This window comes from Stegostoma tigrinum, chromosome 4 (assembly GCF_030684315.1).
Source record: "Stegostoma tigrinum isolate sSteTig4 chromosome 4, sSteTig4.hap1, whole genome shotgun sequence".
Taxonomy (NCBI): Eukaryota; Metazoa; Chordata; class Chondrichthyes; order Orectolobiformes; family Stegostomatidae; genus Stegostoma; species Stegostoma tigrinum.
Genome location: NC_081357.1, coordinates 24663476 through 24949968, shown reverse-complemented (window position 1 = coordinate 24949968; position 286493 = coordinate 24663476). Strand labels below are relative to the sequence as shown.

Genomic DNA, 286493 nt, shown 5'->3' with positions numbered 1-286493 from the left:
CCATAGTCCACGTGACTTCCTTTAAGATCTCTCCCTGCATTTCCCTCACCTGTTTGATGCACCTGCATCCAGTTTAATGAAGAGAAACATGAGACCATGAGCACTGCCTGTTGTCAACTGAATACGTTTTAAAACAAAATGTACTGAACTGAGCGTGGAGCCAGGTACCATGTTTAAGGAACATGAATCACCCACACACCAAATTGGTCCTCCAGCTTGCTTCTAAACTCCGACCACCTCCTAGACTTTCAAACCACCTGATGTGCTCCTACTGTCTGATCCCCGAGCCAGCCCAGGATACCAGATTCCAATCCTAACGCCCCACCCCCAGCCCCACCCTCACCATAAACTGCTCCCCCGACTCCCTCCGACCCTGGCTCCAATATACTGTTTGCAACCCAGTGACCTTTGAACCTCTGACCTTCTGTCCTCTAGGCTTCCAAGTCTCCTGATTAGTGTGAGAAACAGTGTCCTCTTCCTTCTCTCTTTATCAGGGGGTATTTCACACATTGAGCTGGTAGATATGTGATGTGGAGGCCAATGGCTGGTCATATCTTGCAATCATTTTACCCATTCCCATTCGATTCAAATACAAACTGGTCATGAAGAGTCGTTTTGACTGAATGTTTTGTGCAGCGGCCCCCATGTCCTTTCATCCCTCCTTTGCCTGGCCATCGGTGACAAACCGAGGCAGTTTGATTCTACTCTGTTGAAATCCCTTGGCAGTTTCCTCCAGACGTCCCCCAACTATCTCGAAAACTTTGTGTCAAGCCGTATTTGTACTTTCTCCTAACTCTGGCTCAGTATCTGTTCTTTTATTCTTTCTCTCTCAGTCAAGTGCCTTGCAGCATTTTCGTACATTGTAAGCACAGTATAAACGGAAGTTCCAGATCTTGGAGACCCTAAACAACACCTCTTTGTGCACAGGGAGGCACATACATAATTAATCATCATTTTGGAACCAAGTTAACTCAAACTCCCACAGGCCAATTCCACAGAAAGTGCTGGTCATAGACATGTCAAGTGCTCCCTTTATTAAACCTCAAAACAAAGCATATACACCTACAAATCCACACCTATGGTTCGCAAAAAGAATACATTGTTTCTCTTTTGTTATTTGCACACATTCCTTGAATAAAATCCATTTAAGCAGGAGCAGCAGAACCAGGGCACATTTTCTCATGGTCTTAGCTACTCAGTATAAAGACAAGCTGTGGATCAAGCCGTGATTTGTAAAATTAAAGATCCCAGTTTCTATTATATCTTTGCAGCATTGTGGTGCATTCTGTCTGTGTTATCATGGAGTCTAAGTGCTGTGGTATATTGGAAGTTGCATTCTGCATTTCATCCACCTAAAGCTGCAATAGCCTTACAGCAGTAGGTCGAGTCTAGAGGGAGAAAAGTCTGTGCTCTCACACCACAGCTGTTCTGATTCTGTATACCTTTTGCTGAGAGTGTTATGGTTTCCTTCGGAGATACTTAGACTGGTCAGGTGCGGATGAATCTGAAGACTCTGAGGCTTAACCTAAGGAGAACTTGAGTTTAATTTTTAAATTATTTTGTTTTGGAATTGATTTGTTGAGCCAAAGCTTGTTTTTACACTGTATGTCTGTTAGGGAGGAAACTGGGGGTCATGAAGATGCCAACATGAGGCCCTCGTGGTTTTAATTCCTGGGCACCACCTCATTGTCATGGGCAGGCTGCCCTATTGCATATAGAAATGTGCATTCACTCATTAGTTTCTGGTGAACCTCTCAAGGTCTTAGTGTGTGTGTGTGTGTGTGTATACCTCTTAAAGCAAGATATGTTTTTACCCGGTAAAGACATGTTCATACCTGGTAAAGACATATTTGCACACACTGCATTCGAATCTCTCATATTTTTGCAGAGAGGGGAGCTGCAAACGAGTGGATCACCAGCTCCTGGGACAGGCAAGGTCAGACTGGAGATCCTGTGGCACAACTAAGGTACAGTTCCCATCAGCTACCAAAGGCTCCCCCTGGTGGTGGGATGGGAATGACCCAGCTCCTGGCTCTGCTGAGGGAATTAAATGACTTCCCACCACAGTAAGAGTGTGTATAGCTTTTCACCTCTCCATATCTCTCAGCAGAACCTTTTATCACTCCAAATGATAACTGTATTTAAACAGAGTTCAAGTCCACAATTTTGTGTGGCAGCTTTACTTCAGTCGGCTACACTTCAAGTGGAATGATAGCTTTTCACAAACGGTGCTGAGGCCACAGGGGAGCAACTTGTAGGAACATTGCAGAGAGTATTGGGACACATGCTAGCTGCTGTTTATTTTCTATAGTAACTGAGAGATAAATGGAGGGCACTTTTACATTTGGATTAAATTCATCACCTTAAGGCAGTTTTGATAGCCACAGTAATAACTCACCATCATTACCCATCTCCTGGCCCCTTTGATTGATGGGAAGGATTTTAAATGAAGAATGTATCTCATAATCACACTTGCCTGCAGTTACTCATCGGTCCCTTGGCTTGTAGAGCTAGAACATTTGATTAATATAGTTCACAAGTCAGGAGTGTGATGGAATACTCCCCACCTGCCTGGATGGGTGCAGCCCCAACAAAACTCAAGAAGCTTGACACCATCCAGGACAAAGCAGCCCGCTGGATTGGCACGACATCCACAAGCATTCATTCCCTCCTCCACTGACGCTTAGTAGCACCGTCCAAAGCCACGAACACTTCAAACAAGACAGGGGCAAGCGATAGGTGTGAACGCCACCACCTGCTAGTTCCCCTTCAAGCCACTCACCATCTTGACTTGGAAATATAACATCATTCATTCATTGTCGTTCGATCAAAATCCTGGAACTTCCTCCCTAGCAGTATTATGGGTTTGCCTACAGTGCACAGACCGCAGCAGTTCAAGAAGGCACCTCATCACCAGCTGCTCAAGGGTAATCAGAGATGGCAATAAATTCTGGCCAGCCAGTGACGCCCATATTCCACAAGTTTTAAATTTTAAAAAAAATTCAGGCTCCTTGAACGCAGTTGGGAGCTAAAGATGCAAAATGCCTTTTGCAGCACCTCTTATGGGCCAGGAGGTCCCAAGGTCACTCCCCTGGCCCCTCAAGGAAATCTTCTGCCAAACAACTTCCCTTTTGGACTTCACTCATGGTTCTCCTTCTTCTCAGCCCCTGCAGTCACAACCTCTTCACTATTTCTTTCACCCACACCGAGCTCTCTGTCTCCCTCCCTCTGTAGCTATATAAAGCCTTTGTTACATTGCATGTGCAATACTGCATCCAAGCAATGCACCTTAAAAAGATAGACTGGTTTTAGAAGGAGAGGTCAGCATGGAAGCTCAGATCCAACAGAATGCGTCCAGGGTGGTAAGGGTTAAGTTGTGAGGAGAGATTGCATCAACCAAGTCTTTATTTTCTGCAAAATAAAATGGTCAGGGCTGACCTGGTGGATGATTTATAGTTTAAAAGGAATTGAGGATAGATAGAAACATTTCCTTCTCATCGGGAGCCTAGGACAAAGGATGAATTCAAGCTGTAAAAAGAGCTGGAAGGTTGCAAAGATTGCAGGGTGTGGAGTTCTGTTCCAAGGAAAGCAGTAGATAGCAACTTAATTGATAAATTTAACATCTGAGTTCGACAGGTATTTGCCATCCTTAAAGAAGGTAGAGCCCAGGCGGGGAGATAGAGTTGAGATACAGGTTGACCATGACCTAACTGAATCAAAGAACAGGCTCAAGGCTGTGCATAGCCTCCTCCTGTTCTTATGTTCCTGACTGCAGGAGGCTCTCACCAGAACTTCCTGAGGGGGACTACTCCTGCTGGTTGCAGACAGCTAGCTCACCTGTCAATCTGACCAGCGCCTGCACACAAACTGAAATAATGAGCTCCTGCATGGCAGGAGGAAGCTCCTCTCTGTCCTCAGTCTCCATGGCACCACCACTGTTTAATGTTAAAGGACATAATGTTTGTCGTCAGCTCTGAAACCTTTTGTGTGAAAGGGGCGGGCAGTAGTTAGCATTGGGAAAGGATGAGTGAGTGCGCTGCAGAGATTTCCACACCGTCCCCTGTTCAAACAAGCTTCAAATCACCTGCAGATGGAAAAGGTACATGTCCTCTCTGGCTGTCAATCATTGCTGATGGGTGCACTCATAGCTAAGGTTGCAGGTTCAGCACACAAACCCCCAAAGCCCCAGTAATCTGCTCAGTGATATATTCTAGCAACTGTACAGCGATGGCTTTCTTGCAGCTTCCTTGGAGAGAGCATTTGGATATCCTGGAGGTCACAACCCTAGGTCACTGTACAAAAGGGCTTTGTGATCTGTAACTGTCATCCCGATGGGGAAGATGGCTGGACCTGCACACACATGGCTGCTTTAGAAGCTGATGGAACAGAACCTCCTGGTGTAGTGACCTTGTCCTGCCCAAAGGCACTAAGGGTACATCTGAGACCATGACAGTGCAATCGGGAGGCAATGGCCTGGTGGTGTTATCACTGGGCTATTAATCCAGGGACCCAGATAAAGTTCTGGAGACCCAGGTTTGAATCCTGCCATGGCAGATGGTGAAATTTGAATTCAATTTTAAAAAGTCTGGAATTAAGAATCTAATGATAACGACGAGTCAATTGGGGAAAAACCCACCTGATTCACTAATGTCCTGCAGGGAAGGAAACTGCCATCCTCGCCTGGTCTACATGGGACTCCAGACCCACAGCAATATGGTTGACTCTGAACTGCCCTCTGGGCAATTAGGGATGGGCAATAAATGCTGCCTGGCTGGTGACGCCCTCATCCTGTGAATGAAGTTTTTTAAAAAAAGGTCTTTCCTTCTGACTGTGGAGATCACCAGAGTTAGATGGCCAATCACTGAGATCCCTGAGGTTGCTGCAGGCTGTTGGAAGACAAGACCAGAGCTTGGCAATGAGATAACAGAGGCAGATGAGTTGTGCAACTTTTCCAACCACTGCTTTCCTCTGCAGAAACTGTACCAGAGCTCAGAGTGAAGGGGAAAGTGAGCGTCCTTGCCCTTAACATCAAGGCTGCCTCAGACCAACTGTGTAATCAAGGAGCCCTAGCAAAACTGGAATGAATGCAAATCAGGGGCAAAATTCTCCACTAGTTGGAGCCATATCTGGCACTAAGGAAGATGTTTGTGGTTGGTGGACATCAAGCAAAAGCTGTAATCTCCCCGAGTCATTTTCCACGAGCTGTTCGGAATTCACTGCCAGCCAGCCAATCAGCACCACTCCTCCTGGAGTACTGCGATTGTATTGTTTTTCCTCTGAAGCATTCAGTGAGGTACATCTGTACAACTGTCAGGTCGTGGACTGATAACTTAAGACAACTGGCACAACAATGTGGAGATAGACATTTAAATCTCCCCCTTAACAGCCGGGGAATTTAAATTCAATGAACTAAATAAATCCGTAATTTTAAGAAGAAACTAGTGCCTGTGGCTGTGACCATGAAAATATTGGATTGTTGTAAAAACAGTTAAGTAATGTAGATTTAAAGTATATGCAAATGAACCAGGGGTGATGTGAGAAAATGGTTTTTCGCACAGTGAGTGATTAGAGTATGGAATGCAATGCCTGGGAATGTGGGGGAGACGGGTTCAATTGAGGAATTGAAGAGGGAATTGGTTGTGTTCTTTTTTCGGATAGTATCTATAATGGTGTGCAGGGGTATGGGAAAAAGACTGGAGACTGACACCAAATAGTAGAACCGGACTAGACAACGGAGCTGATGCAAGCACTATGGGCTGCATTGCCTCCTTAGGGGCTGTAATAATTCTATGATTCTGTAAATATCCTACAGGGAAGGCTATCTGCCACCCTGACCTGCTGTGGCCTGTACGTAACTCCAGACTGACCCTGATATGGTTGAATCCTAAGTCCTCTCTGAGATGGCTAAACAAGCCAGTTATATGTGGAGAGCCATCAGGGATGAGCAACAAACCCTGGATGGGAGTCAATGAAAAAAGGATGGTAGGGCTAGTGTGTCCAGTGTGAAGAAACATTTCAATCATTATATTGCATGATGTTTAGTTCATGGTGTGATTGCTGGAACTGTTTCAGACCCGGAGTACATTCTGTTTTTCTTTGGCTTTTGCGGGATAAAGCTGGCCTGGCACCAGGTCCAAGTGATTAACTCACACAGCAACTTGTCAGCTTAATAGAGGGGAAGGGCTTCTCGCAGCAAACTTTCTTTACAAAGTTTATTAGCCCCTTTCTGGTTACTTGCTGATTTGTCATTAGGGGCCGCTGGTTAACCTGTCATTTTCTGCTCTGTTTTCTGGCTGCAGAACCATTATGCTGACTGCAGAGTGGATGATTTTGTTGGCCCCTGTTTTAATATGGTTGTCTTTGAAAACATTTCACTGCAGGTGTGTTGTATAATCAGGTCGAGCTGCCTTTCAGTCAGAATGAGTAAGGTCTGTAGAATCACAGGCAGAAAAGGACCCCAACGGTTTGGGAAAGGGTTAATCAGATTAGTCATAGAGTTGTACTGCATGGAAATAGACCCTTCAGTGCAACAAGTCCATGCTGACCAAAGTTCCAAACTGAACTAGTCCCACCTGCCTGCTCCTGGCCCATATCCCTTCAAACCTTTCCTATTCATGTATCTATCCAAATGTCTTTTAAATGGTGTAATTTTACTCACATCCACCACTTCCTCAGGAAGTTCATTCCTACATGCAATCTGTGTAAAAAAAATTTCCCCCATTGCCTTTTTTTAAATTCTCTATCTTCTCATTTTAAAAATGTGCTCCCTAATCTTGAAATCCGCCATGCTAGGGAAAGGACAGCTACCATTAACTCCATCTACACCTCTCATTATTTTATAAACTTTTTCCAGTTGTTCATGTCTCAACACATGGAGAGGCAGGGGACTATATTTGTTGTGGTGGTTCCAGGTGACAGATAAAGGTTGAATGTCGTAACTTTTCAAGGCCACATCTGTCAATAAAATATGGCTTTGATTGATGGAACGGTAATACCCTCACAGCTTCATTGGTGGCCTTTTGATAACTTTAGTCACTTCTGCTCCCACCTTTGGTCTGAATATTTCACGGATTAATCTGATTGTGTAAAACTGCTGCCTATTTTTCTTAATAGAAAGGCTAGGCAGTGCTGAAACAAAACCGGATTTCTGAAAGGGTCTCAAATAGTGAGTACCATGGGGTGATGCCTCAGAATGTGTTTGAACAGACTGGATAACATCTGTTAATGTTTACGTGGATTCTCCTGTGAACCCTGGATCTTTTATCCTTAGCACAACTGTACCTTTCTTGAATTAAATATTGAGTGATACATGTCCTATTGAAAGGACAGGCAATAGACAATAGACAATAGGTGCTGGAGTAGGCCATTCGGCACTTTGAGCCAGCACCACGGTTCATTATGATCATGGCTGATCATGACGATGCAGATGGGGTGGGGTTGCCTGGATGATAAGAAATGGAATTAAATTGATCGCATCAGAATGCGTAGAAGCTGTGTCGGCACAAAAGAAAAGACCCTGATGTGAGCTGCGTACAGGCCTCTTAGCAGTAGTTAGAATGTAGGGTAGAAAATAAATCAGGAGTTACAAAAGACACATTAGAAAGGCACTGTTACAGTAATCACAGGGGACTTTAATATAAGAACATAAGAACTTGGAACAGGAGTAGGCCATCTGGACCCTCGAGCCCGCCCCACCATTTAATAAGATCATGGATCTTTTTGAGACTCAGCTCCACTTACTCACCCACTCACCATAGCCCTTAATCCCTTTACTATTCAAAAATTTATCTAGCCTTGCCTTAAAAACATTCAGCGAGGTAGCTTCAACAGCTTCACTGGGCAGGGAATTTCACAGATTCACAACCCTTTGGGTGAAGAAGCTCCTCCTGACCTCAGTCCTACATCTGCTTCCCTTTATTTTGAGGCAATGCCCTCTAGTCCTAGTTTCACCTGCTAGCAGAAAACCTCCCTGCCTGCACCTTATCTATTCCCTTCATAATCTTATATGTTTCTATAAAATCTTCCCTCATTCTTCTGAATTCCAATGAGTATAATCCCAGTCTACTCAGTCTCTCCTCAGAATCCAACCCTCTCAACTCTGGAATCAACCGAGTAAATCTCCTCTGCATCCCCTCCTGTGCTAGTATATCTCTTCTCAAGTAAGGAGACCAAAACTGGACACAGTACTCCTGGTGTGGCCTCACCAGGACCCTATACAGCTGCAGCATAGCCTCCCTGTCTTTAAACTCCATCCCTGTAGCAATGGCAGACAAAATTCCATTTGCCTTTTTAATTACCTGCTGTACCTGCAATCCTACATGTAGCGATTCATGCACAAGAACATCCAGGTCCCTCTGCACAGCAGCATGCTGCAATTTTTTACCAATTAAAACATAGTCCATTTTGCTGTTATTCCTACCAAAATGGATGACCTGACACTTATCAACATTGTGCTCCATCTGCCAAGCCTTTGCCCACTCACTTAGACTGTCTATATCCCTCTGCAGACTTTCAGTGTCTTCTGCATACTTTGCTCTACCACACATCTTAGTGTCATCTGCAAATTTTAACGAACCGCACTTTGTCTCCAACTCCAAATCATCTATGTAAATTGTAAACAATTGCAGTCCCAACACTGATCCCTGAGGCACACCACTAGCCACTGACTGCCAACCAGAAAAACACCCATTTACCCCTACTCTTTGTTTTCTACTGGTCAACCAAACCTTTATCCATGCCACTACGTACCTAAAATACCATGCAACTTCATCTTATGTAGCAGCCTTTGGTGTGGCACCTTGTCAAATACCTTCTGGAAATCCAGATACACCACATCCACAGGTTCCCCACTGTCCATCATGCAAGTAATGTCCTCAAAGAATTCCACCAAATTAGTTAAACATGACCTACCCTTTGTGAACCCATGCTGGGTGTTCCCAAAGGGACAATTTATATCCAGATGCCTTGCCATTTCTTCCTTATTGATAGCTTCAAGCATTTTCCCTACTACCGAAGTTAAGCTAACTGGCCTATAGTTACCTGCTTTTTGGCTACTTTCTTTTTTAAACAGTGGCATCACATTGGTTGTTTTCCAATCTGCGGGAACCACCCCAGAGTCCAGTGAATTTTGGTAAATAATTACTAGTGCATTTTCTATTTCCCCCATCACCTCTTTTAGTTACCCTGGGATGCACTTCATTAGGGCCAGGAGACTTGTCTACCTTTAGCCCCATTAGCTTGCCCAGCACTGCCTCCTTAGTGATACTGATAGTTTCTAGGTCCTCACCTGCTATAAGCTTCTTGACATTAGTTTTCAGGATGTTATTTGTGTCTTCCACTGTGAAGACCAACACAAAATAACTGTTTAATGCCTCAGCTATTTCCTCATTCCCAGTTATTAAATTGCCCTTCTCATCCTCTAAAGGACCAATGTTTACCTTTGCCACTTTTATACAATTTACATATTTGTAGAAATTTTTGCTGCCTGTTGAAATATTCTGAGCTAGTTTACTCTCATAATCTATCTTACTTTTCTTTATAGCTTTTTTGTGCCTTTCTGTTGGCCTTTAAAGATTTCCCAGTCTACTAGTTTCCCACTATTCTTTGTTTTTTTGTAAGTGTTTTTTTTTCATATCTGATACTTTCCTCTATTTCCTTATGGTTGGCTCTCTTTTTTCTTACAGTTCTTCCTTATCACTGGAATATACTTCTGCTGAACACTGTGAAAAATCGTTTTGAAAGTCCTCCACTGTTCGTCAATTGACCCACCATAAAGTTTTTGCTCCCATTGTACCTTAGCTAACTCCTTCCTCATTCCTTCATAGTCTCCAGTGTTTAAGCACAGGAAACAGATACTGGATTTAATCTTCTCACGCTCCATCTGTACTTTAAATTCGAACATAGTGTGATCGCTCCTTCCAAGAGGATCCCTAACTGTGAGATCATTAATTATTCCTGTCTCATTACACAGGACTAGATCCAGTATAGCATGCTTCCTCGTAAGCTCCATTATATATTATTCAAGGAAATTATCGCGGATACATTCTATGAACCCCTCCTCAAGGCTGCCAGGACCGACCTGGTTTGGCCAATCGATATTTAGATTAAAATCCCCATGATAATTGCTTTACTATTTTTACAAGCATTAACTATTTCTATGTTTATTGCCCGCCCCGCCACGATGTCATTATTTGGTGGCCTATAGACTACAGCTATCAGTGACTTCTTCTCCCTGCTATTCTTAATTCCCACCCAAATAGCTGTAAAGAACCTATATCATCTCTCACTACCGCCCTGATATCATCCTTAAAAATCAGAGCAACACCACCTCCCTTACCTTCCTGCTGTCCTTCCGAACAGTTTGATACCCCTGGATATTTAACTCCCAGTCATGACCATCCTGTAACCATGTCTCTGTAATGGCCACTAAATCATACCCATTTGCTGTGATTTGTACTGACAACTCCTCCACCTTGTTTCGAATGCTCCGAGCATCCAGATAAAGTGCCCTTATGACAGCTTTTGCACCTTCTTTTTGGGTCCTACTACCTCCATTACTAACAGCTCTTCAGTTCTCCTTCCCTTTAACTTTTTTCCTAATTTTCAATGGAGTTGAAGCTTCCTCGTTACCTGCTAACCTGCTGCTTTGCCTTACATTACTTGTTATTCTCCCTGTACATTCACTTCTCCCTTACCCCATACTTACTAGTTTAAAGTCCTATTAACCACACTATTTACCATTTTCACCAGAACACTGGACCCGGCCCTGTTCAGGTGGAGTCCATCCCAGCAGTATAGATCCCTCCTGTCCCAGAACTGATGCCAGTGCCCCATGAAAAGGAAACCCTCTCCCCCACACCACTCTTTTAGCCATGTGTTAACTTCCCTGATCCTTGCTTCGCTGTGCCAATTTGCACGCGGCTCAGGCAGCAATCCAGAAATTATGACCCTTGAAGACCTGTTTCTTTTTAAATTTTGTTCCTAGCTCTTCATAATCATGAAACAGGTCTTTTTCCCTAGTCTTGCCTATGTTGTTGGTACCTACATGGACCACAACAAGTGAATCCTCCCCCTCCCTCTCTGGTATCCTCTCAAGCCGGTCAGAGATGTCTCGCACTGGGCAGGCAACACTCCATGTGGGATTCTCTATCCTGCTCCCAAAGGATACTGTCTATCCTCCTGATGATGAAATCCCCTATAACTACAATCTGTCTTTTGCTCCCCTCTTGAATGGCCTCCCGGACCATGGTGCCGTGGTCAGTTGACTCATCCTTCCTGCAGCCCTGTTCCTCATTCATGCAGGGAGCCTCATACCTGTGAGACAATGTCAAGGGCTGTGGCTCCTGTGTTCCTGTCTGCAGGGTCCCGCTACCTGCCTCACTCACAGTCACACACTGCTGTCCCTGCCCACCAATTGAATTAACATTAGTTAATCTACCAGGTGTGACTGCCTCCTGAAACACAGTATCCAGGTATTTCTCTCCCTCCTGGATGTGCTGCAGTGTTTGGAGTTCGGATTCCAGCTCATCAACTTTGAGCTGGAGCTCTTCAAGCAGCCAATACTTTCTACAGATGTGGTCACTGCTGTTCTCAATGGGACCACATCATACAGCTACAACACATCAACTGGCCTGCCATCTCTACTTAGTTAATTTTTTAAAACTAAATAGTATTTTTCTAGTTTCACAGTGTTCTCCGCACCAGTAAGTTTACTCCGTTATATACTCAAACAGACTCCGGCTTTGCCCTCCAACTCGCTCCCAGAGAATTTGGCGTCTAGGGAACCACCCCGAAGGATAACAAAGAGATGAGGAAAAAAATGCAAATAGTTTACCTGCTCACCACACTTAGTCATTATTATTAGGTTAGAGGAGGTGGAAGGGTGGGAGACACTACGCTAGTAGCGTCTTGGGTATTAGTTAAATCCAAAATTTCTTGGGTGGAAGCTTACCTTCCCAGGCTGCCCTCGGGCTTTCCCCCAGCCACTGAAAACAACTGTAGATGAACTGGTAAAATCAGGTTGGCAATGGTTCTCAAGGAATTTGTTGGAACTTGTGCAAGATTTTTTCTGGGGGGAGCAGCTGGTGATACAGCTGTTGAGGGAACAGACAATTCTGGATTTGGTGATGTCTAATGAGGCAGACTTGATTAGGGAGCTTAAGGCAAAGGCATCCCTGGGGGCAGTGACCATGATATGATTAAATTCACCCTGAAGTTTGAGAGGGAGGAGCTGGAATCAGATGTAATGCTATTGCAATTGAGTACAGGTAACTACAGAGACATGAAGGAGGAGCTGAAATCAGATGTAATGGTATTACAATCGAGTAAAGATAGCTACAGAGTTGTTGACCAGAGTTAATTAGAAGGGCAGCCTAGCAGGAAAGATGGTGGAGCAGCAATGGCAGGAGTTTCTGGGGGCAACAGCAGAAATTCAACACTAAGGAAGAAGAAACATAGAAAGAGGACGATGAGGCAACCATGGCTGACAGGGGAAGTCACGGACAGTATATATGCAAAAGGAAAATAAAATGTGGTGAAAATTAGTGGGAAGTCAGAGGATTGGGAAGCCTTTAAAAACCAGCAGGGATGACACCTAAAAAGCTTTAATCGGGAAGATGAAGTATAAGGGTAAGCTAGTTAGCAACATAAAAGAAGATTGCAAGAGTTTCTTTTATATATCTAAAAGGTAAGAGAGAGGCAAGAGTGGACACCAGACTGCTGAAAAATGAGGCTCGAGGAGGAGTAATGAGGAACAAAGAAATAGTGGAGGAACTGAACGGATATGTTGCACCAGTTTTCAAATTGTGGAAGACACCAGCAGCATGGCAGAACTTCAAAAGAGTTGGGGGTGAGGGGTGCAGAGGTGAGTGTAGTGGCCATCACTAAGGAGTAGGTGCTGGGGAAACTGAAAGGCCCAAAGATGGATAAATCACCTGGACCTGATGGACTACACCCCAGAGTTCTGAATGATATAGCTAAGGAGATTGTGGAGGAATTGGTGGTGATCTTTCAGGAATCACTGTGGTCATGGAGTATCCCAGAGGACTGGAAATGGCTCATGTAACACTCCTGTTTAAGAAGGGAAAGAGGCACAAGATAGAAAACTATTGGTTGATTGTATTGATCACAATGATAGGTAAAATTTTAAGAGTCCATAATTAAGGATAAGATTGCAGAGTATTTGGAAGTGCACGATAAAATATAGGTTAATCAGCTTGGCTTCATCAAGGGTAGGTCATGCCTGACAAGGCCAGTGGATATGATCTCTTTAAATATGCAGAAAGCCTTCGACTAGGTGCTGCACAGCAGGCTGCTAAATAAGATAAGAGCCCATGGTGTTAGGGGCAAGGAACTGGCGTGAAGAGAGGATTGGCTGACGGGTAGAAGGCAGAAAGCGGGGATATGGGACCTTTATCAGGATGGCAGCTGGTGACTAGTGGAGTTCCACAGGGGTCAGTGTTGGGTCCACACCTATTCATATTACATATTAATGATCTGGATAAAGGAACTGAGGATATTGTTGCTAAGTTTGTAGGTGACATAAAGATAGGTGGAGGGGCAGGTAATTTTGAGGATGCAGGAAGGCTGAAGAAGGACTTGGACCGGCTCGGAGAGTGGGCAAAGAAGTGGCAGACGGAATACAATGTGAGAAAGTGTAATGTTATGCACTTTGGTGGAAAGAATAGAGGTGTAGACTTATTTCTAAACAGGGAAGGGCTGTGGAAATCTGAAGTTCAAAGTAATTTTGGCATTCTAGTTCAGGATTCTCCTCAGGTTGAGATATTATTGTGATAACATCCGATTGATTTCTAAATTAAAGTCTTCTATCTGTCTACACATAGGTATGCAGGCACTGCCCTGAAGCTTCCTGCCCAGCTAGGAATTCAGTGTAAAGCTTTTGTAACTTCTTGTCTTCTCACACATCGGTATGCAGACACTGTCTTAAGCTTCCTGACTGAATTAAAATTAGAATGAAACTGTTTCAAATAGGGTTAGGTGGGGAAAATTTGTAAAGATGTGAAACCTCTAAAGCATGTAACTTCTGTGATAATGAGAACTGCAGATGCTGGAGAATCCTGAGATGCTGCTGGGCCTGCTGTGTTCATCCAGCCTCACATTTCATTAGCATGTAACTTCTGTCGCTGACAAAGGGGCCAGGGCACTGACTTTGTTCTAGCCAGACACACTGGCAACTTGAAATCACAATCTGTCCCAGACAACAACTCGAAATCGCCTCCTGCCATTAGCAGCTACTTCACTAGCAATCGATACTATATCCTTGTCTTTTATGTTGTTGATGTAATAATTGTTTGGTATCCTGTTTTTGTCTGTTGTACTAATTGTTTTATGTATCATGCCATTGTAAATTGTGAAATCGTTTTATGTGTCATGTCTTTTGTAAAGTATGAAAAGCAGGGACTGTCCACTGCTCGGGGAGAATTACTTGCGAGACGCTACACTCTGTGCCGGGTTGAGTACAGTGGTTCTCCACAGCTTGTACTTGCTTGGTAATAAAAGGCTTTGTGTTTTTCTAAACAAGTCAGTGTCTTGTTATTGCAACAAGTCCGCGAGGGTCTCCGAAAACGAACATGACAAGGTAACTTGCAAGTTCAGATGGCAGTTAGGATGGCAAATGCAATGATTGCATTCATTTCAAGAGATCTAGATTATAAGAGCAGGGATGTACTGCTGAGGCTGTATAAGGCTCTGGTCAGAACATGGTTTGAATATTGTGATCAGTTTTGGGTGCATATCTAAGGAAGGAAGGATGTGCTGGTATTGGAGAAGGTCCAAAGGAAATTTAATGACGCTGGAGATAAAAGGCTTGTTGTATGAGGAGAGGTTAAAGACTCTGGGTCAGTACCCAAAGGAGCTTGGAAAGATGAGGGAGAAATCTGATCAAAACTTACAGAATACTGAGAGGCCTGTATATAATGGACATGGAGATGATGTTTCCATTGATAGGAGAGACTGGTATTCAAGTGCACAGCCTCAGAGTGAAGGGACGACCCTTTTGAACTGAGATGAGGAGGAATTTCTTCAACCAGTGGGGGGTTAATCTGTGAAATTCATTGTTGCAGAGGGCTGTGAGGCCAAGTCATTGAGTGTATTTAAGATAAAGATGGGTAGGCTCTTGATGAGTAAGGGGATCAAAGGTTATGGGAGAAGGCAGGAGGGGTTGAGAAACATATTAGCCTTGTTTGAATGATGGAACAGTCTTGATGGGCTAAACATCCTAATTCTGCTCTTATATCTTATGATCTTATGGCCTGGTGGAATTATTGCCAATAATCATTAATTAGTCAGTAAATGGTGACCAGTAGCACTGTGAAGCTTCTTATTTTGGGGAATAATTATGAATGAGGATATCTATCCCCAAAGAGAGCCACATCTACAGTGGATTGTCAGAGTGTATTTATATGAGATGGAACTGCTCGGGAATACAACATTCTAAGTGCCAAAGAATCTGAAGTTATGTGGATGGCCTTGGAAGAGTTTGGGTGCATTACATTACAATAGTTGCTGCACATTAAGGCCTATTCAATGTAACTATTTATTCACACTCTAATAACTCTTCATGTATTCAAGTGTTAACCCTTTATTCTACAATGGAACCTGTGGCTAAGCTTGTCGTTTGGAGCTGCAGAACTTGTTGCAGGGCATGGACAGCACTGTCTGCCACTCTCAAGATTGACCTTAACTGCAGCCAGGTTATCAGTGAGATCTCCCAGCTTGGAGCTCTTCATTGAGGTGCTTTCTAAACCAAAGGGACTACCATTATCTCTTTCCCCACAGAAGGATAGAAGCAGGACAATGACATGACCTGCACGGCAGTCTTCCCCAGAGACCTCTGTGCTTACCTTCAATGAGATTTCAATCCTTCACCTGGATTACAACCACAGGTAACTAACTGTATCCTGCAGGTCTGCTCCCCATTTTCCTGGCAGCAGTTTTAATTCAACGGCCCTACACCAGAAGTCTGTCATGCTCCTTTATTCTAACAGTGCTGCCACATTATAAACTGACTTCCCTACTATTACAGAGAAACCCTGGGGACATATAGAGTTGTGGCCATCAGGATCTATATATCCTTCATCAGCTGGAGCAGTAAGGAGTGCATGTAGAACAGGAGAAAGAGCAGAAGCACATTAGTCAGCTAGCTACTGGAACAGATTACCCTAAGGGCTCTTTAAGTAAACTATCCTTCCCAATCCCAACACACTAACATTTTCACAATCTGTAACAGTACTTTACCAACAACACCTACCTGAATCCTTAACCATAGGGCTCTTATCCTCCAAATATTTAAACCCCAATAACAAATCCAGAACAAAAATAAACACATCAACAAATGGAATTCCAGCTGTATCTCATAGACAACAATATAATGTTCTGAGGAAGGGTCACTGAACCCAAAACATTCACTCTGATTTCTCTGCACAAATGTTGCCAGTCCTGCTGAGCCTTTCCAGCAATTTGTTTTTGTTTATGATTTCCACCATCTGCAGTTCTTTAGTTTTTAAACAACATAATTAGGAGTTACTCTTGTTAAATCCCTTTGGGCCTCTCTCGTGTGTTTGTTGACCTACTCCATTACTCTAACAAAGTGATCTCCCAATACGCACAGTTTAGAAGGTGGACAGCTCCCATTGAAGTTGCTTCAGGTGGCTGTACTTGGTATCTTCATGCAGTCGTGGGCTTTAAGAGCCCAGTAACAGACAACAATATCCCATCGATGGCTGAACTTTCTTTCTTTACCCTTTCGGGGATGTGGACAATGTCAGCAAAATCAACATTTCTTTCTCTTCCCTAATTGCCCATGAACTAATTGGATTGTGAAGCCATTTCTCGGGGAAGTTAAGAGTCAATCGCATTGTTGTGTGTCTAGAGTCACATGTAGCCCAAGCCAGGTGAGGATGACAGATTTCCTTCCCTGTTGGATGTGTGCAATTTAGAGGAGTTTTTACAACAACAATTGGGCTTGTAATCGTCACCTTTACTGCGAGTACCTCTCATTTCCAGATTTTGTTGAATTCGCATTTGATCAATTGTCTCGATGGGATTTGAATCTATTTCAGAGATTCATAGAATGACATCTCTGAGAGAGGACAGCAAGCATATTGTTCCCAAGTTGCCTTTCCTGAGCCTTGTATCTCAGAAGGCGCTGCACATGTGCAGACTATAGGAGGGATCTGATAGAGCGGGTCTGAATGGATTGCTCTGTGGGGTGCAAGCATAGAATTGATGGACCATATGGTCTCCTTCATAAGTGATTCTCTGACTCTGTGACTTCATGTTCTTGCCCATCCTGGCCCACCAACAAACCCTTCGGAACGGCTGTCTGAGATTCACAGAAACCATCTGAGCTGACAGCAGAGGCTCCTAACCCGTGGTCACCATCATTTTGTGTTCATGGACATGCCTGATCCATCTGTGTTACACAGAAGAATCCAGGCTGATAGAAGTTAGAGTTGGAATGTGTCATGGTCTTGCATATGGTACACAAGCTCTCTAATGAAGGGTCTAGGCCCGAAACGTCAGCTTTTGTGCTCCTGAGATGCTGCTGGGCCTGCTGTGTTCATCCAGCCTCACATTTTATTATCTTGGTACACAAGCTTGTTGGGAGTTGTTAGAGCACCTAATATTTCCTGGAATGTACATTGCTATTATACCATATCATCCCAAGGTAAAACTGGGATCGGGTACTCTGCCCAAAACATCTACCTTAACCAATACCACACAAAAAAAAACAGACATTATGAAGATTTAATTCATTTGCTGCTTGTGGGATCTTGCTGTCCATGCATTAACCATGTGCTTGCCCAAACAACTTAAAGTCATACAGAATGAAGCAGCTATACTTTTCAGTCCCTAACAAATGCATTAGGTCACAATATAAATGGAAGTCCTGCAAATTTCAGTGCCTGTTATGTTGACTGTCTGCCTGTGCGGTTTGCGTTTGTGTGGTAAATGGAATTATGTGTGAAATCATTAAGCATGAATCTATATGTTGGGAAAAATTCAAGCCCGCAAATGATTAACTATACATCCCCTGCTTAAGGCACAGACTATAATTCTCTCACTCACTTATCCCTCAGTATAAATGTTTGACTTTCCTTGCATCAAACAGTACAACTAATTTTTCACCTTATATTCATGAAGCAGGTAGGGTCACTGGATAGTGAGCTGGAGCTGAAACTCTGTCTTTTCCCTGGCCCAGAAACACAAATAAAAGCAGAGTACTGTGGATACTGGAGATCAGCAAGAATAGGAGAAACTGCTGGAGACAGCCAGCAGATCAGACAGCAGCTGTGGCAAGAGAAAGAGTTAACATATTGAGTCCTGTCTGACTTCTTCTTCTTTATGTAAAAGGAGTAGTTACCCAGAGAAAAGGCAGAAGAAGTGGTCATTGCAAAATTCATGAACAGGACTGCCCTGGCAGACCATCATCATAGCTTGTTCCTCAACCAGTGAACATATTTCTTCCTATCTTGGCTGTATTCTTCCTCGTCATGTTCTGTCTGTTCTCACTTATGCCTTTTTCAGAACATTCAAACATTTTTTTCCTTCCCCTCCCTTTTCAGCTTTCCACAGGGACTGTCCATCTGTGACACATTGATCCTCTCTTCAGTCACTCCTACCGACCCTCCACCCTCCCAGTCTCACACCCTCCCATGCAGCCACAGAAAGTGTAACACTTGCCTATTCACCTCTCCCCCCCTCACTGTGCAAGAAGCCTGAACACACCTTCCAGGTGAAGCAGTGTTTCACTCACACTCTTTCCAAACTATGTCTGCTGCATTCTTTGCTCACAATGTGGTCTCTGTTACATTGGTGAGACCAAACCTGGACGCATTGTGGAACACCCCTGCTCTGACTCCTGACCTCCCAGGTACCTGCCATTTCAATAAGCAATCTTCCTGTCTTGCCTGAGCCTGGGTCTGCTGCAATGCTCTAAAAAAAAACCACAACACAAGCTCGAGGAACAACAACTCATTTTCCAACCTGGCGGTGCACTGCCGTCAGACTCCAGCATTCAGTTTAACAACCTCAGAGCATGACCACTGTCCTTCATTTTGATTAGCTCCCCCCTTAGCCCCACCAAACCCACCCCATAAAGAGAGCATAGGCTTGCTCTTGACAAGCTGATCTACTTTCTGCTATTAATACCCATCATTTAATCCTACTCTACATTTATATCTCCTTCATGATTTGTGGTCTGGGCACCCTCAACGCCTATAATGTCGCTCCTGCACCCCCCCCCCCCAACTTTTGTCAACAGTGAAATACCACCATTTTCCAGCCCCCTTTCAGCTCCATCAACAAGTCACTGCTCTCAAAGTGTTAAGTCTGATTCTTTCTGCATAGATGCTCCCAGACCTACTGAGTTTCTCCAGCAGCTTCAGCTTTATTACAGAGACACTGAAACCCGTTGTAATATCGTTACCTTCACCAGGTTTCACATTCACAAACTCAGCACTGAGATCTGGGATTAGTCAGTCCGTAGATCTCAGTATCATATGGGGTAATGCATTCATGAGCTCAACTTTATACATCGTTTTGTACCAACTGAGCCAGTCAATTGATGTTTGGTGAATAAGTTTATCCACAGATTAGATAAAGTTAATTGCAAGCTAAAGGAATGTGCATAATGCCTGATAAAATGCTCTGGTACTGCAATAACAACAATAGCCTCATTAATCTGATCAGTGATGCTCTTTGATTCGTACAACAAAGGAGACAGAAATTCAAAAACAGCAAATCAGAACACACCAAGTTGGTGCTGGTGGATATGGAAGTGATTTCAATGTGGGGGATGGAAGTGAAGTTTCTCCTTCTCCAAACTGGACACAGAGAGACAGACAGCTTGGGACTGTGGAGGATTATTGGCAAAGCCTCATCCCCATAAATGAATCCTCCCTGGACCTGGCCGGCTCCACAATACAATTGGTGGACCAAGTCATGCAGGGATTTATACAGGAACCCAGGCAGGCGAGGGAAGGCGGGGAGATAGCTGGAATCAATTAGGGCTGTGGCCAGAGACAGAGTGTGTTATGTCTTCTGGTTGACCTTTGATTCTTAAATGTAGGAAATAATTGAATTTCTAGCATGGAAAAGATGAAAAAGCACTTCTGTTTAATTTGAGTTTGCTGCCCTGTTACAGTTTGGAGAGTGATGACACGTCACAGCAAAACCTGACTTTCCAGTGCTGCCGTGGAGCAATGGAACAATGGGTCAGGACTCCCCTGCCCTTCCCTGTGGAGCTATCCCATCAAAGGGAGCAACCGGAAAACTTACTTCTGCTGACTGAGCTGAAGGGTCTCTTTTGGCCTACAATAGAAATTGTAGACAGCGATGTCCAAAGACTAAATCAGACAGTATTAATATAATTAAAGAAGGTTCCCATTGTAATCAGAGATAATGGGAACTGCAGATGCTGGAGAATCCAAGATAACAAAGTGTGGAGCTGGATGAACACAGCAGGCCAAGCAGCATCTTAGGAGCACAAAAGCTGACGTTTCGGGCCTAGACCCTTCATCAGAAAAAGATGAAGGGTCTAGACCCGAAACGTCAGCTTTTGTGCTCCTAAGATACAGCTTGGCCTGCTGTGTTCATCCAGCTTCACACTTTGTTATCTAAGGTTCCCATTGTGTGTGGTTTAAGACACTAGTGTTGGGGATGGGGAAGCAAAAGATAAGTTACCACCCCCATTATCAGCCAGCATAACCAGACAGTTCACCAGCACACCTGGCTGCCCAAACATCCCTTCATGGCCCGTCATTCAGTTTCAGGTGGGTTTACAGAGAAAACATTTCCCCAGAATCTTATTAGACCATAGACATAGGAGCAGAAGTTAAGCCATTCAGCCCATTGAATCTGCTCTGCTGTTCAATCCTGGCTGATAAGTTTCTCAACCGCATTCCCCCGCTTCCTCCCTCTAACCCTGAATCCCCTTGATAATCAAGAACCTGTCTATCTCAGTCTTAAATGTACTCAATGACCTGGCCTCCACAGCCTTTTGTGGCTGTGAACTCCATATATTCACCACTCTCTGGTTGAAGAAGTTTCTCTTATCTCCATTCTAAATGGTCTTCCCTTTACTCTCAGGCTGTGCCCTTGGGTCCTAGTCTCTCCTACCAACGGAAGCTTTATACAGGTTTGTATCTCAGCCAAATAAAGTGCAGCCACATGTACTCCTGACAATTGTTAGATACAGCCCTTTATCACCTCTTGCTTTCGGGTTCGCTAATATCGATTCAGTTTTCCTAACACAAGCTTCATCGCAATGCATAAAAGCACCTTAATTCCAGTATATAGTAACTGGAATGGGACTGCTACAGGGGAACCTGTTTAGACCAGGAGCTTGGTCAACACTGATTAGGGATGAAGGCATTGACTGATCTGAACAATTATTGTTAATTGGCGGGATTAAATCGATTTGCTTGTGTAATAATTTTCTGGCTCAGCAGTAATAGGATTTGAGGATTATCTGCCAAGAGCTCCAGAGCAATTTACATCATGCCCTCTAATTGTGAACAGTCAAGAGAAATTAAGTTTGATTTTAACATAATTACAGATAATTACCAGTTCACAATTTATAAGGCAAAAATCCAATATAATTTTGTTAAATCATTGTTCACTTCCTCTACCATTCATTGAACTGAGGCCCAACCAGGGACATACAAATTTTGAAAGTAAATTCGGTGCATTTGTATTCTCTTCTGCTACACACATAATCAAAGATCCAGTCAGCTTTGTTAACTATCTTATCAACTTGGTTTGCCCATACAAACATAAATCCCTAAGAACGCTGAGTGCTAATTTTGCTGATAACACAAATCTAGATAGCGAAGTAATTGTGAAGAGGAGGCAAAACAGGATATAGACAGTTAAAGTGAGTGGGCAAAGATCTAAATGATAAGAGACTGCAGAGCTCTGATACAGTCTTGGAGTCATACAGCACTGAATAAGACAGGGATCTCGGTGTGTTTGTGGATGAATCACAAAAGGTTAGTACGCAGATACAGCAAATAATCAGGAAAGCTAATAGAATACTATTCTTTATTGCAAGCAGAATTGAATGCATTAGTTGGCAGGTCATGCTTCGCTTATACAGGAAATTGTTGACCATGTCTAAAATATTATACATAATACTAATCTCCTTATTTAAGGAATGATGCAAGTGTGTTGGAAGAAATACAAAAATGTATTGACAAATACCTGGAGTGGGCGGGTTGTGTTATAATGAATGATTGTAGACACATAGATTCACATATGGTACAGCACAGAATGAGAACATTTGGCCCAGTGTATTCACACAAGTCAACAAAGATCTGATTACATTGATCCCATTTTCCAGTTTTTGTCCCATAGCCCTGGTGGTGATGGTAATATAAGTGAATATCTAACTAGGGCTTCAATGTTATGAGAGTTTCTAAGATTGGACACCCAAGGCTTGTATCTGATGGAGTGTAGAGGTAAGGCTTGGATTAACCAATTGAGATCCTGAGGGGTCTTGACAAGGGAGATGTGGAAAACATGTCTCCTCTTTGGGAGAATCTAGGCGTCACTGTTTAAAAATCAGGAGTTGCGCCATTTAAGACAGAAAGGAAGAGAATTTTGTTTTCACAAAAGGTCATGAGACTTTGGAACTCTCTTCCTCAAAAGGTGATGGAAGCAGAATCTTTGAATATTTTTAATGGATCGAGATTCTTGGTAAACCAGGAGATGAAATAAGCAGGGATATGGATTTGAGATTAAAATCTGATCAGCTCTGCTCTTATTGAATGAAAAATGGGATTGAAGGACTGAATGGCCTCCGGCTCTTCCTAATGCATTCAGTAATTTCATGTCTGTATGTAACTTTCTGTTCCTGATTCCCCCTTAAATCCTTACTGTAATTTAAACATGTAACTTTTCTAAGCCCCTTCTTGCTTCAAAAATATTTCACTTAACACTTCTGTGAATTTTATCAGTCTGTATCATCCTGCAGTCTACTATTATCTTCCTAACTATTTATTATGTTTTCAAGGTTTTGCCATCTCGTCTGCTGCTTTTGAAACTACACTGTGTTAGTTATTAACGTATCAAACAGAGCAGTGCTGTCAACACAGATCCCTGGGGTATCACTGTATATTTTCCTCCATTCCAAAAATAATATCTGTTCACTGCCACTGTCTGTGTTCCTTTCCAAACAATTGCCGTTCCGCACCCACACTGGCCCCAAACCCCACCTCTTCCTCCGTTACATTGATGACTGTATCGGTGCTGCCTCTTGCTCCCAAGAGGAGATCGAACAGTTCATCCACTTCACCAACACCTTCCACCCCAACCTCAAGTTCACCTGGGCCATCTCCAACACATCCCTCACCTTCCTGGACCTCTCTGTTTCCACCTCAGGCAACCAGACAGAAACTGATATCCACTTCAAGCCCACCGACTCCTACAGCTACCGAGAATACAACTCCTCCCACCCATCCCCCTGCAAAAATTCCATCCCCTATTCCCAAATCCTCCGCCTCCGCCGCATCTACTCCCAGGATGAGGCATTCCACTCCCACACATCCCAGATGTCCAAGTTCTTCAAGGACCCGCAACATCCCCCCCCACAGTGGTCGAGAACGCCCTTGACCACGTCTCCCGCATTTCCCGCAACACATCCCTCACACCCCGCCCCTGCAATAACCGCCCTAAGAGAATCCCCCTCGTCCTCACATACCACCCCACCAACCTCCGGATATAACGCAACATCCTCCCACACTTCCGCCATCTACAATCTGACCCCACCACCCAAGACATTTTTCCGTCCCCACCCTTGTCTGCCTTCTGGAGAGACCACTCTCTCCGTGACTCCCTTGTCCGCTCCACACTCCCCTCCAACCCCACCACACCCGGCACCTTCCCCTGCAACCGCAGGAAGTGCTACACTTGCCCCCACACCTCCTCCCTCACCCCCATCCCAGGCCCCAAGATGACTTTCCATATTAAGCAGATGCTCACCTGCACATCTGCCAATGTGGTATACTGTATCCACTGGACCCGGTGTGGCTTCCTCTACATTGGGGAAACCAAGCGGAGGCTTGTGGACCGCTTTGCAGAACACCTTCACTCGGTTCGCAATAAACAACTACACCTCCCAGTCGCAAACCATTTTAACTCCCCCTCCCATTCCTTAGATGACATGTCCATCATGGACCTCCTGCAGTGCCACAATGATGCCACCCGAAGGGTGCAGGAACAGCAACTCACATTCTGCTTGGGAACCGTGCAGCCCAGTGGTATCAACGTGGACTTCACAAGCTTCAAAATCTCCCCCTCCCCCACTGCATCCCAAAACCAGCCCAGCTCGTCCCCTCCCTCCACTGCATCACAAAACCAGCTCAGCTCATCCCCGCCTCCCTAACCTGTTCTTCCTCTCACCTAACCCCTCCTCCCACCACAAGCCACACCTCCATCTCCCACCTACCTCATCCCACCTCCTTGACCAGTCCGTCCTCCCTGGACTGACCTACCCCCTCCCCACCTATACTCTCCTCTCCACCTATCTTCTCCTCTATCCATCTTCAGTCCAACCCCCTCCCTCCCTATTTATTCCAGTTCCCTCTGCCCATCCCCCTCCCTGATGAAGCGTCTAGGCCCGAAACGTCAGCTTTTGTGCTCCTAAGATGCTGCTTGGCCTGCTGTGTTCATCCAGCTCCACACTTTGTTATCTTGCAGTTGCTTGATACAGAGTCATAGAATCAAACACCATGGAAACATCCTTTAGACAATATGCTTATGATATCATCACCAAGTCAGAGCATGTGACCTGATGATACGCAGATCTGAAATTCCACCTTGCCTCAGATCACTTGAAGCATGACATGCTACTAAAAGCAGTGATAATGGGAACTGCAGATGCTGGAGAATCCAAGATAACAAGGTGTGAGGCTGGATGAACACAGCAGGCCAAGCAGCATCTCAGGAGCACAAAAGCTGACGTTTCGGGCCTAGACCCTTCATCAGAGACCCTCTGATGTTCGAGGCCCAAAACGTCAGCTTTTGTGCTCCTGAGATGCTGCATGGCCTGCTGTGTTCATCCAGCTCCACACTTTGTCATGCTACTAAAAGCAAGCTGTTCTTCTGTAACCTGTTCAGTTACTGTTAACCCAGACACTTGAGAGAACTGTAAGGATTATGTGTAATAGTTTGCTGTAACAAACATCGCTTGGGTTCTTCAATGACATGATATACAAGTCCAGTTTCTTATGTTACAGGAAATACCTTAAGCATTCCCACTGGATAAAATAAGCTGTTGGAGGCAGCTTACATAAGTAGCTAACAGCAATAAAAGCCATTTTAGCTCTACATAGTGTCTGTATCAAATGATTATTATGACCTAATGCTGAAGCATCTTTTCCTTATACCCACATGTTATTTCTATGTAAATAATCATCCAATGCCTTATTTAAACCTGCCTTCTCCACATTACTGGGCAGCACATTCCTGACCCAGTGGTTTCTTTTCACATCGCATTTCATTCTTTTGTAAACCGCTTTAAATCTGTGTCCTCTCATTCTTGATCATTTTACAGGTGGGAATAGATTCTCCCTCTCTACTCAACCCAGCCTCCACATGGTTTGCAGGCTTCTATCAGAACTTCTGTCGCCTTCATATTTCTCAGAAGATCAGTCCCAACCTCTTCAATCTAAACTCACAACTTGAACCTTGAGCCAACATCTGTAAACCTCTTCTGCACTCCCCGCAATGTGTTCACATCTTTCCTAAAGAGTGGCACCTAAAACTGTCTTGGTTTGGTCAGCAAAATCTCCTTGCTTTTATACTGTCTATTGATAAAGCCCAGTAAGCTCTGACCCCCATCTCCTGCCTTACTCAATGATCGACACACTTATACAGCTGGGCCCCTCTGCCCCTGCACCTCATTTTGCATTTCATGTTTATTATGCACACCACAACTGGGTGAGGCAAATGGGGACACGTGGAATCCCAGCCCTGCCTGCATGTGTGTCCATGGCTGTTTTATCCAGCTTCTTTGTATCAGGCAACATGGAGGAGCAGGTGGGGAACCAGAGGCCGAGGGGGAAGCGGGAGAGAGAAACTGATTGTAAGAGGGACTGAGTGTGGGGACAAGTGCAGGAGTTCTCTTAAAAGAAGATTATTCATGAGCCCTTTTACATAACCTAATACTGGATATGCAATAGCCTGTCTTCCAGTCAACTCTCCAACAAGCTGCTCTAGAAAATCATACCCAAGGCAGTCCAGAAAGTTGTCCTACACAGCTTTACTTATTTTGTCCAGTCTTTATGCAGATTGAAATCACCCACAATTACTGAGGTGCCCATGCTACTTGCTTCTCATCTCCTCTATTACATGCCCCACACTATCGCCAGTACTTCGGTGGCCTATAAATAACTCCAACCATTGTCTGCTGCCGCCCTCTGTTTCCTGCTTTCCCCAAACAGATTGTACACAGTATTGTTCTGAACTTAGATCCTCCCTTACTAATATACCGATCCCATCCATCCTTCCTAAATGACAAATATCCTCGAATATTCAGTTCTCAGTCCTGGTCACCATGCGGCCATGTTTCTGTAATGCTAATTAGATTATAACCATTTACTTCCAGGTGTGTCTTTAGCTCATCAATCTTGTTGCAAATGCTCAGTAGAGTGCCCTGAACTTAATCTATTTGATGTCATTCCACACTTGGATTGTACTCGATGTCTGGCTTTGTTTCTCCCGTCTTCTAGTCTCCCTCCCAGTACTTATACTTCCTGCTACCAGCTTATTTCCCTTATAGTTTGGTTCCCATCTCCCTGACCAACTGGTTTAAATCCACCCAGACAGCAATGTCCCTATTTTAGGCAACTCAGTCTAAATATGTCAGCAGCAGTTCAGGTAAGGTTAACTGGGATAATAACTGTAATGGAAATGTTTTTTTATGAGGAAAAGTCAGTTTGTTAGAGTTTAGCAGTGTAAGAGGCAATTTGATTGAAATATATAAGGAGTCCTGGCAGAGTGGACATTTTTTCTGAAGAAGGGTTCAGACCCAAAACAACAGCTTTCTTGCTCCTTTGATGCTGCCCGGCCTGCTGTGTTCATCCAGCTCTCCACCTTGTTATCTCAGACTCCGGCATCGACAGTTCCTATTGTCTCCTTGGACATTGGAAAAGATGATTTCCGTTACAGGGGAATCTACAATTAGTGGTCACTGTTTAAAAATAAGGAATCACCCATTTGAACAAGAGAAAATAAGTTTGTTTCCTCACAGAGGGTTTGGAACTCCCTTCTGCAAAAGTCGATGGAAGCAAGGTCTTTGAATATTTCTGAGTCAGAGCTATTGATAGAGCTATAGGCTATTGATAATCAAGGAGGTGAAAGGTTATCTGGGTTGGGTAGAATATAGTGTAATCAGATCTTTTTGAATGTTCGAGCAGGTTTGAGGGGTCTGAGTGGGACATGAGTATACCTACTCCTGCTCCAAGTTGGAATATTCACACATAGGATACAATTGAACGGGTACCCGCAGTATGTCAGCAACAGACATTAGCTGTTCCCCGTGGTAGCAGACATTGTGATCAGAGATAATTTTAGTCTTTATCTACACCTCCTCAGTTTAAGATTAACCAGAGTATTCAACGGGAGAGTTATAAACAAGTACAAGCCTGAACATTACAAGTGCTGAATGGCAAAAATTTAAAACAAAATAATTATTTGCAAATGCATTTTGACCAACACTTATTAAGCACTTATTACTACCACATTTTTGATCTTCTAGTTTTTTCACTTTACAATTGTTAATGACATATTGATTTCACATTTGAGGTATTCTTACATAATTTTAACTGAAGACAGATGCTGGGACAATGTTAATGTTAATGATGCAGCCCATGTCAGCTTGGATAAAATCCAGCTCGGGGACAATGAAAAGTAGATAACATTCACAATTACAGTGTTTAAACGACATTTGGATAAGTGCATGAACAGGGAAGGTTTGGAAGGATATGGGTCAAGTGCAGGCAGGTGGGACTAGTTTAGTTTGGAGTTATGGCTAGCATAGACTGGTTGGGCTGAAGGGTCTGTTTTCATGCCATGTGACTCTATGACTCCACGACTCCACGATTCTATTGCTACAACGGGTGCCAGGTCATGGCAGAATGTCAAACAAGAAAAATATCCAAATAAAAACCAAAAGAACTGTGGATGATGTAAATCAGGATCCAAAACAAAGTTGCAGGCCTGGCAGCATCTGTGAAGGTAAAAACAGAGTTAATATTTCAGAGATAATGGGTACTGCAGATGCTGTAGAATCCGAGATAGCAAAGTGTGGACTGAATGAACACAGCAGGCCAAGCAGCATCTTAGGAGCACAAAAGCTGATGTTTCGGTCTAGGCCTGATAACGTCAGCTTTTGTGCTCCTAAGATGCTGCTTGGCCTGCTGTGTTCATCCATCTCCATACTTTGTTAACGTTTCGGTCCTGGTGACCCTTCCTGAGAACTGGAAAGAGAACTGGGAAGAAAATGATCCAATTACCTGACCATAATCTTCAATAACAATACCATTGTCATGACACTTGTGCTAAGTTTCTTTTTGAAGCCGAAGTGGCAAGAATCATGATCCAGTATATTATTGACTAAAATGGTCACTGGAAATCCTGCTCCTGATTCTTCAGCAAATGTCTAATTGAATGTGGGCATTCACAACCATCAGGGAACTCTCGCATCCTCTTTTCAATGATAGATCGTCATCAGCGGGTCTCTACAGCATTCCAGCCAGCTCACTTTCTCTTCGATCATGAACACAAGAAACATCAAAACTGAATGAAACATGCATTCGACAAATGTGTTTTTGAAACAGAATTTTGATCTTGTACATGTCGCATGATAAGCATACCATTTTATTCAGTTTAAAGTAATAGGAAGCTGTTCTGCAGACACAGGGTTCCACTAACAAACCATTGAACCAGCTGCAAGAGTTCTAAGCAGCCAAGATAATAAACAATAATACTTTTACAGTGGGAGAAGGCTTCCAATCCAATCTGTTTCAATTTTGAATTAACCCTAACCTCAGAACTAAACTCTGGAAAATTGACTGCAATAGATCTCGCAGCTAACTGGGAATCCTCATTCCCAACTAAAAAATCAACTCATCCAAGAAACTACATATGTGGCCTTTGAGTGTGTAATAGTGCATGCAAAATGAATGAGCGATATGTCATACTTTGAACGCCCAGGACAGTAAATGACTATTTTTGTTTTAACAGCAAACTCTATTTTAACTAGCACCTTATGGATCGGCACTCTTGATAAACTGGCATAAAATTATGTACTTGAAATACTGGAAGTTTACTACATTGGTGTCCGAGTAGTCAGTTGAGCATATGATCAAGAAGGCTCTCTGCCACTAAGTTTTCTTTAAGGCAAGATTGCATTATTGTTTCACTGATATATGCTGTAAATAAAGTATAACCCTTGGCGTTACATTTCTCAGTGTGTGTTTTTACATTGATTTTGTGGACCTCTTGATTATCCAGAATATTCAATCAACTGGCTTCTCCTGGTCGCAGAGGGGCCAGTTAATAAAAGATTTGCTGCCCCTGGGGTTATTTAAATTGGGTCAGTCACTCGTAAGGTAAGAAAATGCAATCTTTTACACATAAGCGTACTGATCATTGGCAATCAAGCGAAGTACATGGATATTGTGTTTGACAAAATGCATATTAACAGACAAGAGGCTCACCCACCTTTCGGAATCTCTTTACCACTCACAAGGCTCAAATCAAGATTCTCATGCAGTGTTCTCCACTCTGTTGTGGGGGTAGAGACCATAGCAACACAGCAATCTGTGCTTTCCTAATGGGTTTAATATCTACTCCCACCACTTATCTGCCTTCGATATTGTCTATTGTATGCCTCACAGTAACTCACCATCAATAGTGTCTCGCAGGCCCAGTATCCCTAGCACATAGAAAGACAAGAGCTACAATGATACGAAAATTCAATCACAGTAAAAATGCCTCATCAGCCACTGTGATTTGCTCATATATCGTTGTTCTTCTGGCATCACAGGCTCAGAATGTGATCACAGCCTCCCACTTCCTACAGACAAAGGGGGTGGCCATAGGTATCTGCATGAGCCCAAGCTATACCTGTCTCTTTGTTGTTTACATGAACAATACCTCTTCTGTACCTACACAGGCCCTAAACCCTACCTCCTCCTCCGTTACATTAATGACTGTATCGGCGCCACCTTGTGCTCCCATGAGGAACTCGAACAGTTCATCCACTTCACCAACACCTTCCACCCCAACCTTAAGTTCACGTAGACCATCTCAGATACCTCTCTCTCCTTCCTGGACCTCTCTGTTTCCATCTCTGGCAACCACCTGGAAACCAATATCCATTTCAAGCCCACTGACTTCCACAGCTACCTGGAATACACCTCCTCCCACCCACCTTCCTGCAAAAATGCGATCCCCTATTCCCAATTCCTTCGCCTCCACCGCATCTGCTCCCAGGATGACGCAATCCACTCCCAAACATCTCAGATGTCCTCACTTTTTAAGGACCGCAACTTCCCCCCTTCAGTGGTTGAGAATGCCCTCGACCGTGTCTCCCACATTGCCCACAACACATCCCTTACACTCCATCCCTGCAATAACAACCAAAACAGAATCCCCTCGTCCTTACGTACCACCCCACCAACGTCCAGATCCAACGCATCATCCTCCAACAATTACGCCATCTGCAATCCAACCCCACCGCCAAAGACATTTTTCCTTCCCCACCCTTATCTGCTCTCCAGACAGACCATTCTCTCCATGACTCAGTTGTCCTCTCGGCACTCCTTTCCAGCCCCACCACACCTAGCACTTTTCCCTGCAACCGCAGGAAGTGCTACACCTGCCCCCACACCTCCCCACTCGCCCCCATCCCAGACCCCAAGAAGACTTTCCACATCAAGTAGATGTTCACCTGCACATCTGCCAATGTGGTATACTGCTGTACCCGTTGTGACCTCCTCTACATTGGGGCAACCAAGCAGAGGCTTGGGGACTGCTTTGCAGAACACCTATACTCGGTTCGCATGGAACAACTGCACTTCCAGTCGCGAACCATTTCAACTCCCCCTCCCATTCCTCAGACAACAGGCCCTGCAGTGCCACTATGATAACACCTGAAGGTTGCAGGAACAGCAACTCATATTTCGCTTGGGAACCCTGCAGCCCAATTATATCAATATGGACTTCACAAGCTTCAAAATCTCCCCTCCCTCTGCCACATCTCAAAACCAGCCCAGTTTGCCCCTGTCTCCCTAACCTGTCCTTCCTCCCACCTATCCCCTCGTCCCACCTCAAGCCCCACCCCCATCTCCTACCTACTTGCCTCATCCCGCCCCCTTGACCTGTCCATCCTCCCTGGACTGACCCATCTCGAAACGTCAGCTTTCCTGTTCTTAAGATGCTGCTTGGCCTGCTGTGTTCATCCAGCTCTACACCCTGTTATCCCCACCTACACTCACCTTTACTGGCTCCATCCCACCTCTTTGACCTGTCTGTCTCCTCTCCACCTATCTTCACCTCTATCCATTTTCTTTCCCCCTCCCCCTCTCTCCCAATTTATTTCAGAACCCCCTTCCCCTCCCCCATTTCTGAAGAAGGGCCTAGCCTGAAACATCAGCTTTCCTGCTCCTCTGATGCTGCTGGGCCTGCTGTGTTCATCCAGCTCCACACCTTGTTATCTCACAATTCTGGTGTTCCCAAATTTATATCCTCAGTTCAGCAGTTGTTGAAGGATGCCCACCAATACCCTTTCAGGGAAACAGGAATCAACAACAAATATGTCGTTGGCAGAATTACACAAGAATAAATTGTGAAGATGTTTCTTTCCCGTCTGATGCAAATCTAATTTTTGAGTTGCCAGTTCTTTTCAAATGGTTGGTCATTTTAGTTTATTTTTTCATCTGTCAGATCATAGCTATGCTCTCCCGTGTTACTGCAAGAAAATGTGGCTTTTACAGGCTTGGTAAGGGAGGAGAAGGAGCTTGTTCAATGTCTGTTCTGCAAAAATATTCAATCATTTAACTCTACCCTGAGTTAAATCGCAGGGGAAACAGCTATTGTGGGCGCAAAAGGAAATGCACCATGAACATTTGGGAAATAGGACCTGATTGAGTTGTACAAAGTTATGAGGGGCATAGGTAACATGGGTAGAGAGAAACTCTTTGCCTCAGTTGAAGGGTCAATAATTGGTGTGTGAGTGAGGTGGGTGTTGGTGAATTTAAAGTTGGGGGAAGGAGGCTTAGAGGGGATTTGTGGAAGAATGTTTTCCCCCCCAGAGGAATGTGGCCAATGGTAACTCACTGCCTGAACCACAAGTAGAGGCAGGAGCCATCACAACACTTAAGAAATTTTTGGATGATCATTTAAAATATAATAGACACTATGTGCCATCTGCAGGAAAATGAGACTAGATTATATAGGTGCTTGATGACTGGCACATGCTTGACGGGCTAAAGGGTCCTTCTTTTGGTCCTGGAAAACCCTACAATTCTACGAAGTTATGAAGTAATCCATAATTTGTTATTGAACTAAACTGCCCTCCTTTCCCTTGCTCACTTTGCTATCAGCAGTAAAATGGTTATGTGCAGCACCACATCCAGTGCCGTTCTTAACTTCCTACATGTAAGTGGCAAGTTTCAGTCATCAATAACTTCTACCACATGTTAACTGCTACTGAGTTCTGTGAAAGAAATATAGCACAGAAACAGGCCCATATGGCCTAAGTTATCCGTGGAAGTGTTTGAGTTCCACATGCCCCTCCTTCTACACTTCTTTTAACTTGATCCACATATTCTTCTATTATGGAACATAGAACATAGAACATAGAACATTACAGCACAGTACAGGCCCTTCGGCCCTCGATGTTGTGCCGACCCGTCATACCGATCTCAAGCCCATCTAACCTACACTATTCCATGTATGTCCATATGCTTATCCAATGACGACTTAAATGTGCCTAAAGTTGGCGAATCTACTACCGTTGAAGGCAAAGCGTTCCATTCCCTTACTACTCTCTGAGTAAAGAAACCACCTCTGACATCTGTCCTATATCTTTCACCCCTCAATTTAAAGCTACGCCCCCTCGTGCTTGCCGTCACCATCCTAGGAAAAAGGCTCTCCCTATCCATCCTATCAAACCCTCTGATTATTTTATATGTTTCTTTCGTCATTTTTGAAAATGTGCCATCATTCCTTGATAATGTCAAACCCAAGTCTATATGGGAAATAAAAAATAAGACTACATACAGTGCTGTCCATATAGAAACACTAGTTTGGATCTTTAAATAATACAGCCCAGATTTTAATGGTAGTTTATGTCATTGCTAACAAGTAAACAGTCAAACAATTAGGCTTCAGCATTCTCAGATTAACTAATGAGATGGTTCACTAGTTCATTTAACCCTAGCACTTCAGAGAGTACGGTGAATCTAGGATGTAGTTAACAAGCAGTGAACAAGTCATGATCTCTGTCTTTGGTATAAACCTCTTGTGTTTGGTGTTCCAGTTGGACACAGACCACAGGAAGACAACAGCCTACATCTGGACCATGAAGTGGAAGAAGTAAGGTGATTTGCTCAATTTATTCAGCCCTTTTGGATTTTACAACTTGACATGAGAGGTGAAATTCTCACATCGTCTGATGTTAAACCTCTGAAGAAGCATTTCCCTCACAAGTAGCTCACAGTATTCTTTAGTGAAAAGAGTTTGGAATTTAAGGCCGTGGCCTCCGACACCCACTCTTGGTCACCAGTGACAAAACAGCAGCTTGCTCAGAGAATCGAAGGGCTATTTGTTTAATTTGACAGCACACATTTCAAATTCTGAAAGCCCAATATAATCTTAAGACATTATCCCATTATTATCCATTAGCAAAGCAAATTAAAAACCCTCAAAGCCATAGAAGCAACATAACAGCCTCTAAACCATTAATAATTTTCTACAAATCTGTTAAACTTTTAACTTTCTCTGTTTCATGTGGAGTCATTTTCATGCCTTTCTTTGCAAGTAAACTGCTCAGGTTTGATGGTAGTTCAAGGTAATTGTTTTTCTACTCTATATCGAGCTAATGCCCAGTCTGTAATGGATTGTGCAAGACCCGGTGTAGTATTCAAGTGCAGTCAGACTCCGATACATGGATTTTCCTCAGAATCTCATCTGCCTTTTTCATTGCAGTTTCTACGTGCAATTTCCTTCAAAAGATCAACACTTCTGCATAAAGGCCACATGTGAATTTTATTTGCATCAATTGCTTTTTGGGCTGTACTGTGTTTCCATTATTCAACTGTGGTGCTTCATCTTTCTCAATTGAACTGAATCTGCAATCCGTCTTGTTACATATATTGTTGCAGTAATGCAGATTTACTTGTGCAAATGTTTTGTGAATGCATTTAAAACTCCAACAGCCTGCTATTGAGAGATAGCACCCAGCTTTACGGGATTTTGCCCCACTTCCTGTCCCCTACTTCTAACAATTGATTCCGATGGGAAACTACCTGAGGGATATTGCTGGTCCTTAGGATATTGAGGAGCTATTGTCTGCTCTCCCATTATCAGACCTTCCTGGATTTTCTTGATTAGAATAATTGCTGGGAAAAGTGAACTTTTCTTTTGCACTTCCTGTATTAAAACTGGGACCCCACCTTTCGCTTTATGTACCCTTCTCAATTGTATACTGCCCACTAACTGTGATACCTAAACACAATGTGAAGTTTGGGATTACATTGTTTTCATAGAATCCTTACAGTGTGGAAGCAGGCCATTCAGCCGATTTGACTCTACATGAATCCTCCAAAGAACATCCTACCCAGAACCACTTCATTCTGTTACGTTTCCCATGGCTAACCCACACATCTTTGGACCATGGGAGGAAACCGGAGCTCCCGGAGGAAACACACGCAGACATGGGGAGAATGTGCAAACTACGCACAGACAGTCGCCTGAGGGTGGAATCGAGCCCAGTCTCTGGTGATGTGAGAGAAGCAGTGCTAATCACTGAGCCACCATGCTACCCATTGAAGCATCAATATTCCGTGCTCCTTTTCAATTGAGGTATTCCAGAAGGGATTGGTTTATTTGTTGGATAAAAATAATGTGGAAGGGTGTAGAGGAAAATAAATCAGGAGTTTGGCAGTGATTTGTGATGCTCGTTTAACAGGCTGATATAGACATAATGGGCCTAAGGGCTTTGATTTGTTTGTGATTCAGTTATAATGGTTTAGCAGGAGCTCTCTTGTCACTGAGCTAGTAGATTGTCGGTTCAAGGCCCTGTCCAGGAACTTTGAAACAGTGGATTTATTTTCTTAGGCAACATTACCACATGCTGACTTGCTACTGGCCGGCAGGCTGAGTTGACTATTCTTGCTGACTTTGAGCTTTCTGTGTAATCCATTACCCAGGACATTCCAGTGCTATCAACAGTCTAAAAGTTGTGGGCAAAATATTAACTTTTCACAGTTTAGATTGTTCTGTTGCCCAATAATGCTGTTTCAGTTTTCAACAAAATCAAAGAAAATATATTTTTTTTAAAGTTGGATGATTGAATCAGAACATGCAGATAGATGTTAAGTTTGTTTTAAGGGGTGAATGGAAGGGTCTGCAGAGTAATATTCCTCTTTCAGCCGCCCCCTCACTATCCACCCGGTCCTGCTCCCCTTCCCGCATTGTACCTTGAAACCGTTGCATGATGGCCCCTGAGGCTTTCCCATCAGTGACAGTGAAAGGAAAAGCTCAGTTTTGCAGCTGGAACTGAAGTGTTCCAGGGACAGAGGAAGTGGTGGAGGTGGCTAGTAAAGACATTTGGATAGGCACGTGGATAGGAAGGTTTTAGAGGGGTGTGGGCCACATGCAGGCTATAGGGGACTGGTTCACTTTAGGAAACCTGTTCGGCATGGATGGGTTGGGCCAAACAGTCTGTTTCCATGCTGTGTGACTTCATGACTTGCCCAGCCTTCCTGTCACCCCCACACAAGCAGCAGGCAAGGAAGGAGAGGGTTGGGAAGACTCTGTAAGAGGTGCAGAGGGGTTAGGGAGGTAGCAATTCTTGTTTGTAGCAATGAGGCTGACGCTGCCTCAGCACTATCTCTTTGGTATTACAGACCCCATTGAACTTATTGTGGAGGAACATGTCCCCATTAAATTGGTCTTCTTTTTACTATAATACGGCGTTATTCATTGTCATCCAGAAAAGTGGAGAATCTTAGCAGAAGTTCAGAAGCTTGAAGATTAAGAGGCTCTCTACAACAGATAGTGGGAGGAGTTGGGAATTGTGAAACTGGTGGCACTAGACAGTTGAAAAATGGCAAATTTCTGTCAGTAGCCTTGGCTATAAATCTGGTAATGAAAATCAGAATAGAACATGTTGATAGGATGACAACAACCACAATAGTTTGCATTTATTTAGCCCCTTGAGGCTAGTAAAACATTTCAAGTGATTAGCAACAAAACATTTCCATTGAGGCACAGAGGGGGACAGTGGAGTGCCTGAGGAGATGTAAGATTTTTAACCATTTTTTTTAACTTTCTGTTTTCTCATTATTAGGATGTTGACAGTGCAGTCGCACTAAGGATGGTTGATAATCAACAGTAAAGGGAACTAGAGTCACATGCAGTCGGGGAATGTAAATGTGAGAGCTCTCTGCCTAGAATGACACTGTAAAGTTCTACAACACGAGATTTCTTTCATGGTTTATTTACCTGCCGTTGGGTATTACATCAATCTCCCATCGACAGCATTTGCCAGCAGTGTACACAGCAAACACTGTGTGTGCACATCAGCCAAACAGCCATGTCCCAAAGTCTAAGGGGATCATCCTCAATCAAGTCAAGAGGGTCACCCTCAGTCAGGAGTTCTGCCACAATACAGCCCCTGATATCAGTCCAACAACAGTCAGAGAGCATCTTCATTGGCATTAAGGACATAAGGACCCAGCCACACCTCCGGGATCTTTCTGCCCAATTTTTCTCCTGGAATGGAACAAAGGAGGAATTGAGTAATATAGAAGTGTCTGGCACAGGTGCCCGCAAGTGAGTGACTGGGCACTGCAGAAGGCACGCAGGGTTAATGGTGTGCAGAGATTGGGTGGGTAGGAGCGAGTTGCGTTCACAGTGAGAGCACTAGAGTGTGACCCTTGGTGGGAGGTGTTTGCTACAGCATAGATAGAGTGAGCATGAGGCAGCAGAGAGAAGATAGCAGCACTGACTCAAGGCAGAGTGGGGAAGGTCAATGACCTTGTCCTTACACTGCTGGGCACTTCTCTGGAGTGTGAAAGCAGCACTGACCTGGGACCAGGATGGCAGGGTCTTGCGGAGTCCTCTCTGCTGGTTCAAAAGGAAAAGGATGAGCATCCTCTGCACCACCTTGTCCAGCAGTACCTCCAGATACCTGTCAGAAAAGTGGGCACCAATTTCCCTCTGCTCTACATGTCTGGGAGGTTCATGTGAACAGCACAGGGCAGCTCTGGACTGAGCCTTAGTGTACAGATGGGCTTTAAAGATGACGTTGGTGTCAAACTACCAGGAGGAACCCCACAGTGGCAGGTACATCTGCCTGTGGCAAATGGGACAATGTAATGAGTGGAGTGCACAGGCCATGAGGCAGGTTTGAGGAGATAGCCTGAGAAATCTCACCGGGCTGCATGGAGAAAAGCCATCCATGAAATTCACCAAAATTGATCCTTAGTTGGTTCTGAACTTCAGACACAGCATCTTCGATGGGAAGCCAAGCTCAGCAAAGGGGAATGGTCTTCTGTGTTGGGAATTTCAAAAGATTTTGGGAAATCTCAGGAGACATTATGACTCTTTAGCTGCTTTTATTTCCATGGTGAAGTGAGAGGGCAGAAAGAGATCAAGGTCAAATTACCCTCGTCCCAAAGGAGCAGAGGGTGGCTCTATCATTACAGAGACATGAGGTGATTGGTTAGCTCAGTTGGCTGGACAACTGATCCGTAATACAGAGTGACACCAACACTGCGGGTTCAATCCTGTATTAGTTGATGTTGCCCTTGAAATTCCCAGCTACTCAACCTCCCTCTTTGCCTGAGGTGTGGTGGCCCTCAGGTCAAACTCACTGCCAATCGTCTCTCTCTAATGATAGTGCAGTTTGATGGCTCTCTGGGACAATGTTGGCTCTACAAAGAGGTGCCAGGGAAGGGAAACCCAAGATGCAGGCATGTGTTTGCGAGCATATAGACTCCTGTTATAATGTCACTCCTGAAGTTAGGTAGCAGGGTCAAGGCTGTTGGTCTTCTCCATGGTAATTCCGCACTGCAGTGTGCCTGTGAGGTGGTGAAGGCTGGTGTAAGTCACCTCTTTCAGTTGATGTGACCACTATATAATATACAGCAATAGTGGAGCTAGTTCCCATTTGCACCTTCCTTTCTGCTAATTCAGACCCTGGATAAAACATTTCCAATAGCCTACCCAGACAAAGGAAATGCTGAGCTTAGCCAAAACCATTGGCATATTGGTGGCTACATTTAATAGTAAACTTGGCAAGCCTTCACACCTGTGGTACTATTATAAGTTATACTGTGGATTAGGGTTGGGGTTAAGGTTGGCATTGTGGCTACAATGCTCCTAAGGAAACACCCAGAAGGTGACTAATTGAGCATTTGTATTTATGTGGGCATCTGGCACAAAAGCTTGAGTGTTTCAGTGCTAGAAGAAAGAAAACTTGGAGAAAATAATACAAGGTCTTGAAGAATTTTCTTTTTTATTTATTCATAAAATTTCTTCAAATTTGGAACAGGGAGGTAACAGTTTTCTCATGCTAAAGTAAACTTAGTAGGATCAACTTTCCTCATTGGCTTTCCAGAGGGCATGACTCATCTTGAATATTCTTGTGCGACAAAACAGCAAGAAACAGTCAGCATGTTAGGCATGCTAGTCCGCCCATTAGAACCAAAGTTCAAGACTCTGGTACGGTACAGAGAGGCAGTAATATGTTAATGGTGTTCTATTTGCTGCCTTGTTATCCTCCTGACATGTAAATGTACTCCAGTCACATGATCAAATACCTGACGGGATATGTGTTCATTGTTCTAGAATGCTAGAACTGATTAATTTGATGCTAGAATAGTCTTATACAGTGTTTCACAAGTTTAAGGCTGACTCCCTTGTTAGTCAAGAATCTATTTAACTCTATCCTAAGAATATTCAATAACTCTGATTAGATTAGATTCCCTACAGTGTGGAAACAGGCCCTTTGGCCCAGCAAGTCCACACTGCCCCTTGAAGCATCCCACCCAGACCCATCCCCCTATAACCCACACACCCCTGAACACTACAGGCAATTTAGCATGGCCAATCCATCTAGCCTGCGCATCTTTGGACTATGGGAGGAAACCAGACCACCTGGAGGAAACCCACACAGACACAGGGAGAATCTACAAACTCCACACAGACAGTTGCCCTACGCTGGAATCGAACCCGGGTCCCTGGTGCTGTGAGGCTGCAGTGCTAACCACTGAGCCACCATGCTGCCCCAAACTCATATTTTAGACTAAACTTTATTGAGGTGGATACAGTTTGACTGAAGAAGAGCAGCAGTGGAATGCATGAGGGGAGTAATGTTGGATTGGGATGATGGAAGCGAATTGACTGTAGCCATGTTTGCAGAGGATAAAAAAAAGATGAGAATGCAAGTGTTGAGGATGGCACAATTAGTCTGTAGTGGGCAATAGACAGGAATGGGCAAAAGTGCGGAAGATGGAATAAAATGTGTGCAAATATGAGATTATGCAGTTTGGCAGGACGAATAGAGGAACTGAATTTTATATAAATGGAAAAAGGCTGCAGAAGTTTTGGGAATCCACATGCATGAATCCCAAAAAGCTTGCATTCCAAGACCAGCCCGTAACAGGGAAGGCAAATGGAAGGCTGGCCTTTATTTCAAAGGGAATAGAGAATAAAAATAGGGAGGTTTTTCTAAAATTATACAAAGGATTAGTCAGACCACAGCTGGAATACTGTGAACAGGTTTGATCACCTTACCTAAGGATTACTGGCATTGGAGGCAGCTTGGAGAAGGTTCACAAAGCAGATCCTAGATATGGAGGAATTTTCTGGAGGAGAGGTTGAGTAGGTTAGGCCTGTACTCATTGGAAGCTAGAAGAATGAGAGGTGACCCTATTGAAACTTGTAAGATTCTTAAGGGATTTGACACAGCGGATGCAGAAAAGTCCTTTTCCCTTGTGGAAGAATCTAAGATCAGAGTACCTAATCTCAGAATAATGGGTTCACACATTTAAGACAGAGATTTGGAGATATTTCTTCTCAGAGGATCATTTATCTGTGGAATTCTTTACTGCAGAGGACTGTCAAGACTGGGTACGTAACTATATTAAGGCTGAGGTAGATTTTTAATTAGTAAGGCATTTAAGGGTTATGAAGAAAAGGCAGGAAAGTAGAGTTGAGGATTATTAGAACAGCCATGATCTCATTGAATAGTGGAGTGGACCCAGTGGGCTGTATGGCCTACTATTGCTCCTACATCTTATGGTCTTATGTAATGGTTACAGTTCCCAAACACCCCTGCCCCTTCTTAATATACCAACAATCTTGTGTTATCATCCAGGTTTCGAGCAGGCTTTGTGCCATATCCGGAAATATGCAAAATAATCTGGAATGTTATGAGAATCTGAAACTTGAATTCAGGCACAAGATGGCTTCTGGTGCAAGTTAGCAACAAAATGGCTTCTAGCCTGGGAACTCTGAGTTTTGCTAGAGCTACATAAATAACGCAGTAATGATAAGATAATGCAGTACTAACTATTCTAGCTGACCTTCAGAAGCAAATGTTATGGCGCTATATGGCGAGACAAAAAGTAACCTAAACATTGTGACCTAAGTCATTTACCAGTTAATACTAATGGATTATGTAACTGTCAATGAAGCAATATCATGCATTGATTGGTAATGTTTGAATACACTATGCGATCACGCCACACACCCTGCTTTAAGAAAAGTATTAAAATGTCTTTGTATTAAGTTGTATGTGCAGCCCCTCCAAGGAATACGGAAGTGCTCAACTTCTGTGTTTTCCGGATGATCAGCACCCGGCCGATTGAATAAATAAAGAGTAAAGTCTTAAACAGCCAGACCGACTCCGAGTGTTCATTGCCTGAGCACGGAATCAAGAGACCCCGCTGGGAGTTGAGATTTACAGTTATTCCCAGTTAAACTCAACCCGCTGTTAAAAGAAAAGACAAGCCCTGGATTCTTCTTGTACAGAGTGGTTGAGGCCACTGGTTATTTTCTGGGTTAGGTTAGAGAGGCCAACTCTTGCAGTCTATCACATTTTTAGAGACAGGTAAACAAAACCGTCCAAATGGTCTCCTACACCTGACTTTTCAATTGTGATAATTTCTTAAAATCTATTCCATAGCCTTCTTTACTTAATTTGGGTTCAAGCTTGTACTAATTATGATATGTAGTTACTCTTCGCTTGGATATTTCTTGATCCTTCACCTCCAGTGATTTGAAATTTGATAGATGAATTAATCTTGTCTTTTCCTGGACATTTAGATTTTAGATGTTTTACCTCTTTTAAATCACAGTGCTTCTTGGCTTCTTTCTCTCCAGACATGAGTCTACTTGGCAGAAGGGCTAAATTCTATTTTAGAAACCACATCTCATATTTACCTCATTAGGAATTGCAACTGTTGTGTTCTCCCCTCTTGCATCTGTATTTACTATGGTAACAATTTAAATCTGCTTTTTTTTAACAACTATGAGACACAGTTTACTGTCAACGTACACAAAATGTTTCTGAAAATGTGCAACCATTCTGATCCATTCCTCTTCTAACTCCAGGGACATGCCCTGAAAATTGGGCCTTATTCCCAGCCCACAAGCTGCATATGTAACATTTCAGCACTTCACCTTCCAACCAATAAATCACAGATATGCGCACGGTATATTCCACAGTACCCAATTGGTTTTCTGTGTCAAGTAGGAATTTGGAGATTTAAACCTGTTTACTAGTGTGTCACTTTTATAACACTGGACAAATCAACCGGAGAGTAATAAAACTAAAGCTATTTTGATCTCGATCAGCAGAAGGATCCTGTAAAGTGGCACTTAATCAATTGCAAGTTACTAGGTGTCGGTTGTAGCTCAAATGGTATCATTCTGGTCTGAGTCACAAACCCTTTACAGCTGGTATGAGCCTGTGGTGATTTCCATTCGAAGCTGACAGCATGCCAGCGGCGCTGTCTTTTGGATGCGATGGTAAAGTGGGGCCCAGCTCCCTGCTAGAGCAAGGGGGACAAGGCTTATGAGACTACATGAAGGAAGAGCAGAGGAATGACCAACATTGATACGGCCCATAATAACCCCTCAATCCACATCACTCTCAAAAACAGATAACGAGATCATTATTACATTGCTGTTTGGGGGAGTTTGCTGCACTCAAAATTGGTTGTTGCATTTTGTACCGACAAAAATCGCTCCACTTCAAAATTACTGCATTGGCTGGAAAGCACTTTGGGTAGATATGAAAGATGTTACATAAATTCAATCCCTTCTTTTGACAATGCTTTCAGTTCAAGTAACAACGCAAGGTAAATGCTGCCCTGGGGTTATGCAGATCACAACCATGCCCTGTTCAGAAGTACTATTCTTCATTAAAACTAACAGTTGCTATTACATGAGTATTACTCCTGATCACTGGCACACAATGGAAGAGCTAATTGACAGTGCTATTTGTGACATGCTCACTGTAGCTCAGTTTGGATTCCCCCAGCCTAATGCTCTCATTCCAACTTTGTTCTAATCATATGTAAAAGAGCTGAACTCTAGTGGTGAGGGGGGAGTGACTGCCCTTTGCATCAAGATTGCATTTTACCAAATGTCACATTAGGATTCCTCATAAAATTGCAACCAATGGGTATCAGGGGCAAACTCTTTGGTGATTGGAGTCATATTTGACACATAGGAAGTTGTAGTTGTTGGAGGTCAGTCATCTCTGCTCCAGGACATCTCTGCTGGAATTTCTCAGGGTAGTGTCCTGGGCCCTAGTGTCCTACTGTCCTATTTCCCTACGTCATAAGGTCAGATGTGCACAACTCCTCAAATGCTGAAGCAGCTCATGTTCAAATGCAATAAGATGTGAACTTGGATGGAAAAGTGCCACATAAATGCCAAGCATTGACATTCTCCAAGAGGACAGAATATAACCATGGTACCTTGATATTCAATTGTGTTACCATCACAGAATCTTCCACTAGCAACATCCTGGAGATTACCATTGACCATAATCTGAACTGGACTATTCATGTAATTACCATGGCTGCAAAAAACAGGTCAGAAGCTAGGAATTCTATGCTAAGTAACTCATTTCCTGCCTCCCCAAAACCTGTCCACTATCTACAAAGGCACAAGTTCGGAGGGAGATGGAGTACTTCCAAATTGCCTGGATGGACACAGCTCTAACAACACTCAAGAAGCTTGACACCATCCAGGACAAAGTGGTCCTCTTGATTGGCACGACATCCACAACCATCCATTCCCTCCACCAGCAACACTCAACTATATCAGTATGTATTATTTATAAGATGCACCACTGTAATGCAAAGCTCCTTAAACAGCACCTTCCAAATCTTCCACTTCTACCATTTACCAAAGAGCATCTTACTTACTGTATGAATCTAGAAGGACAACAAATATACGGGAACACAGCCACCTACAAATTCCCCTCCTAGCCACTCATCATCCTGATCATCCCTTCAGTGTCTCTGGGTCAACATCCTGGAACTCCCTTCCTTGCCACATTGTGGTGACCTTACTCCACAGGAACTGCAGCAGTTCAAGAAAGCAGCTCACAACCACCCTCAGAAATGAAATTAGGGATGGGCAATAAATGCTGTTCTAATAAGTGATGCCAACATCCCATGAATGAGGGGAAAAAAGACTAATTTCCTCTATTTGACTCTCAAATGGCCAATGTTTCAAGGAGGGCAAAGAAAATACTTTAAAGTCATGGTGGAGTTCTCCTTGACAACATTTACATTAATGATGGGGATCAGGCTGCTTCTGATCATTTCCAATGGCAACAACGTCTTCATCTAGCTGCATCATACTTTAAGCCCCAATGATGAGGTCATGGGCAACAGACAGTGAAAGAAATAAATCCTGCTTTGCAGGTCCCAGTACTTCCTGGGATACCCTCCAGCATAGGCTGAACTGTCTGCAGGTTGAGTGTTGGCCTGTTTGTTTCCATGAAACCCTATGGCAGAAATTGACAACAGTGAATAGACAGCATCCTCAAAGTGAGGGACTGCGAGTGATTTCCATCATACTGACACATCACCGTGTTATCAGGGAAAAAGTGATCAGAAACAGGTGCGGATGTCTTCCAATCCAGGGATGAGAGAGTGAGATGCAACAGGTTGAAGAACAGTTTCTTCTCCACTGTTATTAAACTTCAGAATGGGCCTCTCAAATTTCAAACCTAATGTCAATTGTGCTTTTTGTGCACCTTTGCAACTGTAACTTTGTATTCCTCGCTCCATTCTCTATCACTCTATGATCTTTGTATGAACTGCTTGTACTGCACCTAAAACAATAGTTTTCACTGGACCCAGGTACATGTGACAATATTAAATCAAATCATAAAAGCATCTGTGTCACCCAGTTCTCATAAAAAAAATCCTTCTGCTGACACAGACCTTCCCTAAAATGATTCACAAGTTTTGCACACATTCGCTTTACTGGGCCTACACAGCTTGTACATTTCATCTGAGGCATAGTGACACAGTGGAACCAGTCTACAACAACTGTCTATAGAGCAATTAGGTCAGTCTGCTCCTTCCATGAAATTCTTAAGTTTATTGTTTATAAATGTCCTACTCGATTTGCTTTCGATATCAATGATTGTCTCTACTCCATGCCCTTATAACCAGCAGGTTTCATGTTATTGCTGCTCACTTCCTCCAGTCACCATCACCCCCACCCACTCTGACCCTTACGTTTGTGTTTCCCAGCCCTTATACCATCAGCTAATGGAGACCTTTCTTTCATGACTGGTTTAGTTAAAGTAGGAATTTTTTTTTCAGATTTCCCCATAACTTTCATTGCTCTGAACAAAACCAGTAAATTGCTGACACAAACAAAACAGAAAGTGCTGGAGAAGACTCAGCAGCTCTGGCAGCACCTGTGAGCAGAAAACAGAGTCCGACATTTGGTGTCCAGTAAACCTTCTTCATCAGCAAGGTAGCTTTTAGAACACTTAGTTACTCCCATTCATGAGAATGGCCTCCAAGTCCTGCCGACTAGATGTGGATTGTGGTTTCTCCTCTGTCTTCTCCCTTTGTAGCTGTCACTAATTTTTGTAAAATCCCACCGGGTTCACCAATGTCCTTTAGGGAAAGCAATCTGCTATCTTTCAGTGGTCTGGCCCACATGTGACTCCAGACCCATAGCACCCTGAGGGCAATTAGGAAAAGGCAATAAATGCTACCCTTAGCACCAGCTTATCTACTACTAAAACCAAATGGCAGTAAAACCGGAGGGAAAAAGGGAACTATTTTAACTTTTGGGTGTGTTGTTCCAATGTGGACATGTTGAAGTTTTGTTCTGGGTGTTTTCTTTTGGAGTGTTCTACCCTAAGTCGAAATGATCGAGGTGCTGACACATAAAACTAACCAGCATTGAGACCACAGGTTAGTAGGCATTACTTAATCCCTAGTGTAGTGATGTGATTTCATAAGAAATATAGATTATCCTGAACTTTGAGTTGAGAACTTTTCAAAAGGTCACAAGGATATGTTACACACAAAGTACTCTGTAGAATATGATAGTTTGAGTGTGGGAATGTCATCTGTGGAATGTAACTGGTCAGGGTCAAATATACAGGCAGTAATCTTAGATATTGCCACAGGCTACCTGGTCCTGTTAGTGGGTGGGAGCATTTCTGTAGGCATTTGTCATCATTGGTCTTTGAGGCTGGGAGGAACACCTCTCAGGGGTTTGGGATATTGCTTTATGTTGGTAAAGTTGTTCTGTGTTTGTGGCAGAAGTGATTTTAATGGGTTAAATGCATTTTCACTTTGATCAATGCTTACCAGGAGTAGAGAGGGATAAAAACAGGGGAGAGTTAATGCAACTCATCTAGTTTCCATGGCATTCCTGGGGCTGGAGAAAGCGGAGCCTGAAGTGGAGGGGTTAGGGTGGGGGTATCATTTGGGTCAGAACAGGCCACCATCCCACTCCACTCCCACGTCAACATCTTGCTACTTTGTTATACCCACATCCTGAGGATGGACAAAGTAATGATGATATAGAATCCCCATTGTATTCACCAAAGTATACATTAGTATATTGGTCCACTAGAACACCGTGGGTTCATCTGATAGGTGGGTAATCAGATCATATTGATATGGATAATTGGGATCTCCTCTGGGGTAAAGGTGACCTGTACAAGAGGGATAGATTGCTCCTGAACCAGAGAGAATCCAATAGCCTTGTGGGGAGATTTTGCTAGTGTTACCCGTGAGAGTTTAAACTAGTTTGGCAGGGGGACTCTGCACAAGAAAGGGGCCATCAAGAAATCAGAGGAAAATACATTACTCATCGAGAGAAAGTTTACTATTCAGGATAGCGAGGGGCACAGTAAAGGGAGGGAAGAGAGTTCTGGTTTAAAGTGCACTTATTTCAATGCATGAGGCCTGACTGGTAATAACAGACTATATTAGACTATAGCCTGACTATAACAGAAACATTGCTGAGGGAAGGGCAGCTCAGCTTCTAGGATACAGAAGCTACAGATGTGGCAGGAGTACAAGTAAGCGAGGAGGGGGAGTTGCCCTTTTGATAAGGAATGACATAACAACAATACTTGGAGAAGATATTCTAAACAGGTTATCAAATGAGGCCATATGGTTAGAATTTAGAAACAAGAAGGGGATAGTCACTCTGTGGGACTGTATTATAGGCCCCCAAACAGCCAGCGGGTAATGGAGGAGAAAATGTGTAGACAGATTGCAGATACCTGTAGGAATAATAAAGTAATCTTGGTTAGAGATTTTGATTTTTCCCTGTGTTAACTGGGCCAACCAGTGTGTAAAAGGCCTGGACAGGGTGGAATTTGTCAAATGTGTCCAAGAAAGTTTCCTAAATCAATAGGTAGAGGGCCATACGCGGGAGGGTGCAGCACTGGACCTCCCCTTAGGAAATGAGACCAGGCAAGCAAGCGAAATGTCAGCCAGTGAGCACTTTGTGTCCAAATCTTTTCGAATTTTTTGAAGAGGTGATCAGGAGGATGGATGAGGATAGGGCAGTGGATGCTGTCTATCTGGGCTTTAGTAAGGCCTTTGACAAGGTGCTGCACGGCAGGCTAGTCATGAAGGTTAGATCATATGGGATCCAGGGAGAGCCAGCTAATTGGATTCAAAATTGGCTCAATGGTAGGAAGCAGAGGGTGATAGTTGAAGTGATAATGGGAACTGCAGATGCTGGAGAATCCAAGATAATAAAATGTGAGGCTGGATGAACACAGCAGGCCCAGCCGCATCTCAGGAGCACAAAAGCTGACGTTTCGGGCCGAGACCCTTCATCAGAGAGGGGGACGGGGTGAAGGTTCTGGAATAAATAGGGAGAGAGGGGGAGGCAGACCGAAGATGGAGAGAAAAGAAGATAGGTGGAGAGGAGAGTATAGGTGGGGAGGTAGGGAGGGGATAGGTCAGTCCAGGGAAGATGGACAGATCAAGGAGGTGGGATGAGGTTAGTAGGTAGGAGATGGAGGTGCGGCTTAGGATGGGAGGAAGGGATGGGTGAGAGGAAGAACAGGTTAGGGAGGCAGAGACAGGCTGGACTGGTTTTGGGATGCAGTGGGTGGAGGGGAAGAGCTGGGCTGGTTGTGTGGTGCAGTGGGGGGAGGGGACAAACTGGTCTGGTTTTGGGATGCGGTGGGGGAAGGGGAGATTTTGAAGCTGGTGAAGTCCACATTGATACCATGGGGATGCAGGGTTCCCAAGTGGAATATGAGTTGCTGTTCCTGCAACCTTCGGGTAGCATCATTGTGGCACTGCAGGAGGCCCATGATGGACATGTCATCTAAAGAATGGGGGGGGGAGTGGAAATGGTTCGCGACTGGGAGGTGCAGTTGTTTATTGCAAACAGAGCGGAGGTGTTCTGCAAAGTGGTCCCCAAGCCTCCGCTTGGTTTCCCCAGTGTAGAGGAAGCCACACCGGGTACAATGGATACAGTATACCACATTAGCAGATGTGCAGGTGAACCTCTGCATAATATGGCAAGTCATCTTGGGGCCTGGGATAGGGGTGAGGGAGGTGGGGTGGGGGCAAGTGTAGCATTTCCTGCGGTTGCAGGGGAAGGTGCCGGGCGTGGTGGGGTTGGAGGGCAGTGTGGAGTGAACAAGGGAGTCACGGAGAGAGTGGTCTCTCCAGAAAGCAGACAAGGGTGGGGATGGAAAAATGTCTTGGGTGGTGGGGTTGGATTGTAGAAGGCAGAAGTGTCGGAGGATGATGCGTTGTATCCGGAGGTTGGTGGGGTGGTGTGTGAGAACGAGGGGGATCCTCGTTGGGCGGTTGTGGCGGGGGCGGGGTGTGAGGGATGTGTTGTGGGAAATGCGGGAGATGCGGTCAAGGGCGTTCCCGACCACTGTGGGGGGAAAGTTGCGGTCCTTGAAGAACTTGGACATCTGGGATGTGCGGGAGTGGAATGCCTCATCGTGGGAGCAGATGCGGCGGAGGCGGAGGAATTGGGAATAGGGGATGGAAGTTTTGCAGGAGGGTGGGTGGGAGGAGGTGTATTCTAGGTAGCTGTGGGAGTCTGTGGGCTTGAAATGGACATCAGTTACAAGCTGGTTGCCTGAGATGGAGACTGAGAGGTCCAGGAAGGTGAGGGATGTGCTGGAGATGGCCCAGGTGAACTGAAGGTTGGGGTGGAAGGTGTTGGTGAACTGGATGAACTGTTCGAGCTCCTCTGGGGAGCAAGAGGCGGCGCCGATACAGTCATCAATGTAACAGAGGAAGAGGTGGGGTTTGGGGCCTGTGTAGGTGCGGAAGAGGGACTGTTCCACGTAACCTACAAAGAGGCAGGCATAGCTGGGGCCCATGCGGGTGCCCATGGCCACCCCCTTTGTCTGTAGGAAGTGGGAGGAATCGAAAGATAGTTGAAAGTTGTTTCTCGGACTGGACGCCTGTGATTAGTGGTGTGCCATAGGGGTCAGTGCTGGTGCTCTTGTTATTTGTTATTTACATAAATGATTTGGATGTGAATATACAAGGCATGATTAGTAAGTTTGCAGATGATACAAAATTAGGAAGTATTGTCGAAAGCGGAGAAGGTTATCATAAATTACAGAGGGATCTTCAGCAAATGGGGAAGTGGGCTGAGGATTGGCAAATGTAGTTCAATACAGATAAATGTAAGGTGTTGCACTTTGGAAAGTCAAACCAGGTTAGGACTTATACAGTAAATGGTGTGGTCCTGAGGAGAGTTGTGGAACAGAGGGACATAGGAGTACCAGTACAAAATTTGTTGAAGGCGGCATCACAGGCGGATAGGGTGGTGAAGAAGGCATTCAGCATACTGGCCTTCATCGGTTGAAGCATTGAGTATAGGAGTTGGGACATTATGTTACAGTTGTATAAGTGGTTGCTGAGGCCGCACTTGGAGTACTGTGTACAGTTTTGATCACCCTGTTATAAGAAAGACATAGTTAAACTGGAAAGTGTGCAAAGATTTATGGGGATGTTGCCAGGACTAGTAGGCCTGAGTTATAGGGAGAGGTTGGCCAGGATAGGACCTTATTCCTTGGAAAGTAGGAGAATGAGGTGACCTTATTGAGGTGTATAAAATTATGAGATAGGCTGAATGCATATGGTCGTTTTCCCAGCGATGGGGAATTGAGAAAAAGAGGGGATAGCTTTATAGTGAGAGGGGAAATATTTAAGAAAGACCTGAGGGGCAACATCTTCATGCAGAGAGTGGTGCATAGGTGGAATGGGCTGCCAGAACAAATGGTTGAGGCAGGTACAATAGCAATGTTTAAAAAACATTTGCATAGGTACATGGATGAGAAGTGTTTAGAGGGATATGGTTTAAATGCAGGCAATTGAAACTAGCTGACTGGGCACCATGGTCAGCATGGGCCAGTTTGGGCTGAAGGGCCTGTTTCCATGCTGTATTACTCTATGACTTGTTTAGAATGAAGAGGAAGAAAGGAAATCATCTGAGTCTGCATCACAAAATTCATTAATTCATTTAAATCACCTGAATTTAAGAGTACGCTTACCAAAGCAGTGAGATAAATTTTAACTTGGCAGAAGTAATTGTGTTTTGGAAGGAATCATTGCAGTGCTTTGGTTCAGATTTGTTGCAAACAGAAGAGAGTTGCACCAATGGACAGGCTTCCCATTGTAGCAAAATAAATAGCCCCAGAGGCAGCAGTCTACAAGTGCCATCCCTTAACCCTGCCATTTTGAAAAGGGGGTTGGAAGAATGAAGGTGCATTGTAATTAGCACATCTGTGATTCACAAAGGCAACTGCACAAGTGAAAGTGCAGAAATCTTCAGTCAGGTCTGTGGGTTTGCTAACTGGGTGTCCAGGACACGGTTCATTCATGTTAGACTTGGTAGAGTAAGGTCTAAACTTCCAAGGGTTCTTTGGAGGGGTTTGGCATCCTCTTCGGGAACGTCAGGTGCCCTGTTGGGAAGGAGGGCAAGCGGCCTTTTGGATTGATAAGGGCAGGGATTGTTCAGAAAATTTGGATAAAGCTATTGGAAGCTGCTGAAAGCCTTTGTAGAGTAGCTATGAATACATATTCTTGTTTTAATGTGATTAAAGGAATTTAAATATAATAAAAGGGGTTTTCATCAATTTGTGTTGTTCTGAAAACATGAATTTTAATGCTTCAGAAGTTTATTTAATCTCAGCACAGGCCCTAGGACCTCCCTTGGAGGGTATTGGTCAAATTGACATGGACAGAGTAAGTGCAGAAGGTGAGGTGGGAGCAGAGGTTGGCACAGAGGATGTGAGGTAAGATGGGGTAGGCGAGGGGCATAAGTTGGCATAGGGGTGAGGGATGCAAGGAGTGGAGGCTTGTTGCTAACTTTATTCTGTTTTCACCAGCTGCAGAGTGCTAGGGTGCTGAGGCCAGCTTTTCCCAGGCCAGGTTTGTTGGTCCAGGAATTGTCCTCACTCTCTAATCCCAACCTATGGCAATAAAACTCACAGCATAGTTTTTTTTATATTCAAACTGAAATCATGCTACCTTGGTTTTGCTGGCTAGGTTAGGATTTACTTTCCATTCCTAATTGCCCTTGAAAAAATGGTGATGAACTACTGCAGTCCATGTGGTAGAGATATAAAGAATGGTTCCGAGTCAGAATGGTGTGAGGCTTGTGTGGGAACTCACTGCTGGTACTACCAGGTATTTATTGCCTTTGTCCTTCTGGGCAGTGTTTTTTTTAAAAAACCAAGCAATCCTGCTATTTTACTCTTGTCTGTTCAGATAAACCTAATGATCATTGTTACAGGGTTAGCACTGTATGAGATTTCACAAGATAGCATTCTCACAGCTGTCTGCCTGTCAGTTCACAGTTTGTGTCAATTATTAGTCTTTAAGGAGATGTAGGCATCAATGACAAGACCTTCAGTGATTGCCCATTCCTACCTGGCATTGAAAAGCTTTTACCAGGGGAAATTAAGAATAAGCCACATTGCTATGGATCTGAAGTCACTCAAAGGCAGATCAGTTAAAAACAGATTGCTTTCCCTAAAGGACATTAGTAAAGTAGATTTGTTTTTACAACAATCAATGGTGGTCTCTTGGCACCATTACCGGCACCAGTGTTGTATTCAATATTTATTAATTTACTTTGTACCAGCTGTCATTGTGGGATTTTATCCTAAATCCTGTGAGCGTTAATTTGGCATGACCAGTCCAGAGACATTTCAATACATCACCACATACCCACTAATAGTTTGAACTGTTCAAAATTCTTTGAAATAGGACTAGGAATACGAAAGCTTGTTTTTATAAGGAATTAAGGAAATTAATCGTAAAATGGCATACTTTATTGAAGAAGTTTTGTTTTGAAAATGTGAATTCATAATAGACATTTGAGAACTTCATTTAATCTTAGCATGGCTCCTGGAGGATCTGTTCAAGATTAATTAGGTCAGTTGGCATGAGGCAGACTTCCAAGATTTGTGTACAGCAGCAACTTGCAAAACTGGATGGCAACACATTGGCAAACAGAACCTGCAGCTTAGAGGGAATACTGAGTGGGAGGCATAGGTTGGTATCAGGGAGTGCGTGGATAGAAGGTGATAGGTTGGTACAGAGACATGAGGGAAGTGGGTCATGGACAGAGACCATGAAGTGGTATGGATGGGGCACCGAATGTGGGGTCTTGAAGGCTATTTTCTTCACAACTGCAAAACAGTCTCAGCAAAATGATGGTGGGACATAGCCCACAATCCATCAACACACTGACACCCTGTGACTACCTTCAGGCTCATTCCAAGGCAGTGGGTACAACATCCATTGAAACCTATGGCATGTTTTCCTGGGTTATGGTTGCAGTGAACTGTACTTCTGCTCCATCTTTGCTCTCTGACTCATGAGCGAAAAATGTAGGCCAGAAACTTAATAACACAAAGGAAGTTGCAAAACATTAAACTCTTTTTTCTCTCGCATGGTACCAATCTGCTGTTGTCAGCATTTTCCATTCTTATTAAGGCAACAAAATTGTTTTTGTTTATGAAAAGCCGGACTCCACACTCACACAAAAGCCCATTCTCTATCGTAATGTGTGCCATCTACAAGATTTGTAAAGATTTCTTCATCAAAACATCACGTCCAAGGACAGCAGGTATATGGGATTATCATCACCTCAAAGTTCCTGTCCAAGTCAAATGCCAGATGAGCTCTCCTGGTCCCCACAATAAGTACCTTCCTGATTCTCTTCTCATCACTATCTGCCTTCCAATGTATGGCCCACGGATGACTCCTGCAATTGGGGTTCAGGTTCCAATAGATACCATCATGCTCAGTTTAATACTTACGTGTGCCTCACCTTCCTCCCAAAAGCCATGAGCCAGAATTACAGCCTGCAATACTGCAGGGAGATTGGGAAAGTGAGTACTCAACAAATAACCTAACTTCCCACAAATCTTTTTCTCAAACTGCGTGGGGTGGGAGTTGCTGCATTTCGTGCGAGATATTAAACTGAGTCCTATCAGCCTCAAACACAGGAACAAAAACAAAGTTGCTGGAGAATCTGAGATAACACAGTGTGAAGCTGGATGAACATAGCGGGCCAAGCAGCATCCGAGGAGCAGGAAAGCTTGACGTTTCGGGTCGGGACTGTTCTTCAGAAATCAAGGATTTGCTGGAAAAGCTCAGCAGGTCTGGCAGCATCTGTGAAGGGATAAACAGAGTTAACGTTTCGGGTCTGGTGACCCTTCCTCAGAACTGTCCAGATCAACATGATCAAATGGCATAATTCAAAGAGACAGAAATTCTTCTGATATAGTGATTGATATTGCTCCCTCAACCAATACCACATAAAATTTGTCATCTATCTCACATGCTGATTTTGGCATCTTACTGCTGGATAAATTAGCTGCTATATTTGCTTATGCAATAACAGGCTACATTGCCAAAAAAAATTCCTTAGTTTGAATGTAAAGGACATATTTTGTGAGTCATTGGCCACTCAGTAATGAAAACTGATACATTAATTGTAAAATCAATTTTGTATATACATATTATTTTTAAGCAGATTTTAATCTGGACAAATTTTAACGCAAATAATTCTTCAATAGCAGGAAATATAAAAATGGGCCTTAAAAGCTTACATGAATGGATACGATGGTATTATTTGGCAAACATGAATGTGGGTTCATTAAAGACAGACAGAAGAATTTATAATGTGGGATACAAAAAGATTACTTTGTGTCTGTCTGCAAGAAATCTCGCTGAATTGGAGATCCAAGGGACTAGGAAGAATGAGGAATTGAAGAAAATGAGTTTAAGGAAGAAAGTTTTGTTGGAGATATGTGCAGGCAGGTTGGACTAGTTGAGTTTGGGATTATGATGGCAAGGACTTGTTGGACTGAAGGGTCTGTTTCCATGCTGTATGACTCTATGGCATTGAAGACCGATAAGTCCTCAGGATCTGACAGTCTATATCCCAGATATATCCCCAGAGATAGTGAATACATTGATGATCATCTCCAAAATGTTCAAGATTTTGGAATGATTTCTGCAGATTGGAAGGTAGCAAATGTCATCCCATTAATTTAGAAGGGATGGTGTGAGAAAATGGGGAGCAAGAGACAGCTTTATATCAGCTGTAGAAGAACTGTGACAGCCAATTATAAAGGATGTAATAAATGGACACTTGGATATTAACAATCTGACTGACCATAATCAGTGTGGGTTTGTGAAGTGAAAATAATGAAACTGCAGGACTTTTTTCTGAGAATGTTACCAACATTATTGATAACGGGGACTTGTTCCAAAATTAAAGCACACAAGTTATGAGGTAATGTATTGTCATGGTTTAAGGATTAGCTAACAGGCAGAAAACAGACATTAGGAATAAACGGGTCATTCTTGCATTAGGATAGTGGGGTATCACTAGAATCGATATTTTAGTCCAAATTGTTCAAAATATCTATCAATGATTGATGCATGGGAATCAAACGCAATATATTCCAAGAGCACAGTCGAAAACCAAGATGGGTACTGTGAGGAAGATGCAAAGCAACTTCAAGAGGATATGCTCAGACATAGTGTATCAGCAAGAACATGGCATATGCAGTGTAACTTGAGAGACTGTAAGGTTATCCATTTTGGTAGAGGAACAAATGTGCAGGATGTTTCTTAAACACTAAGAAATTAGAATGCGTAATGTATAAAGGGACATGGATGTCCTGTCAATTAGTCATTGAAAGCTGACATCCAGGAAAATAATTAGGAAAGCCAATGAAGTGTTGGCCTTAATTGCAAGAGGACTAGTTCAGTTTTGAAAACCTGGTCAGCATGGACATGTTGGGCTGTAGGGCTTGTTTCTGTCCTGTATGATTCTACAGGAGGAATGAAGTCTTCCTTCAATTGTCCAGAACCTGGATTAGACCACACCTGAAGTACCATGTGTAGTTTTGATTTTTTACCATAGAGGGAGCACGATGAAGATTCACCTGACTTGATCCTGAGATAGTAGGATTGCCATATGCTGAGAGATCAAGGGAACTGCAACTGTATTCTTGAGAATTTCAAAGGATGAGAGGAAATCTCACTGAAACTTACAGAAGACTCACAGGGTAGAAGCAGGTAAGATATTTCTGGTCCAGGCCCCAGTTCCCTAAAAGTGGCAACACAGGTGGCCAAAGTGATTAAGAAGGCAATTGGCATGTTTGCTTTCATCAGCCAGGGCATGGAGTACAAGAATTGGCACAAATGTTGCAGCTATATAAAACCCTTGCCAGGCCGCATTTGGAGTATAATGTACAGTTATGGTCACCACATAACCAGAAGGATGTGGAAGCTTTGGACAGAGTGCAGAAAAAGTTCACCAGGATGTTGCCCAGTCTTGAGGGCACTGGCTATGAAGAAAGGTTAAAAAGACCAGGATTGTTTTCACTGGAAAGACAGTGAATCAGATGAGACCTGATAGAGGTCTACAAAATTGAGATGCATCGATAGGCTGGACAGTCAGAGGCTTTTTCCCAGGGTTGAAGTTACAATTACAACAGGGGTCAGGTTCAAGGTGAGAGAGGGGAAAGTTTAAGGGAGATGTGCAAGTGAAGTTTTTCACAGTGGTAGGAACCTGGAATGCACTACCGGAGGAGGTGGTGGAAGCAGGTGTGTTGGTGACATTTAAGGGGCATCTGGATGGTTACATGAATAGGGACAGAATAGAGGGATAAAATCAGAAGGTTTAGTTGGGGCATGATGATCGGCACAGGCTTGGAGGACCAAAGGGCCCATTCCTGTGCTGCACTTCTCTTTGTTCTTTTGTGTCCCTGGTTGGCGAGTGTACAAACAAAAGGCCACGATTTCACAAAAAGGGGAATGCCACTTAGGAACAAGATGAGGAGAGTTATTTTACTGAAGATTTGGAATTTTCTACCCAAAAGGGCTATGGAGCTCAGTCATCGCGTATCCTTAAAGTAGAAACTGTCAGGTTCCTAAATATCAATGATGTAAAGGGAAAATGTAGGGGGGGAGAAAAGACATTGAAATGGATGATTGGTTGTGATTGCATTGAGTGATGGGCTGAATAGCCTACCCCTATTTCCTTGATGGAGGTGCATACATTTCAGATGTGCTGGAGGGGTGTGTGTGTGTGTGTGTGCGCAGCCCCACCCTTGAAGATAGCACAGGTCTGTCTGAACTAAACCCGGCAGAATTGTAAACTGAGCCAAATGTGCGTACATGATGACAGAAGCCATCTAAAGTCCCCGAAAGTTTTTAAACATTGCACCAAAATTCCTCTCCAGACACTGGAGGCTGAAAGTAAACACTTCATTTTGCTAAATAGAAACTGATTAAAAACATAATCCTTTTTAACAGTTTCTGTTCAACAGTGGATATTTTATTAATGGAGTAGAGCACTGGCTATGAAGAAAGGTTAAAAAGGCTAGGATTGTTTTCACTGGAAAGGCAGTGGCTGAGAGGAGATCTGATAGAGGTCTACAAAATTGAGAGGCATCGATAAGGTGGACAGTCAGAGACTTTTTCCGAGGGTTGAAGTTTCAATTACAATGGAGCACAGGTTCAATCATTACAATTGATGATTACAATGTTCTACCTTGGTTTGAAGGGAGGATAGCTAACTAGCAGGTTGAAAAATATCCAGGGTCTTAGTAGTTTTCTTCCCCCCTTGATTGTTGCAGTTCCTACATTCATGTGGAAGTTAAAAAAAATTAGCAACATTGAAATGTTTCTTGTAAAATCATCCAACAAGTGTATTGCAGGTTAACGTTTGCTCATCGGGTCTACGGAGCAGTATGAATTGTGATTCCAGGTGAAAAACACTAATTCTGTACATTCAACAGACCTTTCACTAAAATTTATTAGAAAAAGTCCATATCAAGTATAGTAATGGAAAAACAAAGGAAGGTTCACAGAATTCTAAAATGGACATCTTAGTTCATGAAGGTTGTACCCAAACTTAATACCTGGGGCACTGTATTGTTTTATGGGCTAACACTGAACTCGACGGCTATAAAACCTGGAAAGTGATAACCGAAATAAATACTTCGAAACTCACAAATTAATCACTTTTATTCTTAAACAGAACTCCAAACATATGTTAAAAATGGTACACTGAAGTTATTTTTGAGTAAATGCCAATGGTACTAGCTGCACCAACATACCATACCAGAGCGTGCCACAACATACTATGTATTCAATCTCTAACAGATTGGTAGTTAGGTCCATCAGCCCAGGAAGCATGAAAGAACATTAGATGGCACATCATCCCAGCCTGTTTTTGAAATTATTCTGGAGACCTGCTCAATTTCCTCCCACTCAAGGACATGCCACTGTTTGTCTGACTTGCTCTGCATTCCAGTAGTGATGTCATCCCAGCAGTTAGCCTGTGGTTTGGGTCATTCCACAGAGCTGTACCATTTTTGAGTTTACCATTTTTAAAATTAGCAAGAGTTCCCTGTCACTCAAAGCAGAAAAAGCTTACTCAAAGCAGTCAGGAAAATATTACACCACTACATCTAAACTATCACAGCAATGATTTGCCTGTTGCATTGTTTCCCCAAGGTTGCCAGGATTGACTATCAACAACGTCTTCCATAATGACATCAATGCTCACATCAGTGAAATTAAACAGTGCTAATGCACTTCTATTTAACCGTCTGCTTAAAGTCCATGGTTATCCACATTACTCAACTGAAAAGAAAATATTAGGCAAAGCACAAATAAATGAACTGCATTGGGTAAGCATTAGCAGAACTAGTATGCACACACACAACTTGAGTTACGTTAACAGCATCAGGTTTGTAGATTTGTGGTCCAATACAGTTTTTGGGTACAGAATAAATAATGGACATTTAGTACAGTGACTTGAATACAGATTCTCTAATCACATACACAATTTAATTTCAAACAACCACAAATAACTTGCCTAAACATCTACAGCATAGGTGTACATATATTTGACAAAATAAAACAAAAGAACAGCTTACGCTGGAAATCTGAAACAATAAAAACAAATCACTGGAAAATCTCAGCAGGTCTGGCAGCATCTGTGGAGAGAAATCAGTTAACTTTTTGGTGCGGTGACCCTTCTTCAGACCTGCCAAAGTCTTTGATTTGGTTCATATTACGAATACATTTAAACCTAATTTTAATTCAATTACATAAATGTAGTGAGGTAAAGTTTGCAATCTCACTTCCTCTTTTCAGTAGTCTGAAAAGTTACAACCAGTGCCATTAATACAGACGTTGTTCTGTGAAAATATTTCTGTGTTTGAATGTTGTTCACATTTTAAGTTTACACTACCCAGAGTGTATTTTTGTTCTGATTTAAGTTTGTGTCTGTGGTGGTAACAAGGTTAACATTCAGTAGATGACTGCAATTAATCCTTACAGGGTCAGTACAGCATCAAAGTGAAAGTGAGTTTAGCAGTTCAGTTTAACAAGAGAATACTTTGAACCAGGAATGTTTCTCTCCTGCCTTCACTTTTGGTTTCTCATAGTGTCTTAGATATTGACTATAAGTTTTCAAATGCGCTCTACTTTAGACAAGGGTTCAGTCTGGGAACTGCGAAAGAAAACAATCTGAGGTACCTCAATTACTCCTTGCACTTTTAACTTCATCATGTTTTTGTACACTTATATATTGACCACATGATCAGCATGAGGGTAGCATAGAAATACCGAATTGGAAATTTGTGCATGCCTTTTCCATAATACTTGTGTTAAATCCATCTTGAATTAGAAACTCCATTTAGCATTCTCAAAGTTAGAAACACTTAAAACTATGAATTTTGTATTTTTCAAAATGATGAATTTTAGGGATCAATTATTTTATTTGCTTTCCTAACTGTAGCTTTTTGTATATTCTAAATCATATTTTATTTTAAGAAAAACTAATTTCTTAATTTTCTGAATGTTTTTTGTTTTGTTTTATTTAACATAAGTTGCTGGACTAATCACTTTACTGAACAAAATGAATCTAAAATATCCTCTGTATCCTCTTTCCCCACATAAGGTCTACTTGAATAGAGAAATTGGACCTACTTGAAATATTTCAGCAACATCCAGATTTGTTCTCAAATCAAAGCACCATTAATTTTCAATCAGGACACTGTTGTCAAATCAAGTACTGCCTGAAATCCTCATTTCTGCTAGCTGCACATTTGAATTTGAATGTACTTAATGCATGAAAAACTTTGGTAAAAGAGACTAGCTGCCTTGAACTTCCTGCAGATCAGTTTGTCCAGGACACTTTGTACTTCGGTCTTCAGCATAATGTTTAAATTGGCCTTTAAGAATAAATCACAACCAGTTGCTTTAAGTATAAATGTCAGTGAGACTGGTTTTAACTTTTGAGTGGTCTATTGACAGCGTGTGCCAGCTATCCATCTGTTCTGGCAGCAGAGTCTGGAGCTATTTTGAGGTTGCAGCTTTATCGGATGCTTGCCAAGATGCAGGGGCAATTTAGGTGATTTAGTGATTTGCTCATCAATTGGGGACCAATCACTGGAAGCAAATAGGCACGTTTGCTGCCCATGAGTAGCCCCCTATAAATTTGGCTTTGATGTATTTTATAAAGTTCTCTGTTTCAAATTGGAAGAAATTTGCTAAGTGGAGTATCTGTTCAAAGCCATTGTTCAGAGGGATAGAGTCTACTTTATAGATTCTATCTGTGCATTCCTATCCCTCTCAAATCTTTCTATTGACCCAGTAGCATATAGTACATGACAGAAGAAGGGATTTTGTGCGTTCAGCTCAGCTTATCACTCCATCTGACCTAAAGGGAACTTAGTGATGATTACCAAATTCACTAGAGGAAGTAACAGTGTTCAAAATTGGCTTCACCTAGAATAACAATACATCAAATGATATTTTAAAATATAAATAAACAAATCTTTTAATTGTGATATGTTCCAAAAATTCCTTTAAAGCACTTTGGTAGAAAAGATGCCTGCTTAGATTTGTTGTTTTTGGTGTTTTGGAATAGGAAAAGGATACAACAGCATTGATGTGTTGCTGAGAAGTGCCACAAAGACCAGCTTTTCGTTGAGCATTAGAAACATAATAAGGCAGATGCTAACCAGAATGAAAACAGTTCTTCAAAAAAAAAATACAATAGATTGATTAAAACATCTTTCAGTTAACCTCATTTTGGTTTGCACTTGCTGAGTATTCCACTTTAAACAATAGATTTGTCTTAAAAAAGAAAACTGAACCTACGTCCCATTTTCTGTGAACAGCCCTCAAAGGCCCACATTTTTCTACAGATGTTGGAACCTAATTACTGATAGAGTCCACATTTTCTTCCCCTTTCTGAAATATTTGTGTTTGTGGTGTCAGCACTCTTTTACAATGAGAAACAGTGAAGTATAACAAAGTTCAAATCTCTATTTGTTTGCTTCCAATCAATAAGCCACCCAATGACCAAATCTGAAGAATTAATAGTGTTCCACTTTTACTCATAGTGTGTTCTATTGCTTGGTGATAATAAACATTACCGAACTAATTAAAGCCTTGTCATTAGCAGAACTTTCTCAGCAAGCTGCACCTTTTGAACTGTGAACCATGGAATTGTGAATCAGGATGGTAGTGTTGAGGTTAAAATCATATCAGCCATCAACTAATTAAATAGAGTTGGGAAGTCATGTTGAGGTAATGGGAAGTCATGTACAGGACATTGGTGGGTCTCTTCTGGAATGCTGTGTCCAGTTCTGGTCACTCAGTTGGAGGAAGGATATTATCAAGCTGAAGAGGATTCAGAAGAGATTTACCAGTATGTTGCCAGGTATGGAAGATTTCAGTTCGAAAGAAAGGCTGAATAGGCTGGGACTTTTTCCCACTGGGGCATAGGAGGTTGAGAGGCGACCTGATAGAAGTTTATAAAATAATGAAAGGTACAGACAGAGTTGATGGTAGCTGTCTTTTCCTTAGGATGGGGGATTTCAAGACTAGGGGGCACGTATTTAATGTGAGAGGAGGGAGATTTAGAAAAGACATAAGGGGCAAATCTTTTACGCAGAGGGTGGTTCGCTTGTGGAATGAACTTCCTGAGGAAGTAGTGGATGTGGGAACAATTATGACATTTAAAAAACATCTGGATAGATACATGAATAGGAAAGGTTTGGAGGGGTATGGGCCAGGAGGAGATAGGTAGGACTAGTTTAGTTTGGGATTATATTCGACATGGACTGGTTGGACAAAAGGATCTGTTTCATGCTGTATGACTCTATGAATGGTACAGCAGGCTCAAAGGGCTGAATGATCAACTCAACTCTTGTTCCTTGTTTATATGCACCTTCTATCTCCTAAGAGGACAGCAATGTCATCAGTTCAAATCAGCACTAGCCCAGAAACCAGTATACTGGTACTCTTCTATTTACTTGCCAGCCTCAGACAAATCCATTTAAATAATCGGGCACCATGATTTCTATCTTAAATTGAGTACTCTTCTATTTACTTGCCAGCCTCAGACAAATCCATTTAAATAATCAGACACCATGATTTCTATCTTAAATTGAGAAAGCAATGGACAAATGTTGAAGTGCTGTCTACAGTTTGTTTGTGAACCATGAGTACCTTGAGGTTTGAACAATGAAATAGCATCGCTATGAGCAACTTTATAAGCAAGGTGGCATTGTATAATTCAAATCATTCCTATCATCACCCCTCTTCTCAATGTATAACACTGCATTGACTTGTTCTCAAGCTATTATGCAATACAGCCCTGGCTTCAAGTATGTAGTGCTGTAGGTCTGGGGACCATTTACCAAGCAAGACTCTCAATATTGTCTCAAAATCTTTCAACTTCAACATTAAGGATGAATGAACAGTCAGAGTCACATTAGAAGCTCTTGAATTTTAGTTGCATCATTTGGTACTTTAAGCAGGATTCCTGGCCAAACCACAGTACAAAACTAACAAGACTGGTGTTCTAGATCTAACAAATAAATGATTCTTCCTAGCGGCTGCCCCAAACAAGTCCCTGCAGTTCTACATTTGGTTTTGTAGCCAGTTGAACAACATTATGCTTGGGAAACTTACCAGCAAGGCATGGGTGTCATGAGATTCACTGGTGCCCATTACCTGAGTAAATGTCATGTATGAATATGACTTTCACTCTTTATAGTAATTAATTGTTAATATGTTTGCATTATTACGGTTTCACAAGTCAACGTTTACCTTTACTGGCCTACTAACAATTTGCTATGTCATAATCCTGCAAGCATACAGTCTGTAATCTCTTGCCTTTATGACTACAGAGGGCCTAAGAATATTAAAAGCAGAAATAAAAACAAAATAATATTTTAAAATGCTTTAAGGTCAGATTCCTAAAGGTTATTTGAATCCTGTCGTATTACTGTTGTTGCTACAGTTTTCTATTTTTGTTGCTGGCACAAATTTGGTTGGTAAAGCATTAAAAATAATTGTATGATCTCTCATTAATGAGTATAGTATAGTTTCAATTCTGTTTGCTTCTCTCAATTCATGTTCTCTAGCACATGGGGAAGGAAGGTCGATTAGAAAGATAATCATGGGGTGGCCATACGGTCTATAATATTAAAGGAGAACATTTGCCTGGAGTTCGTGTATGAACCAGATGACCAGAAAATGGGGAAAACATGTGGTACAGAAGGAAGCCATTCAACCAATCAAGGCAGAGGATCCTTTGACTCTGATATACATGTTTCAGTTTTGATGAAAATGTCAGTCTGAACAAAACATGACACCACGGGCAATAAAAATATAAAAGACCTTGTTGGATATCTGTTAATTTTAGGTAGCAGTTAAAACTCTAGATCTTATGTGAGGATCACATCCAAATGTTAAGGTCACTAGAGTCCTGTCCTCTACAGGTTGTAGCTGATATGGTGACATTCACTGAATTAACTCTTAAAATAAAAACTTTTTTTTGGTCAGCACGAGTCAAGACAAGCTGTTTTATAATCATGGTTGGTGAAACTAATGGAATAAAGTTAGTCTTAACTTCTTGCAAATCACAACCCTAAAACAGCACATTTTTCATCATTCAGTTCTAATTAATGTTATAGAAAATTTCAAGCAATTACCTGTCAGCAATTCCTTTTGAAGTCCTAGTGGATCAAAATTAAAGAGTTTTTCAGAAGAGACAGTTGATAAGAATATAAAATGCAGCCTACTGTAGGCTACGAGTTAGACTGTTATCAGTCAATATTCATTTTGCAGTTAAATTCTCATATATGTAAATCAGCATGCACTATAATTAATAAGTTGTTCTTTTGCTGTCTAATAGGAATACTTCTTGACCACTTAACTATAGTAGGGAAATACTACTAAAAATAATGTTGGATTGTACTTTATATATATATAATGTTTGTTTGTAATAGATGTCAAACTACTTGTGTACTTTTGTTAGTTCACAGATTGAAGGTATTAATACTAATCAGTACTACAATACGTGTCTATTTCAAGACTTGGTGATCAATAAATGAGCTTTATAACCGTGTTAAATGTTCAATCAGACTCTGCTCTTCCTTTGATTTCTCCACACCATCGATGATATAGTCTCGTTTCTCGATCCTTCCCACAGCAGCATTGCCATCTCGTCCATATGATGAGCCGTCTTTGGTTTTGTCTTGCTTTGTTTTCTTTTGCAATTTTGCAGCTTCCTCAAAGGTCTGGGCTAGGGGTCTCCCGAGAGTTTCCGGTAGTAACAATGTTAACAAGCCAGTCAGAAAGGACATGATTCCAACAATCAGCTATGACAAAAGGAGAAATAAGATATCAGCACTGGTCAAATGTTTCCTGTTAAATTTATTACGTATCTGAAATATTAAGGATACTACCATTGTACTTGCGATTATTGTCTTATGTTTATCATTTTTAAAAAATGTTGAGACATTAAAAATACCAGCTCAATTCGGAAAAGGTCCACAGGCTAGCAGCACTGCAAGTTAATATTCTACAGCATTATGAACAAACTATGAAACACTAGAAGTCCAATCAGCACTCTACAGTGATTCTTTCCAATTAACCGAGAGCAATTGCACTGTGACAGACTCTCTCTGACTTACTTAATTAGACAGAAGGAGAAACAGTGAACCTACTTTCACCTCTGAAGATAATCGCACAAAACAAAATCCCTGTCTCAAAATATCGTCCAAGCTTATTCAAAACTTGCACAGAATACACTTAAATGGCACCATGGTTTTATATGGGAAGTTTTATTATAATTATGTAGGAAATAGCAATGGAAAATGTTGGCTTAAAAAATAATAAAAAGGGTTCATATGGCACAAAGGTAGTGACTCTGAGCCTGAAGGTCCAAGTTCAATTCTTCCCTGCCCCAAAAGATTTTGATTTTTATTTTCTCAAAGTGAAAGAAACAAGGCAATAGGATAGAGAGAGATAGTAGAAACTGCCGATGCTGGATTATCTGAGATACCAAGGTGTAGAGCTGGATGAACACAGCAGGCCAAGCCGCATCAGATGAGCAGGGAAGCTGACATTTCAGGTCTGGACCCTTCTTCAGAAATGGGGGAGGAGGAGGGGATTCTGAAATAAATAGAGAGAGAGGGGGAGGTGGATGGAAGGCGGATAAAGGAGCAGATAGGTGGAGAGATGGATAGGTCAAGGAGGCAAGGACGGAGCCAATAAAGGTGAGTGTAGGATGGGGGGTTAGGATGGGGGTTGGTCAGTCAAGGGAAGTCTAGGATGAGGCTGGTAGGTAGGAGGTGGGGCTGAGGGTTGGTCAGTGTGGTGGGAGGAGTGGATAGGTGGGAGAAAAGATGGACAGGTCCTTTCCTAACCTGTCTGTCCTTTCTCCCACCTATCCACTCCACCCACCTCAACCCCCAACCACACCTCCTACCTACCAGTCTCATCCCAGCCTCTTTGACCCATCCGTCTTCCTTGACTGTCCCACCCCCATTCTAACTCCCCATCCTACACTCACCTTTACTGGCTCTGTCCCTGCCTCCTTGACCTGTCCGTCTCCTCTCCACCTATCGGCTCCTTTATCCAGCTTCCATCTGCCTCCCCCTCTCTATTTATTCTAGAATACCCTTCCCCTCCCTCATTTCTGAAGAAGAGTCCATCCCGAAACATCAGCTTTCCTGCTCCTCTCATGCTGCCTTGCCTGCTGTGTTCATCCAGCTCTACACCTTGGTATAGCAATAGGATATTTGGCTTTGTAAGCACAAATTCAGACAGCATGTGTTTAAATATATTAATTCAAATCATTTCTATTCAAATGGACAGGACAGTCCAGTTTGCAGGTGACATCAAAATGGTGGCGTACTGGGCAGTGAAGATTATTTCAGAGCACAACGGGACCTTGATCAGATGGGCCAATGGGCTGAGGAGTGGCAGGTGAAGTTTAATTTAGATAAATGTGAGGTGTTGCATTGTGGCAAGGCAAACCAGGGCAGAACTTAAACAGTTAATGGTAGGACCGTAGGGAGAGTTGCCAAACAAAGGAACCTAGGGGTACAGGTGTATAATTCTTTAAACAAGGAGTCGCAGGTAGAGTGATGACGAAGGCGTTTGGCATGCTTGCCTTCATTGTTCAGAATATTGAGTACAGGATGTGGGACGTCATGTTGTGGCTGTACAGGATATTGGTGAGGCCACTCGTAGATACTGTGTACAATTCCGGTCACCCTTCTATAAGAAAGGCGTTGTTAAACTTGAGAGGGTGCCAAAAAGATTCACAAGGATGGCCAGGGCTGGACGGTTTAAGTTATAGGAATAGGCTGGATTTTTTCCCCCCTGGAGCATTGGATGCTGAGGGGTGACCCTTTAGAGGCTTATAAAATCGTGAGGGCATGGACCTGCACATTCTCCCCGTGTCTGCGTGGGTTTCCTCCGGGTGCTCCGGTTTCCTCTGACAGTCCAAAGATGTGCAGGCTAGGTGGATTGGCCGTGCTAAATTGCCCGTATGTTCAGGAGTGTGTGGGTTATAGGGCGATGGGTTTGGGTGGGATGCTGCAAAGGGCAGTGTGGACTTGTTGGGCCGAAAGGTCTGTTTCCACACTGTAGAGAATCTAATCTAATCTAAAATCTTTTTCCAAGGGTAGGGGAGTCCAAAACTAGACAGCATAGGTTTGTGGTGAGAGGGGAAAGGTTTTGAAATGACTGAGGGGTAATTTTCTCATGCAAACTGTGGAATAAGAAGCGGTGGAGGCTGGTACAATTCGTGTATTTAAAAGGCATCTGGATGGGTGCATGAATAGGAAGTTTTTAGAGGGATATGGGCCAAATGAAATTAGGTCAGTTTAGGATATCTGGTTAGCAAGGATGGGCTGGACCTAACGGTTTGTTTCTGCGCTGTATGACTCTATGACTCTAATCCACTGTACGTGAGCTAACCTTTAATTAGGAATTTCATTACCTGTGGTAGAAAGATCCACAGTGATGAGAGGAGAACACAAAAAGGTGCCACTGTACTTCCAACCCGAGCCATCATACTTCCAGTACCAACAGCCAACGAACTGAAACAAAGATTTTTTAACTTTAATTCTTATTAAACATAGAATTATTGAACATAACATTTGGAGCTCACACAGCTTCGATGGCGGCAGTTGGACAGAATTTTTGGGAGCGCATGCCAAATTTGGCTTGGTTGTTTTAGCCGGTTATCTATGGGATCTGTTATATCTTCCAGTTGTGAAATTGGAAGAACTCCTCAGAATTGGGCATGGCATGCCATTATTGTGGTCTCTACTTGAATGTGTGATCGCCAGGCCTCTGGACTGGCACTGTTCACCCATTTCGTTTATCCATGTGGACAGATCTTCAGCAAAAAAGCTGTAACTAAATCATAATTCACTCCTTTTTGATATAAAATCTGCACGTTACCCTAATTCCAGAGGACCATAGGCTGCCCTTTCATGACAGAATGAAAACCGGCAATGCCTTTAACCTGATCCTCACTCATGAGACAGAGGTGAAGAGAATGTTCACTTCTTTGCAACTTTCTTTTCAAAAGGTGATGGGAGCAAAATCCTTGAACACTTTTAAGGCAGAGGTATATATTCATGGGCAAGGGAATGAAAGATAAATGGAGACTGGTAGGAATTTGGTGCTTTAAGATCAGCCATGATCCAGTTGAATATAGGAGAAGACTTGAAGGGCAGAGTGGCCTATTCTACCTAATTTGTATGTTCATATATACTCTGAAATTAGACGTAACAACAGATTCCTCTTGTGCGGAAGGTGTTAGAATCAATCATGGAAAGATCACACTTAGACACTTCGAAAAATTCAAGGTGGTGAATCAACATGAAAGCTTTTGTGAAAGGACCATCGCATTTAATCAATTTATTGAAGCTCTTTGAAGGGCTAACATAAACTGTGGACAAAGGAGAGCCTGCTATCAATGGATTTCCATATGGTATTTGACAAAGTGCTACACAAAAAGTTGCTGTGCAAAGTAAATGCACCTCCTGTAGGTGTAGCATATTACTATGGATAGACATTTAGCTGGCTGGTAAAAAATAGAGAATATGCATAAGTAAATCTTTTACTGATTTCGCAGTGTGTGGACTCCTGCAGTGGCCTCAGGTTTTGCAATTTATATCAATGACTTAGTTGAAGGGGATGAAATCATGGTAGCTATATTGGCAGAGATAGTAAAGTATGTAATGAAGAGGACTTCAGGATGTTGCAGACCAACATAGAAAAGTTGAGTGAGTAAGCAAAAACTTTTCAGATAGAGAATAATGGGGGAAAATGTGAAATTATTCAGTTTGGTAAGATTAATAATAAAGCAGAATATTGTTTAGACACCGAAAGCCTGCAGAATCATAAGGTACAAATGTGTTCTAGTACATTAGTCTAAAAATGTTAATATGCATATCTAGCAAACAATCAAGGGAGCTAATGGAATGCTATCTATTACTCCAAGAGAAACTGGAAAGTGAGGATGTTCTGCTTCAGTTATACTTATTCTTCATTGGTGAGACCATAGATGTGTGCAATTTAGTGTCCTTATTAAGGGAGGATGTGAAGGTATTAGAGATGTTTCAGAGCAGGCTTACAGAATGGTATAAGTGGCTTGCCTTAGAAGAAAAGGTTGGACCAACTTGGCTTGTTTTCACTGACATTTAAAAGTGTGAGGGCTGTTTTGATTGAAATATACATGGATCCTGAATGGTCTTGACAAGGTGTACATGGAAAGGATGCTTCCTCTTCAGTGTAAGTCCAGAGCTAGAGGCGCTGTTTCAATATCAGGGGTTGCCTTTCTCAAACAGTGTTGAGGAGAATTTTTTTCCCCTCAGTGGGTTGTGTAACTTTGAACTCTGTCTCAGTGAAGTGGAAGTGGAGTTATTGAATATTGTTAAGGTGGGAAGTAGATGGATTTTTGTTAGGCTGGGAAATCAAAGGTTATTGGGAGTAGATGGAAATGTGGAATTCGAATCACAAACAGATCAACCATGATGTTCTTGAACTTGGAGAGGTTTGAGGGGCTCTGCTCCTAACTCACCCGTTTGTACGTGAGGTGTTCTTCAATGAGCACATGAATCTCAGTAACCTGTCTGGAGAATTGCAATGCTGGTTCTCTGATGTCTCAGTTTAGCTCCACCTTTAGCAATAGCTCATATGTCGAGGGTATAACCCATATTGTCATTCCTGCCTCTTGTCCTCCTCCTCATGAACAGGGGTCTGCCTTACCTGTGGATTATATTGCCCCTCATTCTCAGCAGACACAAAATCTGAAAGTCGTGCTCCCATTACCAGCTGTTGCCTTTCTGGTGCTTAACTGGGCTCCCAGGAATGGTTGGAAGGCTTCCTTCTCCTCTCTGTCCCCATGATGTTGGTAGGGTGGCATCAGAGTCTGATTTGGCCACTCTTTCCATAGCCTGTGCTCCCTGATGGAGGTGTGGGCCAATGGGTGAGTTCTTCTCTAACCCATGCTGCCTTTCATGGAAGCACTTCCATTTCAGGGTGGGTTAAAATCATGACTTTTTCCCCACTGTGTTATCACTTCCATGCAACCAGTCTGCTCCTGAGTAAACCTGCCATCTATGAGCTCACGCTAAAATTCCAAATGAGCCTTTACAAGCAGTCTTTGGTCTTCTTGACCAGGACAGTTGAAATTATTGCTGAATTTTTTTGGGTCTCTTCCACTGACCTGATGAAACTTTCTGGCAATGGGAAACTCTCCTGCCAGCCAGCACTGCTTTTTTGAGCCTACTTACCTACTCACTCTGCAGTCCCAGTGGAACCTAAACACCCTGCTTTACACGTTAGTTACAAACAGAGAGATGTATCTGGAGTTGTGTATAAAATGGAGTCTGGCTATAAAATTCACAAACTATTTCAGGTTGATTAGATTTCTTATTTTTGGTTGTACATTATATTGTGCAGTTCTGAAGAATGGTCACTTGGCACATGAAACGTTCATATTGCTTTCTCCTCACAGGTGCTTCCAGAGTTTCTCTAGCAACTTTGGTTTTTGTTTGTTTCAGATCTCCAACATATGCAGCTGTTTGTTTTATTTTTATACTGGCTGCTAGGATAAGATAGGGCAAGGGACCACAGAGCAGTACCAAAGCCACTGCCTTTGCAAAGCAGAAAACAAACCATTGATGCCTCTTTATAGAGCTTTGAAGGGATGAGGGAAAATACAAGGACTGTGTTGTCAAAGGAAGATAGCCATCAGAAATAAACCATCATCTTTATATTACACAGTTTATTAATTTGGATTTCTGAAGCAATGACTGAATCGCTGCCAGAAACAGTTTGCATTCTGTCTAAAACTTTTAACATGGCTTTTGGCATGATAAATAGCATAGTTTCACACATTAAACTTTTACACAGAACTGTATTTGTTTTGTGAAATAACCCAAAGCTGTTGGAGTCCAAGTTGCGCCACTCACCGTATTATAGTTGGGTACAGCTCAGCAGTGTACAGGTATATCAATCCAAATGCCACAGCTATTGCAAACTTTCCAATCATGCTCAGAGTAATTGACAGGGCCTTAATGTCCTAGAGAAGTAGGGAAAAAAAACTACTCAGTATGACTTCCCCAACACATTTCACTCTGAAACTACTTTCCATTCTAGCAACTTCCTCATCTTGGCCATGCTACATCGGAAGGTCAGATAAATATTCACAAATGAGGAAGAGATTCAGAGGGTGCACTGTCATTTGAATTACTCTCATCCTCTGTTTAGAAGCCACTGTGCCAATGTCAAAATTGGGAGTCAGATTCACTGCGCTCATGGAAAACTGCAAGGACAGAAGAATAAGTTCAGACATTAGGCATGGAGAGGAATGAGGCTGAGCAAGCCTGTTACACTGTTACACCTCATCTGTCAGTCAAATGAAGATGGACTTTGGTTAAGGTTTATATTAACAAGCAAGAACAGGTATCAAGGCAAGCCTTAAAAAATACTGAAGGTGTGAATCAATTCCAGGGATGAGTTGAACCAAATAATTCAGCTGGACACTGGTGAGTAAATGGGAGAAATTGGTTAGTGGGGGTTTATGACCTTAATCTAATTGACCTAATGTTAGTTTTAAGCTAAAAGGAAACACTGTGTTGAATTTCTCTTCTTCAAACTGTTGCTTTCTGTCAAAATACTCAGAGTAGTAAGGGCGTGGAATGCCCTGCCTGCAACAGTAGTAGACTCACCAACATAAGGGCATTTAAATGGTCATTGGATAAACATATGGATGATAATGGAATAGAGTAGGTTAGATGGGCTTTAGATTGGTTTCACAGGTTGGCGCAACATCAAGGGCCAAAGGGCCTGTACTGCGCCGTAATGTTCTATGTTCTTCTAAGTTTCATGTTTTAGTCCTAGAATATCTTGAGGATAAAAATGATCTTAGAAGCTCACCTGGGGAATCACCATGCTGAGAAAACATGCCACACCAGTCAGGAACAGGGATGGTGCCAAAGTATTCCTTCTTCCCAGTCTGTCCATCACAAAACAAGCAACAATATAAGAAGGAATTTCCACTGCACCTGTCAACGAATACAAAGTCATAACTAGCGTATCCGGTGGGAACTAGAGAAGTTCTTCAATAAGTCCACACAAAGTTCTTTTATGGAAAAAAGTTCTCTATCTTTCTTGGTCTGCCTGGCTCACATGATACTCTGGGGTTAAAGAGAATACTCTAGATTGATCTTTTCCTGTGAAAATGTCCCAAAGTAGTTAAGATTTGTTTCCTTTTTACAAAAGATTGCACGGCCACACATTTTGTGCAAAGGTTAAGATTTTTCAGTGTTAGCTTTATATTCAAACATTGATTCAGTTAAATTCACTGATTATGTTCAAATAAATGGTGTCAATGAATTTATTTGGAAATGACTGGGATGACTGATACAAACGCATCATAAATATTTTTATTTTTGCTTAAGAGAGCCAGTTTGTGTGAAGTCTGTCCCATTTAGCATGGTGTTGGGGATTGTTAGCTGTACCGCCTATGTGCCCTGAAAATTGGTTTGTGGTTGCTGTCCTGCCATGTTCATGGTGAAGGACAACGCCAGACTGCCAATATTTGACCAGGTGCAGAGCTGGCATTTAAGCATGGCACCCACCCATGATTCCTGGAACTTGTACTTCCAGCAAGTTGGAGTCCTGGATGAGTGGGGAACCATGGAGGCATGGTACATGGTTAATGAGGCAACTCTAGGGCAAGAGCATGAAAAGCCCTCCATCAGGCTCAAGAAAAATGACACTTAACCGATTTCTGGTAAGCTTCAGCCCAATATAATACATTTACAGGCTCTAATTCCATTTGCAGTTTAGCAGCTGGCGCACAGAACTAAAACAATTCATGAAATAAAACACAAAAGTTGTTTGCTCATTTGTTGGCTGTCTCATGTACACCTTCAAGTTTCATTATGCATAACTATTCAAAGTAACTCCTTACATTCCAGCTTTCTTGCTTTTGCAAACAATTTAAATATTTTTAAAATAGCTTATGAATCTGTGCTGAGGAAAGGAAGATCATTTTTTGAAATTCATTCATGCATTGTGGTCAGGACAGCATTTATTTGTTTTGTCAAGACTGGGCATCCATGAGGCGCTGTGGGCCATCAACAGCAGCAGAATTGTACTCAAACACAATCTGTAACTTCGTGGCCCAGCATACCATCCACTCAATCATTACAATCAAGCCAGGGGATCAACCCTGGTTCAATGAAGAGTGCAGGGGCAGCACCAGGAATACCTGAAGATGAAGTATCAAACTGGTGAAGCCACCAAACAGGATGACTCGCCAAACAGTGAAAGCAGCAAGTGATTGGCAGAGCAAAGCAACCCCACAACCAACGGATCAGATCTAAGCTCTGCAGTCCTGCCACATCCAGTTGTGAATGGTGGTGGACAATTAAACAACTCACTGGAGGAGGCGTCTCCACAAATATCCCCATCCTTAATGGTGGAAGAGCCCAGCACATCAGTGCAAAAGATAAGGCTGAAGTACCAAATGGGTGATCCATTGTCAGCATCCTCCAGTAGTCCCCAGCATTACAGATACCAGTCTCCAGCCAATTCAGTTGACCCCATGTACTATCAAGAAATAGTTGGAGACACTGGATACTGCAAAGGCTACAGGGCCTGACAACATTCTGGCAATAGTACTGAAGACTTCACTCCAGAACTTGCAGCTCCCTTAGCCAAGCTGTTCCAGTACAATTACAACACTGGTATCTACCTGACAATATGGAAAATTGCCCAAGTATGTCCTGTGCGTAAAAAGCAGGATAAATCCAACCTGGCCAATTACCGCCCCATCAATCTCCTCTCCATTATCGTAAAGTGATGGAAGGTGTCATCAACAGTGCTATCAAGCAGCACTTGCTCAGAAATAACCTGCTCAGTGACGCCCAGTTTGGGTTCCACCAGGGCCACTCAGATGCTGACCTCAGTACAGCCTTGGTTCAAACATGGACAAAAGAGCTGAATTCCAGAGGTAAGGTGAGGTGAGAGTGACAGCCCTTGATATCAAGGCTGCATTTGACTGAGTGTGGCTTCAAGGACCCCTGGCAAAACTGGAATTAATGGGTATCGGGGGCAAACGCTCCAGTGATTGGAGTCATACTTGACATATAGAAGGGTGGTCGTGGTTGTGGGAGGTCAATCATCTCAGTTCCAGGACATCTCTGCAGGAATTCCTCAGCATAGTGTCCTAGGCCCAACCATCTTCAGCTGCTTCATCAATGACCTTCCCTCCATTATAAGTTCAGAGGTGGGGATGTTCGCCAATGATTGCACAATGTTCAGCACTGTTCACAACACGTCAAATATTAAAGCAGTCCATGTTCGAATGCAATAAGATCTGGACAAATATCCAGACTTGGGCTGACAACTGGCAAATGACATTTGCACCACACAAATGCCAGGCTATGACCATCACCAATAAGAGACAATCTGACCACCACCCTTTGACATTCGATGGTGTTAGCATCACTGAATCCCTCACTATCAACATCCTAAAGGGTTACCATTAACCAGAAACTTGACTGAATTCACCACATAAACACAGTGGCTACAACAGCAGGTCAGAAGCTAGGAATACTGCAGCAAGTAACTCACCTCCTGACTCCTCAAAGCCTGTCCATCATCTACATGGCACAAGTCAGGAGTGTGATGGAATACTCCCTACTTGCCTGGATGACTACAGCCCCAACAACACTGAGGAAGCTAGACATCATCCAAGTTAAAGCAGCCCGCTGGATTGGCACTACATACACAGGCATCCACTCCATCCACCACCGATGCTCAGTAGCAGCAGTGCATACTATGTACAAGATCCACTGCAGAAATTCACCAAAGATCCTCAGACAGCAGCTTCCAAACCCATGACCACATCCATCTAGAAGGATAAAGGGCAGCAGATGGTGCTCTCTTCCAAGTCACTCGCCATCCTGACTTGGAAATGTATCCCTGTTCTGTCACTGTTGCTGGGTCAAAATCCTGGAATTCCCTCCCTAATAACATTGTGGGTCAACCCACAGCAGGAGGACTGCAGCGGTTCAAGAAGGTAACTCACCACCACCTTCTCAAGGGCAACTAGGGATGGGCAAGAAATGCTGGCCAGCCAGCGATGCCCATATCCCACAAAATGCATTAAAAAAACACGTACAACTGCATCCCAACATTACAAGCCTCTCTAAATACTTCTCCTTCTGAAATGTTCATTCTAGCTTAGCATCTTATCATTGCTTTAATGTGTACCCATTACATACAGGGAAGACTTCAACTATCACTTTTGAAGGATTCATTTTTATTCACCAACAGCAAAAGTGAACAAAGCAACAGAAGCTGAACTGGTTTCTGGCATCAGAAATTATCTGTTTCCTCATGAGTACCAATGAATTTACAGTCAATGAATGACCACTGCACCCAACTCTCATCTACTAGAGCAACGGGTGTCAGTTCAGTTCTGTTTGGCTCCTTGTGCCTGAGACTGCTGCACTCTCTCATGCAGAAAGTGAAGTTCCTCCTGCTCAAAGTCCTCATCTTTTTTCTCAGGAGATTGCTCACCCAGCACTTTAACATCCTTACAACACCTCTTTAGCTGCTGATTTTGTGCAGAGCACAGCACAGAGCATAGCATGCTGGGATTAAGGTGGCACATTCTGTCCAAACAGCACTGCAAGGATCTATCAGACTTAACCAACAGAAACTTATCTTCAGCAGGTTTATTGTTTGCTTCACCATGGCCCTGGCTGAAGAATAGGCAGTGTTGTATCTTTATTCTGTCTCAGTCAGAGGGTTATATAACGGATCCATTGGTGATGTTTGCAGAGGGAACACCACCCATGACCATCCATGTAAGGTGTTTCGCCCCACAAATGCAATAGAAACATTGAACTTCTCCAGGATATAGGCACCATGGCAGCTCCAAGGAAACCCGTTGCATACTTCCAAAGTGTCAGAATGATGCTCACTGGTGACTTGCATATTGATGGAATAGAACCCTTTTTTAATGATGAACAAAGTTGTGTTATGATAAGACCCTTCCAGTGCGGAATGTGCAGTTTCTTGTTCCCTGTACCAGTGTGAAACCTGTCATGTTGCTAAATCCTATTGCCTGGGCTGCAAGGCTGACCTTGTCACAGGGAAATGAGATGGATTGGTATAATCTGACACAAATGGTATTGGTCACAGCCTTTGTACATTTGTGAATGAAGAATTGAGATCCCGCACAGGTTCCTAGTGGCTCCTTGCAAGAATCAGTTTCATAGAAGTTCAACACAACTGTCACCTTGACAGCCACTGGTTAGGGCACCCACTGCATCACGAGGGGTTCTGCTCCGGAGGTTGATGTAAATCTGTGACAGTGTCCTAGTGTGTCCTCATCTACGCTGACAATATACCTAGCTCATTCAGAGGGAATGTCAAGGACAAAGGACTCTGGGCCTCCAGTATCTCCTGCACATCCTGAGGGGAACTTTAGCTGTGCCCTCTTCATGTGCAAGCTGTTCAGTAAATCCTAATAGGGTATTGTTGTTCATGGGTTAAGTTGCATCTTTGTTCCTCTTCCATTTCTCTGTGCCTTAGTGACACGACAGCAACAGAAACCATAACCTCTGCTAGGGTTGGATCCATCAGTCACAATTTCAATGGGCCTGTGTGGGAACCTAAGGAATAGAATAGGTCCTTGGTGATGTGAGTAGTCAGGATTCATATCACTTACAAATAACATCACAGAATCCCCCAGAGAGTGGGGCATGGAACACCCTGACAAGCATGGACATCTACACAGACCGACTGATGAATGCAGCACCAGTCATATCACCAAAAGACATGAAGTGTTGCATGAGGACGGAGATCTTTGTGCTCCCAGCTCCACGTCACCCAAGATGGGCATCATTGCTTGTAGGAGCATCGTGCAGAACATCACAGTCCACAGGATGTCAGTTCAATACCGTTGTGTAACCTTTGATGTCTTCCATTTAGCTTTATGCTTCTGCTTCACAGAGATGACTTTGCTTCTGACCAGCATTTGCATACCACCCAGTTGGCAAGCATAATGCTATGGTAACATATGACTTCAGCCTCTACTCTGTAAGTACATGATCAGTGCAACTGTTCCCATTGTTCAGAAAATAAAAACACAGGCACTGCCCACTTTGGGAGTGGATGCAGTTATTTTCTATTCACGCGTTTGTTTAATTTAGGATTCGATTGTGTATAAAAGGCAGTTCAGGTCATACTTGGAATAATGCGTTCCAGTCTCAGCCTGGTAATCAAGCCCACCCTCCCACCCAAAACTTCCCTGTCTCTATTAATGCTGATCCCTCACGTTTCCTAACACCACCACCTGAGTTACAGCTGAGGCCTCCATCCTTAATCCTTGAGCTTTGTACCAGTTTTATCCTGCCCACCATTGTGCTTCACATCCCCTCTCCCATTGTGTGTCACCATTGTAGCAACAGCTTTTAGCACCCTCCCTCCTGCAGTGTCTCATGTCCTTTCTCTTGCCTTCACATCTCAAATTTCCCCCTTTCACCATTCTGGTCCCCTTTGCATCCAGGTTGCTGTCTGCAATCCCAGTGCTGAATTCCCTAATTACCCCCCCCTCCATTGCAGTGACTCCTGAAAACCCCTCTTGACTTTCATTACATTCACGGCAGGTTAGACTGGGGCCCAGCTCCCTGACCAAATTTGGAAGACAGCCCTAATGGATGACTGACTGCACCTCTGACCAATCTCTGGGTAGCTCCCTGACTGTTAGCACTGGACCTGCAGGACTGACCATGGGACACTTCCCAGATTGTAGCAAAAGCCTATGCGCGTGAAGGCCACAAGCAGACAACTGTCTGTGCTCAAGACCCCGGACTGGGATTGGACACTGCCATTGACTAAGTGTGCCTGGACCCTCTGACTGACAGCTGTTCCCTTTGACTTGGCTGAGGACTATTCCCTTTTGGTTTTAAGACATGGCCACCTGGTTGATCACAGGCAGTGTGTTTGCCACTCAGACTGCTGGGTCATAGTGTAGGTGTGAGATTGATATTACACAGTGATATACAGCAATACGACTGCTGACAGGCATGACCAGCTGCCTGGCTTTGTATCTGTGCTAAAAGGCACAGCAAGACAAAGTACTGTGAGCCCTTGGGTTGTGGCTAAAGGGCAAAGTGTCAAAAGGTAACTCAAGAAAGTAGGCACAAAGTGATTGTGCACAAACAGAACCAGCAATGCACCCTGAGTTGTACACTGGTGGAATCTATGAGATGCTCATTCCTTCATGCAAGGAGTCCTTACAGCGACATTACAGTGCAAGGTGCTGGTACACTCCAAAGTGAGCCACTAAAGTGCAGAACTGCATTGTAAATGGATTAGAGACGTACCAAGATGATGTGATAAGACTGTTGTGTATTGGATGCCAAGATCCGTGGAGGTGAGGTATGTACAGTCACTGACCACCTCAGGAATTTTTGGCGTATAGTTTCTATCCAGCAGATTGGAGGTCAAGAAACCATGTATTAATCAGGCAAAATTAAATAGAAGCACACCAAACCATGCAAATAAGACTCTCGCTGCTCACTTGTGGGAATCTCATCTCATCTGTTGAAATGGGGTCTTGTGGCTCTCAAAGTTGTGAAAATCAGACATTTCACCCAATTTTCACAATTCGTTTTGCAAAGCTCATGGTGTTCTGTGGCTGGGAAAATTCCACCCAATGTATTTGTAAATAGTTCCTGAAAATCTGACAACTAACTGACAATGACAGAGCAAGAACCCAAAGAACTGCAGATGCTGGAAATCAGAAACATAAATAGAAATTGCTGGAAAGACTCAGCAGATTGGGCAGCATCTATAGAGAAAAAGCAGAGTTAATGTTTCAGGTCCACAGACCCTTCCTCAGAGTTGTTATAAAGAAAGGTCCCTGGATCTGAAATATTAACTCTGCTTTCTCTCCATAGATGCAGCCAGACCTGCTGAGTTTTTCCAGCAATTCTTGACAATGACTAAAGATTATTCTTTAATGCATTGTTAGAATAAAATTTAAATGGCAAACCGGGGTGGGGGGGGATTCTTTGCTCATAGTCTTTGTATATGATTTCACCATTTCTGTCGACAGCATGAAAACATCATTTTTCAGTTCTGAAGAAGAGTCATATCAGACTCAAAACATGTACTTTTTCTCTCTCCACAGATGCTACCAGACTTGCCAAGCTTCTTCAGCATTTACTGTTGTCATTACATAACATATTTAATTCATTCATGGGATGTGGGTGTTACTGCTTAGGCCAGTATTTATTGCCATCACTAATTACCCAGAAAGCAGTTTAGAGTCAACCACATTGTTGTGGGTCTGAAGTTAAATGTAGGTCAGACCAGCTAAGAGCAGCAGAGGGTATCAGCGAACGCGATTATTAAATTGGAGAGCGTACAGAAAAGGTTTGCAAGGATTTTACTGGGTCTGGACGGTTTGAGTTATAAGGTCAGGTTGGAAAGGCTGGAATTTTTTTTTTCTCTGGAGCATAGGAGGTTGAGGAGTGACTTTATAGAGGTTTATGAGGTCATGAGGGACACAGATAATATGAACAGCCAAGGTCTACTTCCTAGAATAGGGGTCTAAACTTAGAGGGTGTAATTTTAAGTGAGAGGAGAAAGATTTAAAAGGGACCTGAGGGGTAGCCTTTTCACACACAGGATGGTCCATTTGTGGAATGAACTGCCAAAGGAAGTGGTAGATGTAGGTATGGTTATAACATTTGAAACAGATTTGGTCGGATACGAATAAAAAAGTTTTAGAGGGGTATGGACCAAGCGCAAGCAAATAGAACGAGCCCGGTTTAGAAAACCTGGTCAGCATGAACCAGTTAGACCGATGGCTGTTTCCGTGCTGTGTGATTCTACACCATCAGACTAGCTAGCCTTTTATTCCAGATTTTTTACTGAATGCATCTTTCTCTACCTGCCATAATGAGATTTAAACTCATGACCCCAGAACATTAGTCTGAGGACTGATTTACAAGACTATGATGAGATCACTATGTCACCACCTCCCCTGATGTGGAACGTACAGGGCAAACACAGCGAATAATGACTTTCAAAGATAACAGGATAAACACTTTAGAGAGGAAACAACATTGTTGGGATTTGGAGAATAGGGTAATGGACATATTATTTAGATAGGGAAGTCTTCCATTGGCCAGCACTCCATCTCAGTACAAGAAGAAAAATTATAGCCCAGTAGAAATATGATTACACTGAAACCAGAGTCCACTTTCATTCTCAGTCTCTGCTTGCATTGCAGTGGGATGAAAAGAGCTCTAATGATAGGGCCATATGCTTTTGGTGTGTGGATGACAGTATAAATTTGGCAATATATCAATGCGAGGAGTGAGTAATGAGGCTAAGTAACTTTAAGCATTTTGCATACTAGATGCTACAACTTGAGATATAACATTTAGATGAACAATACATGGATTCTATTAGCAAATCTAGATCATAAATACTCCAATCACAGGCAGGGGGAGGGTTATATGCAAAGAGGAATCTGCTGATTGATGCATAAACACAAACATAAATGAGTCATCAAACTGTGAAAGCTGCAAATTCAGAAGTTCAGAAATGAATCTCTGCAGGAAACCCTAGCCAGTGTAACACCTACCAGAACAGGTGATGTGACGATAGCAGTGAACTGATTGAAGCAAAGTTTAACAGTTTTGACAATCCACTAATTTCTGATAGCTGTAAGAATCTTGTCATGTCCTTAGACTGGCAGAAGTGAACCCACTCCCTTTAAATCTTGCCCATTTATGCTTTCAAATCCAGCTGAGCAAGGGAGATCAGTTATTGATATAGCACCCCTGTAATCTTTCTTCGGTCATGCCTTAAGTGAAATTGCTATAATCAGGCTATAAATTGCCATATCCATCCATATTTATTGTTCACATTTAAAGGATAAGGCAAGCAAATTAATAATACGCTTGGATAAAAACAAGTTGACAGGTTTTAAGTGCATCCAGCTTAGTCACATAATTAAAAAGGTTTTGCTTTCAAAACAGGAAACAAAATTATAGCAACAAGGTTGTAGGGTTGAAAACAAGAGGCATCTGATGAAGAAATGACTGTGAAAAACAAATCTACTTCCGAAATATTTCTGAAAACAGCCTACATCAACAGTTAAATGCCTTGGCAAAATGGTAGCTCAGTGGATGGGACTGAATCATTCTTGGATACTGAAGAGCTGGAATCACTTTGAGTTTCTGAATTCCTATCTTCTATTAGGTAGATAAATCATGGGCACATTTACCATATAAGAGAGTGGTTTCAAGAGCGGGACCGAGGCTGGAAATCCTGTAGCAAGTAACTTAGCTCCTGACCCCTCAAAGCCAACATCTCCAAGATATAAGTCAGGAGTGTGATAGAATACGCTTACCTGGATCTGTATTTATTTAAGCTTCTTGTAAGGGATATGGGTGTTGCTGCCAAGGCTGGCATTTATTGCCCATCCTTAGCTGCTCTCGAACTGACTGGGTCTCTCTGCCATTTCAGAGAGCAGATAAAACTCAACCACATTGTGTGTGGTTGTGGAGTCATAATCAGGCCAGACGGGCTAAGGATGGCTGATTTCCTTTACCGCTGTGTTACCCTCCAAAATTACTGTGCAGCAGCATTGTCTGGCAGTGGTAGCCTGCACATGTGTCAGTATATTGCTTGCCATATGCAGAATGCTCCAGAGCAGCACAAGCACACAATTTACAGGGAACGTTGTCCACGTCCCTAGAGTATTTGCCAGGATCTCTCGACTACTAGAGTTAGAGTCATAGGGATATACAGCATGGAAACACACCCTTTCATGCCAACCAGGTATTCTAAATAAATCTAGTCCCATTTGCCAGCATTTAGCCCATATCGCTCAAAATCTTTTCTATTCATATACCCATCCAGAAGCCTTTTAGATGTGGTAATTGTACCAGCCTCCACCACTTCCTCTGGTATTTCATTTCATACATGCACCACACCAACTCTGCATGAAAAAGTTGTCCCTCAGGTCCATTTAAAATTGTTCCCCTCTCACCTTAAACCTATGCCTTCTGGTTTTGTACTCCCTTACCCCAGGAAATGGACCGTGTCTATCTACCCTATCCATGCCCGTCATAGTTTTATAAATCTTCTTCAGCTCCTCAGCCACTGACGTTCCAGGAAAATAAGCCAGTCCATTCAGCCTCTCCCTTCAGTTCAAACCTTCCAAATCTGGCAACATCCTTGTAAATCTTTTCTGAACCCTTTCAAGTTTGACAATATCCTTCCTACAGCTGGAAGACCAGAATTGCATGCAATATTCCAAACATGGCCTATCCTATGTCCTGTATAGGCACAACATGACCTCCCAGCTCCTATACACAACGCACTGGCCAATAAAGGCAGCATACCAAACACCTTCTTCACAATCCTGTCCACCTGGGACTCCACTTTCGAGGAACTATGAACTTGCACTCCAAGGTCTCTTTGTTCAGCAACACTCCCCAGGGCCTTCCCATAAAGTGTACAAATCCTGCCCTAATTTCCCTTTCCAAAATGCAGCACTTCACACTTACCTAAATAAAAATCCATCTGCCGCTCGTCATCCCATTGGCCCAACTGATCAAGATCCCGTTGTAGTCAGAGGTAACCTTTTCCGCTGCCCACTACACCTTACTAACCGTGCCTCCTCTGTTCACATCCAAATAATTTATATAAATGATGAAAAGCATCAAACTCAGCACCAATCCTTGTGGCGCACCACTGGTCACAGGCCACCAGTCTGAAATGCAACCCTCCACCACCACCTTCTGTCTTGTACCTTTGAGCCAGTTCTGCATCCAAAGACCCATTCTCCCTGCAAGCCATGTGATCTAACCTTGATAATCAGTCCACCATGAGGAACCTTGTCGAGCACTGTTCTGAAGTCAATATACATCACGTCCACCGCTCTGGCCTCATCAATTCTCATTGTTACTTCTTCGGGAAACTCAGTCAAGTTATGAGATAGCTTTGTGTGTGGGAAATCCTATGTTGATATCCCAAATCAGTCCTTGCCTTTTCAGGTACATGTAAATCCCTTCCTTCAGGATTCCGTCCAACAACTTATCCAGCACTGAAGTCAGGACCTGGCTTTTGCTTACCACCAATCTTAAATAGAGGCGCCATGTCTGCCAACCTCCAGTATTCTGGCACCTCACTTGTGGCTATGGATGATACAAAACATCTCTGCAAGGGGCCCAGCAATATCTTCACTAGCTTCCCACAGAGTTCTAGGGTACACCTGATCAGGCCCTGGAGGTTTATCCACCTTCATGCATCTTAAAACATCCAGCACCCCCACCTTTGCAATATGGGCATTTTTCAAGATACCGCTATTAATTTCTCCAAATGTTCCATATCCATCTCCACAGTAAACACTGAAGTAAAATACTTGTTTATTATCTCCACCATCTCCTGTGGTTCCAGACATAGGCGGCCTTGTTGATCTTTAAGGGTCCCTATTCTCTCCCTTGTTATCCTTTTGTCCTTAATGTATTTGTAGAATCCCTTTGGATTCGCCTTAACCCCAATTTGCCAAAACTATCTCATGTCCCTTTTTTGCCCTCCTGATTTCTTGGCATGCAAAACAGTTTACTCAATTGATTTTTAGTTTTATGGGTTATCTCTTATGTAAAGGTTGTGTGTGTAATTATAGGAGTTTAGAAGAATGAAAGGTGATCTCACTGAAACATTAAAGATCCTGAGGGAACAGGACAGGGTGGATGCTGAAAGGATGTTTTTTCCCCTTGTGGAATAAAGCAGAACTAGGAACATTGTTTAAAAATATAGGGGAACTCCTATTTACGATGAGAATTTCATTTAGAGGGATGTGCACCTATATGGCTCTCTGTTTGTCACAAAGTGCAGGTTTAGATAATTGAATATTGCTAAAACAGACCTGGAAAATTTCTTAAGTAATGAGGGAGTCAAAGGGCATTGAGGGTGAGCAAGAAAATGGAATCAATGCGACAATAAGATCAGCCACTATCTTATCAAATGGTAATATAGACTCAAAGGGCTGAATGGTCTACTCATAATTCCTATATTTGTATTTCACCTGTTTGCAAATGATGTGCACAGTAGAATAGAATTCTACATTGTACTTTAGTCACCTTATCTGCTTGGAGATGAACATTAAATTCAAATTTAATATATATTTATTTTATATTCTGGTCAGAGCCAATATTCTTTGTAATATAATTGTAATGTAGTTTCCTTTTATGTCATTTATTTAGTTTTAAGTTACTCTATGTAAACCACAAAGTTGAAATAAGCTACAGCAGTGTTAATTCAAGATTTAACCTTGAAGGGAGGGCATCAAATTTTGACTTGGTAGAAGAGATCATCATTCATATCTTATAGGGAAATTGCTATCTCTTAGTGATATTATTATTTAACTTTCATCAGTGGCTGAGGTTTAGCAGCTGTTGACCTGATTCATGAGTGGAGCACCCTTGCACATTAAAGAAAGTAATTTTGAGGAACGAAGAAGGGGAAGACCCAACAGCAATTACATATCTATTGCTTAATCAAAGAATAACATTGTTTTGGGGGTCTGGTGGGCATTCAAAATGGATTATTTCCACTGTAAGACCCCTTGTGTGTCAGTTTAGGAAGTGTAATAGCTGCATTTATACTTAATCATTCCCTACCATCCAGGACACCAAATACCAGGTGACCTACATGTACTTCTTTCTTGAAATGTTAATTCAGTGGATGTGGGCTTAACTCATGCAACCAGGATTTACTTGCTCCAATTTACAGGGTACAGTCTCCATTACATATCGAACAGACCAAACTTAGTTTCAATGGCCACTTTCTGAAACATTTCCATTTAGTCTACTGAGCTTTTTGTTGCTTTTCGTTTTAATTTTTAACTCCTTCCCACTCTGGCCACTCTAATCGACCAATGAAGTTCAGCATAAGCTTGAGTAGCATTATCTCATCTTGTAATGAAGCACTTTACAGCCTCCTGGACTCAATATTGAGTTCTGAAATTTCAGATCATTACTCTGACCTATTTTTTAATCTGAAAAAATTCCTTAAATAGGTGATAGACTCCCAGTTAGGAATTCATGCACTAACAGCTTAACTTAGAGCATTCAATCATTTATCATTCATTTGGAGTGGCACGGTGGCTCAGTGGCTAGCTGGTCACTCTTTTCTCTTGATTAACTATCCTTACCACAGGCTGTCCCTGACTAAAAAGACAGAAAAAGTGCAGAGCCTCTGTCAATGTCATTCTACAGTCAATGGCCAGGTGGAATATAGCAGCTATTGCTTTTAAGGATATACCTATCCTCTGATTGATGCCTTTTAAAAAGATGCCACATAATGTACTAGAAGTTCACTTGGGAACAAGAAATGTTATTTCATACTTCATGGTTTTGCAGTTCCAGTGAGTTATCATGAACTATATCACAAATGCCACTTCACATGGTACGTCCATTTTGTAATTTTGTGATTTCAGATCTATTTTACTTCAGTAAAATTGCTTGTGTTGCAGAGGAAATGAGATGATCCTTTCAATGTTAATCTTTGATTAAGCAATAGGTGTGAAATTGCTGTTGGGTCTTCGCCTTCTTCATTCCTCAAAATTACTTTCTTTAATGTGGCAGGGTGCTCCATTCATGAATCAGGTCAACAGCTGCTAAAACTCAGCCACTGATGAAAGTTAAATAACAATATCACTAAGAGATAGCAATTTCCCTATAAGGTATGAATGATGATCTCTTCCAAGTCAAATTTGATGCCCTCCTTAGAGATTAACATCTTGAATTAAAACTGCTGTCATTTATTTCAACTTTGAGGTTTATGTCAAGTAACTTAAAACGAAATAAATGACATGAAAGGAAATTATATTACAATTGTATTACAAAGAGTATTGGCGCTAACCAGCACATAAGTTAATCATTTATTAAATGTAAATTTAATGTTCATCTCAAGCAGATAAGATGACTAAAGTACAACGTAAAATTCTATCCTACAGTGCACATCAATTGCAAACAGGTGAAATATAAATATAGGAATTATTTGTAGGCCATTCAGCCCTTTGAGTCTATATTACCATTTGATAAGAACATGGTTGGTCTTACTGTGTCATTGATTGCATTTTCTTGCCCACACCCAATGCCCTTTGACTGTCTATTTTAACAATACTGAATTATCTAAACCTGCACTATGTGACAAACAGAGAGTCTTATAGATGCACATCTCACTAAAATAAATTCTCATCTTAAATAGGAGTTCCCCCCATTTTTAAACAATGTTCCCATTTCTACTTTATTCCACAAGAGGAAACATCCATTCAACATCCAGCCTGTCCTGTTTCCTCAGCATCTTTTATGTTTCAGTAAGATCACCTTTCATTCTTCTAAATTCCAACAGTTACAAACACAACCTTTACATATAAAATAACCCCTAATCCTAGGAATTGACTGAGTGAACTGCTTTTCATGCAATTATGTCTATTTTTAAATAAAGAGCCCAAAATTGTACACAATATATCAACACTGGTCTCACCAATGCCATGTATAATAAACTGTAGCACGCATCCTTTTATATTTCATTCCCATTGTGATAAACAATACTCAATTTGCCATCCTAATCATCGGCTGCATTTTCATACTAATGCTTCTCTGTCTCAACAGTCATTTCTTTTAAGATGTGAACATAAAGTTGTTTGAATAATTTTCTCAGTGCTTTTTCCTGAAGGTTGTCAGTGCTTGAAGTTCCTCTGTCTCGTTCACTTTACAATTATTTCTGGGATATTAGTTGCATCATCCACAGTGAAGAAAGGTTCAAAATATGTTTAATTCACCCACCATGTCCTTATTTTCCATTTTAATTTCCCAAATCTTTCTAGAGTACTAACACTCACTTTACTTATTCTTTTCCTTATTATAAATCTGAATAAACTCTTACCACTTCTTAAAAAAATATTTCTAGCTAGCTTCCTCATATACTCTAATTTCTGCTTTATTATTCTATTAGTCACCATTTGCTGTTTTCATCTGTTTTGTCTACTGACCTGCCAGTGCTCTTCATGGGACTGCACAATATCTTTAACTTCATTCGCTAGTCACAGATGGTGCATTCTTCTCTACCATTTTTCTTACTCACTGGGATATATATGTTTGTTCAGTGTTTTCCAGTTTATTTTAGCCAGTTCTGTCTTCATATCCTCCTAACTGGCCTAATTTAATTTTTTCAAAACTAGCTCAAGTCCCAGATCTCCATCTCTCTCAAACTGAATGAAAAATTCAATCATGTTACGATCACTGGTACCTAGGAGCACCTTTATTAATTAATCAAGACATTAATCAATCCTGTCTTGTTGCACATTACCAGATCTAGAATAATCAGCTCTCTGGTGGGCTCTGGAATGTGCTGCTTTAAGATACAGGGCCAAAGACCGTCAATGAGCTAATCTTTCAGATACTTTTTTCTAATCTAATTTGTTCAATCTACATGTAGTTAAAATCAGTCATGATTATTGTTGTATCTCTCTCTCACAAACCACCATTATTGTGTACCTCATCCCAAAGTATAGTTATTATTAGGGGTCAGAGATAATGGGAACTGCAAATGCTGGAAAATGTGAGTTAACAAAGTGTGAAGCTGGATGAGCACAGCAGGCCAAGCAGCATCTCAGGAGCACAAAAGTTGACGTTTCGGGCCTAGACCCTTCATCAGAGAGGGGGATGGGGAGAGGGTTCTGGAATAAATAGGGAGAGAGGGGGAGGCGGACCAAAGATGGATAGAGGAGAAGATAAGTGGAGAGGAGAGTATAGGTGTGGAGGTAGGGAGGGGATAGGTCAGTCCGGGGAGGACGGACAGGTCAAGGAGGCGGGATGAGGTTAGTAGGTGGGACATGGAGGTGCGGCTTGAGGTGGGCGGAGGGGATAGGTGAGAGGAAGAACAGGTTAGGCAGGCGGAGACGAGCTGGGCTGGTTTTGGGATGCAGTGGGGGAGGGGGAGATTTTGAAGCTTGTGAAGTCCACGTTGATACCATTGGGCTGCAGGGTTCCCAAGCGGAATATGAGTTGCTGTTTCGGCAACCTTCGGGTGGCATCATTGTGGCACAGAAGGTGGCCCATGATGGACAAGTCGTCTAAGGAATGGGAGGGGGAGTTGAAATGGTTAAAAATTACATATTTTCTAAAGCATAGAACATAGAACAATACAGCGCAGAACAGGCCCTTTGGCCCTCGATGTTGTGCCAATCTGTGAACTAATCTGAGCCCATTCCCCGACCCTATCCCATCATCATCCACATGCTTATCCAAGGACTGTTTAAATGCCCCGAACATGGCTGAGTTAACTACATTGGCAGGCAGGGCCTTCCACACCCTGACCACTCTCTGAGTAAAGAACCTGCCTCTGACATCTGTCTAAAATCCATCATCCCTCAATTTGTAGCTCTTCCCCCCTCCCCCCTCCCCCCCCCCCCGTACAAACCGACATCATCATCCTAGGAAAAAGACTTTCACTGTCCACTCTTATCAAATCTTTCTCTGATCATCTTGTATGTTTCTATTAAAGGCCCTCTTAGCCTTCTTCTCTCCAATGAGGACCGACCCGAATCCCTCAGCCTTTCTTCATAAGACCTTCGCTCCAGACCAGGCAACATCCTGGTAAATCTCCTCTGCACACTTTCCAATGCTTCCACATCCTTCCTGTAGTGGAGTGACCAGAACTGTACATAATATTCCAAGTAAGGCCGCATGAGTGTTTTGTGCAGTTGCAGCATGACATCACGGCTCTGGAACTCAATCCCTCTACCAATAAAACCTAATACCCCGCATGCCTTCTTAACAGTACTATCAACATGGGTGACAACTTTCAGGGATCCATGTACATGGACACCAAGATTCCTCTGCACACCCACACTACCAAGAATCTTTCCATTGGCCCAGTATTCTGCCTTCCTATTATTCTTGCCAAAGTGAATCACCTCACATTTATCCGCATTGAACCCCATTTGCCACCTTTCAGCCCAATTCTGCACTTTATCCAAGTCTCCCTGCAACATTCTTCCACAATGTCCACCACTCCACCAACTTTAGTGTCATCTGCAAACTTACTCACCCATCCACCAATGCCTGCGTCCAAGTCATTGAAAAAAATGACAAACAGCAGTGGTCCCAAAACAGATCCTTGAGGCACACCACTAGTAACCGGACTCCAGGCTGAATATTTTCCATCAACCACCACTTGTTGCCTTCTTACAGAAAGCCAGTTTCTAATCCAAACTGCTAAATCTCCCTCAATCCCATGCCTCCGTATTTTCTCCAATAACCTACCATGTGGAACCTTATCAAAATCTTTACAGAACTCCATGTACACTACGTAAACTGCCCTTCTCTCATCCACATGCTTGGTCACCTTCTCAAAATCTCAATGAGGTTTGTGAGACACGACTTGCCCTTGACAAATCCATGTTGACTACCTCAAATCGAATTGTTGCTTGCCAGATGATTCTGAACATGATCTCTTATAACCCTTTCCAAAACTTTTCCTACAACGGACGTAAGGCTCACAGGTCTATGATTGCCTGCGTCATCTCTACTGCCCTTCTTGAACAAGGGCACAACATTTGCAATCCTCCAGTCCTCTGGTGTTAAGCCTGTAGACAATGAGGACTCAAAGATCAAAGGCAAGGGCTCTGCCACCCTGTCCCTAGCTTCCCCGATTTTCCTCAGAAAAATCCCATCGGACCCAGGGGATTTATCTACCTTCACACGTTCTAGAATTGATAACTCCTCCTGCTTACTCACCTCAATCTTTTCAAATCTAATAGTATGTATCTCTGTCGTCTCCTCTATGATATTCTCCTGTTCCTCAGTGAAAATAGATGACAAATACTCATTTAGCACCTCTCCGATCTCCACCGGGTCCACACACAACTTCCCACTTCTGTCTTTGACTGGCCCTATTCCTACTCCAGTCATCCTTATATTCCTCACATACTGATAGAAAACTTTAGAGTTCTCCTTTATTCTATCCGCGAATGACCGTTCATGACCCCTCCTTGCTTGTCTTCACTCTCTCTTTAAATCCTTCCTTGCTAATCTGTAACTCTCCATCGCATCAACTGAACCATCTCATCTCAACATCACATAAGCCTCCTTCTTCTGCTTAACAAGAGATACAATTTCTTTAGTAAACCATGGTTCCCTTACCTTATCACTTCCCCCCTGCCTGAAAGGGACATACCTATCCAGGACATGCAATATCTGTTCCTTAAACCAGCTCCCCATTTCGATTATCCCTATCCCCGGCATTTTGCGACCGCATTCTATGTCTCTAAAGTCTTGCCCAATTATAATTGCCCTTCCCCCATCTCTAACTCTTACCCTGTGGCATGTTCCCCTCCCTTTCCCATCGTTGAACTAAATGTAGCCAAATTATGGTCACTCTCTCCAAAGTGCTCACCTACCACTAAATCAAACACCTGGCCTGGTTCATTGCCAAGTACCAGATCCAGTGTGGCCTCCCCTCTTGTCTGCCCTTCGACGTACTGTGTCAGGAAATCCTCCTGCACACATTGGACAAAAACTGATCCATCCGACGTATGAGAGTTAGAGCATTTCCAGTCAATGTTGGGGAAATTAAAGTCTCCCATAATGACCATCCTGTTCCTTTCACTCCTGCCCAGAATCGTTTTGCCAATCCTCTCCTTCACATCCCTGGAACTTTGCGGAGGCCTATAAAAAACTCCCAGCAGTGTGGCCTCTCCTCTCCTGTTTCTGACCTCAGTCCATCCCACCTCAGTAGACGAGTCCTCCTCAAAAGTTCTTTCAGCCCCCGTTATACTGTCCTCGACAAACAAAGCCACACCTCCCTCTCTTTTACCACCTTTCCTGATCTTAATGAAAGATCTGAACTCTGGGATCTGCAACACACATTCCTGACCCTGCTCTATCCATGTCTCCGAAATGGCCACAACATCAAAGTCCCAGGTACCTATCCATGCTGCAAGCTCATCTACCTTATTCCAGACACTCCTGGTGTTAAAGTAGACACACTTCAATCCAGCTTGCTGTTTGCCAGCACACTCCTGTGACACTGAGATCCTGTCCATATCCTCTCTACTCTCTTCGTCTTCTGTACTGGAACGACACCACAGTTTCCCATCCCCTTGCTGAGCTGGTTTAAATCCACCCGAATAGCATGAGCAAATTTCCCGCCCAGGATATTAGTACCCCTCTGGTTCAAGTGGATACTGCCCTGTTTCCCCAGATTGAGCCCCAATTGTCCATGTACCTGAAGCCCTCCCTCCTACACCATCCCTGCAGCCACGTGTTCGGCTGAAATCTCTCCCTGTTCTTTGCCTCGCTATCACTTGACATGGGTAACAAACCAGAGATAACCACTCTGTTTGTTCTAGCTCTCAGCTTCCACCCTAGCTCCCTGAAATCCTGCCTAACATCCCTATCCCTCTTTCTACCTATGTCGTTGGTGCCTATGTGGACCACGGCTTGGGTTGGTCACCCTCTCCCTTCAGGACCCCAAAGACACGATCCGAGACATCATGGACCCTAGCCCCTGGGAGGCACACACCAACTGTGAGTCTCTTTCATTTCCCAACAAACCTTCTATCTGTCCCTCGAACTACTGAGTCCAGAATGACTAACACTCTCCTCCCTCGCTGTGAAACTGTAATGTTTTGCCTCATCAAACATGCCTATTTATGTTCTGAGAAAGGGTCACCGAACCCGAAACATTAACTCTGTTTTTACCTTCACAGATGCTGCCAGCCCTGCTGAGCTTTCCCAGCAACTTTGTTCTTGATCCTGATTTACAGCATCCACAGTTAATTTGGTTTTTATACCTATTTATGAATTGATTTCGTTTAATATTTTTGCACTATTTACACAGTGTGTTGCTTCCCAGCAATCCCTTATTAAGGCTCGTTGGCTCACCAAGCTGGTTCGTTGTTTTGCAGGTGTTTTGTTACCGTGTTGGATAACATCCTCAGTGCAGCCTATGATGAAGCATCAGTGTGTTTTCCTGCCTGGTTTTTAAAGTCTGCGGTCGGTTATGATGGATTGCCTTACTTCCGGTTTTCCGTCGTAGTGGAATGTATATGGGGTCAAGTTCAATGTATTTATTTATAACATGCTTCATGGAGTGCCATGCTTCCAGGATTTCTCGTGCTAGTCTCTGCCTAGACTGTCCCCCACTATGAAGGAAAACTGGAAGTGAGGCAATCCATCTCAACAGACACCAGAGTTTAAAAATGAGACGGGAAAACAAACCGATACTTCATCGGAGGCTGCACTGAGGATGTTACCGAGCATGGTAACAAAACGTCTGCAAAACAAGAAACCAACTCAGCGAGCCAACCAACCTCAATACTCACAACTTGAGCTACAGATCTACTCCAAAACTTTAGAGACCCCTTATTAAAATAAGTCCATAGGACTCCAAGCTCTTAGAAAACACATTCTACAATCTTTTAGCTATTCCGTCCACAATACTTACCACTACTTAACTTTGAGATGAGTATTAAAAAGTTAAACTGGAATATACTGGCCATTAACAATGCTTTGATTCTTCAGTGCTGCATACAATCCAGTATTCAGGAGTTGAGAGAGTTCTGTGCTACATGAAGAATGGTCAGATAGTAAAAACATTACACATTAAATCAGTACTTCCCAAACTTTGTCGTGTTCTGGCCATATGATGCTCAACAATAACTATGGCCCACGCATCAACCTGTAGAACAAGAAGGGGTTGTGTGGGAAATTTGGATTAGGAACAGAGGTGTGTGGTTGCGTCACAGTGAGGTGAGAATGTAAGAGTCAGGAAGATCCTTCGGCATCTGGGGGAGGCAGGGGCTTTTACTTCACAGATTTCTTAAATTAAAGCACCACCTATTTCTCCACAAAGTCCTAACTCATGACTCCAAAGTTTCAGCTTGTTACCCACTGGGGTTTGTGACTCCGGTTTGGGAAAACCTGCTTAAGTCATGTTTCTCTTTCGTTATTTAATATTGACAATAACATGATAACAAGTATTGCTTTCTTTTATGGTTTTGCAGATCTAGATAACCAAAAAGTTTTAAATGCTAAAATCTGTTAAAATATGAACCAACTGCCTTCTATATTTAATACTCAATTAGCAAGATGTGTGCAAACATTTTCTTACCTGCCAGAAAAAGATTCAGATATTCATTTCCACCCAGATTGACAGAACCCAAGGAGCTAACATAATAGCCCAGACTCCCAGTGAACCACACAAGCCAAATTGTGATGGTCCTCTTAGCCAAATTCCATGTACGGAAAAGATCTAGGATACTGGTTTTGTCTTCTTTGACCTCAATCTTCTTTACTGCAATTTCTTTGTCTGTTGAATCCTCAGGACTATTCATCTGCATTACAGAGACATGACAAGGGATCTTTACTTTGTTCCATCGAGCAATTGTGTCAATCAGTTTCTGGACTTCTTCAAACTGTCCTTTAGCCAGAAGCCACCAGGGTGTCTCCGGCAACAGCCAGCAGCAAAATATAAATGGTATTGTCACAAGCGATAAAACGAGTTGGTAGATTCGCCAGGCTCGAACCAGGAATCCAACCAAGGCAACTACCATGATGCCAACAGCAAAGTAAGCATGGACATGCATAGATGCCCAACTGCGGGCCTTCAATCCAGTATATTCTGTCACATAGACAAAAACAACCACAAGGTAGCCACTTGAAACCTGTTTAAAATGCAAAGAAAAACAAGAATCATACATAATTCTACAAGTTCTTTCATTCTTCTTTAAAACTAATGCCAATAAATACATCACCCTGTTTAGCTCTTAAAAGTGTAGCTTATTAACCTAGTTTGCTGTATAATATGAAAGGCAAATACGGCCAATATTAGCAATGGAGAGGTTCTGTGGTTGCAAAGGCATTTTACACAATGTGGGCAACTTTAATCTAACTTATTGGATGGGAACAGGTTGCATGAGAACCTGTCTGTTGTGCATTTTATTCCCCTATATTTTCCTTATGTGTTTGGTCATGGGACATAGGCATCATTGGCTAGACATTTATCACCCATCCACAATGAGATGGGGTCGAAGTGTCTTTTTGATCTGCTGTTGTCCACATGGCATAGGTACAGCCACAATGCTGGTGATTGAGGGAGTGCCTGGATTTTGACCCAGTGACAAGGAAGGAACTGAGATATAGTTCCAAGTCACTCTGTCCTAAATCACTGTGGGATAACATTCCATTCACACATTTTGTTGAGTGTAAAAAAAAACTGACAATCGATATTGCAGGTTTAAAGAGATGTTAGAGAATGGAGAAATTTCAAAACTGCATTGGGTTGTTTTATTCAAAGAACTGTTAGATATACTGGGAAAAGGATGCTGCAATTTTCATGTGGAAAGAAAAAGAACTAGAAAATATCATCTTCTTTGTTTTCTTTATTCATTTATATATACTTAAATATAAAAAGGGGAAACTTGTTATCAACTAAAAGTCTGAAAGATGCCCAAGATATAATGGATTGAGGTAACAGATGATGGATATATTTAAGGGTTAATTGGGTGTAAACTGGTTATATTCAAATGGCGAGTTTGTAATCAGTGTGGTATGGGTTTGGTGGAAATGTGGTTGACTGAAATAAAGCTCTCCCTAAAAAATGTGGCATGGACTCTGTTCTGGTGTATCTTCCAGTGTACAAAAAGATGTTGATGGTGTTTCATGGGGATGGCCATCAAGTGAGCTCTTTTCTCCTGGATCGTGTCAAGTTAAAAATTGTTGCTAGAGCTGCACTCATGAAGGTAAGTGGAAAGTATCCTATTATAATCTTAATATATGCCTTGTAAACTGTGAGCAAACTTTAGGGTTGAAGAGATGAATTACTCATCACAGAATTCCATGACGCTGACCTGCTCTTATAGCCACAGTATATAGTCCAGTTCAGTTTCTGGGCAATGATAACCCCAGAACGTTGACAGTGGGGGCAGTGAATGAAGAACAAAGGGAGATGATAGATACTCTCTTATTTGAGATAGTCACTGGTTGGCAGTTGTGTGGAATGAACGTTATTTTCCCCTTAGCTGTTGCAACCGCAGCTGGAGGAGTACACTGATTTCTTTCTAGTTTCACTCCTCCACTAATCATAACAAACTTTAAATTTAACCAACGCAATGATTTTGCCAATTATCTAGATTTTAGACTGTATCTGATTTAATGTTAGAAACAAGTTAACCAAGGTTTCTTAGTCAGCAATGAATAACTACTTTATCACAAATAAAAACTGAAATGAACATGCAAAATGTATTGACAATAAAAAGGTTTAGACTGTGCTAAGGTAGGTATATTTCATATTCTAACATTCCAATTTTATCATGAGGCAAATATGGGCAACAGACAGTTACTTTTCAATGTCTTGCACAGCAACAGAAATTGCAACTGAAACTGGTCCCATGGATTTCTCAGCAACGTCACCAAAACTTCATAAGGGAATATTTTTCTTCACATTTGACAATCCAACCTTCATGCTACAACTAGTTCAAATGCTGCCTTTATGTCAAGGGCAGTGACCCTCAATTCTCTTTCAAAGTTCTGCACTACTATACACATTTTTAACCATAGCTGTAATAAGGTCAGGTGCTGATTGGCTCTGGCAGAACTTAAGCTGAACATCAGTCAATGGGTTATTGCTAAGCAAGTGCAGCTTGACTGCACAATTGGTAACACCTCCCATCACTTTGGTCATGATCAAGATTAGACTGATAGGATGGTAACTGAACAGGTTGTGCGTGTCCTCCTTTTTGTGGACATTCCTAGGCAATCTTCTATGCTGTTGGGTTGATGCCAATGTTGTAACTGTGTTGGAACAGCTTGACTGGGGTTGTGGCTAGTTCTGGAACACAAGTTTTCAGTACTATTGCCAGCATGCTGTCAGGGACCATAGCCTTTGCAGTATCCGTGCCTTCAGTCATTTCTTTATTGGATATGGAGTAAATTGAATTAGTTGAAGACCGCCATGCATGATGTTGGGATCTCAAGAAGAGGTCAACCACTCAGCACTTCCAGGTGAAGATCAATGCAACTTTTTTTTCCCCCCCACTGGAAAGAGGCAGCAGTCCATAAATGTTAACTCAGATTCTCTCTCTATGGATGTTGCCAGATCTGCTGAGTTTTTCTAGCATCCACAGTATCATGCTTTTGTTTTAGCCGACATTTACAATGTCCACATATGAAAACACTTTAAAACAATTCATTCATAAATTGCAGAAGAAAACTACATACATCATGACCCTAAAAAAGTGTCAATTAACCTGAATTTTAAAAGTTACAATAGAGAAATCACAAGCATGTGACATCTCTCAGTTTTGTGTGAACACACACTGAACAGTGGAGAATAACGTTAATCAAAAAAAATTTCTGTTGTGTTCAGCTACTTCAACAGACTACGGGCATTATGCATCCTTGTCTGAAAGAAGATAATTCAGGACAGCCTAGGGAACAAATCAAATTGAAGAACTTCACTTGGATAAATTCTCAGAGGTTTCCAGCACTTATGTAGCCGTATCATAAAATTTGGTTACTACCTACAAAAAAAGGTAAAGGATACAAAACTGTAGATTGTCATAAAATCTGAAGCTAAAACTAAATTGAACTTCATGAAGATCAAGGGAATGGTTTTCGGGCCCTACAAAAACACTCTGCATCCTTGCCATTAACAGTTTTGCTGTTTTAGTTGCTTGCTGGTGTTCAGTCACACTGCACACAACTTTGGCATTACATTCAAATCAAAAGATTTAAATTTCATTTTCCCATCCAATTACACAGTTCAAACTCTGTAATATTCCATGTCCCTTACACCTTATGTGCCAACCTCATCCTACTGAAAATTTCAATGTTTTCTGTGGCAGTGCTTGATCTTCAGCTTCAGTGGACTCCAAATCTCCTTCATTCACAATCCCAAAGACTGGCCAACGAACCCTATCAGGGTTGAAGGGGTCACTTCATGCTAGACACTATGTGCAGTCTGGGGATAAAGCAATGGGCAAGGGTGGAGGAAGAGAAACTGCTGAATGTCACACCCTGCCCCTGAACATCCCTGCTCCCTCTATTCCATGAATCCAGCGATTCAAAGACAAGCCTTGGCGAACTCCCTGCAGCACAAAGCTCCAGGAGTGTAGGATTTCCACAGCTAGTGTTGTAAGGTCTGAAGAAGAGCTATTTTGGATATGAAACATTAACTCACTCTCTCTCAACAGATGCTGCCTGTCCTGCTGAGTTTCTCCAAAACATTGTTTTTATTTCAGATTTTCAGCATTTCAACAGATCACAGATTCCCTACAATGTGGAAACAGGCCCTTCGGCCCAATAAATCCACGCTGATGCTCAGAGCATCCCACCCATAACCCGCTCCCCTATAACCGATCTTATCTACACATCCTAAACACTATGGGTAATTTAGCATGGCCAATCCATGTAGGCCTGCAAATCTGGATTTGGACTGTGGGGTGAAACCGGAACACCCGGGAGAAAACCCACGCAGATACGGGGAGAATGTGCAAAGTCCACACAGACAGTGGCCCGAGGGTGGAATTGAACCTGTGCCCCTGGCGCAGAATGAGGCAGCAATGCTGACTACTGAGCCACCATACTTTGCTGCTGTGCAAAATCATGGATAGGGTTTGGTGCTTGCCAAGTAAATGTCTGAGAAAATATCTAATTCAGACTGGCAAGTCCCAGAGAAGTAAAACCCAAAAGAACTATGATTGCTGTAAATCAGGAACAAAAACAAAGTTGCTGGAAAAGCTCAGCAGGTCTGGCAGCACCTGTGAAGAAAAAAACACTTAAGATCTCGGGTCCAGTGATCCTTCCTCAGAACTCAGACCCTTCCCCAGAGAAGTAATATGGGTTTCCCATTGCTTCTCCAACTCAATGATGGGATCTACAACTGAAACATTTAACACTGTCCGAATCAAATCTTTACCTAAAATAGCTGATGACCTAATATCTAGTAAAAGGAAACCAAAATATATGCAGTTCAATACATACCAGAGCTAGAAGGAAACGGACAACAATGAAGCTGTAATAATCATTGGTGAATGCAACAGCAACTCCAAAAACAAACTGAGCTGTGCTTGTGAACCACAGTATATAGCGTCGTCCCAACCTAGGGAGGTTAAGAAACAGATTAAGAATGCCAAATACAAGCATTTGAAATCTCAATATATTGTAAGAGTGAACCCAAAACTGTGCAGATGTGTAAAGACATTATTTAACACACAGGGAATATTAGACAAGCACTCCTTATGAACAGATCCATAAATTCAAAATTAGTGCTCAAAGCAGTTTAAATCAGAGCTATTTCTGCAAAGTCAACAAGATCAAACTACTGAAAATACAATGAAAACAGCAATATATCAGAAGCACAATTGGATGTGGGCACAATGAGGATAGATTAGTAGTATTAATTGGTATCATTAGATATAGGTAAATGTAAATGCAAGGTCTTTTTATTATTCAAAGCATATTACATAAAATTGAGTGCAAGACTAGAAATGGACATCCCTGTTTATGTATAAAACAGTTGGGAATTAGTATGCATGACTGATATTCTCCCTCAGGTTTACGTTTTGGCTGAATCTCACTTCAATTTCAATCTGGATAAGGTACTCAGCAGCCGTTCCAAAAACGGTGCATTCCTGAGCAGCTACTGCTGTCAGCTGTTCCCTGTTACAATATTCTTGAAACTTGTGAAGGAGAAGAAATTTAAAGTCAGCAGTAAGACCCAGGCCGGAAGCTTCGTCACCATTTCAGAGTTTTGACTGCTGTAAGTGGTTATAGATTCGTTGGAATGGGACTATGAATCCCAAAGCTTGTTTTCATAGGAAAAGGCACTTGAATGAAGTTTTGTTGCAAATATTTGTGGTGATAAGGCTTTATATGGTTGAAGAAACACAAATGTGACTTTTTTTTCCAATAGAGATTTCATATCTGCAGGACTCCTGAGGTCTGCTTATGGTGGATAATGGATGAGTTTGGATGTTGAGTCTAACAGCATAGGGTGGGGAGCATGATTTGGCATGAGTTGGCACTAAACTGACATGATTAATAAAGGGTCATTGAGGTGGGTACAGGAATGTAGGTTGACATGGAGGGTATGGAGAATTATGGAAGATGGAAACAAGAGATATAAAGGTGGTATGGAAAGATTAAGGAGTTTGAGTGCAGGGCATGATTTAGCACGGATGGGACCTGGGCAATGTGTCAGAGGGGCTGAGAAGCCTGCAGGAATGGATTTTCTTTTTATTTCTATTCATAGTGCTGAACCCCAAAACATTCTCACTACTGCTGTTTATGACCAGGCCTCACAGACTGAAAACCTGATGTCCGGGCAGCCATTTTTAAAAGTCTGCTTCGAGGAGCCAGAAGTAGTCCTGACTTGGAAATGAAAATCCTTGTACCAATGTTTAAATCAGAACAAATATCCACAAATTGAATGTCACAGAGCTGCAGACTTAGGTCAGCAGCTGAAATGACTAGATGTTAAAGAGAAATGGGGATACCAATAAAAATGTTTCGTGAAGTTAGGTTTCATCTCTTGAGAAACCCCTGCACTTCATTCCTGTCAATATGAGGATCTGCTTTATTCATTGCGGCCTCATACCTCAGTAATGGTAAAGCCACAAAAATTCAAGATTTTCTGCTATTTACCTTTCCAAGATGGTGGCGCCAACATGGTAGGGAGTGTGAAAGCTCCCGAATTTATATGCTGTAGGCTGCCCATATCCTTCTCTCTCTCTCCTTTACTATCCTTTTCTTTCTCTTTCCATTTCTTTCATAATCTGATGCATGGGGAAGCTGGAGTGGCGTCAGGGGGCCATCAGCAACAGCAGTTGCAATACCCAGATTGAGACCTCCGTAGGCCCAGAGCCTGGACTCAGGGAGTCAATGAGTCGACGGCTGTGGCAGAGCTTGGTGCTGGAGCAGGGCTGGGCCCTCTGTGCAGCGTAAGGTTGCGTTTGATGCAGACTGGAGGTGAGGCCCCCGTGCGGTCTGGACAGGAGGTCCCGGCATGGTCTGGAGGGGAGGCCCCAGTGCAGTCCGAAAGCGAGGTCCAGGTGGGGTCTGGAGGGGAGGAAACCTGTCTACCCAAGATGACACTTAAGTGGTGACTTTGCAAATTTTGCACTGCACTCATGTGAGGACATGTGACAATATGCCTCCTTCCAATTCTAATTCTCAAGATCAAAAACATCACCTTTGTTTTACAATTTGATCTGTGCCTAGGCCTTCCAGTCTGACCACTAATAGGTTATGCAAAATCAATCCAAGCATTCTGAATTTTCCTCCTTTGCAGTCTTTTGCTCAAAATAATGTAAACCTAGCACATATTTGACTAAACATAAATACCAGTACGATACATCCAGAATTGAATCAGGTCCAGCATTATCAATCCAGTTTGCAATCAGCTCACAGCAACAAATTCTCCAGTTACACCGTGTTAAGAGTGTTTGTTGTAATCAGATCTCCAATGTGCTATACAGCCTTAGGAATCATGTGTGGTGAAAGATAACTAATGCAATCTGGTTGATTCATTCGAACATGTGCTGAGATCCTCTGTCTATCTATATCTATATCTATATATATATATATCCATATCAGATACAAAGTCAACTCAACCAACCCTATATAAATATGCAGCTGTTGTCAGTTGGGGTCTTGCTGCACTATTTTGAATAAAAGTACATTGCATTTTCAATTCCATACAACATTTGTGCACGCACACAACAAAAAATAGACTGACTGGTCATCTCTACCTCTGCCATCTTTGAGACTTTATACTCAGCACATTTATTTTCTATTCATAATAAAGCACTTCTGAGTAATTTAATGCTTATTGGGTACTTTAACATGTTCTTCAGAAACAACCCAATGTGCCCATTAAAGTAAGTTCTGTTTTCCTTTACAGTTGGTATTTTGTGGAGGTATGGTATCTAAACATGGCAACCTCTGACTTGGGATGCTTTCACAGCAAATAGAGGGATTTAATTCAGGTTGACAATGGAATACTAACATTATGATGAGCTAAATGTTCAGAAACTTTAGAAATGTCAAATCTCCAAATATTCCACATGAAGAGGATCATCAGTATGCTGTGCAATACAGTGGCTCTGTACCTATGATCTCTCACAATAGTGAGCACTGTACTGAAAAATGCTGTGTGGTGCAAAATTGAAGATGATCTAATTATCTAATAACAGCTGGGAGGGAAAGCTAGTGGCACATGTTGATAGTCAGTCAGAGAAGAGTATTGGTAGAGTCTGAAAGCAGGTTTCTAAGCTGCCAACCCAGCTGTGGTGTGAGTGTGATGCTTGGGAAAATTTGAAAGGGGAATAAGAAGAAACTAAATTACAAATACAGTTGTCACAAATGGAATTACAAATAGATAGTTGGCAAAAATAGGAAGAATTACCTGTCAGCGATATCCCCAAACACCACAGCCCCCAGCAGGACTCCAAACATAAAAATGGGCTGGGTGAGTTTTGCTAACCATTCCCTATCACAGACTAGGTCCCACTCAGTCACAATGCTGTTTTCAACGTGGCTTTGATCATAGTTATAACCATCAGAACAGGGATAACGTGTCCTGTTGCCTTTAAAATAATTCACTAACTCAAAGCTTCCAATTCTTCTGAAACGACTACACTTCTCAGCTTCCCAGATCTCTCCAGTTTCCATCTGAGCAATAACACTGCGTGAATCTGGAGTCCACAAGTTCCACAAATCTCCAGGGCCGGCTGTAGTATTTGAGACAAGGATTGTGGTCACATTTCCAGGCAACTTGCATATGAACTGTGGTGTTACAGCAAGGAACACTGAGGCCAAATAGTGGATCCCACATGCTATAGTTTGGAAATTGACCACAAAATACACAGCAGCTTGGAATCTGGAAAATACAAAGCCAGTTTTGATAATTAACAAATGATTACAGAGTTGTACAGAATAATGTTATGACACAATTCAATAAGCACTAAATAGGAATAAAAGCTGGGGTGGGAGGTGAATTAAAACTGACTCTACCAATACACAGTTTTAAACTATAGGTTTTACACTTATATTCTTTTCATAAGAATATGATTTTGTCTATTTAAACTGACGACCGTTTTCAGACAAAGCTGCTGTAGTCTTTAAATGCTACTGTGATTGCTGTTAAGTTTCTCTGAAAATAAAATGAACATATGCCAATAAATTCAAGGGTAAAACATTTACCTTCCAAAGTGGCCAAGTTTGTCAAAAAGCCTTTCCAGAGTCTGTGGTGCCATGGAGATCAGTGGGACTTGTTGCCCTGCCTTTTCAGAAAGAGTGAAAGTTTAACAGGACTGAAAGTAATAGGAGATTTGGCATGAGGACAAAGTAAGAAGATAAATGGGGTATGGAGCAGCTTGAACTCCTCCCACAACCCAGTGAGGGGAAAAAAAACGCAAATTGCATAAACCATTGTTACTTTCTTTCCTTTCAATGTTCACATTTTAAAGCATAAAATGGTTAAAATATTAATGCTATCATCAGTGCACTGTCCCTAACAAACATCTTACTCCTGCTAAATGACACATCAGTTCCCCCACCGCGCTCACCACCACCCACCACCCTCCAACACACCTCGCCTAATTTCAACCCATCAAAATTAATTCAGCCACGCTTTGGAATACTGAAATTACAGGATTTTTTTTTCGTTGTTCCAGAGCCTACAGATAATTTCATTTGGAATATCTCATATTGAACAGACTTTTTTGTTCCCCCAACAGGTTTACTTACCCTACATTTTATCACCGGTACTTGAAGGTCCCGTCACATTTTGAACTTATGAACCTGATCTGAAAGCTGCATGACACAGTCATTGGAAAAAGTGTTACTTAACTTTTCATTGTGTTAGCAAAGTACTGTAGGGGGATGACAGCTCTGTTCCAACAGCAGCTTCTTGTTATATTTTAAAACTGTTCTTTTTTATTAAATCATGTGTTTTGTAACTCTACAGAGGCTGCTGTGTGGCAACTCATGTCCCCCAGCATTTCATATACCAACGATTACAGTTTTTAAAACATTTTGTTCTTGTTTTAACCTTTACCTGGCTTTTGCATTGTTATTTTGATCTCTGCAAATATTTGCATCAGGAATGTAAAAGGACATCTCGTGATCTGTACTTTTTACCCTTATAGAAGCGAAAGTCATTTTGCTTCATACCAGAGACAACATGTAGTTGTGCAATTTTCTGTTATCTTGTGGGAAATGAAAAAAATAAAATATAAACAGTGCAGTCTCCCTTCCCTTTTACAGATTTAAACTGAAATAAATTAGAAATGCCCTTTCTCAAGGGCAAATGGGAACGGACAAAAAATGTGTACATTTTTGCCAGTAATGTACACATCCAAAATCAAATTTTAAGAAGTCCCATCTTTGAATTTCTGCAATTATTTTATTTTCCTTTGCGGTTACCTAATCTTCAGAATATGTTCACTGCTAAATATTTCCTGCATATAAATTGTCAGCAGGAAATCAACTTATCCTCAAGAAAAATCACATTATTGTTATATAACAGGTAGGTGGGATTCATGTTCACATCCAGACTTTCTAAAGATATGAAAGGAAAATGTAACTCTGAGAAGCTGTAAAGATGAAAGAATTAACCTTGGTATAGATACCATATTCTAGAATTATTTACAAATGCAACTCAGCATCTAAACTTCACTTCTCTATCAATGAGAGGTGCTCAGCCAGATTCATTGCACAGGTCCATGGTGCTGTTATCTCCAAACAAGGATACTCATTTTAATGGCTTTGGTTGGACTGCTAATGAGAATTAAATTGCATTTTTTCTTACAAAGATAAAATACTTCCAGAGCTGTGCAATAAGGTGCTCCATTTATGAGATATGGCTCATTTTCACTTTTCTATATTAGCCATGCAGCTACAAGATCACTTGAAGAGCACACTGACTCCATGCAGATAGTTTCAACTAACCACAATTCATGTTGAGCATAAAAAGATTTTTTTTTGACAAGTGATTTGCCCTCAGAAATTTCTATACACAAAGTTTAGTAAATGGTTTCCTCCAAAAGACTCCCCTAGGTGTCTCTTTTGAATATTTTAGCCTTTTGAGGTCACAATACCATTTTCTGGAAACTGTTACACTAATAGGATTAATTTACAATGAGAAGATAGTGCTTGGAATCTCCTTTGTCTTCTTGCTCTTAAACACTGACCTGTGATAAAGGGCTGCTTACTCTGATTGTAACAAAATATGATTGAACAATCTAGGTAAGGAGATAATGTGCAGGCACAGATTAAAAAAAAGGAAGAAAGATAAGGTAATCAAGGATTAATAATAATAAACCAGCAGGAAATGTACTGCAGATTTTAGAACTTGACAGGGACATTATTGTAAATGAAATAAATGTTGCCTGAATAGGCATTGTTCACACTTGCATTAATCTTCAATTTATTTCTAAAAGATGTCAAAACAGTACAAGGATTTCTAAGTCTGAATAAATGGATGCATAATATGTACTGCAAGTTAAATGATAAGAGAATGTTTTAATTTGTTTGACTTTTTGCTTACCCCAACTCTTCACCTTTATCTTAGAAGTTGAGTTTTGAGTTGAATTTCAGGGATGGCAGGACTGGCATATGAACAGAGACTGGATTGATCAGGACTATATTCACTGGAGTTTAGAAGAATGAGAGGGGATCTCAGGACTAGGCAGGGTAAACAGAGCAGAAAGTTCTGCAGAAGCAGTTCTGAAGAAGTGTCACTGGACCTGAAACTTTGACTCAATTTTCTCTCCACAAATGCTGCTAGACTTGCAGAGTTTCTCCAGCAATTTCTGTTTTTGTTTCAGAACAAGAGGTCATTGTTTAAGAATACATGTTAGACCATTTAGTCATAAAGACAATTTCTTTTTAACCCTGAAAGTGGCGACTGTGGAATTCCATGCTTTAGAAAGTGGTTGAGGCCAAAACACTGAATATTCTCAAGAAGGAGTTAGATATAGTTCAACGGTCTAGGGGATCTAAGGGCATATGGGGAGAAAGTGGGAACAGGTATGAAGTTAGATGATCAGTCCTAATCATATTGAATGGTGGCGCAGAGTTGAATGGCCTACTCCTGTTCCTGTTTTCTACGTTTCTACATTTCCTTCCTGTCCTTGGTATATAAAAACTAGTCCATTTAGTCATATTCCATTTTGGGATTTTCCACTGTTATGTCTGATTTTCAAGTGAAATAATGCTGTACAATGTTTCAGATAATAAACAATTTGTTTCCAGAACTTATAAAACAATATTCCCCATTTTGAGCAACAATAATTTCAGCTATAATTTTTTGAACTGCTGTGAGATCTGTTGATTGGATGTTTATGTCACTGCTGTGGGCCTATCTTCTGCTGAGCACTGTTTTCTGCACTCTCCACCAGTGAAACATTTAATAATCCATTGAGTTGTTGCGAAAATCCACTTTAATTAAGGTCTAAAGGTTACTGCTTGGCAATAGCAGCATTAGGGCACTGCAGAAAATGGTAGAAAAGCAATGGGAAAGACGCACTCCACAAAGGCAGAAGTAGAAATGTTTACAAATGAGGCCTTGCGAAGAAGAGTCTCTATGTTTGACACGTCTACACACTTAGAGGTATGTAGGCAAGCACGGGAAGAAATAGTGGTGGTTGAGTGCTATTGCCAGGAATAAAAACAAAATTGATGTTTCTACGAGTTAATGATGCTAGAGTAATAAACCAAGAATAGAAAGACAAGGCTACGTGGCACTTCAGGAAAAACCCAGTAACTAACGGGAGCTCAGGAGCTTGAATTCGACTTTCTTTGCCTGGAAACTCAAGAGCTTATGTTACTGTAGCTGACTCATTGATTCTAGTGAATACCACTAAAATAATTACTTTACTACATTGAAACTGCTAAAAGTTTCCCAAAATATAAAAAAAATCTAAATAAAAACAGATCAACAAGGTGGAACTTCATTTATATATAAACCAAGACTATCATACGACTTGGCTTGGCTGCACAGGTTCTGCCACAAAATTCATAACAGAAAGAACTACCACAATGATGAACCCAATACTAGCAGCAGCACTGGGAGACTGTATAATTACAACAGACACATTATCACCAGCTATGCAACACAATTACCCATGGCTGAAGGTGAAGGTGAATATTGAATTGCATCAGGATAGAGATGTAAAGCACCCTATTGGTTCATGTGATAATATAGATATTTTATACCATGAGTCATTGTATAGTGCAACTATCTACCAGATAAAACTGCTTGGTTGCCTCAGATGTTAGAAATAGGCAAAATGGACCTACAAACATGCAGTGGAGCATACCATGCAGGAATTACACACTGACATGCATAATACACTGATCTTTTGCTTGACTGGAATTTATTATGGAGCACAGTATAAATGATCTTGTTGACAGTTTGCAATCTGAGCTCACTGAGTGTTCAAACAACGTTACCGAGGAATTGCAGACTACACTGACGCATGTTTCTACAACGTTGGAGCTGCAATGAAACTTGTTCCAATTATGGCTGTGGGAGATACTCGGGATTTGTTCTGTCAAAATATATGCAAGAGGTTTCAAACATTGGGCAATACTTGCATTCCACTGTCCTGATCAGATCTTTCAGAGTTTAGGGACGTTAACTGCATTATCTTTAACTATTGGCATCAGTTAGATGGACACCTTTCAAAATTCAAAGAACAGGTTTTAATATTTAAGAAAAGATCCTCTGGTTATTGAGAATAGCTAAGATGGTATTGAATAATCTCTAAACAGAAATTCTAGCAGCAGTTATAAGGCTGTCCTCTGGCCTAACAGCACCAGAATGGTAATGCATTGGTACTCTTAAATTCTATCTCTCTAATATATGACTTTTAGATTAGATTCCCTACAGTGTGGAAACAGGCCCTTTGGCCCAACAAATCCACACCGCCCCTTGAAGCATCTCACCCAGACCCATCCCCCTATAAGCCACAAACCCCTGAACACTACAGGCAATTTAGCACGGCCGATCCACCTAACCTGCACATCTTTGGACTGTGGGAGGAGACCGGAGCACCCGGAGGAAACCCACACAGACACGGGGAGAATGTGTAAACTCCGCACAGTCACCCAAGGCTCAAATCGAACCCGGGTCCCTGGCACTGTGAGGCTGCAGTGCTAACCGTTGAGCCACCGTGCCGCCCATGGTTTTACCAAACCTATCTCAATAGCAATCCTTATTCTAGTGGCAGTACAACCAATGGGGACACATGAAGATCACAATCAGCAATTCAATCACACTTATGGAGCAGTTTAAAACAGAAGTTGTCACATTTATAATCTGCAAAAACATAAGGTCTAATTTTCACTTTGCATAAGAGAATGGCTCTTGAATAAGTTAAAATTAGATCCAATATTATTTAAAACACTGAAGTGATTACTAGTTTATTATTATTGTTAGTTAATTGAGAAACTGGATACTTTTATTCTTTGATACAAACACATCTTTTGAAACTTACTTGTAACTTTTAAGTTTACTAGTGTGGAAATAAACCTATTCTAGTATTTAAGCACAATTGTTTCCCCAAATTAAAGTAGGTTTTATTGCATTCAAATCATTTATTATATCTTTCAGGTGACTTGAGCATGGCCATGGAAAAGGGAGAGAGTAATTTAAGCAAACAACTAATACTAAACTATAAGCTAGTCTCTCACCATGGTGTCTTCCTGTCTCAGGAAGTTTGAGGTCCTCTTCATCCATAGCCATTCTCATTACATGGCAAGATTTATCCTTTTCAGATTATAATGTTAAGCAAAATCTATATGGCATACTTTTTGTGATGAATAATGTCCAGCACTTCCAGAATGATGCAAAACCAAAAGATCAAAATTTATTTTGTGATAGCTTCTCGATATTTGCATAGCTAGTTGTATCTGTACTCAGCCCATTCTCAGGCAATTCAAATTTATTATTAATTAATTATTTATTAAAATTTGTGTCTAAATGTGTTATTTTAGTTCCTCCAAAAGCCAGTCAAGAAGTTCTTCTTTTACTGAAACTAACAGATTATACAAGACTTATGTAAGTATATGTTGACACTGGAGATTTAACGGAACTGAACGATTTTGTTTGATAAAGAAAGCACTTGCAAATGACATAGGCCAGAGTTGGCTGGCTGCACCCAGATCTTAACGTGAATGAACCACTATCAATCCTCTGCAAACTCTAGCAACTATAATGAATCTTTGTTGCATGGGTGTTACTCACAGTTTACTGTATCACGAACAGCTACAGTTAACAGTGCATTGTCAATGTAGTTTTCTCCATCTAACTGCAGTGGGGTTTCATCTTTATACTAGAACACTACCTGAGCACTTGAAATGGCAGCAGGAAAATGTACATGTGAAAACACTCTGTTGGTTCACAGGTGACAAACATATATAATGTATACTGGGAGTTACTAACTGAAACAACTGCCTACTAGTTAAAACATTTCTAATGGCGTTCAAACGTGTGGGATCACTATTTAGCCTTCTGTTGATCACCTGGAGTTTAAAAAAAGGAATCAATTGTTTCTGCAACTATCTGATGTTGTTCCATGCTGTCCTTGTTAAGTTTCAATCACAGTCTTTTTCCAATAACTAAAACATGTAACTCTCTGATGATTCAGTTTTGAGCTGGATGATATTTCAGGATTAATCTTTCTTCTTTGCCACCTCAACATCAGATTTTCTTTATTCAGTTCCAGATAAGCAGCCAAAACTCTTAGGTGCCATGAGCATTGTATATCTGACTGGAATTCTCAACTGCCTAGGTTAATTTGTATTTAAATACATTGTAAATGGAAGCCTAGATATTCAAAAATAAGGTACCATCAATAATTGGTTCAATGGGTGATTTTAATTCAACAGCACAAGTCAGTAAATTAGGTCTCAAAAGTTTGTAGAAAACATATTACCACAAAAATTGTTCTTACTACCAAGAATTGTTCTTACTGACAAAATTAGCACTTTCATAAGATAGTAACACGCCAGCACTTGAATACTCCTTCCATGACGGTAGTTCATTTTTTTGTTTGTGTGCAATAATTTGTTCAAAAACAGGCCTCAAATTCAAGACTCTTTGAATAAATCTTAAATCATAATAAAAGAGACAAAAAGTATACCTCTAAGTATACAAATATCTCCTTTTACAACATTTAGAAATGATACAGAGGTATTCAAGTAGAACAGTCTTCCTGTTCAAATAATTCCTTATATCAGGGAGGCATGTGGTTTGGCCAGATCTGATTTTAAAGAATAATGCAAATCAAACTCAACCAATATCAAAATATGAATCCAGTCACACCAGCTGAGGTTGACTTTTTTATTGAAAAGTGCAGTACAGCAAAACTAATTTTCATATGTATATTCTGCTGTATTTAAAACAAGGAGCTTCTTAAATCCACCAGGCAGAAAGTCTTGGGACCACACAATAGATAATAAGTCTCCTGGTCCTTAGTCCTGAAGAAGGTAAACAAACTTTCCACCTGTAATCAGATGAAAGAGAACCATTTCAAAATTCTTCATAGAAACCATTCTCCTCCTCTGCTTTCTGGATGATTAAAATCTTGAATATAAATGAGAATTACTGGGTGTGAAGTTGAAACAGAGCTAACTATGTTCTAGTTTCAGCTAAACAATTCCCTGTTGCAACTGATCACGTTGCTAATTTACTGATGGAACTTTTGTGTTTGACTTACTCATTATATATAATTATACATGGAATAGGTATTTTTTGGAGGTCAACAAACATCCAATGCTCTCTCTCAGACCCAATCATATCTGAATGAAGCTAGATGTGACAGTTTATTTATACTGCTGCTCAAATATTTTTGAGGCAAGTGAAAAATGTAAGTGGTCATAGGTGACTGATACTGTGCCACACTTTACATTTCTTTCCAATCTGCTACAAAATTGCACTGATAAAATACGAGAACAAGCTACATGAACACCTATTCAAACACTGTACAACATGTGCCAATAGAGGCCAAATAAGACTTTTTAAAAAAACGTAATGAACAATAACCTAGCAAAGGTCTTGCAACTGCCTATTCTAAAATAATGTTTAGGATATAAGATATCGAAAGATATTGTGTCCCGGAGGTGGCAGGAAATAATGTTGGCTTTTTGATAATGATTGGGATGACTGCTGAAATCAGTCTAGCCCTCCTCGCACTACCCAGAAACACCCACTTTTCACTCAGCGAATAGAAGGATCGACCCAGGCTCATTTACCCCTTCCTGACTGAACAAGATTGCTGCCTGTTCCACTATTCCGAATGTGGTATTCTCCCGGGGACAAATCCTGGTACATTGTGTTATGTGCCATGTCCGTCAGTATGTGGGACTGGGTAAGGCTTGTGTGTGGTTGTTAACTGTCACCAATCCTCCATTATCTTTGTTTAGTCTTGGGACTATCTAATGAATAGTGGTAGATGATACATAACTATAGAGTAGCTACAAAGGAGGCACTATTTTGGATAATTGGCTTATTGCATGGCAGCAGTAAGTAGAACTATATTTGGTTAGGTGTAATTACTAGGGCTGTAGGAGCTGATAGAAATGCATCTACTCCCTTCAAAAGCTGGAATAGGCCTCAACCTACAGGCTATGGCTGACATCAGTTGAATGAATGGAGCCAATGTAACATCAAAATTAACCCCTTGGGAGCACTTTACACAGCACCTATCTGCCTGCTAGCTGTGATTTAAGATATAAAACGGTGGTAAATCTGGCATTTCCATGGTCTTTGTGACTCAACACACCAGCAGAGGTTTATAACCAATGTTGATGGACACCATATACAACTAGCAAAAGTTGTTACTTGCTCCAAAAAATTGATTATATGAAATAGAAAGCATATAAATGGGTAGTTTAACGGGGCAGTCATTAGTTACTGCATTACATATATCAGTCCAGCACAGGAACAGCCCCTTCAGCACTCCATGTCTGTGCCAACTATGATGCCTTATCTAAATTGATTCTATCTGCCTTAGGCATGGTCCATATCCTTCTATTCCCTGCTTTTTCATGTGTCTTCCTAAATACCTCTTAAACATTGCTACCGTATCAGCATCTACTACCTCTCCTGGCATCAAGGAATCCCTACAGTGTGGGAGCAGACCATTTAGCCCATCTAATCCACACCAACCCTTCAAAGAGATCCCACCCAGACCCATTCCAAACCCCTGCATTGCCCATGGTCAATCCACCTAAACTGCATGTCAATGGGTTGTGAGGGGATACTGGCTCACTTGGAGGAAACCCACACAGACCTGGGGAAAACGTGCAAACTCCACACAGACCGTTGCCTGAGGTTGGAATTGAACCTGTGTTCCTGCCACTGTGAGGCAGCAGTGCTAACTGCTGAGACACCATTCCACGCAGGATCCACAATCAGGATCCTACCATCGTCTTTACATCTGCTTTAAGCTTTCCTCTGTCACCATAAACCTCTGCTCCCTACTACTTCACATTTCCAACCTGGACGGGCTCATGTAGATGGGGTAACCCTAAGATGAATAATTTTGCTGTCCCAAGTGAGTGTAAGCTCCCAGCACAAAGCTCTAGGCAGCTGGGATCAGTACTCTGGGAATTGGCAGTTCCATTCAGCGTGAGAAAACTAAGAAAAAGAAAGACACTGCTCTGATACAGAGTAAAGATTGCACTTCAGAGGTCAATGCCGGAGCATATCCTGCTCCTGTTTTCTATATTTCTATATTTGTTTCATTCATTTTTGCTTCTTTTTCTGGTTCCTTTAAATCTTTGTCTTCCTGTGATCCTTTCATTTCTTCTACTCCATTGACACCCCTCATGAGTTTGAATGCCACTATCAAATCTCCTCTCAGCTTTCTTTTCTCCAGTTCTAACTTCTCCAATCAATCTTCTTCATGGAAACTCCTCAGTCATGGAACCATTCTTGTGAGTCTCTTCTGCACTATCTCCCATGCCTTCACCTCCTTTCTAAACAGTGGTGCCCAGAACTGGATGCAGTATTCCAGCTGAGACCAATGATTGTTTAATATAAATTCAACAAGCCCTCCTTGTTCTTGCATTGTAAGCCCCTACTGATAGAGTTATGAATTATTAAATATCATGAATTGTCTATTTATATATTTTGCTGTTTCCTATTGGGACAGGTTCTGAGCTTCAGGAGATTCAGGCTCAGATTGATGACCTTTCCAATCCACATGACCCTGCCTCAGTTGCTAAGCTCCTCATTCTCAAAAGAGAGGTCATGTTCTTGCAGTTTGATGCTGCTGTTCGCCATTTGATCAGGTAAAGCATCTATTCTAACAGATACAATTTGAATGGAAATGTTAGTGCTGGTTAATTACTGCATGTTCTGTAGAGTTCTGCCCAGGTGGTTGGTGCTGTATGTGGCCCTGGAAGAGTCTGAAAGGGTCAAAATTTGATTGCGTGCAAGAGCACCACCCACTGTGATGAGACCATGGTGAGAGAGCACAGTCAGATCATATGGAAGACAGAGCTAAGGCTAGGTCCACCTAACAGTCTTTGTAATAATATAGGATCGATTCTTAAATATCTTTTGTAATAATATAGTCTATTCTGCAATGTTATTAGTCACAATGATGCAATAGACCACATCTTATTTACCTGGCAAAATAGACTAGAAGGTGTCCAACCCTCACACACAGGAGATCACGTAAATCCTGAAAGAGTGCATCAACTATTTTGAATCAACCTGGTTCAATATGAAATGAAACAACTACAGAACAGGTGGGACTCGAACCTCCTGGTGAAGAGGCAGACTACCATTGTGCCACAAGAGTCCTTATTAAATTGGCATGTTGGATTACTAGTTCATTGACATTACCATGGTCCCCTATGTGTTTAGAAAATGCAGATACAAATGGTGATAAGTTTGAGATCTAAAGATTTAAAATACTTTCACCAATCCCAAAGAGGTAAGCATGCTGGCACTCCAGAAGATCTCAAGGAAATGAGTCTTGCTGATTGAAGGGCACAGTGCACCTCAGAAAAACCTCTTGTCAACACTTCAGCAAACTGAAGAAATCTGCAACTTCAACCCTGAGGTAGAGGCTGCATCATGATGTAATGGTTAGTGGGAATGATCACAAATCTTAGATCAGTCTCAGAATGTATAGCCTTTAGGGGTTGCAAATTCCTGATACAAAGGGGGATCTTTAATCAGTGCAATAATTCAGTTCAAAAGGGCATTATTGCTATAATCGCACAGATACCAGATGGCACAGCTAGAAAACAGTCAAGAGAGAAATATGTCTAACCTGAGAACAGAGAGCCAGGGGAATTCGGAACCCAATCATTTAAAGCAGATTGGCATTGGGCAATTTAAAGAAGGGAACAACACTGTTTCAATTCAGACAAATCTACTGAAGCTGCAACAGGCGAAAGACTTATAGTTATCGTAATGGTCAGTGATCACACTTGAAATGTAGTCACAAATGTACTTCCATTTAAATTAAAATAATCTAAATTAAATTGATTGAAATTTAATATACAATAAACCTTAGTTGCTCAGTGGGATGAATACCACTGCTTATTCATAGATATGTAGTTATATCAATGAAACAGATGGTGTTGATGTTGGACTGTGTAGGTTTGTGATGAACATTGCACTGAGAATAGGATTTCTTTGAGTGTTCAGCCTGCTTAGCAAGAGCAATGCACAGAGCACAGGATGTCCGCTTCTACTCTACTGGCAACAGGAACTTCAAGCACTTTACTGCTTTGTTAAGTAAAGAAAAAATCCAGCATAAACCCATTCAGGGAATTGATTGAACTTGTTTTTATATTTAACTTCTCTTTGCCTCTCTCTCTCTTTCTCTCTCTCTCTGACTCCCTCTCTGTATCTCCCATTCTATCTCCATGTACACAGATCCTTGAAAGTTGCCACCCAGGTTGACAGGGCTGTTAAGAAGGCATACAGTGTTTTAGCTTTTATTAATAGAGGGATCGAGTTCTGGAACCAAGAGGTTATGGTGAAGCTGTACAAAACTCTGGTGCGGCTGCACTTGGAGTATTGTGTACAGTTCTGGTCACCGCATTATAAGAAGGATGTGGAAGCTTTGGAAAGGGTGCAGAGGAGATTTACTAGGACATTGCCTGGTATGGAGGGAAGGTCTTACGAGGAAAGGCTGAGGGACTTGAGGCTGTTTTCATTAGAGAGAAGAAGGTTGAGAGGTGACTTAATTGAAACATATAAAATAATCAGACGGTTAGATAGGGTGGATAAGGAGAGCCTTTTTCCTAGGATGGTGACGGCGAGCACAAGGGGGCATAGCTTTAAATTGAGGGGTGAAAGATATAGGACAGATGTCAGAGGTAGTTTCTTAACTCAGAGAGTAGTAAGGGAATGGAACGCTTTGCCTGCGACGGTAGTAGATTCTCCAACTTTAGGTACATTTAAGTTGTCATTGGATAAGCATATGGACGTACATGGAATAGTATAGGTTAGATGGGCTTGAGATCGGTATGACAGGTTGGCACAACATCGAGGGCTGAAGGGCCTGTACTGTGCTGTAATGTTCTATGTTCTAATTCTCCCTGGTGTCTGCATCAAATTTCTCCCTCAATGAAGTCATCAAATCAGACAGTTTGGTCATTATTATGTTGTCGTTTGTAGTACTTTGCTGTGTGCAAATAGCTGATAGATTTTCCACTTTAGAGTAACTACTTTACTAGGAAGTATTTCATTGGCTGTAAAGCACTTTGGGACACCTTGATGTCATGCTAGGCACTCTGCAAGTGCAAGTTGTTCCGTTTTTTAAAAATTTGCAATGCTATTAAATAAATATACAAGGACGCACATTATGTGAAACATTAATGCTAAATTTTGAAATCACCGTACCCGTTTAAGTTTTGCAAAATTGATATTTGATGTAGATTCAAGCTTGGTTTACCAATTTGTATAGGTGTGTTTCAAAATTTCAACATCACCTGGATTTACTGCATTATCCTGATCTTAATTTATTGTTTAAAATAAACAAATTGTTAATACTTTTTTCGTTTTCTTACAAGAGCGTGTTCTATCCAGATTATTTTCAAGTTATTCAATTTTCTAATCATTTATTACAAACCAAGAAACAAGTTAGAAAAACTATTTGTAAATCAGTTGTGCTAACCTTTTCACATTAGTCTCTGGTTAATAACTCATGTTTTGTTATTTGCTAAAAGGTCAGTCATTCTAAGGACTGCCAAGTTGATCCCTGTTACAAAAATGTATAATTGTTAAACTAAAATCTATTTATTCGCTGATTTATAACCTACTATCTCTTGCAATGAATTCTTAATGTATCCATCCAATTTATCTTCCTGTCCTACTAAATTTTTGTGCCAGAAATTGACAGAGATAATCAAGTAAATTCAGCATTGGTATTTTTATGGAGGGAGGTAGTAAATATTCAATTTAGTGTTTCCAATTGGCTAAAAAAATTTGCATTTAGCCAAACAGAATTCTGTTTTGCTCCTCCCATCAAACCATATGGTGCAAGCAAGCAGAAGAAACTATTTAAATTTTTATAGTATCTTTAATTTAGACAAACATCTCATAGGCCTTCTAAGGTCCATGGTTTTAAAAATTGACACCAAGTCAAAGAAGATGTTAGAAGAACTTTCAACAAATAGCGTGGCTGCAGCATTAGGATTTAAACAGCACTTTAAAGGACTAGCGGGGTTTCAAACAGGTAGCTGAAAGCATGGCTTCCAATGGTAGAACAGAAGGTGGTAGAAGGTGCATTGAAGACAGAAGTTGGAATTACAGAGACCTGATGATTGATGGGCTGGAGGAGATTACTGAGATTACAGGATAAGGCCATGGAATCTGAGCAAAGCAAAGGAAATAATTTAAAGTTTGTTTCCAAAAGAAAAATTCAAAGCATAAAATTACACAGAGATATAAATTAAGGAAATGTGGAAAATCTGTGCTAATGCATTTCTTTGGAGGTGAGAATGAAATCAAGTCTTTGGACCCAGAAAGGATATAGCAACGTACTTTCCAAAATGTGAAAAGCCAAAAACTATGAAAGACAAAAAGACTTGGCCTCCCACTACATTATAATTAAAATGTCATGAACAAGTATAGACAAAATAATCAAGAATACTAATGAATGTTGGCCTTTATATCTGAAGGAACATAAGAGAAAACACCTGGAGTACTAGGAGTAGTTCTGGGCAACATACCTGAGGAAGGATATATCATTTTAGTACAGCATCAAATGCTAAGGACAGACGCCACAAACTGATACAGCCCGGAATTTAGAAAGTTATGCAATGATTTGATCAAAGTTTTGAAGATGTTAAGGCAAACATAAAGAATAGACTGTGAGTAATTGTTCCTGCTGATCAGCATGCTATGGCTGGTAAAAAGATGTATTAGTAAAACAATAATGCCAGACCATCAGGAGCAAAGTTAGGGGAAAAAGTCTAAATGCAAAAGGGGTTAGACATTTGAAATTTTCTTATGAAAATCATAATCGATACTAGATCAATTGCTAACTTCAAAATTAAACAGCCTAAGGCAGGAAACAAATGGGATAAAGTCAGTATGGAGATCTTCCACAAATCTGCCATGGTCTTTTTGAATGACACACAAGGCTTCAAGGATTAAAAGTTCTACAGTAGTTCTCAAATAGACTAGTGAATCTCTCTTGGCAATTCTGAAATAGTGCACCAGACTCTTGTATGTGGCTGCTGATGGCAAATGTTCTAAGTTTTTGACAGTGTAATGCAGAATTAATTAGATTAGGATAATATGTAAAAGTAAAATACTGCTGAAAATCTGAAATAAAAACAGAAAATTCTGGAGAAACTCAGCAAATCTGGCAGGATTCTGGAAGGATTAGAATAAATTGCGACAAAATAAAGTAAAATTGAAGTTAAAACAATATGAAGTTAACAAAAGCAATAAAGTATTTAGGAAAATAGAGACAACAGACTGAGGAACCATTTGTTTGTTTAATTGTATTTTTATCTAATTAATTAGATTATTGCTTCCATATTTATACTTGTTGTATTGTGACAAACAAATTTTACATGGTTCCAGCTTCACTCCAGAGTAATGTGCACATAATCCAGGCTGATATTTCAGGGTATTATTGAGGGAGTGTAGCACTATTGGAGTAGTTGTATTCCAATTGAGGCATTGAACCAAGGTGCCATGTATTTTCTCAGATGAGCATAAAAGATCCCCCATCACGATCTGAATAAAAGCAGGGGATTTGTCCATAGTATCCTGGTCAATATTTAACCTACATTTAATATTGCAAAAAACTGAATTATCTAGTCATTTTTCTTTGGCTGTTTTTGGAACTGTGCCATGCAAAAATCTAGCTAATAGATTTCCCTGCTTTAGTGAAGTAACTACACTTGAAAAGTAATCTATTAACTGTGCATTGCTTTTTACAAGTCTTATGGTTTTAAAAAGCATCTTGTAAATACATGAGCTTTTCTTTAGAAAATACCTCAGCATGATTAATTTCCCTGCGCTTGTCAGCAATGGAATGGTTTATTCTTCCATTCAACAATCACTGAAATTACATATAAGATGTAATGCACCGTCATTGTAAATTTATTTGTTTCTCTACATGCAGCTAAAAGACATTTTGTGAAGGAAGATTTTCTTAGAGGGATCTATCAAATAGGTATTATTAATACATTGAGATTTTAAAGTATCATTTCCCTTTCATACAAATTTCCCGCCAATCAGAACAGGTAGAATTTAGAGTCAGCAAGGAACAATGTAATACATCACAAAATCAGTTCCTTGCAAATGACACTAATTCATTCCTTGCCTCAATCACTATTATACACATTTGACCACAAAAAAAACGGATATTTTGTCCATCAGATCTACATGGCACTTTTTTTATCCACACAAGCCTAAGTTTAATCCCATACTCTCAGTTTTGATTGCCTTACTGTTTTAACATCATTTTTTAAAATCTGATTTCCTTATGAACAAGAATGCACTGTTTTTAACTTTCACAAGCAAACCATTTTCTATGCGAAGAATAATTCTCTAATTTCCCCCTAAATGATTGATCTTCACCTTGTTCCCTGTTCATATCATTTGACTCACCAGCAGAAACTTTTTTTAACTTCTTAATCTTGGAAAATTCTACTAAGTAACGTCCTGTGTAAATGCTTCACTTCTCAAAAATGCATTCAATGCCGCAAACTTTATCTTCAACAATATCTACTCAACTCATGCTACATGTTCAGAGATAAAGAAATCCAGAAGTGAGATCAGAGTTACTATCCTTGACGTCATGGCTGCATTTTGTAGTGAGGTCAGGCAGGTGGAACTTATGAAGATGAATTCCCTGATTGGGGCTGTAAATCTGGTCCAATCAGGGAGTCCTGGTTGACAGATATAAACAGGAGTGTCACAGGTTCTGCTGACCCTGAGATCTGGCTCTGAGGAAACTGGATTGGTGTCAAGCACTGCCACTTGTAAATAAATGGTGACTTGGTGACAGGATACTGGCCTTTGCGGAGTGATTTTGGTACTAATGAGAAAAAAAAAGCAAGGTCCTGAAGAAATTTGCTTGCAACAGTTGTCTTTCAGTTGGGGTAAGAATTTCTAGTATCATGTCATTAGTTGGAAAGCTTGGCCTGTTCAATCCTGCCATTGAAGACTGGTAGTATGGAAAGTATACATTATCTTCTCTGGGCAAATTACACTAGGGCAAATGAAAAGCAATGAGCAATCTTCCTGACAGCTTATGAACCCACAGCTTTTTTTTTTAATTATTAGGACCCTAGTGCACCTGGAGGTATCAGATACTAAAACTTGTCAAGAGTTGACAGATTTAGTTAAGGAATATTATGACCCTGAGCCGCCTCTAATTCTGAGTATTGCTTTTACTCAGCAATTCAAGAATTGGGGAATTCATAACAGGGTTTTTGGCTAGGTTAAGATGACTGGCAGAGGCATGTGACTTTCCTTTAACACTTAAGGACTAACCCTAACCCTATCGCAGGTGGGATTAAAGATGTAACCATGCAAATGCACCTCCTAGCTGAAGCCCAGATGAACTCCAATAAGCACTACAACTGGAGTTATCATTGGAAAAATGTATTAAGTGCACCACATGAGTTCCAGGGTATTCATATACCAGCTTAACTGAGCTTGGAGAACACCAGTGAGTGAAGGCAATCGCATAGCCTCACTCAAGACATATCCTGAACAGAAAGGGACTCTCGGTTAGACCACAGCAAAATAAAACCAAGCCTCAGCCAAATAGTTAAAATTTTTTTCAGGATTCTAGCTGACAAACCATTGTAGTTGCTACTAGTACATGGACTCGAGACTGTGAAATAGTCCCACTGGACCTAAACTAAGTAAGAGAACTTGGGCTGGTATCCAGGAGAATGCACACTCTGGAAAGTCCACCGACATTTGGTCTGGAACAGTTAAATTGCTTAGCAACATCCAGATCAGAACCAATCAAATAAATGTCTGGTTTACGTGATCACCCAGTTTAATGGAGCTCAATGTTAGCCTGCAGAATACGAGTGATTCCAGAACTAATCTTTAACAAAATCTGCTTTGGACTCCAACTCTTAAGTCTACAGAAGACTTCTGCCAGACTGAGAACCTATACCAGGGAACCTTTACAGATTAAGGGTACAACTTTGGTTCTGGTCTTTTGAGAAGCAGCTGGTTCAGTTACCACTGATCGTAGTGAAAGACTTGAACCCAAGCTTGATGGGGCAAAATTGGTTGAGAAAGTTTCAACATTAGCTCAACATTTCTCTATTAGAAAAATGAGCAAAGTCCTAATTAAATACGTGGAAACAACACGTGGAAACTTTTCAGGAAGGCCTAGATCAAGGGAGCCACAGTTAGCCTGCATTCTATTATTCTGCAAGGCCCAAGCGATTTGCTTTACAGGCAAAAGCAGAGGTGGTAATCAGAAGGCTGGAAAATGAAGGAATTATCAAACCAGTACAATCTGTGGAATGAGCAGCACTTGGTCATATTGATGGTGAAGTACAAGAGATCGGTTCACCTTTGTTGGAATTTTAAACTAATGATAAACCGCTTTTCGCAGCTGAATGTATGCCTAATCCCCCTCAGAATATTTGTATGCCAAGCTGTCAGGGGGAGCTGTCCTTCACTAAGCTGTATATCTATACTTACAACTGCAGTAGATGCAGATTCCCAGAAGTATAGTACAATTAATATTCTTAAGGGTTTGTACCAATAATCAAGACTGACATTTGGGATAGCAATAGCCTTTCCTACTTTTCAATGAATGATGGATAACGTTTTAAAAGGTCTATTCCAGGTCACCATTTGTCTAAATAATGTGTTAATAACGGGAAAGACCAATAAGGAGCACTTATTTTGGACATTGTCCTTTTGTATGTTTCTCTCAGAAGAGCATACACCTTAGAAAAGACAAATGTTGTGTTCCAGGTGCCCCAAGTCACGTAGTCTGACCTCAGTCGACTAGACCAGGTTACACACATTGGAAGATAAGGTGAGGGCAATCAAAGGTGCTCTGGTTCCCACGTTCATACCAGAGCCTGTCTTTCTTTGGATTGATGATTATTATGGAAAGTTCATACATAACCTGAGGTCCACTCTGGCACCTTTGCATCAACCCTTAAAGCGATAGCCTTGGAAATCGTCATTTAGCCAAGCTTTGGTTTCAGGGAAGTGAAGAAACCGTTACCATGCTGTAAAGACCAGTGAATTAGCAGGAACAAGAGATGGTAAGCTGTCCTCTGAATGAGTAAGAAACGATTCAGGAGGCTACAGTCACTGAGAATCGTTGCATGGACATGATGCACACTAATGATCCCAAGCGAGATCTGGTATTGACATGCAATGACTCCGTGTATGGATTTGGAGTAGCATTAGCTCAGATGCAGGCAGAGACCTCCAGGGTGATCAAGAGGGGACAGTCCTTTTTCCAAAGACCTGACAAAGGATGTCACACCACTAGACCAAGTCAGCTGGACCTAATTGCATGCTGGGTGGATGCGGTGTCCCGAGTGAAAGAGAAGTCCAACAACGAAGAAAAGTGAGTGATCTTCTACAATCTGTAAAGCTAAGTGTTACTATCTCCTCTCTAGCGACTCTCACCCACAGGGCCACCACTCCTTTTAACTCCTTCACAGCTTACACATCTCACCAAATTGCAAAAACTACAACTCTCTCCATTGCATGCATCATTTCGATGCAAATACTCTCTGACCTCAGCCTCCTGAACCATTTCTTACTCACTTACTGAGGAGAGTTTATCATCTCTCTTGTTCCTACAAATTCACTGAACTTCCATCAATTCCTCCCCTTGTATCTTTGCAGACTGACGTACATCTGTTGGGGTGCTGAAACACGCAAGCACTTGGCTTGCAGAATTAACCTTGGAATTAAATGTTGCCTAATGTTAATTGTCATTAAAAAAAACCCATGCCCTGGTTGACCCATTGTCTCCGCCTGCTCCTGCCCCACCGAACACATCACTAGTTATCTTGACTCCATTTTCTCCACCTTGGTCCAGCAACTCCCCACCTAAGTCCGTGACACCACCCACACCCTTCAGCTGCTCCAAAACATCCAATTCCCTGGTCCCCAAACACCATCTTTTACCATGGACATCCAGTTCTATACACCCGTATTCCCCATACAGGTGGCCTAAAGGTCCTCCGCTTCTCCCTGTCCCACAGGCCTGACCAGTCCCCCTCCATTGATGCCCACATCCGCAGGGCCAAACTCATTCTCACCCTTAACAATTTCTCTTTCATTTCCTCCCACTTCCTACAGACAAAGGAGGTGGCCATGGGTACCCACAGAAGCCCAATCTATGCCTGCCTCTTTTTACGTTACGTGGAACAATCCCTCTTCTGTAGCTACACTGGCCCTAAACCCCACCTCTTCCTCCGTTACATCGATGCCGCCTCGTGTTCCCACAAGGAGCTCAAACAGTTCATCCACTTCACCACCACCTTGCACCCCAACCTGGATCATCTCTGATACCTCACTCCTTCCTGGACCTGTCTGTCTCCATCTCTGGCAACGACCTGGAAACCAATATCCATTTCAAGCTCACTGACTCCCACAGCTACCTAGAATACGCCCTCCTCCCACCCACCTTTCTGCAAAAATGCCATCCCCTATTCCCAATTCCTTCACCTCCACCACATCTGCTCCCAGGATAATGCATTCCACTCCTGAACATCTCAGATGTCCTTGTTTTTCAAGGACGGCAAGTTATCCCCCTCAGTGGTCGAGAACGCCCTCGATTGTCTCTCGCATTTCCTGTAACTCATCCCTCTCACACCCTCCCTGCAATAACAACCAATACAGAATTCCCCCGTACTCACACACCACCCCACCAACCTCAGACACTTCTGCCATCTGCAATCAGACACCACCTTTTTCCCTCCTCACCCTTATCTGCTTTCCAGAGGGGCAACACTCTCTGACTCCCTGGTCTGCTCCACACTGCCCACCCCTCCATCCCCCACCCCCTCCTCCCAGCACTTTTCCCTGCAACCACAAGAAGTGCTACACCTGCCCCTACACATGCCCCCCGACTCCCACCTCCATTCCAGGCCCCAAGAAGACCTTGCACATCAAGCAGATCTGCTGTTCCCATTGTGGCCTCCTCGACATCAGGGAAACCAAGTGGAGACTTGGGGACCACTTTGCAGAATACCTACGCTTGTCGCACTAAACAACTGCACCTCCCAGTCACGAACCGTTTCAACACCCCCTCCCATTCCTCAGACGACATGTCTATCCTGGGCGTCCTGCAGTGCCACAATGATGCCACTCTATGGTTGTTGGAACAGCACCTCATATTTCACTAGGGAACCCTGCAGCCCAATGGTATCAACGTGGACTTCACAAGCTTCAAAATCTCCCCTCTCCCTACAGCATCCTAAAACCAGCCTAGCTTGTCCCCACCTCCCTAACCTGTCGTTCCTCCCACCTCATACCTACTAGCTTCATCCTGCCCCCTTGACCTGTCTGTCCTCCCTGGACTGACCTATCTCCTCCCTACCTCCCACCTACATTCACCTTTACTGGCTCCATCCCCGCCTCTTTGAACTGTCTGTCTCCTCTCCACCTATCTTCTCATTTATCCATCTTCTATTCACCTCCCCCTCTCTCCCTATTTATTTCAGAATCCCCTTCCACCCCCAACAACTTCTGGAGGAGGGTCTAGGCCCGAAACGTCAGCTTTCCTGCTCTTTTGATGCTGCTTGGCCTGCTGTGTTCATCCAGCTCTACACCTTGTCTCTAGTTCACTATTTCCCTTTCGGGATGATCTGCCATCCTTACCAGGTCTGAACTTCATGTGGCTCTGGATCTACAGCAATAGTCAATTCTTTCCTACTCTCTAGGCAATAAATGCTGCCTAGCCAGTGATGCCTGCACAAAGACTAGTTATGGCACTGGATGCCATTTGGCCCATCAAGTCCATGCCTGCACACCAAACAATTCCTCTGCTCTAACAGCATAATCCTAAAAGTTTATTTCCTCTAGTGCTTATCCAGTTTTCTCTTAACATTTGTAAGTACTGTTTCCACTATCCTCATGAGCTTGGGGCTAGTGTACTGATTAAGAACAATCATGGGGTACTGCAGAAATCAGAGCTTGGACCCCAGCTATATGAATGACTTAAATAAAGGGACAAAATTTAATGCTTCCAAACTCTCAGACAACACAAAGCTGGGTGTGAGGGTGAGTTGTGAGGAGAATGCAGATACACTTCAGTGTAATTTGGACAAGTTGAGTGGGGAAATGCATAGCAGGTGAATGTGGACAAATGTGAGGATATCCACTTTAGCAGCAAAAGCATGAGGGTAGATTATTATTTGAATGGCAGTAGGTTGGGAAAGAGAGAGGTGCAACAAGACTTGGGTGTCCTTGTTCACCAGTCACTGAAAGTAAGCATACAATTGCAGCAGGGGGTTAAGAACGCAAGTACTATGTTGGCTTTCATGGTGAATGGACAGGACCTTGGTGAGACCACACCTGAAGTATAATATGCAGTTTTGTTCTCATCTGAGGATGTTTTAGCTATGGAGAGAGTGCAGCCAAGGTTTACTAGCCTGATTCCTGGAAAGTCGGGATTTATGTATGAAGAGAGGCTGGATCAATTAGGACTATAGGTAAAGCCACCATAGTCTTACCTGACCATAGGACTATTCTCTCATGAGGAAGAGAATGGTGGTGCTTTAACCTAAGGGTCAGATGCCTCAGTTGAGAAGGACAGTCCTTCATGGTAACCTCAACCTGTGTGAGAATTGAACCCATGCTGTGATATCACTCTGTATTGCAAGCTAGCCATCCAGGCAACTGAGCTAACCAAACTCCAATTAGCATTATATTCACTGGAGTTTAGATTACATGCTAACGGGGCTAGACAGTAAACACAAAGGCTGTTCCTGATGACTGGGGAGTCTAGTTTAAGGATACCAAGCAAGCTATTTTAGACTGAGATGAGACAGCGATGAGCCTGTGGAGTTCTACACTGCAGAAAGTAGATGAAGCCAAAACACTGACTGTTTTGAAAAGGAAATTTATACAGTTCTTAAGGCTAAAGGGATCAGAGTACATGAGGAGAAAGCAGAAACAGGGATTGAGTTTGATTATTAGCCATGATCACACTGAACGGCGGAGCAGACGCCAAAGGTCCAAATTACCTACTTCCATTCATGTTTTCCACTGAGGCAGTGAGCTTCAGGTCATTAACACTTAGTGTGGAAAGCAGTGAAAATCTGAACTTCTACTGCCATCTTCAAAGATCTATGTACATACACCTCAGTTCTATCTGTTCCTTTATACCAGTTATCTTAAATTGTGGCTGTAAATCTTTCTCCAAAAATGTATTACTGTACTTTTCTGTATTAAGGGTCATCTGCAAAGTGCATGATTGGCCAACTACTCTAGAAGCCCCAGCAGTGCCAGAATTCAGCAATGAGCGCTGCTTTGACTGGAAGAAGTCTAATGATATACATTAATGCAGCCCAGAACCACGGGTCTGGAGGATATTTGGGCAGGAACTTTTAAAAACATTAGTGAGAATGGTACCATTGATTCAAGATGTGCTCCTGGTTACTTACCCTTTTTTTTTGCAGTTAGCCGCTTCTCACAAAAAGATGGCTCTCCTTGAACTTCTCAAGAGTAATTAAGGATGGGCATCAAATGCTCGACACTCTCATCCCATGAAAAGGACAAACAGGTATATGGAATTAGATTGCAAACAGTAATGATACCATGGAATAGTAGATCAGGCTTGAGGTGTTAAAAGGCTTACTCCTCTACTTAAAACACTGGAGTAGGCCATTTGGTTGAGTTCCAGGTGATTACCATTCATTGCATTAACCACAAACCCCCTTCCCTGCCATTCCCTTTATATCTTTGCACAAAAGCTTTAGTCCATTTCCCCGAGTCCTTGTATTATATTGGAAATAGTATTCCCATTCAAATCTTTATTATTCAAACCAGTCATGTTTCTACTTTTCTTTTAGAAAATTTCTGAGTACAATAATTCTTGTTGCTTTGCATACCCATCACATAGCAGTAAGGATCATAAGGTAGTTATATTGCTCATATAAAATATGTATTATTCACAAGTTTATTGGGTTACCACTCTAGTGTCAAAGAATTTCTCAAAAAAATCATGTTTTATTTATGAAATACCAGTTTTACTTGGAATAAGAACTGTTAAAGACCTGTTAAGCAAGATGACAGCCTACAATAATTTACACAGCCTAGATGTACAAGTAAGGCACTCACCAAGCCAACAATGCTGTCACAAAGATCAAGTCTGAGGTTCTCAACCGTTTTGCCAATGTACTGTTACCTGCGCAGAATCTGCAAATTACACTTACTTGTCTAATCCACTGTCACTATATAACTGTGCTCATCAATACAAAAGGTGAACATGGACTAGTTTGGACCATGCAGATAAATGGGTTAAGGAATTACTGAGGCTTTTTTTTTGCACGAAGCCCCTGAAGTTACAATTATATATAATACTAGGCAAGGCAGTTTGACTTGTAAAAGCAAAGTCCAGATATATTTTTAAATTTAAATTTTCTTGTTTAAAATGCATAAAAGCACCATATATATTTGTATCTTCTGCAAAGATATATCTTTGTAGATATATTATCATCATGGCATACAAGTGAGCAAAATATTAGCCATGTTCTCTGTTCAATTTGACAATCACGTCAGCAAGTGAAAATTCTCTCCTGAGCAATATTTGAAAGGGTGCTTACTGTAAATAAAATCTAAAAAATTGAAAACAGTGCACATTTTACTCCAAAACACAACCATGTTTCTATTCCCACGGAAAAGTTTATTACTTTTCTGGTTTTGGATATATATTAATTTGCAATTTAAACACTGGTAATTGTCCAGTCAATTCTCTCCAGTTAACTTCTCCATTTGTGTTTTGGAAGACCCAGTTTCACATGTTAATTATTCAACAGTAAATCACTGAAATGCCCATTAATTACTGCTGATGCATGCTTTCTAACTACAATTCTTCAGGTAGGATCAGTTCTTGCAATTCTGTTCAGGACTGGGAACGTTCCAGTAATCTTTCCAGCTCTGACCCAGGAATTTTTTAAGCTTGGAGGAGCCTGGTTAAAAATCAACCAACCAAACCAACTTAGATAAGTGAATCTGGGGTTTTGACTTTTGTTTGGCAGCATGTTCCTGTTTTCAGGCTGACTCCAAAAGTTGGAGAGATTGGAGGAAACTATTAGGCTGTCAAGATGTGAAAGATCATTGGACTTTGTAGCAACCAGACAGCTGATTAGTTGCCAGTAATTAGGACTAATAGTTGCTAGTGATTAGGTATTAGGACTTGGAACAAGGAAGTCCAGGGCTCCCAACAGCTATCAGCTAAGCTTGGTGGTACCAAGTTGAGGAGGCTGTTGCAGTTGCCTGTATGATACCTCCTGGATACACTGGCTGAAGGATTGCCCATGGGAAAGATCGTGAGTCTGAAGGGGAGAGGAGGCGGCTATGGAATCATGGAATCAGACACCAGGGAAGATGAGTGATTCTCAGCGGCACGCACACCCCCCCCCCCCCCCCCCCACCCCACCACCAGCTCTACATCCAGTTCCTCGTTTGTGCATTAATTAGTGCAAATTCAAGGACCACAAATCCCCAATCATGACTGACTACCTGCACTCACTGGTTACCTGGTTTGGAAGGCAGACTCTTTTCTCATCCTGCCTAGAAGTTGAAATAATTTCAGCCAAGGCAAGAACAGGCCTTTAAGTGGTCACTAAATCTATTTTCAAGGGACTCAATGGAAGCAAAGTATGAAGATAGAGTTGGATCTTCCCACCTAGAATTTAAGGCAGATTTTTGGTACACCACAATCCTGTCTAATGAAGTTCTCTTACTGCATCTGGATGGGAAGTTTCCACAGCACTTTTGAGTCACTGAAACAAGTAGGCAGCCTACTTCTGAATGTTCTGAATCAGCCCACTGTCGTATTTCGAGAGCTACGTAAAATTCTCTTTCAGGTTTTCACTCCAACTTTGCACAGAACCACCTGGTCTCTCCAAAGTAAATATCAAAGATCAGCTAATTTAGACTTAAGCCTGAATTCCAATATTCTGTGACAATACAGTGGTGTACCAATGCATTGTTCTTCCAATTATTATTTTAAACATTAGTATCAACTTCAAGGAACAACCTGTTTGGTATAACCTAGAACAAAATATGAATACTGCAGTTAAAACCTAGACAGCTGTGATATTAGCAGTTGGATGCTAACTGCATTAATATTATGTTGCTATCACTGCTAGTATGTATTTTAAACAAATATGTTGATGCTCACGTTAAAATGCTGGAAGAGTCAACCGTGTGTAGCACAGGATACTGTTCAGCCCTTCGGTCTCCACAGAGCAATCTAGTCAATCCCACGACCACACAATTTCTGCGACACAGCAAACCTATCTCCCTCAAGCACCCACACAATTTCTTTTGAAATCACTGATCGTTTCTCAATCCTCACCCTGTGGATGCTGAGTTCCAGGTCGTTATCGCACACTATATAAAAGGTTTCTTCCTCACATTGCCCCTGCATCTTTTACCCAAGACCTTAAATAATTTTCCTCTAGTCCTTGTATCATCAACTAAAGGGAACAGGTCTACCTTGTCTAAGCTGGGCATAATTTTCTCTACCTACAAACATATGAACAAGGAACAAGAGTAGGCCACAGAGCCCTTTCAGCCTGCTCCACCATTCAACAAGATCATAGCTCATTTGATTCTAACTTCACTTCTACATTCCTGCATATCCTTCATAGTCTTTCATCACCCCCTCCCCCCGACCCACCCTGTCCGCATAATCAAGAATCTGTCTACCACAGCCTTAAAAATATTTGAAGATTCTACATTCTACACTTTTGAGGATAGAAATTCCAATCCTGTGATAGAAAGATATCTTGGTCAGTCTTAAATGGGTGACCACTTACTTTTAAATCATTGATCCCTAGTTCTAGATTCTCCTAAAAGAGGAAGTTTCCTTGCCACATCTACCCGAGTGTGAAGTCCCCTCAGGCTCTTATGTTTCAACTAATTCAGTGTCCTCTGACTTTTATAAACTTCAGAGGATAAATAATCAATACTATTTAGCCTTTCTTCAAAAGGCATTCTGCTCATTCCAGGAATCAGTCTAGCAAAGCCTCTCTGAACTGCTTACAATGCATTAGCATCCTTCTGTAAGTATAGTGGCCAGTATTGCACAGAGTACTCCAGGTCTGGTCTCATCATTGCCCTGTACAACTGCCAGATAATCTCGCTACTCCAGCTACTAATTCCCCCTGCAGTGTGTGGTGGCTCGTTGAAGTCAGCACAGAGGAACTACGAAGAGCAGAAGAAAATCACCTATACAGCATATTCAAAAAGAACGGGTAACCAATGAACACAGTCCGCCGATTTCTCAGCAACAAACCCAAACAAACAGACAAAACGTGCCCAGAAACCATAACCAGTCTCCCCTACATCAAAGACATTTCCGAAATGATGGCCAGACTACTCAGACCTCTTGGCATCATGGTAGCCCACAAACCCACCAAGACACTAAAACAGCAACTAATGAACTTAAAAGACTCTATACAGACAACAAGCAAAACGAACGTCATTTACAAAATATCTTGCAAGAACTGTGACAAACACTACATTGGACAAACAGGCAGAAAGCTAGCCACCAGGATACATGAACATCAACTAGCCACAAAAAGACATGACCCACTGTCACTAGTATCCTTACATACAGATGAGGAAGGACACCACTTTGATTGGGACAACACATCCATCCTAGGACAAGCCAAACAGAGACATGCATGAGAATTCCTAGAAGCATGCCATTCTAACGGGAACTCTACCAACAAACACATTGATTTGGAGCCCATCTACCATGCTCTGAGAAAAAGAACAGGAAATGACATCACCAACACAGGAAATGAAACCACCATCCCAAGGAACCCTAAACAGATAAATAGAAAGCGGGACATAACACCAGCGCTTCACCGGAGGCTCACTAATGATGTCACCTAGAAAGGTGACGAACCGTCTGAAAACGAACCTTCCAGCTCAGCGAGCAAACTTAGCTACCATATCTTCAGTCTCTTCATCCAAATAATTGATTGTAAAGAGCTGAGGTCCTAGCACTGACCTCTGCAGCATACCAATCATTACTTCCTGCCAACCTGAAAAAGATGACTAATTTATCCTTACTCTCTGACTGGCTAACAAGAATCAATCTCAATCAATATCAATTTGTTACCACAATACCGTGAGCTTCTATTTTACACACTAACTTTGGATACGATACTTTATCAAATGCCTTCTGGAAATCTAACTTAAATTCATCTACTAGTTTATCCTAGCACTAATTACTACTTCAAAGATCTCCCTTAAATTAGTTAAATATGATTTCTCTTTGACAAAACTGTGACTCTGCCTGAGTGGCTGGCTGTTTCCAAGTCCCAGGACTGGAATTGGAGGCTGCCCATGACTTACTGTGCTGTGAATCCCCCGACAGTTGGAAGCCCAGCCCCTTGATGTGAATAGAACCTGCTGGCCATACAGCTTTCTGTGCTAATGAGCCAAACAATATAGCTATACTATCTGTCTGAAATCTCTGATTGAGCGAGTAAACCATAGAAAGATAAGGCAATGCAAGATAGGGATATTGTGAGGATCCATTTAGCTTCAGAGTGAATATAATGAAAGCAAGTGAACGGGGCAGAGCGGCAGCCTGGTCCAGTCCATGGGTTTGAGTGCAAAATGTCCTTGCAGTAGCATTGTAATGATAGGCTCAACCAGCAATTAAGTTGCAGCAGTAAAGCACAGGAGCATCTTACATGTGGATCGAAAATGTGTCATGTGGGTTCTCAGATGTTGGCACATATTCAATGCCAATATTCATGGACATGGGGTGTGTGTGTGTGTCCAGTGCCCATTGGGCATGCCCTGAGATGTTGATGCCTGGTCTCCAATGAGGAGATCAGAGCAAGAAGCAAGCAGAATTTGCCAAGAATCCGTTCTGATTTCTTGTGATAGAATCCTCAGTGTCCAGATTGTCTAGTGCATAAGGTACGTTAGGAATCTGTGGTTAATAAGGTTGTTAACAAGCAATAAGCCCTCTTTACCACTGTTTAGTGAGAAATTTGTCTCCACTCCCAGCTGATGCATTAAAATTTGCAGTGACTGGCTCAGATGACAAGGTAGGCCCTTGCTGGGACTCTTGCCCGATTCTGCGTGACTGTCACATTATTCCGGCTCCTTTAAGATTAAGCCCCTAATGTCTGTTATCCTCCTATCTGAAAAAAGACTGTTTACTCTGTCTTTTCCGACGTTAAGTCTCATATTGTTTAATCATTTGAACAATGACCATTCTATTCAAATGAGCCACGATTTTGCTAACCATCTATACTGTACCTTGTCAAATATTTAAATCCATGAAAGTAATATAAACCAAATTTCACTTTTTTGCTATTTCACCAAAAAGTTCAATTAGCTTGCCAACTCCATGCTGCATTCAAAGTTAACTTGCAGTACCTTCTTCAACACAACACTCTCATACAGCCAACACTGCTGCCCTGCAAACAATTTTAATTTCACCTCACACACCTTGCTGTCACAACTGGATTTGATCCACTTCCTTTTAAACTTTGATATTGATATGCAAGTGTCACTTCTAGGCTAACATTTCTTTTTGTTCATTCATAGTTGCTTTAAACTGTCTGAACAAAATTTAAGACTTAAGTCAAGTCTTGAGGATCAATCATTGGTATGAGATTGAAATCACATATATAACTATGCCAGGCAAAGATGGTAGATTTACATCCCTGGCAAAGATCAGAGAACCAACTGGGCTTTAAGACAATCCAACAAATCTACAAGATATAATTAAATGGCTGAAAAAGCTTGAGTGCATAAATGGTCGGGACAAATTCTACAACAAAAGGTGTGGTCATCTGTTTGGCACTAGCTTTTCAAATATTACAACAAATATGAACAATTCCCAAAACACCATGATGGAGTTACAACACAACTTCTGCATATTAATTCAGGCCTTTGGAATAGGAGCTCAGAATCAAGATCACTGTACTACAATACTCATTAAATTCTTGAGTTTTGTTCATCTTCATCCACACTATCTTCACTTATCTCATATTCAAACACTCACATTTCCTCTCCTTCCCTGAGAAATGGAGACTTTTTAAAAGGCAGATTTTTGGAAAATGGAATACACCACATGTAATTGTTGAAATCAGCTGTTCAGAGAACTACATTAACTCAGAGGAAATAGTAAGAAGAAATCGGGGAAATGTGATGGCACAACTTTGTAAGCTGCCAGCATGGCATAGATGTCATGTGGCAACTGGCCTAGTAGGGTGCCAAAATTTCTGTCAAACACTATAAATCCAAATTGTAGATACACTCATTCCACACTGACTGTGTAGCAATTCAAAGTTGTTTGCTGCCAAGGTTAATTTAAGGGTGGACGATAAGTTCTTAACAGCAAAGCTTACGTTCCAGTACTGAAAAATAAAACTTGCAAGTACCCTGAGAGGAAAATGAAGTTGGAAGTAAAGTTCATTTCCTAGGACTTCTGATGAATCTATATCTGTTTGCAGTCCATCATGTGCTTGCTTATGTCAAGATTAGCTTTTGGAACAGTGAGGTAAGAATGAGAGTGACTGCCTTTGACATCAATCTGTCCGAGAATGGCATTAAGAAATTCTAGCAAAATTGGAGTTAACAGGAATCTAGGTAAGTTCTCTGATGATTGGAGTCATACTTTACACAAAGGAAGGTGTTGTAGTTGTTGGACGTCACCCATCTCAGCTCCAGGATATTTCGGCATGAGTTCCTCAGAGTATCCTAGACCCAACCATCTTCCACTATTTCATCAAAGGTCATCCTACCATCATAAGGCAGAGTTGGGGAAGTTCACCGATGTTTGCACAATGTTCACAACATTCCCGACTCCTCATAAATTGAAGTATTCCATGCCCAAATACAGCAAGAGCTGGATAATATTCAAGTTTGGGCTGACAAATTGTCAACTAACATTCGTTCTACACAGATACCATAACTAACCATCTCCAATAAAAGAGAATATAACTATTGCTGCTCAACATTTAATGGCATCACTATCAATGAAACCCCCACCGTTAAAATACTGTGGGCTACCATCGACCAGAAACTGAACTGAACTAGAAATATAAATATTACCGCTTGAAGAGCAGGTCACAGGTTAACAGTCCTGCTGTAAGTAACTATCCTTCTGATTTCCCAAATATTGTCCACAATCTACAAGGCACAAATCAGGAGTGTGACGGAATGCACCACAACTATCTGAATTGAGTTCAGCTCCAGCAACATTTAAAAAGCTTGACATCATCCAGGACACATCAAGCCACTTGATTAGCACCACATCCACGATCTAGGCAATAGTCTAGTGGTATTGTTGCAAGACTATTAATCCAGAAACTCAGCTAATATTTTGCAAACGTGGGCTCAAATCCATAGTAGATGGTGGAATTTGAATTCACAAAAAATATCTGGAATTAGGAACCTTTGACCATGAAACTATTGTCAATTGTTGAAAAGCCAAATCTGGTTCACTAACATTCTTTGTGGAAGGAAATCTGCCCTCCTCACCTGGTCTGGCCTACATGTGACGCCAAGCCAACAGCGATATGATTGACTCTCAACTGCCCTCTGGGATGGGCCCAACAAGTCCCTAGGTTGTATCAATCACTACAAAGTCTCAATGAAGAAATAAAACCAGGTGAATCATCCAGCATCAACATCGGCACTGGAAAAGACAACACCAAAAACAATCTGGTCAAACCTGCAAAGTTCTTCTTACTAATTTCTGAGAACAAGTGTCAAAATTGGGAGAGCTGTCTCACACACTTGTGAAACAAAAGCCCAACAAAGTCATACTCATTGAATTATACCTTACAGACAATGTCGCAGATACCACCATCACCATCCATGGATATGTCCTGTCCCACCGCGAGGACAGAACCAGCAGAGGTGGCTGCTAAGGGGTATACTGTTGAGAGGGTGTAGCCCTATGATTCCTCAACACTGATTCTGGACCCCATGAAGTCTCATACGTTCAAGCAGACATGGGCAAGGAAACCTCCTGTGGGATACCTCGTACCATATTCCCTCAGCTGGTGTATCAGTAACTTTTCCATACGGAATAACACTTGGAGCAAGCACTGAGGGTGTCAAAGGTGCAAAATGCACTCTGAGTGGGGGATTCAATATACAACACTGAGTAATTTGGTGGTGAATACTGAATTCCCAATCCAGAGTGCGTTTTGCACCTTTATTGTCACGTGCATTTGATGGAGTGCAGTGAAAGGTTTGTAATGTTGCTTCTCGTTGCCAGCTTAGGTACTGGGTACTTAGGTACAGATACTTTTAAGTGTTACAGAATCAAAGTAGTTTTTTTTAATAGGCTAGCACGGGAATACATAGTTTGAAAGTCCAGAATGATAATAAAAGTGTCTTTGAAGTGCTCAAGTTATAGTCCTTTCTCCATGCCTGCTGGGTTTCAGATATCAAGGCCTCGTTGCCTCCACGAGTTAGCCTCCGTCCAAAACTCATCAACCCCAGCTCTGCCTATGCACACTCTGCTCCCGCATCAGCCGCAGTTCGCTTCTGGGACTCAGCCTACACTTGCTCTGCTCCTGCTCCTGGCTCAGACTGCGACTCACATCTGGGACTTAGTCGCCACACTCTCTGCTCCAGCTCCAGCCACGACCTGCTTCTGGAATCATCCCCCTGGGCACGACTCGACTTCCATATCATGCTGGTCTTGGGCACAATTCTGTATTCACTCTAGATAGGGTGCTTTAAGAACTTAAAAGGTGGGGGAGGGGTAAGAAAACTGCAGCAAGAGGAGAAAAAGGAAAGAAAAAGGAGATGGTGATCAGAAGTGCTCTGGCCGAAGCATCTTACTCTGCCACCACCTTAACTGGAGAACTGTACTCCAGCATAATCTGCAATGTAATGGCCTTGCATATCCCCCCCCATCAACCATTACCATCAACCCCGGTTAAATGCACAGTGCAGAGGAGCATGCTAGTAGCAGCACCAGGTGTACCTAAACATGAGGCATTAACCTGGTGAAGCTACCAAACAGGGCTACTTGAATGCGAAACAACATAAGCAACAAGTGATAAGACACAGTTAAGCAATCCCACATCCAATGAATCAGATGTAAGCTCTACAGTCCTGACTCATCCAACTGTGGATGATGATCAACAATTAAACAACTCACTGGAGGAGGTGGCTCCACAATTATCCACATCTCAATGGTGGAAGACCCTACTATGTGAGTGCAAAAGATAAGGATGAAGCATTCGCAGCAATCTTCAGCTAGAAGGGCCAAGCAGATGATCTATCTTAGCCTCTTCCAGTGGTCCCTAAAATCAATCATACCAATTTTCAGCTAATTCGCTTCACTCTATGTGACATCAAGAAATCGAAGGAACTGGATACTGAAAAGGCTATGGGCCCTGAGAACATTCCAGTAATAATACTAAAGACTTGTGCTACAGAACTTGCTGCTCCCCTAGCCAAGTACAGTTTCAGTATAGTTACATCATTGGCATCTACCAGACAACGTGGGAAATTGCCAGTTATGTCCTGTATGCAAAAAGCAGGACAAATCCAATCCAGCCAAATATTGTCCCATCTGTCTACTCTTATCAGTAAAGTGATGGATGATATCATCAACAGTGTTATCAACCAGCACCTGCTCAGCAATAACCTTCTCAGTGACACTCAGTTTGTGTTCTGCCAGAGGATAGAATCATGCTTGGCATGTAGGAAGATGGTTGTGGTTGTTGGAAGTCAATCATCTCAGCTCCAGGTCACCTGTACCCTGTGCTCTTTCATGCCTAGGCCCAACTGTCAGCTGCTCCATCACAAGATCAGAAGTGGGGATAATTGTATAATGTTCAGCACTACTTACAGATGCTAGGGCAGTCCATGTTCACATATAACATGATCTGGACAATATCCACACATGGGCTGCTAAGTGGGAAGTAACAATAGCACCACACAAATGCCAGGCTACAGCCATCTCCAATAACAGACAACCTAGCTACCATCCTTTAACCTTCAATGGTGTGGCCGTCAAGGGATCCCCCACTATCAATATCCTTGGGGCTATCATTGACTAGAAACTCAACCGGACTCAAAATATAAACACAGTGGCTACAAGAACAGGCCAGAGGCAAGGAATATAGCAGTGAGTAACTCATCTCCTGACTCCCCGAAGTCTGTCCATCATCTCCGAGGCACAAGTCAGGAGTGTGACGGAATACTCACCACTTGCCCGGGTGGGTGTGCTCCAACAACACTCAAGAAGCTTGACACTGTCCAAGACAAAATGACCCACCTGTCTGGTACCACATCTACAAGATCTACTCACTCCTGAGACAGCATCTTCCAAACTCGTGACACTTCTATCTAAAAGGACAAGGACAGCTGATATATAGGAGCACCATCATGACTCAAGTTCCACTCCAAGCCGCTCAATATCCTTGAAAACTTATTGTTGTTCCTTTGCTGTCACTGGGTCAAAATTCTGGAATTACCTCTGTAAGGGCAATGTGGGTCAACTCATGGCACATGATCTGCAGAGGTTCAAGAAGTCAGCTCATTACCACCTTCTCAATGGCAATTAGAGATAGGCAATAAATACTGGCCAGCCAGCGATGCCCACATCTCCCAAATGAATAAAAGAAATTTATCCCCTCCGGCAGTGATGTTCAGCTGCAGCATGTACACCATTCAAAAGATATTCTGCAGAAATTCACTACAACTCCTTACACAGGACCTTCCAAACCCACGATCATTATTATTATTAAGGATAAGCGCAGAAACTACATGAGAATACATAGATACCTGTAAGGTCCCCTCCCAAGCCATTCACCACCCAGATTTGGAAATATATCGCTGTTCCCTTCAGTGCCGCTGGGTCAAAATTCTGGAAATTCCTTCCTACTTGCATAGTGGATCAACCTACAGCACATGAACTGCAGCAGTTCAAGATGTCAGCTCACCACCACCTTCTTAATGGCAATGAGAGTTAGGCAATAAACACCAGCCCTGTCAGTATTACCCACTTCTCACAAGACAATTTGAAGTGCGTATCCTGTGTTTCAGTGGGCAACACTCTTGCCTCTGCATTATATGACTGTTAAAGTCCCATTTCAGCGATGAGCATAATAATCCAGCAGCAACAAACAGGCTGTGCTGCACTGACAGAGGTATCATCCTTTCACAGAGTCCTTAAACTGGGGCCATGTTCTCTTTTCAGCAGTGTAAAACATTCCAATGACACCTTTTCAAAAGATGGGATTTCTTCTCAGTGTCCCAGCTAACATCACAAAAACATTATCTGATCAATATCATATCGGTGCGTTTGGGAGCTGGATGCACAAACTGGCTGCCTTATTTCCCCCATTAATTGTTCAAAATTACTTAATTGTCTGTGGCACACTTTGGAGTGTGCAAGGTTATGAAAGGCTGTCTACAAATAAACACTTTCCACTCAACTGTGAAGTTAAGTAGCCAGTGACTTTGGTACTTTGCTTGGCAGCAGTAAGTACTATAATCAATCAAATTATTTTGATTAACGTGTTAAATCAGTTGTTAGTCAGCATTCAATATGCCTAAATTAGTTTGACTACATCGCTAGAAAAAAAATTAATGATGATGAACCCGAATTAGACACTGTTCATAAACAGGCAACACAGCAAGATAGGACAAAAATATCAAACTTGCCATATCTAACACTCCCATCTATTACACCCAATACTCCAAGGATCACTGCTATTTTGTGTTATTGATTTTTCAACAAGTTATTCATGAAATGCACATTCAGATTCTGAATTTCTTTTGGAGGTTGAAAATTTGACTATTTCAGATACTGAAATCAAGTTAGTACATGTACCAGAGATAATGGGAACTGCAGATGCTGGAGAATCCAGGATAGTAAAGTGTGAATTTGGATGAACACAGCAGGCCAAGCAGCATCTCAGGAGCACAAAAGCTGACGTTTCGGGCCTAGACCCTTCATCTAGGCCCGAAATGTCAGCTTTTGTGCTCCTGAGATGCTGCTTGGCCTGCTGTGTTCATCCAGCTTCACACTTTATTATCTAGTACATGTACCAGTTCTGCCTACAGACACTAAGTTGCGAGGGATTATACAAGACTAGTATAAATGCAGATGCAAAATGAGAGATGGATTCTTTTCAATGTAGCACACAGGCATTCCAGTGGTTTACCAAGAACTAAGTGGACCTTTAATGCAGGTACACATCAATAAGAAACAGGTGTAACACAATGTGAAGTTGGAGGAAAAACAGTAGGCCAGGCAGCATCACAGGAGCAGGAAAGCTGATGTTTTGGGTCGGGACCCTTCAGAAATAAGAAGCAGGTGATCTTTTCTACCATGAGAGTCTATGAAGATATAAAGCTTTTATCTTTGTTGTTTCATCTCCAGCCACTGCTGACCCATCAACTTACACAATGCAGAGAAAACGTACACCTAGTTAGTAAGACCACAACATGCATGGTCAGGCAGAAGTGTCTAAATCGCTTAGATTTGAATTGGAATTGATTACATAATTCTAATTGATAATCACATTTTCTGCAATCATTTTTCTCAGGGAAACACATATTGTTTAGGTTGAGGATTTGGACATTTGTAGTCAAGGTACTTTGAACTGTTGAGGTTCACTAAGACAATCCCAATCTCACTTAGTTTAGAATAGATGCACAACACAGTTACCTTCACCAAAAGAAAACAATGTTATATTCATGTTTTGTATGTAGTTTTGCCAAAACCATAAATAACTTTCATTTCTAGAAGTCACAAACTATGTCAAGCCAGTGGATTTGATCAATTTAAGAAAACAAAATAAGAATCTCAGAATCCCTAGTGTGGAAGCAGGCCATTCGACCTATTGAATCCACACTGACCCTCTGAAGAGCATCCCACCCAGATCCACCCTCTAACCCAATCCCTGTAACCCTGCATTTACCATGGCTAATCCACCTAACTGGCATATCCCTGAAACTAGGAGCAATGTTCCATAGCCAGTCCACCTAACCCGCACATCTTTGGACCGTTGGAGGAAACTGGAGCACTCAGAGGAAACCGGAGCACCCAGAGGAAACCCCACACAGATACGGAGAATATACAAACTCCACACAGACAGTAGCCAGAGGTTGGAATCAAACCTGGTTCCTTTGCGCTGTGAGGGAGCAGTGCTAACCAGTGAGGATTTAGGATTTAAAGAGGTTAGCTTCATGGTTTAAGGATTCTGTAATAATAGTTGCCAAAGACCCAAAGGACAATAAGGTTGCTCGTTCATTAGAGAGAGATGACTGGCTGAGAGTTTAACCTGAGGGTTACTACACCTCAGGTGAGGGGTGAGGTTAAGAAGGCAGAACCTTCACGGTGACCTCAGGCAGCGTGGGAAATGAATTCACACAGTTGGAATCACAAACCAGCCAAACGAGCTAACCAATTCCCATTTCTATAATACTGTACCTGCAGATTATCGGTTGGAATCTGTACTGATTTACATTGCTTTAGAACAGTGAATTCAAATTGCTAGAGGCTAAACAACCCTTTGGAATTAACTGAGCATCATAGACACTATACAAACTCTTAAAAATTAAGACCAATTTTCTGTTTTATGAGATGTTGCTCAATCAGTTCTACTTCTTTGGCCATAAACCATTTTCGATGACAATTCTTATATCAATTGTAGTTTATGAGCTTAGCCCACCGAACAGTCCAGAACAGTTCCAGGTCAGATATTACGGTTTCAATTGCTCAGAGGTTAATGTACAAGTTATTTGCAACGAAAAATGTAGTACTATGATCAACAGTCAGATTGCTCCAGGATTGTCATGGGACACTAATGCAATTCCTGAGTGTAAATAATGAACTTAAAAAGACAAGTCTACACAGATTGAAAATGACAACATACTGAAAATCATTTCTTAAGTAACATATGTTAATAACTTAAGTAGATGAGGTCTGAAAAATGAAAGTAACTTTCTACTTGAAATATCTTTCTAAGTGGTTTGATTGTTGTTTGGATTTGTTGTGGTTTGACCATGCTTTGATTGTTTACAATTTGAGACGTGAAATTGTATTTAATTAAATCAAAGATAGTGACCCTACTGTCATTTTGTTTTCATGGTATTACAACTGTCAACAGCTCCATTTAGCACAGTAAGGGCTGCTGTAGTTAATAGTAGCAATAACCTCTGGTACAATCCGTAACAGGTGCTTAGTCAGTGTCCATTTCATTTATTCAATATTTGGCTGCACTTTTGTATTACGCGGTGGATCTGCATCTACCAGAAGACCCCTCAGCTCTGTGTCAAATGTTTCTTCCTAGAAATAACAATTCATTCAGCAGTCAACTGAAGAACAAGTCATCCTAATTGGCATGTAGAGATTAATATGAATGAACCAATAATACAGTTTTTAATGTAATAAACTACAAAAATAAACCATGGCCTAATTTAACCCCATTTGTCACCAGAATAAGTTTACTGTTACGATTTATAACTTCAATCAAGCTACACAATTAAGAAGTCTGCATTCTGAAACACCATGTTTATAATGCATTGAAGATAACCATAATGGTATGAAATGCCCATTAGTAGTAATATCTTTCATTTTGTTTCCCACAAGGACCTCGGTTGTAAATTCACTTCCTGTCATATAGTAATGCACTTAACTAGGCTACCAACGTTTATTTGACTGAAACTAGGAGAAAGTCTTGGAGGTGTAGCTAATTTTGATCTTATTCAATCAACTTTTCACGAGGAAAAATAATGAAAATGATTACAAATACAGCTACACAAAAAATCCTGATCTGTAGTGGATTTGACCTTCCACCTTGCTGAAGCTATTTGCTACTATTCGTCTTCGATGAAAAGGGAAATCCAAACATGGATACCTGCCCATAGACGCTAAATATAATTCTGTAGTGGTCAGCAATATGATCAAAGGGAAATCCATGTGTTATTGACAAACTTCAGAGATTCATCTCACATAAAAGTTCTAATATTACTTTTCGTTAACTTTAATCATTAGTATGTCCACAGAGATGCTGCCACATTTCTCTGGAAATAACTGCTAAAACAAAATCTAAAACTAAGAAACGCAACTGAATTCTATGACAACTACAAAACATTGAGGTTAATCCCAAGATTCCAATAAGGCATCAATAAGGACTTCATGAAGATGGAATTTTAACAATATTCCAATTCTTCCATTTACCTGCCTACACATTTAAACATATAACGTATTTGTCATTTTTGCCAAAATTTCACATCATAGGGCACCAATCTGGAATTCAAATTAAACAAAAAAATCATCCCCTAAAAAACAAAAACTTGTTTTTTTTTCCTTTGCCCAGGAATTAACATTACTAATAATTTGAGATGTTGATACTAGATAGTATCCTCAATCATATGAGCAGGGATAGGTGTTACAGTCTTATCTCATTGTGTTGCACATTAGTCAGAGTTTTGAAGTGCCATCCAAAGATTTTCGAACTGCAAAAGTGTAATTTCAACACTAATAATTTTTATTTTGTACAAATGAACTAACATGGCACATTCTTTATATTTATGAAAAGTACTTACAAAGAATGTTAGGTTTTAAATTAAATGAGTTTGAAGCATCTGTGAATCTACAGTGACACATACATGCTCACACTGTCCCATCCCAATAACCATGTTCCTTGCGAATTTGTTTTCGTGTGGAAGCACTGAAATGGCTTGGTATGATTTCATACTTCATGGTTGATACTGAATCTTACTCCGAAGTCTGTGTAGAATCCCAAATTGCTACAGAAAACTACCTAATAAGCAGAAAAATCTCCTTTTAAATAACGTTGCTAATATGAAAAAGGCTAATCATGAATAGCAGTAAGAACAAACTAAACACAGGCAAGATCCAAGGCAACATTCATGTTGAAGTCTTGTTAAAGTTGTTCTGCAGGAGTTCCCGTGATGTTCATCAGAAATTAGCAGCATTTGAAGAACTGACAACATATGTAAGTGCATATTGTCTTTGTTTTGGATTTTACTTATCTGGCTGTAATACAAGTAATGATTATTACAGGAAATAGGAGATATACATTTAAGAAGCTCTACAAAGGCTAGATATTTGTTTCGACTGACAGTAAATGGTGCATATATTTGCAAGAAAGGTCAAAGAGCAAGCAATATGAATCTTTCATATCTACCAAACAGAACTGTGGGAAGATATAAATAATTATCTTGGGATAATGTGTTGACCCAAGGATGTTGCTGGAGCTTGGAACCAAGAAAAAAATGTAGCTGACAAAAAAGAACTTCAGAAAGCAAGTTAATCAGCAAAGATTAAAATAATAAGACCATATCAAATGTTACAGGAAAGAAATGAACATTTAGCAGAAATATCGTTTCAGATTTGACTGGTAAGACTGTCAGAACAGAAAGGAAAAGTGGAAGACATCAAATGCAAGCCAACGAAAGGCTGGTGTAAGGGTCTCCACCGGCTCTCTAGATCAGAACTGGAGTCAGAAGTATAAAATTTCAAACTTGGCCATTTCGTACCATCACCAGCAATATAATATTTCTGTCTCTTTCACAATGAAAGTGGTCTAACAATGTGCTCTCAATACTTTCCATTTGTTTTCTGAAGTTCACAAATTTCCTTCTTTAATTATAAGGATACTGCATCACTCGATTAAATGGGTTTAAGCGAAATACTACTGTTTGCTCATTTTCCTATCATATGACCCAGAGTTTTTGCGTTCCTGGGGGGAAAAAAAAAGCTCTCTCTGCTATGTTTTTGACTCTTCTGACATTTCTGCAACATAGTCATTGGAGTTATATGTTTGAGTATACGTTTTGAATAATTATAGATAATAGCCTTCAACTTTCTACCCAAAGATGAAAAAAATCCTAGACTATTAATACATGATCAAACTAGAACAAAATATTCATTAGTGCAAAAAAATGAGCTTGTTTGGCTTTTATTTTTGGTGTCATACTTCAGACCATGAATACAAACTGACAGTTTCCAACTAAGTAAATTGGAACAGTCACACAATGACAATGACAGCACCATGACAAAAATATGCAATTGCTGCCTAAAATTTTTGCAAATGTTTTCTTGAAAATAAAACATTTTTGAAGCAGCACACCTAATAAATGCTTCATCATGAGCTATTTATATTTGGCTACATATCAAGCTGGTGTTATACGCAGAATTATTAGGATACATTAAGAGACTTTGTACACTAAATTTTTGTAAGTTTAAGCTAAAATGCTGCCTGAAAATAAATTAGCTTTTTTTTGCTGCATGTCTTGACAAAATCTTGTACAAATGGAAACTTCACTCAATTCACTTCTGACAAATACAAAAACGATTCCACGAATGTCCTTTCTTCTCAGTGCTCTCTTGAATGTTTGGTCTGCCACATTGTTCAAGAAGAACTTATTTTCGATTTCCAAAAGGAAAGGACAAGGGCTTGTAAAATGATGAAAAATAGCTAATAAATATATTCTACTTCTAATGCATTTTGCTACTACTTTCCATTTGTAATTCAACGTCGACACCAATATATCATCCTCAGGTTGACAAGGCAGTTCTGATCCAGTTCTCCAGTTTCTCTGAAGTTAACTCAAGAAGAGATGAAGTCAATACTTCTTTAGGCAGATATTTTTGTTGTTCTGTCCCTGAATTAGTGCCCAAAATTTGAAGCTGTTTTTGCAAGTGAAGACATCAGTGAGAAAATACACACCAATGAGGTAAAAATTGGGCTAGCTCAATTTCAAAACAAAACTAGCACCTCTAATAAGATCTCAGAAATATCACAATCTTCAGTACAGAACAGGTAAACCTGGTATACGCTTTACAGTGAATTTGAAAAACTTACCATGTTTTATTTGTCCATTATTTTAAACTGACGGCCAATGTTGTACTTTCTTAATTGGCCTTGTTAAAACCTGTGAAGTCATATAAGTGTTTTTCTTTTTAAAAAGGTATCGCCCGTCACAAATAACTTATATCCTTCCTGGAAAGTCATTGTTGCAGATGGTAATTTTCTGTAAATAAATTGTTCTATTTTCTCTCCTGTTTTCATTTTTCTGTGGCTCTTACCATCTCAAAATAGCAGGGATTTTTAAACTATCGATAGTTTATCTTCAATGCATGACAATTTACTGGAATTGATGGCCATCAACATTCTGCATTTGACCACTAGTGGACCATGTCTTACTGCAGTCTTCGAATGATACACTTATTTCCTTCTCACTGATCACACTTTCTTTCCAGTATAACATCCTCAAAGAAGATCAATAGTAGTCAATGCTTTGGAAATTAACACCTCAGTTAAGAGTTGGGAAGTTCTGTTACTCTTGCATAGAAATACATGATACTATTTTACAGAAGACATACTTCTACTATATTGAATAGATGAAGCCTTATTGAATAGATCATTCCTGCTATCAGTCTTCCTCAGGGAATGATCAATCTGGATAGTGACCGAAATTCATAAGAATCATCCATTTGAGGGTTGAGCAAGGCACAGCACTTGTGCAGATCTCCTGATGTGGCAGCAATAGATGACTAAATCATATCATTACTATCTATATATTTTCTGACTTTTCTTATATCTATAGGAACTCATGGTTGTGTCATTAGACAATTGCAAGAAAGTTTGTATGCTTTGAGCTGACAGCTTTCTATTTGTCTTCATGGATGATGAGCAAATCTGTGAAAAATTCATTTCTTCAAACTTCATCTTTTACACTACTCAATTTGATTTGATACTCAGACTGATTATTACTTTATCTTTTATTCCAATTGCTGAAACTCATACTTGATTTCTTCCATTTTAAAAGGATCAGGAAGAATATCCTCCCAATTTAGTTTTATTTATTACTCAACTAACAGAGGCGAGCCTTTTGAAGTCTGAACTGTAGGCAGTGATATCATTTTGTAATTCTATGATTTAGCATGCATTTCCACTCGTTATGTACAATCTTGCAGATCAATTGTACCGAGTTAGAAACTATGGTGTTCAGCCCACTGCCACCTCATGAAATGGCTATCAATTATCAATATAATCGTATAATTCTTAATGATTCAAGCTATCCTGCCATCCAATATACTGTCAAATCATACGAAATGGATTGGTTTCCTAAACTGTCTTTGGGTCGTGAGAATGAATACTCACTTAGCCTTTGAAGATGTTTCAAATGCACAAGCATAATACCTCATAATTCCTTCAAAGAATCAATTTGACAAATTTCACACTTACGGTGCACGCTGCAGTAACACTAAATTTTTCTTTTTTTGAAAAAAAATGTTCAGGGGATGCAGACTTTGATGCCTAGGCCAGCATTTATTGACCATTTATTGCAGAAGATGGTAGTGTGCTACTTTATTGAACCACTGCAGTCCCGAGTGTAGGGATACCCACAGAGCTCTAAGTTGCAGGACTTTGACCCAGTGGCGCTAAGGACTGGTAATACATTTCCAAGTCAGGATGGTATGTACTTCAAAGGGAAAAGATCAGGTGATGGCTTTCCCATGCATTTGCTGCCCTTATCTCTAAACAGTAGAGATTTCAAGCTCAGAAGGTACTGTTGAAGAGTTAGTGCATTATCACACTGCATCTGTGAACAGTACACACTGGGCACGAATGGTAAAAAAAGTGAGTGTCCCACCAGTGCCCTTTATTTATTATACAGACAAACTATTTTATTAATGGCGAGAATTCCTCTTTAAAGAGTCCCAATCAGCATTGTCAATATCATATCAGAATAATGATTCTTCTTTCCTGCACTGAAATTACAATTTTTCTGTTTCACCCATTTCAATACTGGATGTGTATCCAATGCTGGATATTTAACAGTTGACAATATAGGTCGTAAGACAGGAATCAGTTGAACAAGAAATTAGTAAAAATAGATACTTTTTATTTGTTGAATGCTAAAGACACTTCAGCATAATTTTTTTCTATTTAATTCATTCATGGGTTCTGGTCATTGCTGGGTAGTCCAGTATTTATTACGCTGGTGAATACAATGACAAACTGCACTCCATTGGCTGTATAGGTACACGTAAAATGCCATTCGGAAGTTCCAGGATTTTGATCTAGCAATAGCGAAGAAACAGAAAAACAGTTCCAAGTAAGGATGGTATGTGGCTTAGTGAGAAATTTGCACAGTGATGTTCTCATTCATTAGCTCCCTTCTCCTTTTAAATAGTAGATAACATAGCCCTGGAAGGTGCCATCAAAGGAGCTTTGGTCCACTGATGCAGTGTACTATCTGGATTGTAAACATTGTTAATACTGTTCATTGGTGCCAATCATGCAGCCTCCTTTGTCCTGGATGATATTAAACCTTTACATGTTATTGAAACTGCATTCATCTAGCCAAGTGAAAGGTGCTCCATCACATTCCTGACTTGTAGATGATGGATATACATTCTGGAGATGGGAGCCAGAATTCACCACAGAATTCCTAGCTTCTGACACACTGTTGTTACTAAATAATCTGAAGTATTTCTGCTTTGCTTGAAATACCTCCATCTCACCTACCTATCACAAAGATCAAAACTATTGGCTGCCGAGGAGTGTGAAAAGATCTACAGAGGGAATCTTAATGTGCAGGCATGTCAACATAACCATCCTTAAAATTTTATAATTTTGTCATATTTTACATATTTTTGTTGGCCAAGAAACCAGTGCAGAACAAGTACAACACGTGTTAATCATTCTTTATGGTTTTCTTTCTAAACAGAAATTGAGACAAACTTCCAATAGGCTAGTTCCACAAAAACACAAACACTTATCCAGCTTTACTGGAATCATTCAATCTCTGAATGTAGAAAACCAAGACTCACTTGTCACACTCAGTGAAAATATTAATCCACCCATGATAAAAGAGATGGAAGGAAAAAATAGTGAATAACAGATTGTGTATTATTTTTAGGAAGTACATTAGTGAAGTCTAAAACTGCTCTACATTCATGCTATATTCCCAGTACTGATCCATCATTAAAACTTTGATGTTTCAAGATAGCACAACTACCAAAGAGACATTCCAAGTGAAACATTTCAAGTTACATAGCTGGGTATAGTATCAAAGAACGTCTATGATGCAGGAGGCCATTCGGTCCATTGTGGCAGCACTAGTTCTATTACTTAGTGCCAATGTCCTGCCTTTGCCTGAAATCCCTGTACACAATTTCTATCTAACAACCGTGCAATGCCCTCTTGAACGCCTCCACCACATTTACAGGCAGTACATTCCCTACCCTAACTACCCAGTGTGTGAGAAAAAATATTCCCATATCATTAAGTCTATGCCCTTGAGTTCCTTTTTTCGAGTGAGAACAGCTTCTTGAAGTACAGAAACTCATGCAAAGTCTAGGTAAGTTTATACTTCATAAGATGGCAGTTTCAATTTAGGTATTCTGGTGGCATGGTGCAGGAATTTACAATCTCCCACAGAAAGGGGGTGCATTTAAATTCTGCCGATGACTTTCCCACCCTCTCCCTGCCTGACCTTGGCCCATCCTTGCGCCAAAAATTGCACTTAAGTGACCAATCAACAGTTTTAGTCTTGTTAGCAGTCTTTCATGTGGAACTCTGCAAATTCTCATCCAAAGTTCCAGGTAATCACAGGGTTAGTCTTTTTAATTTGTGCATGGGATGTGGATATCATCAGTTAGGCAAGCATTTATTGCCCTTCCCTATTTGCCCTGGAGAAAGTTGTGGTGAGCTGACTTGGGGAGTAGGGACACACACAGTTCACCAATCTGTTTGCAAGAGAAAACAGAAATTCATACCAGAGTAGACCTGTAGCAAGTTTTCAGGCTCTTGCCTACTCTATCGCCAAAGAGGTCAGTGATGCGGTGGACATTCAGATTAGCCTATTCAGACTTCAGGCTCTAAAGGTGGTGCCTCTTTCATGTATCCCTTTTCCTGCAGGGGCTTCTCTGCCAAAGTCCACACATTTCTCTGCTATCTCTTCAGCCTTCTCCTTTAGTTTTTACTATTCTGTTCCTCCATCCACCTTGTCCACTCACCCCACACTGCTCAAAAGGGCCTCTGATCCTGAGCCCACCAAGACCCCCTTCAGTGGCTACAGGGACCGTTGAACTGACACTCAGAGGCAGAACCTATTCTTCAGATCTAAGTGGAACACCTATCTCCAGTCAATTAATGCAATTTAGCAGATAAAAGTCGGTGAAGTCAGTAAAGCTGTGTGCAATACTGTGCCTATTGCAAGCTCTCTGCTAACATTTTTTGTGATGACTGGAAACTCCACCTGCATTAGATTGTGCCTATGTCCAGAATTTCCAAAGATTTTTCCACAAACTGGAAAATTCACTATTAGAAACACAGAAAATCATTCCAGCCTGCTCTGCCATTTATTATAATCCTGGCTGATCATCCAACTCAATAATCTTTTCTGCTTTTAACCCACTTTATTTGATGCCTTTAACCCCAAGTGCTACATATAACTTACTGAAATCATATAACGTTTTGGCCTCAATTGCTTTCTGCGGTAGCAAATTCCAAAGGCTCACCACTCTCTGGTTAAGAAATTTCTCCTCATCTCGGTTCTAAATAGTTTACCCCACGTCCTTTGACTGTGATCCCTGATTCTGAACTCCCTGGTCAGTCATTGGGAACATCCTTCCTGCATCTACCCCGTCTAGCCCTGTTAGAATTCTATAGGTTTCTATGAGATGCCCCCTCATTCTTCTGAGCTCCAAAGATATAAACCTAACTGATTCAACCTCTCCTCACATGTCAGTCCTATCACCTCAGAAATCAGTTTGGTAAACCTTTGCTGTACTTCTTATATAGCAAGAACATCTTTCCTGCAAACTGCACACAATACTTCAGATGCGGTCTCATCAAGGCCGAGTACAACTGCAGCAAAACATCCCATACTCAAACCCTCTTACAAAGAGGTACAACATATTATATACGTTCTTTACTGCTGGCACTACATGAGTGATTGGTGTACAAGGACACCCAAGCCTCAATGCACATTGCCCTCTCTCAATCTGTTGCTATTCAGATAATAATCCATCTTCCTGTTTTTGCTCCAAAATGGATAAACTCAAATTTATCCACATTATACTGTAAGTGCCATTTGCCCACTCACGTTATCCAAATCACTCTGGAATATCACTGCATCCTCCTCACAGCTCACCCTCCCACTTAGCATTGTGTTGTCTGCAAATCTGGAGATACAATATCCAGTTCTCTCATCTAATTCATTAATATTCATTTTGAACAGCTGAGGCCAAAACACCGATCCCTTCAAGTTCTCCATTAGCCATTGCATGCCATTCAGAGGTAGGGCCATTCATTCCTACTCTGTTTCCTGTCTGCCAACCAGCATTCTATTCTTCTCAAGACACTCTCCCCAATCCCACGTGCTTTAATTTTATATATTTAATCTTACTCAGGACTTTGTTGAAAGCCTTCTGGATGTCCAAATAAACCATATCCACCGGCTCCCCTTCTAACTGTATCAATTACATCCTCAAAGAATTGCAGTAGATTTTTCAAGCATTATTTCCCTTTCACAAATCCATGCTGACTAACCAATCCTGTCACTATTTTCTAAATACTCAGCTATTAGATCTTTTAAAATGGTCTTTAACATTTTCCCACCATTACTGATGTCAGGCTGACTGGTTTATTATTCCTGGTTTTTTGCATGCCTCCCTTTTTAAATACAGAGGCTACAATAGCTACGTTCCAATCTGTGGGTGCTGTTCCAGTCTGCAGAATCTTGGAAGATGACCACCAGATTGTTACTATTTTCAAGGTCAATTTTTTAAGTACCCTGAGTTATAGATTATCGGGCAATCTATTATCTTTTAATCAATTTCCCCAGCCCTATTTTCCTATTAATACTGATTTCATTCAATTCTCCTTCTTGAAACACTGGGTTCCCCAACATTTCTGGTTTGGTTGTTATTTTTGCTCTCGTTTGGGAACACAGAGCCAAAGTATTTATTTTCAAAGATAGTTACAGGGATAAGTTACCCTGTTTCTGTTCGGAAGACGTAACATTTGTCCTCACCACTTTTTTTTCCCCCATCTTCATATACCTATAGAAATGTTTACAGACAGTTTTTATTTTCCCACAAGCTAACTCTCCTACTGCACTTTCTCTTTCTTAATCAAGCCTTTTGTCTTCCTTTGCTGAATTCTGAAGTGCTCCCAAGCTTCACACCTGTTATTCTTTTCTGGCCAATTGGCATATTTGGAATCCAATACTTTCTCTAAATTCTCCTGTAAGCATCTTTCTCTTTTTACTTTTGTGCCAGACTGGAATTAACAATTGTTGCAATTAGCCCATGAGCTCTGAATGTTTGCCAATGCCTTTCCACTATCATCCCTTTAAGTAATGTTGCTCAGCTTATCACAGCCAATGTGCGCCTCATACCATCATAATTTCCTCAATTTAGATTCAGGGTCCTAGTCTCAAAATCACCTCCATCACTCTCCGTCTTGATGAGGAATTCTATCATATTATGGTCACTCATCTCCAAAGAGCCTCGTACTATTAAGAGTGCCAATCATTCCCTTTATTCATTCCATTCATTTTACACAATACCCATTCTAAGAAGGCCTGTTCTCCAGTTGGTTCTTCAAAGTATTGGTCCAAAAAACCATGTCATACACACTCCAGGTATTTCTCCTTTACAGTATTGTTATCAATTTAATTTGCCCAATTTATATGCAAATTAAAATCATCCATTATAGATGAACCTTTAGTGCACAGGTCTCTTAATTTTGTGTTTAATGTCATTCCCAGCACAACCCTCGGGGTCCATATACAATCTCCATTCATATTTTTTGTTTATTACATAGCTGTGCTCTAGAAATGTGTTGTAGATAATTCAGCTACACCACCATAGAACTGTATGTATGCCTCAACTAATAACTGGCTTTTGACAGATAACACTCACTTCTGGAATAAAATCCCCATTAGTCTTGATGATTGAAAAGAATCAAGTACAGGCTGTCCCAATGCAGATGAAAAATCCCTTCCGTAACTGGAAATTTAGGTCAGCAGTGGAGTTTCATTATCTTCAAAAGGCTTAATTCCACAGTTAAAATCAGAATTCTGGCATGATGTGAGGGATCTGTAAGATCTTGAAGCATGACAGAAAACTACAGGAAGGTAATTCAGCACTTCACGTAAGCCAAATCACTTAGTGAGCTGTCAGTTTGGTCAAAAGGTGTGTGATCATGCTAGTATGTCCTATGTTATGAATGCTATGGAAAAACAAATACACAGGACAAAATATGCTAATACATTATTTAAAATGGAAAGTTTCTGAGGACCAGGCAAACTGAAGAACAGTTATCTCAATAAAAAATTCAGAGTTACAAGTCCCTGTCAGCTTCAAACTACATAATTCTTTCTCACATTTCCAAGGTTGATGGAAAGAATTCAGATCTTTAAGAAAAATATATGCGTCACAGAGAATGCAATCCCATTACCTCTCATCCTCTTGATGGAATGGAAATGTAAGTTTCACATCGTCGTGTATTAAGCAAAGTTCTTGAATGCCAGATCTGAAAAACCACGTGTGGTAGCAAAAGTTCTATTTAATCATAATTATGCAACTAACCTACTCGAGATCAGTGTAATTCAATGTAAAGTGCTTATTCAAAATTATACAGGAACATATAGGATATAAAGCACAGAAAGAGGCCATAAGGTTCTAACTAATACACGGTGGTGCCTACTCCCAGCCAAATCTACCACTGTCAGAATCTGTTCTCTCCTCCCTCAAAAATGTGCCCAGCTTGCTCTTAAATACATTTATATTCATTTCAACCATTCCCTATGATAGCAAGTTCCATACCCTTACCACTCTTTGGGTGAAGCTTCTTTCCTTGAGGTATGCTGTTCCCAATAACAGGAAACATCCTCTACGCATCTACTCTATCGAAACCTTTCATTCCTTTAATAAGCTCTGAGGTCACTCTCAGCTTCATTTTCCAAAAGTAAAGTAACTCAGCTTGTCAATCCTTACCTGAGACATGAACACACACATTTTCTAGTATTATCCTTATACATCTGCTCTGACCTCTCACCAACCTTCTGTTTCCTTTTAAGAATAAGGAGGCCAGAATTGCACATTGGAAAGTTAGATGACATAGATCAGTAGTCCAACTTATAGTTCATGGAACATACACTGCCTCTTGGAAGAGCAGAAACTATTTGCACTTGCATTTATTATTCAGTCTGAATTTTATTTGGGAAGCATGTTCTTAGTGTTTTTTGACACATTAGTAGATAAACCCTAGGCGAGCTCACCAATACTGGTTAATATCTACATATATGGAAATTAAATGGAATGTAAATTTTAAAAAGTAGTTGTATAAAATTTAATTTATACATGCCTGAAGCCCACAAAGTCAAAATTCTTGGAGCACTTATGCCAAATGTCTAACACCTTGAAAACTTAATCCAAGAACTACTTATAAACCATTGATATTTATTACTAAGCACTGCTATTAACATTATCATAGAATCCCTACAGTGTGGAAAGGGGCCATTTGGCCCATCAGGTCTGCACCAACCCTCTGAAGACCATCTCACCCAGAACCCCACGTTACAATGACCAACCCATCTAGCCTTCACACGCCTGGAGTGTAAGGGCAATTCAGCATAGTCAATTTGCCTAACGTGCATAACTTTGGACTGTGTGAGGAAACCAGAGAAGAAACCCATGCAAATTCCACATCTGAGAGTCACCCGAAGGTAGAAATGAACCTGGGTCCCTGGCGCTGTGATGCAGCAGTGCTAACCACTAAACCACTTTGCTGCACATACAGTACAAGGAAACTAGCAGCCAATTGCTATGATCAATAAGTGACAAATGGCAACACTTAGCTGTTTCTTAAGGAGTCACAATTCTGCCTTGATTGAGTGCAACAGTGAAGCATTCATTCTTATGTTCCCTACTCCACTATTTGTTTACATTATGACTGACATACACTGTTTAATTTACATTCATTCATTCCATTTCCCACAACAGCCTTATTTAAAAAAAATTTATTAACCCTTCTTGAAATCTATCAATCTAGCCTAGCATTCAGTCTTTAAGGGGCAGGGGTGGGGGAGTGGGAGGGGAAAGGGAAATTGTTTGAATTTTCTACTACCTTTTTATGACAAAAGGCTTTTGTGATTTCGGTCAATTTTAAAACTATAGGGGACTCTCCGACTTATGAACACAATCTTATACAGGGTGTAATGTTAAAACAAAATTTCCTATCCGTATGAACAGCAACTTTACATTGGCCTGTACTGTGTTGTAAGTTGCGTATAAATGGAATTGCGAATGGACTCAAAAATCAAACCCTTTTGCAACCCAGAACAGCCTGTTATGTCCCCTTGTTTTGAATTTCCCACAATTTCTCTCTGCCAATCTTTTGCACAGCTATCATTTTAAACACTTTGATAGCTCAGTCTTCTTTTCATTAGAAACATAGGCATAGGAGTAGACATTCAGCCCTTTGAAATTGTTCCAACATTCAATGAGATCATGGCTGATCTGTGGCCTAACTCTATGTCTGCCTTTGGACCATATCCCTTAATACCATTTGCTTAACAAAAATGTATCCCTCTCAGTTTTGATATTAACAAATGATCTAGTTTCAAGTGTCACTTGTGGAAGTGTCCCAAATGTCTACCATCCTTTGTGTGCTGAAGTGCTTCTTAACATCTCTCCTAAATGGTCTTGCCCTAATGTCCAGACAACATCCCACAGTTCTAGAATCTCCAACCATTGGAAATAGTTTAGCTTTATCAACCTTCTCCTTTCCAGTTAAGATCATAAAGATTCATCCCTTAACCTGTTAAACTACAGTAAAACAGGTCAAATGTGTAGTTTTTCCTCATAACTTAACCCCTTATATGCAGGTATGTTCTTCTAGACCTATGCTGTACTCTCTCCAAGACCAATATATCCTTTCTAAAGTGTGGTACCCAGATCTGCTCACAGAACTCCAAATGGGGTCTAACCATGGTTTATGTAGCTGCAGCATAGCTTCTTAATCCTTATGTTGTAGTTCTAGACATATAACAGCCAACATTCTATTACCTTTCTTGATTTTCTGCACCTGACTGCAGCACTTTAAACATCTATGCACCTGAGCCCTAAAGTCTCTTCAGTCATTCAAGGTATTTAACTTCATGCCATTTAGAAAGTACCCCGATCTATCCTTTTTCATAAATAAAAAAGGAAAACCTTGTTTTGCCTAGTTTACCAGTATTGTTTTGTTTGTCATTACTCTGATGAACTTAACGATGCTTTTCTAAAGTGATCATATCTTTCCTTAATTTATCACTCAAAAGTGAACCCAGTACTCGATGGGGGTGTGACTAAGGCTCTGTCAACTAACACAGCATTATTTTTAAACACTGAATCTGCTAAAGATACAGGCCAACATTTCATTCACGTTTTTACATGCCAATTCAGAAGGATATGATTAAAGTCCCACTTTTGACATCTTTAAGCACATAATTATCTTCTCTGATCAGTGCATTATGGCCTATTATTTTGTTGCAGTGTAATGAGATTAAGCTTTACAAAGGCTGAAGCCCCCAATCTAGATGTGAGAACATAATATGGAATAATAGTGCAGTACAATGTTACCTAATACTGCACCAATCAATTGTACTGCCTTTAAAGTGAAATACTAAGCTAAAGTGATCATAGGCTCTCAGGTTGAGCAAAGAATCCTGTGGTACTATTCAAGAAAGGAAAATTCTGTGGTTGAATACATTATATAATTATAGAATCCCTACAGTGTAGAAGTAGACCAATCATCCCATGAGTCCTACTGACCCTTCATCAAGCATTCCACCCAGACCCAGTTCTCTATGTCACCCTTGTAATTCTGTGCTTCCCATAGCTAATCCACCTAGCCTGCACGTCACTATGGGCAATTTAGCATGGCCAATTCACTAACCATCTTTGGACTGTGGAAAGAAACCCACGCAGGCCTGGGGAGAATTTGCAAACTTCACACAGACAGTCACCCGAGGTTTCTGAGGCTGTGAGGTAGCAGCACCAACCAATGAGCCACCATGTCACCCAGAATGGAAGACCTTCCCTTCGGAAAAGCAACATCTGAACATTCGAATATGAACTTCAAGGTAGGTGATTTCTCAAATCAGGATACATGATGTGAAAAAAAAATTAAACTCATTACATTTTATCAAAAAGTTAGTCACACGATCATTGGACTGTCTAACTAACGGTCCAGTCAAATGTAAACCAGCAAATATGCCCATTCACATTAAGGGGTAAGTCAAATCCTAAAAACAACTCTAACATACTTGCTGCCACAACAATCATGTCAAAGTCCATTCAAACAACAGCCAAAGAAATGATGTTCTAACGCATCATACACAAAAACGTGTTACCTGGCCGTTAATTAGACTTCAAGTCAAAATATGGTGCACATAATTTCATGAGTGCAGAAATAAAGTTAGCCTCTGAATACCCAGAATTCAGAGAAAGCAGCAGCCCCCAACAGTTTTATACCTTTTGAACCTGCTTATGAAGGAATTAGCCTCTTGCAAAATTATGATGAAATAAATACGGAGCCAGATTTACAGTTAGGCAATTAGTCATGATATTAATCACATCAAAACACAGATTTATTAGGAAGGCAACCTTTAACTCATTTAATTTCTTATATTCATCAATTATTTGGTTGCTTAAGGTGGTACATGATTAGAAGTGCTGTTATTTGTTCCCTTCATAGGAATTTCCCATATATACATATATTTCATTTAAAAAATCATATTATCTACCCTCTAAAGTTCGCCTACAAGTAATGTCTTACAAGGTGACAACAGTGTGAGAGCTCTATTTTGCAGATTTAAAATGAAGCCTAAAACCTGGTCACAAATGCCTTTTTGCCGTAACCAACCCCAACTCTCCCACTAAAGCCACTTATCACCATCCAATGCCAATCCTTCACAGGAACTACTTTATCTACCTGTTCACCAAATCTAATAATTACCAATGCCAAAGTTTAGTCTTATTCCATTCAACAAAACAAAGGAATGGCAACAATAAGATGTCCACTGCAAAAGAGTGGGGCCTACTACCTACAAAATAGAACTTGGCACCGCTACATCCACAACAGCAGTCCCTTGTGACACATGCTGAAAAGAAAGAAGCACGTGAATACCAATAACTATATTTACAAGTAACAGAGACACAAAAACATGTGTATCTGTTGGGGTGGATGTGTTAAGTATACACTCACCGGATAAAACATTGTTCAGACTTGCAACATGGTGCAGGCCTTTTGGGATGAACTTCCAGAGGAGATGAATTTGGTAAAGCAATAGATTAGGAAACAAAGTTATAAGGTTAATGTAACTGAACAGGTTACTGTTCAACATGCACTTGTTTGTGTAAATTCCACCGATTTGTTATTTGTAACTTGTTGATCCATTGCTCTATATTAGTGCCGGTTCCTGACACTCAATTTGACACCTGGACTCAGATCTTAGTCAACGTTCAGCAGGCGTTAAAAGGTAACATTCTTAGTACAACTGGAACACAGAAGTTCTTACCAGTCTGGTCCCTTCGCCTGCACCAAAGCCAGGAAAAGAGAGGAACATCCCCAAAAACCTATATCACATGTGTGAAGGGAAGAATAATAGGTTAAAGCTGGACATTGAATAATTCAAAGCAGGCAAAACTAATTCATTCTTGCTACATGCAGCTTGCTCTCTCCTATCATTTACCAGACGAATGTAAAGGTATCAGAGTCAATTAATGCATGTTCCACAAGAATATTCACAATCAAGCATCAATCTTCAATTGTACATGCATTTTATCTGCATGATTTCATGATTTTTACATGAAACAAATTTGAAACATTTGTTTTAAATCTCCTAGAGGTATTCTATATTCATATTTCTAAAGAATGTACCTATTTAATATATTATTGAATTGGGCTCCCTAAGTTCTGGAAGAAGGCTCCAAGGTGTCTGAGAGTTAGGATTTCTTCGTTATGTTCAACTTGGCAGACAGGAAATGAGCCATTTCATGTTTTTTTTGCTGATGACATGGTCACGTCACATGACACCAGGTTATAGTCCAACAGGTTTATTTAAAATCAGAAGCTTTCAAAGCACTGCTCCTTTATCAGGTAAAGTCAATTGACACGGTAGCAGAGATCGTTTGTTGTTGTGCATGAGTTAAGCCTTCTTTGCAGTGACAATCCAGTTTTGTTTCAGATAGTTGCTGTCTGTTACAGTACATAAACATTTCAAGGAATCTCCTGTAAAATCTGATAGGTTCTTACTCTAGATTGGAAGTTATCTTTAAAAACAGAAACATTTATTTCCTGCAATTTCAGACATTAAGGAGTTGAGTTCCCCAGAAATTAAGTAAATTAAAAAGGCAGGATTAATTAATATAGCTGCAATTAATCCAATCCATTCCCAAGAGGTTCACTGTGCAGCATCAGGCAAATAGCAAAACTAGTTCAGTGTCCAAGTTAGCTGTCAAGAGGACTAGTACCAATTCCCAGTGGTCTAGTTTCATCAGTGGTGTGGCACAAGGGTTTAATGCTGCATTAAGAAAGAAATGGCTTCATTTCAAAAGCAAACACCTAGCAGGTCCTCAAGAAAGCAGACAGAAAGATATATGAGGAGCAGAACATAAAAAGCCAGAGGTGAGAAAGGAATAGGAAAGTCATGTTCCACATACACACAGCATGATCACATTCTGAAGTGGAAGAAAGAAGCAATATGTAACTGTCGATTGACATTGAAGCCAGGGAAGTCAGAGATTCACACATGGTAATACACATGCAAGTGAGCATCATTCATTAACTTCTACACAAGGCTACCTTCTAATGGCTGGAATGTTAAGGAGGGAGTCAGTTCTTTTCAATTAAGATATAAAGAGCTGCAAAATGGTCAACTAAATTTTGCTTTCAACTTTTAAAAAACTTACCTTTTTATGAAAAAAGTTAAAGCGGGATATTGCATCAAATGTACTTATGCTGATATGGTTTCCTTTTCAAGATGGCTTTACACATCCTTGATTGATTGTTCACTTACTTTGTACCTTTGCTGTTCAGTTAGCCAAGAAGTCGCCGCATCGTTAAAACTGCAGCACAAAAATAACTGGCATAAAACATTCACAAGATATATTTTAGTTGACAGGATCCTACACTGCAGTGAGAGGTGAACATTAAGGCCAGTGGCAATATATAGATGCAAAAAAAAATTAATTTGTTATTCATTCCCATAATTTGCACAACAAGACCTTCGGTGGGTGGTTCAAAGACTCAGCAACTATTGCTGATTTTAAGGAAGTTAAATCTTAGGATTCAGTGGCTGAGTTCCTGCAAGACAGATATGAAGATCTAGTTTAAGTACAAGATCAGAAACTTCCCATCCTCATCATGGCACAGAGCTAGCAGGAAACAGATTAGGAACTGTAAAAGCCTACATCAGATATAAAACTGTGTAGACTTTCAACAGGAAATGAGTAGACTAACCAAAGGTTTTTGATTACACAAATCAGCATCGGGCTTTTTTCCTCCATGGCATTTATGGAAGTCATCTTTCTTCTTCGCAGTCACTCTTGTGGGATTGCAGGTGATGCAAACCTAACAAAGCAAATGTAACCTCCAGGAAATGTGATCCACTGTTGTACATCTACAAATTAAATTGGAAGTTTAAAAGAATCTGAATACCCTTTACATGGTGAATGTGAAAAGGATGTTTCTTCTTATAAGGAAGTCTAGAATCAGGTCACTTTTAGGAGAGGTGAGGGGAAATTCTTTTTTTTCTTTAGGAAGGTCATGCAACTTTGGAACTCAACCTCAGAAGGCAATGGGCTCATTGAATGTTTCTGAGGAAGAGATAAGTAGATTCCTGTTCAGCAGAGGAAATTACAGAAATTCAGGAGTTGAGAGGAGTATGGAATTCAAAACACAAGCAGATCAGTCATGATCCGGCAGAGCAGGCTTGATGAATCAAAGGGCCTACTTCTGCTCTTAATTCACATGTTTATATGTAGGGAATTGACCGTAAAATTACTATTTTATTATGCAACACAACGCAATACATTTACTTTTACAAACAAACAATCTTTAATTGCTTCTTCATACATTTTGTTTTTCATTTTAACTAGTTACCATTCCAGAGTTTTAAACAATGAAGCAAAATCTGCTGCTCAGTAGCCATTCCTACAACTGAAATTTATTTTTCTAAAGCTTTCTGGTACATATGGTGCTTATTTATCCACCCGGCCTTAATTCAAGCTATATATACATTGAAAGTAGCTAACTGTGCCAACTCAATATGTACAATACATGTGATTCATAGTCATAGTAAAATCTTGCTCCTATAAATCATGTACAAAATGACGTGTTCATATTTGGCAATTTAAAAATTACATTTTGTTTTGTTAGACGTATTATGCATCAGACAAGTGAAACATTAAAGTCCTGCAGTTGTACAATTCATACCAGATTCATACTTAGCACAAAACATAAGCAATATTTGTGAAAAAGTACGAGTCAGAGGTATTAAGTTCTTCTTTAAAAATGAATGCTTCTGTTTCTGATTTTAGGATTAAATCCAATAATTACCTTCCCCAAAATTAGTGCCAAACTTGCTAAAACTCAACATTGTTCTAGTTTGACACATGCAGTTGCTTTTCCATGCGGTGCAGGCAACCATTCATCTTCTCTTGCAGCCCCAGGCATCATCAGTGTTGAGCAGACCTTCGGCTGGCTGTGTCAAATACAGGTAGTAGAATGAAATTCTACAAGGAAGGAACCACCAAAGGTGCAGCTAATGTTGTACATTATACTTCATGAGAAATGTTATTGCATTAAAGTATTATACTGGTTCCCTTTGCTGAAATGTGTGAGTTGCATATATAGTTGTTCGGCTGATTTAGTTCAATTAAACCCAAAGTTTCCTAACTACATTGTTTGATTTTGACTGAAAAAAATAGAATTTTCTTCCTTTCCATCAAATATAAATATAGGAAATAAAACACAGATGATCAAACGTAGATATGTAGGGCATGCACATTTCTCCCACCAAACCAAGAATACATCACCAGTTCATATCAAACTTATAATTAAATCGATTTTGATACAAAGAATGTGTTGGATTTCATGTATGAGAGTCATTAAGTGATTTATTTTGAAGATCAGCCTTCTGGTGCATGAATAATGATTGCATTCTAACTCTTGATTTTTGTTGCAAAACTACATTTAATTTTCTATGCAAGTGTTAGAATGGAGCACGTTGAAACATGGTCTTTTGTCAAATGGGAGTGCCTAATACATGGCACTGACCAGAAAATACCTGATGAGATTGTCGTACTTGCTTTAGTAACATTAAGCTTTCCATTTGCCAAGCATGAATTCAATGTGGAAAGTATAATTAGTGGAATTTTGCAATTGCGGTTTTCCAGGGTCATTGACAGTTAACAAGTAGTTGAGGTCACTGATGAATTCTCTGGAAGAGGGGCTCTGGATTTAAATTTTGCAGTACTACCTCCAATTATTTTTTGTTTGGCTGGTTTGATTTTTCCCCAAGCTTCTCCGATTCTGACTACACTTTCCTTCCCATGGAGGGCAGACAACCTCTTCTGCAGCACCCCCCCTCCATCTCCCTCTTGGCTGTCACATAATCCTTGAGGTTGGCCTGAGTTATCCAAGCATCTCAACTTGGTTCCACATTGGAACCAAAGTTTCCGGGAACGATACTTGCTCACAGGTTGTGGCTTTGCTCTGATTTAGTTGAATGTTTATGTTTATAAATCATCACACAAGAATCAATTGCAATATTTACTTAAGTTATTCCTTGTCATTTAGGTTATTCTGCGAACAGAAACTCTGAAATACCTGTGTTTGTTAACCTAAAATGGTCACAGCTATATGATCACAACATTGTTCAGACTTCCAGTGATTAGTGACTAAACAAAAGGCAGTCTCTGTAATCAGCTCATTTAGTGGTTAAGTTATTTAATTTTGGGTCTCATTTCCAAAATGTAGAGAGGAACCTGGCAAAAATGTTAATAAGTACTAGAAATAAAATCAAAAGTTTAAAAGAACACAAGAAACAAATCAGAAAGAGAGGAAAATTACTTGTTTAAGTGTTTATTTTAGTACGTTGTGATTCATATCATTGATACAAACCTACTTTAACATATTAAGAATAGTTTTGAGATTTATCACAAGCTTTATTTCAGTGTAGTAGTACATGGACCAAAAACTTTGAAAGTGGAAATTCATCCATTTGATTATTTTTTTTGATGCTTTAGAAGCTTGGAATTCCATGCTTCTGTTGGCATTTTGAAGGTTACTTTAGCAAGTGTCCAATTTGTATTATTTACAGTAGTAAGTAGTGTATCTTACTGCACAGCACCCACAAGATAATCCAGATGTTTACTGACATCCACATATCGAGATGTTACTGTGCAAGCAGTTGTTCTCTCCCATGCAACTCCTGCCTGGTTATGAGCTGGCAAGGGCAAGGATTACAGCACAAATCCATGATGATATTCCTGGTGTGGCACATCACTTTCTTATTTATTCTGTGAATGCCTAAAGGATGGTAAGTTCGAAATGGCAAGTACATCACACTGGTTATCTAGAGGTGCGAATACACTAGAAGCCGATGTGAAAATGCATTCTTCCAAGACATTGATTTGATTAGTGTCTCAGCTTTTAAACAAAGTTGCATTGGCAACTGACTGATATTCACCAAGTGTTAGAAGAAAAGTGGGAATTCTCAAACCTCACCACCTTTCTGGAGACTCGGGCATTTCAAAGTCTGCACTTGCACAGAGATGGAACATTATAACCTTGTTCGGCAGGCTACAGAGAAGCCATCTTTTACTTGTGGACTCAAAACAGTCCAAAGTAATTTAGACCACTGATTCAGATTAAGTTGGCGTACTCCATCCTTTGTAAGATCTGTGAAATATTGTCATTCTGACAGTCTTCTTCAATATCATGATTGCAGGAGTTGTTTCCGCTTTAGCTAGGCCTCCATGTTTATGCCAGGAACACAAGAGCTGATGCAGTTACACTTCAACATCCTGTATTATTCCAAACAGTTGACATGGAATACCAGCATCAAAGCTTCACACATTCCTGCTCTTATTTGTGGAGCTCTCTCCCAAACAGCGCCGTCACCTTGATGTCTGTCTCGTGCGCAGAAATTCAATCAGTTAAGCATTACTTATTGAACCTGCGTTGTTACGAGCACGCAGAGGCCATGGAAGAGCTCTGGCTTACCAGTTGGTACTCCAGCAAAAATTTCTCCAGACCTTTCAAGTGCTCTAAACAAACCATCAGGTCAAATTTGAGTGTCATCTGTTGTTGTTACAGCTGTCTCCGGCTGTACCCTGCTGTTATTCCACCTAATATACACACACAGAAAAAAAACACTTGTCACACAGCATTTACTTACATTGGGTTATTAGAAATGTATTCAGCTCTGAAAATATGCCAGTCAGATCAAACATTAAAACTAATGCATCAGTAAATCCTTACAAACCAATCTTTTCACAGTAACGTAGCTGCACCAACCATACCCACCCTTCTTTGAAACTAAACAAAATATGAAAACAACCATTATTCAAAATTGCAACTGTAATTTACTCCAATGCAATGCATTATTTTGTCTTCCATGACTGGATATGAGACACACAGCATGGAGTAAAGATACTAACTTTTAAACAAAGCTTCACGAATTGAATTACATGAATCACCAAAATGGCTCAATGCACGTGCAAAATACATTCTAACAGCACATCCAATACAGAATATGACACATAGAAATCAATGGCACACAACTGACCTGTGTCACGAATATTGTGCAGCTTTTAGCAATAAAATGTAACTGCCTAGGAACCAGGTGGTGATATTGACAACATACTTCCATCAATTCTATATTTCAGAAATCAATCTTGGCCCAGACTAATAAAATAGGTTTGGGCAGCCTTAACCTAATCCTAATATGCAAACTTCCCTTTATAAATCAGCATTAAGTTACTATTTAGAAACCACAAAAGATAGCCGGAGTAGGCAACAGAAATGTTAAACTACTGTGGTAGGAAATGCAAAATAATTTCACAGAATTGGAATTCTGCACATTCTTTCCTACCAGACACTCCAGCCTTTGTGACCACAAAATCTACCACTTTATTTTCAAAGAAAAAAAGCAAATAATTTAGCTCTTTGACAGGCATTCCTCCACAAACAAGTTGTGTTTTTCATCCCAGGATATCAAACTTCCCTTTCTGGAGGTATTTTCCATTATCCACCCTATGAATTACAACACCAATCCAGCAATACTGATTCAGCTCAATTAATCAACAATGCTTCCCAATCTCATCTCGGAAGCCTGCCTTCATCTTGAGTACAAATGCCTCCCATTCATCACCTTCTGTCCTAATTACTATCCATTTCTCTTGTACAACACATCAGTGTATGTCCTCCATTTTTGCAACTGTTTATTATCACAAACTTTCCTCCAGCTCCAAATCCATGTCACATGGTGTTGCTTGCCATTCACTCTGGCTTGGAACCCCAGGTATTCCCTTATCCAGCTCTCTTCAGAGTGCATTCTAATCACAATTCAAGAGAACTATGTATCTCCACAATCTCATATGCCAAAAGTCATTACCATCCTCCACACATCAACATCCATATATCTTTGCTTCACCAGGAGCCAGACGCCCAAACATCTATGTAGCAAACTCATTATGTCCATCCTCAGTCATGGGCTCCATTTCTGCACTGTTAACTTTACCCTCTCTTTGCATCAACATTTCATTGTCCCATTCTTCAACATGGGAAATTCACTGTTCCATCCCACATTCTCAGCACAGTCCACACATCCACTTTCTCATTCCTTCTGTGCTTCCACAGGATCCTGGTCCCCTTTTCTGCCACGGTATTTATTACAAGCCTCGCTCCTCTTTACTCCCCCAGATGTTCTCCCTTCAGTTCCAATTCTCTCACCCTGTTTACTGTGGTCTCCTCAACGTCATTACCAGATGTCTTTGAATCGTGAGCACTCCCCTCCTTTTGGTAACCACTTTTTTGTTACAAAAAGATATTAGTTGTAGTTGGATTAGATTCTTTCAGCCACTACGGCAGAAGCAGTTGGACTTTCAAGTGTACCTACTAATTTCTCTCAACAACTGTGCATGCACATTTTCCTCCAATATGTGGGCATGTAGATGACACCAAACTAATTAATCCATGCATGATTTAATTCCATCAGTTTCTACCAGATTCTTTTTCCTTACCATTAGCCTGATTTCTGCCTTTGCATTTCCATTTATTCATACTTCATCTTCATTTTCCTTTGGGCCCAAAGTATCAACCAATTGCATGACTGCCCTTTTCCATCACCTGCCAAACTGATTACATGGCTTTCCATTGCTGGAAGTATTCTGAATCTTTATCTTCTGTCTCTGAATTTTCTATTCTTCACCCAGTTCCATGTATCAATCCTCCTTGGTTTCCATCTTCTACCCTCTGAGCACGAGCACAAACACGAACACACTCTCTACTTTTCTCTGCCTCTGATAATAACACAATTATCCAATTCCAAGCATACATTATCCATTCCATTTCGCTACACTTCTGCATGTGCCTTAAATGACCATTGTCAGAATTCAGCCCTGCTTACAATATTGTCAGAAAATAGGATCGCTTTGGTCTCTAAAGCACATACGAGAGGGTTTTATTAACACCAGTGTCCCATCATAGTTGATGCATGTACAGTGGAGACACAATTGCCATCCTTCTTTCCTTTAATCGCAGGAGCATTACTGAATCTTGACAATACTAACCGAGGAAATGGAATGCAATGTACAAAACCAAAAATAATGCACCAAGGATGCTGAAAATCTGAAATAAAAACAGCAATTGTTGGAAATACTCAACACGTTAGGCAGCATCTGCGGAGAGAGAAACAGAGTTAACATTTCAGTTCAATTACCTTTTTCTCAGAACTGGGAAACATTAGATCAGAGATACAGTGAGTTTTACTTTTTCTAAAACATACTGAATCTCTATAACTTTCACCAGTTCTGCCAAAAGATCACTGACCTGAAACAGTCAACTTTATTTTGTGCTGAGGACTGGCTCCGTGAACCCCAGCGTAAATTTTGGGGGAAAGCCACCTCAGTTAGAAAACTCGTCTAATTGAAGGCCAGCAGCTCTGCACACTAGCAGCACTAATCATGACTGTTAGCTGCTGCCAGGCCAAAGAGGTGGCATTCAGCAATGGACCCGGACATTCAGTTAAATCTGAGATCTCACTGAGGCCAGGCCAAAAGGCCACAACGAAGGGATGGGGATTCATGTTGGACAAGAGAGGGTTGCAGTGGACAGGGAGGCAAAGGTGTGGGAGGGTGGCCTTCAACTGACTAGGTGTCCAGAAAGGCCACTCCCACTCCTTGAGTGACCAGCAGTCTGCAGGATTAAAACTGCCAGGCTGCAGGCTGAGTTCAGACTTTGCCCCCCTGTGAATTGTAACGGAACAGTGGCTGAATGAGACCTTTAGTTGGGCATTAACTGCCCACTTAAGGGTCTCAATTGGACCATGGACATGCAACCCATCCAACCTCTCCCTTGACATCAGTAAAGTCTTGGCAGGAGTGAGTTAGGCAGACTAGCGTGAGCACATGCTCTGAACTGCAGTTTCACCCATTTGCTTGCCTGCAGTTGTCCCATAAAATTGCACGCATTAACCATGTTTTGCTCTTCATAGATGTTGCATGATCTGTCAAGTATTTCCCAAATTTGCTGTTCTAGTTGCATTGCACAAGAACACAGGCAGGACTGGTAAAGAGTGGGAAGCAAAGCAAATTTTGGCAGATTATATGGCTTGTACAAAAGCTGAAGGTGGAGAAATCTGTAGACGCGCACAAATCGTGCGTGCATTTAGTAGCACTGCATGTTGGAACACCAACTTACACAGGCACTATGCCCTTATGCAATAATTACTTTTGCTTGCCCATATCACTTTTCTATCCCATTTTAAAATATCTGCACCCCAGTCATACTGAAGGAGGATACTGGACCTTCACCATCACCACCACTCTACAACCAGCTGCTCATTTATTCACTAACAGCATCACAATTGGTTTGGTGTCCACCCCTGGGTTAGAAACCCACTTGTGTGGGGAAAGAGCGTATGAACCCACATCTTACCACTGCTTTACACTCACGATTTTATTTCAATTGCATGATGCCCTCAAATTCTTACAACACATTCCTGTAGAGAGAGAATTTCAATAAACATTATACTCTCCAGTCTTCATTGACTGCAAACCTTATGTAGGTTACCTCTTTTAGTGGCATTTTTTTTAAAAAAGGTGCAGAGGCTGACTCCAACAGCAAATTTTGCATAGGGTTGTTTTGTTTTTGGGTGGGAGGGGGAAGCGAGGATTGAGAATTTTCACTTTTAAAAAGAGTGGGGGCGGGGGAATACGTCTGGCATATCTCAAAACGGGTTCAGAAAATAAAACCACACAGGGGAAGGAATGGGTCGAGTCTTTGATAGTCTCCCGGTTGATTAATTCGACACACAAGTCTCTTTCAAAAACAAAAAGGATGGAGACAGAAAGCCTCTCGATGTTTGCAGATTGTGGATTGCAAAAGGGGGTCATTTTAAACATTCATGGAGGGAGGGGGGTGGAAAGAGGAAGGAATTCTTAAAAAAAGACATCTTGAGAGACAGAGAGGAGAGGAAGTGCAATGGAAGCCACTAGGAGGCTTCCCATCCCTAACATGCGTCAAATAGATGAGAACAAGAGCATCTCTTTGTATCAGTGATAATGGGAACTGCAGATGCTGGAGAATCCAAGATAATAAAATGTGAGGCTGGATGAACACAGCAGGCTCAGGAGCACAAAAGCTGACGTTTCGGGCCGAGAACCTTCATCTCTTTGTATCTCTACCTGTCGTAGACAGAGTGACTGACCTGCGGCCATTATCCGCAGCGCCTCCGGTAACCGTCCGTGTCCTCGAACCCGCATAGAGGGCGGAGGAAAAAAAAATCCCTTTTTGACAGATCACGGTCCGTTTTTTTCCGCCCATTTCGAACCGGGGGGGGGGGGGGTGTGGCGGAGAAAAAAAATCGTTCAATTTTCATTCATTTAAAAAAAACTCGGCCACGTGCCGAGCTCCTCACCAACCGTCACCAATCCTCCCCCCACAACCAACCGCCATCGGTACCGCATCCTCTTCATTGGGCTTTTATTATTTCTTTAAATTTTCTTCTCTAAGAAAAAGTAAGTGACGCTTATTTTTGGTTTTTAAACATATTCACGTTTTCTATTTACATTTAAAAAGGAGCATGGTTGCTTGTGGCGTAGGTTTGTTTTTGGTTGGGGAGCGGGGGGGGGATCTTTTGTTGGTCTTGAGAGGATTTTTCTTCTCTCGCCATGAACTCGACGATCCCCTTCTCTCCCCCCACTCCTCGAAGCGAGGGAGAATTTTTTAAAATTTAAGAACGCGGTTATTTTTCCTGCTTTCCAGTCGGGGTGGGGGAGGGGTAAGAATTTGCAGGGAGAAAACAAGGAAAAACAAAATGAGGGGAAAGGGGTTTAAAAATTGATTGAGGAGGACACCGTGGAAATGGAAAAAGAGGGGGTACGTGGGAGCGGGGATTAGATTTTTGAAAAAGACATTCTTTACCGTCATAGCTTGTTGGATGTGATTACTTACTCTTTTTTTTCAAAAGAGTCATTTAATAAGAAAGGTGCCGTTTGTTCTTACCTCGTTCCGATAAAAATCGGAAGTTTTGAGAGTCTCTGTCTTGCCAGCCATCGCTCCACTTGTAACGTCCCGCTCGCTCCTCACTCCGCGTCTGACTCCGGGCTACCCCTCGGTGAGGGGTGGGGGGCGGTTATAGAGCCCCTCCTTCAGCATCATCGTCTTCAACCCTCCCCCAGCCACAGCATCCTCTTCAACTCCTACCCAGCAGCACTATAAACCAACCCCATCGGCATCAACTCCGGCATCATCATCACGGATTGTTCCTTCCCACCCCATCTTCCTCCCTCCCTCTCTCATCCCTGTCTTCCTCCCCATTCCCTCTCACATCCCCTTCTTCATCCCTCTTTCATCTGTCACATCCCCTTCAGCATCCTCTAAAACTCTTGCCCATTACCAACATAATGCCTCCACCATTGGCATCAACTCCAGGATGATGGAAATTCCATCCCCATTTTCATCCCTTCCTCTTTCCTATCATCATCCCTCCCTTATCTCTTCCTCATCCATCTCTCATCCCCATATTCATCCTGGTTTTCCTCCCGCTGACATCCCCACCCTCAACCAGTCCCATGATCATCCCTTTCAGCCTCATCTTCAACTTGTGTCTGTCATCACTATAAATCCACCACCATGGCACCAACTCCAGCATCATGATCATAAAATCTCCATTGTCATCCCCACCTTCATCTATCCCTCATCCCCGTAATCGTCAGCACCCCTGTTCAGTACCATCTTAAGCTGTCATCCATCCTTTCAGCACTAACTCCAGCATGATGATAATGGATTCCCCCATCATTGTCTTCATGCTCCCTTGCCTCCATCTTCTTCTTATCAACACCCCCTGTGCAAAACCACAAGGATATGAAGGGTGAGCTGGCTGTGTCGAAGTGGGTCTTATCAGTGGACAGGCAATGGTTAATGTTTAAGAAACAAATGCAAGCATTTTATAGTTAGTCCTTGAAGATGAAAGAGTGCAACAGGAAAAGTGGCCAAACGATGCATAACAAAAGAAATTGAGGATAATATTAGATTTAAATAGGAGTCAATAATGTTGCATGAAATGTAGCAAGCCCGAGGACTTGGAGCAGTTTAGAACTTAGCAAAGGAGGACTAATAGATTTATTAAGAAGGGAAACATAGAGTATGAGAGTAAACCTACAAGAAACATAAATGTGGATTGTAAGAGCTTCTATAAGCATGTAAAAAGAAGAAGATTAGTGAGGACAAATAAAGAACTCTTGCAATCTGAAATAAGAGAATTCATAATGGAGAGCACGGAACAGGGCAATTAAACAACTAAACTACTTCTGCCTTCACAAAGAAGACAAATAAACCATTACCGATGTGCTAATGAAGCATGGATTTTTTGGAAAGCAGGAATTAATTAATTTACTGTTTGTTATTGCCAAATCGAGGATAGCCTGGCCCAAGTTGATTCCTCAATGTACTGGTTTGAAAATTTGTCTTGTATGCAACCCAGGAACCTAGTTCCCACAGAATTATTACTAATGCGGTTTGCTCAGTCCATATGAAAATTAAATATTCAATAATGATCTGGATTTTGGTGTGTCGGAGACAATTTCAAAGCTTGAAGATGGCATGAAACTTGGAAGAATTGTGGATTGTGAGGAGGACAGTGTGGAACTCTGAAAGGACATTGACAAGTTGATGGAGTGGGTGGATATGTTTCAGATGGGATTCAGCGCAGAGAAGTTTGAAGTGATGCACCTTGGTCAGAAGAACATTGAAAGACAAGACAAAATAGGGCATACAATTCTAAAGAAGGTGCAGGAGCAGTGGACCTAGATGTTTACGTACACATATTGTTAAAGATGGGAGGACAGGTGAAGAAAGCACTTAATAAAGCATGCAGTTTTCTTGGCTTTATGAATGGAGCACAGAATAGGACAGCAGGGAACTTATGAGATAACAAGGTGTAGAGTTGGATGAACACAGCAGGTCAAGCAACATCAGAGGAGCAGGAAGGCAGACGTTTCGAGCCTAGACCCTTCTTCACACATGTTATCTGAGATTCTCCAGCATCTGCAGTTCCTAATATCTTTGAAGCAGAGAAGTAATGTTGAACTTGTACAAGACATTTGTTGGATCTCAGCTGGGCTGTTGTACACAATTGTGCGCACTGCGTAGCTAAGACATGAATAGACTTGACAAAGTGCTGAAACAGTTACAATTATCTTCATGTTTAATTCATCTACCTTATTATGAAAGCTTCTTGCAATTAGATGTAACAACTTTAGACTTGTTTTTTGACATTTTTACATTTTTTTTGTACTTTGTCGTTATTTAGAAACAGATAAACTGGAACAGAAGTAGACCATTCAGCCCTTCAAGCCTGTTCCTCTATGATCATGGCTAATCAGCCAACTCAGTACTCTGTTCTCGCTTTTGCCTATCCTACCTTTTGAATCCTTTAGCCCTAAGCACTATACCTGCATTGATCTTGAAAATACTCAAATATTTTGTCCTTAACCACATTTTATGGTAGTGAACTGCACAGGCTCACCACTTTGAGTGGAAAGTGGTGAGCCAGCTAGTTAGCTTTTGTTTCCTCTGCCAGCATGTACAGGTCTCAGCAGTGGCCCTACATGCCTCAAGAATCAAAATCCACCCCTCCTACACCATCCATCCAGCTAAGTGTTCATTCAATCTAGTCTCCTACTCCTGAGCTTGTTCCACATATTGCGGGAGCAATCCTGAAATTACTGCCTTTGAGGTCCTACTTTTCAAATTATCTCCTTCACCTTGTAGACTGCTTGCAGGACCCCATCCTTCTTTTTACCTATGTTGTTGAATGATGCAATACAATTTACCTATGTTTTGACAGAATTGAGAATGTCTTTTTCACAAACATTGTCATAATTGAAATTTAAACCTTGGGCAAATGTTGCAAATTAATACTGAGAATGGAACCTTCAGTTTACATTCCTGCTTACTATTATCCCTCCATACACACTGATACTCAACATTGCAAAAATTTGATTATCTGATCAGTAACGTGAAGTTGTTTGCAGGACCTTGCCATGCAGAAATCATTTTACACTTTGCTGTAGCACCTATGTTCAAGTTTGAGACTAGTTCTGAATTTATGATTTGTAATCATTCTTCAAAGTTCATCGATTCCGTTTCCAATATCAATTTGCCCTTTGAAGAGGATAAAGTAACGTGTCTGGCAGAATTTAACAGATAAAATGGATTGTAGAAACCCACAGCTGCTGAAAGTTCACAAGTGTACAATCATTCTTTCTGCTCTACTAAGGTGCACAAGGTAGTAAAAAATGCGTATTTGGATCTAAACTGGTCAGTGAGACAGAAACCAAGACATTTTTCTTTGTGGACAGAGTTTGTTAATTACTTAGCCTTGCAGCTCTTTACATTGACAACTTGGGTACTCTGTGGCCTGTACCCCTTACTCTGGGCCAGAAGACTTATGTTTAAGGCCCATATGCATTAGAGGGGAGCTACAACATGTCTGAAATAGTTAATTAAAAGAGTATCATTTTTACTAACCTGTTTTACGAATCAGTTATTGCCTTACTTTGCTAGTCTGCCTCTTCAGAGATGTTATTACACATCTCTGGAGCAGGTGGGATTTGAATCCAGGTTTCTTGGTCCGGGGTAGGGACACTGCCAATGCATAGGAAGAGGGCACTAAAAGCATATATTCATACACCAGTTGCACCAATACCTCCATAATTGATATTTTTTCAATCAACCCATTCAGTGATGTTATTACACACCTCCTGGACCAGGTGGGGCTTGAACATGGGTCTACTGGCTCAAACATAGCAACTGTGCCATAACAACCACCCGCCCCTCAATACCCGGTCAATTAATTAATTAATGAACTCCTGTCATCTGCTTACCAACTTACTATAACTACAATTAATCAATGTCCTGCAATTCTGCCTTGATTTTTGTCTTCTGCAGGCATTATTGTGTTGCATAGAGATTCTCTTGGTCAACTTCAAGCTCCTTACATTAATAACATCCAATTGTCTTTATTTGTTCATGGAATGTGCACATCACTGGTTATGCCAGCATTTATTGCTCATCCCTAAATGCCCTTGAAGGTGGTGGTAAGTTGCCTTGTTGAAACACTATGGTCCTTGGGGTGCAGGGACACCCACAGTACTATTAGGAAGAGATTTCCAGAATTTTGAGCCAGTGACAGTCAAGATTTTCCCATGCATATGCTGCTCATGTCTTTCTAGGTGTTAGAAGTCACAGGTTTTGAAGATGCTGTCTGAAGACCTACGGAAAGTTTGCTTGGAGTCTTTCTACCAGAAATTCGCAGAACACGACCAATTTAGTTCAGCCTTCTTATCCGATTTGCTGAGGAAGAATTTTCTTATCCCTAGGACATTTTCTCTTCTGATCCAAAAAGCCTGCTTGTTTGACCCCTTTTAAGATTTTACTTCACCTACTCAATCCCCTACCTGCCTCAGCAGTACCCATCTTTTCCAATCAGGCTACTGCGACCTGGCCAATTAGAAGGCTACCTTTGGAAATATCCCTGTGCCAGTACCACTGCCCCAAGCCTGTGTTCAGGACCTCCATTTGGTCTTATGTCTGTAGGAAAATACAGCCGTTGTAGTTATTAATGGATTCTGTGCTTTCTGATATATATTTCTGTCTGCCACTGTGTTAAACCACTTGATAAATGCTGCAATAACCATTTAACTACATCAGAAGGCTGGGTGGCCCGTAACTGCCAACTTAAGGTGACACAAAGATAGAGAGCATGCATGAGGCATAGAGGCCCTCTGTATAATTATAAAGCAACAGAAAGCTGGAAGTTTCAGCCAGAAGTGTGATCCAGGACTTGAGGCAGAGTTGTAGGCCGGGACTTACAAAGAAGACCTTTACCAGTGGTGTTTCCTTGGCAGCTGTTAAATAGTTCAGAAGATTTGGTAGCAGTTTCTGCTGCAGCTTTCCAGTGATGTCAGAGAGAATCCTTGAGTATAGAATAATGCAATTATCTGACGAAAGCCATAGATTTATAGAATTAATTGAATTGATGAACAGTTGTCCTCGTGGAAAATCACACTAACAACCAACTGTAGATGGCACAAGAACTACCGCACGTAGACATGATTTTGACCAAAAGATGCAAGGGGATATGAGGAGGAACATTTTTACGCAGCCAGTCATAGTGACCTGAAATTTGCTGCTCATGAGGTGGTGGATGTTGAAAGATGATCAATAATTTTTGAAGGAATTTAGCTGGGTACTGGAGGAACATAAACTGGCAAGGCTATGGGGTTAGTGTAGGTACCTGGGACAGACTGGATTGCCTGCAGAGAGCTGGCTATGATCCTATAGGCTATGTTCAAGCTCTAACGTAATACTATGAATTCAATTGGAATAAGCCTTGGAGTCATGCAGAAGAATTTTGTTCAACATCAGACACTCCCAATGGCAGCCAGTTGCAAATACTATGTGGAGCTGCACTATGATCAACAGTGAGGTACACTTCAAAGAAACAAGCTAACAGTAAGATGCTGCTTGGCCTGCTGTGTTCATCCAGCCCCACACTTTGTTATCTCGGATTCTCCAGCATCTGCAGTTCCCATTATCTCTAACAGCAAGGTCTTGGCCTCTTGCTTTGATGCTGCCACGAACAAAATGTGTGGGATGCTTGTAAATATTTTCTATAAAGTCATACAGGAGGAGGCAATGAAAAATTGGAACCAGATCATTTAGCTATAAACAAAGTATTAAGAATATCAATGGGCTCAAATAATGATGTCTTTGCATGTCAGATATGGCAAAGTTGATGGCAATCTCGCTTCTTTGTCAGAGCGTTGTGTGATCAGGTTCCACTTTAAGACATGATCACAAAAATAAGAGTTGAACATGAGCACTATACGAAGAAAGTGTTGAATCACATCTTTCAGGTATGATGTTAAGCTGAGGCTTAAGCAAGGAGTTAGGAGGGCCAAAAGGGACTATGAAGTGTCTTTGGCCAACAAGATTATGGAAAATCCTAAGACATTTTATACACCTATAAAGAGCAAGTAGGTAGCTAGGGAAAGTGTAGGCCTGCTCAAGGGATAAAAGATAATTTATGCATGGAGCCGGGTGAAGTGAATGAGCTCTTTAACAAATACTTTGCACAAAGGGTAAGGACATGGTGAAGCCTGGAGATGGGTATTCTAGAGCACATTGATATAAAAAAGGAGTTACTTGGTGTTTTGAAAAGCATTAAAGTGGACAAGTTCCCCGGACCTGATGAGATTTATCCCATAATACTGAGGGAAGCAAGAGAGGGAAGTTCTGGGGCCTTGTACAAAATCCTTTTATCCTTTCTAGCCACAGGACAGGTCCCAGAGGACTGGAGAATAGTAAATGTTGTACCTGTACTAAGAAAAGCAACAGGGACAATTTGGGAAATTACAGGCTGGTGAGTCTTATGTCAGTGGTAGGGAAATTATTGGAGAAGATTCTTAGGTACAAGATTTACTCACATTTAGAAAAGTATGAACTTATTTGCGATAAACAGCATGGGTTTCTGTGGAGGAAGTTGTATCACACAAACATGATTGAGTTTATTTGAGGAAGTGGCAACGATGATTGATGAGGGCAGAGCAGTGGATGTTATCTACATGGACTTTAGCAAAAATTTTGACAAAATCCCTCATGACAGACTGATATAAAAGTTGAAGTCATATAGGATCCATGGTGAGCGAATAAAATGAATACAGGACTGGCTTTGTCATAGAAGATGGAGAGTAGCAGTGGAAGAGTGTTTATCTGACTGGAGATCTGTGATCAGTAAGTTTGTGGATGACACAAAGATTTCAGGAGCTCCAGATAATGAGGAGGATTGCCAGAATATACAGCAGGATGTAGGTAAGCTGGAGACTTGACCAGAGTAATAGCAGATGGAGTTTAATTTGGAAAAATGCGAGGTGATGCATTTTGGAAGATTTAATTCAGGAGGGAAATATACAGTAAATGGTAGACCCCTGAGAAGCATAAACATTCAGAAAGATCTCGGCATAAAGGTCCACAGTTCCCTGAAAGCAGCAACACAAGGATAGCGTGGTCAAAAAGGTACATGGAAAGCTTGCCTTCGTCGGTCAAAGTGTAAAAATTGGCATCTCATGTTGTAGTTGTATCGAACTTTAGTTAGACCATATTTGGAATATTGCACACGGTTGTAGTCACCATGCTACCAGAGGGTGTGAGGCTTAAGAGATGGTACTGAAAAGGTTTACTAGGATGTTACCTGATTAGAAGTGTATTTGAGCTCGGTCTCTTTTCATTGGAGAAAAGGAGGAGGAGAGGGGACCTAATTGAGGTATACAAGATAATGAGAGGCATAGATAGAGTTGATAGCCAGAGACTATTTCCCAGGGCAGAAATGGCTAGCACGAGGGGTCATAGTTTTAAGCTGGTTGGTGGAAAGTATAGAGGGGATGTCAGAGGCAGGTTCTTTACGCAGAGAGTTGTGAGAGCATGGAATGCGTTGCCAGCAGCAGTTGTGGAAGCAAGGTCATTGGGGTCATTTAAGAGACTGCTGGACATGTATATGGTCACAGAAATTTGAGGGTGCATACATGAGGATCAATGGTCGGCACAACATTGTGGGCTGAAGGGCCTGTTCTGTGCTGTACTGTTCTATGTTCTATGTTCTATGTATTAGCTATGAGGAGAGATTGGACAAACTTGGTTTGTTTTCACTTGAGCATTGGAAGCCGAGGGGCAACCTGATAGAAATTTACAAAATTATGAGAGGTATGGATAGAATGGATAGTCGGCATGAAAGTGTCAGTTCAAGGGAACGTAGATTTCAGGTAACAAGGGGAAGGTTTGAAGGAGTCAGAGTCTTGAAGCTGTACAGCATGTAAACAGATAGAACATAGAACATTACAGCACAGTACAGGCCCTTCGGCCCTCGATGTTGTGCCGACCTGTCATACCGATCTGAAGCCCATCTAACCTACACTATTCCATGTACGTCCATATGCTTATCCAATGACGACTTAAATGTACCTAAAGTTGGCAAATCTACAACCGTTGCAGGCAAAGCGTTCCATTCCCTTACTACTCTCTGAGTAAAGAAACTACCTCTGACATCTGTCCTATATCTTTCACCCCTCAATTTAAAGCTGTGTCCCCTTGTGCCCGCCGTCACCATCCTAGGAAAAAGGCTCTCCCTATCCACCCTATCTAACCCTCTGATTATTTTATATGTTTCAATTAAGTCACCTGTCAACCTTCTTCTCTCTAGTGAAAACAGCCTCAAGTCCCTCAGCCTTTCCTCGTAAGACTTTCCCTCCATACCAGGCAACATCCTAGTAAATCTCTTCTGCACCCTTTCCAAAGCTTCCACATCCTTCTTATAATGCGGTGACCAGAACTGTACGCAATACTCCCAAGTGCGGCTGCACCAGAGTTTTCTACAGCTGCAGCATAACCTCTTGGTTCTGGAACTCAATTCCTCTGTTAATAAAAGCTAAACCACTGTATGCCTTTTAAACAGCCCTGTCAACCTGGGTGGCAACTTTCAATGATCTGTGTACATGGACACCAAGATCTCTCTGCTCATCTACACTACTAAGAATCTTACCATTAGCCCAGTACTTTGCCTTCCGGTTACTCCTACCAAAGTGCATCACCTCACACTTGTCTGCATTAAACTCCATTTGCCACCTCTCAGCCCAGCTCTGCAGCTTATCTATGTCTCTCTGCAACCTACAGCATCCTTCGTCACTATCCACAACTCCACCGACCTTAGTGTCGTCTGCAAATTTACTAACCCATCCTTCTACGCCCTCATCCAGGTCATTTATAAAAATGACAAACAGCAGTGGACCCAACACTGACCCTTGCAGTACACCACTAGTAACTGGTCTCCAGGATGAACATTTCCCATCAAATACCACCCTCTGTCTTTTTTCAGCAAGCCAATTTCCGATCCAAACTGCTATATCTCCCACAATTCCATTCCTCCGCATTTTGTACAATAGCCTACTGTGGGGAACCCTATCGAATGCCTTGCTGAAATCCATATACACCACATCAACCGGTTTACTCTCATCTACCTGTTTGGTCACCTTCTCAAAGAACTCAACAAGGTTTGTGAGGCACGACCTACCCTTCTCAAAACCGTGCTGACTATCCCTAATCAATTTATTCTTTTCTAGATGATTATAAATCCTATCCCTTATAACCTTTTCCAACACTTTACCAACAACTGAGGTAAGGCTCACTGGTATATAATTACCAGGGTTGTCTCTACTCCCCTTCTTGAACAGGTGAACCACATTTGCTATCCTCCAGTCATCTGGCACTATTCCTGCAGACAATGATGAGTTAAAGATCAATGCCAAAGGCTCGGCAATCTCCTCCCTGGCTTCCCAGAGGATCCTAGGATAAATCCCATCCGTCCCAGGGGACTTATCTATCTTCACCCTCTGTAGGATTTCTAATACCTCTTCCTTGTGAACCTCAATCCCACCTAGTCTAGTACCCTGTATCTCAGTATTCTCCTCGACAACATTGTCATTTTTCTAGAAGGAATACTGTTGAAAAATATTCATTTAGTGCTTTCCCTATCTCCTCTGACTCCACACACAACTTCCCACTACTACCCTTGATTGGCCCTAATCTTACTTTTGTCATTCTTTTATTCCTTAAATACCTATAGAAAGCCTTAGGGTTTACCCTGATCCTATCCGCCAACAACTTCTCATGTCTCCTCCCAGCTCTTCTGAGCTCTCTCTTTAGGTCTTTCCTGGCTACCTCGTAGCCCTCAAGCACCCTAACTGAGCCTTCACATCTCATCCTAACATAAGCCTTCTTCTTCGTCTTGACCAGAGATTCCACCTCCTTCGTAAAGCACAGCTCCCGCGCTCCACAGCTTCCTCCCTGCCTGACAGGTACATACTTATCTAGGACACACACGAGCTTTTCCTTGAATAAACTCCACATTTCTAATGTACCCATCCCTTCCACTTTCCTTCCCCATCCCATGCTCCCTACATTTTGCCTAATCTCATCGTAATTGCCTTTCCCCCAGCTATAACTCTTGCCCAGTGGTATACACCTATCCCTTTCCATCACTAAAGTAAACATAACAGAATTGTGATCGCTACAAAATATTGTGACCCTTTGGTCCAACTCGTGCATGCTGACCACATGTTCTAAATTAATCTAGTTCCATTTGCAATCAATCTAGATGTGAGAGGCTAGATTTTTGTTACACAGAACATAGTATGTGCCTGGGATGCACTGCCAGATGAGTTAGTAGTAGCAGATACAATAGCAATGTTTAAGAGTCATCTTGACAGATACATGAATAGACAGTGAATAGAAAGATGCAGACCATGGAGAGGCAAAAAAGTTTTAATTTAGAAAGGTATCATGTGTGGGCACAGGCTTGGTGGTCCAAAGAGTATGAAATCTGTGCTGTTCTGTTCTTTGTTCTTTGAGACTCTGCCTGCTTTCTTGCATGAAATTAAAGGATTTTGTGGCATTATTTTGAAGAAGAATAGCAGTTATTTCTGCGATTCTGGGCAATATTTATACTTTAATCAGCATCACAAAAATATATGATCAGATCATTTATCAGGTTGGTGTTTGAATAATGTACATTTCCTAAGTTATGACGGGAAGTTTATTCAAAAGCACTGCATGGGCTACAAAGTACTTTGGGATGTTTCTTGTGAAAAGTGCTATATAAATACAAGTCTTTCTTCTTTCTTTCCTGTTAAGATTTAATTTCTGTATTCTCACTGAATGTATCACTGTTATTAGTGTTCTTGCATCAGATGGAAATCTCTGCTTGGGAGGAAACTGCTCACAGGTGTTAATGCAGTGACATAGATGTAATACAAACAACCAATGCAGACAGCTGCATTGGGCAACATTGCTGGGGTTTGATTCTGCTGTTGGAAACATAGAACTCAGTATCATTTAGAAACTCAACTATCACATTGTTTGCTGCACTAAAGTGTATTTTTTAATTGTTATGTCCAGTTCATGAATGTGAATTATTCTAGTGAATACAGGTTTACCAGATATCTACAGATTATAGGTTTCAGGAACAAGTCAGCTCATTTGAGAAGCCAGTAGCAACAGAGAGCAAAGTAGGGAGTGACATTTCAGACAGCTATTTATTAATAACCAAGTACAATAATTCTATGTTGCTCCTTAACTATATTCTTAATTTTGATTCCAAAAACAAGTTTCCCTGTAAAATAGAGGATGTTTGTAATCTGTGCGGAGCTGAGACGGAATGAGATGATATCCAGATCTAGTATATTGTGGTAATGCAATGCTGGCCTGCAGCCACATGCTGACTTCTGATCTCGGCTTGTGTGAAGTAAAGTTCCAAAGGTTTAACTTGGAGAACAAAATATTGCACATGCTGGAAGTCTGAAATAAAAACAGAAAATGTTGCAAGTACTCAACAAGTCAGGCAGCCCCTTTGGAGAGAAAGATAGATGTTTCAGGTAGAATATCAGGCTTCAGAACTGAGGAAAGGTTGAAATATAATATTATGAAAAAGTTCAAGTGGGGAGAGTGAGGAGAAAAACACAAGGGAAGTTTTGTGGTCGGATGGAGAGCAAGATTGTTTAATATAGTATCATGTGTAGTTTGACAAGTAAAAATTCTTATTCCTTTGTTTTTTTAAAAGTTTAACCTATTTTTCTAACCAACCTGTTCAGGGATATTAATACACACCTCTGGATCAGGTGGCACTTGAATCCATGATCCAGGCGTAGGGACATTACCACTATGCCACAAGAGAGCTGCTTCTGTCTGAATGCAGGGTTCCCAAGCGGAATATGAGTTGCTGTTCCTGCAACCTTCGGGTAGCATCGTTGTGGCACTGCATGAGGTCCAGGATGGACATGTCCACTGGTTCGCGACTGGAAAGTGCAGTTGTCAGTGCGAACCAAGCGTCGGTGTTCTGCAAAGTGGTCCCCAAGCCTCCGCTTGGTTTCCCCGATTTAGAGGAGGCCACAACATACAGAATATGTCTGTAATGCTCACCTGCACATCTGCTAATGTAGTATACTGCATCCGCTGTTCCCATTGTGGCCTCCAGTACATCGGCAAAACCAAGCGGAGATTGGGGATCACTTTGCAGAATACCTACACTTGGTTCGCACTAACAATTGCACCTCCCAGTTGCAAACCTTTTTACTCCCCCTCCCATTCCTCAGATGACATGTCCATCCTGGGCCTCCTGCAGTGCCACAATGATGCTACCTGAAGGTTGCAAGAACAGCAATTCATATCCCGCTTGGGAAACCGCAGCCCAATGGTATCAATGCGGACTTCACAGACTTCAAAATCTCCCCTCCTCCTACCGCATCCCAAAACCAGCTCAGCTCGTCCCCGCCTGCCTATCTTGTCCTTCCTCTCACCTCAAGCCCCACCCCCATCTCCTACCTACTGACTTCATCTCGCCCCCTTGACCCACCCGTCCGTCCTCCCTGGATTGACCTATCTCCTCCCTACCTCCCCACCTACACTCCCCTTTACTGGCTCCATCCCTGCCTCTTTGACCGATCTGTCTCCTCTCCACCTATCTTCTCCTCTATTCATCTTCTATCCGTCTCACCCTCTCTTCCTGTTTATTTCAGAACCCCCTTCCCCTCCCCCATTTCTGAAGAAGGGTATAGGCCCAAAACATCAGCCTTCCTGCTCCTCTGATGCTGCTTGGTCTGCTGTGTTCATCCAGCCAGCTCTGCACCTTGGTGTTTCAGATCCAGATTCCTTTTCAGTAACTTGTGGGTTTTGGCCACAAAAATTGGGTAGCATCTTCCAGACACCCACTGTCCTCTGAGTGAAATTGTTTTTTCTCATGTCCCTTCTAATCCAGCTACCAATAACCATAAGTTTGTGCCCCCAGTGATTGATCTCTTCACTTGGAGAAACAGGTCTTTTCTGTCCAGTCTGTACAAGCCAACCATTATATTGTGCACCATGATTAAGTCACTATTCAGCCTTCTCTGCTGTAAGGAAATCTATCCAAATCTATCTGTACCTATCCAATTTTTCTTCATTCGTGCAATTTTCAAGCCCTGGCCACAGTTTTGTAAATTTTGTCACCTCCGGTAATCTGTGGACATGCAGTCCACAGTTTCTCACTTTTATCCCTCTCCTTTCTGGAAGGGCATCAGTGAGCAAAATGGGTTTCCAAATGTCAATTAACATTGGTTTTCACTATTAAGGAAGCTTTTTATTTTAGATATTTACAGAATTTAGGCTTCACCATTTGCAATAGTAGGATTTGAACACATGTCCACAGAACATCAATCTGAGTTTCTGGTTTGCTAGTCTAATGAAATTGCTACTATACCCCTGCTAACCCTGGTTATTATTGAATCTTTATTCCAGCACCATTTTCAGGCAGTAATTCCCAGATTATATCAAATTGCTATGTAAAAAAGAATTTCTTCACCCCCACCCCACTCCTTGTCTCATTTTTTCACCAACTAACTTTGTGTCTTCTGATTACTGAATCTCCAAAGGGTATTTGATCTGTAATCACCTAGTGCTTTATTTATTTTTGAAGTTACTAGAAACCTGGGAATCTCCCAGTGTGGAATATGTCTGTAATTTTTATTGGTCAGATAACCATTTGGTATGACAAAATTTAAAGTGGTTCAATAACTTGAATAAGGAACTTTTAAAGTGGAGACAGTGATCCTTCATTGAGAAACTGTAAGATTTAGTTGGGGTAAAGACTGAATCTTTGTTTCTAAATTTGTAATAAGGCTGCTTTAAATCATTCTTGTGGAGTATAAACTTTTTTTTCTCCCTTTGTGCATAAGAAATTTTGATCTTCTTTTGTGAAAAGTACATTAGCAACTTACTGAGAATATATGTTCACTGACTGACTACTACAGTAAACAAAGTTACAAAACTGAAACTTTGCCATAGTATCTGGCTTGGTCAGTATTATGTTCAGATGGGATCATAAAAGCTGGCAATGAGGCAGTTCAATGATCAGGATTATTTAATTGTTTTATTTTGATATTCTTCTTCCCAACTGAATTCAAAGCTTTTGCCATTGAGGATTAATGCTCCCATTCTCTGGATTATTAGCCCAAACCTCTTACTGGTCCTTGACATTACACTACTGTAATGTTTCCATCCCTCCCTCCCTACTTCCTGAAACCAAAAGAATGGAGTGAGTGATTGAGAGAGGCTGTCTGAAAATTTGTTGCAACTTAGAACGTACTTGGTCTCTTTGTAAAGATTGCATTCTAATTTAAGTAACCAGTTAATTAGAATTACCAACAAAATAGTTTGAGAGGGGCTGCCGTGTGGTGGAAGTGCTACTGGTTCATACAAGTGCGGGCTTAGGTGAATACAGTGAGAGCCTTTTTCCTTGGATGGTGATGACTAGCACGACGGAATGTAGGTTTAAATTGAGGGGTGATAGATATACGACAGATGTCAGAGATAGATTCTTTACTCAGAGAGTAGTAAGGGCGTGGAATGCCCTGCCTGTTACAGTGGTGGACTCGACAACTTTAATGGCATTTAAATGGTCATTGGATAACATATGGATGATAATAGAATAGTGTAGGTTTGATGGGCTTCAGATTGGTTTCACAGGTCGGTGCAACATTGAGGGATGAAGGGCCTGTACTGCGCTGTAATGTTCTATGTTCTAATACCAGGCTTTAGTGAGAAAGCCGAGCAAAGTAAAGACAAGGCAAGGCTAGCTTATTTTATCTTGGTGTAAAGGGGCAGAGATGGCATTTAGGAGAGTGGTGTACTCCTTCAGCCAGATTTGGAAGATTGCAGCAACTCTAGCTTCCCAGCATGCCTTGATCCCATACAGTTTGACTACAGGCGTAACAGGCCCATAGCAACGCCATTTCCTTAGCTCTGTACTCATCCTTAGAACATGTGGACAACAAGGACACCTACATCAGATTCCTGCTTATCAACGACAGCTCCACCTTCAACACTATTATCCCCTCCAGACTGATCTCAAAACTCAGACCGAGGTCTCAGCTATACTCTCTGCAACTGAGTTGTTAGCTTCCTGATCCATAGACCGCAATCAGTGAAGATAGAAAACTGCACCTTCTCCACGATAATACTCATCACTCGAGTGGCCCTAAAGACGCGTTCTCAACCCCCTACTGTTCTCCCTGTACACCCACAACAGTGTAGCTAATTCCGAATGAACACTATCTAGATGTTTGCTGACAACACTGCTGTGATAGGACAGATATCAGACAATGACGAGTCAGATTACAGAAAGGAGATAGAGGGCTTGATGACGTGATACAATGATAACAATCTCTTTCTCAGTGTCGGCAAAGCAAAAGAACAGATCATTGACTTCAGAAAGAAAAGAGGAGAACATGCCTCCATCGATAACAATGAAGTGGAGGTTGAGAGGGTTGAGAGGTTACTGGGAGTGACAGTAACTGACAACCTGGCCCAGACTTCCCATGTAGGTGCAACAGTCAAGATGGCACAACAATGCCTCTTCTTCCTCAGGCAGCTTAGGAGATTCAGCATGTCTGTAAGGATCAACACCACCTTCCACAGGTGCACCATAGAAAGTATGCTGTCCAGGTACATAATGGCCTGATATGGCACCGCTCCGCCCAGGATCATAAGAAACTACAGAAGGTTGTGTGCACAGCTCAGGCCATCGCAGATGCCAACCTTACATCTCACGTTGCTACAATTGTCAAAGACCTACCACACTCTATAATGCTCTCCTACAAACTCCTCCATTAAGCCAAAGACACAGAAATGTGAAAACACGAAACAGATTCCAGAATAGTTTCTTCCCTCCCATTGTGAGACTGATGAATGGACTCTCTAACTTCAAATAATGTTGATCTTGTTAATGTTGATTTTGCTTTACCCACATCCTGTGCGTTGCAACCTGCATGCATCATTCTGTCCAAGTTTTTTGACACCTAATGACCTGTATGGTCTAGCTTACTATGGTCTGCCTGCACTGCTTGCGAACAAAGCTTTTCACTGTACTTAGGTACATGTGACAGCAAATCAAATCACTCAATCAGGTTCAATCTTGTGTCCCTGATAACTATGTCTGCAGGATGTGTGACTGGCTGCAGCTCCTCACAGACCATGTGGTTTGGTTGGAGCAGCAGTTGGACTAACTGAGGACCATACAGGGTGCAGAGAGTGTGTGATGGACATTAGTTACAAGGAAATCATCATACCACAGGTTCGGTCAGCTAGATGGGTGACCATCTGGAGAGACAGACAGGTAGTGCAGGAGTCGACCATGTCTTTCTAATAGGTATACTGTTTTGGATACTGTTGAGGGGAATAGACACTCAGGGGAGTGTAACAGCAGCAACCAGGCATATGTAACCACAACTGGCTTTGCAGGATTGGGCAAAGTCCAAATAATAATGGTAGGAGATTTGCTAGTTGGGAGCACAGACAGGTGTTTCTGTGGTTGTGTTCGACGCTCTAGGATGGTGTGTGTGCTCAGGACAAGGATGTCTCTGAGCATTTGCATGAAATTCTTAAGTGGGAAGATGAGCAGCCAAAGATCATTATGCACATTGGTTCCAACCACATAGGTAGAAGTAAGGATGAGGCGTTGTGGTGTGAGATCAGGGAGTTAGGCAAGATGCTAAAAAGCAGGACCTCTGAATTTCAACCAGTAATACATGCTAGTGAGGCATGGAATAGAAAGATAGGACAGGTAAATATGAGGCTAACGAGCTGGTGCAGGGGACAGGGTTTCAGGTTCTTGAATCATTGAGACCTCTTTTGGGGCGGGGTTGACCTGGTCAAGAGCGATGGCTGCACCTAAACTGGAGGAGAACTAAGATTCTTGGAGGGAGATTTGCTAGTACTACTTGGCAGGCCTTAAACTACAGCGGCAGAGGGCTGGGAACCAGAGTAGTAGGTCAGCAAGTGGAGGGATTGAGGGCAAGGTAGATATTAGGACCACGTTAGAGACTGATGGACTGCAGTGTGTTTATTTCAACACCAGGAGTATTATCGGTAAGGTAGCGGAGCTTGGAGCTTGGATCAGGACTATAATGGCGACTACGGAGTGGGACAGGACTGGCTGCTCAATGTCCCAGGGTTTTGTTTTTTTTATTTTTGAGCTCTACCCACGTTCCCTCAGTGGAGCCCTCCAGTATATCCTATCTGAGTGCAGATGTGACATTCTCCCTGAATAGTTGCATTATTAATCAGGGAGAATCTCTCATCTGCGCTGTGAGAGGACATACTGGAGGGCTCATCCACTGAGGCAATATAGGTAGAGGTCAAAAATAAGAAGGATGCAATCACACTGGTGGGATTATACCATAGGCCCCCAAACAGCCACAAGACATTGAGGAACAAATATGGAGGCAGATTATAGAAAGATGCAATATCAACAAGGTTGTTGTAGGGAGAGATAATGGGAACTGCAGATGCTGGAGATTCCAAGATAATAAAATGTGAGGCTGGATGAACACAGCAGGCCAAGCAGCTCTGATGAAGGGTCTAGGCCCGAAACGTCAGCTTTTGTGCTCCTGAGATGCTGCTTGGCCTGCTGTGTTCATCCAGCCTCACATTTTATTATTAAGGTTGTTGTAAGGGGTGACTTTAATTTCTTGATTTTTGACTGGGACTTTCTAAGAGCAAGAGGCTTAGATGGGGCAGAATTTGTTAAGTGCATTCAGGAGGGTTTCTTGAAACACTGTGTGGATAGTACAAGAGGAGGGGCCACACAGGACCTTTTGTTGGCTAATGAGCTTGGCCAGGTGACTGACCTTTCAGTGGAAGTGCATTTTGGAAACAGTGATCACAACTCCTTGAATCTTAAGATTGCTATGAATAAGGATAAATCAGGACCTTGTGTGAAGGTGCTAAATTGAGAGAGGGAAAATTACGTCAGTGTTTGGCAGGAGCTAGGGAACGATAATTAGGAGGAGCTATTATCAGGCCAGCCCATATTTGATTTGTGGAAGTTGTTTAAAGATCTACTGATTAGACGTCAGGACCGGCATGTTCCAATAAAGAGGAAGGACAAGGATGGCAAGGTAAGGGACCTTTGGATAACATGGAAGGTTGTGAATTTAATCAAAAGAGAAAAAGAAGCATTTGTAACAAATAGGAAGCTAAAGTTGGATGGGACCCATGAGGAATTATGGAAAGCAGGGAATTAGGAGAGCAAAGAGGGGCCATGAAATGATCATGGCTAGTAGGGTTAAAGAGAATCCCAAGGCATTCTATACATGTGTTAAAAACGAGAGGATAAATAGGAATTGGGTAAATCCACTCCAGGATAAAGGAGGCAATTTGTGACTGGAGGCAGGGATGTGGTCAAGTTCCTAAGTGGGTACTTTGCATCAGCATTCATCCGTGAGAAGAGCTCGGAGGACAGTGAGATTAGTGGGGAGCATGCTGATATGTTAGGGCATTTTTAAAGTAAGAAAGAAAATGTGTCGGGCCTCTTGAAGAGCATTAAGGTGGATAAGTCCCCAGGGACTGTTGGGATCTACCTTAGGTTATTGAGAGAGGCAAGAGGAGAGCTTGTTGGGGTCTTGACCAAGATTTCTATATCCTTGCTAGCTACTGGAGGTGTCTCAGAGGACTGGAATTTAGCTAACTTTGTTCCTCTGCTCAAGAAGGAAATTGAGGAAAATCCAGGAAACTGTATACCAGTCAGCACCACCTCAGTGGTTGGGAAGCTATTAGAGAGAATTTTTAGAGGATATACATGAGTTTGGAGAAGCATGGCCTAATTAGGGGCAGTCGGCATGGCTTTGTAAGGGGCAGGTCATTTCTTACTAACTTGATTGAATTTTTCGAGAAGGTGATAAAGGTGATGGATGAGGGTAGAGCAGTGGCTATTATCTACATGGATTTTCATAAGGCTTTCACAAGATCCTCTACCTATATTGCCTCAGTGGAGGCTCATCCAGAAGATCAAGATGTGTGGGATCTACTGTGACTTGGCTGCTTGGATTCAGAATTGGCTTGTCCATAGAAGGCAGAGGGAATTGGTGGAAGGGTGGTTCTCTGGTTGGAGGTCCATGACTAGTGGTTTTCCACATAGATTCGTACTGTGACCTCTGCTGTGTGTGATAAATGTAAATGACTTAGATGTAAACATAATTGGGTGGCTTAGTAAGTTTGCAGATGACACAAAAATTGGTGGAATTGTGGATAGTGTAGAAGGTCATCAAGAGATACTGTGGGATGTAGTTTAGTTGCAGATATGGGCAGAGAAATGGCAGATGGAGTTTAATCTGGGTGTGTGTGAGGTGTCACTTTGGGAGATCAAATGTTAAGGAAAAGTGTACAGTTAATGGCAAGACCCTGAACAAGATTGATGTACAGAGGGACCTTGGGGTTCAAGCTCATAGCTCTCTGAAAGTGGCCACAAGTAGATAGGCTAATAAAGAAGGTGTATGGCATGCTTGTTTGTATTGGTCAGACCATTCAGTACAAGAGTCAGGATGTCATTGTTGCGGCTTTATAAGATTTTAGTTAAGCTGCATTTAGAATAATCAATTCCTGTTACCACATGTGAATGCTTTTGAGAGGATGCAGAAGAGATTTACCAGGATACGGCCTGGATAAGAGGGTGTGAGCTATAGGGAGAGGCTAGATATTATGAGATGCATTCGTAGGGTTGACAGTCAGAATCTTTTTCCCCAGAGTTGAATTGTCTATACTAGGGGACATACCTTAAAGGTGAGAGGGGGAAAGTTCAAAAGACATGTGAGTGGCAAATTTTTTTACACAGAGTGTAGTAGGTGTTTGGAACGCACTGTGGGATGGTGGTGGAGGCAGATGCAATCGGGGCATTTAAAGGGCTTTCGGATAAACACATGAATATACAAGGAATGGAGGGATATGGACCAAGGGTAGGCAGAAGGGATTAGTTAAACTTGTTGCCATGTTCGGCCCAACATTGTGGGCTGAAGACCCCATTCCTGTGCTGTACTGTTCTATGTTTTTTGTCATGTAACATGGCCAAAAAACTGCAATACCCTGATAGATAGAAGCATCTGGTAAAGCTTTGGAAAGTCTGTCTCCTGGTAAAATATCACAAGCCTCTCATGCTGCTGACTTTGCTAAAGTCAACTTGCAATGACATGAAAGGATAGATGCTCTGGGATGTCATGGACGTCACAGCACTGGCAGTGCAGTGCATATGAGTGGGTTTGGCTGCAAATTGTAATGCTGTATATGACGCCATTAATAACAGTACCTATGAATTTCAGCCAGTCTGAGCACTGAACTGCAGATAGTTGCAATTACATATATTTATGTCAGTTTTGTGCCTGGAGGAGGTAGACAAGATTGAAGCCATGAAAGGATTTAAAAATGAGGATGACAATTTTAAATTTAAATTGATGGGATTCCAGAGCCAGTAGATCCCAGTGAGGATGGTGAACGAAAATGCAGGGACTGTGCAGGATGGTTTACATGCAGAAAAGTGTTGGATGAGTTCAGATCAAACAGTAAAAATGGGTGGCTAATTAAAGATTATGAAATGTGCAGCTGACAAAATACTCATGCATTTCAACAGCAGATAGGCTTGTACTGACAGAGATGAGCAATGTTAAAGAGGTTATGGACAGTACATTCCATTGGTGAGGAACTAAAACAATGTAAATGAGAGGGAAAGTTAATAACTAGTACTCTGTTCTGATTATCTTTCATTTTCTTCCTGAGGTATGAATATCATTTACAAGAGCATCCCAAAGTGCCCTAGAGATGTGTTCATGAGCTTACTTAGTGAATTGTTACATTCCATCTGGTGTAGGTACACCTAGAGTGATGGTGGGAAATGCTTTCACTTTTCAACCCTGAGACAGTGAATACATGACATAGTTTCCAAGTTCCAAGTCAAGATGATGCGCGCATTGGAGAAGAACTTGAAAGTGCCCCCATGGTTCAAAGGATTTGTTGAAGGAACCTTGGCAAATTTCTGTAGTGCATTGTGCAGGTCGTGCAAACTACTGCAACTGTGCAGCTATCGTGGGAAGTATAAATGTTTAAGGTGATAGACGGAATTTCACTTATGTGAGCTGCTTTATCCTGGGTCGTCAAACTTCTTGAGCTTTAGTGGAACTGCACTCATCCAGATAAGGAGGGAGTATTCAGTCACATTCTTGGTTTGCACTTTCTTGATGGTTGACAGGATTTGGGGAATTAAGAAATTAGACTTCATAGAATTTCTAACCTCGGACCTAGTCTTGTAGTCCGAGTGCGTATGTGGCTAGTCCAGTCAATTCTTGGTCATTGCTAAGAGGTTAAAAAAATCACAGAGGTTAATGATGGTGGATTCAGTGATGATAATGTTGTAGAATATCAAGGGAAGATGTATCTTGTTGAAGATGATCATTGCGCTTGTGTGGCATGACTGTACGCTGTCTTTCTTGATACAGACAAAGCTAATATGATTTAACTTCCTTTTTTTCTGTTCATTCAGAGGCTGTGGCCTTTGCTGGTTGAGCCAGCATTTATTGCCCATTCCTAATTGCTCTTCAGAAAGTGGTAGTGAGCAGCCTTCTTGAACTGTTACAATCTATTTGGTGTAGATACACATATCATGCACATTAGTGAGACTTTTAGGATTCGTGAAGAAGGTATTTGGCATCTTGCCTTCATTGGTTGGTGCATTGAGTGTAGGAGTTGGGACATCATGTTGCGACTACAGGACATTGTTGGGGCCACTTTTTGAATACTGTGCTCAGTTCTGGTATCCCCGCTATGGGAAATATGTTGGTAAATTTGAATGGGTTCTGAAAAGATTTACAAAGATGTTGTCGGGACAGGATGCTTTGAACAAAACAAAGAGGCTGAATAGGCTGGGGCTTTTTCTCTGGAGCTTTGGAGGCTGAGGGGTGACCTTGAAGAAGTTTGTAAAATCATGTGTGGTATGGATAGGGTGAATAATCAAGGCTTTTTTCCCAGGGTAGGGGTTTAAAACTAGAGGGCACAGGTTTAGGGTGAGAGGGGAAGGAATTAAGACGGACCTAAGGGCTGAGTTTTTCATGCAAATGGTGGTGCATATATGGAACGATCTGTCAGAGGAGGTGGTGGAGGCAAATGAAATTACAACATTTAAAAGGCATTTTGGATGGGTTCATGAATAGGAAGGATTTCGAGGGATATGGGCAAATGCGGTCAAATGGGTCCAATCAGTTTATGATATCTGGTCGGTCCAGACAAGTTCGATTTGAAGGGTCTGTTTCTGTGCAGTATAACTCTGACTCTATTTAACCCACAATAGGAGTGATATATTTCCAAGCCAGGATGATGAGTAGCTTGGAGAGGAACTGCAGGTTATGGTGTTCCCATGTATCTGCTGTCCTTATCCTTCTGGATGGCAGTGGTAATGGGTTTGGAATGAAGGAGCCTTGGTGAATTCCTGCAGAGCACCTTTTAGATGGCAAACACTGCTGTTACCATGCATTGGTGGTGGAAGGAGAGAATGTTTGTACGTCTGATGCCAGTCATGTGGGCTGCATTGTCCAGGATGGTGTCGAGCTTCTTGATTGAAGTTGGAACTGCACTCATCCAGGCAAGTGAGTAATATTCCGTCAGACTCTTCACTTCTGCCTTGCAGATGGTGAACAGGCTTTGGAGAGTCAGCAGGTACATTACTCACTGCAAGACTCCTGCAGTCTGACCTGCTCTTGTCGCATTTATATGGTTAGTCCAGTTCAGCTTCTGGTCAGCAGTAACCCCCAGGATGTTGTTTATGGAGATTACAAACAATCTCATCACCACCCCTTAATGTCAATGGTGTTACCATCACTGAAACCTCCACCATCAACATCCTTGGACTTGCCATGTACCAGAAACTCAATAAGGCCCACATAAACATAGTGGCTACAAGAGCACATCAGAGGCTGGGAATACTGCCGCAAGTGACTCATATCCCGACCCTCCAAAGTCTTTACATCATCTACAAGACACAAGTCAGGACAGTGATGGAATACTCCCCACTTGCTTGGATGGATGCAGCTCCAACAACACTCAAGAAGCTGGACACCATCAAGGACAAAGCAGGCCACTTAATTGACACCACATCCACAAATATCAATTCCCTCCACCTCTGATGCTCAGTAGCAGCAGTGTGTACAGTCCACAAGGTACACTGCAGAAATTCACCAAAGATCCCTGTACAGCACTTTCCAAACCCATGACCCACTTCCATCCAGAAGGACAAGAGCAGCTGATAAGTAAAGAACACCACTTTGAAAGATATCATTATACCTTCATTGTCGCTGAATCAAAACCCTGGAATTCCCTCCTCAACAGCATTGAGGGGTCAAGAAGGTAGCTCACCACCACCTTTCTCAAGGGCAACTAGGAGTGGACAATAAATGCTGGCCAGCCAATGCTGCTGACGTTTCACGAATGAATTTTAAAAAAATAACTAGTTACAGCCTCAAAGAATACCAGGAGATTCCTCATCATTAATTTCTCTTCCATTAAATCCAAGCTGACTCTGTCTGGTTCTGTCACTGTTTCCAAATGCTCAGCTGCTAAATCTTTTGAATTGGACTTTAGTATTTTCCCACTATTGACATCAGGGTAAGAATCCATAATTCCGTTTTTTCTCTCTATTTCCTTTATTTTCAAAATCAGGGGGTTACATTAGCAACTCTCCAATCCATTGGTGCTTTTCCAGAGTTTACAGAATATTGAAAAATGACCACCAATGTATCTACTGTTTCTAGGATCACGTCCTTGAATACTTTGGGATATAGATTATTAGGCCCTGAGGATTTATCAACCTTTAATCCTGTCAATTTCCCAAGACCATTTCCCTACTAATACTGATTCCTTCAGTTCTTATCCCTTGGTGGATGCTGTGTTGGCCAACATTTTCAAGATACGATTTATGATTTCCGTTGTGAGCACAAAACCAAAATATCTACTTAAATGACAAAGTGTGAAGCTGGATTAACACAGCAGGCCAAGCAGCATCTCAGGAGCACAAAAGCTGACGTTTTGGGCCTAGACCCTTCATCAGAGAGCTCTCTGATGAAGGGTCTAGGCCCGAAACATCAGCTTTTGTGCTCCTGAGATGCTGCTTGGCCTGCTATGTTCATCCAGCTTCACACTTTGTTATCTTGGATTCTCCAGCATCTGCAGTTCCCATTATTTCTGCTATCTACTTAAATAGTTTCCTGTCTCTTTGTTCCCCATTAAAATTCCCCTGTTTCACTTCCACCTTTTGTGCTCAGTACGACTCCAACCAATGGAAAGATTTTCCCTGATTCCAACTGACTAGTGTTGCAACGTCTCTTGGTCGCACTATCAGTCACACATGATCCAAAGTAGCTTCAATGTCAGGCTTCACCTCTACAATCCAGCTTATTTGACCGTGTTTGGAATAAGGCAGGAACTAAGTGAACCTGATGGCCTAGCATTCTCAAGAATCTGCGGGAAAAGGAGAGAGTGGACCCCGTCATTTGGTTCCTTGAGCAGACTGTTAAAGTCATTTGACAGAATGCTTCATCACTAAAACTTCTCAACAAGCACCAAGACAGCTTGGTTGGTGGTGAGAAAGGGACGCTTATTGTTTGCCTGGTCTGTCTGCGTCACCACATGCTGCCCTTGAAGAGGGTGAGGGTGTTGGAGGTAGACACTGTCACCCATCTCCTGCTGAAATGTGCCTTTGCAAAGGAAGTTTTAAAGAAAGATGCAGTGGTTTTTGTCAGGTTCTTCCTGAGCAGCTCCGAAATGTGGGACTTTGTCCTGTGCAGTCTGCTCCCCAGGATGCACACTGAGACAAACATCGACAGTGACTGCAGGGCCATCAACTTGGTGAAAGAAGCTCTTTGGTCCACCTAAAACTTGTTGGTATTCAACAAAACAGAGTTGACCCCAAACAAGTGTTGCAGACTTGCACATTCCAAAGTCCAGGGCTATTTGCTAAGGGACATACTAATGCCTGGGGGCAACTGCCACCAAGTTGGAATAGGGAAAGACCACTGTCTGGGGTCTTTCTACTGAAGTTAAATGGGGACCTGTTCAGTTTTCAGACCTGAGATAATGGGAACTGCAGATGCTGGAGAATCCAAGATAACAAGGTGTGAAGCTGGATGAACACAGCAGGCCAAGCAGCTATCTCAGTTATCAGACCTTCCCGGTACCTCAAATATGTGTAAATAAAATCTTACACAAGTAAAAGTTGTCTTTGGTTTGTTCATTGGATAGAGACAAACTCCAATGTTTGTTTTCTTCATACGTTACTGTACAGAAACAAACTGCATTTATGTCTATATAAGATATTTTTATGAATAAGGCATATTTTTAAAATTAAATAAAAAAGGACCCTGATGGAACCAAAACTGAGCATCAGTGAGCCGGTTACCGCTAAGTTATTAGCACTGTTGATGATCTCTTCTAATAGTTTTCTGATGTCCAAGATTAGACTGATGGGCAGCAATTGGCCAGGTTGAAATTGTCCTACTCTCTGTGTACACTATATCTGTTTTCTCTATTATCATTTAGAAGCCCACGTTGTCGTGGTACTGGAACAGCTTGGTTATTGGCAGCAAGTTCTAGAGAACAAGGCTCCAGTATTGTTGCCAGAATATTGTCAATATTGTCAGAATATGTTCAGTATTTAGCTCCTTGAGCTGTTTTTAAAATCATTGTAGTGGATCAAATTGGCTGCAAGCTGACAGCTGTGATGGTAGGAGCCTTCAGAGAAGGTTCAGATGGATCATCCATAGCAACTTTGCTGAAGATTGTAGCAAGTGCTTCAACTATTCTTTTGCATTGTTGTGCTGAAAGTCTCTTTTATTGAGAATGAGATATTGTGGAGCCTCCTCCATCTGGTGAGGTGTCTAATTACTCTCCACCATTCAAGACCAGATGTGGCAGGACTACAGAGATTAGAACTCATCATTAACTGTGTAATCATTTAACCCAGGTTGACCACCCATGTTTATCGTACCCTCACCCCAACTGTATCGCAGGTGCAACTTTTCACATCCTCTTGCACTCTTCATTAAACATTAAACAAGTGTTGATGTCTTGGCTTGATAGTAATGGCAGAGAGGGGAATATGTTGAACCATGAGAATGCAAATTGTTTTTGAATATAATTCCGATGCTGCTGATGGCACATAGTGTTTCACAGATGCCATGTTTTGCATTGTTAAATCTGTTCAAAGTCTGCCCCATTTCGTTCGAAGGTTGTACCACACAACTCAGTGGAGCCTATCCTCAGTGTGAAGACAGAATTTACTCTCTATAAGGACTGTGCTCTTACCAAAATTGTCATGGACAGCTGCATCTGTGGCAGGCATATTTGGCGAGATTTAAGATCAAGTTTTTCTTGCCCTTTCATTGATTCTTTTTACACCTGCCACAGACCAATTCTAACAGCTATGCAGTCAGCTCAATCAGTAGTAGTAATGTGGACTCCATCTTGGTGATGTACATTGAAGTTCCCCACCCAGGGTACATTCTTCACCCTTGCCTTCCTCCGTGCTTCCTCCAAGAGGAGGAGTACTGATCAATCAGCTGAAGAAGGGCAGTGCATAGTAGGCAGGAGGTTTGCTTGCCTATGTTTCACCTAATGCCATGAGCCTTCAATTTTAAGGACCCCAAGGGTAACTCCTCCTTGACTGTATATCACCTTGCTGCCATATCTGCTAGGATGGTCCTGCTGGTCGGACAGAACATTCCCAGGGAGGAGAATGGTGGTGTCTGGGACATTATCAGTAAGGTATGATATCCTGAGTATAACTCTGGTCAGACTGTTGGTGCTAGCTCGCTGTTGTTTGTGAAGACTTTGCAGGGTTGATTGGGCTGAGTTTGTCATTGTCATTGTGTCTATATCGATGCAATGTGGTCTGCCTAGTTTCTTTCTTTTCCTTTCATTTCACGGTTAGAAGGAATGAAGAGAAATCCTAAAATTGACCATATTTTCTTTTCTTTCTTTCCCTGTTTAAATTCGTTTCTTTTAAAAATTATCCCTCACTAGATTCAAAATGCTGAGGCTGATCACAATTTTATTTCCAGAAATTTATGGACTCCCTGAAGTGTATCAATATTTCAGTTGAATCTGAGACATATTATTTTGAGATAGAGATAACACGGTGTGAAGCTGGATGAACACAGCAGGCCAAACAGCATCAGAGGAGCCGGAAAGTTGACATTTCAGGTCGAGACCCTTCTTCAGAAATGGGAGAGGGGAAGGGGATTCTGAAATAAATAGGGAGAGAGGGGGAGGTAGACAGAAGATGGATAAAGGAGAAGATAGGGTGATAGGGTGTGAAGTCCTCTCACCCTATCTTCTCCTTTATCCATCTTCTATCCACCTCCCCCGTCTCCCTATTTATTTCAGAATCCCCTTCTCCTCCCCCATTTCTGAAGAAGGGTCTCGACCCAAAACGTCAACTTTCCTGCTCCTCTGATGCTACTTGGCCTGCTGTGTTCATCCAGCTTCACACCGTGTTATCTCAGATTCTCCAGCATCGGCAGTTCCTACTATCTTTGTAGTTATTTTCAGATAGGCTGTCTGCTTCGAACAAAGGATACCATCAAGACACGTTGGGTGAAAATTGGCACAAATGCTCTTAGAAATACCTTGTCACTGAGCAATTAAAACTCTATTTGGTGGCGATCAGGAGGAGGAAGGTACGCTATGAACATAATAATTTCTAGTTAGCCCATCAAGATGGGCCATCTGTACCTAAAATACCTGTATTTGTCACATGACTAAAATTGAAACTGGCTTCATTGTTTAAAAATACAGTTCTGAGATTCTACATCAGCTGCTGAGGAAAAGCAGGACTCTAGGCTGTCGACAACCTGCCTCTGATACTCTGGCTCTGTCTCCCAGCTGTTGGCTGCAAAGAAACTGAAACTTTGTCTGCAAAAAGAGAATACTGTTGAGCCCAGCTCACTGAGGATACTATTAATGGAGATTGACCTCCAGGAAGTTGTAACTCGTATAAACTGATTTTTAATACTGTATGGATTCACCCAAGCTTGTGGTGATGTGATGAAGGGTCTCGGCCCGAAACGTCAGCTTTTGTGCTCCTGAGATGCTGCTTGGCCTGCTGTGTTCATCCAGCTTCACACTTTATTATCTTAGTTTATAACTATGTTTTCTCCTGCCCTGTCTTAATTAATTTCCTGAATATTTGTACATGTGAAATAAATAACTAAGCAATTCTCCTGTGGTTTGAATATATTGTTAATAAGCCCTATCTTTGATTTCATCTTCATGAATTTTGATGTGTTTTCATCTCAAAAGCTAGAATCTGATAAACAGGGTTTGTAGAACACACTTCAGCCTACCTCAGTCAGTGACAAAAATGAAAAAGCAATAGAGTGAAGCAGGAGATTTAAGGGGGGGAACCAATCATAATTTAAATTCAACCCAACTCTCACTTTGTGACAGGAGAGAAAAAGACAAAAATAAAAATAATTTATTTCACCTCTCCCATTGTCTGTAACACTTAGTGTGAACAAAAGCCTACCAGCTTTGAAGATTGCAGCTGGAATACTGTGAGTGTCAAGGGCTTTGATGTTTGTTTTTCATCTGTCTGATTGCTTCAACACTCCCTTCAGTAGTGCTCACCCATAGATTTTACCATTGGGTGTGGAGATGACCTGGAGAGTATTATCTGCCATTCAGGGTTGAAACTTTTTTTGAAAATGTACTTTCCAGTGTTGACGAATGCCATTGTCGTCCTTGAGCAGAGACACCATCCTGCGAGAGATGGGAATTTTGTACATTTGGCCTCCATCTAGAGATGGCTCTGGTGGGTAAAAGAAAGTTTTTTATGTTTCATATTTGTCTTTGGGTGTCAGCCTTGAGCTGTTGGAATGCTGCCTTCCTGATTTGTGACCTTGGGCTGTACTGCCGGGCAGTGAAGTCTGTTCACTTTTGTTCTAGAAGCGAAATGCTCTGCAATATTTTCATCTTTCTGATGCTGTTCCTGTAGGTATCTCCTGACCCAGTACTTTGGATATCCATTATCCTTGAACATTTGGCAGAAGTATTCCTCCTGCACTTGGTGTAGTTCCATATTGCTGCTGTGCGTTGTTGCCCTTTTAAATAGTGTTCGCGCACAGCTTTGTTTGTGTGTGTGAGGATGGTTACTGTTGAAGTTCAATGCCTGATCTGTGTGTGTGTGGCTTTTCAATGTACTTTCGTTTGCAGTTCCCCTTTTGTCTTGTGCCCTACTATGATGTCCAGGAATGGGAGTTGTTTGCTTTTCTCCTCTGGTGAATTTTATTCCGGTGAGGGTGTTTTTTTTAAGAGTTTGCGTGTCTCTTCTAATTTGGTCCGTTTAATGATGACAAAGGTGTTGTCTACATAGCGTATCCGTATTTTAGGTTGGATTTGCGGAAGGGCGGTCCTTTTGAGTCTTTGCATCACTAGTACAGCATCAGAAAGATCCTGCACGCCCTGACACGCTCATCACACTGCCCTACATCAGGAACACATCAGAACTCACCACAAGACTTCTATGACCGCTGGGCATCAGAGTGACACACAAGTCAACATCAACCCTATGACAAGTGTACACCCGAACTAAAGACCCACTCCCCACCATGGACAGGACCAATGTCATCTACAAGATCCCCTGCAGAAACTGTGAGAACCACGACATCGGACAAACAGGAAGGAAACTAACAGCAAGAGTGCATGAATACCAATTGGTTATAAAAAGACACGACCAATATTCACTCATCTCAATCCACACGGTCAAGGAGAACCACGGCTTTGACTGGGACAACACCAAGATCCTGGGGACAGGCAGGCAGGGACAAGCACGAGAATTCCTGGAAGCATGGCACTCCGTGCAGCATGCTATTAATAAACACATTGAACTCAAATCCAGATACGTTCCACTACGGGGGAAACCCGAAAGTGAGGCAGTCCCTTGCAATGGACCCCAGAGATTTAAACCAGGCGGTAAAACACACTGACGCTTCACCAGAGGCTGCACTGCGGATGTTACCAAGCACAGTAACGAAACGTCTGCGTAACAACAAACCAGTTCAGCGAGCCAACCAACCTCAACACCCACAACCCAAGCTACAGATCTACTCCAAAACCTTAAGTTGTGAGTGTACTGGTGGATGCGCCAGAAGTCTTAAAGAATTGAAAACATTATGGCCTTGTTCAAGAAAGGTTTTAAGGATAATCCTTGCAATAATAGACCAGTTCAGTTTAATTTTGGCAGTTGGAAAGCTTCTAGAAACAAGAATTTGGGATAACATTAGTAAGCCACATGGCAAAAAGTTAGATTGATTAGGAAGAATCTGTACAGATTTCTAATGGAGGAATCATATTTACCTAACTCCCTGCAGTTTTTTGAAGAGGTAACAGAAAAGCTTGATGAGAATAGCACTGTTGATATGATGTACATGCATTCCTACACATGCAGTGCCACACACCAGACTTGTACAACAGGATCATCATCTTTGCAGTGAAAGAAAGAAAACTTTGTATAGTGCCTCACAACAGAATGGAAGGTATCTTTGGTGTGTAGACCAGACTTTCTCTCCAGGCCTGCTTTGAAGTCTGGAGTAACCTGCTGCATTTTTTAATATGCATTGAGGCCAGATTCTTGCCAGGAAATGTTGTATTGCCTTTTAAAGGGGATTGTTAATTGTTGGTGATTTATTAACTACAAAGCTCTCATTATTACTATGTGTCTTCTTATCCTACCACCTGCCAGGAACAGACTAGATGCCAAGAATTCTCACCATAGAATGCAGAGTAGTTTCCTGGCATCTTTAGTTTACTGCAGCATGATCAATGGGCACGAATTGCAATCATCCCTCATCCATGGAGATTAGTGTTTGATATTTGCTAGCCCCTCAAGTCCCTCGTGATACACCTCCTATCCAATTGCAGTATGCTTAGGAAGTATTAACCAGCATTTCCGGGTGCACCTGCAACTAGCATTGAAAGGTTCCTGCAAAGACACTTTGCATGTAGAGACAGGACCATGCTCACAGGTTGGACCAGGCTGTATTTCAGTGCTGCTCACTTGCTGTCTTAGCACTCACTTAGCATCTTTCTGAGATGTTTGCAGTACCCATGTTTTGTCATGCTGTGCTATTCCTGTTAACATCTTGGTACTTTATTCAAAGCTAAAATCCTGGCACTGCAGCCATTTGATATGCACCTATCATGTTTGCCAGTAGGGATCTGTCCAGGGTGGGACTCATCTTCTGAAGTTCTGAAGAAGTGTCATATTGGGCTTAAAATGTTAATTCTCTTTCACTCTCCACAGAAACAGCCAGATCCTCTGAGTTTCTCCAGAATTCTCTGTGTTTGTTTCAGATTTCCAGCATTTGCAGTATTCACAAGAACCATCTTACTGCATGGTACACCAATACATTAATCTAACACCTGTAGCATGTGCCAGCTGCCTGCCTGGAAAACACACTGCACATTTATTCAACCAAACGGACAGTGTCAGAAAGTGAGCGAGTGTTCAGTCTGTCACTCCCTGATAGTGCACGGAGATCCCACCACTATCAATCATAGGCACAGTCTGGGCATAGTCCACAGGTTGGCCATGGTCAGTTATCCACTTGGGCCAGTCCATGTCAGGATATATATCTGACTGAAGGCTAGCGACTGGGCAACAGTCAGTTCTGTAGGGCCAGCAGAAGCAGTCAGGGGAATTACATATTGTCAGCCAGGGAGCTGCGAAGACAGCAGTCAGCGCTTGGTCAGTCATGTCTAAGGGTTACTCATCAAAGTTGGTCAGAGGTCTGGAGCAAATACTATCCTGTAGGTCTGTATGTTGATTATGAATAAGGGTGCAACGTGCGGCAAGAGAGGAAAGGGACACTTATTGCTTAAAGGGGATTGTAGGGCATTTAAGGCAAGGAGAAAGCAATGGCAAATGTTAAGATTGGGACAAGGATATTGATGGGGTAAAGTTAAAGTTTAAGGAGGGTTTGTAGAACAGCTTTCAATGTCATGGTAGGTTGCAAGAACTATTGGCAGGGATCATCACCGTGATATCTACAAGGAGGTGTAGAGGACCATAGTGGACATCATTAAGGTGTAATGTCAAGTTTCAGGACAGGGACAAGACTTAGAGGCAAAATTCAATCTGGTGGGTCTACACATGGGCATGGTGGGGTGCTTTATGGTTGGAAATGTGTTCTCAGAGTAGTGCAAGGTAAAAGTGGACTTGGAGGCTCTGGTAGTACATGGTGACCAGGTGGATCTCAGTAATGATTGAGCCCACCTTGAGCTCTGTTCCCTGCCACCATTTGCCATTCATTAGATACTAATTGTAACTGATGCCCAGGATGAACATAGTCAGTGTCAGTTTAATGAACAAAAATGAAGAATCCAGGCCTGCTGGACAGGAGGACAATGAATGGGCGAATGCATGAAGCGTGCAATTTCAAAATGCAGCAATATTTAGTTTGAAATGATTTCATCATCTGTTTCCAATGCATTCAGAATGAATGGATATAATGTTCAAATGCTGGCCAAAGATGATTTGCAGCATGCTACTGGCACTTGCAAATTGTACTTGGCATCTCAATGACGCAAAAATTAGGGGCAATAACTTGAAAAGAGACAAATGTTGGCCAGAATTCACCCTAGCTGTGAAACTCCAAATGGTGCCTTAGGAGGCAGGATCACTTTGTCATCTTTCAAACATTATGCTGGACTCCAGAATTCAATGATAAGTTTCGTGGTTGATGTGGGTCTGGGATGGGAAATGGTTCAGAGTGCAGCAGGGACTCTCTTTAATGTACTATGTTGATCATTCAGCCAGCACTGCACCTTCACTAAGTTGGTCACATGCTGAAGCTGAATACTTGACACAGATGTGGCCCTTGTATGTCTCACTGTAGGGAGTAGTACATTGATATTGTGTTGATGAGTTGCAGCCTCCATCTGCTGTGTATGCCACCACTGCTCGTTCTCATGTAAGAACTTGATTTACTTTTTATTTTCCCAACAGAAACCATTGCCAGCAAGGGTCACACGCTGGCTGCTGGTGGAATGTTTGTCATTGTGGCTGCCTTCCTAAGAAAGTGAAGGTGAATGCAACAGGATCATTGCTAAGGACAAGCCCAGGAACAGCAGAAGGCTGTTGCAGATTGCAAGGAGTAGTGACTACAAGAAGTAGCAGTGGTAGATCCTTTCAAGATGTATCGGGTCTACTAGAGGACCAAAGCTTTTTGCCCCTAATTCCCATTTCCTTGCAATGAGCGAGGTGCAATAACAACACAGTTTCAGTCAGTTGAATGAATTTTTTTTTTCTTCATTTATTGACCCAAAGGGCAGTTCACAGTCAACCACATTGCTATGAGTCTGGGGTCACGTGTAGGCCAGACCAGGTAAGAATGGCAGTTTCCTTCCCTAAAGGACATTAGTGAACCAGGTGGGATTTTCCCAACAATCGACAATGGATTCATGGTCACCATTAGATTCTTAATTCCAGATATTTTATTGAATTCAATTTCCACCATCTGCCATGGCAGAATTCAAACCTGGGTCCCCAGAATGTTATCCGGGTCTCTGGATTTACAGTCCAGCAATAATGCCACTAGGCCATTGCCTCCCCCTGGATAATTTGCAGTACAAAGTAACGACAACAATCTAAGTTCAATTCCCACTCTTTTTTTCTCAAGCTCCCTCAGGTTAAACCACCACCAGTCATCTCTCGCTCTCTCTCTCTCTCTCTCTTTGAAACGAGAGACCAAGCCTATAGTGTGGTAGGACTATGACAACCTTGACTTTACCTTTGCCTAAATAAAAGCTCATAAAAGCTAAATGACTACTAGTGTGGGAGAATGGCAGTGTACGTGCAAGGGAATGTCAGCCATATTGGCTATGTGCTGTGAACTACATGACTTTTTGTCTGCTGTCTCATTATATTGCAACTGAGGGCCAATGCTAGATTGCCTGGGTGCATTGCAGCTTTTTAAAGATGGCGCAGTCACCAACGATTCTGGTCTTTCAGCAGAAGTCCAGTTAGTGGCAAGTTGTTCCAGAAATGGTTGGTATTAGGACAGACCTGGAATAGGTCAAGGGTGGGCACCATAGGGTTGGGATAGGTAGTTAATGAGCTATATTTGGTAAGATATAGTAAGACATCTTACTGGACCTCACAGCAATAAACCTTCCAAGAACTGAACAAAATTGGCATTTAGCAAAGTAAGAGATTAAGATTAACCCAATATGTTTAACATGACTGAATATTTAGAGTGTTGTTATTAGGATTCATGATTCTACATTTTGATGAGTTAAAATTAAATGTTGAACCGTGACTTAATTTGTGGCTTCATTCTTTAATATCTGCGGGTTTGGATTCTTTTGGAAAAAATGAAAAACATTACTGATGTCCATTCATTATCATAACAAATAACATTACTCCAATACTACCCTTTCCTGATGAAGGGTGCATATCTGAAAAATGCTACACTGCCTTCTGACTGTTGACTTCCCAGTGTCATGTGGTAAAACAGTAGTTACAATTTCAATGAAGTGTAATGACCGGCATATAGAGTGTTTGTACATTACCTATGCTATTATCGTTGGTTGTTGCTCAATCTGATGACATCTCCATATCCTGTTTCTGTCGTTGATCTTTATGTGACTGAACAGGCAGATTCTTGTCCTGCAGATCACTGGGCACGTGGGGCAGGATATCATGCAAGATAATGGAATCCACAATGCGAGGTTTGTTTATTTCTTGTTTCTTATGTTGCACCCACTCCTCTTCATCAGCAAGGAGTTTGGACTCAAAACATGATGTAGCTTAATGGACATGTTATTGCCATTTTGAATGATTGGTTGCAAGCTTCTCCCAGTCATTAATGCCAATGCCTCAAGAAGAGCTTCAGAATGTCTTTGTACCATTTTCATTGTACTCTAGTTGGGATTAAAATTTTTCAGTCATATGGATGCATTGCCTAGTCCATCATCATTAATTTTGCAGCAGTTTTGCCTGAATTCCTGTAACGTTGGCTTCAAGAAGAGTGTTAGGGTTTGTTTGTGGTCCTATTGAATCTGCAGCAACTGGAGCTTTTTTGGTATAAACCTTCCTCGCACTCTTATATATTGCTAATGAACAGTCCAATACAAGAATGTGGTAATGACATTTATAATACAGGAGTGTCATAATGATAACAGTTCTATACACTCGGACTTCTGTTGACTTGTGCAAGTCTTTATTGTCAAACACTCACTGCCATAGTTTGTGGTTGAACTGGCACAACTGATCTGAGATAACATGGTGTGAGTCTGGATGAACACAGCAGGCCAAGCAGCATCAGAGGAGCAGGAAGGCTTGACGTTTCGGGATGAACACAGCAGGCCAAGCAGCATCAGAGGAGGAGGAAAGCTTGACGTTTCGGGTTGGGACCCTTCTTCAGAAATACTGAAATTCTTCAGAACAGCTGACCTGATGTTGAATTTCTTCACCAGAAAGTACTTTTTTAAAAAGTTGGTTGCCATGGAATGGAAAGTGCCCGATACATTCCATAGTTCGTACTGAACAGATATGGAGGTAGAATACTTGGCTGAGCAGGTCTGCTTTGATACACAAGTTTTGATTTTGCAGCATTCAAGATAAAACCAAGTCTCCTGTGTGCAGAATTGAAGAGATTTGGTACAGACTACAGGACAGCAGCACTGCAGTCATCCACCGACTATAGATCATGAATGTCTGTGGTGGTAAGTTTTGTTTTAGCACAGAGGCAACTGAGCTTTAAAAGTTTCCATCTCAGTGGCATTTACACCAGAGAACAGTTGGGCTTTGATAAGGTGAATAGTCAGCATGAGATTGTCTGAGTCCAGTCCAAAATCTGAAGGTGCCTGTTTTAGATATGCAACTCAAGACAGTTACAGTCTTATCAGCATGATGTAGTTGCAGGTTTGTCATGAAATTTCATATGTATCCACATCTCGGCAGCACCACCAACAGAACCTCACAATTTACTGAATCAAATACTTTGGCCAGATTAATGGACACAATGAAGACTTTCTGATATTGTTCTGATCAATTTCCTTGGATTTACCTGGCAACAAAACCATGTTAGAGATTCTTCTGGAAGGTCTAAAGTCATACTATGTCTCTTGTAGGATTTTCTCAGTCATGGTAAATGGATGATTGTCACTATACCAGTGCTCTATGACAGACTAAAAAGCATATGCCCTGTAAGATTATTCTGTTCTGCTAAACAGGCTGGTCAAAGCACTTGAAGCTACAGGGTGTTAAATTTGTATGAGGCACAAATCGGCTGTGTTGGATTGCAAACATATATTAAAGGCATGACTGTATATAAGCAATGAGCAGAATCAGGAGAATTGAAAATGGAATAAAGAAATAGCAGAGAAGCTAAATAATTTCTTTGATAACACAGTATGGATTTGGAGGAGCACATCAGGCCAGGCAATGTCAGCGGTGCAGGAAAGTTGACGTTTCTTCAGCATCTGCAGTACTTGTTATCTCAAGATAACTTCTTTGTGTATGCTTTCACAAAAGAAGATACGAGAAATCTTCCAGAATTAGAAATCCAAGTGACTGGAGAGAATGAGGAATTGGATGAAATTAGTATTAATAAGATTGTACTGGAGAGTGAAAAGTGCTGAAAACTGATAATCCCTGGGACCCGATAGTCTACACCCCAAAGTGTTGAAGGAAGTGATATAGAGATAATTGACACATAGAACATTACAGCACAGTACAGGCCCTTCGGCCCTCAATGTTGTGCCGACCTGTCATACTGATCTCAAGCCCATCTAACCTACACTATTCCATGTACGCCCATATGCATATCCAATGACGACTTAAATGTACCTAAAGTTGGCGAATCTACTACCGTTGCAGGCAAAGTGTTCCATTCCCTTACTACTCTCTGAGTAAAGAAACCACCTCTGACATCTGTCCTATATCTTTCACCCCTCAATTTAAAGCTATGCCCCCTCGTGCTCGCCGTCACCATCCTAGGAAAAAGGCTCTCCCTATCCACCCTAGCTAACCATCTGATTTATTTTATACGTTTCAATTAAGTCACCTGTCAACTTTCTTCCCTCTAACGAAAACAGCCTCAAGTCCCTCAGCCTTTTCTCGTAAGACCTTCCCTCCATACCAGGCAACATCCTAGTAAATCTCCTCTGCACCCTTTCCAAAGCTTCCACATCCTTATTATAATGCGGTGACCAGAACTGTACGCAATACTCCAAGTGTGGCCGCACCAGAGTTTTGTACAGCTGCAGCATAACCTCTTGGTTCCGGAACTTGATCCCTCTATTAATAAAAGCTAAAACACTGCATGCCTTCTTTAACAGCCCTGTCAACCTGGATGGCAACTTTCAATGATCTGTGTACATGGACACCGAGATCTCTCTGCTCATCTACACTACCGAGAATCTTACCATTAGCCCAGTACTTTGCCTTCCGGTTACTCCTGCCAAAGTGCATCACCTCACACTTGTCTGCATTAAACTCCATTTGCCACCTCTCAGCCCAGCTGTGCAGCTTATCTATGTCCCTCTGCAACCTACAGCATCCTTCGTCACTATCCACAACTCCACCGACCTTAGTGTCGTCTGCAAATTAACTAACCCATCCTTCTACACCCTCATCCAGGTCATTTATTAAAATGACAAACAGCAGCGGACCCAACACCAACCCTTGCGGTACACCACTAGTAACTGGTCTCCAGGATGAACATTTCCCATCAACTACCACCCTCTGTCTTCTTTCAGCAAGCCAATTTCCGATCCAAACTGCTATATCTCCCACAATTCCATTCCTCCGCATTTTGTACAATAGCCTACTGTGGGGAACCTTATCGAACACCTTGCTGAAATCCATCTACACCGCATCAACCGGTTTACTCTCATCTACCTATTTGATCACCTTCTCAAAGAACTCAATAATGTTTGTGAGGCACGACCTACCCTTCACAAAACCGTGCTGACTATCCCTAATCAATTTATTCTTTTCCAGATGATTATAAATCCTAATCCTTATAACCTTTTCCAACACTTTACCAACAACTGAGGTAAGGCTCACTGGTCTAAAATTACCAGGGTTGTCTCTAGTCCCCTTCTTGAACAGGGGAACCACATTTGCTACCCTCCAGTCATCTGGCACTATTCCTGTAGACAATGACGAGTTAAAGATCAATGCCAAAGGCTCTGCAATCTCCTCCCTGGCTTCCCAGAGGATCCTAGGAGAAATCCCATCCGTCCCAGGGGACTTATCTATCTTCACCCTCTGTAGGATTTCTAATGCCTCTTCCTTGTGAACCTCAATCCCACCTAGTCTAGTAGCCTGTACCTCAGTATTCTCCTTGACAACATTGTCGTTTTCTAGAGTGAATACTGTTGAAAAATATTCATTTAGTGCTTTCCCTATCTCCTCTGACTCCACGCGCAACTTCCCACTACTATCCTTGATTGGCCCTAATCTTACTTTCGTCCTTCTTTTAGTCCTTAAATACCCATGGAAAGCCTTAGGGTTTACCCTGATCCTATCCGCCAACAACTTCTCATGTCTCCTCCCAGCTCTTCTGAGCTCTCTCTTTAGGTCTTTCCTGGCCACTTCATAGCCCCCAAGCGCCCTAACTGAGCCTTCACATCTCATCCGAACATAAGCCTTCTTCTTCCTCTTGACCAGAGATTCCACCTCCTTCGTAGACCTCAGCTCCCGCGCTCTACAGCTTCCTCCCTGCCTGACAGGTACATACTTATCTAGGACACACAGGGTGAATGATCGTTTTCCTATTCACTGTTTTCTGTTTGTTCGCAAATTCTTAATTCATGCAAGTACAATACATCCTGTGCTTTGGTTGTGTTATCCAACCTCCTGTGGTAGACCTTTATTAAAAGTTTTCTGAAAATTCAAATATACTATAATCCATCAACTTGGCAATGATCTTACAAAATTCTGTAGACTTTGGAATGGTTCTTGCAGATCAGAAGCTTGAAAATGTCACCCACCATTTAAGAAATGAGCAGAACTAAAACCAGGGAACTACTTACTTATGTTCTAGCACTTTCACTATTACCAAACACAAAGGACAAGATAGATGGACACTTGGTAAACATTATCTGGTTGGACATAGCATAAAATTGCAAATGGAAAATCGTGTTTGATAAATGTGAGGTAGTTATTTACAAACTTGATAAAGGGAATTTGATGGATTATAGTATATTTGAATTTTCAGAAAATGTTTGATAAGGTCTACCACAGGAAGTTGGATTGCACAGTTAAAGCACAGGATAAGACCATAAGACATAGGAGTGGAAGTAAGGCCATTCGGCCCATCAAGTCCACTCCGCCATTTAAATCATGGCTGATCGGCATTTCAACACCACTTCCCTGCACTCTCCCCGTAGCCCTTGATTCCTTTTGAGATCAAGAATTTGTCGATCTCTGCCTTGAAGGCATCCAACATCCCGGCCTCCACTGCACTCTGTGGCAATGAATTCCACAAGCCCACCACTCTCTGGCTGAAGAAATGTCGTCTCATTTCAGTTTTAAATTTACCCCCTCTAATTTTAAGGCTGCGACCACCCCTTCTAAACCATACATTATCTTGTAATTTTCTATTAGATCTCCCCTCAACCTTGTACTGCATGTATTGTACTTGCATGTATTAAGGATTTGCGAACAAACAGAAAACAGTGAATAGGAAAAAAATGAGTCATTCTTGCATTGGCAGAATGTTATATCTCATTTGGGTAGTATGCCGGAAATCAAGCCCTACTATTTCCATATCATCACAAAAGTTAAAGGTTTTAAAGAGTGTGTCGAATTCCCTAAGTTTACCTGTCTTTTAGACCCAAGTAGACTCAAAGCATGACCACACTAAAAAAGAATTGCAACTTGTTATAGATAAATGGATTCCAGATAAACGATTATGAACTATTAGCGTATAACTCGACTACTAAACTACGAAAACTAACCAACTTATAAAATTCACAAATAAAAACAAAGTTTTTGGAAAAGCTCAGCAAGTCTGGCAGCAACTGTGAAGGAAAAAACAGAGTTAATGTTTCGGGTCTAGTGACCCTTCCTCAAAACTTCCTCAGAGATATAAAATTCATCTTCTACACCTTTATACATTCAGATAGGCACAAAGAAAACAGACTTATGGTGGAGGGAAAGATTGGGAACGCATTTCAGTAGTCCCTGTTCGCAGACTTTTCTGAGATGATCCTTCTGCTTCTTGATTTTGCCTCTTCAGATACTTTTGTTTGCAGGAGGCACAGGGTAACTGGTTCGCACTAATTAGGGTCCTGACTTACTTATTAATAGTCACAACTTACAGCACCTAAAAAACAGAAATTAACTAGCTGTCTTCAGGCTTGTGATGCTTTTTTATAGCAGAGCAAAAGCAGCTCCTTTCCCTGCAGACATTCAGTGGCTTCTGCCCCAAACATTCACACACCCAAGCTACTCAGCTACCTGCATGCCAATCACATTTTTGTGGCAGGCAGGTGGCCTCTGTTATCAATAACTAGACACTATTTTATAGATGATCAGCTCCTTATTGCCAGACAAATGTCCAGTCGTGCTCCCTGGCTCCTGCTCATCTATAACTAGATATTCAGATAACTTGCAGTGAATGACAGGAAGCTTGCTTTTAAAAAGCACAGCAATCCTTAGTTTTTAAACAAGACTTTTCCCTATTTCCACTTACAATCAAAAATACAGAAAACTAAAAAACAGTCTTCATAAGACTGTGACCAGAGAGATAATGCAAGGGTCAGTATTTTTGTCCCCAGCTCTTTATAATATAAATCAACGATTTGGTTGTGGGAATCGAATGTGACATTTCCAAATTTACAGATGATGCAAAGCTAAAAAGCATGTGTGTTGTGAGAAGGGTATAAACCATTTTCAGGACAGGCTTAGTCATCGATCAGATGGAAAAATATGAAGATATCCACTTTAGCATTTCTTAAATAGTTAGAGGTTAGAAATTGTAGATGTGCGAAGGAACATTGGTGTTCTTACTACTGAGTCATTGAAGGTTGACATGCAGATACAGCAATCTATTAGGAAGGCTAATAAATGAAAGCCTTTATCACAAGAAGATCTAATGTAACGAGGGATACCTCATGCTCCAAGTGATCAGTTGTGATAGGGGATTCTCTAGTCAGAGGCACAGACAGACATTTCTGCAGCTGACAGTGAGACATCGGAATGATGTGTTTTCGCCCTGGTGCACAGGTCCAGGGTATCTCGGATACAGTGCAGAATATTCTCAAAGGGAAGAGGGACCAGCAGGAGGTTGTTGTACACATTGGAACTAACAACACAGGAAGAGAAAAAAAATCAAGATTCTGAGGAGAGGATATAGGAACTTAAGCAGAAATTTTAAAAAGGTGCCCTCGAGGGTAGTAATATCTGGATTATTCCTGGTGACACGGACTGGTGAGGGTAGGAGTTGGAAGAAAGAGCAATTGAATGCATGCCTGAGGAACTGGTGCAGGGGAGAAGAATTCACATTTTTGGATCACTGGAATCTCTTCTGGCGTAGAAGAATGGATTGCCCCTGAATTGGAAGTGATGAATACTGGTGGGGAGATTTGCTAGAGCTGCTGGGGAGGATTTATCATAGAATAGAATCCCTGTGCTGTGGAAACAGGCCCTTCGTCCCAACAAGCCCACACTGACCCACAAAGCATATCACCCAGATTCATCCCCCTATAACACACCTAATCTACTCATTCCTATGGGCAATTAAGCATGGCCAATTCACCTAACCTGCACATCTTTGGACTGTGGGAGAAAACTGGAGCATCCAGAGGAATCCCACGCAGACACTGGGAGAATGTGCAAGCTCCACACAGACAGTCGCCCAAGGCTGGAATCAAACTCAGGACTAGTGAAGTAGTAAACCAGTGAAGGGGGCGGTGGGCCTCTGGGAGACAGTGAGGAAAGAGATCAGTCTGACACGGGTACAGTTTGGAAAAGGAACAAGTCAAACAGTCAGGTGAGGTAGGGACAAAGCAGAGAATGAGTTATGGCTGATAAACTGCATTTATTTCAATGCAAGAGGCCTGACAACAATTAGGAGACTTGGCTAAGAGATTGACAGGACTGGCAGCTTAATGTTCCAGGGTATACATGGTATAGAAAGGACAGAAAGGAGGGAGCAAGAGGAGAGGGGCTGTGGTGATTTTGATTGAAGATAAAGTTACAGCTGTGCTTAGGGAGGATATTCCTGGGAATATGCCCAGGGAAGTTAATGGGTGGAACTAAGAAATAGGAAGGGGTGATCACCTTTTTGCGATTGTACTACAGACCCTCCAATAGTCAGTGTGAAATTGAGTAATAAATTTGTAAGGACATCTCAGTTATCTGTAAGAATGAAAAGGTGTTTATGGTAGGGGATATTAACTTCCGAAACATAGACTGGGACTACCACAGTGTTAAAGGCTTGGACGGAGAGGTGTTTGTTAAGTGCGTGCAGAAAATTTTCTCATTCAGTATGTGGATGTGCCTACCAGAGAAGGTGCAAAACCTGACCGACTGCTGGGAAATAAGGCAGGGAAGGTGACTGAGGTGACAGTGGGGGAGCACTTTGAGGCCAGTGATAATAATTCTGTTAGTTTTAAAATAGTGATGGAAAAGGATTAGACCTGATCTAAAAGTTAAAGTTCTAAATTGGAGAAAGTCCAATTTTGATGATTAAGCAAGAACTCTCAAAAGTTGATTTGAGGGGCTGGGGGGGCATATGCCAGTAAACAGATGGCCGGAAAATGGGAAGCCTTCAAAAATTAGATAACAAGAGCCCAGAGACAATACGTCCCTGTTAGGGTGAAGGTAAAGATTAGTAGGTGTAGGAATGCTGGGATGACCAGAAAAATTGAAGTTTTGGTCAAGAATAAGAAGGGAGCGTATGTCTGGTATAGACAGCACAGATTGTGTGAATCCCTAGAAGAGTATGCAGGCCTTAGGATTAAACTTAAGAGGGAAATCAGGAGGGCAAAAAAGGGACATGAGATAGCTTTGGCAAATGGGGTTATAGAGAATCCAAGGGGATTCTACAAATACATTAAGGATGAAAGGGTAACAGGCTTTAAAGATCAACAAGGCCACCTCTGTGTGGAATGGCAGGAGATGGGGGAGATACTAACCAAGTATTTTACATCAGTGTTAACTTGAGAATGATATGGAAGATAGAAAATGTGGGGAAATAATAGCAACATCTTGAAAAATGTCCATATTACAGAGGAGGAGGTGCTGGACATCTTAAAATGAATAAAGGTTGATAAATTCCTGGGACCTGATCGGGAACTCTAAAACTCTGTGGGAAGCTAGGGAAGTGATTGCTGGGCCCCTTGCTGAGATATTTCCATAGGTGAGATGCCAGAAGACTGGAAGTTGACCAACATGGTGCCACTGTTTAAGAATGGTTGTAAGGAAAAACACGGAACTATAGACTGGTGAGCCTGACATCAGTGGTCAGTATGTTGTTGAAGGGAATTCTGAGGGACAGGATTTACATGTTTTTGGCAAGGCAGGGACTGATTAGGGATAGTCACCGTGGCTTTGTGTGTGGTAAATCATGTGTAAATCATGAGTTTTATGAAGACGTAACAAAGAGGATTGATGAGGGCAGAGCAGTGGAGGTGATCCATATGGACTTCAGCAAGATGTTTGACAAGTTTCCTCATGGTGGACAAGGAGAACTAGCTAGGCTCGTCGAGTTGGTTTCTTGTTTTGCAGACGTTTCGTTACCGTGCTTGGTAACATCCTAAGTGCAGCCTCCGATGAAGCGTTGGTTCGTTTTCCCGCCTGGTTTTTAAACTCTGGGGTCCGTTGAGATGGATTGCCTCACTTCCGTTTTTCCTTCATAGTGGAATGTATATGAGGTCGAGTTCAATGTGTTTATTAATAGCATGCTTCGTGGAGTGTCATGCTTCTAGGAATTCTCATGCCTGTCTCTGCCTTGCCTGTCCCTGGATCTTGGTGTTGGCCCAGTCGACGTGGTGGTTCTCCTTGTCCATATGGATTCAGATGAGTGAGTATTGGTCATGTATTTTTGTAGGCAGCTGGTGTTCATGCTCTCTTGTTGTTAGTTTCCTTCCTGTTTGTCAGATATCGTGGTTCTCGTAGTCTCTGCAGGGGATCTTGTAGATGAAATTGGTCCTGTCCATGGCGGGAAGTGGGTCCTTAGTTTGGATGAGCAGTTGTCGTAGGCTTGTGTGCCACTCTAATGCCCAGCCATCGTAGGAGTCTTGTGGTGAGATCCAATGTGTTTTTGATACAAGGTAGTATGATGAGTGTGTCAGGGTGTATTGCCTCTTTCTGATGCTGTTCATGCAGGCATCTTCTGACCCAATTCTTTGGATATCCATTATGCTTGATAACCTGGAAGAGGTATTCTTCTTCTTGGCAGAGTTCCGTGTTGCTGCAGTGTGTTGTTGCCCTTTTAAATAGTGTTCGCATGTAGCTTTGTTTGTGTGTGCTGGGCTGGTTACTGTTGACGTTCAGTACCTGGCCTGTGTGTGTAGCTTTTTGGTGTACTTTCATTTGCAGTTCCCCAATTGTCTTGCGCTCTACCATGACGTCCAGGAATGGGAGCTGTTTGTTCTTCTCCTCTCTGGTGAATTTTATTCCGGTGAGGGTGTTGTTTATGAGTTTGTCTCTTTTTGAATTTGGTCGGATTAATGATGACAAAGGTGTCGTCTACGTAGCATATCCATGGTTTTGGTTGGATTTGCGAAAGGGCAGTCCTTTCTAGTCTTTGCATCACTGCTTCTGCCATGAGTCCAGAGATGGGTGATCCCCATCTCTGCTTTTGGGAAAGGCTAATCAGGGGAGTACTTATACACTTAATGGTAAGATCCTGGGAAGTGTTGCCGAACAAAGAGACCTTGGAGTGCAGGTTCATAGTTCCTTGAAAATGGAGTCTCACATAAACAGGATACTGAAGAAGGCGTTTGTTACGCTTGCCTTTATTGGTCAGCGCATTGAGTAAAGCGGTTGGGAGGTCATGTTGTGCCTGTATAGGACATTTGTTCAGCCACTTTTGGAACATTACGTGCAATTCTGGTCTCCCTGTTAGAGGAAGAATGTTGCAAAACTTGAAAAGGTTCAGGCAAGATATACAAGAATGGTGCTAGGGTTGGAGAGTTTGAACTATAGGGAGAGGCTGAATAGACTGAGGCTGTTTTCCCTGGAGCATTGGAAGCTGAGAGGTGACCTTTGAGAGGTTTATAAAATCATGAAGGTCATGGATACTGTAAATAGACAAAGTTTTTTCCTCAAGGTGGAGGAGCTCAAAATTAGAGGGCATAGGTTTAAGGTAAGAGGGGAAAGATTTAAAAGGGACCTAAGGGGCAACTTCTTCACAAAGAGGGTGGTGCATGTATTGAATGATCTGCTAGAGGAAATGGTAGAGGCTGGTACAATTACAATATTTAAAAGGCCTCTAGATATTTATCTGAATAAGAAGAGTTTAGAGGGATATGGGCCAAATAGTGACAAATGGGACTAGGTTTATTTAGAATATGTGGTTGGCATGGACAAGTTGGACCATAGAGTCTGTTTCCATGTTGTACATCTCTATGACTTTATTTGAGAATGGGTGTGATGATATCTTGTACAGGAGCTTGGATTAACTGAGCCCGGAGAACTCTGTGCAATTTTGGTGTTTTAATGTCAGGAGAAAAAGATATTTCCGGAGAAGAAGTGTAACTAAGGTGCCTGGGATGGCAGAACTATCCTTTTGAAAAGAGACTGGGTAAACTGGCTTGTGTTCTCACATGGTTTGAAGAATGAGAAGTAATATCATAGAACATAGAACATAGAACAGTACAGCACAGAACAGGCCCTTCAGCCCATAATGTTGTGCCGACCATTGATCCTCATGGATGCACCCTCAAATTTCTGTGACCATATGCATGTCCAGCAGTCTCTTAAATGACCCCAATGACCTTGCTTCCACAACTGCTGCTGGCAACGCATTCCATGCTCTCACAACTCTCTGCGTAAAGAACCTGCCTCTGACATCCCCTCTATACTTTCCACCAACCAGCTTAAAACTATGACCCCTCGTGCTAGCCATTTCTGCCCTGGGAAATAGTCTCTGGCTATCGACTCTATCTATGCCTCTCATTATCTTGTATACCTCAATTAGGTCCCCTCTCCTCCTCCTTTTCTCCAATGAAAAGAGACCGAGCTCAGTCAACCTCTCTTCATAAGATAAGCCCTCCAGTCCAGGCAGCATCCTGGTAAACCTCCTCTGAACCCTCTCCAAAGCATCCACATCTTTCCTATAATAGGGCGCCCAGAACTGGACGCAGTATTCCAAGTGCGGTCTAACCAAAGTTTTATAGAGCTGCAACAAGATCTCACGACTCTTAAACTCAATCCCCCTGTTAATGAAAGCCAAAACACCATATGCTTTCTTAACAACCCTGTCCACTTGGGTGGCCATTTTAAGGGATCTATGTATCTGCACACCAAGATCCCTCTGTTCCTCCACGCTGCCAAGAATCCTATCCTTAATCCTGTACTCAGCTTTCAAATTCGACCTTCCAAAATGCATCACCTCGCATTTATCCAGGTTGAACTCCATCTGCCACCTCTCAGCCCATCTCTGCATCCTGTCAATGTCCCGCTGCAGCCTACAACAGCCCTCTACACTGTCAACGACACCTCCGACCTTTGTGTCGTCTGCAAACTTGCTGACCCATCCTTCAATTCCCTCGTCCAAGTCATTAATAAAAATTACAAACAGTAGAGGCCCAAGGACAGAGCCCTGTGGAACCCCACTCACCACTGACTTCCAGGCAGAATATTTTCCTTCTACTACCACACGCTGTCTTCTGTTGGCCAGCCAATTCTGTATCCAAGCAGCTAAGTTCCCCTGTATCCCATTCCTCCTGACCTTCTGAATGAGCCTTCCATGGGGAACCTTATCAAATGCCTTACTGAAGTCCATATACACCACATCCACAGCTCGACCCTCATCAACCTTACTAGTCACATCCTCAAAAAACTCGATAAGGTTTGTAAGGCATGACCTACCCCTCACAAAGCCGTGTTGACTGTAATATCATTGAAACTTAAAAAATACTTAACAGGATAGATAGGGTAGATGCAGACAAAATGTTTTCTCTGGATGAGGAGTTTGGAACCAGAGCATATAATTTAAAATATAGGGATGCCATTTAGCACTGAGATGAGGAGACATTCTTCTGAGATTGGTGAATCTTTGAAATTTCCTCTGTCTCTCTGAGATCCATGGAAGTACAGTCATTGAGTATATTTAAAGTCAAGTTTGATACACGTTTGATTGTCAGTTGTGTGAAGTATATAGTAAGTGTAAGTAAAAGGTATTGAAGTGTTCACTCAGCCACGATAATGTTGAATGGCAGAGCAGACTTGACGGACTGAATAGCCTACTGTTGTTTTCATGTTGCTGTATGTCTTAACAATGATGGCTATGTTTCTATCACTGGAAGTAGTGGTGATTGAAACAGTTTCAGATGGATTTAGAGTATCACACAAAAGATTTGAGGTAGACTTTGCATTTGTATTAAAGGAAGAGTTGCATTCCTATAGCACCTTTCATGACCTCAGGTTATCCCAAAGACGCTGAGCGGGAGCGGACACGGGACTGCTGAGTAAGTGAGGTAATATATTTGTGTGGTTGCGCCAGATTGGTAAGGTAAATAGTTTATTTTTTATTCTTTATTTTTCAACAGTCTCTTTGGAAATTTAGAATAATGGGAATGGAGGTCAGGGCAGTTGAATGTTCCTCCTGCAGAATGTGGGAGGTAAGGGTCACCACTAGTGTCCCTGCTGACTACATCTGTGGGAAGTGCACCCAACTCCAGCTCCTCGAAAACCGCATTAGGGAGCTGGAGCTGGATGAAGTTTGGATCATTCGGGAGGCAGAGGGAGTTATTGAGAGGAGTTACAGGGAGGTAGTCACTCCTCAGGCACAAGAAAAAGGCAGATGGGTTACGGTCAGGGGACAGAAAGGGAACCGGCAGGCAGTGCAGGGATCCCCTGTGGCCGTTCCCTTCAACAATAAGTATACCGTTTTGGATACTGTTGTGGGGGGGACTTACCGGGGAAAGCAGTGGGGCACAGGTCTCTGGCACAGAGTCTGTCCCTGCTGCTCAGAAGGGAAGGGGGAAGAGGAGCAGAGCAGTAGTCATTGGGAACTCCATAGTTAGGGGGACAGATAGGAGGTTCTGTGGGAACGAGAGAGACTCATGGTTGGTGTGTTGCCTCCCAGGTGCCAGGGTGCGTGATGTCTCTGATCGTGTTTTTGGGATCCTTAAGGGGGAGCGGGAGCAGCCCAAAGTCGTGGTTAACATAGGCACCAACGACATAGGTAGGAAGAGAGATGGGGATTTAAGGCAGAAATTCAGGGAGCTAAGATGGAAGCTGAGAGCTAGGACGAACAGAGTTGTTGTCTCTGGTTTGTTGCCTGTGCCACGTGCTAGTGAGGCGAGGAATAGGGAGAGAGAGGAGTTGAACATGTGGCTACAGGAATGGTGCATGTGAGAGGATTTTGGATTCTTGGATAATTGGGGATCTTTCTGGGTCAGGTGGGACCTCTACAGGCAGGGTGGTCTTCACCTGAAACAGAGGGGTACCCATATCCTGGGGGGGAAATTCGCTAAGGCTATTTGGGTGGGTTTAAACTAATTCAGCAGGGGGATGGGAACCAAAATTGTACTTGGAGTACAGAGAAGGTTGAGAGTAGGGAGGGCTGAAAAGAAGTTTCAGGGGTGCAAGATGGCACCGGCAAGCAAGAAGTTGGTTTGAAGTGTGTCTACCTCAACGCCAGGAGCATCCGGAATAAGGTGGGTGAACTTGCAGCATGGGTTGGTACCTGGGACTTCGATGTTGTGGCCATTTCGGAGACATGGATAGAGCAGGGACAGGAATGGTTGTTGCAGGTTCCGGGATTTAGATGTTTCAGTAAGAACAGAGAAGATGGTAAAAGGGGCGGAGGTGTGGCATTGTTGGTCAAGGACAGTATTACAGTTGCAGAAAGGATGTTTGGGGACTCGTCAACTGAGGTAGTATGGGCTGAGGTTCGAAACAGGAAAGGAGAGGAGAGGTCACCCTGTTGGGAGTTTTCTATAGGCCTCCGATAAGTTCCAGATATGTAGAGGAAAGGACAGCAAAGATGATTCTCGATAGGAGTGAGAGAGACAGGGTAGTTGTCATGGGGGACTTCAACTTTCCAAATATTGACTGGGAACACTATAGTTTGAGTACGATAGATGGGTCAGTTATTGTCCAGTGTGTGCAGGAGGGCTTCCTGATATGTAGATAGGCCAACAAGGGGCGAAGCCACATTAGATTTGGTACTGGGTAATGAGCCGGCCAGGGGTTAGATTTGAAAGTAGATGAGCACTTTGGTGATAGCGATCACAATTCTGTTATGTTTACTTTAGTGATGGAAAAGGATAGGTGTATACCACTGGGCAAGAGTTATAGCTTGGGGAAAGGCAATTAAGATGAGATTAGGCAAGATTTAGGGAGCATAGGATGGGGACGGAAACTGCAGGGGATGGGCACATTAGAAATGTGGAGCTTATTCAAGGAAAAGCTCCCGTGTGTCCAAGATAAGTATGTACCTGTCAGGCAGGGAGAAAGCTGTAGAGCGTGGGAGCCGTGGTTTACGAAGGAAGTGGAATCTCTGGTCCAGAGGAAGAAGAAGGCTTATATTAGGATGAGATGTGAAGGCTCAGTTAGGGCACTTGAGGGATACAAGGTAGCCAGGAAAGACCTAAAGAGAGAGCTCAGAAGAGCTGGGAGGAGACATGAGAATTTGTTGGCGGATAGGATCAGGGTAAACCCTAAGGCTTTCTATAGGTACTTAAGAAATAAAAGAATGATGAAAGTAAGATTAGGGCCAATCAAGGATAGTAGTGGGAAGTTGCGTGTGGAGTCAGAGGAGATAGGGGAAGCACTAAATGAATATTTTTCAACAGTATTCACTGTAGAAAATGACAATGTTGCCGAGGAGAATACTGAGATACAGGCTACTAGACTAGGTGAGATTGAGGTTCACAAGGAAGAGGTATTAGAAATCCTACAGAGGGTGAAGATAGATAAGTCCCCTGGGATGGATGGGATTTATCCTCGGATCCTCTGGGAAGCCAGGGAGGAGATTGCAGAGCCTTTGGCATTGATCTTTAACTCATCATTGTCTACAGGAATAGTGCCAGACGACTGGAGGATAGCAAATGTGGTTCCCCAGTTCAAGAAGGGGAGTAGTTGACAACCCTGGTAATTACAGACCAGTGAGCGTTACTTCAGTTGCTGGTAAAGTGTTGGAAAAGGTTATAAGGATTAGGATTTATAATCATCTAGAAAAGAATAAATTGATTAGGGATAGTCAGCACGGTTTTGTGAAGGGTAGGTCGTGCCTCACAAACCTTATTGAGTTCTTTGAGAAGGTGACCAAACAGGTAGATGAAAGTAAACCGGTTGATGTTGTATATATGGATTTCAGCAAGGCGTTCGATAAGGTTCCCCACAATAGGTTATTGTACAAAATGCAGAGGGATGGAATTGTGGGAGATATAGCAGTTTGGATCAGAAATTGGCTTGCTGAAAGACAGAGGGTGGTGGTTGATCCTGGAGACCAGTTACTAGTGGTGCACCGCAAGGGTCAGTGTTGGGTCCACTGCTGTTTGTCATTTTTATAAATGACCTGGATGAGGATGTAGAAGGATGGGTTAGTAAATTTGCAGACGACATTAAGGTCGGTGGAGTTGTGGATAGTGACGAAGGATGTCGTAGGTTACAGAGACATAGATAAGCCTCAGAACCCGGCTGAGAAGTGGCAAATGGAGTTTAATGCGGACAAGTGTGAGGTGATGCTCTTCGGTTGGAGTAATGAGAATGCAAAGTACTGGGCCAATGGTAAGATTCATGGTAGTGTAGATGAGCAGAGAGATCTCGGTGTCCATGTACACAGATCCTTGAAAGTTGCCACCCAGGTTTACAGGGTTGTTAAGAAGGCATACAGTGTTTTAGCTTTCATTAATAGAGGGATCGAGTTCCGGAACCAAGAGGTTATGCTGCAGCTGTACAAAACTCTGGTGCAGCCGCACTTGGAGTATTGCGTACAGTTCTGGTCACAGCATTATAAGAGGATGTGGAAGCTTTGGAAAGGGTGCAGAGGAGATTTACTAGGTTGTTGCCTGGTATGGAGGGAAGTTCTTACGAGGAAAGGCTGAGGGACTTGAGGCTGTTTTCGTTCGAGAGAAGAAGGTTGAGAGGTGACTTAATTGAGGCATAAAAGATAATCAGAGGGTTAGATAGGGTGGATAGAGAGAACCTTTTTGCTAGGATGGTGACGGCGAGCACAACGGGGCATAGCTTTAAATTGAGGGGTGAAAGGTATAGGACATATGTCAGAGGTTGTTTCTTTACTCAGAGAGTAGTAAGGGTATGGAACGCTTTGCCTGCAATGGTGGCAGATTCGCCAACTTGTAAGTACATTCAAGTCATCATTGGACAAGCATATAGACGAACATGGAATAGTGTAGGTTTGATGGGCTTCAGATAGGTATGACAGCTCGGCACAACATCAAGGGCCTGTACTGTGCTGCAATGTTCTATGTTCTATGCTTTAGAACTAAGAATACAGTGTATTAGTATAAATATGCTTGCATTACGTGCTATGTAAGTTGACCACCAATATCGTAGATTTGAAAGACTTAGAGTGTTTTGCTCACAATCTTTTTGTAAATAGGCCTTTATTTATTCATCTTCAATGAGCACTGAAGTGCATTCCAACTGCCTTCATGGATTCTTGCCATGGAGTGTTCTTTGATTACAATTAATTGTTGCCAACCATGGTTGGAATAATTGGTTCCCAGGAAACTATTCCCATAATTGTCCAATTTTTACAAGGACAAAGTGTACCTTGAGAGGGAGGGGTTTAGTGCTTTCTGAACAGTTGCATTCATATATTGAATTGAATTTTTGTAACTTTTTCTTGCATGTTTCTGGGAACTGATCTAACATAGAAGGTTAGTCTTTGAACTTGTCTAGGATTCCGCAAGACAATGAAGACATTGTAGAGAACTTCGAACATCTATTTAATTAAAGTGCTGTTGAAAGTTTTTTACAACATTTTTGTTTTTTAGATTATATCTGAATTGACACCAGTGAAGATGGATATTATAATCTTCAAATATGATGTTTGTTTTTTTGTTTGCAGCAAGAGCAACAGCTCGTAATTTTATAGTGCCTTTAATGTAATAAAAGATTCCATGGTATTGTACAGGCATATTATGGAAAATTTGACACTGAATTACAAAAGGAGACATCAGGACTGATAACTAGAAGCTTGGACAGAGAGCTACGTTTTAAGGAGTACTTTAAAACAGAATAGGCAGAGAAACTCAGGGAGAGAATTCCAGAACTTGGGACCTTGGCAATTGAATACACAGAGGCCAGTGGTGAAGTGACCAAAATGTAGGATGCTCGAGACACTAGAATTTGAAGTGACAGATATGTCAGAGTTGTGGGCATGGAAGAATTTTGCAGAGATGAGGAATGATGAGATCATGGAGAGGTTTTCATACAAACGTACAAATTAACAGTAGGAGAAGGCCACACCTGTGAAATATGGCAGGAGCGTTCACACCAAACACACAGCAGAAGCAGCAACACTGGAACATGTTTGAGAGTCATAGGGGACTAATCCACAGTGAAGTCCATAGGGGCAGCTATCAATCAAGAGGGCCCAGTAGGTTTATTCAAGAGCAGCCACCCATACCAACCCAACGAATATATGTTTATTGCAGACCATGTAATTGTTTTTATAAATACTAATCATTGCCTGTCTGCCATCAAATCTCTGTGTATTTTTCCAAACCACCATAGCAAACATATCTTTTATACTTTCATTATTTCATTTCTTCATATTAAAGACCCTAGATTCAAAAAGAACTGTATCACATTCAAGATTAATGTAAAATTCCATCATATTATCATCACTATTTCCTAAAGGCTTCTTACAGCAAGATTATTAATTAGCCCTTTCTCATTGCACAGCACTCAATACAAAGTAGCCCAATCCATATGTGGCTGTAGAGTGTCTTACTCTAAAAATGAATCTTAAAAAAAAAGCAGGAATTCCCCACAGCATTATATGCTGATTTGGTTAATTAAGTGTATGTGTAAATTGAAGGCAGCCATTATTATTATATGACGCACATGCATCTGATTTCCCAATTTATATTGTGTACAACATTACTTGGCTAATAAATAGCTCCAACCAATATTTGCAGCCCCTTTCAGCTTTTTTAACTATACCAAAACAGATTTTACATCACGATTCTTTGATCTAAGAACCTTTCATACGATAAAACAATGATAAGCAAGAAAATAATGGTTCAAATCCTTCTCAACAAGACTAGCGAGTCTCCCTGCGAAGATATTAGCCACAGGGTTGCTAAAATGCTCGTATTTTAGACTTTGGTTATTCCTAGTTCCACTCCTACCACTTTATATGAACTCCATTTTTGCTAATACACCTAGCTTAATTTTCACATCTTTTTTTCACAGCTCCAGTTGTCAATACTTTATCCCAGCTCCACTCTCATCATTTTATCCCAACTTTATGCTCATTGCTTTATCCCAGTTCCACTTATTGCTTGTATCTTAGCTGTACCTTCTCCACTTTATCCCATGTGTACTCCGATCAGTTTTATTCCTCTTGGTGCATTAAATATAGCCAGATTTTGAACAGTAGAATAATTAAGCAGTTAATACAATGTAACAATTATCCAAGTTTTTACATCTCTGTACATTTTAATGATTAAAGTTTTTTTTTGAGTTAGTGACCTCTGCCAGAAGGGACTTCGGATCGTTTCATTCATCAAATGTTCAAGAGCTTCTTGGAACTGCAAAGGTTTGATACATGCTTGTTTTTGGCAGTGGAAATAGTCGTGCTTCTTAAAAATTTTATGCCTTAATTATTAATGCACTAACTAAAGAATATTTGCTTTAAACAGAGATAGTAGGAACTGCCGATGCTGGAGAATCTGATATAACAAGGTGTAGAGCTGGATGAACACAGCAGGCCAAGCGGCATCAGAGAAGCAGTATAGGTGACGTTTCGGGTCTGGACTGTTACTCAGAAAAAAAACTTTGAGGAGGGGTCTAGATCTGAAACATGAGCTTTCCTGCTCCTCTGATGCTGCTTGGCCTGCTGTGTTCATTCAGCTCTACACCTTGTTATATTTGCTTTAAACACTTTTTTTTGTTCCAACAGCCATTTTGGAGAATATAAGATAGTTATAGAATAGTTGTTTGTTCCAGCATTTAGAATAGAGTTATAGACTCATACCATCATACAGTAGAAGTGGATCTTTGGTCCATCAAGTTTTGTGCTGCCAAGAATTGGTTAGGCCACTATTGGAATATTGCGTGCAATTCTGATCTCCCTGCTATAGAAAGGATGTTGTGAAACTTGCATGGGTTCAGAAAAGACTTACAAGGATGTTGCCAGGGTTCAAGGGTTTAAACTATAGGGAGAGGCTGAATAGACTGGGGTTGCTTTTCCTGGACCGTTGGAGGCTGAATGGTGATCTCAGAGCAGTTTATAAAATCCTGCGGGGCATGGATAGGCTAAATAGACATTGTCTTTTCCCCACAGTGGGTGAGTCCAATACTAGATGGCATAGGTTTAAGGTGAAAGGGGCAACTTGTTTCATGCAGAGGGTCGTTCATGTATGGAATGAGCTGCCAGAGGTAGTGGTGGAGGCTGGCCCAGTTACAACATTTAAAAGCATCTGGATGGGTATATGAATAGGCATGGATTTGAGGGATGTGGGCCAAATACTAGCAACTGAGACTAGATTCACTTAGGATATCTAGTCAGCATGGATGAATTGGACTGAAGGGTCTGTCTCTGTGCTGTATACTTTTATGACTCTATGACTAATATACATTAGCCCCACTTTCCAGCACTGGACACATAGCAATCCTGAAAATATTCTATGAACCTCATCAAGACCACTATCGCCGATTTGATTCTTAAAATTACCCCTCATCGCCCATAGAGCTGGGCCACCTGTAGTGCCATGGCTGTGTTTCTTGCTGAACTCTCCTTAAGGTTGTTGATGTTGAGAACCAGCTTTTTTACAGGGCTCAGGGAGTGCAGGTATCTTTCTTCCCCAGCCTATTCTATTGTGCCCTTCAAGAGAGAGGGCAGAATGACAGTAAATAGGTTGTTATGTGTTTGGGTGAGGTGCCTGCAGTAGTCGAACAACTACAGATATGTGGAAATAGTGAGATGCATAGTATGATCCGACTATCCTGTGGGTCACCCTGACTCATATTCCCGAAGGTTCATTGTTCAAGAATTGGCTGTTCAGATAAATAAAGACACATGGCAGAAAATTACAACCTTGAATAAATATAGTACTTAAATTGAGGGTCATCTGATGACATGATAATAGCAGCACTGACAGGTGTTTGACGATGAAGTTGAGCTTTTGGATGTTAATCATGAATTTTGATTGACATGGTCTAGTGTGTGTTTGGGATATGGTGATTTGAGGATCTTTGGACCAGAAATATCGTGTAAAGATGTATTCACTGACATTGACCATTCTTACATTCTGACTTTATTTGCTTAGTCATACGTGGGATGTGGGTATCACTGGCTAGGCCAACACTTATTGCCCGTCCTGACTTGCCCAGAAGGCAGTTAAGAGTCAACCAGCCAAACCAGGTAAGGATGGCAAAGGGCATTAGTGAACCAGGTGGGTTTTCCCTTACAATCGACAATAAAATTCATTTGACTCTTAATCCCAGATTTGAACCCAGATCCTTAGATTGTTACCTGGGTCTCTGGATTAACAGTCCAGCGATAATACCATTAGGTCATTGCTCCCCTAATTATCTTGCTGTGGTGTTGCAATGTCCAAGTTTTTTTGAGATTGACTTCTTAGGCCACCAGACCTTTTTGAGGACTGTCATAGAATCCCTAGAATGTGTATACAGGCCCTTTGGCCCAACAAGTCCACACCAAACCTCAGAGCATTCCCCCCAGACCCATCCCCCTTGAAGGCTTTCTAGCCACCCTGCAAAATCTTAAGAGTTTCTTGTCCACTCTGCCACTAAGGTTTCTAATGCCACCCATGCCCATGGTATTCTCTTCCTGTCATGGTATAACATTCGCCTTTTTTAGCGTTGTAACAATCGTGTTCAGCAGCAGCTTCCTGCAATTCTGTGCAATTTCCCTTTGGGAAGGACAGACTGTCTTTAAGAACATAAAGCTGACTGCAATCTTGTTTAACTTCCTGTTGAGCAGGGATCTAACACGCTGCCTTTTGCCACGATCAGGTATATAAAGTGGCACCAACTTTTGTGTGCTACCTGCCTTCAGCAGAACTAGTTGTGGGCAGGTCGCAAATCATGACTCCTGTGCTGAAAAATTGGGCAAACAGATTTTTAGCCTGTAATTTGTAGAATAAATATTCATGGATCTGAGAACATGGTGAGAGTAACCTCGCATTTTTCTTTCAAAAATATATATTTAGTTTACAAATGTTTGTCAAATGGCTCAAGCAGATTGCAACAGGCTTGTGGGTGAGGTATCTTTTTAGATTGCTGAGATTACTTCTGCCTTTCCACCTTGGAGGACTCCTGCAGCTGCGGCTCCAAATTCATACATCTATTAGATTCCAGGTTTTGCAATATACAGCACGCAATGTAGATTGAGGACACTTTGGTAGTTTAGTCAGCAGACTGCTTCCTGATTTATTGAGGCTGTGGAACCACTGTTTCACCGTGCTTATTAAGTGCTCAATATACCTAATAGGTAGATGCTTTATTAATGGCGCACAAAGATAATCATTCAGGCAATAACAAGTATGCCTCATCCCCTAAGAGCCAACCCTTACCTTAATGCATGTTTGTAAATAACAAAACACTGCAGGTTGTATAGAAAGAAAGCATAAACTGTTGTTCAAGCACCTTGCATTCACTTGTGTGACTTTGTGAAAATAGGCATATATGCGTTAGATACTAACAGTAGAAACCTTTTAAGATGGTTTTGCAGAGGATTACAAAAGGTATCAATTATTTCCTGCACTCGACAAATCCTATCACAGTGGATCATTTTGAAAGTTTGGGCACGTTGATCCATGTTTTTCATAGAAAAATTTAGTTTATTGGTTAATTCTGACAAATAGCATATAATTCACTGCGTAAATGCACTGAAACATTAAATACAGAAGCTGACTCCACAGTTACAAGAGGTTGAACAATTTTAAACTTCTATTTTATTTAGACAAGAAATTACATCCCTCCTTCATTGCCATTTGATCTACCTCAATTTTTGTACGAAAATGGAAATGTACCACCATTTGGCCGAGAGATGAGGAAAAAGCATTTCCTTCTTGAGGAGGTAGGATTTCTGCACTTTTGCCAAAAGACTGAATGTTTATTTCTAGTTTTTTTTTCTAATTGTCCTTGTACTTTTAGCAGTTTTGCTGAATGGACCAATTATTTTGTTGTTGCTGTAAAAAAGACGCATCATGTCAAAACTTTTCATCTAACACTCAACAGGATATTTCACAAGATTAAAAATTCAAGAGGAATGCCAACATTTATACTGCATGAGAGGAGAGTGCTGATAGGCTAGCAAATGATCTCAAATTGGTAGCGGTATTGCCATGGGGAATTCATCCATTAATGTTGGTTTGGAGATGTTAGGAAAGGAAGTGACCAGGAAGACGGAACTGCCCTGCTCTTCAGATAGTAGTAGACTGTATCGGCGCTGCCTGTTGCTCCCAAGAGGAGCTCGAACAGTTCATCCACTTTACCAACACCTTCCACCCCAACCTCAAGTTCACCTGGGCTATCACCAACACATCCCTCACCTTCCTGGACCCCTCCGTCTCCATGTCAGGCAACCAGCTAGAAAGTGATGTCCACTTTAAGCCCACCGACTCCTACAGCTACCTAGAATACACATCCTCCCACGCATCCCCCTGCAAAAATTCCATCCCCTATTCCCAATTGCTTCGCCTCTGCCACATCTGCTCCCAGGATGAGGCATTCCACTCCCGCACATCCCAGATGTCCACGTTCTTCAAGGACCGCAACCTCCCCCCCCCCCCCCTGCAGTGGTTGAGAACGCCTTTGACCAAGTCTCCTGCATTTCCCGCAACACATCCCTCACACCCCGCCCCCGCAATAACCGCCCTAAGAGAATCCCCCTCGTCCTCACATACCACCCCCCCAACCTCTGGATACAACGCATCATCCTCCAACACTTCCGTCATCTACAATCCGACCCCACCGCCCAAGACAGTTTTCCATCCCCATCCTTTTCTGCCTTCTGGAAAGACCACTTTCTCCATGGCTCACTTGTCCGCTCCACACTGCCCTCCAACCCCACCACACACGGCACCTTCCCCTGCAACCGCAGGAAGTGCTACACTTGCCCCCACACCTCCTCCCTCACCCCCATCCCAGGCCCCAAGATGACTTTCCATATTAAGCAGATATTCACCTGCACATCTGCCAATGTAGTATATTGTATCCACTGTACCCGATGTGGCTCCCTCAACATTGGGGAAACCAAGTGGAGGCTTGGGGACCGCTTTGCAGAACACTTCCGCTCTGTTTGCAATAAACAACTGCACTACCCAGTCGCGAACCATTTTAACTCTCCCTCCCATTCCTCAGACGACATGTCCATCATGGGCCTCCTGCAGTGCCACAATGATGACACCCGAAGGTTGCAGGAACAGCAACTCATATTCCGCTTGGGAACCCTGCAGCCCAATGGTATCACTGTGGACTTCACAAGCTTCAAAATCTCTCCTTCCCCCACTGCATCCCAAAACCATCCCAGCACGTCCCCTCCCCCCACTGCATCACAAAACCAGCCCAGCTTGTCCCCACCTCCCCAACCTGTTCTTCCTCTCACCTATCCCCGCCTCCCACCTCAAGCCGCACCTCCATTTCCCACCTACCAACCTCATCCCGCCTCTTTGACCTGTCCGTCCTTCCTGGACTGACCTATCCCCTCACCACCTCCCCACCTATACTCCTCTCCATCTATCTTCTCCTCTATCCATCTATGGTCCACTTCCCCCTCTCTCCCTATTTATTTCAGAACCCTCTCCCCATCCCCCTCTCTGATGAAGGGTCTAGGCCCAAAACATCAGCTTTTGTGCTCCTCAGATGCTGCTTGGCCTGCTGTGTTCATCCAGCTTCACACTTTGGCACGTGGGCTAAAGCAGGTCATTGTACTTAGTGGATGGTAATCATTCTAAGGCTGTCTTCACCCTCTTCACCTTTCTTTCTTCAACTGAGTTGTAGTCCTCTGTTGCTGGGGTACATTGGCAAGGATGGAGGGCAGAATGCAAAAATGAGCTGGCATGAGATATTTGAGATAAAAATAACCTGGAAAAGAGGCATAAAACTGACTGACTGTCTGCAGAGGGATTCTACATTGTTCAGTAATTATTTTTCATTACAGGCAACAACTTTTATTAATCATGGAGCTTTCGGTTGTACTTTGAAAGATGCTCTAGATGTTGCCCAGGTGAGATCCCAATAATACTAGCCTACAGATTATGGTGTTGTTGCAATGAAACCTGCTTTATTTGTGGGTTGCAGGGAGTAAAGAGGATTTAGAGTAGAAAGTAGCTGTATATTTCCTAATTGCTGTTTGGAAGAAGCAGTTGTAAGTGCTACAGTGTTGCACTAAACCAATTAGGCTAATTATGATACTAACAAGTATTTATATGATAAACATTTCAAATACTTTACAGCTACTACATTACATGTGGCATACTGTTAACTCTTAAGTTACAAACTGAAGTCATGACAATTCATGTACCTATACTGAGTAAGCTATAACATGGATTAATTTAAACCTTTTATGAGCACTCAATTCTGTGACAACGCTATGACTTTAAGAGGTGTATTTTGTCCTTTTTTATGAAAAAAGGTTGAGACGAAGGTACAAGAAGTCTGCCCAAAAACCAGTAAACAGCTTGTAAGGCCTTGGGCTTTTTAAGAGTTGGAACAGTAGAAGTAGCCTGAATGGATGGGGTCAAGTGCCCACAGCTTCCACAGAACCAGGATTTTTAGTTTTAGCTTTCTACAGCTCCTGTGGTTTTGATGCTGGCTGTGGAAGCTCTTATTCCTCTCTCTGTTACAGCTAAAAGCAGGGATTCTCTTCTTGCTGCTGTAATTGCATATGAGGCAATCTATTTTACAGAATTTGCCTTTGCCAAAGGTGTGTTTATGGGATGTTACAGTATTGGAACAGTTATGTGGTAGTAGTTAATATATCTATTATTTGTTAAGCACTTTGATAGAGTTGGAGTGAGCCAATTGTTTTCTTTTGTTTTTATTTTGTCTGTATTTTAACTGCAGTGTAAATATAAAGCATGTTTTGCTTAAAGTCAAGTAGTTTGGCCAATTAAAATGCATCTGGAACGTAACCCCTTGTACTTACTTTTAAATTCAAAAAATATTAGGGTCTAGGCTATTTTCTTAATTTACCTCGAGGGGTTTGGTCTGGTCCATAACAATTCCTTACTCAGCAAGTCTCCATTTTGAACAGAAGGAACTTTTGACAGTGTTGCTTAGAGGAATTCATTATAGAATCAAATAGAGAGAAACTAGATTTAGTATTGTATAATCAGACAAGATTAAGATCAAAGTAAAGGCTGCAGTAGATAGCAGCAACTACAATATGATTGAATTTGAGAGAAAGAGACTAGTTAAAATAAACAGTGATATCGGGCTAGGGAATAGATCAATCGAGAAACATGGCAGGCATTTAAGAATACTAGAATAAGAATATTCCTACTGTGAAGAAATATTCTAAGGAGAGGACCCACTGTCCACATTTGACTGAAGAAGCTAAGGAGAGCATCAACTTAATGAAAAAGCATGCAGTTGTGAACAGATGGCTGTCAGATCAGATGACTATACAGAATATAAAGATTAGCAAATATTGACTAAACTGTTGTTTGGGAGAAAGAAATTAGATCATGAGAGGAAGCTGGTTAGAAATGTATAAATGGATAGCAAGAGTTTCTACAGGTATTTTTTGAAGGAGTAAGCAAAGTAAATGTTGGTTCTGTACAGAGTGAGAATGCGGACTTCATGTCATCAGGCTGGAAAGTAAAAATGTAACTCTTTGAAGAAGAGAAGGTCATAGAGAGTCATACAGTGTGAAAACAGACTCCTCGGTCCAACTAGTCCACACCGACCATGTTCCCAAACCAAAACAGTCTCACTTGCCATTGTTTGGTGTATATTCTTCCAAACCTTCCCTGTTCATAATGTAGAAAGCAGGAGACTGTAGGGCAGCTTGATGATATCTGATGTGGGAATGATGTTTGAATGAATCATTAAGGAGGTTATGAAAAACACAAGGTAATTGGAAAGTGGATATTTTTAATTCACTTACAAGAGGTGGCAACACTGGTTGGGCCAGTATTTATGTTCTCCCCCAGTTGTCCTTGAGAAGGTGGTGGTAAGCTGCCTTCTTGAATCGCTATAGTCAATGTGCTGTAGGTGGATTCTTGTGATGGAATTGTAGGGTTTTAACCCAGTAACACGAAGGAATATTTCTGAGCCAGGATAGTGAGAGGCTTGTAGTTGAACATACAGGTAGGAGGTGGTTGTTCCCATATAGTTACTGCCTTTGTCTTTCAAAATGGTTGTGGTCATGGGTTTGGAGGATGCTCTCTAAGGAGTTTTGGTGAATTTCTGTAGTGCATCTTGCAGATGGTACACACTGCCACCTCTGCACATCAGTGGTGGAGGCAGTGGTTGTTTGTGGATGTAGTTCCAGTCAAGCAGGCTGCTTTTCCCTGTGTGATGTCAAGCTTCTTGAGTATTGCTAGACCCGCTTTCATCTGGACAAGTAAGGAGTATTTCATCATAGTCCTGATTGTGCCTTGTAGACTTGTAGTCACACTTGTCTGACAGACAATATCCCAGGCACACTATCATGATCTCTGCGTATATCCTGTCCCACTGGCAAGACAGACCCAGCAGAGGCAGCTGCACAGTTGGTATACAGTCAGGAAGACGTTGCCTTTGGAATCTTCAATATTGATTCCGGACCTCATGAAGTGTCACAGCTTCAGGTTAAATATAAGTGACACTGTGTGGCATTTACATGTTTTTTTCTATGCCTGCATGGGTCTCTTCCCGAGTGCACTGGTTTCTTCCCACAGTCCAAAGATGTGCAGGTTAAGTGGATTGACTGTGCTAAAAATTGCCCCGTCGTGTTCAGAGATGTGCAGGTTAGGTACATGGGCCTTCATTATCATTGGGTCAAAATCCTGGAGCCCTGTAACAGCATGAGGGTGTGCCTACATTCAAGATATCGCTATAGTTGAAGAAAGTAATTCACCGATTCCTAGGGATGGGCAAGCAGTGCTAGTATAACCAACAACACCACATCCCATGAACAAATTTAAATAAAACTTGTGCCCACATAGTTGGGTCGTGAAGGCAAGTGTGACACATTTCCCAGTCTCACAAACTTGACTAGAGAAATACTGGTCAGATTTTCATTCAGGGTTGGTAGGGTTCTCTGTGAGGTAGGCCAGGAGACCTCAGACCAAGAGTGGAGGCAATGGGCTGCTGGTGTGGCTGGACTCAAAGCTTGCCTCTGTACCTTTCATTTTCAAAAATGCAACCCTAAACAAAACTCCAGTTATCATCCCTCAGGCTGTACCACCTGCACATGATAATCCATGCCCCATCCGTATTAACCCTTGCCATTTCATTCCCTCTTAGTGCCTTATCCCCCTCTACCTGCCCCAAAGATACTTTATACCTGCTATGCCACCCTGTTCAAACAAGAGAAGTCCTATGCTTCATAACAGTTCCTTTCTGTACTGGACATTAGAGCCAATTCCACAGAAGATGATTGATGCGAAAGTCATCACTGTACACAAAAGTGACAGCAGAGAACACAACAAACAAGGGGCATAAGACCATTAGACTTATGAGCACAGGTAGGCTATTCAGTCCACTGAGTCTGCTCCGCCATTCACTGAGCTCACGGCTGAGCTGATAACCTTCAACTCCAGTTTCCTGCCTCTTCCCTATAACCCTTAATTCCCTTACTAAGTAAACATCTGTCTATCTTGGCCTTGGATAGACTTAAGGATACAACCTCAAAAGCCCTCTTCAGTAAGGAATTCCACAGATTCAGAACCCCCTGAAAGAAGAAATTCTTCCTCATCTCTGTCTTAAATAGAGAACTCTGCATCCTGAGATTATGCCCTCTGGTCCTAACTCTCCCACAAGGGGAGAAACCTTTCCCCGCTTTGGTGTCCTGAGGAATGCCTTTCCTAGGATTCCGTTTAAAGAAACCGAGAGTAACTCAGAAAAAACTGAGTTTCTGCACAGAGATAGTAGGAACTGCAGATGCTGGAGAATCTGAGATAACGCGGTGTGAAGCTGCCAAGCAGCATCAGAGGACCATGAAAGTTTGACGTTTCAGGTCGAGACCCTTCTTCAGAAATAGGGGAGGGGAAGGGGATTCTGAAATAAATAGGGAGACAAGGGGAGGCGGATAGGAGATGGATAAAGGAGAAGATAGGGTGAGAGGAGACAGACAGATCAAAGAGGCGGGGTTAGAGCCAGTGAAGGTGAATGTAGGTGGGGAGTTAGGGAGCGGATAGGTCAGTCCAGGGAGGACAGACAGGTCAAGGAGGTGGGATGAGGTTAGTGGGTAGAAGATGTGGGTGAGGCTTGAGGTGGGAGGAATGGTTAGAGAGGCGGGCACTAGCTGGGCTGGTTCGGGATGTGTTCGTGGGAGGGGAGATTTTGAAGCTTGTGAAGTCCACATTGCTACCTTTGGGCTGCAAGGTTCCCAAGCGAAATATGAGATGCTGTTCCTGAATCTTTCGGGTGGCATCATTGTGGCAATGCAGGAGGCCCAGGATGGACATGTCGTCCGAGGAGTCGGAGGGTGGGGTTGAAATGGTTCACGACTGGGAGGTGCAGTTGTTTGTTGTGAACTGAGCATAGGTGTTCCACAAAGCGATCCCCAAGGCTCCGCTTGGTTTCCCTGATGTAGAGGAGGCCACAACGGGAACAGCAGATACAATATATCACCTTAACAGATGTGCAGGTGAGCATCTGTTTGATGTGAAAAGTCTTCTTAGGGCCTGGGATGGGGGTGAGGGAGGAGGTATAGGGGCAGGTGTAGCACTTGCTTTGGTTGCAGGGAAAAGTGCTGGGAGTAGTGGGGCTGGAGGGGAGTGTGGAGCGGACAAGGGAGTCACGGAGAGAGTAGTCCCTCTGGAAAGCACGTAAGGGTGGGGAGGGATAAGTGTCTTTGGCAGTAGGGTCAGATTGCAGATGGCAGAAATGTCGGAGGGTGATGTGTTGGATTTGGAGGTTGGTGGGGTGGAACATGAGGATGGGGGAATTCTGTTTTGGTTATTGTGGATAGGGGGTGTGAGGGATAAGTTGCGGGAAATGCAGGAAACACAGCCGAGTTTCTGCACTGACAGACCTACAGTGGATGTAATCTTCTGTAAATATCAGCTACAAGAGAAGTATGGGGAGTAGGCTATGGACGTTAGCTTAGGTTTCTTTTGCAGATTTCACTAAGTCATTTAATGCTGCCAGCAGAGCAGGCCTGTGAGATTTTGGGGAAAATTGGTTGTCCATTAAAGCTCCATGGTCTCTTCTACTCCTGCAATGCATGCCTGTATTACAGTTTAGTGGCTGTACTAACAACGGTTTCAGCTTGAAGAAAAGAATGAAACAGGACTAGTCTAATACCTGGAGTGTGAACGAGTTGTGCCGTTTTAGTTGCCCTGATCTAGGAAGAATATTATTAAACTGGAGAGGGTTCAGAAAAGATTTACCCAGATGTTGCCAAGAATCTGATATAGAAATAAACTGGAAAGGTTGGGATATTTTCCACTGGCGTTCAAGGGGGAGTTCAAAACTAGGAGACGTATTTTTAAGGGGAGAGGAGAAAGATTTAAAAAGGACATTACAGACAACTTTTTAACATGGTAGTAGTTTGTGTGTGGAATGAACTGCCAGACGAAGTGAGAGATGCAGATATAGTAACAATGTTTAAAAGACATTTGAGTAAGTTCATGAATAGGAAAAGTTTGGAGCGATATGGGCCAATCCCAAGCAGGTGGGACTAGTTTAGTTTGGGAATGTCGATGGTGTGGACTGGTTGGACTGAAGGGTTTGTTTCCCTGCTGTTTGACTCTATGATCCTATTTGCGGGGAGTTCAGAAGAGTAAGAGGTGATGTAATTGAATCATAGGAACTCGCGATGTCATGTTGGGGTGCATGTTAAAGGGATGCATCCTCTTGTCAGAAAATCTAGAATTAAGAATCATGGTATAAAAACAATGGGTTGCCCATTTTAGATAGATTTTTATTTCTGAGATGGTCACAAGCCTTTGGAGCTCACTTCTATGTTGAATGACATAATCCTGATCCAAATCCATATGTTCAAATGAAATCCCAATTAATGCACCCACCTATTTACAATTAAACACAATTGGTATACAATTAATACCCCAAAACTCTTTACAGAGTGATCATTAACAAAAAACAATGTTGTAAAAAATAGCGGAGGAATTCTGAGTCTATTCTGTATATTAGTTACCATCAAAAGAAAATAATTTTTACCAGTGATAATTGTAAAGAAGCGCAGGAGCAGCTGATTCACACTCATGTACCTAACAATTCATGTCATCATGCAATTTCTCCTCTATTTGCTTTCCTTGCCTCTGTGCTTGTTTGATTGACCTATTGGAACTGTAAATTTTCCCAATTCTGTTTATTGAACTGAGACATTTACTCTTTCCCTTTCTATATGAATGCTGCCCAACCTGTTGACTGTCCAGCATTTTCTGTTTTTAATTCAGATTTTGCGTATTTTTGTTTTAAACTATTACAGCATTCAAAAGAACAAAAATCACTTAATTCTTTTAAATTCTTCGACAGAAATGGCAGGTGTATATTGAACAACAACCATTGCGGTTTTATGACAGAGAACTGTTTCCTCATCTGGTATTTGTTACCAAGCGGTTAGCTGAGTTTGTGGGTATGAAATGTTGTCTTTGTTTTTTGCATATATTGCAAAATGCCTTTACTTTTGTCTTGCACTGATTTGATATTTTTGACACCGTTTATTTTAACTGTTTAAATCTGCTACAGGTTATTTTTGCTGTATTTCAGGTTGCTCGCCCACTGACTTAGTGCTGATACCAAATGTTACCATGGCAATGAACTGCATTATAAAAAGTCAGGTTTTGAAACCGGGAGACACAGTATTCATGTTAAATGTGACCTATGGTATGTACGCTCTGTTTTGCGGTGATTCCTTTTGATGTTCTTCAATAAAAACAAAGTTTAATCTGTCCTTTTATTGATGGTAAAATTCTTTGTCAGTTCAGCGATTCTCCAGAAAATTTCTGGTTGCATTTGTAAAGACTTTAGTGAGCCGCTGTTGGACTGTCAAGGAGAGAGTCAAGGCCACTAGTGAATTTTCTTGCTCATTGTGCATATCATGTTATTGAGTAGGATTCAAGAGACTTGGCGATTAATATCAAAATCTTATGGATTGTGTACATAGTCTGATCGTAGCTCTACGAGAGAAGAAACTGAGAGAAGGTTATGAAAGAGTTATTCAGTTGGAAGGTAAAAGGGTGGAATTTTATCGTGGCCTGTCTGAGCTGGGCTAGTGGTGAGATTTGTAGCAGAATTGGGTGAGAGGTCCAGCAAGGCCCATCTTAACATAGGAGCAATTTGCTGCCTCCTATGTGCATTTGCCAAGTAGTGAGGCAAGTTTCTCACCAGGTAGCTTCAAGTTACCAATTTAGAGGTTTATAGCTTATTTAATGCCTTAGTGAAGCCAAAGCGTCCCTCATTAATATTCAGATTCCAATATTATCAAATGTGCCAGAGAAGCCTGATGCTGAGAATTCTTGACATGGAAGTCAGAGCTGGTACCCAGCGATTTCAACTCACTGCTGGCTGCAACCAGCCTCAAAGTTGCTTTGCACCAAACAGCATCTCTGGGCACATTGCATGTACCCGTTGTCATGGACATTGGCATCCAGTATTTACCAAGCCATGATGACCAAGACAAATGTATCCAATTCATTTCCATGCTCTTTGCACAAATGTCCCTTGCAGGGTGCACCATCAACCAGCATTGAAAGGCTGCTCTAAGGATCCTTTGCATGCACAGACAGACACTCAGGTCACAGATTGGACCAGGCTGCATTTCAAGGTTGCTTGCTTAGATTCTTATGTTCCATTGTGTCCAGTCTGGAGAGGTAGAGCTAATGCGCTTAGGGAGATGTGCAGCCAACAGTCAAGTTCTAGGCACTTCTTGTCCAAGGTTATCCAATTAGCTCGCTCACATAGTGTCAACTTCCATGGTCACAGCTTGTGTTGTTGTGCCAATTAGCACAGTTACACAACCAGGTATCTTGTCATGCTGGTTATCGGTCCTCAGTCAAGGGGTGTATGTCTATTTGTAAGCCACATTGCTAGTTCAGTCTTACATCAGGTACCAGCAGATTATGTGCGAGCACATTGCATGTGCAACAGACAAGCAGCCATGTCTCAAAATCTTGGAGTAGACCTCAAGAAGTCCATGGAAGCACTTATCAGTCAGCGCAGGAAGTTAGGGCAGCCACTGATTCCAGTCCAGGCTATTGGCCACAGTCAAGCATCCAGTTGGGGTGATGTTGGTAAGGAGGGGTCAGTCCCTTTGCAGCCCAGGGATTAGTCACAGCCAGTTCTGTGACTCCATAGTGGCCAGTCTAGTGCTAATGCTGTTTGGGAGATGTATAGCCATCAGTCAGGGGTCAGGGCACTTCTTGTCCAAAACTATCCTAAGGGGCATAGAACATTGCAGCACAGTACAGGCCCTTCGGCCCTCTATGTTGTGCCAACCTGTGAAACCAATCTGAAGCCCATCTAACCTACACTGTTCCATTTATCATCCATACGTTTATCCAATGACCATTTAAATACCCTTAAAGTTGGCAAGTCTCCCACTGTTGTGGGCAGGGCATTCTAAGCCCTTACTACTCTCTGAGTAAAGAACCTATCTCTGACATCTGTCCTATATCTATCACCCTTCAATTTAAAGCTATGTCCCCTCGTGCTCGCCGTCACCATCAGAGGAAAAAGGCTGTCACTGTCCACCCTACCTAATCCTCTGATCATCTTGTATGTCTCTATTAAATCACCTCTTAACCTTCTTCTCTCTAACGAAAACAGCCTCAAGTCCCTCAGCCTTTCCTCATAAGACCTTCCCCTCCATACCAGGCGACATCCTGGTAAATCTCTTCTGCACCGTTTCCAATGTTTCCACACAATACTCCAAGTGCAGCCGCACCATAGTTTTGTACAGCTGCAACACAACCTCATGGCTCCAAAACTCAATGCCTCTACTATAAAACCTAACACACCGTATGCCTTCTTAACAATCCTATCAACCTGCTCTATCCATTTAGTTTATTCAGAAACTAAGGGGAATGGGGTGTAGGGCCCCTCAAAGGAAATTTGGGAATTTATTCATAAGGGTCCAGGGCTACAGGCTGGCTGGGAAGGGAGGATGACAATTGAGAAGAGGGTGCAACAGGATTTTTGAGGGAGGATAGGGTAAAACGTTGATGGGCAAGGGGAGTTTATTTGCCATCAAGTGTGCCTTGGCTACCATTGGGGATAGAGGTGGGGAGCTTAGTGTCCGACTCCCTCAGACATGCTCACCTCAAATGCCAGAGGCTGGCAGAAAAGGCAGCAGATGAAGCCTCTAGTATATCAATTGGGTGGGGACCTGGGGAGATGCAAAGATGCACATTTTACTGGAACAGCTGTAAGAAATGGGATTTGAATTGAGAGAGCTTCAATGAAACATGGAGGTTGAGGCTAAAGGCTTTCTATCCTGGTGAAAATTGAAAGTAAAGAAAATTCAGTAAAGAAAATGGCTGCAACTACACAGAGTGCATATGGACCAATGACTGGAACGATGGAGTACAGAAATGTGCGCTTCTCCAGCATAGTGTAAGGGTGCTGGACCTGGTGTTCCATGGCACCCTTTCCAACCTGCCAATGGAGGCAGACAGTTGGTTATGTGATTAGCTGCATTCCTGCAGCATTGGGCAATGAGGGCCATTGTATCCAATATATCTGTCTACCACCCCCATTCCTCCCTGTGCTTGTGGCTGACGTCCCTGATTGCAGACACCACCATGTCCTCTCCTGCCTGGAGCTAAACAGTCCTCCAAGTGTCATCCACTTGTCCAGACTCCTCCTTCTCTATTGTAGGCTGAAATTGGTGGGCGTGGCAATGTTCTGGGAAGGAAGTAGGCAGCGCAGAACTCATGTAGAATTGGTAGTACAAGAGGCTAGTGGGCGGTGAGTGACTGAAGGAAGTACACTGCCTGACAAATCCCTGATTGGCCTCTGAATGGAAAATGGATATGCCAATCAACTGTAAATTCTATTTGTATTTGTTTTCCTTCATTTATCCTGATCATAACCGCGAGACTAGTGGCATTGAGCTTAAACGGCAATTAGGATGTCATCTGTGTAAAGAGGTTTTACCTCTGTGATGTGAGAAATGTTGGGTTATGGCTGCTGTGCCACCGCGTTGACTGTGAAGGGCAGCTCCAGACTGCCAATAGTGGACTGGGTGCACAGCTGAGGGTCCAAGTTGGTGCTGGCACAAGAGATGCCAATTTATTCCAGGGATACCCCAGCAATGGCAAGTTCTGGCTACAAGAAGTGATAAAATCAGGCTAGCTTCGAATGACACAGGTGTCATAGGAGCAGGTTAAGTACTTAATGAAGCAGATTTGAGATGATATTGTAAAAAAAACTTGCAGCCTTACAAACACAGACACTCGATGAAACACATCTAAAATGACACAACCAAGATAATGTAAGATTCAACCCTTTGTCTGTCTCCACTGGAATGTGATGTTACTATACTTGCATGGTTGGTTCAAACCAAACTCATCTCAGAGAATTAGCATTTATGCATTTCAGTCTAAAGATTCAGTTAAAAAAAATAAATTTCATTTGAGCAAACATGCTCTCTGGAAATAAAACATATAATTACAAGTATGAACTCTCATTCTTTTGAATTTTAATTAATTGGGATTTTAAAAAATCAAAATCTTAAAGAAAATGATAACCAAGCGTGGATCTGGATGAACACAGCAGGCCAAGCAGCATCTTAGGAGCACAAAAGTTGACGTTTTACATCAGAAAAAGGGGAGGGTTCCCCTCCCATTCCTTAGACGACATTTCCATCCTGGGCCTCCTGCAGTGCCACGACGATGCCACCCGAAGGTTGCAGGAACAGCAACTCATTTTCCGCTTGGGAACACCAGCCCAATAGTATCAATGTGGATTTCATAAGCTTCAAAATCTCCCCTCCCGCCACTGCATCCCAAAACCAGCCCAGCTCGTCCCCGCCTCCCTAACCTGTTCATCCTCGCCTCTATCCCCTCCTCCCACCTCAAGCTTAACCTCCATTTCCTACCTACTAATCGCATCCTGTCCCCTTGACCTGTCCGTCCTCCATGGACTGATCTATCCTCTCCCTGTCTCCCCACCTACACTCACCTCAACTGGCTCCATCCCTGCCCATTTTAATTGTCTGTCTCCTCTCCACCTATCTTCTCCTCTATCCATCTTCGATCCACCTCTCCCTCTCTCCCTATTTATTTTAGAACCCTGTCCCCCTCCCCCTTTTCTGATGAAGAATCTAGGCCCGAAATGTCAGCTTTGGTGCTCCTAAGATGCTGCTTGGCCTGCTGTGTTCATCCAGTTCCACACTTTGTTATCTCGAATTCTTCAACATCTGCAGTTCCCATTATCTCTTAAAGAAAATGATTATTCTTTACCTGTCCTTTCCATCTTCTCCTCTCACACTTAATCAAATGCATCCTCTTTACATTTCTTTCCATACCTAGTTTGATATTAAATTCACTCACTTCAAATGGTATCTCTTTCTCATACTTTGTGCTGCTGCTTTCAGAGTTCTTAAATTTCATTTTTAAAATACAGTGTAGTTATTTGTCCTCTTTATTCAGGTCCCAGATGACTGTTTCTCCCCATTGCAAAATGTTATTCGCTCTTATTTCAACTTCTATTGCAAAATATCATTGTGGTTAAATTGACAAGCACAAATCCAACAATGTATGATGGTATTTGTTGTCCTGCTTCCAGTAACGTATGCCTCATTTCCATTCTTTTGACTACTTAGCAAATCTCTTTTGGCCTCTGTAGGTGCTGTGAAAAAGCTTCTTAAACAAGTTTGTGATGAACGAGGAGTGACATTGCAAGAGGAAAGTCTGGAATTTCCGTTGTTTGGACCTAGTCAGGTGCTGTCGTCAGACTAAAATCGCACAAGCAATATTTCCTGGATACCAGTGCAACCCAGAGCAAACTGATCGGCAGTAACCTTTTTTTTCTAATCAACCCGTTTAGAGTTGTTATTACATAGTCCTCTCAGTCTCAGTAGGGACATTATCACTGCGCCACAAGAAGGCCCAAGTCTGTTTTAAGTGCCTGGGCCCTGATGAGCTTCAGCTGAGAATTTCTGAGCAAGAGGTTGAGCTACACACACTGTGACAGATCAGAGAGGATAAGAACCCAAATATTTTGTAACAGGTAGTGGCCACATCCCTTAGCACAGGGTCTTCTGATTTGATCCATGGTCAGGGACAGGGAAGTATGGCTGAAGCTGGGGCTGTAAAGAGCCCCAAACATCAGGCGTATAGGGTCTTTGCAATTGTCCAATGGCTTTGAAGTTCTTTTATCTTGTTCAGATGAGAATGGGTCTGCAGACCCAATGAGCTAACTGACCATATAATCATGGTACAGGAAGCCATTCTAGTGGCAGGAGCAAAAAGGAAATGTAATGATCGTAGGGCGTGGAGTGAAGGGGAATTGACACAATTCTTCGCAGGAAAGAGCAAAAATCAAGAAGACTTTGTTGCCTGCCCAATGCCAGGGCCATTTGTATAAGGCAGGACAGGAACTTCAAGTGGTAAGGGGATGATCCATGTGGTGGTCCATGAAGGTTCAACAGCATAGGCAGGACAAGGAAAGAGATTTTTCAAAATCAGTATAAGGAGCGAGGTAGAAAATTAAAGAGCAAAACCTCAAACGTAATAATATCTGGACTTTTAACAAGCCAGATGCAAAGTGCATAGGACTTTTAAGATCTAAGGATTAAATATGTGGCTCAAAGACTGATTTGGTAGAAGTGGATTCTGGTTTGAGTGGCCTTGGCACCAATACAAGGGAAAGTTAGGGCTGTGCCCTGAAATGGTCTAGACCTGATCTGTGCTGGGAGTGTTCTAATGAGCTGCATAACTAGGGGAGTAGAAAGTATCCCACTTCCTACAGACTAAGGGGGTGGCCATGGGCACCCGCATGGGCCCCAGCTATGCCTGCCTCTTTGTAGGTTACATGGAACAGTCCCTCTTCCGCACCTACACAGGCCCCAAACCCCACCTCTTCCTCCAGTACATTGATGACTGTATCGGCGCCGCCTCTTGCTCCCCAGAGGAGCTTGAACAGTTCATCCACTTCACCAACACCTTCCACCCCAACCTTCAGTTCACCTGGGCCATCACCAGCACATCCCTCACCTCCCTGGACCTCTCAGTCTCGATCTCAGGCAACCAGCTTGTAACTGATGTCCATTTCAAGCCCACCGACTCCCACAGCTACCTAGAATACACCTCCTCCCACCCACCCTCCTGCAAAAATTCCATCCCCTATTCCCAATTCCTCCGCCTCCGCCGCATCTGCTCCCACGACAAGACATTCTACTCCCGCACATCCCAGATGTCCAAATTCTTCAAGGACGGCAACTTTCTCCCCACAGTGATCAAGAACGCCCTCGACCGCGTCTCCCGTATTTCCCGCAACACATCTCTCACACCCCGCCCCCGCCACAACCGCCCAAAGAGGATCCCCCTCATTCTCACACACCACCCCACCAACCTCCGGATACAACGCATCATCCTCCGACACTTCCGCCATCTACAATCTGACCCCACCACCCAAGACATTTTTCCATCCCCACCCCTGTCTGCTTTCCGGAGAGACCACTCTCTCCGTGACTCCCTTGTTCGCTCCACACTGCCCTCCAACCCCACCACACCCGGCGCCTTCCCCTGCAACCGCAGGAAATGCTACACTTGCCCCCACACCTCCTCCCTCACCCCTATCCCAGGCCCCAAGATGACATTCCACATTAAGCAGAGGTTCACCTGCACATCTGCCAATGTGGTATACTGCATCCACTGTACCCGGTGTGGCTTCCTCTACATTGGGGAAACCAAGCGGAGGCTTGGAGACCGCTTTGCAGAACACCTCCGCTCAGTTCGCAACAAACAACTGCACCTCCCAGCCGTGAACCATTTCCACTCCCCCTCCCATTCTTTAGATGACATGTCCATCATGGGCCTCCTGCAGTGCCACAATGATGCCACCTGAAGGTTGCAGGAACAGCAACTCATATTCCGCCTGGGAACCCTGCAGCCTAATGGTATCAATATGGACTTCACCAGTTTCAAAATCTCCCCTTCCCCTACTGCATCCCTAAACCAACCCAGTTCGTCCCCTCCCCCCACTGCACCACACAACCAGGACCAGCTCCTCCACTCCACCCACTGCATCCCAAAACCAGTCCAACCTGTCTCCGCCTCCCTAACCTGTTCTTCCTCTCACCCATCCCTTCCTCCTACCCCAAGCCGCACCCCCATCTCCTACCTACTAACCTCATCTCACCTCCTTGACCTGTCCGTCTTCCCTGGACTGACCTATCCCCTCCCTACCTCCCCACCTATACTCTTTCCACCTATCTTCTTTTCTCTCCATCTTCGGTCCGCCTCCCCCTCTCTCCCTATTTATTCCAGAACCCTCACCCCATCCCCCTCTCTGCTGAAGGGTCTAGGCCCGAAACGTCAGCTTTTGTGCTCCTGAGATGCTGCTTGGCCTGCTGTGTTCATCCAGCCTCACATTTTGTTGTCTGAGTAGAAAGTATCTGTATTTTAACACATGTAGCATGTAACAAAACAGATAAACTGACAACACAAATAATATGATGTGATTGCTATTGTTGCAAAATGGTTGCGGGATAACATGGAGTGGAAACTAAATATTGAAAAGTATTTCGGAGAACAAGAAGGTAGGAAAAGGTAGAGAGAGGACTGTGTTCAGCAGTAATGGTATTAGCTTAACAGACAGGGTCACCGAAGTTCAGGAAACCAGGATGTAGAAGGTTTGGATGAAGATGAGAAATAATAAAGGCAAGGAGTCACTTGTGGGAATGGTGTGCAAGTCTCCTAACAGTGACCACACAGTACTCTGGAGTATAAAGGAAATGAAAATCAGCAGCCTGTCAGAAGGGTACAATGTTAATCATAGGGAATTTTAAACTGAAAAAATCTGGTGGGCATAGGTAGCTAAGGTGAGGAGTTCATAGAATGTCTTTGGGATAGTTTCTTAGGACTGCACATCTTTGATGAAGCTGTGCTAGAGCTGGTATTGCTCAAGAGAAAGGATTAATTAATTATCTCCATGGAAATGCCCCTTAGTAGCAGCAATCATAATATGATTGAATTTGAGGGAGAGAAGACTAAGTCTAAGTCTAGTGCTTAAACTTAGGTAAGGGCAAATGTAAGGGTATGAAAGCAGAGCTAGCCAAAGTGAACTGGCATATTATGTTAAGAAATAGGTCAATAGCAATATGGAAGCACATAATTAATGGGATATTTAGCATACACAGTATAGAAATATTTCATAAAGAAAGACAAATTCCAAGGGCAGGACCCACCATCTGTGGTTGTTTGAAGGATTAATACTGACCAGGCACTTCCTGGTTTTTCTTTGAAGTAGTGTAATAGGATCTTTTATGTTCACTTGAGAGGGCAGACAAGGACCTTCGCTTAAGATCTCATCATGTTGGGTTAATTTTTCTGATTCACAGGCTTGGTACAGTTTTAATAAAATGTGAGGCTGGATGAACACAGCAGGCCAAGCAGCATCTCAGGAGCACAAAAGCTGACGTTTCGGGCCTAGACCCTTCATCAGAGAGGGGGATGGGGTGAGGGTTCTGGAATAAATAGGGAGAGAGGGGGAGGCGGACAGTGTACCCAGTGTGGCTTCCTCTACATTGGGGAAACCAAGCGGAGGCTTGGAGACCGCTTTGCAGAACACCTCCGCTCAGTTCGCAACAAACAACTGCACCTCCCAGTCGCGAACCATTTCCACTCCCCCTCCCATTCTTTAGATGACATGTCCATCATGTGCCTCCTGCAGTGCCACAATGATGCCACCCGTAGGTTGCAGGAACAGCAACTCATATTCCGCCTGGGAACCCTGCAGCCTAATGGTATCAATGTGGACTTCACCAGTTTCAAAATCTCCCCTTCCCCAACTGCATCCCTAAACCAGCCCAGTTCGTCCCCTCCCCCCACTGCATCACACAACCAGCCCAGCTCTTCCCCTCCACCCACTGCATCCCAAAACCAGTCCAACCTGTCTCTGCCTCCCTAACCGGTTCTTCCTCTCACCCATCCCTTCCTCCCACCCCAAGCCGCACCCCCATCTACCTACTAACCTCATCCCACCTCCTTGACCTGTCCGTCTTCCCTGGACTGACCCATCCCCTCCCTACCTCCCCACCTATACTCTCTCCACCTATCTTCTTTTCTCTCCATCTTCGGTCCGCCTCCCCCTCTCTCCCTATTTATTCCAGAACCCTCACCCCATCCCCCTCTCACATTTTATGATCTTGGATTCTCCAGCATCTGCAGTTCCCATTATCCTTGGTACAGTTTTGTTGTTTTACTGGGTTATTTACCAATATACACTAATTCTTAATTCGTGGTTGCATTGCCTTTCCGGAATCATTTGAATAGAATAAAGAAAAATATACATGTTGAATCGTGTTGCAAAGTTGAGTAGAGTATTTCATGTTTGTAAAATGATAGAAGGGAAAGAGTGCGTGGTCCCTTTAAACGATGATGTGTTTTTTAAAATGCCTGGTGATTAAGAAAAAATGTCTGCAGGCAGCAACATCAGATGCACAGAGAGTTCTTGAAATTGAAATATTATCAGAAGGCTGTAGTGTTAGCAGGCAAAGCAGCATTTTTACCAAGGCAACAGGTTTTTGAGTTTAGCCAATTAATTTAAATGAGACCCTAGATACCAAAAGTCAATTCAATTTAGATCTGATGATGTTGACAACCTAGGACCAATCCTATTGTAAGACATTAATGGGTCATTGAGGGTATAAAAGAAGAGTTGCTTTTGTGTGTGAGAAAAGAAGAGGTAATTATAGCAATAGTTTGACATTTAAATTTGCTGGAAAGGCCATTAAAATCTTTGGGAATGGCTAGAATTCAGTTGAAGCAGCTTGAAAAGGAAATTGAATTGTTTGAATTACAGTTATATGCAGAGGAAAGAGAAAGAGAAAAAGAGAGTTTGAACTTTGGAATTTGCAAATTAAACAGGATAGCTGACTTAAAGTGATGGAAATGAAGGTAGAAGACAGGCTTAATGATGATGAGCAGACGTATCATGGCCAAAAACCTGACAGGGATATATACAAATATGTCAAAACATTACTAAAATTTGTTGAGAAAAAGATGTAGAAGCCTTTTTCATTTTCCTTGAGAAGTTGGCTAACCAGATAAACTGGCCAGAGACAATGTGGGTGATGTTCATTCAAACCAAGTTGGTAGTTAGGACTAGTGAGGTTTATGCAGTGCTGTCAGATAAGGTGTCATGAGAATATGAAGAAGTACAACAGGCTATTTTGAGTGCCTGTGAATTGGTACCAGAAGCATATAAACAATGGTTCAGAAATATAAGAAAACATGGAAAAATAGTAGATAGGAGCAGGAGGAGGCCATTTAGCCCTTTGAGCCTGCTCCGCCATTCTTCACGATTATGGCTGACAATCCAACTCAATAGCCTAATCCCTCTTTCTGTCCATAAACTTTGATCCCGTTCACCCCAAGTGCTATATCTAGTCGTCTCTTGAATACGTTCAATGTTTTGACATCAACTGCTTTCTGTGGTAATGAATTCCACAGGCTCACCACTCTTTAGGTGAAGAAATGTCTCCTTATCTCCTTCCTAAATCGTCCATCCCGAATCTTCATACTGTGCCCCCGGTTCTGGACACACCTACCATCAGAAACATACTCCCTGCATCTACCCTGTCCAGCCCTGTTAAAATTTTATAAGTCTCTATGAGATTCCCCCCTCATTCGTGTGAACTCCAGTAAAAACAATCCCAATCTAGTCGATCCCACCATCCCTGAAATCAGCCTGATAAACCTTTGCTGTACTTCCTTGAGAGCAAGAGCATCCTTCCTCAGAAAAGGATACCAAAACTGCACACAGCATTCTAGGTGTGGTCTTACCAAGGCCCTGTACAACTGCAACAACACATCCCTGCTTTGCAATGAAGGCCAACATACCATTTGCCTTCTTTACTGCATGCCTACCTTCAGCGACTCGTGCACAAGGACTTTCAGGTCCTGCTGCACACTTCCCTCTCCCAATTTACAGCCATCCAGGAGTAATCTGCCTTCTTGTTTTTGCTTCCAACGTGAATAACCTCTCATTTATCCAAATTGTACTGTGTCTGTCATTGAATGGCCCACTCACCCAACCTGTTCAGATCATGCTGAAGGATCTTCTCATCCCCATTGCAGTTAACCCTCCCACCCAACTTGGTATCAACTGCAAACTTGGAGATGTTACATTTTGTTCCCTCATTCAAATCATTAATATATGTTATGAATAGCTGAGATCGCAGCACCAATCCAGGAAAGAATTTGAAAGAATTAAACATAGCAATTTCGATAGATGGGTGAGACCATTAAAGATAGAAAAGACACATGAGGATCTTAGAGAGATTATTCTGCTAGAGGAGTTCAAAAACTCACTTCCAGAAGTGATAAGAACTCATGTTGAGAAACAGAAAGTTAAAACAGCGAGAAGAGTTGCAGAGATAGCGGATGAATACGCATTACTGTATTAATTGAAATCTATCTTCCAACATCAGTTTATTCTGTGAGGGATAGAAATTGGCAAAAAGGGAGATCCATCAATGAAAAACAAAAAAGAGATCACACTGGGAACAGTTTACCACATGAGGAATACGAAACCCAAGAGGGTGAAAAAGAGGCATAAGGCCTCATGTGTTTCCACTGTAATAGAGGGGACACATAGAGTCACAGTGCTGGTGGATTGAGAGGCACTGGGAAGAAGGATGTGGTAAAAGAGGCTAAACCAGTGCAATTCATTGAAGTAGCAAAGGAAATCCCAAGAGATGGTGAGGAGCTGGAGGAGGTTGCACTGCCCCGGCATCAGCTGGATAGTAAGACAGCGTCTGATCTTTTCAAAAACTTGACTTCTGTGGATAAGGCTTACTCAGGAAGAACAGTGGGAGAAGGTAAAGAAGTTAAAATATCGAGAGATATGGGAGCTAGTCAGTCTGTAACAGTAAGAGATGAAAGTATTTGCACTCCTTCTGAAATAAGACCATAGGACATAGGAGTGGAAGTAAGGCCATTTGGTCCATCGAGTCCACTCTGCCATTTAATCCTGGCTGATGGGCATTTCAACTCCACTTACCCGCACTCTCCCCGTAGCCCTTAATTCGTTGCGAGATCAAGAATTTATCAGTCTCTGACCCGAAGATATTTAATGTCCCGGCTTCCACTTTCCACAGGCCCACCACTCTCTGGCTGAAGAAATCCCTCCTCAATCCCGTTCTAAATTGACCCACTCTAGTTCTAAGGCTGTGCCTACGGGTCCTAGTCTCCCCGCCTAATAGAAGCAACTTCCCAGCGGCCACCCTTTCTGAGCCATACATTATCTTGTAAGTTTCTATTAGATCTCCCCTCAACCTTCTAAACTTGAATGAATACAATCCCAGGATCCTCAGCCATTCATTGTATGTTAGGCCTACCATTCCAGGGACCATCTGTGTGAATCTCTGCTGGACACACTCCAGTGCCAGTATGTCTTTCCTGAGGTGTGGGGCCCAAAATTGGACACAGTATTCTAAATGGGGCATAACTAGAGCTTTATAAAGTCTCAGAAACACATCGCTGCTTTTATATTCCAACCCTTTTGAGATAAATGACAACATTACATTCGCTTGCTTAATCACGGACTCTATCTGCAAGTTAATCTTTAAAGAATCCTGGACCAACACTCCCTGATCCCTTTGTTCTTCTGCTTTACAAATTTTCTCACCATTTAGAAAATAGTCCATGCCTGTATTCTTTTTTCCAAAGTGCAAGACCTTGCATTTGCTAACGTTGACTTTCATCAGCCATTTCCTGGACCTAAACTGTCTAAATCTTTCTGCAGCCTCCCCACCTCCTCAGTACTAACTGCCTGTCCACCTATCTTCGTATCATCGGCAAACTTCGCCAGAATGCCCCCAGCCCCTTCATTCAGATCATTAATATATAAAGCAAACAGCTGCGACCCCAAAACTGAACCCTGCGGGACACCACTTGTCACCGGTTGCCATTCCAAAAAAGAGCCTTTTATCCCAACTTTCTGCCTTCTGTCAGACAGCCAATCCTCAATCCATGCTAGTAGCTCACCTCGAACAGCATGGGCCCTCACCTTACTCAGCAGCCTCCCGTGAGGCACCTTATCAAAGGCCTTTTGGAAGTCTAGAAAGATAACATCCACTGGGTTTCCCTGGTCCAACCTACTTGTTACTTCTTTAGAGAATTCTAACAGGTTTGTCAGGCACAACCTCCCCTTACTAGATCCATGCTGATTTGTTCTAATCTGACCCTGCACTTCCAAGAATTTAGAAATCTCATCCTTAAAGATGGATTCTAGAATTTTATCAACAACCGAGGTTAGGCTAATCGGCCTATAATTTTCCATCTTTTGCCTTGATCCTTTCTTGAACAAGAGGGTTACAACAGTGATTTTTCCAATCATCTGGGACTTTCCCTGACTTCAGTGACTTTTGAAAGATCACAACCAAAGCCTCCGCTATTTCCTCAGCCACCTCCCTCAGAACTCTAGGATGTAGCCCATCGGGGCCAGGAGATTTGTCAATTTTTAGACCTTTTAGCTTTTTGCACTTTCTTTTTTGTAATGCCTACCATACTCAACTCTGCCCCCTGACTCTCCTTAATTGTTGGGAGATTACTCACGTCTTCCACTGTGAAGACTGATGCAAAGTACTTATTAAGTTCTTCAGCGATTTCCTTATCTCCCATCACTAGCCTTCCAGCATCATTTTGGAGCGGCCCAATGCCTACTTTTGCCTCTCATTTGTTTCTTATGTATTGAAAGCAACTTTTACTATCATTTCTAATATTACTAGCTAGCCTCCCTTCATATTTGATCCTCTCCTTCCTTATTTCTCTCTTTGTTATCCTCTGTTTGTTTTTGTAGCCTTCCCAATCTTCTGATTTCCCAGTGCTCTTGGCCACCTTGTAGGCTGTCTCTTTTTCTTTGATACATTTCCTGACTTCCTTTGTCAGCGCTGGCTGTCTAATCCCACCCCGGGTAATCTTCCTTTTCTTTGGGATGAACCTCTGTACTGTGTCCTCAATTACACCCAGAAACTCCTGCCATTGTTGCTCCACTGTCTCCCCCACTAGGCTCAGCTTCCAGTCGATTTTCGTCAGTTCCTCTCTCATGCCCCTGTAATTACCTTTATTTAACTATAACACCATTACATCCGATTTTGCCTTCTCTCTTTCAAACTGCAGACTGAACTCTACCATATTATGATCGCTGCCTCCTAACAGTTCCCTTACTTTAAGGTCTTTTATAAAGTCTGGCTCATTAAAAAGTCCAGAATTGCATGCTCCCTTGTGGGCTCCATTGTTCCAAAAAGCCGTCCTATAAGCATTCCATGAATTCCCTTTCTTTGGATCCTCCGGCAACATTATTTACCCAGCCCACCTGCATATTGAAGTCCCCCATGATCACTATGATCTTGCCTTTCTGACAAGCCCTACCTATTTCCCGGTGCATTTTGCGCCCCTGGTCCTGACCACTGTTAGGAGGTCTGTACATAACTCCCATTATGGTTTTTTTGCCTTTGTGGTTCCTCAACTCCACCCACACAGATTCCACATCATTTGACCCGATGTCATTCAGTGCCATAGATTTAATTTCATTCTTAACTAACAAGGCAACCCCGCCCCCTCTGCCCACCTCCCTGTCTTTTCGATATGTTGTAAATCCTTGGGTGTTTAACTGCCCGTCCTGAGCTCCCTGCAACCATGTCTCTATGAAGCCTATCACATCATAATCATTCAAGATGATTTGTGCCGTTAATTCATCTACTTTGTTACGAATACTACGAACATTTAGGTAAAGTGCCTTAATGCTAACTATCTTTATAATTATTAGAGATATTGGAAATCATAAGATGTCCTAAGTTATCCTTCCTTTTTGCTGCTTTCCTAGTCTGCCTTGAGCTTAAACTCACCTGTACACATGCTATCCTGTTGCTTATCTTTCCATTTAACTCCATACTACCTGTCACTGTTGTTTTCCCTTACCCTGACTCAGAAATTTAAAGTCCTGCTGACCACCCTGTTTATCCTTTTCGCTAGAACACTGGTTCCAGATCGGTTCAGGTGGAGACCGTCCCAATGGTACAGATCCCCCCGATTCCAAAACTGATGCCAATGCCCCATGAAATGGAATCCCTCTTTCCCTCACCAATCCCTTAGCCACGTGTTTACTTCTCTAACTTTCTTTTCCCTGTGCCAATTGGCATGTGGCTCAGGCAGTAATCCAGAGATTATGACCCTTGAGGACCTGTACTTCAATTTTCTTCCTAGTGCTTGATACTCCCTGAACAGGTCCTCTACCGTAGCTTTGCCTATGTTGCTAGTCCCAACGTGGACCATAACTAGATCCTCCCCCTCCCACTCCAATAACCTTTCAACCCGGTTGGAGATGTCCTGCACCCTGGCACCGGGCAGGCAACACACCATGCGGGACTCCCGATCCGGCTTGCATAGGATACTATCTGTTCCCCTAATAATAGAATCCTCTATAACAACTACCTATCTTTTTGCTCCCCCCTCTTGAATAGCCTTCTGCACCATGGTGCCGTGGTCAGCTGGCTCATCCTGCCCACAGTCCTTTTCCTCATTCGTACAGGGAGCAAGAATCTCATATCTGTTGGTCAAAGTCAAGGGCTGAGGCTCCTGCACTCCTGAACTCAGAATCCCCCTACCTGCCTCACTTACAGTCACATCCTGTTGTCCCTGAACACTTATTGAATTTGAAATACTTAATCTACCGGGTGTGACTGCCTCCTGAAACAAAGTGTCCAGGTAACTCTCCCCCTCCTGGATGTGCCGCAGAGTTTGAAGCTCAGATTCCAGATCATTTACTCTGATCGGAGTTCTTCCAGCAACCAACACTTGCTGCAGATGTGGTCGCTGCCGTTCACAATGGGATCAGCCAGCTCCCACATCATACAGCTACAGCACATCACCTGTCCAGCCATTACTATTTATTTAGTTAACTTTTACAATTTATGTATTAAATAATTTCTCATACTTCTCTGCTACGGTCTCATTCAATTAACCAATTTAACTTTTAATTAATCACATGATACACAAGAAATATAAATTGAAAACCCTTACCTTAATGACACAAAAGAGTCCTTCTTGGTTGGAGCTCCCACTCTTCCTGCTGCTGGAACAGAAATAGAGGGCTCCGCCAGTTGAGGTAAGTTTTTTAAACCTTAAAGTAGTGACTCACTTTCCCTGTAGGCCCCTGATCGACACTCTCTACTTAAATAGCACTCACTTGCCTTCCCAACAGCTTCTCTGCTCCGACCTCACTTCTGCCCAACTCACGCCGCTCTCTGCTGTAAAAAGACCGCTGGCTTCGAGGTAAGTGCTTAAATAGTAATAACTTGCCTTCCCAACAGTCTCTCTGCTCCGACCTCACTCTGCCCAACTCCTGCCGCTCTCTGCTGTAAAAAAAATGTACCTGAGAGAGTGATAATCTGTAGAATAATTGGAGATTGATTTTGAGTTCCCCTGTGTAAGATAAGGCTAGAAAGTCCAATCAAGACTGGGGAAGTGACAGTGGGAGTGATTGAAAGAGTGTCTATTCTAGGAATACAGTTTGTTCTTGGAAATGACCTACCCAGATCAAAGGTAAAAGCAATGTCCATTGTAATGGAGAAGCTGAAAGAAAACCAGGGAACTGGAGAGTTAAAAGAAAAATACCCTGGAATTTTTCCAAACTCTCTGATGTCAAGATCCCAGTCATAAGTTAAAGCAAGAAGGGAAAACCAAAGAGAAAGATGAAGGAGTTGAGGTCCAGTTAGCTGACACTCTGTTTGATGAAATAGTAAAGGAAGAATCTAAGCAGGCAGAGTATTTAGTTCTGAAAGACTAATGGAGTTACAACAAAAAGATGAGACAATAAAAGATTTATATCATCAGTCCTACTCAGAGAATGTAATCCAGAATTACCTTAAGGATAAAATCTTAAGACGGAAACAGAGGTTTTGGCAGGTTAGTGCAGAGGAGAAATGGGGGGAAGTTCACTAGATTGCTGGTAGCAAACAGACAGGAAGTATTGCCGGCAGCATGCGAATTGCCTGTAGGAGGTCATCTATGAGTGATGAAGACTCATGCTAAGATACTTAAGCATTTCAGTTGGCCTGGATTATATAAAGGTGTGGTTGAATTTTGCCGTACCTGTTATACGTGTCAAATGGTAGAAAAGCCACAGGCAGTAATAAAACCAACGCCTTTGATGCCAATTCCTGCATTTGAAGAACCTTTCATGTGGGCTATGATTGTGTAGGTCCCATTCCTAAAACCAAAAATGGGAACCAGTATTTGTTAATCCTAATGGATGTGTCTACCAGACTTGTGGAGGCAATTCCATTATGGGATGTCAAGGCAAAGAAGGTTGAGTAGGAGTTGCTTGCTTTCTTTGCCTGTTATGGACTACCCAGGGAGATTCAATCAGACCAAAGGTCCAAATTTACTGCCAAACTGTTTAAGGAGGTCATGGATAGTTGAAGCATCCACACTTTACATCTAGTGCATACCACCTGAATCCTAGGGAGCATTGGAAAGGTGGCATCAAACCCTAAAGACCATACTGAAGGCTTATTCCAAGGATTACCCAAATGATTGGGATAAAGGTATCCCATTTATCTTATTTGCTCTTAGGGATGCCCCCAAATAAATCAACTTCGTTTATTCCATTTGAATTGATCTTCAGACATGAAGTAACAGGGCCTTTAAAATTAATTAAGGAAAAGTTGATAGGCCCAAAGTCAGAGATTTCACAAATCGATTATGTATCTGAGGTGAGAGATTACTTAGAGTCAGTGAATTAACTGGACAACATTTGAAGATGGCACAGTACATAAATTCATACGTCTGCCTTTGTGGGATAAAGTATTGGTGCTGTTATCAGTGGTGTAGGAGATCCCTTCAAAGCAATGTTTAGTAGTCCCTATCAGATTGAAAAGAACTTAAGTCAGGTGAATTATTTGATAAAGATGCCAGATAGGAAAAAAAAATTATCGGGTTTGTCCTGTGATAGTGCTGAAACCTTACTATGACAGAGAAAGGAAACCAGAGAAACAGGTATTAATTACTGCCCCTCAGAGCGAGGCATCAAATCCAAATGATTCTGATGTGCCTCAGAATAAATTGAATAATGAGGAAGCCCTGAAAGAATTGGATAAGCTGGTAAGCTATTTGTCCCAGAACAGCGAACTGAATTGAAAGGCTTATTGCAGCACAATGAAGACATATGCAACGGTAGAATGGGGAGGATTAATGCCATAGTACATGGGGTTGATGTAGGGAATGCAATTCCGATGAACAACCCCTTACAGGCTTAATCCTCTCAAAGCAACACAGGCACAGAACTTAGTGGAAGCAATGCCCCAAGAAGACATTATTGAGCCGAGTCACGGCAATTGGAGTTCGCCGATCGTGTTGTTCCCAAATCTGATGGTACTCAATAACTCTGCCAGGATTATCAGAAAGTGAACTCGATGACTAAATCAGACTCATACCCAATTCCACGGCTGGAAGATTGTGTGGAAGAAGTTGGACAAGCCTCTTACATTCACAGAGTTGGACTTACTTTGTGTTTACTGGCAAGTTCCTTTGTCGGAGAGAACAAAGGAAGTTTCTGCTTTTGTAACTCCACATGGGCTACAGCAATTTAAAGTAATGCCATTTGGAATGAAGAGCACTCCAGCCACATTTCAAAGACTTATCATTAGAGTTGTGGCAGGATTGACTAATTGTGCCATCTATGTAGGTGACTTAGAGATCTATAGACTTTTGTGAAAAGATTACATGGTGCATTTGGCAGAACTCTTTGAGAACCTAAAGAAGACAAAATTGGTCATAAATTTGGCAAAGACAGAATTTGCGAAGGTGGAAGTGATGTTATTAGGACACAACATCGGGCACAGACGGATGTGGCATCAAGGAATGTGTAGATGAAGGCCATTGAGGTATTTCCAAGATGATCCTTGAAGAAGGAAGTGCTCTGATTTTTGAGACTGAGTGGATTGTACAGGACATTTGTATCAAACTTGAGTAGTGTGGAGGTAATTCTGACAGATTTGTTAAAGAAAAATGCAAAATTTTGGTGGACAAACCAATGCCAGGAGGCATTTGAGAATTTATCACTGCACCAGTTTTAGCCATGCCAAACTTCTTGAAGCCTCTTCATACAAAGCATGGGCATGTGGAATGCACTGCCAGCAGTGGTAGCAGAGTCAGATACTTTGGAGACTTTTAAGTGACTCTTGGATAGGCACACGGAGGATAGTAAAATGTAGAGTATTTAGGGTAAATTGCTCTTTGCAGGATAATATGTCGGCACCTCGGCACAACGTCTTGGGCCAAAGGACCTGTACTGTGCTGTACTGTTCTATGTTCTATGTCACTATCGATGCAAGTGATGTAGGGGTTGGAGCTGTGTTGTTACAGGGGGTAATTGTAGAACTGAAAGGCCAATCGGATATTTTTCAAAGAAGTTCAATATTCCTCAGAGAAAATACCCAACCATTGAGAAAGAGTTATTGAGCTTGGTACTGGCCTTACGAGATTTTAATGTTTATATTGGAAACAGTGTATCGAAGACAGTTGTGCACACTGATTACAACCTTTCGACACTTTTGGAAAGACTTAAAGATAAGAACACAACTGCAAACAGTGCAGGAAGATATTCAGTGGTCTCCTGTAAGGTGCCACTAGTGGCACCATCTTCTCTTAGCGCCCTCATATGCATAGAGCTGTCGCTCGGTCTAATTTAAAATAAAAACTGGAAGTGCTGGAAAAATTCACATATACTGCCGGATCTGCTTAATTTCTATAGTATTTTCTGTTTTTGTTTCAAACTTCCACTCTTCCCCTCTCCAGGGCTGTTACTATGAATTGACATAAAATACACAAAGGAAATATTTTCCAGGTTGTTGACCTATTGAAACATTTTTTTATTGGAAATATGAACACTGTGAACAATATTTATTAAAAAAATTGATTTTCAGCTGTATGAAATACCATTGTAATTATCAGAACGGTATCGTTGTCTAACCCAAATGAACACTGTATGTGTTAAAATTGGTCCAGATTCACAACCAGTCAGGAACTCAAACAACTTTTAGCTGTGCAAGATATTTTCACTGCTTCAGAATGATGAGATCTGAGGCTGGCTTCCCAGAAATTGGAACCAGGGCTCGGAAATCTTCGAGCTTCCGAGAACACAAAGCTGGTGATCAGGACCTGGGACAGACAAAGGAGTTGAGACTGGAGTCAGCAGTTGTATGGAGGGAAGGAGGTAAGGGTTGGAGATTAAGGGTTAGTGATCAGCAATATGGTGGGCAAGGAGCAGCAGAATCGTCCCCTTTAATGTCATCAAAAAATGCATGATGACTGTCCTCATTCAGGGTGAGTTGCAAAACATAGTTGCAGGCAATGACAAGAGCTTCGTTCACCGAGTCCAGGCCACTGTGGAAGAGGGACCTGAAACAAAGCTGACAAGGCTCTTACTTGCATATGTCCTGACTTGTTTCAGCCACAGGTACAGAATAACTTATGTCTTTTCCCTTACCCACTATGATGAACTAAGTGCTTATGACCAGAAATGTCTGCATACTTCCTTAACTAGCATAGTGGGGTCTTATAGTCCAATTAGTCCTTGAGAAACAGGTAGCCTGCAGTCCAATTTCTAGACCTGTATCCATCGTTAATGATGATTGAAGTTTCTTATCATTGAATTTGACAGGCTGGGAAATTTATAGATTGAACGTTAGAAATGTTTTATCCTAAAATTTGAGAAACATTGCAACATACAACAGATTTAACCAGATTTTATTTCTGTTGCTTAGATTATCACAAAAGTGAAGGAGTCTTTGCAGCCTGGGACAAAACTGGCTGTGTTTGATCACATTCCCAGCGATGCGTCATTTACAAATCCATTACCAGAAATCATTGACATTTGTCACCAAAGGTAATGTAGGAGAAAATTCATTTCACTCATGCAGTAAGTTTTATAATTCCTTAAGGAAGAGGATTAGGGTTGCCAGGTTTGGTTTGGTCTGTTCCAGCAGGCTGCAGCATATGACATTTCAGACTCGAACCAAATCTGACAATCCTTCCATTGGTCAATCTTCCAAGCATGCCATCTTTCCATCCCAGTTAGAAAACCAGCAGACTCTAGTGTTTCCAATTGGGTTAACCTTGGCTGTCAGGCCAAACTTCTCTTTTTTTTGTCCACCGCAAATAATAAATTATTCAAAGAAATTTAAAGGCAAATGTTTTTAACACCACTGCTTGTTACAGTGTGCTGTATATTAATCTTTATTTTCAGAAGACTCCAAGACATTCCTAAGGGTTGGCAGCCCTGCGGAGGAAAAGTTATGGTATAAAATTAGTTATGTTCAAAAACATTTTTATCATATTCTTCCTCCTTCACAGAGACAGTTTATCTCAAGATAAATAAAACAGCGGTTTGTAACATTCAGAGTTTGAATTAAATCAAACCCATCGTGAACAATGCACTATTAATATACTTTGTGTTACATTGTCTAACATCTTGTCGAATTTAACTGATATTAAAGGAAGAATTTTTCCTTTCCACTTAGAATAATGGTATCAAGTTATGCCACATACTTGTAAACAACCTAAATTATACCATTGCGTTTGTTTTGGCTTTTTCTTTTTTTATAAATTGTCTTGACATGGTTTGTTACAGTAAAGATACTACATAAATACAAGTTGTTAATTTCTTCTGCTCAGTACTGTATCAAAATTGAAATTTGGATATCAAGTTGTTGTTCATTTTAACTTGTTTATAAATCTCTATTTGCCTTATGCCTTATACCTGTTATTTTACCTTCTGACAATGTTTCATGTGCTGTGTTTATTGCATACTTCTCATTCATTCCCTGTAACTCTCTGCACCTTTATAATCTAAGAGATTTTTTTCCAGTGCATAATCCCTTATCACAACAAACGTTGGAGTTCACAGTCCATCTTCAAAGTGTCAATCAAACTGAAACTGAAAGCACTGTGATCTAATAATATAAGGGAGTCAAATCAGTTATTGAATATTAATCAGCTAATGGTTAGCATTCAGGCTTATCTGAATGAAGAGAGTGAAACAGCAAGTATTTTTTAAGTCTACAGACAATTTTTTCAACGGATTAAAATACAGGATTTTTAAATGCCTTGATACTTTTGACAGTACATCTTCACATTTCCAGCGACTGTTTTTTACAACAATCGCAAAGGGATTCCTCCATCAAAGGGTACATGACCTTCTCCAAAGAGGTACCTAACTCTCCAGAACAGTATCTTAACCTAAAATCCACAGAGGTCAGATCTTCTCCTTCCAGGTCTAATCTGTGCATTTCATATTTCAGACACTCAGGCCACCAAAATCACATAAAAGATAGCTGCAGATTATTGTGAGCTAGTGTTTCAGCAAAACAAAATGTGGGAAACCTGATCCATCCCCATTTCTGCTCCTGCAAAAATGGTAGTTATTAGGAGGGGGACTTCTGAGTTTTTAGCCATGTCTGTCAATGATGGAGAGGCTCTCCATTATTGTAAAAATTCAGGCTTAAGTTTGTTGGCCATTATCAACATCCTCCCCATCCTCTTTTAACATGGAGCATGTTTCATATGACTCCATTTAGATGCCTGGAACTTCCTCACCACTATAAAACAACTCAGTTTAAGCAGTAGACGATAGGTAGAGTTCACTGCAAGCTGCGTGATAGTCGAGTGTTCACCCCTTAAGTACCTTGTCTGATCTTGCACAATTTCCACTCTTGAGTTTCTACTGTGATAAGACAAGAAATGCTTGTTCCAAGCTCAGAATGGCTAGCCAGACTGTAGAAGCTGAATACCAGATCATTGAAACTTAGTATCTTGAAGTAGGAGATACATTTTATTTTTTTTTAGTAATTTTACTGTAGGGAGGCACAGTTGAATCTAGCTTATTGGCACCAGCCCGTGTTACATGTGCTCTGGTAAATAGTAAATAAAAGTGAGCATGGGTGAAACTGGATGAACTGACTCCCTTCTCTCTGGAAACGTGGTCTATACAACCAGAGAGAAATTTAGTGATGTATAGCTAACATTGAGTAAAGATACCCTTAGCTAAAACCAATCTATATAAATTTAGTTCATAGAAAAATGTATGCTAAATTCTTTTGCTCAAAAGCACTGAAAATAATAAAAATGTTAGGTTCTTTGCTTCAAAATACTTTAACTGCTATATGGTATAACTGACATCATAGGAATAGATTTTTTTTCATATTACTGCTTACTAATTCACATTGGCATCTGGGTAAAAAGTGGAAAACAAGTCACAGTTAGGCTGACAAAAGATGTAGCATAAACCAATAGCCAGTGCAGTGTTAATATAGTCCGAGCCATTAGTTGAGACAGAGAGCAAGACACACAAGCTTTTATTTTTGTGGACAGAATTTATTGATGTTCTCAGTCTTACCCCTCTCATCCAACACCTGTTATTATACCTGCTCCTGATTTATGTGTGCTCAGATGATTAATAACCACCATTTGTTTCACTTACCTCAAGAAAGACATTTAATAAAGCTTAACATTGTGATTGACAGACTTTAATATGAATAAAGATACTAAGTTGTTTTGCCTCACAAAGAATCGTGGAATCTCCATCCCAGCCTTGATAGTGTTGTTATGATCTAGCTCAGAGTGACGAACAGATTCCTCTCCTTGCACTATTCCTCCGTTGGTCACATCAAAATTTGAGTTTAAAAAGTAAGGTGATATTGCCAAGTATAGGTAAATGTCAGAAACATGCAACCAGGTTCCTTCAGAACCAAATAACGAGCTAGTTAACTGCAAACAAAATGTATTCAAATGAAAATGTAAAAATGAACAAAAGATTTTAACTGTACAAATGTATGAACCTGCCTTCCTGAAAAACACACATGAATATACACAATAGCTCTAAGACTGAGAAAAACAAAACTCTGTAAAGTTATATCTTAAATGTACTTTGGTCAAGTAACATAAATTTAGAATAAAAACATTCATAGATTGTCTCTGTAGCTGAAATAACCTTCCCCACAACATGTTGGTGTTGTGGTCTCTTGCTGCATCAGAAATGGCTACCTGAATTTGTGTTTCTGGAGACAATGTTGTAGATTTTGAATTCCCCTTTAAGAACCTTTCACTTGCAGTGATGAAGCCTTCCAGTGGGTTTTCAACTCTGATATTTTGAAGAGCATGGGTTCTGAGACAAGAGAGTGCAAAGTCATTTGCTCCATACAAGCTTCTTCTCTGACTGACTGTGTTGAAATCTAATATCTCTTTTCATCTACAAGGTGAGTCATATGACCTGTTTCTGAAAATCATGTACATGTGGCATCTTCATCCAAGACAAGCCTGTCCCTTGCAATTGTAACATTATTGCTGCTGTATCTTTAGTTTTACAGAGCATTCTTTCCAAACAGTTCAAGTTAAATATAGGGATTCCTACTATCTCTGAAACAAGTTATATGTGTGTGTGTGTGTGTGTGTGTGTGTGTTCAATCAACGTAATAAATATTGTTTTATTATAAATTAATATTTTGGATAAAACATCTCCATAACAATATTCAATGAAGCAGCCTCCAAGTCTTTTGGGTTAGAAAATTCCAATGTTTCATAAACCTCTGAATGAAGAAATTGCTTTTCGTCTCAGCCTAAATCCCTTTCTTATCCTGAGGCTGTGCCCCTGCATTCTAGATTAGACATTTGGAGCAAAAAAGCATCTCAATGTTTGTCTTGTCAAACTTGTTCAAAATCTTGGTTCTTTCAATGCCTTTATCTCGCATTCTTTTCAGCTCCAGAAAGTATAGGCCTGACTTAACTCATCCTGCCATAGTCAGGGAACCATTTCAGTCCAAGAACCATGATTCTGATTTGTATGTGTATAACAAGTGCACCATTCTTCTATATTTATTACATAATATTGCTAAGCAAATTTATTGTGAATATACCTGTAATTTGAGTAGCATTTTTAATTTTTGAAATCTCTTATATATCTGGTAGGGGTACACGGGTACTTATAGATGGAGCACATTCACTAGGTGTAATGGATCTGAAACTCAGGCAAGTAAACCTACAGCAATTTACCTCATAGTCATAGAGTTATAGAGCATGGAAACAGACCTATCGACCAGGTTTCGTAAATTAAACTAGTCCCATTCGCCTGTGTTTGGCCCATATTCCTCTAAACCTTTCGTATTCATGTACCAGTCCAAACCTCAAATAAATGTTGTAATTTTACCTGCATCTACCACTTCCTCTGGCAGTTCATTCCACCCCCTGAGGTTCCTTTTAATTAACTCTTGCCCCCTTACCTTAAATCTCTAGCTTTGGACTCTCTTACTTTGGGAAAAAGATCCTGACTATTCACCTTATCTATACCCTTCATAATTTTATAAAGCTCTATAAGTTTGCCCCTCACCTACTACACTCCAGGGAAAAACTGTTCCAGACTGTCCAGCCTCCCCTAACTCAAATCTCCTAGTCTCGGCAACATTCTTGTAAATCCTTTTGCACCCTTTCAAGTTTAATAAAACCCTTGCTATGGCAGGAAGACCCCAGAATTACAAGCAGTACTCCAAGTGTGGCCTTACCAATGTCTTGTACACCTGTAACATGACATCTCAACTCCCGTACACAATGCGCTGACTGATCAAGACAAGCGTGCCAAATGCCTACTTCACCACCCTGTCTGCCTGTGACACCACTTTCAAGGAACTATATCCCTGCTCCCCTTAGGATTGTCTATTCGACAACCCTCCTCAAGGTCCTACCATTAACTGTGTAAAGTCATACACTGGTTTGTCTCACCAAAATACAACATTTCCCCTTATCTAAAATAAACTACATTTGTCACTTCTTGGCCAAGGTGATCAAGACCCCATTGTACTCTTAGATAACCTTCTTCACTGACTATTATAACCACCGATTTTGGTGTCATCCACATGCTTCTAATGATGCTCCTTATATTCTCATCCAAATCATTTGGTGATGACAATATTATTGCATTTCTGGATGATTTAATCGCTTTGACCTCTTGAAACAGTCTCAATCAGGCGGCTGTTAGAACTTAAAACTTCTGGGCTGTTGGTCCAAAATAGCTACATGATATAGAAACATGGTAATGTAGAAAAGGGCCAAAGGTCAGCTGTGATTGTAACAACGTTGGTCAGGTGGACCTTATAGAACATGAGTTCCCTGATTGAGGCTGTTAATCTAATCCAATCAGGGCACCCTGGCTGACATATAAAGAGGAGTGTCAAATATTCTGACACTGTGAAAGCTTGCTTTGAGAGAGCCAGACCTGTGTCAAGGACTTTCAACGTGTAAATAAAGGGCGACTTCATGACGGAATACTAGCCTCTGTGGAGTTATTTCAAGGCCACTAAGGCTTCTGAGCCTGCTCTTCCATTTAATATGATCATGGCTGATCATCAAACTCAGTACCCTGTTCCTACCTTCTCCCTAAACCCTTTGATCCCCTTAATTCTAAGAACTGTAACTGCTTATCATTATGACCTTCCTAAAATTGTATTGCCATCAAATGATTAAATATTTGAATAACTATAATAATTCTGTATTTCAGCTGTCTAGGTGCTGATTACTATACATCCAATTGCCATAAATGGCTGTGTAGTCCTAAAGGTTGCGCATTCTTGTACGTAAAGCCTGAGCTCCAGAACTACTTACAGCCACTTGTGATTTCGCATGGATTTGGCTTTGGCTTCAGTTCTGAATACATCTGGACAGGTAAAGCAAATTTTCAACAACATGTTTACTGTGAACAAATATTTCTATAAAATACTTCTGCAAATGATATGAGCAATAAAACTTGAACATTCAATATCCCAGGATATAGATGCTTCAGGCGGGATAGAGAGGGAGCTAAAACAGGTGGAGGAGTTGCATTACTGGTCAAAGGGGATATCACAGCTGTGCTGAAGGAGGGCACTATGGAGGACTCGAGCAGTGAGGCAATATGGGCAGAGCTCAGAAATAGGAAGGGTGCGGTAACAATGATGGGGCTGTACTACAGGCCTCCCAACAGCGAGCGTGAGATAGAGATACAAATATGTAGACAGATTATGGAAAGATGTGGGAGCAAGAGGGTGGTGGTGATGGGAGATTTTAATTTTCCCGACATTGACTGGGAATCACTTATTGTAAGGAGTTTAGATGGAGCAGCATTTGTAAAGAGCATCCGGGAGGGTTTTATATAGCAATATATAAATAGTCCAACTCAGGAAGGGGCCATACCGGGCCGGGTGTTGGCGAATGAACCTGGACAGGTAGTTGAAGTTTAAGTAGGGGATTACTTTGGGAATAGTGATCACAATTTTGTAAGTTTTAAAATACTGATGGACAAAGACGAGCGTTTTCCTAAAGGAAGAGTGCTGAACTGGGAGAAGGCCAACTATAGCAAAATTCGGCTGGAGCTGGGGCATGTGGATTGGGAGCAGCTGTTTGAGGGTAAATCCACATTTGATATGTTGGGAGGCTTTTAAAGAGAGGTTGATTAGACTGCAGGACAGACATGTCCCTGTGAAAATGAGGGATAGAAAGGGTAAGATTAGGGAACCATGGATGACAGGTGAAATTGAGAGACTAGCAAAGAGCAAAAAGGAAGCATACATAAGGTCTAGGTGACTGAAAACAGACGAAGCTTTGTAAGAATATCGGGAAAGTAGGACCAATCTGAAGCAAGGCATTAAGAGGGCTAAAAGGGGTCACAAAATATTTTTGGCAAACAGGGTTAAGTAAAATCCCGAAGCCTTTTATTCATGCCTAAGGAGCAACAGGGTAACTAGAGAAAGTGTTGGCCCACTCAAGGACAAAAGAGGGAAGTTATGCGAGGAGTCAGAGAAAATGAGTGAGATTCTTAATGAGTACTTTGCATCGGTATTCACTGAGGAGAGGGACATGATGGATGTTGAGGTTAGTTATAGATGTTTGATTACTCTAGGTCAAGTTGGCATAAGGAGGGGGGAAGCATTGGGTATTCTAAAAGGCATTAGGGTGGACAAGTTCCCAGGTCTGGAAGGGATCTGTCCCAGGTTACTGAGGGAAGTGAGAGGGGAAATAGCTGGCTCCTTAACAGATATCTTTGCAGCATCCTGGAGCACAGGTGAGGTCCCGGAGGACCGGAGAATTGCTAATGTTGCCCCCTTGTTTAAGAAGAGTAGCAAGGATAATCCAGGTAATTATAGACTGCGAGCCTAATGTCAGTGATGAGGAAGGTGCCAGAGAAGATACTGAGGGATGGGATCTATTTACATTTGGAAGGAAGTGGGCTTATTAGTGACAGGCAGCATGGTTTTGTGCAGGGAAGGTCATGCCTAACCAACTTGATAGAATTCTTTGAGGAAGTGACAAAGTTGATAGATGAGGGAAGGGCTGTGGATATCATATACATGGACTATGATAAGGCATTTGATATGGTTCCCCATGGTAGGGGGGGGAAGTGAAGTCACATGGCATCCAGGGTGTACTAGCCAGATGGATAGAGAAGTGGCTGGGCAACAGGAGACAGAGTGTTGTATTGGAAGGGAGTTTCTCAAAATGGAGAACTGTGACCAGTGGTGTTCCGTAGGGATCCGTGTGGGACCACTGTTTTTTGTGATACACATAAATGATCTGGAGGAAGGTATAGATGGTCTGATTAGCAAGTTTGCAGATGACACTAAGATTGGTGGAGTAGCAGATAGTGAAGGGGACTGTCAGAGAATGCAGCAGAATATAGATAGATTGGAGAGTTGGGTCGAGAAATGGCAGATGGAGTTCAATCCAGGCAAATGTGAGGTGATGCATCTTGGAAGATCTAATTCGAGAGCGAACCATATGGTAAATGGAAAAACACTGGGGAAGATTGATGCACAGAGAGATCTGGGTATTCAGGTCCATTGTACCCTAAAGGTGGCAATGCAGTTCGATAGAGTGGTCAAGAAGACATATGGCATGCTTTCATTCATTGGATGGGATATTGAGTACAAGAGTTGGCAGGTCATGTTACAGTTGTATAGGACTTTGGTTCAACCTCGTTTGGAATACTATGTACAGTTCTGGTCGCCACATTACCAAAAAGATGTAGATGCTTTGAAGAGGGTGCAGGGGAGATTCACCAGGATGTTGCCTGGTATGGAGGGCGCTAGCTATGAAGAGAGGTTGAGTAGATTAGGATTATTTACATTAGAAAGTTGGAGGTTGAGGGGGCACCTGATCTACAGGTCTACAAAATCATGAGAGGTATAGACAGGGTGGATAGCAAGAAGCTTTCCCCCAGACTGGAGGACTCAGTTACTAGCGATCACAGTTTCAAGGTGAGAGGGGAAAACTTTTAAGGGAGTTATGCGTGAAAAGTTCTCTATGCAGAGGGTGGTGGGTGCCTGGAACACATTTCCGGCAGAGGTGGTAGAGTCAGGCACGATAGCGTCATTTAAGATGTATCTAGACAGATAGATGGGCAGGGAATAGAGGGATACAGATCCTTGGAAAATAGGCAACAGATTTTGCTAGAGGATCTGGATTGGTGCAGGCTTGGAGGGTCGAAGGGCCTGTTCTTGTACACAATTATGTGTATCACAAACAACAGTGGTCCCTACGGAACACTACTGGTAATTTTCTTTGTTCTTTGTTAGTCCCGCAAAAACTAGCTCAGGAAGTCATTATATTTGTAAATGCACACCATATGACATTCTAAATCATTGAGCCATGATGATGCCATATTTGAGCATTGGTAAGTGTTAAGTTAGCCAATATCACATCACTGAGAAGTTGGTATAGTTGACCTCGGCATCCATAAGCTGAGTACAGAGAAAAATATTGTTCAGCGTATGTTAAATTCTGGAAGGCATTGATCTTGCATATAATGCTTTCTCTATCCCATCCATTGTCCTAGTCTTATAGGATGAGTTGCCAAAAGCCTGATGATGTCTGCATAACTATGCCCCAGTAAACTAATCATTTCAGAAAAGGCTGGTAATCACACTTCAATGTATTTAAAAAAGGAGAAGAAAAAGCAGCATTTCACTGGCTTCTTCTGGAGTTAAAAAATCAGTAGTACTTTCCATTAATCTTATGATGTCCAGTACAAATAGCAATTATTTTCCCCTGAACAATAGAAAAAAAATCATAGTGTTTAAAGTGAGATTGAAGGAGCACACTTTCGCCGTCTAGTTTCACCATTCTACTGGTTACAACCCTTAATCCCAGCTCCATTTGCCTCCTTGTGTTTCCTCACCAGAGCCTCAAAATCTCTAGTCATCCAGTGTTCTCTACACCTACCAGCCTTGCCCTTCACTCTAATAGAGCATACTGTTTTTGAACTCTCGTTATGTCTCTTTTGAAAGCCTCCCATTTTCCAGTTATCCCTTTAGCTGCGAACAGCCTATCCTAATCAACCTTTGAAAATCCCTGTCTAATACTGTCAAAATTGGCCCATGCTCCAATTTAGAACTGTAACTTTTATACAAGGTCTATCCTTATTCTTTACCATTTTAAAACTAATAGAATTATGGTCACTGGTTCCAATGTGACCTCCAGAATTGGCACTAGCATAAGGTCCTGACACTGAACAGAAATTTTAGCCCAAAATGTTGGTATATTCATGATTTGGGCTTATTAAAAGGGATCTGTTCTGGTGAACAATTTGAATGTTCATGAGAATTTTCTGTCAGCCTTAAGTAGGATAAATTCCATATCCCACATTCTGAAAACACTTTCAACTTCTACTGTTTGGAACATTGTGTTCGTTCTACTTTGACTTAAACAAAAAGAAAATGAATCCATTTAGCATTTGACCTTTTCAATTTGGCAGACAGCACATCTTGGTTTTGTGCAAACTGAATTTGCTTTGTTGAGCATTTTGTGAACTCATGGATATGTAGAAGTATTATGTCAGTATACCAACGTGCCAACCCAACAAACTGTAAATCAAGAGGTTTCATATAAAAATTGTAAGTTTATGTTACAACCATCTAACAGTTGGCACTTGTTTACTAAACCTCATTAGTGACTGATTTAATCTCAAAGTAGATCACAAAATTGTATGAAAACATCAGAAATGCTTTGGAAAAAAACTTCTTAAAAGTCTCATCTGTTATCACCATGTTGCCAAGTAATGCAGTTTAAGGTTATGTTGACTGATTCTGATAAAATCCAAAGGTCTGTTGCATGTTTAGTGATTTCCAGTAGCTTTTGGCAAGGTTTCAGATCATCATGGGTGTTTTTATTTATTTTTGTCACATGTTTAGTGGATAAAAACTTGGCTGCACCTTCAGGATCAGAAATTTGTTTTGTTTCTCAACATTAAAGAGAAAACGTGTTCTTTCATAGCCTGAATATAAGGGGCAATTCGAAGGATAACACTTTACAAAGCGTTTCATACCATTTGGGTCATTTCCCACTTTTGGTAGGATCCAGCACTTTTCCATCACGTGCACCGTTTAGTCACCGCATCTGGAAATCATGTAGTTCAGAATTTACTTGTTACTGGTTTCAAATATTGCCAATTATTTGCTTTCCATCATCAACTCTTATTACAGATAGAAATTTCAGTAGCAGTAATCTATATTTCAACTCTAGAGCCGATAGACTCTAAGTTCAGTTTCCAGTTTAGGACAAATTTAGAAGCCAGCACCTACAGAGTCAGAAATGAAATGGGAGTCAATCATTAAGACTGGAACAAGGAACATACCACATGTGCTACAAAAAGTCAGGCACAATTAGGATAATCAACTATCCATTGCCACATATTTTATTTGACAATTTTAGGCAGAAATTGTCCAAAGTGAGAATAATCTTAACTAAGCAGAGTAGGGTTGCTATCTTAACTAGGCAGAGGAGGGTGGTTGGTAGATGGGACTATTCAGAGCTGCCGTTCAAGAAAGAAGCAGAGAGCCCTCAGACTATCCCGAGGGTGGTGTTGAGGTATAGGTGCAAACCAATCAGGGCCAAAAAACTAGAAAATGTTGAATTGAGAGAGGGTGTGAAATGAATCAGGGATGTAGGTCAAAAGAAACTGGATGAGGGGAGAAAAGATAAAGCCAGGGTAGAAAAAAACTAAAATCAGTGGGGCAAAAACAGGTTGAAATGGGAGATAAAATAGGGTGGGAAAAATGGTAGAAGGGGCTGTTAGGGTTTGGGGACTATAATGTGGAAAGCTGTCACAATGGTCATCTGAAAGTCAGCTTCTCATTGTTATGATCTGCTCCACTCAGTTTTGCATTTGCATGAGCAGCATTACTGCTTGCTTGAAGGTCTCTATTCCAGTGTGATTAAAAACAAGCAGAATAAGGAAATATTAATTAGACTCTTGCTTTACCTTTCTCTCTTTTAACTGCACTGTTCCAAATCATATATCTCCTCAAGCTCTTCAGCTACTCTAATCCCCTCTAAGGCTCTTCTCACCCTTCCAACTTTGACCTCTTCTCTCAGACTTGTCTCACTGTCTCCACTCAGAGATAAAAGGAACTGCAGATGCTTCAGAATCGGAGATAACAAAGTGTAGAGCTGGATGAACACAGCAGGCCAAGCAGCATCTTAGGAGCAGAAAAGCTGACATTTCAGGCCTAGAAGGGCCTAGGCCCGAAATGTCAGCTTTTCTGCTCCTAAGATGCTGCTTGGCCTGCTGTGTTCATCCAGCTCTACACTTTATTATCGCACTCTCTCCACTCAATTGCTTTACCACCAGCCTCACTTCACCTTCCCTTCTTCAACTGCTCTGCTCCCAGAGGCATCTCACCTTGACCACTTCAACCATTCTGCTCATGAACCCACCTCATTTTAACCATTTCAACCACTCTGTTTCCTGTTTGACCACTCTTGCCCTGCCCACACCTTACTCGCTTAAACTGTTCATGAACTCACCCTCATTAGCTGTTCTACTGTACTTTGCCTCTTTGGCCATTCCACCACCAGCCTCATCTTACAGGATTCAGCCAGTCAGCTTTCTGCTTCAGTTTACCTTGGCTTGTTCAGTCATACTATTCCCAGATGGCTCCTCACTCTCTTCAGTTACTCAGTTCCCAGCCTTGCCTCACCTTCATTAGCTCCACTATTCTCTGTCTTATCTCGCCTTCTGCCTCACCTTGCCCTATTCAGCTGCTCTGTTCACATCTCTGCCCTCCCCTGCTTAGTTGTTTCATTTTATAGGAACACAGAATATAGGAGCAAGAGTAGATCATTTGGCCCTTCGAGTCTGCTGCACCATTCAGTATGATTGTAGCTGATGATCCAACTTGGTACCCTGCTTCTGCTTTCTCTCCAGATCCTTTGATCGCTTTAGTCCCAAGAACTGTACTTAAATTTTTCTTCAAAGACTTCAACACTTCGCTGTGGCAGAGAATTCCATAGGCTTACTGCTGTCTCGGTGAAGATATTTCTCCTCATCTCAGCCATACATGGTCCGCCCTATATCCTGAGACAATAACCCCTGGTTCTGGATTCCCTGATCAACAAGAATGTCCTTCCTGCATCAATCCGCTTTAATCCTGTTGAAATTTTACAAGTTTCTGAGATCCCCCCACAATCTTCTAAACTACAGTAATATGGTCTTAATCAATCCAGTTTTTCCAGGCGCATCCATCCCTTCAATGGACAAATTAGTCTAATAAACCTCCCTCAATAGCTAGAACATCCTTTCTCGGATAAGGAGACCAAAACTGCGCAGACTATTCTCTGTGTGATCTTACAAGTACCCCATACAATTCCAGTAAGACATCCCTGCTCCTGTACTCAAAACCTTTTGCTATGGAGGCCAACGTACCATTTGCCCTCTTCAGCATCTGATACACCTGCATGTTTACTTCAAGTGATTAGTGTATGAGGACACCCAGGCCTTGAAATAGATCCCCTTTCAGAATCTACTGCCATTCAGATAATAATCGGCCTGCCTGTTTTGCTACCAAAATGGATTTATTTATCCACATCATTCTGCATCTACTATGTATTTGTCCACTCATTTGATTTGTCCAAATCACAGTGAAGCTTCTCTGCATTCTCCTCACAGCATACTGTCCTAAATAGCTTTGTGTCATCTGCAAAAGTGGGGATATTACATGTATTTCCTCATCTAAATCATTATTATATTTTGTGACTAGCTGGAGCTCAAACACTGATCTCTGCAGTATTCCACTAGCCACTGTCTGCCACTCAGAACAAGACCTGCTTAATCCTACTCTTTGGCCACCTTCCAGCCTCTCTCTCTCGTCAGCTGCTCCAATTTCATCTTCAAGTTGCCCTGTACAGTTGCTCCATTCCAAGTCTCGCATTACTCATTTCAGCCACTTGCTCAGCTCACATTTTTATCTAAAAAAAACCAAAGGAACTGCAGATGCTGAAAATCAGGAACAAAAACAAAGTTGCTGGAGAAGCTCAACAGGTCTGGCAGCATCTGTGAAGGAGAAAACAAAGTTGACGTTTCGGGTCCGGTGACCCTTCCTCAGAACTGATGGTGGCTGGGAAAACGTCAGCTTATATGCAAAAAATAGGGAGGTGGGAGGGGTAGGGAGTAAACAATAAGATAGAGCTTGTCTTTCTCTCTCTTTGGGCTCTATCTTATCGTTTACTCTCTACCCCACCCACCTCCCTATTTTCTGCATATAAACTGACGTTTTCCCAGGCACCATCAGTTCGGAGGAAGGGTCACTGGACCCAAAACATTAACTCTGTTTTCTCCTTCACAGATGCTGCCAGACCTGCTGAGCCTTTCCAGAAACTTTGTTTTTGTTCGCATTTTTACCTCTTGGTTGTGATTGAAACTAGACTGTGAGGAGAGAGTGGGACAACTGGATTATGATTGAATTGATATGGGTCATTGACAATGGGTGATAGTGTGGGATTTTATGTCACCGATCCCTTCCTTTGCTGATTATCCTCTTGTTGGCTAACAGAAAACTACTTGCTACTTTAGTCACCCTATTGGTCTTCACAATGATCTACTTTGTCTCTTGGAGATTATGGACAGAGCTATTTAGGCCTTCTACTAGTGCACAATAGATCCACATTGCAATGCTGAAACTCTGAAAGGCTAGAACTCACCTGACGGACCTTAGTTGTACTTAGTGCGGCCTTAGTGAAGGCAAAGTGAGCTGAACTTCTAGGAAACAATGAATTAAACATGCAGTAGTTTGGAGGAAACCTTTTGAAAATGAGGCACATGTTAACTTGCAGTCCCCTTGCTTAGAGAAGGAACTACAGAACCCACTGTACTTGAAGAGCCATTTAAGGCAATGTCTACAGCCAGGCCATATCTTATACACAGAGCTAGAGCCAGGACCTGATCCTGCTGTTGGGCAAAAGATGCTTGCTCCCAGAGGTGTAAGGTAAACCCGTGCCAATCCTGGAAACATTCCAACAAGAACTGGAACTTGCTGGCTAGCTATCCATTTAGCCCAAACCCGGTAACAACCCAAGCTCAACCTTGGCCCTATGAAGCTGGAGTTGCTAATGAGAGACCAAGTAGATCATTGTGAAGACCAATAGGGTGACTAAAGTAGCAAGTAGTTTTCTGTTAGCCAACAAGAGGATAATCGGCAAAGAAAGGGATCGGTGACAAAATCCACACTATCACCCATTGTCAGGCCTCACCTGGCACTAGGTTTCCCTTTTTTGGGTGTTGAGGCAGCATCTGCCCTCCCATCAGTATTGGCTGAAACGGCTACCTCCTGATTGAAGCCAAGCTTACAAGATCATGGAAGAGTCTACATTTCCTAAAAAACTGGTGTGTGCAGTTTAGTATAGCTCCCTTCACATTTTACCTAATATGATTTAGTTGACAACAACTTAATTCATGAATTAGCAATAGTTGTGGCAAACAGCGTTTCATTTCAAATAGTAATTTGTAGAGGGGGTTTCAAAAATAATAATCTGGTTGTCTTATACAGTATTTCGTAGTCTTTAAGACTTAAAAGAATTGGCTTATTTCAGGTTTAAAAGACTACAGTGCCTTCCTGGCTCTTCACACTGTATTGGATTTCTGGGAATCTGTGGGTTTGCAGAGAGTTCGAGGATATATCAAACATCTCATGTCCCAAGCTGGTGAGAGTTATTGATATAATTAAGTTTACTTGTTAACATTAACATCTGATTCTATGGTTATGTCTCGGTTGTTGTTTATTAAACAGATTTCTGTTTCTATACTGCGCCATTAATTTGCTTTTCTGTAGTGGGTTTTGCTAGATCACTGCTACCTACTTCTTAAAAGATGTTCTTATCAGTTCCCTCTGCTGCACTCCTTGTGTTCAGTCTTGTCCAAGTAACCATTATTCATGTGCAAACTAAGCATTACTAGTCTGTTTTGACCATATGCATTGTTTATACACGTGTATGTCCAATATAGATTTCTGGAATGAAAATTAGACTTACTGGAAATACATTGCAGGCCAATATCTTTAAATAATAGAGAGGTTATGTCGGATAGACATGAATACATACCAGAAATGGTCTACTTTTTTCAGGCCCACTGTGCATTATGTTGACTTTTTTAAATATCATATTTTTAGCATTTGTTTTCTGGATGGCAAGCTAAAGGTTGGGAGCTTTGTTCAATTTTCTGCCCATCAACAAGGGAGCACTGCACCATACTGTAGGGCCCAAGATTAAATTTACTGCTTTCTAATCACTTCATTAAAAATGTGTAACTTCAAAATTAGTTTTAAATTAAACTTACAGCTAATTAACTCATACCAAGTTGAAAAATCAGGAGAAGAGCTGTTGATTTATAGCTGCCACAGCTATCAACATAGTTCAGTATAGTTTCAAAAGTTGTGCAAGAGAGAAATATGAAGCTTATTTATTAATATCAGACTACCTTGACATGTAAACTTAAGTTTGTAGGGTCTGGTTTTTGATTTCTGTAATAAGGTGTACGTAAATATTTAAAGATGCTGTTAAATCATTCCAAGCCTAGGTACTCAAATTTTCTTGGTTATCTCATTTGCATATTTATTCAAAGCTTCAGGTGCAAGCTGGAGCAGGTGAAGTGAGCAAGCAAGAGAAAGGAGAAGAAATTTCTTCATGAGAAGTGAGAATAATCAAAAGGGAGCTTAGAATGCTGGGATACAAATTCTGAATGCCTTCATTTAGATTCGATATTTTCATTTGGCGCACTTTTTGCTGATGTCTGCTCTGTCAGTAATGCTGTGCATGAAGCTTTCAAGTGACACATTGAGATGTTGTTTCTGGTGTTGATAACGATTGTGTAACTGCTTTTTCTACTGGTTGTCCTGGTGGGTGCAAGCTGGCCCCTTCAGATATCTTGCCATGTTGTGCTTTTGCCAACTAGTGATTTCCAGGTATGAGCTTTGATGTTTAGGGTCTTCATGAAAACAGAAAGTGATTTAGGAGTTAGCAATTTTGGGAGCATCTATGGAGAGAGAAACAGGATTAATGCTTCAAGTTCCATTACTCTTCTTTGGAACAGCTGGGTTGACCATTATTACGAACTGAATATCTGAGAATGCTTTGCATTTAAGAGCGATGGATGAAATGTAAAAGAAGGTATGTTGGGAATTTTAATAAGGGTGATTCATTCATTAGTAAAAGATGATCTTAGATTGAAGGCCAAGTTGGCAATGGTGAATTGTGAAAATACACTGAAAGATTTGACAGTAAATAGGCAATGATTAGACACAATCTGCAACAGATATACATTCCTCGAAGGCACAAACGCCATAAGGGAATGACAAATCAACCATACTTAATGAAATCAGACTACATAAAATCAAAGGAAATCAAAGAATCAAAGATAGGAATGCCAGAAGCACTGAAGGTCTGGGCGCAGTTGAGGACACAGAAAAAGAGGACAAATAACTAGATTAAGAAAGGGAGAAGAGAATATGAATGCAAACTAATGGGGGACATAAAAGCAAATTGCAAAAGCTTTGTTGCACATGTGAAAAGTAAAAGATTAACTTGGACAACTGTGGGATCATTACAGGTGGGAACAGGAGAATGTACAATGGAGAGCAGGGATATGAATGAGAAACTAAAATTACTTAGTATTCAATTTCACAGGAGAAATTCTCCCAGAAATACCAGATGACCGGGCTTTGATATTCTGAGGAACTAAAAAAAATTAGTGTTGGTAAAAACGAAGTGCTTGAAAATTTAACCTAATTGAATGTTGATAAATCCTATGGATTAGATGGCCTTCATCCCAGGCTGTTGAAGATGGTAACTGGATAGATAATGGATGCATAGTTAGTTATCTTTCAAAATTTTATCAATTCTGGAAATGTGACTGGAAAGTAGCGAATATAATTCCATTGTTTAGGAAGGGAGAAATTGGGAGAATGGAGAGCTATAGACCTGTTAGTTTGAGATCAGTAGTAAGAAAAATATTAAAATTTATTATAGCGGATGTTGAAGTGGACATTAGGAAAAGAATGGCAAAATTCAGCAGCATCAGTATAGAACTACAGAAGGTAGCCTATGTAAAATAAAGATAGAACAGAAGTGCAAACTAAATGTAGTCAGCAGTGTTTGGGAGAAATGTATGCCTAAAAGAAGCAAAAACAACACGCTAATAATGAAACTTCATGCATGAATAAAGAGATAGCTGCACAAGCCGTACAGAGAGCTAGCAATAGGATATTTAAAGAGGTTATCTGTAAGATTTTTAAAAAAAATTAGATGATGAAAAGGATCTGTGAAATTAAGTCAGAAATAAATTTAAAAAGTAATATTACGAGATTCTACAAACAAGTATCAAAAACCTCATACTAGGATAAGAGTATGCCTTCTACAGGATGTGCAATACATACCAGTAATGATGACAAAATGGGACAAATATTGAATCATTTGTTTGCCTCAGTACTCATCAGAAAGACTAACTTTGTGGCCATGAACATATGAATTTGGAACAGAAGTAGATCACTTGGTGTTGGGTTTGCTGTGCCATTCTCAACTGAATCAATGATGATCTGATTACTCCATATTCCACAGACTCCAATAACTTTCATCTTCTTGTTTAAGACATATTTACCTACCAATACCTTAAAAATGACAAAGACAATTTTAATGCTTTTCAACTCTTTGTGAGTAAGAAAAGTTCTCCTAATCTCAATCTTAAGTAAGCAACCACTTATTTCAAACAATGACAGCTGCTTCTCCTGCATCCCTTCCACATTCATGCTGTCAGGATCTTATATGTTTACGTCATGTTGACTCTTATACTTCTGAACTCTCAAGTCTAGCCTATCCAACCTTTTCACATAAATGAACCCATTACTTCCAAGTATTAGTCTCATAACCCTCTCTGAACTGCCTCCAATGAACTTACATTCTACCTTAAGGAAGGAAGCCATCACTGTGCACAGTACAATAGATGCAGTCCCAGCTATGCCTTGCATAGCTGAAGCATAAACTCTCTACTTCTGTACTCCAGGGAAACTAGGGAACTTATATTGGAGAGCAAAGAAGTGGCTAAAGAATTGAATCCATACTTGAGCCCTTAATTCATAAAAGATGGCATAAATAACCTCTCAGAGATGTTAATGAGCCAAGGGGTCTAGTGAGGGATGGAATTGAAGGGAATCACTTTTAGTAAGAAAATGGTGGTAGAGGAATTAATGGGATTAAAGGCTGAGGAGTCACAAAGGCCTGATAATCTACATCCCTGAATTCTAACCAGAGTGGCTGCAAATATTAGATACATTGGCGGTCAAAGTTCTTCAGACTCAGGAGCAGTTCCTACAGGTTGAAGGGTGGCAAATGTAGCCCAACTATTTAAAAAGGGAACGAGAATAAAAATCCAATTGCAGACAGTTAACCTAACAGCAGTAGTGGGGAAAATGTTAAAATAGTGCATTATAAAAAATGATAACAAAAAATTCAGAAAGCAGTAACGGGGTTGGACAAAATCAGCATGGGTTCATGAAAGGCAAATCGTGCTTCACCAACCAACTGGAATTTTGAGGATATAACTAGAGGATAAGGGAGGATGAGTGGATTTGGTGCATTTGGATTTTCAGAAGGCTTTTGATAAGGTCCCTCATAAGAAGTTAGTACACAAAGGTGAAGCACATGAGATAGGGTGTTAATGTATTGGCATGGATTGAGAATTGGTTGACTGGCAGGAAATACAGTGAGAATTAATGGGTCTTTTTCTGAATGGCAGGCAATGACTAGTGGGTACTGCAAGGATCAGTGTTTGGGCCCCCGCCATTCATGATATATGTAAGTGGCCTGTGTGAGGTAACCAAATGCAACATTTCCAAGTTTCGTGATGACATAAAACTGAGCAGGATTGGAGTTGTGAAGAGGATGCTAGAAGGCTTTGAAGTGATTTAATTGATCAAATACATGGCAAATGCAATATAATATGGCTGAACGTGATGTTCTACACATCAGTGAGTAAAACAGAATGGTAAAGTATTATTTAAATGGTGATATAATGGGAAGTGTAAATGTACAAAGGATCTGGGTGTCTGTACATCAGTCAACTAAAGTAGACAAGTAGGTGCAGCAAGCAGTTAAGAAGGCAGATGGTTGATTGGTCTTCATTACATTAAGATTTAAGTTCAGAATTAAGGACGGCATACTGCAGTTATTCAGGACCTTGGTGAGACCACACCGGGGGTATTGTATGCTTTTTGGTCTCCCTACATTAAAAACAAACATACATGTCATAGAGGTAGTGTGTTCCAGGTTTCATTAGGCCTTTACTGAAGATGGCAGCACTGTGCTATGAGAAGATATTGAGTCAACATTACCTGTATTCACGGGCTAGAAATACCTGATGCAGGGAGTGTATTTTCCCTGGTTGAGAAGTTTAGAACCAGTGGAACAGTGTCAGGACACAGATAAGCCATTTAGGATTTTAGTGTGATGGAATGCCCACTATTTGCCTGCCTGACTGAAGCTCCAAAGCTCACTCAACACCATACAAGACAGAATGGCCACTAGCTTGTTGCCTATCCACCACTTTCAACATTCGATCCCTTAACCGTCAATCATAGTGTTTGCAACGCGTACCAAGGTTCCTTCACCAGCGCCTTCCAAATCCAAGACCTCTATACCAGCTAAAAAGACACAGGAGGTGGATGCATGGAAGCACCACCAATTGCAAGTTCCCCTCCAAGGCATATACTATTCTGACTTGAAACTATATTACTGTTCCTTTATTATTGCTGGGTCTTGAGCACATAACAGAGCCTGACCTTCAGTGCCATATTGAGGGAGGTACAATCTTTCAGATGAATTATAAAATCAGGGCTTTTCGGGTGAGTGTGGAAACATCCCATGGCAGTATTTGAAAAAGAGCAAGAGTGCTCTCTTTGTCTCCTGGTCAATATTTATTTCTTTAACACATTACCTGGTTACTTGTTTTATCACTAATTTGTGTTGTTGCTCATCTATGACATTGACCTCTGCTGGTTGTGCTGCTGCCCTCTTCGGAAATAACACTGGCTATCCCTCAAAACTGTGTAATTAGCAACAAAGCATGTTTAAATAAACTCACAGTGGGAGTTATTTTGTTAGATACGGGATTAAGGAAAACAGAAGTTCAATTGTGATTGCCTGTTGTGCTACTGATAACATTGCAACAACGGGGCTGGTTTTATCTCAGCATTTCTTGCCCTTGAGGAGGTCAGCCAACCAGGCATTATTGTTATAGCTATGAAATATACTGCACATGAAGCTTCAAAATTATAAACCTCCAGAGCTCAAAAATATGATGATATTTCAATGAAAAAAATTATAATGCTTTTCAGTTGCTAAGTTCGCATATCACCTTTTTTAAATAATTGTTCAGTTGTTTTGATTTTCAGTTTTGTACAGATATTTTTGAGGTTTATTTTTCTATCTTATGATTCTTGGAAGTAGCATGCTTCCTGATTAACAGTTAGCAAGGCACAAGGTAGGGAAGAAGAGCAAAAGGAGCAATATCAAAGAGAGACAGCGTGAGAGAGACAAAGATACAAAAAGAATATACAAAAATAAGAAGGGAAAAGAATGTTGGACAGCAAAGTGAAAGAGAAAGCATTACCAAGAATGAAGAAAAAGATAGCAGTGAAAGAGAAACCAGCCTAGAGGTAAGACTAAAATTACAAAAAAAAACTGAAGAAACAAACAACCGTATTGTTGTACAGTACGTGCAGTTATGTTTTGCCACTTACCTTTTTTTAAATTCATTCATGGGATGTGGGCATTGCTGGCATTTATTGTCCATCCCTAATTATCCAGAGGGCTGTTAAGAGCCACCCACATTGCTGTGGGCCTGGAGTCATATGTAGACCAGAACAGGTAAGGATGACAGTTTCCTTCCCTAAAGGGGATTGATGAACCAGATAGATTTTTCCTGACAATTGGCAATGGTTTCATGGTCATCATTAGACTCTTAATTCCAGATTATTGTTGGATTCAAATCCCACCATCTGCTGTGGCTGGATTTGGACCTAGGTCCTCAGAATATTGGGATAACAAGGTGTAGAGCTGGATGAACACAGCAGGCCAAGCAGCATCAGAGGAGCAGGAAAGCTGCCGTTCCGGCTGCTATCTCCTCCTCAGAATATTATCTGGCTCTCTGGTTAATAGTCTAGCAATAATACTGCTAGGGCATCACCTACTCCTAATTCGTGGGAAAATTTCGTGGGAACCCAACAGAAAAATTATTGTAAACTTACTATCAATAATTGATCACAAGGAATGGAGTTCTGGCTGAGTTAGGGTGAGTGCAAGTCTAACAAAATTATTTGTTCTGTGTTTGTAAAATATTTCCCAGTGCTGTCAGATTCAGCATATCATCATTTTGAAATTTTATTCCTCTTTTGGCTGTAGACGAAATAATGGCACCAAGTCATTTCTGCGAATGGTCTGAGCATTTTATTTTCATTGTAGTAACAATTATTTGCATTACTGTAAGCTCATTTAGGACATTAAGGCATCCCAAGACTCTTCATAGAGTGTAATTAAACAGCATTTGACACTAAATCACATAAGGAAGCATAGATTAGATGACCAAAAGCTTATTCAAAGATGTAGGAGAGGTAACTTTAAACTGACGAATCAAACGAGGAAGGAGAAGCAGAGAGATAGGCAGGCCAAAGTAGCACTATGTCTGACCCACTATGTTCTTCAGCATTTGTTGTATTCAGTACAGATTCCAGCATCTGCAATAATTTGCTCCTATGATTGATCGGTAGCCTGTTCATTGGTTAAATATCCACCTCCACCACTCCAGTTCATCATGGCTGCATCATCTACAAAATGACCTGTAGCAACTCATCAAGGCTTCTTCAATAAAACCTCCAAAAACCTATTTCAGCCCTGCAGATTAAGTCAAAGTAATGAAGGTCAAGCCTTCTTCCTCAGAAGCCAATTATTGAGCACTCTGAGGACCTCATCACAGTGCTGTTGCTATTCTACTGGGTTAAGGGGTGATTTGTATGCCATGTGGAGGGACCAGCCAGAAAGAGCTGCCAGACTCCTTGCAATTTCCTTATCAAGCATCCTGTAACCTACAGAAGACCATAGCCACATTCAGCTATCTGAGGTCTCTTCTTTCGTTGCTGCTACTGGCAGTACTGCAATGGCTAAAGCTCTCAGATTAACCAACAGCTCAACCCCAAAACCCTATGTATTGTGGGAGCTCCGATTACAGACAGTTAATTGTGTGTTGACATTGAACTTTAACAGCTGTTCCAAAAATGATTGGAGGAATTTTTCCCTATTTTTATAGGCTGTGGTGGGGTAAATCACGATTGTCATTGATTTCAACCACTTCTTAAATTGTGAAACAATTCAAATCAGGCCATAAGATCATATGATATAGGAGCAGAATTAGGCAATTTGGCCCATCGAATCTGCTCTGACATTCAATCATGGCTAATATGTTTCTTAATGCCATTCTCCTGCCTTTTCTCTATAATCCTTGATGCCTTATCAATGACCAAGCCAGTTTTCTATCCATCCAGCCAGGCCATCCTGAATCCCCTGTGATTTTAATTTTTGTACCAACCTGCCATGTGGGACTTTGTATCAAATGCCTTACTAAAGCCCATATAAACTACATCCACAGCCCTTCCCTCAGCAATTGTCCCTTATCAGTTTTTAGGATGGCAGGTTCAGTTGACAGTTAAGAAGGTAAATGCAATGTTAGTATCAATTTCAAGAGGGTTAGAATACAACAGTAGAAATGTACTGCTGGTCAGACTGCATTTGGAATAGTGTGAGCAGATAGAAAACTGGCTTGGTCATAGAAGACAGAGGGTAGTGGTGGAAGGATGTTTTTCAGAATGGAGACCAGTAACTAGTGGTGTTCCACAAGCATCAGTCTTAGGTCCTTTGTTTGTAGGGTCAGACTCTTCCTCAGAACTGCAGGTGGTGGAAATGGTGTCTGATGATCTTCTGGATGTGAATGCTGGTAGGATGGTAGGTAAAGACAAGGGGAACCTTATTGCTGTTGTGGGAGGGAAAAGAGGGGGTGAGGACAAAAGTGCAGGAGATGGGTCACACCCAGTTGAGGGCCCTGTTGTCAACAGTGCAGACGAACCATCGGTTGAGGAAGAAGGTGGACATTTTGGAGGCTCCCATGTCAAAGTTGGCCTCATCTGAGCATATGCGGTGAAGACAGAGGAACTGAGAGAATGGGCTAACAAGGTGTGGAGCTGGATGAACACAGCAGGCCAAGCAGCATCTTAGGAGCAGGGAGGCTGACGTTTCAGGCCTAGACCTTCCAAAGCCCGAAACGTCAGCCTTCCTCCTCCTAAGATGCTGCTTGGCCTGCTGTGTTCATCTAGCTCCATACCTTGTTATCTCAGATTCTGCAGCATTTGCAGTTCCTATTATCTCTGAGAGAATGGGATGGAGTTTTTACAGGAAGCAGGGTGCAAGGATGTACAGTACAGGGAGTCAGTGCGTTTATAATGGGTATTAATGACCAGTCTAACCCCAGAAATGGAAACAGATGTGAAGCAAGGGAAGGGAGGAGTCAAAGATGGACCTGGTGAAACCTTTAGTTCTGGTTTGATTGCTCCCCTACTCATAATTATCCCCTTCTCTGGTGTCCCTAAAGTTTAGCTCCTGATGTTTCCATATTCTGTATCCTATTACTTGTTCTGGAAACTTCTAATAACCTCTGCTGAGCCCTCCCCAGAAAACTCTGTTGTGTCATGTCATGAATTCCTTTTAGGTTGTACCAGTTTGTGCAGTAGGAGCAAACGCTTGTTTATTATTTTGATGTTCAGAAGACAGTTTCTAAAGCTTGCCACATTTCATGATTCCAAATATTTGTTACGATTAATGCCTCCCAGAACTGGGGCAGGATTTGTGGCAAGATTTTCAATCGGTCACACCAGACAGTGTGACAGAGGCATTTCAAGATCACAGCTGGCTGGAAGCTCCAGTATCAGACAGTAAATCACCTGTTGATGTTGAACTTTTATGGGTGCTCTGAAAATGATTACGGGCAGTGTTGCTGGCCTGTGTTGGGGACGAGGTTGGCACGGTGCGGTGGTGGAAATGGTGTCTGATGATCTTCTGGATAGACAGGGGTGTCTATCACTGACTATTAAAGACCGCCTACTTCATCAGCTAGGTAAAGTTAGAGATTGATAGGGACAGAAGCAAGTTCCTCGCAGAACATAACCATTTAACTGGATTGCTATGAAAAAGCATGAATTACATTAATACTGTTTATTTGGAAATTCAGTATGAAGTCAAGAGCAAGGCTCTGGGCTATTAGAACTCAGGGAGAATTTTAAAAAGATATTAGGAAACTAAGTGTTTGAGTCAGACCATAACAAGACTGTAAGAAATAGGAAAATGAGTACAGGGGTGATAGGAACTGCAGATGCTGGAGAATCCGAGTTAACAAGGTGTTGAGCTGGATGAACACAGCAGGCCAAGCAGCATCTTTTGGAGCAGGAAAGCTGACATTTTGGGCCTCGACTCTTCATCAGAAATGAGGGAGCGGAAAAGAGTTGTGAAATAAATAGGGAGAGAGGGGGAGGTGGATCGAAGATGGATAGAGGAGAAGATAGGTGGACAGGAGACAGACCAGTTAAAGAGGCTGGAAATGTAGAGGTGAGTGTAGGTAGGGAGCGAGGGAGGAGATAGGTCAGTCCAGGGAGGATGGATAGGTCAAGGGGCAGGATGAGGTTAGTAGGTGGGAAATGGGGATGTGGCTTGAGGTGGGAGGAGGGGATAGCTGTGAGGAAGAACCGGTTAGGGAGGGAGGGACGAGCTGGGCTGGTTTTGGTATGCCATGGAAGAGGGGAGATTTTGAAGCTTGTGAAATCCTGCAGGGTTCCCAAGGGGAATATGAGTTGCTATTCCTGCAACCTTTGGGTGGCATCGTTGTGGCACTATAGGAGGTCCAGGATGGACATGTCGTCTAAGGAATGGGAGGGGGAATTGAAATGGTTCGCAACTGGGAGATGCAGTTGTTTATTGCAAACCGAGCATAGGTGTTCTGCAAAGTGGTCCCCAAGCCTCCGCTCTACCCGATGTAGAGGAGGACACAATGGGTACAGTGGATACAGTATACCACATAGGCAGATGTGCAGGTGAACATCTGCTTGATGTGGAAAGTCTTCTTGGGGCCTGGGAAGGGGGTGAGGGATGAGGTGTGTTGGCAGGTGTAGCACTTCCTGCGGTTGCAGGAAAAAGTGCCAGGAGTGGTGGGTTTGGAGGGGAGTGTGGAGTGGACAAGGGAGTCACAGAGAGAGTGGTCCCTCCAGAAAGCAGACAAAGATGGGGAGGGAAAAATGTCTTTGATGGTGGGGTTGGATTGCAGATGGCAGAAGTGTCGGAGAATGATGCGTTGGATCCGTAGGTTGGTCGGGTGGTATGTGAGGACGAGGGCAATTCTTTTTTGGTTGCTATTGCGGGGACGGAGTGTGAGGGATGAGTTGTGGGAAATGCAGGAGACACGGTCGAGGGTGTGCTCGGCTACTGCAGGGTGGGGGATGTTGCGGTCCTTGAAAAACGAGGAGTTAGAATTTAAAGTCTTCGCTCAAAGTTGTACAACAGGACAATTATTTACTTCAGCATAAATAGCTATGTCGATTAGTGAATTACCTTGTTAAATCAGCCCATTGCTCATTGTATTGCTCAAGATTTTGAAAATTACTGATTTGTTGCTGCACTGAACTACCTCCAAAAGATAAGAATAAATTCAACTGTTATAACATTGAGGTTTGATGAATTGTCATTTTCAGCACAAAGTTTGCCTTGCATTTTCTTCCGTCCCACCATAAAATATCTTAACTGTACAAAATATTTAATGACCCCACCACCATCATTTTCTGAGGCAAGGAGTGACAATGTCTTACCATGTCTTACATCTGAGAGAAAATATTTATCATCATCCCTGTTCTAAAAGAGCAAACCCTAATTTTAAAATAGTGCCCTCGAGTTGTGGACTGACCCACGAGAGGGGAAATAGCTGTCAGAGATAATGAGAACTGCAGATGCTGGAGAATCCAAGATAACAAAGTGTGAAGCTGGATGAACACAGCAGGCCAAGTAGCATCTCAGGAGCACGAAAGCTGACGTTTCGGGCCTCGACCCTTCGTCAGAGAGGGGGATGGGGAGAGGGAACTGGAATAAATAGGGAGAGAGGGGGAGGCGGACCAAGGATAGATAGAGGAGAAGATAGGTGGAGACGAGAGTATAGGTGGGGAGGGGATAGGCCAATCCGGTGAGGACAGACAGGTCAAGAAGGTGGGATGAGGTTAGTATGTGGGAAATGGAAGTGCGGCTTGAGGTGGGAGGAGGGGATAGGTGAGAGGAAGAACAGGTTAGGGAGGCAGGGACGTGCTGGACTGGTTTTGGGATGCAGAGGGGGAAGGGGAGATTTTGAAACTTGTGAAGTCCACATTGATACCATTGGGCTGCAGGGTTCCCAAGCGGAATATCAGTTGCTGTTCCTGCAACCTACGGGTGGCATCATTGTGGCACTGCAGGAGGCCCAGGATGGACATGTCGTCTAAGGAATGGGAGGGGATGAACTGTTCAAGCTCCTCTTGGGAGCAAGATGCAGCGCCGATATAGTCATCAATGTAACAGGAAGGGGTGGGGTTTGGGCAACAGTTCATTCGCTTCACCAACACCTTCCACCCCAACCTCAAGTTCACCTGGGCCATCTCCAACACATCCCTCACCTTCCTGGACCTCTCTGTCACCATCTCAGGCAACCAGCTAGAAACTGATGTCAATTTCAAGCCCACCAACTCCCACAGCTACCCAGAATACACCTCCTCCCACCCACCCTCCTGCAATAATTCCATCCCCTATTCCCAATTCCTTCACCTCCGCCGCATCTGCTCCCAGGATGAGGCATTCCACTCCTGCACATCCCAGATGTCTGCGTTCTTCAAGGACCTCAACTTCCCCCCCGCAGTAGTCGAGAACGCCCTTGACCGTGTTTCCCGCAACACAGACCTCACACCCCGCCCCCGCAATAACCGCCCTAAGAGAATTCCCCTCGTCTTCACATACCACCCCACCAGCCTCCGGATACAACGCATCATCCTCCGACACTTCCGCCATCTACAATCCGACCCCTCCACCCAAGACATTTTTCCATCCCCACCCTTGTTTACATTCCGGAGAGATGACTCTCTCCGTGACTCCCATGTCCGCTCCACACTCCCCTCCAACCCCACCACACCCAGCACCTTCCCCTGCAACCGCAGGAAGTGCTACACTTGCCCCCATGCCTCCTCCCTCACCCCCATCCCAGGCCCCAAGATGACTTTCCATATCAAGCAGATGTTCACCTGCACATCTGCCAATATGGTATACTGCATCCATTGTACCCTGTGTGGCTACCTCTACATTGGGGAAACCAAGTGGAGGCTTGGGGACCGCTTTGCAGAACACCTCCGCTCGGTTCACAATAAACAACTGCACCTCCCAGTCGCGAACTATTTTAACTCCCCCTCCCATTCCTTGGACGACGTGTCGATCCTGGGCCTCCTGCAGTGCCACAATGACGCCAGACGTAGGTTGCAAGAACAGCAACTCATATTCCGCTTGGGAACCCTGCAGCCCAGTGGTATCAATGTGGACTTCACAAGCTTCAAAATCTCCCCTTCCCCCACTGCATCCCAAAACCAGCCCAGCACGTCTCCTCCCGCCTGCATCACAAAACCAGCCCAGCTCATCCCCCCCTCCCTAACTTGTTCTTCCTCTCACCTATCCCCTCCTCCCACCTCAAGCCCGCACTTCCATTTCCCACCTACTAAACTCATCCCGCCTCTTTGACCTGTCCGTCCTCCCTGGAATGACCCATCCCCTCCCCACCTATACTGTCCTCTCCATCTATCTTCTCCTCTATCCACTTTTGGTCCGCCTCCCCCTCTCTCCCTATTTATTTCAGAACCCTTTCCCCATCCCCCTCTGTGATGAAGGGTCTAGGCCCGAAACGTCAGCTTTTGTGCTCTTGAGATGCTGCTTGGCCTGCTGTGTTCATCCAGCTTCACACTTTGTTATATGGAGGGGAAATAGCTTTACACTTGCGCCTTGACAAGTGAAATGTGGTCTGATCAATGCCTGACTAATTAAAGCATAACATCTTACATTTATGTTCACTTCCTCTAATAACAAAGGACCGTATTCTGTTAGCCTGCTTGATTCTGTGGCAGACCTACGTGCCAACATTTTTGTGACATGTACGAGATCACGTAAATCCGTCTGCACTTTGGAATTCTGCAGTCATTCTCTATTTAAGTAATATTTAGCTTTTTTCAGTCTTGCCAACTTTTGAAAAACATTTATGACTCACATCTACTAGATGTCAGTTTGGGAATATAAGTTCCTAATCGTGTGAGAGCAAGTGAATCTCAATTTAATTAGACTATCAGAACAAAAGTAGGAAGTCTGAGCTCCAGATTATTTGACCACTATGTTACTCGCACCCCACTTTTCTTTTGTGTAAGGACTGTTATTCCCTCTTGTAGCAATACCCAAAAGCAGTTTGGACATGACAAAACAGCCCTGCACCAGGAGCACAATCTTGATGCCTAAATGTCTGGTGAGGTCTAATTATGCCCGCAGATCAGTTGTCCAGGTTGTGTAAAATCAACTTCATATCATGTTTATCATGGAAGGTTCAACATGGAGCTCGTGGTGAGAAATCTGTAATAAATTTTCATCTAGCCTGTGTGTATTGCGACAGTATGCTTTTCCTTTTCTGCTTATTGTAGACAACTACTTGTTCATATTTCTGTCACTTTTTGTGTGCATAGAAATATTTTGGATTTCCACTTACTATTAAAATATCCATTTAATCTCATTTTATATGTTTAGTGGATTTACTAGTGAACCATTGGAAAACTGGTTTGCTGGCCCCGAAAGAAATGTTTGGCTCCATGGCATGTGTTCAACTCCCAGAATATCTGCTTAAAGATGGATATGCGAATTATGAGCAAGCAGAGATCATCCAAAATATCCTTTACCACCAATATAACATTGAGGTATGTTATATCATATTTATCACAATATCCTGAGGGAGCAAGAATTGCAGATGCTGGAGTCAGAGATAACTAAGTGTGGAACTGGAGGAACACAGCAGGTCAGGCAGCATCAGAGGAACAGGAAAGCTAATGTTTCAGATCGGGACCCTTCTTCAGATATTCTGAAGGAGGGTCCTGATCCAAACTATCAGCCTTCCTGCTCCACTGATGCTGCCTGGTCTGCTGTGTTCCTCCAGCTCTACACTGTGTATTCTATCAGAATATCCTGTTGTTTTCACATTACCAGAATACAGTATTGTTACTATTGTACTTTTTGTAACAAAGGGTTATTGATGCCATTCTTTTTTAATTTCAAAAGTTGACTTTAGTTGTAAATTCAAAAGCAAAAATATTCCAGATACATTTAAATTTGAATATTACAGAACTAGGGAAAAGATAGCAGCCCTGCAGTGACATCAGCCCTTGGCAGTACTTTGCCTTCCAGTTACTTCTACCAAAGTGAATCACCTCACACTTGTCTTCATTAAACTCCATTTGCCACCTCTCAACCCAGCTCTGCAGCTTATCTATGTCTCTCTGCAACCTACAGCATCCTTCATCACTATCCACAACTCCACCGACCTTAGTGTCGTCTGCAAATTTACTAACCCATCCTTCTACGCCCTCATCCAGGTCATTTATAAAAATGACAAACAGCAGTGGACCCAACACCGACCCTTGCGGTACACTACTAGTAACTGGTCTCCAGGATGAATATTTCCCATCAATTACCACCCTCTGTCTTCTTTCAGCAAGCCAATTTCCGATCCAAACTGCTATATCTCCCACAATTGCATTCCTCCGCATTTAAGTCTTGCCAGTGATTATCTAAGCATAAATTCTCCCTTCAGGGACAATCAAGGTTACTGTTATTCCTCTAATGCCTCCAATGTGAAGAAACACTGGCTTGTCCCAGAAGTTCTTCTGACAATGATATGTTCTCATCTTACCCAACGGCAAGGCCATCATTCATTTAAGTCCTTAAAATGAGGAAGCAAAATTGAAGAACAGTTACAGGCCAGGCTGTACAGATACTTCCAACAGTGCATTAACATTTAAATAGGCTGCCGCTTTCGATCTCTTTTACCAGCTTAAGCAATGAAAAATATACAAGGTTCTTTTGGAAAATGGTTGTGCTGTTGTTCGATGTTTATTTTCTATTTATCCAGGCAGTTTTTAGTAGAGAATATTACCCATTAATTTTGTCCTTAGCTGATGTTTACAAAAAACATTTTAGTCATCTTTGCTGCCTACACTATCCTGAAACCCATTTGATTTTCTGACTGACAGCATTTGCTTACCACACTTTGATCTTCTTCTTTCTAATCAGGTACCAGTCAAAGCCTTGGGAGGAAAGCTCTATGTTCGGATCTCCACACATATCTACAATGAACTGGAGCAGTACCAGAAACTTGCAAATGCAGTTGAAGAGATGACACTAGAGTAGGCTGGGAACTTACCCTTCAGTATTCTGATTAACTGCCTTCTTACTACTACATATCTGATTATACTATTTCCCCTTGGAGAAGTACTATATATGTAAATTGACCATTGAAAATATTGACAAAAGATAGTTTTGTTTGTATGGTTAGCAGGGGTCCAGTATTAGAACAGCGCCCAATGGAGTAATGCTCATGCCATGGTACAGATTAAAGGTGTAGATTAGAATTGCGAAAACAACTGCATGATAAAAACACAAATCCAATGTGCTTTCCGCAGCTTCTGGAATTTTCACTGCTGCCTGTGGTAGTTTAGCTTTAAAGACCAGCAAAAGTGGTGATGTGAATTGGACTGAAGTATTTGTATTTTTCTTCCAAAAATGTCTTATATTAATAAACAGTGTTCAAGAGAAGAATCAATCCTAGCCGTTGAGTTTGATTGACATCAATCCTTGTGGTTTATGTGGAAAGTTGAACATTTTTTAGAGTCACTGACCTAGAAATTCAAAGACTTCCATGCATTGGAGACATAGTGCAGGGTACAAGCCCCGCCTAGAATTCTGAGAGCTAGGCATCACTGATATTTAGCTTCAGGCTTCCTTGTCACAGGGTTGGGGTGGTATTTTAACCTGTGAGCAAAGGAAGCACTTGAAGTGAAAGAAAATCAGCCCACTGCTAGCTCCACAGCAGCCCTCATGTAAGTGGGTATAGATAGAACATAGAACATTACAGCACAGTACAGGCCCTTCAGCCCTTGATGTTGTGCCGACCTGTCATACCGATCTCAAGCCCATCTAACCTACACTATTCCATGTACGTCCATATGCTTATGCAATGACGACTTAAATGTACCTAAAGTTGGCAAATCTACTACCATTGCAGGCAAAGCGTTCCATTCCCTTACTACTCTCTGAGTAAAGAAACTACCTCTGACATCTGTCCTATATCTTTCACCCCTCAATTTAAAGCTATGCCCCCTCGTGCTCGCTGTCACCATCCTAGGAAAAAGGCTCTCCCTATCCACCCTATCTAACCCTCTGATTATTTTATATGTTTCAATTAAGTCACCTCTCAGCCTTCTTCTCTCTAATGAAAACAGCCTCAAGTCCCTCAGCCTTTCCTCGTAAGACCCTCCCTCCATACCAGGCAACATCCGAGTAAATCTCCTCTGCACCCTTTCCAAAGCTTCCACATCCTTCTTATAATGCGGTGACCAGAACTGTGTGCAAT

General features: G+C 41.8%; 2 protein-coding genes across 10 annotated transcripts; one reads left to right on the top strand and one right to left on the bottom strand.

The window, feature by feature from the left end:
* Positions 1 to 57308: 57308 nt before the first annotated feature.
* Positions 57309 to 166982, bottom strand: slc22a16 (solute carrier family 22 member 16). Of its 4 annotated transcripts, none has more exons than XM_048531616.2 (9): positions 166748 to 166971; positions 101474 to 101553; positions 100677 to 101150; positions 97253 to 97370; positions 92382 to 92934; positions 71082 to 71209; positions 70115 to 70224; positions 66625 to 66724; positions 57309 to 63991 (listed from the first exon to the last, which is right to left on the bottom strand). In XM_048531616.2, the coding sequence occupies exons 1-9, from the start codon at positions 166796 to 166798 to the stop codon at positions 63728 to 63730; spliced, it is 1878 nt and encodes a 625-aa protein (XP_048387573.1). In that variant the 5' UTR covers positions 166799 to 166971; the 3' UTR covers positions 57309 to 63727. The 4 variants fall into 4 exon arrangements, 2 of the variants coding, with proteins under 2 accessions (XP_048387573.1, XP_048387574.1); XM_048531617.2 differs by lacking the exon at positions 166748 to 166971 and adding an exon at positions 102020 to 105112; XR_007247598.2 differs by lacking the exons at positions 57309 to 63991; positions 66625 to 66724; positions 70115 to 70224; ... (3 more) ...; positions 100677 to 101150; positions 101474 to 101553 and adding exons at positions 158084 to 158717; positions 161243 to 161367 and having other exon boundaries at positions 166748 to 166949.
* Positions 166112 to 285683, top strand: LOC125452783 (uncharacterized). Of its 6 annotated transcripts, none has more exons than XM_059645220.1 (13): positions 166112 to 166260; positions 220553 to 220623; positions 224014 to 224130; positions 226216 to 226281; positions 232707 to 232806; positions 232941 to 233057; positions 238020 to 238114; positions 254170 to 254291; positions 258368 to 258427; positions 259950 to 260113; positions 269288 to 269398; positions 283619 to 283785; positions 285155 to 285683. In XM_059645220.1, coding segments are annotated over exons 1-13 (1308 nt in total). In that variant the 5' UTR covers positions 166112 to 166259; the 3' UTR covers positions 285272 to 285683. The 6 variants fall into 6 exon arrangements, with proteins under 6 accessions (XP_059501203.1, XP_048387578.1, XP_059501204.1 ...); XM_048531621.2 differs by having other exon boundaries at positions 166113 to 166260; positions 220549 to 220623; XM_059645221.1 differs by having other exon boundaries at positions 166113 to 166260; positions 220537 to 220623.
* Positions 285684 to 286493: the final 810 nt, after the last annotated feature.

Coding starts and splice junctions, on each gene's coding strand:
- slc22a16 (XM_048531616.2), bottom strand. CDS start 166,798: ATGGCTGGCAAGACAGAGACTCTCAAAACTTCCGATTTTTATCGGAAC. Junction 101,151..101,473: donor AAACTTGGCCACTTTGGAAG/GTAAATGTTTTA, acceptor TGTATTTTCCAG/ATTCCAAGCTGCTGTGTATT. Junction 97,371..100,676: donor TTTGGGGATATCGCTGACAG/GTAATTCTTCCT, acceptor TAACCTCCCTAG/GTTGGGACGACGCTATATAC.
- LOC125452783 (XM_048531619.2), top strand. Junction 220,624..224,013: donor AGCTTCTTGGAACTGCAAAG/GTTTGATACATG, acceptor TATTTTATTTAG/ACAAGAAATTACATCCCTCC. Junction 226,282..232,706: donor ATGCTCTAGATGTTGCCCAG/GTGAGATCCCAA, acceptor ATTCTTCGACAG/AAATGGCAGGTGTATATTGA.